General features: G+C 39.5%; 1 protein-coding gene and 2 long non-coding RNA genes across 8 annotated transcripts; 2 read left to right on the top strand and 1 right to left on the bottom strand.

The window, feature by feature from the left end:
* The first annotated feature begins 46,424 nt into the window (after window positions 1-46,424).
* LOC116421982 lies at window positions 46,425-70,839 on the top strand. Its single transcript, XR_004232586.1, has 5 exons — window positions 46,425-47,912; window positions 48,086-48,202; window positions 66,494-66,578; window positions 70,496-70,558; window positions 70,678-70,839. It is a non-coding gene; the product is annotated as an uncharacterized LOC116421982 (long non-coding RNA).
* Window positions 70,840-86,126: 15,287 nt separating this feature from the next.
* Window positions 86,127-276,750, top strand: PHF2 (PHD finger protein 2). Of its 2 annotated transcripts, XR_004232575.1 has the most exons (23): window positions 86,127-86,323; window positions 197,202-197,287; window positions 209,280-209,394; window positions 217,190-217,350; window positions 221,594-221,735; window positions 224,799-224,985; window positions 226,755-226,917; window positions 228,075-228,162; window positions 228,849-228,955; window positions 231,064-231,155; window positions 235,663-235,752; window positions 237,783-238,169; window positions 240,431-240,550; window positions 244,380-244,498; window positions 247,612-247,790; window positions 248,011-248,084; window positions 250,511-250,668; window positions 259,734-260,011; window positions 264,273-264,368; window positions 264,920-265,029; window positions 266,706-266,967; window positions 271,975-274,261; window positions 275,129-276,750. XR_004232575.1 is itself a non-coding variant. In XM_031956790.1 (22 exons), the coding sequence occupies exons 1-22, from the start codon at window positions 86,226-86,228 to the stop codon at window positions 272,061-272,063; spliced, it is 3,201 nt and encodes a 1,066-aa protein (XP_031812650.1). In that variant the 5' UTR covers window positions 86,127-86,225; the 3' UTR covers window positions 272,064-276,750. The 2 variants fall into 2 exon arrangements, 1 of the variants encoding a protein (XP_031812650.1); XM_031956790.1 differs by having other exon boundaries at window positions 271,975-276,750.
* On the bottom strand, window positions 201,861-236,671 carry LOC116421977. 5 transcript variants are annotated; one of them, XR_004232583.1, is made up of 9 exons: window positions 236,494-236,671; window positions 236,054-236,117; window positions 234,491-234,566; window positions 232,635-232,670; window positions 230,042-230,114; window positions 228,830-228,947; window positions 217,536-217,703; window positions 208,636-208,737; window positions 201,861-201,958 (listed from the first exon to the last, which is right to left on the bottom strand). It is a non-coding gene; the product is annotated as an uncharacterized LOC116421977 (long non-coding RNA). The 5 variants fall into 5 exon arrangements; XR_004232581.1 differs by lacking the exon at window positions 232,635-232,670 and having other exon boundaries at window positions 234,452-234,566; XR_004232582.1 differs by lacking the exon at window positions 232,635-232,670.
* Window positions 276,751-284,881: the final 8,131 nt, after the last annotated feature.

Raw genomic sequence — 284,881 nt, 5'->3', positions numbered from 1 at the left:
GAAAAGGGATACCAAAAAAATGAAATTTAAAAATATAATGAACAAAACTAGTTGAAGGAAAGGAGAAAAGTGGGGGAATCCATTTGGCTAAGAGAAGAGGAAAGGAGAATTATATAACCAGATCAAAGAGAAAAGGGAACTAAATAAGCAAAATTTCCAAAGGGAAAGGGGAAACAAATAAGAATGAATTTAAGGAAGAGGGGGAGAAAGACAGTGAGACTAGAGCCAGCCACCTTAAAAAAAAAAAGATTAAGTTAAAGTAATAGAAGCATAGGCACTGTGTTTAGAGCTTGGGGTTGAGGGTCAAAACTTGGCGGAAAAAAATGCTATTAGAGACAGATGAAGGAAAATATAAATCTAACTCGAAACTTCAAATCTGAACAAATAGACCACATAAGAACAAAATCCTACAATATATTGTTCATAAGAAACACATTTTTTTTAAAGTTGACAAAATAAAACTGAGGAGATGAGGGGAAGGGGGAAATTACATCAAATGAATCCAAAAAAGAAGGACTTGAAATCATTCTATCTGAAAAAACAAAAACATTCAAAAAATTAAAAGGAACAATAACCCTCTCAGTTTTGGATGTCTAATGAAGATAATAGTGAATATGTGAAACTGAACACATTGTTGAAGAAACAAGTTAGTCTTATGGCATTTTCTAAAATGGGAGAGAAAAAGAATACATATAATTTCTCAGGATACAAGGAACTTTTTTTTTTACTTGACTGTGTATCGAGGGACAAAACTCAGACAAAAAATAAAATAATAACTATGTAAAAGAAATTACAATGATGAAGCATCATACCAAAATTTCACGGATGCAGCAATCAATTCTGAGGAGGAAAATCATATCCCCACAAATGTCTATTAACAAAATAAAAAAGGAAAAAATTGATGAACTGAATGTACATTTTTAGAAAATGTAAAGACCATTAAACCTAAAATAAACACAAAGTCCTAAAAATTAGAAAAGAAATAGGTAAATCGAGAGGGGGACATGGAAATGATAAAAATGGAAGTTGGTTCCTCAAAAAACTAATCAAATTGATAAATTCATAGTTAATTAAAAGATAAGAGCAGAAAATCAATTAAAACACCAAATGCACAAAGTGAAATCACAACAAAACCAGAAGATGAAAAAAAAAAAGAAAGAATCAGGACATTATAAAGTTACATGCTACAAAACTGAGAACACAAAAGAAATAGAGGAATACTTTCAAAAATATGAAACAACCAAATTATCAGTAGGCCAATTGGTGAGCTTAAATCAGGAAACAGAACTAACTATAAAGGGAAAAAAATCCTAATCTTAATGGAGAATTTTATCAAACTTTAAAAGAACATTCAGTACTCATACTTTACAAATTATTCCCAAAACCTGAGAATGAAAGCACCGCATCAGAATCTTTTATTAGACAGATATTGTTCAGAGACTTTACCCAAGGAATAATAAAATACAGGAGGAAAACTATAGGCCAGTATTATTAGTGAATATTGACTCAGAAATTTTAAACAAAATCCTATCAGGCTATTTAAGAAGTCATTCATTATGTTCAATTGGAATTTATTCAGGGATGTAAGACTGGTTCATCATGAAGAAACCAACCAACATATTTAATGTAAACTAAAACATCCAAAACCACATGATTATCTCAAAAGATGCAGAAAATCCTTTGACAAAATATAGCACTTTTTTATGCTAAGACCCCTACAAAAAAATGGCAGGAGGACCTTTATGTATATAAAGCATCTATCTAAAAACCAAAAACAAGTATCATTTTCAACAGGAATGTATTAGAATTTTTCCCAATAAATATGGGAGTGAAGCAAGGATACCCATCTTCCTCATTACTCTGGAAATGCTGGCAACATCAGTAAGATGAGAAAGACATCAAAGGTATAAAGCTAGTTAAAGATAAAACTTTAAATAAAACTTCCTGTTTGTTGATGATATGATGGTACATGTGAAAACTCATAGGGAATCAGCAAAAATACTAATAAAAATAGCTTCAGCTACAAAATAAAACCTAAAAAGATAATATTTCTGTATAACAAAGCAAGAGAAAGGAAAATCCCATTCCAAATAATTACAAAATGCATAAATTATTTGGGGATCAACCTATTTGTATAGATTCAATTACAAAATACTCTAAAGAAGTAAAGAATATCTTAAATTGCTGGAGGAATAGTCAGTGTTCATAACAAGGCATGCCAATATAATAAAAAGCTAGTACTACCAAAATTAATTTACATTTTAATGCCACACCAATCAAATTGTCATGGGACTATTGGATAGAATGTGATAAGAGAATAATTTAGTTGGAAAAAACAAAAGATCTAGAATATAAGAAAAATTATGAAAAGTAGCAGGCCTTCTTGACCTCAAACTATATTAGAAACAATAGTCATTAAAACTGAGTTAAAAAACAAACACTTTTTTTTCTTTAAAACAGGTAGCTCATTGAAACAGACTAGTCAATTTAGAATCAGAAATAATAGAATTGAAAAACCCAGTCTTTTATAAAAAGGTAAAAATTTCTTATTTGCTAAACACTGCTTAGAATACTGGAAAGCATTTTTTTTATTATAGTTTTTTATTTACAAGATATATGCGTGGGAAATTTTTTCAGCATTGACCCTTGTAAAACCTTCTGTGCCAATTTTTCCCCTCCTTCCCCCCCACCTCCTCCCCCAGATGGCAGGTAGACCAATACATATTAAATATGTTAAAGTATGAGATAAATACAATATATGCATACATATCCTTACAGTTATTTTGCTGCACAGAAGAATCGGACTTTGAAATAATGTACAATTAGCCTGTTAAGGAAATCAAAAATGCAGGTGGACAAAAATAGAGGGATTGGGAATTCTATGTAGTGGTTCACACTCATTTCCCTGAGTTCTTTCACTGGGTGTAGCTGATTCTATTCATTACTGTACTACTGGAACTGATTTGGTTCATCTCATTGTTGAAGAGAGCCACATCCATCAGAATTGATCATCATATAGTGTTGTTGTTGAAGTATATAATGATCTTCTGGTCCTGTTCATTTCACTCAGCATCAGTTCGTGTAAGTCTCTCCAGGCCTTTCTGAAATCATCCTGCTGGTCCTTTCTTACAGAACAATAATATTCCATAACATTCATATACCACAATTTATTCAGCCTTTCTCCAATTGATGGGCATCCACTCAGTTTCCAGTTTCTGGCCACTACAAAGAGGGCTGCCATAAACATTCTTGCACATATAGGTCCCCTTCCCTTCTTTAAAATCTCTTTGGGATACAGGCCATGTAGAGACACTGTTGGGTCAAAGGGTATGCACAGTTTGGTAATTTTTTGAGCATAGTCTGGAAAGATTCTTGTCAAGGGGCAGGTCAATTCTCCAAGAGCTTCCACAGCTGTGGATCATAGCATCTGAAGGAGTTGCAGGGTGGCCTTTGCTGATATAAGTGTCGCAGACTGGGAATGAGATAAATTGGAGGCAGAGGAGAGAGGTCAGACAGTGCAACGGCCTCTCAGTCAGAGAGGTCAGAGAACAGCAGCTGCCTTTCAGTCTCCTTGTATCATCCTCTCACAAGAGGAGATCCATTCTGGGTTGGATCTCCAGCAGCCACTGTGAGGTGCCTGCTGTGTATTCCAACAGCAATCTTGTGTATTCCAACACATTCTGGCAGAAATTAGGCTAAAATCAACACCTTCATGAAAGACTCAACTTCATGAATTCAAATCTGGCTTCAAACACATCCTAGTTGTATTACCTGGGCAAGTCACTTAACCCTGTTTGCCTAGTTTTTTATCTGTAATATGAACTGAAGAAGGATGGCTCCAGTATTTTTGCCAAACAAAAAACCAAAAATCACAAAGAATCAGATGTGATTGAAATAATAACCATAACACCATCTTATACCACATTCCACAATAATTTATTCTAAATGGATATACAACCTTAATATCATACTATTTTGTAAAAAATTAAAAGAGAATCATATTGTGTACTTCTCACAGCTATGTATAAGAGATAATCTTAACCAGACAAGAGATAGAGACAATGACAAAAGATAAAATAGATAACTTTGATTAGCTGAAATCAAAAGCTTTTATAAGGACAAAATTAACATACCTAGGATAATAAGAAAATTCTTAGGAAAAAAGGAAAATAATTTTTATCAAATAATTCTAATGAGGGTTTGTAGGTAAGATATATAAGCAATTTGTGTATGGGAGTATATATATATATATATATATATATATATATGTAAAACTGTTAGCCATTTCTCACAATTAATTGCTCAAAGGAAAAAAACAATTGCAAAGTCTTCACAATCATATGATCAAAAACTCCAAATCACTAATGAAAAGAGAAATGCAAATCAAAACAATCCTGAGTTTTTACCTCACATCCTTGTAAATTTGGTAAAAAAAAAAAAAAAAAAAAGCCCCCAAAATGGTAATACTCAACCATTGGAGGGATTAGGAAATTATAAATTCAAGGAGTCGGGAAATGATGGGCATGCTCAAATACTATTGGTGGAACTGTGAAATGGTACAACCCTTTTGGAAAGCAATTTGGAATGAATGTACAATAAAGTGACTACTTTACTCTTTAAATGAGAGATTTCACTCTGAACTTTTATCCTTAAAGAAGGAAGTCATCTATAAGAAGAAAGTGCCCATATACACAAAAATATTTATAGCAGCTCTTTTTGTCACAGCAAAGAGTTGGAAATAAAGTGGATACCCATCAACTGGGGAATGACTAAACAAATTCTGATACATGAATGCAATGGAATATTACTGTGCTGTAAGAGATTATATGTGTGATGAATACAGAGAAGCATGGAAAGATGTTTATGGATTGATTCATAATGAAAAAGAGCCAAGAAAACTAGTAAACAAGATTCAAATGAAGCTATATGAGAAGTTACTCCCAATCCCACCACCTTTCATGGAGGAAGTAGATCCATAGATATTGCACATTGCACAATTTTTTGGAGTTTTTCCAATGTATTGATTAGTTATGATTTTTTTCCCTCCCTAAACATGCACAGTTTGTTATATGGAATGGCATTCATAGAGAAGAAAAAAGAGAGGAGTGGTTACTATTCCAAGTTAGCAATAAAATTTATTTTATAAAGCTTAAATTGTTAAGTAATTAAGAATCATAATTTTGAATTCATTTTAAAATACAGTGCTCACAGTTGATGCTTGAATACTTAATGAACACAATAAATGAATAACACAATAAATATTAATTACTTTTATAAAATCTTACTCCATTGAATTATTGTAACGTGAAGGTGACCCTGGTTTTATAAAAGCTAAGCTTGTGAAATTCAACCTCTGGAAGGATCTACCAAACTGAAAAGACTTCAAATGTAGCCCGGGCAGCAGTATTTGCTTTCTGAGGCCATTTAAGCTACTTGCAGAGATGCTCACCATTAATAGACTGGATTTTGTTTTTGTTTTTTACCATGGAAAACCTTTTAAGATTTTTTTTAAAAAGAAAATACAAAATTGTCCTCAATCCTGTCTGATGATTTTCAGGAAAGGATGCAAGGGATCCTAAGAATTACATACTTTTAAGATGATCAATATTAACTATTGGTGACATAAAGGTGAGATTATTTGTCCAATGTGTTTTCATATGAATATTCACATAACTGAATCTTGATATTTTTGTTGTAAATTAAAAATAGTTGTAAACTATAATTTTGTTGTAAAAATTATAGACCAAAAAACAATTTGCAGCTAAAAGTGGAGATGACAAATTCTAAAGCATCAGAACTCACAAAAGGTGGAGTGAAATAATTTTCCAGCCTAAAACAAACAATTTAAAAGGTCAGTTGCACCAGAGTGAGAGTGGAGCTCAGGTACAGTACAGGCCATCCCAGCACAGCCCTAATCCCAGCAAACCAGAAACAGGAACAGGAGCAACTTAATTAGAAGCAGCAGTTTCCAAGCCTTCCAGACCACAGACACCAAAGATCAGCAGGAAAGGTTTTTCATGTTTGAGTGAGAGAGGAACAGAGTTCAGCCAGCACAGCCCTAGCCCTAGCCAAACCAGGATCATACCTTGGGAGCTCTAGAATCATCAGCAGCAGTAGTAGTGGCTTCCAGAGTTCTCATTCCACAAATGGTAACAACTGGTCAAAAAGAGATTATAGGATTAAGGACTCCTACCAAATTCCTTTTATGACACAGACATGGTACTGATACCTAAACCAGGTAGGTTGAAAACAGAGAAAGAAAATTATAGAACAATCTCCCTAATGAATATTGGTGCTAAAATCTTAAATAAAATATTAGCAAAAATATTACAGAAAATCATCCCCAGGACAATACACCATGACCAAGTAGGATTTATACACAAAGTGCAGGGCTGGTTCAATATTAGGGAAACTATTAGCATAACTGACTATATCAATAACCAACTTAACAAAAACTATATGATCATCTCACTAGATGCAGAAAAAGCATTTGATACAATCCAACATCCATTCCTATTAAAAAACACTTGAGAGTAGAGGAATAAATGGACTTTTCCTTAAAATAAATCAGTAGCATCTATTTTTTAAACCATCTGTAAGCATCATATGTAATGGGGATAAACTGGAACCATTCTAATTAAGATCAGGAGTGAAACAAGGTTGCCCACTATCACCATTACTATTCAATATTGTATTAGAAATGCTAGCTTCGGCAATAAGAGTTGAGAAAGAGATTAAAGGAATTCGAGTAGGTAATGAAGAAACCAAATTATCACTCTTTGCAGATGATATGATGGTATACTTAGAGAACCACAGAGATTCTATTAAAAAGCTATTAGAAATAATCCACACCTTTAGCAAAGTTGCAGGATACTAAATAAATCCTCCGTATTTTTATACATCACCAACAAAATCCAACAGTTAAGAGTTACAAAGAGAATTCCATTTAAAGTACTTCCCAATAGTATAAAATATTTGGGAATCTATCTGTCAAGGGAAAGTCAGGAACTATATGAGCAAAACTACAAAACACTTTCCACACAAATAAAGTCAGATCTAATCAATTAGAAAAATATTAAGTGCTCTTGGATAGGGCAAGCAAATATAACAAAGATGACAATACTATCTAATCTGCTTATTTAGTGCTATACCAATCAGACTCCCAAGAAACTATTTTAATGACCTAGAGAAAATAACAACAAAATTCATCTGGAAGAACAAAAGGTCAAGACTTTCAAGAGAACTAATGAAAAAAAAATCAAATGAGGGTGGCCTAGATCTAAAATTATATTATAAAGCAGCAGTTGCCAAAACCATTTGGTATTGGCTAAGAAATAGACTAGGTGATCAGTGGAACAGGTTAGGTGCAAAGGACAAAATAATTAATAACTTTAATCTAGTGCTTGACAAACCCAAAGACCTCAGCTTTTGGGATAAGAATTCACTGTTTGACAAAACCTGCTGGGAAAATTGGAAATTAGTATGGCAGAAACTAGGCATTGACCCAAACTTAACACCATACACCAAGATAAGGTCAAAATAGGTTCATGATCTAGGCATAAAGAATGAGATTATAAATAAATTAGAAGAACATAGGATAAATAAATTAGAAGAACATACCTTTCAGAGCTGTGGAGGAGGAAGAACCAAAGAAGAACTAGAGATCATTATTGAACACAAAATAGAAAATTTTGATTATATCAAATTGAAAAGTTTTTTACAAACAAAACTAATGCAGACAAAATTAAAAGGGAAATAAACTAGGAAAACATTTTTACAGTCAAAGGTTCTGATAAAGGCCTCATTTCTAAAATATACAGAGGATTGATTCTAATTTATAAGAAATCAAGCCATTTTTCCAATTGATAAATGGTCAAAGAATATAAGCAGACAATTTTCAGATGAAGAAATTGAAACTATTTCTAGCCATATGAAAAGATGCTCCAAGTCATTATTAATCAGAGAAATGCAAATTAAGACAACTCTGAGATACCGCTACACACCTGTCAGATTGGCTAGGATAACAGGAAAAGATAATGCCGAATGTTGGAGGGGAGGTGGGAAAACTGGGACACTGATACATTTTTGGTGGAATTGTGAATACATCCAGCCATTCTGGAGAGCCATTTGGAACTATGCTCAAAAAGTTGTCAAACTGTGCATATCCTTTGATCCAGCAGTGTTACTACTGGGCTTATATCCCAAAAAGATTTTAAAGAAGGGAAAGGGACCTATATGTACAAGAATGTTTGTGGCAGCCCTCTTTGTAGTGGCCAGAAACAGGAAACTTAGTGGATGCCCATCAATTGGAAAATGGCTGAATAAATTTTGGTATATGAATGTTATGGAATATTATTGTTCTGTAAGAAACAACCAGCAGGATGAATACAGAGAGTCCTGGTGAGACTTACATGAACAATGAGTGATGCTGAGTGAAATGAGCAGAACCAGGAGATCATTATACACTTCAACAACAATGCCATATGATGATCAATTCTGATGGATGTGGCCATCTTCAACAATGAGATGAACCAAATCAGCTCCATTTGTTCAATAATGAATGAACCAGCTACACCTAGTGATAGAACTCAAGGAAATGAGTGTGAACCACTACATAGAATTCCCAATCCCTCTATTTTTGTCCACCTGCATTTTTGATTTCCTTCATAGGTTAATTGCACATTATTTCAAAGTCTGATTCTTCTTGTGCAGCAAAATAACTGTATGGATATGTATACATATATTGTATTTAATATATACTTTAACATATTTAACATTGGTCAACCTGCCATCTAGGGGAAGGGGATGGGGGGAAGAAGGGAAAAAGTGGAACAAAAAGTTTTGCAGTTGTCAATGCTGAAAAATTACCTATGCATATATCTTGTAAATAAAAAGCTATAATAAATAAATTAATTAAATTAAATTAATTTTTTTAAAAAAAAAGAGATTATAGGACTCTCTTTGTTAGCACTGAGGCAGGACTCTGTTGCTTTGCCCATACTTGGTTGGATCTAGGTCACAGTCCTGGATGGCAGTCTCAGGGTGAGGAGCACTAGCATTCCAAAGTTTGCAGCCACAGTGGAGCAGAGATGTTCCTCACAGTTCCAAGGCAAAAAAAGAGTTCTTATAGTCACTCGGAGACCAGAACTAAAGCCAGTAAGTATGTCATTAATAACCACATCTCTCCTTAGATCATACTAATTTACAGATCCCTAGAAATATCTCTGAAAATAGCTTCACAAAATCCCCGAAGATTCATGAGAGATAATTTTAAAATTATTGGACTATCTGAAAGCCATGATCAAAAAAAAAAAAAAAAAAAAAGGCCCTTGACATCATCTTTCAAGAAATTGTCAAGAAAAACTGCCCTGATATTCAGAACCAGAGGGTCAAACATAATTTTAAAGACTCCCCCAAACACCTCCTAAAAGAGATCGCAAAATGAAAACTGACAAGAATATTATAGCCAAGTTCCAGAGCTCCCAAGTCAAGAAAAAAATATTGCAAGCAGGCAAAAAGAAACAAAGTATTATAGAGCTGCAGTAATATAATACACGATTTAGCAGCTTCTACGTGAAAGGATCAGAGGGCTTGTATGATATTCCAGAGGACAAAAGAGCTAGGATTAAAATCAAGAATCACCTACCCAGCAAAACTGAGTATAAGCTTTCAGAGAGAAAAATGGATATTTAATGAAATAGAGATCTTTCAAGCATTCCTAATTTTAAAAAATAGAACTGAATAGAAAATTTGATTTTCAAATATAAGGCTCAAGAGAAGTATAAAAAGATAAACAGAAAAAGCAAATCATAGGACTTAATGAGGTTGGACTGTTTGCATTCCTATATGGGAATAAGATACTTGTAACTCACAAAAACTTTCTCATTATTGGGGCAGTGAGAGAGAATACATATAAACAGAGGGCTCAACAATTATTAGTTGAGCATGAAGGGATGCTATCTAAAAAATAAAATTAAGGAATGAGAGAAGAATGTACTGGGAGAAAGAGGAAAGTGAGAAGTAGAATACTGTAACTTATAAAAGTAGAGAGAAAAAGCTTTTACAGTAGAGGGGAAGAGGAGGGAAGTAATGGGAGTGAGTGAATCTTTCGTTAGAATTGGTTGAAAGGAGGAAAAAATATACATCCTCAATTGGGTGTAGAAATCTATCACCCTGCAGGTGAGTAGGAGGGAAAAGGGTTAAGAGAAAGGGAAAATGATAAAAGCAAGGACAAAATGAGGAAGAGGATAGTCAATAGCAAAATATTTTTGAGGAGGGACAAAGCAAAAAGAGAAAATGGAATAAATGGGAGGGGAAAACAGCAAGAGTAATTGTGAAAAGAAATTGAAGCAAGTTTCTCTGATAAAGGCCTCATTCCTCAAACAAACAGAGAAACAAGTCAAATTTATAAAAATAAGAGCTATTTGCCAATTGATAAATGATCAAAAGATATGAATATGAACAGTTTTCAGAAAAAAAGTAATCAATTATCTATAGCTATATGAAAAAACGCTCTAACTTACTATTGATTAGAAAAATAAAAATTAAAACAATTCTGAGGTACTACCACATACCTGTCCAATTGGCTAATAGAATAGCAAAGGGAAATGACAAATGTTGGAAGGGATATAGGACAAATGAGACATTAATGCATTGTTGGTGGAATTGTGAACTGATTCAGTCATTCTATAGAACATTTTGAACTATTCTCAGAGGGCTATAAAGCCATGCATACCCTTTGACCTAGAAACACCATTACCAGGTCTGTATCTCAAAAAAGATAAAAAACAAAAAGGAAAAGGGCCTATATGTATAAAAATTATTTATATCAGCTCTTTTTGGGGAGCAAAGAATTCAAAATTGAGGGGCTGCCCATCAATTAGGGGAATGATTGAATAAATTATGGTATGTAGTTATGATGGAATACTCTTGTGATTTAAGAAATGATGAGCAGAATCCTTTCAGAAAAACCTGGAAAGACTTCCATGAACTGATGCAAAAGAAAATAAATATATTGTGTACAAAGTAAAACTGTAAGATGACCAGCTGTGAATGACATAACCCATTCTCAGCAATACAATGATCCAAGACAATTCTGAAAGATTTATGATGAAAAATCCTATCCCTCCTCAGAGAAAGAACTGATGTTGTCTAAATGCAGATTTGATCATACTTTTTTTTTAACTTTAAAAGAAGAGAGAGAGATTGGGAAAGGATGAGATTTTAGATGGAATGTAACAGCAGCCAGGGAAGCCAGTCAGTAGAGATGAGGAGGAAGAACATTTCAAGCCCATGAGCCAGCCAGAGAAAATGTTCACATCCAAAATATGGAGGGTGCTGTTTGTGGAACAGCAAGGAGGCCAGAGTCACTGGATCAAAGTACCTGTCCAGGAATAAGGTGTAAGAAGACTTGAAAAAGTAGGAGGAGATTCCTGAAGAGAGCAGAGAACTATGGCATTTACTAAGTAAGAGAATGACAGTATTGAACCTGCATTTTTGGAAAATCACTTTAGAGGACAAATTGAGGTAGGGAGAGATTTGGGGGAGGCAGACCCAGCAGTAGACTATTACAATAACTCAAGTGTAAGGTGATGAAGGCCAATGCCAGGGTAGTGACAGTGTCAAAAGAGAGAAGGGCAGCTTTGAGAGACATTGAAAAAACCAGCTGATCTTAACAACAGAATGGATATGGGAAATGAAAGACAGCGAGAGTTCCAGGATGAGTCCTTGATGGTAAGGCTGAGAGATGAGGAGAATGATGTTGCCCTTTAGTAATAAGGACAATAGGAGGGAGGGAGGGTTTGGGGAAAAGATAATGAGTTTAGTTCTATTAGTACATCATGGCCTGACCATGAACAGCCTTGGGACTGAATAGAAGAGGATTGAATAAGAGAAGAGATTAGGACTGAAGAGACTGGGCTGCCTTTGGAGAATTATTCAGTCCCTCCAGTGACCCCTAAACGTATTCATGAAACAAAATGCATTATTTTTAATACTCATGTTTATCTAGTGATGCTATATCATTAAATCATAGAATATTACATTCTTCACAGAATAAAAGTTAGTGGTTATTCAAAGGTTAAAAGAACATATATACATTGGATGCAAGTTGGATACAATATACAACCAAAAAAGAATTGTGCACCAAAGTATGGACAATATCTCCTCAAAGATCTTTTTGTGGGGGCGGCTAGTTGGCTCTAGTTGGATAGAGCACCAGCCCTGAAGTTAAGAGGACCTGAGTTAAAGTCTGATCTCAGACACTTAACACTTCCTAGCTGTGTGACCCTGGGTAAGTCACTTAACCCCAATTGCCTGGGGGGGGGGGAATATGTTTTATTGGAAGGGGAAGTAAGCCAATCATGTGGTTTAAGTGAGCAATAATTGGTGGACAGTTCTTTTATTCCATTATTATCCCCACCTGATTTCAAAAGATCCTAAAACAAGGCTCTCTGCACATTGCAATCTGTACTTGTGGCAGATTCACAGGACTACATGGTCTTGTAGGATGAAAAGCTGTGGTTAGATTTTCAAATCTCACCATTGGAGAAAGTACTCCTGTCAGTGAGATTCCCAGATCCACTTACGTAAAAAGTATTGTAGTGGCTACAAAAATTAATTCCTGTCCCTTGCCACAAAAGCTATCTACCAGAGATGAAAATGTGCCCAATTAAGTATACCAAAGGGCAATATGTGATTAATGCCATAAAGGATCAATTGTCTTAAAAACTGAGGGAATGGTAGAGCCTTTATGATTGGTGTTTAGGAAAAATGTTATGGAGGACAAAAAAAGACAAGTAGGATTTCTATACCTACTATGTTCAAGGCCCAAGAAACATAGATGAAAAACATGGAAAATTCGCTCCTTTCCCTCCAAGAATATTTTATACTAGAGAAAAACAGCCTTAAGTAAGATACAAGGGATAATGTGATGGAAACAAAGGGCATGTTCAAATAACAGAAATGGGAACCAGGAGCTAGAACTATCTACTTGATCAACTGAGGAAAGAAAACACCAAAGCTGTACCTGGAAGAAGAATTTCAACAGATCAAAATGTTCCTGATGAGAGGAAAGATGATGGTTTACATGAACCCACAGGGTCAGGAAAGAACAGAAAAAGTTTATAGATAGTATTCCAAGTTGGCTGGAACATAGTGAATGAAGAAGAACAATGTGGAATAAGAGTGAGGAAAAGTGAAGCCAGATTGTGGAAGGTCATCCATTGCAAGCTAAAAACTGATTATGTGCTATAGATAACAGGGAACTGGTGAAGGATTTTGAGGAAGGGAAATGAGGAATGGAAAATCCTATACATTGTGAATATCATGGTGGCATCTATGTGAGGTATGAATTGAAGAAGAGAGAGATGGCGAGGATACTTAATGTGAAACAGTGAAAGAAGTGTCAGATTTGGAAGAAGAGGATTTAGGGTTAAATCCCATATCTGCCACTCACTACTTTTATGACTTCTAAGAAATCATTTAATCTTTCTAGGCCTTAGTTCCTCATTTGTAAAAAATGAGGGTTTTGGATTAGTTTAATTGACTTCCAAGATCCCTTCCAACTTGAGTTCTAAAATCCTATAAGTTACAAGGCTATTATATAAAAGAGAAGAAAGAGGTAGGGTGAGACTGAACTAGGATGGTGTCAACATAAACAGAGGAAAGGATTGCTGTGATAGAGCATCTAAAAAATTTACCAATTGCTTATGGGGAATGAAAAGAATCAGAAAGTGATGAAGTTTACAAATTGAGTGACAAGGAGGATGATCTTGTCACTGTTGCCATTAGAAACAAGGCAGTTGGAAGGAACAGGAGATTTGGGAAGAGGGACTGGAAATCAATCTTTAATATGTCAAAGGTGAAGCCACAACAGGATATCTATGTAGAGATGGGGTCACATGGCATAGCAGGAAGAAAGCAAGACCTGGAATCAGGAAAGGTGGTTCAAATCCCATATCCAACACTTAACGAGCTGTGTGGCTTGCCAGCAAATCACCTAATATCTCTGAACTACAATTCTGTTATCAGCAAAATGGTGATTAAAAACTGTAGTGTCTATCTCCCAGTGTCACAGTGAGGACAAAAGGAAAGTGAGTATGTCAACTCTTTTGTAAGCCATATTACTCTATAAATTTTGTGTTGGTCTGCAGTGCAGAAGAGTAGTTGGGGCATGATATATACCTTTAGACATATACATTTAGACAAATAAAATGTGAAAGTTGGAATGGACCTCAGTAGGCATCTAAATCAATTATACCCCAAAATTCACTATAACATATCAAAGGGAACCTACTGCCTTATTGAAGAAGTTCCTTTCACTTAAGGATCGCTCTATTATTAGGAAAATTTTCCTGGCACAGAGCTTAAATTTGTCTTTATGCCATATACATCTTTTGTTTCTGATTCTTCCATCTGGGTCAATTAGAATACATCTAGACCCTTTTCTACATGATTACCTTCAACTACTTAAAGACAGGTATTATGTCCTCCCTAAAACTTCTCTTCTGTATTTTAAACATGTTCAGTTCTTCAACCTACCCTCATGTAACATGGACTCCCAATTCCTTTAGTGTTAGTTTAGAACTTTTCAGATTATCTTCTGACTATCATGCCTCTCCCCCTTCTATCCCTCACATTTTATACTTCTGAAGTTGACTTTTTGTACCCAAGTACAAAATTTTGTTTATCTTTCTTTTAACTTCATTTTATTAAGTTCATACCACTATTCTAGACTCTCAAGATCCTTTTGCATCCTGTCCTCTCCTGTATTATCCTTTCTAGCTTTGTGTCATCTGCAAATTTGATGAGCATGCCATCTAAGCCGTGTTGATTAAAAATGTTAAATATCATAAGGTCAAATATAAATCTCTGAGATACTCCATCCTGCCACATTGACAATGAACCATAACAAATGCTCTTTTTTGGCCCAATCATACAACCAATGCTAAATTCATTGTCTGTTAAGTGTATTATTGTCTGCTTCACATTTCTCCACCTTTTCTGCTAGTATGAGATACTTTATTGGAAGCTTTGCTAAAATCTAGTTAAATTATATATACAGAATTCCCTGAACTACAAGTTGGGCAATCCTGTAAAGAAAAAAAGAAAACGAAATGAGATTAATCTGGTATAATCTGAAGTCATGTTGGTGCTCTATAATCACTGCTTCTCTTTTTAGATACAAGTCAATCCTTTTTTTTCAGGATCTGTTGTACAATTTTTCCAATAAAATAACCAAAAATCAAGCTCATTCTAGTGTTTTCAGTCTATTTTCTCTTCCTCTGCCTCCTTTGGTGGTAGCTCTCCCATTTTCCATGATCTTTCAAGTATCACTGTGTGCTCAGCAATCCAATCTGCCGTTCTTTAGTATCTGGGTCAGATGACGTGAATTTATCAAGGATGACTGGCTTTCTTAATGTCCTCCTTACTTATCTTGGGTATCAACTCCCTGTTTGTCCTTCACATTCTGACATTTTCAGAGCAAAGAAGAAACAGAAGGGAGATAAGAAATGAGCAGTTTTAACTACCATCCTATCTACTCTGGGCAAAACTCATTTCTTTTTTTTTTTTTTTAATTTAATAGCCTTTTATTTATAGGATATATACATGGGTAACTTTACAGCATTAACAATTGCCAAACCTCTTGTTCCAATTTTTCACCTCTTACCCCCACCCCCACCCCCTCCCCTAAATGGCAGGATGACCAGTAGATGTTAAATATATTAAAATATAACTTAGATACACAATAAGTATACATGACCAAAACATTATTTTGCTGTACAAAAAGAATCAGACTCTGAATTATTGTACAATTAGCTTGTGAAGGAAATCAAAGATGCAGGTGTGCATAAATATAGGGATTGGGAATTCAATGTAATGGTTTTTAGTCATCTCCCAGAGTTCTTTTTCTGGGTATAGCTAGTTCAGTTCATTACTGCTCCATTAGAAATGATTTGGTTGATCTCGTTGCTGAGGATGGCCTGATCCATCAGAACTGGTCATCATCTAGTATTGTTGTTGAAGTATATAATGATCTCCTGGTCCTGCTCATTTCACTCAGCATCAGTTCGTGTAAGTCTCTCCAGGCCTTTCTGAAATCATCCTGTTGGTCATTTCTTACAGAACAGTAATATTCCATAATTTTCATATACCACAATTTATTCAGCCATTCTCCAACTGATGGACATCCATTCAGTTTCCAGTTTCTAGCCACTACAAAAAGGGCTGCCACAAACATTCGTGCACATACAGGTCCCTTTCCCTTCTTTATAATCTCTTTGGGATATAATCCCAGTAGTAACACTGCTGGATCAAAGGGTATGCACAGTTTGATAACTTTTTGAGCATAGTTCCAAACTACTCTCCAAAATGGTTGGATTCGTTCACAACTCCACCAACAATGCATCAATGTCCCAGTTTTCCCGCATCCCCTCCAACAATCATCATTATTTTTTCCTGTCATCTTAGCCAATCTGACAGGTGTGTAGTGGTATCTTAGAGTTGTCTTAATTTGCATTTCTCTGATTAATAATGACTTAGAGCATCTTTTCATATGACTAGAAATAGTTTCAATTTCTTCATCTGAGAATTGTCTGTTCATATCCTTTGACCATTTTTCAACTGGAGAATGGCTTGATTTTTTATAAATTAGAGTTAATTCTCTATATATTTTGGAAATGAGGCCTTTATCAGAACCTTTGACTGTAAAAATATTTTCCCAGTTTATTGCTTCCCTTCTAATCTTGTCTGCATTAGTTTTGTTTGTACAAAAACTTTTCAGTTTGGTATAATTGAAATTTTCTATTTTGTGATCAGTAATGATCTCTAGTTCTGCTTTGGTCATAAAGTCCTTCCCCTTCCACAGGTCTGAGAGGTAAACTATCCTGTGTTCCTCTAATTTATTAATAATTTCATTCTTTATGCCTAGGTCATGAACCCATTTTGACCTTATCTTGGTGTAAGGTGTTAAGTGTGGATCAATGCCTACTTTCTGCCATATTAGTTTCCAATTTTCCCAGCAATTTTTATCAAACAGTAAGTTCTTATCCCAAAAGCTGGGGTCTTTGGGTTTGTCAAAGACTAGGTTGCTATATTTGTTGATTGTTTTATCCCTTGAACCTAACCTATTCCACTGATCAACTAATCTATTCCTTAGCCAATACCAAATAGTTTTGGTAACTGCTGCTCTATAATATAATTTTAGATCTGGTACAGCTAACCACCTTCATTTGATTTTTTTTCATTAATTCCCTTGAAATTCTTGACCTTTTGTTTTTCCATATGAATTTTGTTGTTATTTTTTCTAGGTCATTAAAATAGTTTTTTGGGAGTCTGATTGGTATAGCGCTAAATAAATAGATTAGTTTAGGTAATATTGTCATCTTTATTATATTTGCTCGCCCTATCCAAGAGCATTTAATATTTTTCCAATTGGTTAGATCAGACTTAATTTGTGTGAAAAGTGGTCTGTAATTTTGCTCATAAAGTTTCTGATTTTCCCTTGGCAGATAGATTCCTAAATATTTTATATTATCAGTAGTTACTTTAAATGGAATTTCTCTTTGTAACTCTGACTGTTGGATTTTGTTAGTGATATATAAGAATGCTGATGACTTATGTGGGTTTATTTTATAACCAGCAACTTTGCTAAAGTTGTGGATTATTTCTAATAACTTTTTAAGTAGAATCTCTGGGGTTCTCTAAGTATACCATCATGTCATCGGCAAAGAGTGATAATTTGGTTTCCTCATTGCCTATTCTTATTCCTTTAATCTCTTTCTCAGCTCTTATTGCTATAGCTAGCGTTTCTAATACAATATTAAATAGTAACGGTGATAGTGGGCAACCTTGTTTCACTCCAGATCTTATTGGGAATGGTTGCAGTTTGTCTCCATTACATATGATGCTTACTGATGGTTTTAAATAGATGCTGCTGACTATTTTAAGGAAGAGTCCATTTATTCCTATACTCTCAAGTGTTTTTAATAGGAATGGATGTTGGATTTTGTCAAATGCTTTTTCTGCATCTATTGAGATGATCATATGTTTTTTGTTAATTTGGTTATTAATATGGCCAATTATATTGATAGTTTTCCTAATTTGACCAGCCCTGCATTCCTGGTATAAATCCTACTTGATCATAGTGTATTATCCTGGAGATGATTTTCTGTAGTCTTTTTGCTAATATCTTATTTAAGATTTTAGCATCAATATTATTAGGGAGATTGGTCTATAATTTTCTTTCTCTGTTTTCAGCCTACCTGGTTTAGGTATCAGTACCATGTCTGTGTCATAGAAGGAATTTGGTAGGACTCCTTCATTCCCTATTTTATCAAATAATTTATATAGCATTGGGGCCAATTGTTCTTTAAATGTTTGGTAAAATTCACATGTAAATCCATCTGGTCCTGGGGATTTTTTCTTAGGGAGTTGTTTAATTGCCTGTTCTATTTCTTTTTCTGAAATGGGACTATTCAAGCAATTTACTTCCTCCTCTGTTAGTCTGGGAAGTCTATATTTTTGGAGGTAGTCATCCATTTCACTTAGGTTATCAAATTTATTGGCATAAAGTTGAGCAAAATAACTCTTTATTATTTCTCTAATTTCCTCTTCATTGGTGGAAAGTTCTCCCTTTTCATTTTAAGACTACTAATTTCATTTCCTCCCTCCTTTTTCTAATCAGATTTACCAAGAGGCTTATCTATTTTATTTGGCTTTTTCATAGAACCAACTCTTAGTTTTATTAATTAGTTCAATAGTTTTTTTACTTTCAATATTTTGATTTCTCCTTTTAATTTTAGAATTTCAAATTTAGTATTTGATTGGGGGTTTTTAATTTGGTGTTTTTTTAGTTGCAAGCCCAATTCATTAATCTTTTCTTTCTCTGTTTTATTTAAGTAAGCCTCTAAGGATATAAAATTCCCTCTTATTACCGCTTTGGCTGCATCCCACAAATTTTGGTATGATGTCTCATCATTGTCATTATCTTGGGTGAAATTATTAATTGTATCTATAATTTGCTGCTTCACCCAATCATTCTTTAAAATGAGATTGTTTAGTTTCCAATTACTTTTTGGTCTATTTCCCCTAACTTTTTGTTGAATGTAGTTTTTATTGCATCATGATCTGAAAAGAAAGCATTTACTATTTCTGCTTTCTTGCATTTAATTTTGAGGTCTTTATGTCCTAATATATGGTCAATTTTGAATAGGTTCCATGAACTGCTGAGAAGAAAGTATATTCCTTTCTATCTCCATTCAATTTTCTCCAAAGATCTAACATACCTAATTTTTCTAATATTCTATTTACTTCTTTAATTTCTTTCTTATTTGTTTTGTGGTTTGATTTGTCTAATTCTGAGAGTGCAAGGTTGAGATCTCCCACTATTACAGTTTTTTTGTCTATTTCTTCTTGCAACTCTCTTAACTTCTCCTTTAGGAAGTTGGATGCCATACCACTTGGTGCATATATGTTTAATATTGATATCGCTTCGTTGTTTATGCTACCCTTTAGCAGGATGTAGTTACTTCCTTATCTCTTTTAATTAGATCAATTTTTGCTTTTGCTTGATCTGAGATAAGGATGGCTACCCCTCCTTTTTTGACTTCACCTGAAGCATAATAGATTTTGCTCAGCCTTTTACCTTTACTCTGTTATGTATCCCCCTGCTTTAAATGTGTTTCTTGTAAACAACATATTGTAGGGTTCTGACTTTTGATCCAGTCTATTTGCCTCCTCTTTATGGGGGAGTTCATCCCATTCACATTTACGGTTAGAATTACTAAATCTGTATTTCCTGCCATCCTAATAACCCCAGATTATGCTTTACTTTTTCTTGCCTCCCCAACCCTCTTTCCCCTTTTTGAACTTATGTACCCCACTTGTATCACGATGCTTATCCTCTTTATAATCCCTCCCTCCCCTGCTTTGAATCTTTTCCCCTTCCTTCCCTTATTACTGTTTTTCTTTTCCCTTTTCCTCTCCCCCGTTTTTAATGAGGCAAGAGAATTTTCTCTAAAACAAATGTCAATTATTTTTTCTTTGAGCCAACTCTGATGAGAGTAAGATTCACACAATGTTCCTCCCCCTCTCTAAATTCCCTCAGATATGATAAGTTTCCTTAGCCTCTTTGTGGGATGTGGTTTCCCTCTTTTTATCCCTCCTTCCCACCTCATTCTGCCATCATCCCTTTTCCATATCTACTTCCCTTTTTTATGTTATATCAGTACAATCAAATTATACATGTATTCTTTTTGTATATCCACAACAGAAATACAATTCTCAAGAGTTATTTTTACCTTTTCTGCATCTCTTGAGTTCTATGGTTGGAGATCAAATTTTTTGTTTAGTTCTGGTTTTTTCTTCAGAAACAAATGGAATTCATTTGTTTCATTAAATGTCCATCTTCTTCCTTGGAAGAAAATGCTCAGCTTAGCTGGGTAGTTTATTCTTGGCTGCATCCCAAGTTCTTGTGCCTTTCGGAATATCATATTCCAGGCCCTTCGTTCCTTTAATGTGGAGGCAGACAGATCTTGGGTGATCCTTATTGTGGCACCTTGGTATTTAAATTGTGTTTTTTGGCTGCTTGTAAAATTTTTTCCTTAATCTGATAGTTCTGAAATTTGGCCACAATATTCCTTGGGGTTTTATTTTAGGGTTTCTTTCAGAAGGTGTTCGATGAATTCTTTCAATGCCTATTTTACCTTCTGATTCTATTATATCTGGGCAGTTCTCTTTGATGATTTCTTGTAAAATAGTATCTAGGCTCTTTTTTTCATCATAGTTTTCGGAAAGTCCAATAATCCTCAGATTATCTCTCCTAGATCTATTTTCCAAGTCTGTCGTTTTTGCAAGTAGATAATTCATGTTTTTTTCAGTTTGTCATTTTTTGCTTTTGTTGACTGATTCTTGCTGTCTCAATGAATCATTAGTTTCTATTTGTTCAGTTCTAATTTTTAAAGAATTATTTTCTTCATTAGCTTTTTTTACTTCTTTCTGTATATGTCCAATTGAGTTTTTAAATGTATTGTTTTGGTCTGTGGAACTTTTTTCCATTTCACTAAAAAAAAAAAAAGAAAATAATTCTTTTTCCAATTCACAGATCCTACTTTCTTGAGTGTTCTTTGTCTTTTCCAATTCACAGATCCTACTTTCTTGAGAGTTCTTTGTCTTTTCCAATTCACAAATCCTACTTTCTAGTGAATTCTTTATTTTTTCCAATTCACAATTCTTACTTTCCTGAGATTTTTTTATTTTTTCCAATTCACCAATTTTGTTTCCCTGCACTTCCTGGGAATTTTTTAACTTTTCCAATTCGTATTTCAGGAAGTTGTTGCTCTCTTGTAAGGCTTCTCTTTCCTTTCCCCATTTATCTTCTAACTCTCTTTTGAGACTTTTAATGGTCTCTTCTATGAGAGCATCATGTAAAGGAGGACAATCTTGTGCATTTTTGCTGTTTGCTGTCTCTTCAGGTTTGCTGACCTGCTCTTTTTCTGCATAGAAGCTGTCGATTGTTCTTTTCATCTTTTTATTTTTATTCATGTTTTAAAGCCTTTAGGGTATGTCTCCTAGGCAAGGGGGTTACCAGCTTCCTCTGCAGAGCAGGGAGAGATGTAAACCGATTTCCGGCTCCGAGGTTTGGGAGTGCTCTGAGTGAGAGTTTTCCCTTCCCCCAACAGGAGGTGGATTCAGCACTGGCCGAGCTATCGAAGTGCCCAGTTGGGCTGTGTGGGTTAGCGATTGCCCTAGGCTAGAGACTAAGGGGTGAAAGTGTCACTGCCCCAGGCCGGAGCCTCTTGTGGGACTGTGAGTATTAGCAGCTGACCGCAGACCGCAGATTCTACCGAACTCTGCCCCAGCGTCTCTGCCCGACAAATCAACCCTGGGAAAGCTCTATGGCCCCAAGCCGAGCCCCCCACTGCACAGATTGGAGGCTAACCCGGGCTGTGTCCTCCTGCCGTGCAGGATCACAACTGCCCCAAGGAAAAGCCCCGTACTGCGGGTTGGGGCTGCGAGCTTGTGCTGAGATCTGTGCTTTCACTTTCGGTTTGAGACTCTCCTTGGAACCTAATTTCTCTCCCAGTCTGCGCTGATCTCCCCCCTGGCCCCGGAACCAACCTTTTTTGGCGAGACTGCAGATTTTCTTCCGCTGGTGAGTTGTTCTACTTCTTATCTTTATGAATTGTAGCAGTCAAGACTATTTTTAAGGCTCCATATAATATTGATAGAGAGGGTAAGAGAAGAGCTTAGAAAGTCGCGTGTGCCTTCTCCGCCATCTTGGCTCCGCCCCCCCCTCACCCTAATTTCTGGGTTGAGGAGACTTTTCCACTGGATCAGGATCAGAGGCTTTTCCACTGAAATCAGGGTCCTGTCAGTCCCACAGTCAGGCACCAAAATGTGGTGTTCTTCTTTTCTTCTCTCTGGGAGCAGGGTTCTAAGGGAGGTTTTCTGGAGGCAGCTTTAGTTTCGATTCAGAGTAATAATCACATCAAATGCAGCCAGCTATTAAAGTAGTTCTTTATTGTCTCCTTCAAAATAGCCAGGTTAGTTTTCTTAAAGGCCTATCTCCCTCCTTGATTCCAAGAGCTCTTGCAGCTTGTCTGCCAGCTTCAGCCTCCAGCTCTCTCTGAATCTTGGTTCTACTCTCCTGACTGAATTCTGGCTCTCAAATCTCTTCAACTGACTCCTGCTTTCTCAATCTCTTCAAGTCTCTTGACTGAAGCTATAAGAGCTTCTTATATATGATCTCTTAAAAGTGTAAACCCAAAGGTTTACTCCTCCTCTGAGAGAGTGGGATTGTGGAAGGTGTAACTTTGTGAATCTCCCGGACTTGTGAACTCTAATGTGTAAGCTAATGTGTGAACTCTCAAAGGTGAAAGCATTGTTTCTATCAATTCTAGTGAGTTAACACCTTCTTTCAAGTTCTGGCCCATAACAGTGGGGTACTATCATTCTGTAATAAATGATGCTTAGGAGCTTTTTTCGTTGTAAAGAACAGGAAACAAAAGGGATGTCAATCAAACTGGAAAAAAAATTGGCTTGAATAAATTGCATGATATGAGTATAATGTAATATTGTTGTACCAAAAAAATGACAAAGGGGATAATTTTAGAGAAAACTTGGAAGACATGAATTGATGCTAATCAGAGCGAGTAGAATTAGAACAATTTATATAATAATAATATAAAAATCATCTAAACAAGATGCAAGAACTCAAATAAAATTTACCTCAAGGTAAAGCTTGAGATCATTGCAAGATTTCTAAAATGTAAAATGTAAAAAAAAGTGAGAAGCAAGCTTCTCATTTTCTGACAGTGAGAAGGTAGACTAAAATGCTGAAGAATACATGCTTTTTCTTTTTTTAATTCAGTTTTATTTTCAGTTCTGAATTCTCTGCCTTACAGCTCTTCCTTCCCATCTATTGAGAAAGCAAGAAAAACAAAACCTGTTACAAATATATATTGTTAAGCCAAACAAATTATTGCACATTATCCATGTCCATTTTTTTTTTTTTTTTGCTTGCTTTCTTTGCTTAAGTTTGTACTCTTCATTATCTTTCTATTTGGAGGTGTCACAAATATATGACATTTTTAGACATGTTCAATATGCAGATTGGTTTTTCATATAAAGGTATTCTCTAATCCAGTTCACTTGAGTAGGTGTCACATGGCATTCCAAATCTTGATTTCATTCCTGTTTACTAGCTATCCCCCATGTTTCTTGGCTTCCTTCAATACCAGCTCCAATCCCACTTTCTACAGAAAGGCTTTCCCAGTTGCCTCAGTTGCTAGTTCCTTTATTCTGAGGCTACCTTCTATTTTCATTGTACAAATCTTAGAGTCCATAATTATATGTGCATTGTCTTCCCAGTTAGAATGAGAACTCATCAGGTTTGCAAAACACTTTTACAATTATTATCTCATTTTATCCAACAACTACGAGAAACATTTTACATTTTACACATGAGGAAATTGAGGCAGGGAGAAGTTAAATGTTTTTCCCAGAATTGCAGTTTATAAATACCTTGGACAGAATATGACCTCAGATCATCCTGACTCCAGATCTGTCACTTTTCATCTTTCCCCATGCCTACCTCAAGGGAACATGTTTTCATTGTATTCCTAGCACTTGGCATAGTTTGTTCTTTATAATGATGAAATATTCACTTTTGATTTTTATGTTTGCATGGTTGTTACTTCCATTTACATTCTTGTAATCATAGTGAATACTATTTTCTTGGCTCTGTATACTTTGTTCTGTATCAGTGAATATTTCTCATCACATACTCATTTCTTACAGCACAAGATATCTATTATTTTTATTTCTAGTATTATTCGGAAGGCGTTTAGCACTTCTCCATTATAATGTGAACTGTTGATTTTATAGATACTGTTTACTATATTAAGGAAAGATTTATTTATTCCTATACTTAGTGTTTTTTTAAAAAACCATGAGTAGGTTTTATATTTTGTCAAAAGCTTTTTTTGGATCTGGTGATAGAATAATTTTTAACTGTTTTTATTAATGATATGAACTATTGTGTTTATGATTTTCCAAAGTTAACCAATTCTATATTCCTAACATGAAATAAATCTGGTCATAATGTAGAATCTTTTTTAGTATGTTGATGTGGTCTCCTTGCTAATATTTTATTTAAAAATTTTGTGTCAATATCCATTAAATGCTTTCTTTTTCTGCTTTGAGAATCAATATATTTGCTTCTGAAAGAAATTTGCTAGAAACCCTTTTCCTACTTTTCCAAACAATTTATGTGATATTGGAAATGTTTAATCAATATTTGATAGAATTATTTGTAAATTCATTCGGTCCTAGGGGAGAAGTTGAATTTTTTTTGAAAGATCAATTTCTGATTTTTCTATTTCATATCTTTTTTAATGTGGGTTACTTTATATTTTTGTAAATATTCATTTACTTTGTCATAAGATTTGGATAAAACACTTCTAATGATTTCCTTTTTTTTCATTTATTGTGAATCTTTTTCCATTTTCAGAATTTCTATTTTTGTATTTAGTGTTGGGGAGCTGATTTGGTTGTTGTTTCATGCACAGTCTTTGATCTGTTAATTCTCTTTTATTGATAAAAGTATTTAGAGATTCACATTTTCCTCTGAGGACTGCTTTGACTACATACTAAAAGTTTTGGTATGTTGTTTCATTGTTTTCATTTTCTTTGATGAAAGTATTGTTTCTATGATTTGCTCTTTGAATTACCAAATTTTTAGGATCAGATTATTTGATGTTCCCAAGTTTTAATCCTTTCTTCAAATGTTCTTTTTTGGTTTACTCATTAAAACTTTGTCATTACTGATTATATCTGATGATAAAATAAGATGATGGGGAAATCTTATCTTCCCTCCTTTAGAGGAACAAAAATGTGTCTACACTATAAACTTTCATAGGTCTTTGATCTCATTGATATGGGTACTCCTTTCAGTGGCACAAATCGCAACCTAATATTTTTTATTCTTTGTATGTCTCATCCACAGCTTCCCATAAAGTTTCCTAAGAAAGCTACCTGTATATAAAAGAAGCCTTCCTCTATCTTCAACCAATCAAAAAGCATTTATGAAGTCTTTATTATGTAATGGGCATTGTGCTAGGTACTACATTGCCTAGGTTCAGTATGACATTCACATTGTGAGTCAGTTGTCCCTTCTTGACACATGAATCACTCACCTCCTTTTCTGATCACACATTGACTGGACAATTATTTTTATCCTACTTCCTGCCTTCAGGTTATCCTGGGCAATGCACTACAGCTTACTATACACTCAGTGTGCATCTCTTTCAGTCATCCAGTTTTGATTTTCAGAGAAATGTGGGATGCAAAAAAAAAAGTCTACAGCAATACAGCATCACTACAAGAATATTACTGTTTTTTAAAAGAGGTTTTTGTGTTGAGGTAAAGCTTGAAGACATTGCAAGATTTCTAAAATGCAAAATAGCCCACTACCTTTTCCCTTTTCTAGTTGTATTCCTTTTCAGAGGCTGTCCAAAGTATAATCTGCTAATGAATTAATTCACTGGGTTGTCTATCCAACTGAATGTTATATTTTAAATCAAAAAAGCCAGCCTGATACTTGTCTTTGTACCACCTAGAAGCTAATAGTAATTTTCAAAAGAAAATTTAATGTTAAAAATATCAAAATATATCATGACACATGAAAATATATGAAATTCAGATTTTAGTGTTCACAAATAATATTTTATTGGAACACAATTATATGGATATTCATATTGATCTGTGGTTGATCATTGATATAATCTGTGGCTGATTTCATGCTACAATGACAGAGATGAGTAGGTGCACCTAAAACATTGTGAATGGCATTTCCTTCCCTGCATACTATGGCTTGGTGTGCTACAAAATGTTAATGAAACAACTCATACATATAAGTCAACAATGTTTTGGAGTTGACATATATTGTCACATATGTTGTCATACTATGCTTTTTTTTTTAAATTACTAGTGCATCAGAAGAAAAAGAGGAAATTTTTTTTTTATTTTTTGTTATTTTGAGCTTTGGGCCAAGATTGACATTTTTCTGAATGAGAAGAATAACCCTCAACCACAAACTGAACACTGAATGACTCTGGAATTAGCTTTTGCTGATTTGATTATATATTTAATTAATTCAATATAAAATTATTAAAAATAGCATTTATGTGCTAATGTCATTTCAAACATAAGTGACATATTTCCTTATATACTTTTTGTGCTGCCAAAAAATTAAACTTCTCCATTTCTAGTCAAATTTGCTACAGAAAAAAATTTTTTTTTTACCTCAAACTACTTTTAATAGCATTTTTCAGATCTTGATACAAGTGCAAAAAAAAATTCCTATATTTCAAAATCCATTTAACTGCAACTAGAGAGCTCCCACCCAATTTTCAGTTAGAAGTGATTAAACTACAATGTGTAATGACATGCTAAAAGGCAAATACTAAGAAGATTCTAATTGAATTCTATAAATGTCAACAAGTGATAAATATGCTCAATTAAAATCACATGTTCATGTATTTGGCATTACCTGTCTCTGTGAAAAGACATTTTCAAAGGTTAAATATAACATTTGTAATTAATTTTTCATGATAAGGAACATAAACTTTGAATCCCAATTGAGCAAAAGGTGATTCCTTCCCCCCCAAAAAAAATTCCATTCTTCTCATTATACGTATTATAAAAAATTGAACTACTAGCAATATATTTTGAATTTTATTAGTAAAATTTTGTGAAAAAATTTCCCCCATATTTTATAAACAGATCATAATATCCTAGCTTTTGTCTCTTTGACCAAAAGCCTAAAGTATTTGCTTTTTAATCCTTTATAGAATGAATCTTCGCACTGGCTGATAGACATTCTTCATCCTTTTGGATTTTGTGTATAGGCTGTTAGGTTAATCTTGTTTGAACAATTATGGATGTGGTATTCTGGGGTTTGATGCAATCGGGAAAATATTGTTTTGCATCATTTCAAAGAATTGAAAATTTTGTAGGTGTCCCCTGGTGAAAAGCTGAACAAATACCAATATATAAATGGAATGCAATGTTATTATATGGTAAGAAATGGCAAATAAGAAAAATGTTTTTTAATGTAGAAAGAATAAATTGATGCAGAGTAAAAAAAAAAAAAACCCAGAACCAGAAGAACCATGTATATGATCTAGAATAACCTCATGAATAATGACTAGTCTTGCTCCTACAGAAAAGATTATCAAAAATTCCTCCTTTCACTAAAACAAGAGGTAGGAACTAAGGGGTAGGATATTACATATACTGTCAAGAACTAAAAAACCAGTAATTATTAAAATCCACTGATAATCTAAAAATTTTGTTAATAACTTGTTTATTTCTCCATCCAACAATTACAAAAATACACATAGTCAACCCTGACTTATTTGAATGTTGACCAACCAGTGTTTTTCTTTTAACAAAAGTGCTGAGAACTGAAAAATTTCTCAGGGCCCCAAATTAGGTCTTTCAGGTGAGGCTTGAGGTATAACATGAAAATGACTGAAGAAACGTGAAAACATGACTGAGGAAACAAAGGTTTGAACTTTTGAACATTTTTTATTTATATTAAGCAACACATACTGAATGCCCAACAAATCAGGACCAGTAGCTTTTTTCAGCTTTGGCACTGGACCTTGAATACGGGAGAAGACAGATTTTTATACTTTTAAAACAATCAAATAAAACCAATAAAAAAAAAAAAAAAAAGACAATTAACCAGGATACATCAGGGTTTTCAAAATGAGGGAGAGAGCAAACAGTTACAATTTCCAGAAAAAGAGGTGTCCCATTCTCCCCAAGAGTCTGTAAACAATCAAAGGAACATGAAAACAATAACTGGTTGATGGAATATAGACATATTGATTGCTTGAGATGTACAATTGTTAAGAAAACAGTCGTTTCAATATTCAGATCTGAGTTTCTGATCAGTATAAACATTGTTCTTAGTTAAAGGTGTCTTTTCTCCCAATTCCTATAATGGAAAAGTATCTTCTCACAGAATAGAAGTTAAATTAAACTCATAATTGAAAAGAAAGAGAACTGAGTTAGCTACAGAATCAAGTCACAAGAGCAGTCAGTAGGGTTCAGTTAATTGTCACTAACCAGCTTGCTGTCCTGGATCTCTCAGTTTCCTCAGGCTAGCTGACTGCTAGTTGTCAGAGATATTTTAAAGGGTATTTCCCCACGAGGATTTGTTAGACTAGATGATTCCTTCCAGTTTTTAATGAAGAATTGTGGAAAAAATGTTAGATTTGAAGGCAGAGAAATGGAGTTTAAATTCCAAGTTTGATACTACCTATGTATCTTGGACAAATAACTTAGTTTCTTTACATGTTTCTTCATCTATAAAATGAAGTTGGCTCCAGATGGCCTTGAGAGCCTTAAACTTCTCATTTGTTCTGTTGTGATCTCATATGAATCTGTTTCTGAATTAGATTGACTGTATTGTCTTCCTCCTCATCCTTTCCCCTCTCATACCCATTAACTCCCCGAGTGTCGAAACCACCTTGACCATGGCTAAGGCTTTACTTTCCCTTCTAGACAAGGGTCTAATATGGTCCCCAGACTATGTGAAGACTGGAGAGACTATTAATATGGGGTCATAAATCTTGAGTTATTTTGCTTTAAAGGCCTGTTTTGTGTGACTTTCAGTGGATTCTATGACTTTTATGGCCTTCAGCCTTCTGCTCCAGTAGGGGGATAACCAGAGGGTGGGAACTTCTTTTGACTGCTAATGAGCTGTTAAATAGTCCCAAATTGAATGAAGAGGGGAATTTTTCCAGGAGAAGAGGCTGTAAAGAGGTGAAAGGTGCTTTGAGCTTAAAGCTAATTGAAAAGCATCAGATAATCAAGCTGCAAGGAACTGAGGCCCAGGGAGGTTAAATATTTTACCCAAGGTCACAGAGCACAGAAGTTAACAGACATGGAATTCAAACTCAGGTCCTCCAACTCCAAAAATAAGGTTCTATTCACTATACCACATTGCCCTTTTTCCTCACAAGAAAAATGGTTGTTTTTTAAAATCTACCTTTCCCATTTCTGTGCTTTGGGGACAATCCTGCCTCAACAGTAAGGAATGTTTTTTTCATTTTTCCATCAGTTTTGAATGTTTACCCCTTTTCCCTGTGTTAAAAGGATTCCAGAATTTACAGTGAGGTGAACCCCATAATTTTGCAAGGTAGGAAACTGAAGTCTGGAGTCTCTTAGCTAAGGTTACACAGTAAGTAGCAGAACTATATGTGAACTTGGGTCTTCTGACACCAAATTCAGTGCTTTCTCTCATTATGGCACATTACTTTCATATGTATCTTTGTTTATCTGTATTTGTGTAAAGTTTTTGAAATATGGAAAATTTCTAGGATAGAGTTATATAGCCCTATTTAAAAAAACAACCTTAAAAAGGATTTGAGGCTAATTAGTATACAGGGCTACTGTATACTTAGCTATTCTTTTGACCATTGCTAATTAACCATATGCTCTGAATTCTGAGTTATTGAGCCTGGATGGATAACAGAGATTAGCTCTATATAAAGGTAACAACTCAATCGCCAGCACTTCTGCCTTTTCACCCAGAGCAAGGCTAGCCATGTGTCCAGAAAGATTTGAGGAACATTTGTGCCATCCCATCTGGGCCAAAGGTCCTCCCTTTCTCAACCCCTTTTGCTTAACTGATGCAAATTCCCACCAGTTGAGACATTCCTCTGAATAAAACTATGGTGGGCACCTGTTAAAATGCGTAAATGTTAACATTGCACAGCTCTAATCTTATTTGCCCACTAACAGGAATTATTTTTCAAATTTGTTGTTTTCCCTAAGAAAACCCATTAGAAGACAAGAAAGGATAAACAGGGAAATGATGCTGGGGATAGGTGATGGTTAAAAACATGTTTGTGATGGAGAATAGGCCTGATGAGGCAATGCAATAGGGAGTATGGGCAGCATAAAATTGCCAGGCTAGGCAGACAGGGTCAGTTATTTTTAGCAGAAAATATCTTGCCCATAGAAATGTTCTCAGGCCTTGGAGAAAGGCCTTCGAATTGCATGTATTAGGACCGCAGCTGCAGAACTGAAAGGGACCTTAGAAGTCAATCACTTCTACCTTTTCATTCTACAGAAGAGAAAATTAAGGCTCAAGGAGACTAAGGAACTTGTCTTGCTTAAGGTTGCATAGGTAGTCAGTATCAGACAGGATTGAGACTGGGTCCTATATGATTCTAGCTGCAGCACACAGCTTCCTGGAAAGACCACAAAGCATAGGTAATGGGATGTGCAGTAAGAAACAAAATAGAAACTTTCTGACTTTCACACTTCTCAGTGTGAACATATGCACTTATCATCATACATTCAAAGCATGGGCAAGTCATTTGTTTTCTGGGCTTGAGAAGAAATATGGGCAAGTTTAAGAAGAAAGGTGAATTCCATTTTGGATATGTTGAGTTTGAGATGTTTTCAGTTTGAAATGTTCAGGAGGCAACTTATGATTTGGACCAAAGCTCAGGGTTGATATTGAGATCAAATATTTAGAGATGACATTTAAACCCATGGAAGTTTTTAAGGTTATCCCATCCAAAGAATGTGGAGCATGATTATTCTTTTTTAGTATCATGTTCCCTTTGGCAAAGAATATTTTTTCTCTGAATATTTCCAATGTAGAAAATAAAATATAAAGTATTACAAAGGAAATCAATTATACTAAATTGCAGTTATCCAATTATATAATATCCAAATATTATTTGTAAAAGTTCATAAACTCCAGATTAAGAATCCCTTATGTAGAAAGAAAAGAGAAAATTCCTTGGGGAATTTTAGGAAGCAAGATATAGATGAAAAGCCAGGAAAGAGTATGAGAAGAAGCATTTCAGGTAGGAAGTCAGCTGGGAGAGAAACTCAGCAAGTGTTTGGAGGCAAAGGTGTTCTGGGAACAGTTTAAAAATTGGCTTTGGTGGGGGACTGGGAAGGTGGAGGATCTACCCACGACTTACTTTTAAGTAAAAGCTGAATTCTTAAAATTTTCTCCCTTACTTTTTAAACTCTAGCTAATTAATGAAGTTAAATCAAGCTCTGATCAGTAGCTATTGGATTTCCCGGGGGGTAAATGTTCACATTGAAAATTTAATAATCCTCCAGGAGCTCTAGCACTGCCCTGACAAGAGAAGCTAGTTGTGGCCAGAATGACAGGGAAAGATAATGTGGAATGTTGGAGGGGATGTGGGAAAACAGGGACACTGATACATTGTTGGTGGAGTTGTGAACCAATCCAACCATTCTGGAGAGCAATTTGGAACTATGCCCAAAAAGTTATCAAACTGTGCATACCCTTTGATCCAGCAGTGTTTCTACTGGGCTTATATCCCAAAGAGATACTAAAGAAGGGAAAGGGACCAGTATGTACCAAAATGTTTGTGGCAGCCCTGTTTGTAGTGGCTAGAAGCTGGAAAATGAATGGATGCCCATCAATTGGAGAATGGTTGGGTAAATTGTGATATATGAATGTTATGGAATATTACTGTTCTGTAAGAAATGACATTAGGATGAATACAGAGAGGTTTGGCGAGACTTATATGAACTGATGCTGAGGGAAATGAGCAGAACCAGGAGATCATTGTTGAGGAGACCTCAACAACATACTGTTTGAGGATATATTCTGATGGAAGTGGATTTCTTTGACAAAGAGAAGATCTAACTCAGTTCCAATTGATCAAGGATGAACAGAAGCAGCTACACCCAAGGAAAGAACATTAGGAAATGAATGTAAACTGTTTGCATTTTTATGGTATTTATACCTTCTAAATAAATACCAGGGTATTTTTACCTTCTGAATCCAATTCTCCCTGAGCAACAAGAGAACTGTTCAGTTCTGCACACATATATTGTATCCAAGATCTACTGTAACATATTTAACATGTAGAGGACTGCTTGCCATCTGGGGGAGGGGGTGGAGGGAGGGAGGGATGGGGTGGAGGGAGGGAGGGAGGGAAGGAGGGGTGGAGGGAGGGAGGGGAAAAATCGGAACAGAAGTGAGTGCAAGGGATAATGCTGTAAAAAATTACCCTGGCATGGGTTCTGGCAATAAAAAGTTATTTAAAAATAAAAAAATAAAATAAAATAAAATTATCACTCTGAAAAAAAAAAAAAAAGAGAGAGAAGTTGGTCAACTGAAGCAGAGGGGTCCACAAGGTCTGGATTGAGACGAAGCCGCCAGACCTAGCGATGATAAAACTCGGGTAACTCTAGACGGGAAGTTTCCATTTGGAGACGAAGTGGAAGACCAGGCAACTAGCGCGGCCCCAGCTCGGCCCCTCTTACCGGGGACGCGGGGTTCCGGTCCCAGATCTCCGGGCCCGGGGGAAGCGCGGACGCCGCCCTCCTGCCCAGCCTCGCAGCCTCTGGGGGGCGCAGAGCCGCGGGCCTGCGGAGGGCGCTCCCTGGGCGTCTCCGACGGGCACCCCCGAAGGGCCGGATGCAGGGGGCGGCCCAGGGAGACCCGCTCCCGCAAAGTGGCCTCCCCTGGGGGGGCCACAGCGTCGCGCGGGCGCGGGAGGGGGAGGAGCCAGGCCAGCGTGGGACATTCGGGGTAGGGAAGGGTTGAGAGAGGTCTCAGTGAGTAACGAAGCGTCTGGGACGAGAGGGCGGGAAATACAAAGCTCGGACGGAGAGAGCCCGGTCAGGGGCCGCGCGACCCCCGCAGGACCAGGAGGCCGGGGGAGGGGCGGGGGCAAGGGGCCCAGAAGGCTACGACCAGAGCCCGCCGCCGGCTGCTCACCCCTCGCCGGGGCCTCCTAACAGCGGCCGCTGCGGGCGAAGCCCGTGCCCACACACGCAAGTCCACGCAGGGACGCACGCCCACTCCCACGCGGTCCGGCGCGGCTCCGAGGCCCCTCCCAGCACGCAGCCCCGCCCCCGCCCCGCCCCAGCCGTGACTCCTCCCCCTCTCGTTCGGCCCCCGGCTCCCGCGAGCTGAGCCGAGCACGGCGCCGGCGGCGCGCCACGGCTGACGCCCGCGCTGGCGTGAGCTGCGCAGGCCGAACGTCCCCCGGCCCGGGGGTTTGCACGAGCTCCCGCAGGAGGAGCTCCCGCAGCAGGAGCTCCCTCCTCGGGCTGACGCCCCGCCCGAATTCCGGGATCCCTGGGACATCCCCCGCTCCCCTTGGGGTCTCCCCGGCCCGGCCCGCCCCCGCCCCGCGAGGAGCCGGCTCTCGCTTCGGCTCCTCTCCCCCCTTCCCTTCTGACCGGGGCAGTGGCCAGAGCCGGCCCCTTCCCGGAGCCATTTTTCCCGCGGCAGCCGAAGCCGCCCCCGACTAGCTCCGGGCTGACCAAGTCACTCCGCGGCTCCGGTCGGCCCCGGGACCTGGCGCTCCTCCTTCACGGCCTGACTTCCACCTGCTCTTCTAAGTTTGGGGTGGTTTCCCCCTTTGTGTACATCCGGCCAAACTGGCCTTCTAATGTCTCCGTGCTGAAGGAGTAGCGCAGTAACGACTGCTGGAGCAGGCCTGAGGAAAAGCGCGCCCCACTAACTTTTAAGAATGCATACAGGGCCTGAGCTTCGCGGCCCCTGCGGGTCCGAAGGTTGGGGTGCGCCTTTGGGAGGGCCGGAGGGTCCCATAAGCACCCGGAGCCGGCTGTCCGTAGCCAGTTCCCGTCAGGACCCAGGGGCCACTCTTGGGACCAACCCCCAGGTCTGAAGCCTAACTCGCTCCACTCTCTTCTGGGGGGCGCCTTAGACATCACCGAGTCCGGCCTCTAGACCAACGAAGCTTCCTTGACTAGTGGCCATCCAGTGAATGAACAGTCAGTGACGTCACAGGACAGCCGTGACGTCATTTTGCGGCACCTCCTCTCCCCCAGGCCTCCCGCAGATTGCTGCTGTAACTTCCCAGGGTGGCCTAGATAAGTATCTGCAAACACTTACCCCCCGCGAAGATGTTTTGTTGTTGCTGTTTTGGGAACCCATTTAATTAAACAGCATGTTAAAGGGCCAAAATGAAAGTTTTCCTCTTACACGCGATGGTACGTTTCCCCCCCAGGTGACCTCTCCTTTAATTAGAAAAGGGAATTGGATATTCAGGGAAGATTCAAGTTGGGGCAAATTTTTCTTTTAAAATACATACTTACTTATATTTTCTGTGTCTTACATTTACATCATAATAGTATCCTAGTATCCCCCTCTCTCTACCTTCTCCATCCTATATGACAAATGTTTTTATAGACGAAAAATAAGCCAGTAAAACTGATCCACATGTTGAAGTTCAAAAATGTGCACATTGTAACTCCTGTGGATCTTCCACTTAACGCGAAGGGACAGATTAGTAATATTGTCCTATTTGATCTTAATAATTTTGTTTCATTTATTTTTGACTTTTTCTTTTTGTTCTTTTCATGTACATTGTTGTAAGTTTCTGTAGCTCTACTTCACTCTACATCAATTCATATAAATACATGCTTCTATGTATTCATTACACACATCCTTTATTACAATACATTTATTGTATCACATTTATGTACCACAGTTTGTTTAGCCATTCTCCCAAATGATCATAATTTACTGTTTCCAATTCTTAGCTATTACAGAGATAGAAAGGAAGAAAGAGAGGGAGCCAGAGACAGACAGACTCAGAAAGAGGAAGGAAGGAAGGAAGGTAGGGAGTCAGGGAGGGAGGAAGAAATGTTACTACAAATATTTTAACTCATATAAGGACCTTTTCCTTATTCATGACTTTCTTGAGGTGGAAGTCCAGTAATGAAATCATCTCAGGTTCAAAGAGTATAGATATTTTACTTACTTTATTTGCACCATTTCAAATTGCTTTCCAAAATGGTTATAGGACTTCATAGCTCCACCAATAATGTATTAGTGTACCTTTCTTCTCACAACCCCTCCAACATTGCCATTGCCATTATTTTGACATTTTTGCCAATTTGCAGGGAGTGAAGTAAAACCTCAGACTAGTTTTGATTAGCTCTTGTTATTAGTAATTTGGAGCATTTTTTTTTTATGTGGCTGTAAATACTTTGCAGTTCTTTTGAGAATTATTTGTTCATAACTATCTATTAAGGAATGATTATTTGTATGTATATATACACATATTACATACATATATATCACATATATATACATCAAATTTATATATATGATAAGGATTTGGTATCTAAGATATATAAACATATAAGAATATTTTATATATATGTATGTACTTGTGTATGTAATTCATGTATCTTGGATATCAAATCCTTATCAGAGAAATTTGATACAAAGATTCTTGCCTATTCAACTGCTTCCCTTTGTATCCTAGATGCATTAATATGGTTTAGATAGAGCTTTTCAGTTTCAAATAATCAAAAGTTACCTATAAGTTTTTTCTTGTTTGGTTAACAATCCATTTCTTACTCATAGCTGTGAAAAGTATACGATCTAATTTCTAATTTTTTTGCAGTATGATTTTTAATATTAAGGTCACATATCCATTTAGAATGTGTTGTGGAAGGTAGTATAAAGTGTTGGTCTATGCCTAATTTGGGTCAGTCTGCTTTCCATTTTTCCTAGTAGTTTTTAATCAAATAAGGAGTTTTTCCTTAGGTAACTCAGGTTTTCCACTTTATCAAACACTGGCTTTTTAAGGTTTATTGTTTCTGAATCTCCCTTGCCTGGTGTGTTCCACTGATCTCTCTATTTTTTAACTAATACCAGATGGTTTTGTTGAATTCTGTTTTATAAACATAGTTTGAGGTCTGGAAGAGTTATTCCTCCTTTGTCCTTTTCATAATTTCCTTTGATATTCTCTATCTTATGTTTTTCTACATGAATTTTGTTATCGTTTTATCAAGCTCTTTGAAGTATCCCCCTGGATAATTTGTTGAACACTGTTCATTAGTGCTCCATAAACATTAAATATTCCTTCAACTATTTAGATTTTACTTTATTTCTTTAAGCAGCACTTTGTAATTGAATCTATGCAAGTCTTTTTGTGTGCTTTGTAGGTTGAGTCCTAGATAATTTATGGACTTTTGTAATTATTTGGAATGTAATTTTCCCTTTTTACTATTATTTATTGTGTTTTGATGTTATTATATTGAAATACTATTGATTTTTGAGAATTTATTTTGTAGCTTGCAAATTTGCTAAGACTAATAATTGTCTCAGTTAGCGTCTGCTAATTCCCTAGGGTGTTCCAAGTAAACCATCATATCATCAGCAAATAGGGAAGTTTTATTTCCCATTTACTTATATTTTCTCCTTTAATTCATTTTTCTTATGTTATTACTTTGCTAGCATTTTTAGAACTGTATAAAATAATAGTAGGGAGAGTGGACAAGTTTGCTTCATTCCTTCATTTGTTGGGAAAAGTTCTACTGGCTCTCCACTACAGATGATGTTTGCTTTTTTGTTTTAGAGGAATGCTTTTTATGATATTGAAAAGGTCCCCTTTTGCCTATATTTTGTAGGATTGGTTTTTTTTTTTTTAAGCATAAAAAAGTATAATTTTGTCCAAAAGCTTTTACTGCATCTATTGAGATGATCACTTGATTTTGGAGGTTTGGGGTTTTAACATGATTAATTGTGATTAGTTTCTTAATGTTAAACCATGCTTGTAGTCCTGGTATCAATCCACTTGACCATAATAAATTTATCTTGACTAAATCTCTGTTGTCTGCTTGATAGAATTTTATTTAAAATATTTGGTTATAGCAAATAATTGGAAAAGGAATGGATGCCCATCAATTGGGGCATGGCTGAATAAGTTATAGGTGATCGGTGATTGTTATATTAAGGTGAAGGTAATTGTTATATTAAAAAAATTAACAAGCTGATGGTAGAAAGGCCTGGAAAGATTTACATGAATGGATGCTGAGCAAAAGGAGCAGAACCAGGAATATATATATTGTACACAATAAAAGCAAAAATGTGCAATGATCAATTATGAAAAGGCTTGGTTCTCAGTAGTTTAGTGATCCAAAGCAATCCCAATAGATTATAAATAGAAAATGCCATCTTTATCCAGAAAAAAAAAAAAAAAAAACTAAGGAAACAATATAAATCAACACATTCTTTGTTCACTTCTTTTTTCTGTTTTTTTTTAATGTCTCCTATGGTTTTTCTCTTTTATTCTGGTTTTTCTCTCCCAGAATAATTCATAAAACAATGCTATTTTAAAAAGAAATACAATGTTTGGATAAATGTTTATTAATAATATTGGCCTATAATTTTCTTTTTGTGTTTTCTCTTTCCCTGGATTAAGTGTTAGATTGATATTGTCTCATAAGAGAATTCTGGTAGGATACTTTCATTCTCAATTTCTGAGAATAATTTGTTAAACATGGATACCAACCGATCTTTAAAAAGTTTGAGAGCACCAACCCTGAAGTCAGAAGAACCTGAGTTCAAATCTGGCTTCATATACTTAACACTTCCTAGCTGTAAAACCCTGGGCAAGTCACTTAACCCCAATTGCCTCAGAGGGAAAAAAAAAATTTAAAAGAATTCTCCTGCCCAAGAATTTTTTTTTTAATATATTTGTTCTTTGGTAGTTCTTTTATAGCTAAATCTATTTCCTTTTATGTAATTGGATTATTTTGTTATGTATGATTGTGAAGACATGATTTTCCCCACTGGGGCACTAATACATTGTTGGTGGTATTGTGACATGCTTCAGCCATTCTGAAAAGCAATTTTGAACCATGGCCAAAGGGCTATAAAACTGTGCCTATCCTTTGATACAGCAGTTTCACTGCTGAAACTGAAAATTGAGTGGATGTCTATCTGTTGGGGAATGGCTGAATAAGTTATGGTATATGAATGTAATGGAATATTATTGTTCTATAAGAGATGATTAGCAGGCTGATTTTTAAAAAGCCTGGAAAGACTTACATGAACTGACATTGAGTGAAGTGAGCCGAACAAAGAGAACATTGTAGACAGTAACAACAAGATTTTAGGATGATTAACTGTGATGGACTTAGCTTCTTCTCAGCAATGCAGTGATCCATAGAATGGGAATGGAAAATGCCATCTGCATCTAGAAAGAGAACTATGAAAAACATTCATATGAATATGAATGAATATGAATATGAAGCTTAGTAGTTTTACCTTTTTTTGTTTGTTTTTATTTCTTGCATTTTTTCCCCTTTTTGTCTGATTTTTCTTACACAATATGACAAACATTAAAATATGTTTAAAAGAATTGTACTTATTTAGTCTATGTCTATCTTCGAGAGGGAGAGGATAAAATAGGGATAGAGAAAAACACAAAAGTCTCACAAAAATGAATGTTGAAAACTATCTTTACATGTATTTGAAAAACAAAATACTTTTGAAAAAATAAAAAAGATATGACTTTTACTCTGAGAACAATTTTAGTTGCATCCCAGAAATTTTGGTATATTGTTTCATGATTATCATTTTCTTTTACATAATGATTGTTTCTATTATCTATTCTTTGACCTACTCATTATTTCATTGATATATCTCTGGGTCTGTATCTTTTATTTATTTGAACCAATTTTTATTCTTATCACATTGTGGTCTATAATCAATCAATCAATAAACATTTATTAAGCATTTATTATATGCCAGATATTATGCCAAGTGCTGGGGTTTTAGAAGGAGACAAAAAATGGTCTCTATACTCATGGAGCTTACAATTTAATGTAAATAATGTATTGACTATTTATACCTTGTTCCATTTGTTGGCAATATCTCTATGCCCTAATACAGAGTTTTTGTAAAAGTACCATGTGGTACAAAGAAATATGTATATTCTTTTGCTGTCTCATTTGGAAAACACCATAGATCTTTTTATCCGTAGGTTCTTTAGAAATTTCTTCAATTCCGTATTTGCCATTTTGTTTTTATTTCTTTAAGCTTATCTAAAACTGATAAAGGGATAATGATGTCTCCTGTCATTATTTGTTACTGTCTATGTCTTCTTGAAGTTCAGATAATTTTTCTTTATGAATGAATGAATGAATGAATTCTTTAAGAATTTATATAATGCTAAAGCATTTGAAGCATATAAATTTCTTATTAAAATTTTTGAGTTTTTCGTTTATGATTCTTTTCAGCATAACATAGTTTACTTCATGTTTGGAATGTTTGTTTTTGCTTTGTTTGATAGCATGATGTAAACTCCTGCTTTTTTAAATTCATTTAATGAATAATAGATTTTTCCAAACCTTCAGTTTTATTTAGGGAAATATATTTCTTTTTTAAATATATCATAAGCAACAGATTATAGGGTTTTGTTTTCTCAATCATTTTGTTACTCTTTTTCATTTTATTGGATTGTTTAATCTGTTCACATTTAAAATTATAAGCATTAAGTTTATATTTCCTTTTATCTGTTTCTAAAATTGTTTTTCCTCCCAAGTAATGCTATACAGTATTATGTGCCTTCAGTTATCTTATTTGAATTTTTAAGGTGGCCTTGTTCCCACTGATTTCTTCTCATGTAACCCCTTTAAAATTTTTTTATTAGTTCCTCTCTTCTGTCTTTATCTAGTTATATATTTCTTCATTCTCTTTTTTTCTGTTATTCAAGTATATTCTCTCTTTCTATTGTCCTAGCTATTAGTCTTTTAATTCAAATTCATATAATTGGTATGTCCCATTTTCAAAACAGGATTTCTCTCACTCTCTTCATTATCCATCTTCTCTTTGCTCTACTTTTTTTTTTTTTTTTTTTTTGGTGCTGAAGCAGTTGGGGCTAAGTTACTTGTCCAGGGTCATACAACCAGGAAGTTTTAAGTGTCTGAGGTCACATTTGAACTCAGTCTCCCTGACTTCAGGGTTGGTGTTCTATCCACTGTACCACCTAGCTGTACCTTTTTACTCTACTTCTTCATGCTCTCATTCATGACCTTAATAAATAAAATAAATAATTCTCTCTCTCTTTCTTTCTCTCTCTCTCTCTCTCTCTCTCTTTCATCTCTGTGTCTCTGTCTTTTTCTCTGTGTGTCTCTATGTCTCTGTCTTTTTCTCTGTGTGTCTGTCTCTGTCTTCCCCCTTTCTATGTCTTTTTGTCTCTATGTGCATATTTCTGACTCTGTCTCTGTCTCTCTGTCTTTGTCTCTCCTCTCTCTCCCCCTCTCTCCCTCTCTCTCCCTCTTTCTATCTCCCTCTCTCCCTCTCCCTTTTCCTTCCCTTCTCCTTTCCTCCTCCCCTCCTCCTCCTCCTCCTCTTCCTCCTTCTCCTCATTCTCCTCCTTCTTTTTCCTTCTTCTTTTTCCTTCTCTCTCACTAGCTCTCTCTATGTCTCTCAGTTTTTTCTGCGTGTGCCTGTGTGTATGTACATGCATATGTGCATATGTGTGTCTTCTTTGTACAAAGTTTCCAAAATATCCTTTCTAGGCTCTGGCTCTAGCAGCTTTTTATCACTGCCTTGTATTTTCATGGATTCCCCTTTTCTTTGTGTTCCTCACTCTCGGAACAATGCCAACTCTCCCCCACTCTCACTGATCTATATCCTTTTTTGTTGACCTTTACCTGGAAATCTCCAGCTTATATCCATGCTCTCTCATTCCTTCAGACTCAGTTATCCAAAGGAGTTTCAACTCCCTCCTCCCCATAATTCTATTTTTTAGGCACCAAATCTCCCATATCTCATCCAGTATAAGGTCCTTATCTCCCTTCACTTACAGGAATATTCATTAGTGGAACGTTTTCCTATCTCAAAATAAGGTGGTCTCTTCCTCAATCTTTCCTCTTTCCTCCTCACCTTCCCCTTATTACCAACATTTGATTTGATCCCAGATTATCATTCATTCTTTTCTTCTTCCTGTTACCTTCCCTCCTTGGACCCCCCCATGTTATTATGTAGTTCTGCAAAAAAAAAAAAAAAAACCTCTACCAGATTTTCAGTTTCAGTGCTGTGTTCTTGTATACTTTTGGAAGAAAAAGAAAAAAGTTACTTAGTGGTATTTTTATCATAATAGTTGCTATTATTATCAGCAGTTATTCAATCCTCCTGCATTTTTGTTGTTTGAGGTGTTCAAGAAGCAAATCTCTTCTTTTTTTGGTTTTTCTACTAAAAATGTTTCAAACTTTTAGTCATTATTGAAGTTTATCTTTTGTCCTGTATAGTTAAGCTCAAATTTGTAGGATAGGTAATCTTGAACTATCTCCTTAGCTCTAGAATATGTTATTCCATTCCCTCTTCCTTCTTTTAGTATCTGTATCTTGAATTATTAGAATATTTTCCTTTGTATTTAGAAGTCTTTCTTCTAATGCTTGCAGAACTTGTTTCTGAATTAAATTGTTGGATTTAACCACTATGTGTGTTTTTTTCTGAAAATGATCCATTAATTCTTTTATTTGAAATTTCATTTTCTCTTTTTTATTATTTCCTTCATTATGGTGTTAAGGTTTTTTGTCCTGTTTTATTCTTCTGGGAGACCTGTGATCCTTAGGTTGTTTTTTGTATATCCTCTTTTTAAGATCTGCAAGCATATTTTCTTTTAACATTCTTGGATTTTTACTTCTAGATTGTCTTTCACTTCTGTGTATTTGCATCCCCAATTTATTGTTCTCTTTTATTTTTTTTGATGAGACTTGCCTTTGCAGATTCAAGTTTTCAATTCTGATCAATTACAAAATGTTCCATTTGGTATTCAAAGCCTTCATAATCTAGTTCCAGTATACCTTTCCAGACTCCCTAACATATATACTCCACATTTCAGTGACACTGTCCTCCTTGCTCTTCCATTAGCAAGACATTCCATTTCTCAGCTCTGAATACTTTCTTGAGCTTTTCCCCATGTAGGGAATACTCTCCTCTGCTCCAACTACTGGCTTTCCTGGCTTCTTTTAAGTTCCAATTAAAATTCTACCTTTTTACAGGAAGCCTTCTCAGTCCCAATTGATTCCAGTGCAAATGGTTCATTAACTTGTGGAAATATTAAGTGGGGACAGGCACTTCTGATTCTTTGGTCCCTTGCCAGGAAAGGCCACAATGATATTAGGGAGTGATGCTTTGATAACACTTTAGTAAGGCACAGAGAGTACAAGGGCAAATGATACAGAAAGTTCAGGGACAAACAGGGTGTATGTGGGACAGGGGTGAATACAGAGGCAAACAGCATGAGGACAAGGAATAATAATATGATTTGGAATGGGGAGCATTTGGCAGTATGCATTTAGATGGAAATGGAAAAGTCCTCTGGAGTTAAGTGTTTGGAGTATCATTTTTATAGGGTTCGTGTGGGGAGCAGACTATTATCTATTTTACTTTGGGGCTGGTTCATTAATATATTTACATCATCTCAAAGTTATCAGCCACATTTGGTATTCTGCTGGACTCCCTGCAGATATCTGGAACTTATCTGGGGCTTATAGATCATGGAATATTGGGAGAAACAAAGGGCCTTTTTTATAGCAAGGCCTAGCTGGAGTCCTCTAATTTAGTTTTTGAAATCAGAATATAATTTTTAGTTAATTTATGATACAGTCTTCAGGTAACTGTTAGGCACTTTTGATCTATGGGATAGTCTGAAAATTACTTCTAGGTTCCCTTTTTGCAGAGTTACTACCTGTTATCGTTACTTTCTGATGACTACTTATAAACTTACCATGTTAATTGGAAGTAGGAAGGATGGTCAGGAGACCAGAACCAGATCTAATTTTAACATGCAATGCTTTCCCTCTGTTAATTCCTTTTTATCCTGTAAGTAATTGTTTTGTATATATTTATTTGCATCTTATCTTTTCATTAGATTGTAAAGTCCTTAAAGGCAGGAACTACCTTTTTCAACTTTATTTTTTGTATTCCTAGAGCTTCATATAGTGCCTCGCACATAGTAAATGCTTACTAGATGTTTGTTACTAATTTGCAACTAGACGGTTGCTTATTTTTTTTTGTTATGTAGGACATGAAATCTTGCTCTCATAATTCTCTTTTAAATCATTAATTTAATGTGTTGTGGTTCCATGTTGTCCTCAAATAGCACAGAGTCCTCAGTCTTAAGTGATAGATCATTTTCCTCCATTTTGCAGTATATATTTATTCACTTACTTGGACTCATTTACCAAATCTGGAGACCATATTTCTTTCTGGTGTTTATCTGTTTATGTTTAAGGTCTTAAATGATTTCTTCTTCCTGAAATAATTGTTGCTTTCAGTTTTTTTTTTTTCTTTTTCTTTCCCTGATTACTCATTTCTTGACTCTCTCCCTGCTAATTCCGATTTCCTTGGAAGCTGACTCTCAAAATGTCTCAGCCTCCTCCCACACTGGTTATTCATGGTTCATCCACCTAGGTTTCTGCCCCAAATGACTTTTGGGGTCTTCAGAAACTGGCCTCATTTGAATATATGTTCTTTCCCTCATGCTTAATAGAATGCTGCATAGCTCTCTGACACACTGTGTCCTATCCCACTCCCTCTGTTCCTTAGTTCTCTGACCTAGCCCCAGCAAGTCAGAGACTGTCTTCCCCAATACCATTAGTTTAGAGCTTTGCAGCACTAGTGCTTTTAGATTGCAACCCCTGAAGTTTTTTACCCTGAAAATTTATAGCTAAGCAGGCTGCTGAGCATGCTTCCAAAGTTTGGAGTCAGGGTCTGTATGACATTAGATAGAAAGAGATGGGGAGCAGGAACAGGACATAGAGGTAAGTTTTAATGTAAATTACATCATGTTTGGGTTTCCTAATTTGTCCTTGCTGCCAGTAATATGGAAAATGAAGTGGTACTGAGTGAGCTCAGAGTCAAACCCCAGAGATTCTGGATTGTTTATTTAAAAACTTCTTTTGGATTCTGGGTGTTCTAGACCAGGGCTTCTTAAACTTTTCCCACTTGGACCCCTTTTTGCATGAGAAACTTTTATGCAACTCTGAGGATATAGGTACATAAAGTAGGTATATAAATCAAACATTTACTGAAAATAAGTCATAATTTTGTAACCCTTATATGGGGTTCTAGACTATAGAAATAGCTGAAGTTGCTTTATCTTTTGTGCAATTTCTTTTTTGGAGAGGTTTGAGAGGTTGTAGGATAATAAAAAAAAAATAGTCTATAATTTTGTTGCTCACATTACCCAGAAGTTTCTGTTGGGGATCATTTGGAGCCACTATTGGCTTTATAATGTCCTGTAGTGATGTCATTGGTTAAAATGCTTTCTCCAGTGAATGAGGATCCTTTGTTGCTCTGTTCTTTCTAACACACTACTCTCAAATGGATAGCTCTACTTCTGTGGCCATGGAAGACTCCCAGACCCTCAGTTTGAGAGAATATTTAGGGTTTATTTTGTTGTAGATTTCAGGTAGCTCTATCAGTTAGCTTAGATACTTTTAGTGGGTCTTTCAAAATCCTCCTGCTGCTTAGCATATCTCAGTTAATGTTCTTATCTGAGTTATATTCTAATGATTCTTTTTAACTCTAATCATATTATTGGGTCATGAGCCTGGATCCCCTTCAAATCATGCAAAGAACTCCATTTAACCAAACTGCAAAGACACTGCCTGGGTGTATATTTAAGATGCTCCTTTAAATCCCATCTTGCTTCTTGTTACCATGTAAATCAACTTGAGAGCAAGATTGAAATGGCTTGGTAAATTTTGTTCAATATTCCTGTCATCAACAAAATATTAGGTCTCCCTACATTAGTTAAAATTGTCCTTTACCATTAAGTGTCATTGCTAGTTACTAATGTGCTCTTATTCAACAATTGACTAACATTTCACCCATACTGAGTGGGAGAATTACAGAAGCTTTCTATGTTTCTCAAGGGAAAAAAAATTTCCAAAATTTGTTTTTCCATAAGACTATAAGTTTCATAAGGCAATGTCTTATTTAAACATTGTGCCTTGCACAGTGCTTCATATGTAGTAGGTGCTTAATAAATTATGTTGTAAAATATTCACAAAATTGTCTATTTGGAAGGGAGTTCAGTAGCCACTTAGTTTTTGAAAAGGAATCTAGTCTACAACACTCTCAGTCAGTGATTATCTAGCCTTTACTTGAATTCCTTTATTGAAGGATTGACTTTTATGTTATGTTTGGAAAGTATTCAGCAGAACATAGAGAGCCAGGAAAATGACAAGGAAGTGACATGATGTAAAAAGTGTTTTAGGAAATATGGGCATGATGATTTGGAAAGGTAGGGATAGGCACAGCAGGAAAGAGAAAGAAGAAAACTGGAGGGGAAGAGATCACTAATACTTCAGGAAGAGATGTGAGCTTGGATGGTGAGAGCTGAAATGGAATAGGTCAGGGTGAATAAAAGTGATAAAGAACATTCAAAACTAGAACACCAATGAGTTGTGGGGTATTTTAGGGCAGAGGAAATAGAGATGACTGAAATTGTCAGTTTGAAAAAAGCCTATGCATGAGTTCAATTTTTATGCCAACTCATTGTATTTTGACCAGGTTGTAAAAATGAAGTCTTTCCTTTACACAGTTGCTACTTACCTACTCTGTACCACTATCTTACCATAGTAGAAGGTAAGTTCCTTGAGGGCATGGATCATATTTTTTCCTTTCTTTGTATCCCAGTGCTTAACACAGTGAACACTTAATAAGAGCTAGTTGACCATTAGCCTGATAATAAAGAGAAATAGGGAAATTATGAGCTTGAATGAGTTTGGAGGGTGGAAGAGGAAAAAAAAATGGCAAGTTAAGTTTTAGACATGTTGAGTTTAAAGTTCAAGGAAGGCATCTAGGTGTAGATGTTCAACAGATAGATGGAAATGCAGGTGTGGAGTTGAGGGGATAAGAGAGTTGAAGCAATTAGGCTCTTACACAGATCCTCAGGGGGCCCTTTAATTGTCCTTTGGCTTTCTGTAACTTCAAAAAAGGAGACAAAATCAGACAAGCTTTCTGTTGAGATCTTGTTGAGCCCTGGTTCCCACCTGGCTGCAGACCCACTGGTATTCAATGGGTACACTGAGCAGTGGGTATTACACTGCTCAGACTCTGATCCATCCCTGTTTTTTCTCAATGCTGCTTTTCACCCTACTGGAAAAGCATTGGCTCCTGCCTTGTCCTTAGAATATCTCTGAATATTTTGTTTAGCCTGTCTGGTCCCTTGTTACCTCCTTTGGCAATCTCCTATTGCTCTATTGCTCCTATATTGCTCTAGCTCCTACCTTGAGTTGCACTCAGACTTTTAACCAGCATACATCTGTTCTGCATTCTGACTTTGGGTAGCCCCCTGGTTTAGACCAATTGCTCTATAATATACACCGTAACAACACCTCTATCCTCCTTCCATCAAACTAGTACTTCCACAACCCCTGCCACCAACTGATCTATACAAATCCCATCGGAATAAGGATTTTCATACTGGGTACTCTCTATCTTTTCCTACCTCTGGGCTTCCCTCTACCCCAGCACTTGCCCATTTAAACCTCATGTTAACTCTTAATGGCTCAGAGTGGCAAAGCAAATGAGTCCTGGGGAGAAAGATGCAGAAACTGAAGGGAAGAGGAGTTAAATAAATCAGCCAAAATCAGAAAAGGAAGGTGGAGTCAAAATAGTCCAGTGTTTACAGATAGCAAAGGGCAGAGTCTGGAAGAAAGAAGGAGGTCAGTCTCTGAAGTATGCTGCAGAAATATTGAGAGGAATGAGGTCTGAGAAAAGGCTACTGAATTTAGGGAGTTGGGGCTCCACTCAGGGCCAGTCACTATGAGGGCTAATTGTCTAGGATCCATTGTTACAGGCCTCCTGGCATCAGGCTTTGTGTGGCCCTCTCTGGAGTCAGGTGACAGCTGACTGGCTAGGGGCAGGGGCTGTCTCATTACTTTTACATCCATCACTTTAGACAGTGATTGGGTACCAAACCAACAAAGTAATTCTCTGCCCTTTCCCCTTTCTTCCCCAGTAATTCCTTCTACCACCAGCTGTAACAACTCATGAAATTCTATCATTAAGGAGTTATTCTTAGGGCTGCCTTTTCTTTTCCAAGTTCCTCCTTTCAAATTGAAAAAAACCCTAACAAACCCATTTTCAAAGGGTAACATATTAAGAAGTAACTAGCAATCAACTATTTGCACCTTAGTGTTGATGAATTTATGAGGCTGAGTAGGACTGGTCTGGTGAATTTTAAAGGGCAAAGAAGAAGGTAACAATTTGGCTAAGCTTTTGGAAAGAATAAAAAATTGAAAACAAAGTAAAGGCCTATCATTTGGAAACTGGCTGAGCAACCTGTGGCATATAATGGAATATTATTGTGCCTTCAATATGATGAATATGAAGAATTCACACAAACATGAATAGAATTTAAAGAGCTGATACCGAATGAATAAGTAGAACTAAGAAAACAAATTACACAATGACTAAAACAAAGGAAAACAATATTGTAAAACCTTGGAACTCTGATTGATGTCCACTGTAGTTGTTAGAAGACTGATGGGGAACTATGCCTCCTGTATTTTGGAAGACAGATGGTATACTAGAGGTATGGAATGAAATAGATATTTTCGGACATATCCAGTATATTGATTTTTTGGCTATATTTATTTGTTACAAGGAATGGTTCTATTGAGGAGTAGAAAATAAATGAGAAGTCAGTGATGTTGAGGAAAAAAGAACATTAATGAAACTTTTTAAAATCTGATTTAATCACTAAAGAGATTCTTAGGTTGGATAGTTGCTGAAGTAGGAGATTCTAAAGAGGTGAGAGGAACAAGAGATGATGAAAATAGAAGAGGTAACGAGGGCATTGAAGCATGAATTGGAAGAAGAAAGGTAAGAAAGAAATTAAAAACATTTGCAAGGATTTTATTCATTCATTTATTTATTTATTATGTGGCAATTGAGGTTAAGTGACTTGCCCAGGATCACACAGCTAATAAGTGTTAAATATCTAAGGGTAGATTTGAACTCATGTCTTCCTGACTTCATGAACGGTACTCTATCAAGAATTTATATCAAAGACAGTGGAATCACATTTGGACTTCAGTATCACAGTCCTAGATGTGCTGTATAAGGCAAAGGAAATAGCATTACAAAAAAAAAAAAAAAAGATAAGAAAAGCAGTTAAAATAGACAAATTATACACCAAAGAGATTTGTACTGGAATCAACTCAGTTTTGGGGAGTTGAGGGGATTGCTATTTGGAAATAGGAAAGATACCAAAGACTTGTAGGAGAACTCTAAGCCCTTACTATTGTCCCCCAAAAAGTGATTAAGAAAATGTTAGGAACTACCAAATAAAACATTTTATACATGTATCTAGGGACAGTTAAATGTCTCAGTGGTTAGAGTAGTGGGCATGGAGTTTTAGGAAGACTCATTTTTCTGAGTTCAAATCTCTCCTCAGACCCTTACTGTGTAACCTTGGGTAAATTCCTTAACCTTGTTTGCCTCAATTTCTACATCTGTAAAATGAGCTGGAGAAGAAAATGGCAAACCACTCTAATATCTTTGCCAAGAAAGTCCCAAATGGGATCACAAAGAGTTGGACACAACTGAAAATGACTGAATAGTAATAAAAAAGAATATATGCATCTAAACATTCATTAAGGGCATTAATGAAGGTAAAGGACAGAGAAGGAAGGGGAAGGAAATAAGCATTTATTTTTTAGAGAGGTATCACAGTTTATTTTTTTCCTTTTTTTTTAATCATAATTTTTTAATTTTCAAACTACATGCAAAGGTAGTTTTCAACATTCATCCCTGAAAAACCTTGTGTTCCAAATTTTTCTCCCTTTCTCCCACCCCTCTCTCCTAGATAGCAAGTAATCCAATATGTGCTAAACATGTGCAATTCTTCTATACATATTTTCACATTTATTATGCTGCTCAAAAAAATCAGATTAAAAACCATTACATTGAATTCCCAATCCCTATATTTATGCACACCTGCATTTTTGATTTCCTTCACAAGCTAATTGTACAATATTTCAGAGTCTGATTCTTTTTCTACAGCAAAATAACGTTTTGGTCATGTATACTTATTGTGTATCTAATTTATATTTTAATATATTTAACATCTACTGGTCATCCTGCCATCTAGGGGAGGGGGTGGGGGGGGGGGTAAGAGGTGAAAAATTGGAACAAGAGGTTTGGCAATTGTTAATGCTGTAAAGTTACCCATGTATATATCCTGTAAATAAAAGGCTATTAAATTAAAAAAAAAAGATACAAAAAAAATCAGATTAAAAAAGGACACAAATGAGAAAAAAAATAAAAGACAAGTAAACAACAAAAACGGTGAACATGCTATGTTGTGACCCACATTTCTTTCTGGATGCAGATAGTTCTCTCCTCACAAATATATTGGAATTGGCCTGAATCATCTCAAAATAACCATTTATTAAATACCTACTATGTGCGAGACACTATGCTAAATGCTTTGTAACTACTGCCTCGTGATGAAGCAGGATAATTCCAATAGACTTGGGATGGAAAATGGCATCTACATTCAGAGAGAACTCTAGAGACTAATGTTAAAAATTGAATGAGTTGAAGCATAATATTTTCACATTTTGTTTTGTTTTGTTTGCTTGCTTTTTCTTTTTCTGGGTTTTTTCCCTTTTGTTCTGATTTTTCTTGTTCAGCATAACAAATATGGAAATATGTTCAGAAGGATTGTACATGTTTAACCTATATTGGATTGCTTGCTGTCTTGGGGAGGGTGGAAAAGAAGGAAGGAGGGAGAAAAAATTTGGAACGCAAAATCTTACAGAAATGAATGTTGAAAACTATCTCTACATGTATTTAGAAAAATAAAATACTGTTGGAAAAGGAAGAAAGCAACATACTCATTGGCTGGAAACAGGCAGATTTTAATAATCACACTGTTAACTGAAAGGCATAAAGAATACAAGGTCCTTGTATGTGCACGAATGTTTGTGGCAGCCCTTTTTGTAGTGGCTAAAAACTGGAAACTGAATGGATGTCCATCAGTTGGAGAATGGCTGAATAAATTATGGTATATGAATATTATGGAATATTACTGTTCTGTAAGAAATGACCAACAGGATAATTTCAGAAAGGCCTGGAGAGACTTATACGAACTGATGCTGAGTGAAATGAGCAGGACCAGGAGATCATTATATACTTCAACAACAATACTATATGATGACCAGTTCTGATGGACCAGGCAATCCAGCAACGAGATCAACCAAATCATTTCTAATGGAGCAGTAATGAACTGAACTAGCTATGCCCAGAAAAAGAACTCTGGGAGATGACTAAAAACCATTACATTGAATTCCCAATCCCTATATTTATGCACACCTGCATTTTTGATTTCCTTCACAAGCTAATTGTACAATATTTCAGAGTCTGATTCTTTTTGTACAGCAAAATAACGTTTTGGTCATGTATACTTATTGTGTATCTAATTTATATTTTAATATATTTAACATCTACTGGTCATCCTGCCATCTGGGGCAGGGGGTGGGGGGGTAAGAGGTGAAAAATTGGAACAAGAGGTTTGGCAATTGTTAATGCTGTAAAGTTACCCATGCATATATCCTGTAAATAAAAGGCTATTAAAAAAAAAAAAAGAATACAAGGTCCTATTATGTTTATTGTTTGATGAGAACCAAAAAAAAAGTATTTGGTCAAATGAAACATTGCCTTCAAGCTTCTCCTCCAAGATGTCTCCTATGTATATGTCAAAATTACATGATTCTTTGAGATATGGAACAAGAAAAATGACTTTATTTGCTGTCCTTCTGATTATTGAAATCAGATGAGGCATAAAACAGGGAGAAAACATTTTCTTAAGAACTCTACTGCTATCCATGAATGATGAGTAATGAAGAGTCCTGTTTTTGTATGATAAGTAGATTGCAACAAGCCTTGGAACTCTGCAAAACTACCCTCTAAAATGAGATCCATGATCATTCAAAAAGTTTAGACTGAATATTTAAACAGAAGAAGCCAAGTGGATGAATAATACTTATTGTGTAGATTATGATATACATTTAGATGTACAACCCATAGAATTTATCCATCACTATGTATCCTGAAGCCCAGGGGACTCCAATAAGGAGAGGGGCTCTGTTCTGGGCTCATTTAGACCCATATTCATTCTGTAAGGATCTTATCCTAAATGGGGTGTAGGAGGTGAGAGAAGGACATGGCACATATTTATTTATCGAGCTCTGCCAGAAATATAAATACCAGAGAAACCTTAGGTTTGTTTAGGTATGATTCATGCCTAGAGTTTCCCCAAAATATAGATAATAAGATCCCTTTTGGGAAAACTATTCAATGTGCACTATGGATATGAGGTATAGAAAAACTTTATTTTTGTTTACACAAAAATATTTTTAGGATGCAAAGGCTCACAGGAATATATTAATAAGTATTCACACGCAATATCCCAAATAGACTATGATGCTCATTATACTTATTTTTTTTAATTTAATAGCCTTTTATTTACAGGTTATATGTATGGGTAACTTTACAGCATTAACAATTGCGAAACCTCTTGTTCCAATTTTTCACCTCTTACCCCCCACCCCCTCCCCCAGATGGCAGGATGACCAGTAGATCTTAAATATATTAAAATATAAATTAGATACACAATAAGTATACATGACCAAACCGTTATTTTGCTGTACAAAAAGAATCAGACTCTGAAATATTGTACAATTAGCTTGTGAAGGAAATCAAAAATGCAGGTGGGCATAAATATAGGGATTGGAATTCAATGTAATGGTTTTTAGTCATCACCCAGAGTTCTTTCTCTGGGCGTAGCTGGTTCAGTTCATTACTGCTCCATTGGAAATGATTTGGTTGATCTCCTTGCTGAGGATGGCCAGGTCCATCAGAACTGGTCATCATATAGTATTGTTGTTGAAGTATATGATGATCTTCTGGTCCTGCTCATTTCACTCAGCATCAGTTCATGTAAGTCTCGCCAGGCCTTTCTGAAATCATCCTGTTGGTCATTTCTTACAGAAGAATAATATTCCATAATATTCATATACCACAATTTATTCAGCCATTCTCCAACTGATGGGCATCCACTCAGTTTCCACTTTCTAGCCACTACAAACAGGGCTGCCACAAACATTCGTGCACATATGGGTCCCTTTCCCTTCTTTATGATCTCTTTGGGATATAAACCCAGTAGTAACACTGCTGGATCAAAGGTTATGCACAGTTTGATAACTTTTTGAGCATAATTCCAAACTACTCTCCAGAATGGTTGGATTCGTTCACAACTCCACCAACAATGCATCAATGTCCCAGTTTTCCCGCATCCCCTCCAACAATCATCATTATTTTTTCCTGTCATCTTAGCCAATCTGACAGGTGTTATTCTTAAAGATAAAAATGTACATAGTAAAACTGTAAGGGAGATACTTCACATTCCTCTCAGACTTCTCTTATCCCAACAACTCATGAGATCTGGATCTCAGACACTTGGAAACAGATAGAAACATATATGTTTACTCAGAAAGGATTGAAAGTTAGAATCACAAGTTTTAGGTTGAGGAGAGTCAAAATCTTAACTTAAAGAGATTCTCAGGAAAGGGTCTCTCTCTAAATCTTGCATGAGCCCTCAAAGGAGAAGGCTGTTTCCTGGAAGCCCCTAAGCCAGACTTGTCTCTTTTCCTCTCAAAATTCCTTGTGTCGGCACCATAACTGAGACATTTAAAAAGATTTGAAAGTTTGAGGGATAGTGTGTGGAAAATTTAAGCATTTCATTAATAATGCCCCAGGCAAGTTATTAATAAAGGGATGGTCATTTGGTCATTTCTCTTAGACCGAAGACCTTAGATCTAGATCTCTAGTCCAGCTAGAGCAAAATTCTGTTTAGTCCTTCAGGATGACCCTGGCAATGAGATTCTTCTCCTCCAAGACCTTTTCCTTCCTGTGTTTAGCTGAACCTGAATCCCACACACTAAAATTCTTGATTCATGAGAGCCATCAAAGCTGAACATATCTACTTCTCAAGAATATTAGTCACTGATCTGTGCTTAGGAAAAGAAATAGAAGACAAAAAGAGGATAGAGTTAGACTTCTCAAGCAAACATATATTTCCACTTCTCACTCCTTACCTCCAAAATACATTTTCTGGAAGGCCAAAGTAATGATGAAATTGCTTCTTATCCCTTTTCAAAGCAATTTCTAACTCAGTTGAAGGTCTTCTTTGATGGTACATCCCAGTTTCAAACAACCAAGATTTACTGTGTCATTCCAGCAAAGGGCAAAAGACCAATCTACAAATGCCCAATTCCTTTGGAAATCCCTAGGCCAGCAATAAGTGGTTCTCTTATCATCTTATTACAAGTACACATATGCCAGACACTGCAAATGGACAAGTAGGTAGGTAGGCTGTGAATTGAAAAAAAAAAAAGAAGGAAGGATCTGGATCATCTTTGAGAAATTTCTCATTTATTTCAATGACTCCAAGCTTTCTCTTAAAATAAAATTCCATTCTTTTTTTCAGCCTGCACCTGAGATTTCATCCACTTGGGGAACCACCAATGAGGAAACACCCAGACTAGTATTGATAAATAATCATTCTGTAATTTAAAGTCTTAGAGCATTCCTCAGGCATGTGACTTGCCCCAATGACTTGCAAAGGTAAAGTGACTTGCAAAGGAGCACACAGCTAATATGTGTTAGACGGAACTTGAATCCAGGCTTTTATCTATTACTCCATACTACCTTTCATCATTTTTTTTCTGGTATTCTTACATGACTACAAACCACTGAAATCTCTATATATCTCTGAAAAATGTAAGTTGAAGCAGCTAGAGGATGCATTGAATCCTGCAAGCAAGAAGACCTGAATTCAAATCTATCCTCTAACACTAGCTGTTTGACCCAGAGTAAATCTGTTTATTGCAGCTTGCTCATGTTAAATGGGAAGAGTAATAGTATCTACCTCCCAAGGTTGTTGTGAGGATAAAATGATATCTCATTTATAAAATACTTTGCACACCTTAAAGTGATATTTAAAGATAACTAGTTATCATCTTCATCATCAGCCAAAGGATAATGAAAAGGAACAGGGCAGATGTAAACAGAATGCAACACAATGTAAAATGAGGAATTTACAGAACTGTTGTCTTCAGAAAAGTGTATGACTGGAAAAAAAGATAAATCAGATGTGTAGCCAGAGGGAAGAATAGCCAATGAATAGCTCAAACACTCCATTGGTGTTTCTGTAATGCCCAGAGAATTAGCTCAAGGTCACCCAACATGTCCCAATATCCTCTTGTGGTAGATTATTAAAAGGACAAATATAAGAGTCATACAGAATGAGTATGTCTGGATGGATTATGACCTTCATTGTTGGAAAGTTCAATCATGTGAACAAAATCATAAACATTTTAGAATTGAAGCATTAGTAATCTCAATTTCTTCACTATCAGGAATTTTATAAGTAAAACATAATTATCTGCAAATAGGGATACTTTTCCATCTTTTTTTGCTAAATCTTTTAATTACTTTCTTTTGTCTTCTTCCTATAGCTAGTGCTTCTAGTGTTCTAGAAAATAATAGATAATAACTTATTCTTGGACTTTCTGGGAAATATTCCAGTATATCTCTACTGCAAAAAATACTAGTTCTCGGTTTTAGATATGTGCTTGTGATTATATTAAAGAAAAGCCCTTCCATGCCTATAATTTTTAATGTAAACAAGTTCTGTTTTTTATCAAAGACTTTTTCTTGTATCTGTTGAAGTAATGATAGGGTTTTTATTGTTTATTTGGTAAATAATACTAATTGTTTTCCTCACATTGAAAAATACTTGTGCTCCTGATGTAGTGATAATAAATTAGTCTAATAAATATCTTTAGACATATTGCTATAGTCCACTTTCTAAAATTTATTTTAGAAATATATCAGTATTCATCTTTAATATTGATTTATAACTTTCTTTCTCAGCTTTATCACTCCTTGGCTTGTGTATCATTATAATATTTGTCTCATAAAAAAGTTTTTGGGGGAAAGCTAGGTAAAGTTAGAGCACTTCTCCCCTGGAGTCAGGAGAACCTAATTCAAATCCAGTCTTAGATACTTGACACTTAAGAGTTGCGTAACCCTGGACAACTCATTTAACCCTGATTGCCTTTAAAAAAAAAAAAGGCATTTAGTGTTTGATATCTCTATAATTGAGAACATTTTTTTTTGGTGACATAGTTATTAATTGGTTTTTAAATATTTCATAGAAAAATTCTATTGCAAACCCATTGAATCATATTATTATTTTTCTTCCATTTGGTAGTTTTTTTTTTTAATTTTTTCTTTCCAACATTACTTTGCAAATTTGAATGTTCTACATTTTCTGTTGATAATTCATTTCCTTTATATTCCCAATTTTGTTGCTATACAATTATATATATATATATATATGCAATCTTTTTTATTTCCTTTCACTTGGTGTTAATGCAACTTGTGTATTTTAAAAAATTAGTTTTTTAATCTTGGAAGTGACAGTAATGATATTCATGGTTTAATCTCATTGTTAATTGTACTTGTTAACTTTTCTTATGTGTCTTTTGTTTAATCAGTTTGTATATCAAATATTCACTCTTCACATCTAGCTTTTTTCAAGAGATAACTTCAAATCTCCTTTTTTCTGAAAGCACTTTTTTTTTTGATAATTAAGTTTAGTTTAATAGGATATGTTATTTTGGTGTGCAAACTACTCTCATATGCTATTTTGCAATATCTTTTCCCAAATATTCTTTTGATTTCTTATAAAGAGTTGGTCAAGTGATTTGGATCATCTAGCCAAAGTATATCTCATAGATATGTGCAATATTTGTTTTTTGATGTTGAAACGCTGAAGACTGACCACAACATTTCATAGTGAATTAAAATTGGGTTAATTTATTAGATGTTTTTAATATCTTATTTAGGAGTTCTAAATTCTTCTTTTTCATCTTTTTCTTCAATACTTTTTTTCATTCTTTTATTGCTCTCCTGAAACATTTTAAAAGTTCTTGCAATCATTTGATTATAATTTTGGAGTATCCCATGAATTCAGTGATTCTTTATTTGTATGTGTGTGATGAATCCTGTTGGCATTTTGTTGAACTTTATGGACCTCATCTCAGAATAAAATTTAAAGTGAAAAAAATGAAGCACAATTTTACAAAGGAAATCAGTTATATTGAAGGAAAGATAAAAAAAAAAAATTCCCCCCATATAAGGCTATGACTCCTCTGAAATTTATCCTATGTTAAGAACCTTTGTGTTATTTTATTGTTTACTTTTCTTTTGTTGTCAATCTTTTTTTGCTATTTTTTTAATGCAAGGTTTTTCTTGCGGTGATCTCTTCCCAACATTATCTTTGTGAATACCAGGTGAATATCTGGCTCTAAGAAGACAGAAAAAGTTTGGTGTTTACTGCAGCCTCTCTCTTACACCGTCATTTTGGAAATTCCTCAGTCTTCAATATTTCTTTATCTATTAACTCTTTTCTTGCTGCCTACAATCTTTTTGTATCATGCTCCATTTCATCAGTTGGAATTTTTACTTAGGATGACAAAGACAAAGGAAAGATCCAACTGAATAAAAACTTGTTCTAGAATGGACAAATTAAGGAGTTTGTCTAGATCTCTTAAAATATTTTCATAAGGAATAAAGATGAAAGGTATTAAATGTGGCAAGAAAGGAAATATCACAAATGAAACTTAATGATTTTGACAGATAAGAATCACTGGTTCCTGATGGGACAGTAATTTCTGAATCAGTTTTCTGTTTAGAGTTAGCAGGACTATAATTGGGAATTCTTGAATCTGGGCAAGTTTATTTGCAAGGTAGGAAGATTAGGAAGTCATATTTGAGTGCCAAATTTTCAGTCTATTGCTTATCTGGGGCAATGTGGAGACTGTGTTACCCTTCTCCTTAGACTGAATGCAAAAGAATCATATTCCTTGCCACAGAGCCTCTGAAATAGTCCCTGAAATTTTCTTTTGTCCTGAGAGTTGAAGGTAGTAAGGGGTGGAGATGTCTAGAAAGAATTTCTATGTCTATGGAAGCATTTTCCTTAATCCAGAGTAGCCCTGTCTCTGTCTTTTGAGGAATAGGACCTTTAAAGTACCTTCCCTCTGTTTCCACAGAGTTATATTCCTTTCCTAGGGAAGCAAGCCTCCTCCAGGGCCCTTTATCTGTGGATTGAAATTATCTGAATTAATAGAATCCCACCTTTCAACTTCCTTTTTATTCCTGATCTGTCAAGAGACTGTTATCTTTTTGCTCTGGGGTATACCTTATTTGAAAAAACAACATGTTTCAGAAGATTAAACAAATGTACACTCCTGATCCAAGAACTGACCTGCCAGGAACATGGATTGCCTTTCCCTCTGCTACCCAACATTTTGCTTTTTTGTCATATTAACCAATCTAATAGGTGTGAGGTGGTACTTGTTTTAATTGTTTTAATTTGTATTTATCCAATCAATATGATTTAGAACATTTTTTATATACTATGGATAACTTTGATTTCTTCCTCTCAAAACCACCTATTCAGTATGGCAGAAACTAGGCATTGGCCAACTTTAAACACCCTACAACAAGATAAAGTCAAAATGAGTTAATGAATTAGTCATAAAGGGTGATTGTATAAGCAAATTAGGAGAACAAAGAATAGTCTACCTCTCAGATCTGTGGAGAAAAAAGGAATTTATGGCCAAAGAAGAACTAAAGAACATTATGAAATGCAAAATGGATTAAAAAAAATACAAACAAAATCAATGAAGTCAAGATTAGGAGGGAAGCAGAAATCTAGGGAAAATTTTTATATCCAGTGTTTCTGATAAAGGCCAAATTTCTAAAATATATAGAGAATTGACACCAAAATATAAGAATAGAAGCCATTCCCCAATTGATAATGGTCAAGGGATAGGAACAGACGATTTTCAGATGAAGAAATTAAAGCCATTTCTAATCATATGAAAAATCCTCTAAATCGCTATTGATTAAAGAAATGCAAACTAAGACAACTCTGAGGTACTACTTCATACCACTCAGATTGGTTAAAATGACAGGAAAAGATAATGATAAATGTTCGAGGGGTTGTAGGAAAATTAGGATAGTAATGCATTGTTGGTGAAGTTCTGAAATGATCCAACCATTCTGGATAGCACTTTGAAATTATGCCCAAAGGACTATGGCCCAAAAGACCCAGTAATGAGACTGCTGGATCTGTATCCCAAAGAGATCATTAAAAAGGGGAAATGACCTATATGTGCAACAATGTTTGTAGCAGCCTTTTTTTGTAGTGGCAAGGAATTGGAAATTAAGCAGATGTCTATTAATTAGGAAATCATTGAAAAAAAATGTGGCATATGAATATAATGAAATATTATTATTCTATAAGAAATGATAAAAAAAAAAAAAAAAGAAATGATAAGCAGGCTGATTTCAGAAGAGCCTGGAAAGACTTCTATAAAGTGATGCTAAGAAAAATGAATAGAACCAAAAGAACATTGCACACAGGAATAACAAGATTATGTGATTATCACCTGTAATGGATTTGGCTCTTTTCAACAATGAGGTGATTCAAGGCAGTTGTGATGCAGAGAGCTATCTGTATCCAGAGAAGGGACTATGAGGACTAAATGTGGATCACAACATAGTATTTTTACCTTTTCTATTATTGTTGTATGCTTGCTTGTATTTTCTTTCTCATCCCCCCCCCCCATTTGATCTGATTTTTCTTGTGCAGCATCATAAATGTGGAAATATGTTTAGAAGAATTGGACATGTTTAACTTATATCAGATTGCTTGCTGTCTTGGGGAGGGGGAAGGGAGGGAGAAGGAGAATAATTTGAAGCACAAGGTTTTGCAAAAATAAATGTTGACAATTATCTTTGCATGTATTTAGAAAAACAAAATACTATTTAAAAAAAGAAATGTGTCATATGTACATTTTCTTTTGGAGACCTGAAGGTTAAACATTTACCAGAACACTCCTGATTGTAGAATTTGCTATTTAAGAGATAGCGGCTAAAGCACATCTTGAGTTATTAGCTTCAGTATACCATGCAAATAGGGTATCTATACTAAATTTGGAATCAATAGAGTAAGTTACTGGGGATGGGGAAACACCAGATTGCTTAAGAAGGGTTGAACTGTTTCAGGTTGGAAACTGAATAAGCCAAAATTCCCATTCCAGTCAGTAATGGGATTGTGCCTTTGAATAGTCATGTACTCTAACCTGGGCAAAATAGTGAGATGGAGTTGAGTAGGGAGTTGCCTTTATTTTTTAGTAACAGTGTGGTATAGAAAGGAGAACACTGGATTTGAAGTCAAGAAGACTTGGCTCCAAATGCCATTTTACATACTTAATCAGCTGTGTAACCTTGGACAAAATGCTTGTTTCTTCATGTATAAATTGAAGTGGGATTGATTAACCTTTAAAATCACTTCTAATTTTAACCTAGGATCTTAGGATTCTATCAAAGAACTATATGAAAAACCAAATGGATGAAGAATTCCCACTTCCCATACTATGATATAAAGTTGGATGAGCAGCCCATTGAGTTACTCTGATAGTAATTTTTATTTATTTTAAACAAATATAAAATAGGGTAAAGAAAAAGAAAATATTGCATTCATAAAGCAGAGAATAAGAGAGGATTCAAAATATAAAGCAATATGTGCATTTCAAGAAAGCCTATACAATAAATACTATACATTGTATTCAGAAATGTCTATCTTTTCTTTGCCTCCTTTTAGGTTTTCTTTTGTTCTCTATTGTTCAGTTTTTACTTTATTCTTTTCTTTCTCCTTCCTTTCCCCCTCCCCCAAGAAAGGTACAGTTAAGTGTGTTTATAAACTTATTTATGTAGCATGTATATATACATATATGTATATAAACATAAGCACATAAACACATACCCACATGCATGTACACATATATACCTATAATAATACACATATATACATATATATTCATATGTATCTATGTACAATTGGACTTTGCTTGTTTATCTTTGTTTCTCTGAGGGTGAATAACACCTTCCTTCATAAGTCCAAGTCCTTCCATAGTTTTCTAACTTCATCAACTCATCACTTCCTGCAACAATATTCCAAACTTATACTATTTTAAATAGTCCAAAACAATATAGATTAATATAGCTGAAAAATAATAGTTTTCCTATTTTTATCGTTTGATTAAATTTATTTTAGCTTTAACTGTCTCTGAAATCATGATTATTCCTGCTTTTTTATATAATAAATTCTACTCCTGATCTCTATATATTTCTGTATGTCTCATTTCCTATCCTCTGTTTTATTTCTACTCAGTTCCTTGCCCTTCTGTTACTTAACCTATATCCCCTTACATGAATCCCTCTCTTATTCTCTCCCCCAACCCTTTCCCCTTGCCTTCTTGTTTCTATCTGAACATCTATCTGAAGACTTTTAAAGCCTTCCAGACATTTATGTTGTTCCCTTTTTCTCACTTTTGAGTTAAATCTATACACATCCCATTCCTGCTAATCTATACATCCTCTATTACCCTTCTCTCTCCCTACTATCTTTTCCCCTCTTCCACTAATTTCTTTTTAATAGACCTTTTATCTTGGGTCTTTCATGTGGACAATAAGGTAGGTCCAACTCTGAGCAGAAGGAAGAGTTAAGTCTAGATTTTGTAAGGAAAACTGTAGAGTACTTTCATTCATCCCATGCTATGCTCTGAATATTAAAACCCCATTAAAAAAAAGCCTCACTTTTCTTTTGGAGATGCTATTTGACTAAGAATCATAGAATATTTTAATCTCCAAAGAATCAAAATTGCAAATGATCCAAAGGGTAGCAAAAAGCCTCAAAGTAGGTGCAAGTAGGTGACTTTTTTTTAAACTAGAAATTATTGGTTCACAAAAAATGGAATAAAAGTTTTCTTGGAGAATATATATGTTTGGCAAAAGCATAAGGCTCATCATGGGATGAGAGCTAGGGAATAGATATGGACAGCCTGAGTACTGTTCTGATACTCAGAGAATGCAAAAAGACCTGGAGAAAGACTACCTGTTTGGGATAGATGCTTTTTGAAGGATCATGGGAAGACATGGACAAGGATCACAAAGGATATGAAAGAAGGAATGGGTTCGGATTTGAAATGTTGGAAACTTTTAAGCATAACAAATAAATATTATCAGCTTAAATTTATTCTGCATTTTATGGCTTACAAAACTGGTTCAAGTTCATTATTTCATTTTTTTCTAAAACAACTCTGTTACAAAGTAGTTAGCATAAATATTGTTATTCTTTTATAAAGATGGCTGTAGAAGTTAATGACAAAAGTGTGCTTTCTTATGCAAGTGTATTTACTGTTCTTTTTTGTGCTTATTACAATGTTTATGTTTGTTGATTAAGTTTACAATAAAAAAGAAAGAAAATTTAATATAAAAAGATAGTGACTTGTTAATGTCCAAACTCAAATGGGTCTACTGACATTCCAAGGCAGGACTTTTTCATGAGTATACATGTAAAATAATCTCCTTTATATAACACTTTGTAGCCTAGAGACTTGAACCTACATCTCCTGCATCCAAGTTCATGATGTGTTTTTTACTCTGATTTCTGTTTTTACTTTTTCTATAAAACAATTGCATCATGAGTCTTTGAGCCTCAAGTTTGCCATTTATGTCTCCTTTCGGGCTTTCTTACTTCAAGGTTGAATCACCTCCTATTTCTTCCCACTCTCTGTCTTCCCTCATTTTTCTCCTTCTCTCTCCCCCCTCCCTCCCTCTATTCTTCACTTTTCTTTTGGTCTCCTCCCTTTCTCTCTTTCATTTTCCTTTTCGCTAATTCCCTTCTTCACTCCTCCTCTTCTCTTGAGTTCCTATTACCTGTCACATCATTTCCCTCCATTTTGTTTATCTTTCCAGGCCTTGGAGGTTACAGTCAAATGGTCTGGAAATACCCTGGACCTGGGAATCAAGGGACTGGATTTTTAGTCCCAGCTCTGATATTAAATCACTTTGTGACTTTGGTTGTCATGTCCACTTTCTGAAACTCATTTTCTTCCCCTGTAAAATGAGGACATTAGCCCAGATCTTAGTTTTTTTTAGGTATGTGAATAGATTTCTAGGGGTTCATGAATTTATATGGGAAAAAATTACAACTATTTTCACTAACATGTATTTATATTTTATTTTACATATTTAAGGATAATATTTTGAGAAGTAATCTATGTTTCAACAGACTTTCCATGATCATTCAAACAAAAAAAAATAAAACATGGGAGGAAATGAAGGGTTTTAGATAATTTTTTTGGGGGAAAGCAAAAGGCAATTGGGGTTAAGTGACTTGCCCACAGCCATACCGTGAGTAAGATCCAAATGTCTGAGGTCAAATTTGAACTCAGGTCCTCCAAACTCCAGGACCAGTGCTCTATCCACTGTACCACTTAGTTGCCCCTGGGACTAGATAATTTCTTAGGTTTTTCATTCCTCTATACTATGTGATTACTTGATTTTGGGTGGCATTGTTCCCCCAATCCTCCTAAACACTTCTAGATCTACTGGTTAATTAATACCTGGAACTCCCCTGTAATAATTTCTCTTATTAATATAAGGTTTTTTCTTGAAAAATGGAAATTAAGGAGTAACATTTTAATCTATTATCTGCTACCTTATACTTCAGTGTGTAGGAGTTTGCCCACATTTTCTAAAGAGTCAGGATTATTACTTTTTTATTGCACTTGAGTTGTTTTTCTCTGCCAATCTTTCTTTTGAGCTACCCCATTGATGATGTGAATCTTACATATATAATATACAATTCCCATGTAAAAAAAATAATCAATTTGTACATGTTTAAACAGTTTGCCCATGTCGAGTTCCTTAAAACTGATCTTTGATATTGACTTTTACATGTTAGATTTTCTGTTAAGTTCAGATTTGATTGAGAAAAAGTTCTGAAAATCTGCAAAAGTTGAAGGTCCATTTAAAAAAATCCTATTATTATTATAGATATAGGTAATTTAGAGATATTATTATAGATATTTTATTATAAATCAAAGATAATTGTAGATTATAATTATATAGATAGATAATTTATAGATAATTTTGCTGGATATAATATTTTTGGCCATAGACCTAATTCTTTTGATTGTTGGTAGATATGATTCCAGGACCTACAATCTTTTATTGTAGCTATTGATAAATCTTGTACAATTCTAATTGTAGCTCCCGCATATTTGAATTGTTTTTTTTTTTTTTTTCCTTATTTCTTGCAAAAATTTTCTCTTTCATCTGGGGTTTCAGTATTTGGCAATGATATTCCTGTGTGTTTTCCACAAAGGAACTCTTTGAGATGGTGATCAGTGGATTTTTCTATTTCTATTTTCCCTTCATGTTCTATCATTAGAGGATAATTTTCTTGGATTATTTCCTGCATCATTGTGCGAGCATTCTCTTTTTGGTCACAAATTTCTGTCAATACAATTATTCTTATATTTTCTCTTCTTGATTTGTTCACCAGATCTGTCATTTTTTCTTACAAGATTCTGTTCTTTTTTTTCTCATTCTTTATAATTCATTTTGTTATTTCTTGGTCTGTCTCATGGTTTCATTGGCTTCTCCTTGCCCAATTCCAATTTTCAAAGAATTATTTTCATTTTTCAGACTTTATAGTTGATTAACTTTTTTCATAATCTTATTGTTTTTCTTGATGATTTTTTTTCCCTCAATGTCTTTCATTTGATTTTTAAATTCTTTTTTGAGTTTTATATATTCTCTCTGGTTGGGGAACCATTTCATGTTACTCTTTGGGGTAGAAGCTTTTTTTTTTTTTTTTTTTTTTTTTTAAACTAAAGTGTCCTCTGAAGAGGAACCTCAGTCTTCCCTGTTCCCATAATATGTTTCAATGGTGAGGTTCTTTCTTCTTTGTTCATCATGTTTTTAAAATAAGAGATATTAGTGTAAGTACTTGTAATCATGAGTTAGGGGTTGGTGTTTCAAGCTTCTCTTCAGCTCTCCACTCTGACCAGGAACCCCAAACCAAGTGCCCATAGTCAGCATCCTGGGTGCTGGACTCGGCAGCACAGCTGGACCTGGACTTCCCATATCAGTGGAGTTCACTTTGTCTTCCCGGATTCAAATCCTGACTCAGCAAACAGTCCAGGAGGTGAAAGTTGCTGTGGTTCCTGATGAAACTTCAGGCACACCCAATTAGCCCGAGGTCCCCACTTAATGTTTCTGTGAGCTAGCCTTGAGGTGTTTTTACTTCAGACAGGTTACTCCCTAGCCTGGGGTCTTTCTTTAAATCTTCTCCACTTGTATCTGGAGAGCTCCTGGTCTACCTCAAGTGTTCTTAATTTTTCACTAATCTATGTTTGCCTTGAGATGAAAATTTGTTCTATTTGTGGGGGAAATTTGGAGAGTTTGAAATTTACCAACCTACTCAGCTATCTTCCCAGAATCTTCCCTGAGTTGCTTTTAATCTAAGACAAAGGTATATTAAGTTGTGCTATAAATTTAACTCTGAATAATTGTCTTGATTTTATTTTTATTCAAGTAGATCTGATCTAATATGTGTACATATAGAATTGTAAATACAGTTGTCAACTTTTGCAAAAATCTCTATCCTTAAAAAGTTTATTTCATGATGAACAGGTTAGAAATGCCTGGAAAGCTGTGCATACCCTTTGATCCAGCAGTGTTACTACTGGGATTATATCCCAAAGAGATTATAAAGAAGGGAAAGGGACCTGTATGTGCACGAATGTTTGTGGCAGCCCTTTTTGTAGTGGCTAGAAACTGGAAACTGAATGGATGTCCATCAGTTGGAGAATGGCTGAATAAATTGTGGTATATGAAAATTATGGAATATTACTGTTCTGTAAGAAATGACCAACAGGATGATTTCAGAAAGGCCTGGAGAGACTTACACGAACTGATGCTGAGTGAAATGAGCAGGACCAGGAGATCACTATATACTTCAACAACAATACTAGATGATGACCAGTTCTGATGGATCAGGCCATCCTCAGCAACAAGATCAACCAAATCATTTCTAATGGAGCAGTAATGAACTGAACCAGCTATACCCAGAAAAAGAACTCTGGGAGATGACTAAAAACCATTACATTGAATTCCCAATCCCTATATTTTATGCACACCTGCATTTTTGATTTCCTTCACAAGCTAATTGTACAATAATTCAGAGTCTGATTCTTTTTGTACAGCAAAATAATGTTTTGGTCATGTATACTTATTATGTATCTAAGTTATATTTTAATATATTTAACATCTACTGGTCATCCTGCCATTTAGGGGAGGGGGTGGGGGGGTAAGAGGTGAAAAATTGGAACAAGAGGTTTGGCAATTGTTAATGCTGTAAAGTTGCCCATGTATATATCCTGTAAATGAAAGGCTATTAAATTAAAAAAAAAAAAAAAAAAAAAAAAAAAAAAAAGAAATGCCTGGAAAGACCTTGTGAACTGAAGCTAAGAGAAGTGAAAAGAACCAAGAGAACATTGTACACAGTAACAAGATTATGTGATGATCAGCTATGATGAAGTTGGCTTTTTTCTACAATTCAAGGCAATTCCAATAGAATTGGGATGGAAAATGTTATTTGAATATAGAGAGAGAACCACAAAGACTGAGTGTCGATCAAAGTATAGTATTTTTTACCATTTTTGTTTGTTTGTTTTCTTTCTCAATTTTTTTTTCCCTTTTAATCTGATTTTTCTTCCACAACACAACAAATATGGAAATGTCTAAAAGAATTGCATTAATGTCAGGTTACTTGCTGTCTTGGGCAGGAGAAAAATTTGGAACACAAAAGTCTTACAAAAAAAGAATTTTGAAAATGATCTTTACATGTATATTTACATGTATTTGGAAAAATAAAATCTGTTGAAAATAAAAATTTTGAAAAAAGTTAATTTCAACCACTTGCCAAACAACTATAAGAAGCTTGTGAAAGTATGTACTTGATGCTAACAATATTCCTTTGGACCAAGAATTTATGCTCTTCTAACATAATGGTTATATCAAAGAACAGTCCATGGTCTCTTTGCTCCTCCAAGAAATTTGATAGATCATTAGAGTACTAAGTGTGGATGGCAAAAATCAGTTTCCTGCTCTTTTCAGGCTTTGAAAAGAAGATTAAAGAATCCTTGGAGATAGAACTGGGACTATTACTGAGGAAAGAAAAAGGCAGAGTCAGGAGGATAAGGTTGGTGGATTTTATCTTTTTTATCTTCTATATTTCTCTTTCTCTCCTTTGATATTGCCACGACTACAGGATAGCCCCTCATTACCTTATGCCTGGATTCCCTGCTTCAAAACTGTCCCTACTTTAATATGTCTTCCATTTAGCTCTGAGTACCTTCCCAAAGCATAGGTTGGACCATGTTATTGCTCTCTTCAATAGCTCCCTAGTATTTCCAAGATCAATAACAAAATCCTTTGTCTCTTAAAGTTCTTGAAAACTGGACATAAACATCTTACTTTCTACTTCCCCAGTCTTCTTACACCTTATACCTTACTCGCTTTACAATCCAGCAAATTGCCCTTCTTACTGCTCCACCTCTCCACTCTTTTCATTTGCATTGGCTGTCCCCATGTCTAGAATAATCTCTCTCATCACCCTGGTTCTTGACTTCCTTGGCTTGTTTCAGGTTTCAACTGAAGTCTCATCTTTTGCAAGAAACCTAAGTAAATTCTCTTTGAAAGGACTTGCAAACTCTCATATACATATCTTGTATATATACAAACAACATATGTACATAAGGACTTGCAAATTATTTATAAAGGTACAATTAATAAATGGCTAAAAGAAATGAACAGGCAATTTTCAGATGAAGTAATTAAAGCTATATATAATCATGAAAAAATGCTCCAAATCACTATTGGTTAGAAAAACTCTAAGGTACTACCTTATACCTATCAGATTGATTAATATGACAGAAATAGAGAATGATAAATGTTGGTGAGGATGTGGGAAAATTGGGACACATACTTTCTGGGTGGAGTTGTGAAGTGATTCAACCATTTTGGAGAGAAGTTTGGAAGGATCCCAAAAGGCAATCAAACTATGCACACCCTTTGATCCAGCAATACCACTGGGTCTGTAACCTAAAGAGATCATAAAAAAGGGAAAGGGACATACATGTGCAAAAATATGCACAGCATTTCTTTTTATATGGCGGTAAAGAATTGGAAATTTAGGGAATGACTATCAGTTGGGGGATGATTGAACAAATTGTGGTATATGAATGGAATGGAATATTATTTCACTATAAGAAATGACTCTTAGGTAGAAATACCTGGAAAGATTTACATGAACTGATACTGAGTGAAGTGAGCAGAACCAGGAAAATGTTGTTCATAGTAACAGCAACATTATGTGATAATTAAGTGTGATAGTTGTAGCTCTTCTCAGCAATACAATGAGCCAAATCAGTTCCAAAAGACTTATGAAGGAAAACCCTAACCACATCCAGAGAAAGAATTATGGAGTCTGAATGTAAATAGAAGCAAACTATTTTCCTCTTTTTGTTTTTTATTTTTTGTGCTTTTCCCTTTTGTTCTGTTTCATCTTTCACAACCTGACTAATGCAGATATATGTTTAATATAATTACACATATATATCTAAATCAGATTGTTGTCTTGGGGATAGAAGAGGTGAAGAAAGGAGAGGAAAACTTTGGAACTCAAAATCTTATATAATTTGAAAAGTATCTTCACATGTAGTTGGAAAAAATAAGAAAATAATAAGAAAAAATAAAATACTATTTACAAAAAAAAAGTAAGAAAAGAAAAAAAATGAGACTCGATTTTCTTTGTCTCTAGTGCTTAATACTGACACTTAATCAATGTCAAACACTTAATAAATACTTGAGGACTTGACTTGCTAAAGTCTGGATAGCACTCCACCACTTCTTTGGCACCTTGCTGTGAAGATCACAAAGAAGTTACATTGTTGTTGGAATTTCTACAGAGTTTCAGACCTAGGCAAGATCCAAAATAAATTAGGCCATGAACAGTGTATATGGTTTATATGAATAAAAATAATTTTGTACTAAAACATCTTGTTTTCATCTCACCTACATTTGCCTATGTGTCCCTCTTTCTCTATTCTCCTGCCAGAGAGCCATCCCTTATAACAAAAAATTAAAAAGAGGGTGGGGAAAACTGTTCAGAAAAACTAAACAATATATAAAAAGGCTGACATATGCAGCTTTCCATAGTCATAGTTTTGTACCTTTTCAAAGAGGGGACAGGAAATATAGCTAGGTGTCTTTTTCAATCAATTAATGAGTTGTGCTACACACATACACACACACACACATATATATATATATATATATATATATATATATATAGAGAGAGAGAGAGAGAGAGAGAGAGAGAGTTATATTATCTTACCTACTTAAAAGTAATTTTTTTTAGATAAGAATATTTTTATAATCAATTTTTATTTTCTTTTTTCTCAGTTGCATCTGAAAAAAATTTAACAATCTTTTTCTTTTTAGTTTTGAGTTCCAAATTCTCATTCTTTTTTCCCCTTCCTTTCCCTAGACAAGGCAAGCAATTTGATATAGATTATACACATATAGTTATGCAAAACATTTCCACATTAGCCATGTTGCAAAAACAAAACAAATAAAACAAAAGAAAAACACAGACCAAAAAACCCCCAAATCCCAAGAATAATAAGGTTTTAAAAAATATCTTTCAATCTGCATTAATTCTTTCTCTGGAGGTAAACAGTATTTTTCATCATAATTCTTTTGGAATTGAATTGGATTATTGTATTGCTGAGAATAGCTGTTGCTGTGTACATTACATTGTTCTTCTAGTCCTTTTTATTTTACTTAAAATTTTTTCCTCCTCAATTACATGTAAACATAATTTTTAATATTTGCTTTTTAAAAAATTTGAATTTCAAGTTCTCTCTCCCTTCCTTCCTTTCCCCTCCTTGAGAAAGCAAGCAATTTGATATATAGATTATACATGTGTAGTCATGTAAAATATGGCAAAAAATAAAATGGAGATTAAGAATGATGAGAAAGTTAAAAAAAAAAGAATGTTTCAATCTGCATTCAGACTTCTTTCTCAGAACATGGACAGCATCTTCATAAGTCTTTTGAGCTATGGATAATAGTATTGCTGAGAATAGCTAAGTGATTCAGAGCTGATCATCATACAATATTGCTATTACCATGTACAATGTTTTCCTGGTTCTGCTCATTTCACTTAACATCAGTTCATGTAAGAATTTCCAGGTTTTTCTGAAAGCATCCTGATCTTTATTTCTTATAACAGTATATGATATGTTTTATAACAACTTTATTCATCCATTCCCCAGTTGATGGTCATTGCCTCAATTTTCACACTTTATTCAGCCATTCCCCAGTTGATGGTCATTGCCTCAATTTTCAATTCTTTGGAATTGGAAAAGAGCAGATACATATATGTATATATATTTTTCTTTTTCTTTTCTTTGATTTCTTTGGGAGTACAGGCCTAGTAATGCTATTGCTGTCAGAAGGTGTGTGCATAGTTTTATAGCTCTTTGGGTTCTAAATTGTTCTCTAGAATGGTTAGATTAGTTCACCACTCTACCAACAATGTGCTAGTGTCCCTATTTTTCTACACCCTTCCCAATATTTGTGATTTTTCTTTTCTGCCATCCTGATAGGTGTAAGGTTGTACTTCAGAGTTATTTTAATTTGCATTTCTCTAATGAATAGTGATTTAGAACACTTTTTTCATATGATTATAGTTAGCTTTAATTTCTTTTTCTGAAAACTACTTGTTCATATCCTTTGATCATTTATCTATTGGGTAATGACTCATTTTTATCAATTTGATTTGGTTATCTATCTATCTACCTATCTATCTCTTCATTTTCTTAATTCCAAATTGTTTTCCATAATTGTTGTATTGATTCACAGCATAAATGGTGTGCTAATCTGGTTATATTCCTGCAAACCTGCCCATATTGACTATTTATATCTTTTGTAGTCTTTGTCATTATGCAGTTTCTTAGGATTTTTTCTTTAACATAATAGGGTATTGTATTTTGTCAAAATTTTTTTCTACATCTATTGTTATAATCATGTTTTCTTTGTTCTTGTTAACAGCATGGATATGTTAATTGTTCCTTTAATACAGAAGCAGCTCTACATTTCTGGCATAAAACCAATGTAGGTATAATCTTTGTTATATGATGTTGTTGCCTTTATTTTATCAAAAAATTTGCATCAATGTTTATTAGTCATTTTGATTTATAGTTTTCTTTCTATTTTGATCCTTCCTGATTTAGATATCAAGATCATATTTATATCATAGGAGGAATTTGATAGGATCCCCTTTTTGCTAAATTTGCAAGTTTATATAATGTTGTGATTTGAATATTTGACAGAATTCATTTGTAAATCTGTTTCCCAGATTATATTCTTTAGTATTTTATCTATGGCTTATTAAATTTCTTTTTCTGAGATCAAATTGTTTAAATTCTCTACTTACTGTTTTGTTAATATGCATATTTATAGTTTTGTAAATATTAATTCATTTCATTTAAGTGGTTATTTTTATTAGTATATATTTGGATTATATGGATTCAGATCTCTTTTTTCTTTTTTATCCATTATTAAGATTTTTATAGTGAATTTGGTTTTCTTTTTTTGTATCAAATTATCTAATAGTTTATTTTTATTTTATTTTTTGCATTAAATATGGTGACTCTATTGATGGTACACAATATAGGACTCTAGGCAAAAATAATGGAGTGATTTGCTATTTCATCTCCAACTCATTTTATAAATGAAGAAACAGGGTTAAGTGACTTGGCCAGGGTCACCCAACTAATAAGTAAGTGTCTGAGATTGGATTTGAACTCAGATAGAGGAATCTTCTTGATTCCAGGCCCAGCACTCAGATCACTGGACCACCTATGTGGCCATCCTTATAAAATTCTTTCTGATTGCTCATCTATATTTAAATTTTTATAGTTCCCTTGACTCCCTTGTTTGTATTTCAAAGTTTCTACTTAGTTCTGGTCTTTTCATCAGATTTGTATAGAAAATCCTTTATTTCATTGACTATTCATTCTTCTCCCTGGAGGATTTAACTTAGTTTTTCTAGTTAAGTTATTCTTGCTTGAAAGCCTATCTCTATTTGCCTTTTGAAATTCCTGATTCTAAGCTCTCTCTAATTTTTTATGCTAATGGCTACTTGACACTTGAACTCTTGACAGTTAAACTTGAACTTTTTTCCTCTGGCTTCTTACTATATTTTATCTTTGATTTGAATTCTATGGATTTTGGCTACAATAATTCCTGGGAGTTTTCATTTCTTTCTGGACAACTGTTTGTTTCTTTCAGTATTTCCCTTTGCCATCTTGTTCTAATGTGCACTGATATTTTGTTTACAATTTCTTGAAATATAATATCCAGGCTCTTTTTTTTGGCACTGATTTTCAAGTAGTTTAATGATTCTCTAATAATCTTTCTTTGATCTGTTTTCTAGGTCACTTGTTTTAGGCATAAGATACCTGAAATTTAATTTATTTCATTTTAAAAACATTTTTGACTTGTGTTGATATTTGTCATCCCATGAAATCAATTTATCCTTGGTTCATTCTAATTTCCAAGAATTCTATTACTGGGTAATATTTTCCATCTTTCATACTATGCTATTCTCTTTTCAACTTTTTCCTCTGTAACTCTCATTTCTTTTTTTAAAGTTTATTTGTTTATAGCATTCATTTGAAAGTAAGAAATATGATATCCATGATTAGTGAGAAGTCTTTTCATTTCTTTTCCAATTCTTTTCTTCTAGTGTTCTCATCTCATTTATAATATTTTCAAACTCTTCAAAAATCTATTGCTTATGGATAGGCCGAGTGAAAATAATAAAGATGACAATACTCCCTAAACTAATCTATTTATTTAGTGCTATACCAATCAGACTTCCAAGAAAATATTTTAATGATCTAGAAAAAATAACAACAAAATTCATATGGAATAATAAAAGGTTGAGAATCTCAAGGGAATTAATGAAAAAAAAAATCAAATGAAGGAGGCCTAGCTGTACCTGATCTAAAACTATATTATAAAGCAGCAGTCACCAAAACCATTTGGTATTGGCCAAGAAATAGATTAGTTGATCAGTGGAACAGGTTAGGTTCACAAGACAGAATAGTCAACTATAGTAATCTAGTGTTTGACAAACCCAAAGATGCTAACTTTTGGGATAAGAATTCATTATTTGACAAAAACTGCTGGGATAACTGGAAATTAGTATGGCAGAAATTAGTATACCGTATACCAAGATCAAAATGGGTCCATGATTTAGGCATAAAGAATGAGATTATAAATAAATTAGAGGAACATAGGGTAGTTTATCTCTCAGACTTGTGGAGGAGGAAAAAATTTGTGATCAAAGATGAACTAGAGACCATTATTGATCACAAAACAGAAAATTTTGGTTACATCAAATTAAAAAGCTTTTGTACAAACAAAACTAATGCAAACAAGATTAGAAGGGAAGCAACATACTGGGAAAACATCTTCACAGTTAAAGCTTCTGATAAAGGCCTCATTTCCAAAATATATAGAGAATTGACTCTAATTTATAAGAAACGAAGCCATTCTCCAATTGACAAATGGTCAAAGGATATGAACAGACAATTTTCAGATGATGAAATTGAAACTATTTCCACTCATATGAAAGTGTTCCAAATCATTATTGATCAGAGAAATGCAAATTAAGACAACTCTGAGATACCACTATACACCTGTCAGATTGGCTAAAATGACAGGAAAAAAATAATGATGAATGTTGGAGGGGATGCACGAAAACTGGGACACTGATACATTGTTGGTGGAGTTGTGAATGAATCCAACCATTCTGGAGAGCAATCTGGAATTATGCCCAAAAGGTTATCAAACTGCATACCCTTTGACCCAGCAGTGCTACTACTGGGCTTATACCCCAAAGAGATACTGAAGAAGGGAAAGGGACCTGTAGGTGCCAAAATGTTTGTGGCAGCCCTCTTTGTAGTGGCTAGAAACTGGAAAATGAATGGATGCCCTTCAATTGGAGAACGGTTGGGTAAATTGTGGTATATGAATGTTATGGAATATTATTGTTCTGTAAGAAATGACCAGCAGGATGAATACAGAGAGGACTGGTGAGACTTACATGAACTGATGCTGAGTGAAATGAGCAGAACCAGGAGATCATTATATACCTCAACAACGATACTGTATGAGGATGTATTCTGATGGAAGTGGATTTCTTCAACAAAGAGAAGATCTAACTCAGTTTCAATTGATTAGTGATGGACAGAAGCAGCTACGCCCAAAGAAAGAACACTGGGAAATGAATGTAAACTGTTTGCATTTTTTGTTTTTCTTCCCGGGTTATTTTTACCTTCTGAATCCAATTCTTCCTGTGCAACAAGAGAACTGTTCGGCTCTGCACACATATATTTTATCTAGGATACACTGTGCCATATTCAACATATATAGGACTGCTTGCCATCTAGGGGAGGGGGTGGAGGGAGAGAGGGGAAAAATCGGAACAAAATGAGTGCAAGGGATAATGTTGTGAAAAATTATCCTGGCATGGGTTCTGCCAATAAAAAGTTATTATAATAAAAAAATAACCAAACCTATTGCTTAATTTCTTTTAGGAATTCTAATTGATTTTGTGGCCAACCTCTTTTTTGGGGGGAAGGGAAGGGTCAGGACTTGGCTTGTAGGTGTTTTAGAGTTATTTTCTTCTAAATATATAATAATTTTTCCTTCTCCTCCTCCTCCTTTTCCCACCTTTACTTTCAAAATTGGGGTTTTATGTTAGGGCCAGGAGTGTTCTGGTATTGTATGATCCTACCCAGTCTTATATGACACCTTACTACTACATCCTCTGGGTATTCTCTGTGTTCCTCAAGAATTTCAGGATTTGAGCTAAGAATTGCAAACTTTCAGGAGACCCTATGTGCTCCTCACAGTGGTAATGGAACCATTGCATGGTAGAGCTTTCCAGGCTCCAGAATCTATTTTGGATCTAGGCAACACAGCTGCTGATGTACCTATTGGTAAGGGAAGCTCCAGGAAACAGTTTCTGGCCCTAACACTATTCGTACTGGAGCAAGCAAGGCAATCCAACACGCTTTTTTTTTTTTTGTCTTTTTAAAATTTTATTAAAGCTTTTTATTTACAAAACATATGCATGGATAATTTTTCAACATTGACCCTTGCAAAATCTTCTGTTCCAAATTATCTCTTCCTTCCCCCCATCCCCTCCCCTAGATACCAGGTAGTCCAATACATGTTAAATATGTTAATATATATGTTAAATTCAATATATATATATATATATATATATACGCATATTTATACAGTTATTTTGCTGCACAAGAAAAATTGGATCAAGAAGGAAGAAAAAACTGAGAAAGAAAACAAAATGCAAGCAAACAACAACACAGAGAGGGAGAATGCCACATTGTGCTCCACACTCTGTTCCCAAAGTTTTCTCTCCGGATATAAATGGCTCTCTTCATCACTGGTTTGAATCACCTCATCGTTGAAGAGAATCACGTCTGTCATAATTGATCATCGTATAGTCTTGTTGTAGAAGTATATAATGATCTCCTGGTCCTGCTCATTTCACTCAGCATCAGTTCATGTAAATCTCTCCAGGCCTTTCTGAAATCATTCTGTTGGTCATTTCTTACAGAATAATATTCTTTAACATTCATATACCATAACTTACTCAGCCATTCTCCAATTTATGGGCATCCACTCATTTTCTAGTTTCTGGCCACTACAAAAAGGGCTGCTACAAACATTTTTGCACATGTGGATCCCTTTCCCTCCTTTAAGATCTCTTTGGGATATAACCAACATACTTCTGAGAGGCAAAGAGAGACTAAGAAGAAAAAGGAATTGAGGAGTCCACAGTCATCTTGGAGCAGAAGACTCCAGCTAAAGACAGTCACCCCGAAAGACACTTTAATTCCAACTTCCCTGATGTTTTTCTTTCTTTCTTTCTTTCTTTCTTTCTTTCTTTCTTTCTTTCTTTCTTTCTTTCTTTCTTTCTTTCTTTCTTTCTTTCTTTCTTTCTTTTTTTCTTTCTTTCTCTCTCTCTCTTTCTTTCTTTCTTTCTTTCTCTTTTCTTCCTTCTTTTCTTTCTTTTTTCTTTCTTTCTTTTGTTCTCTCTCTGTCTTTCTCTCCTTCCTTCCTTCCCTCCTTCCTTCTCTTTCATTCCTTCCTTCCTACCTTCCCTCCTTCCTCCCCTCTCTCCTTCTTTCCTCTCTGTCTCTGTAGCTGTCTCTATCTGTCTGTGTGTCTGTCTTTCTCATAAGATGAAGGATAGGGTTTCAGAGAAATCTAGGAACACTTGAATGAACTGCTGTCAAGTAAAGAGATTATAACCAAGAGAATAATTTATACAATAGCAACTTTGAAAGACTTAAGACTTTTAATCTATACAATGATCAACACAATTCAGAGGACCAATGATAAAACATCAACTTACCTCATGGCTGAAAGGTGATGGCCTCAGAGTAGAGAATAAAACATATATTTTAATATGGCCAATATAGAATTTGTTTTGCTTGACTATCAGATTGGTTATAATGATTTCTCTTCTTTTTCTTTCTTTTCAATGATGGTGTGAGGGAAAAATATATATATTTTTATTAGGTGGATGAAAATTAAATTTAAAACAGAATTGATATGAAAAAAATAATATTCTAAGACTAAAGAGAAGAGAACTACATGGACTTTTGTAATCATTATATTGTCCCTATATTAAAATGGGATAATTGCTGTAAAAGATTATTATAAATATACATATATACATATCAAAATGTGTATGGAGATAGACATACATATAAAATATAGGAACTAGATGGCACAGTGAATAGATTGCTGAATTTGGAATGAGGGAACCTGAGTTCAAATTCAGTCTCAGATACTTAGGTGTACAATCTTGAGCAAGACATTCTGTTTTCAACTTCAAAATGAGGATAACAATAGCACCTACCTTAGGGGTTGTTGCGTGAATCAAATGAGCTATCTGTAAAGTATTTGATGCTGTGCCTGGCACATAGTAGTGCTATGTAAATGTTAGCTAGTGTTATTAAAAATATCATATCATACACATAGCTATATATCATGCACATATATCTATGTACTAAAGAATACTGTTTATATATGTTTATATGTTTGGGCTAGATAGTTCAAATCTCTTTTTTTCTTTCCACTTTTCTTGGAATATCACCTTCTAATGAACTTAACACCATGAATTCCTTTGCTGATAGTCTACTTTTGCTTTATCCTGCAGAGCTTGAGGCCTTCTAGACATTTTCAGGCCTACTACAGACAGTGCTATAAATTTACTAGCTACCCCTGTGACTTTCCTTCCACTCCCCACTTCCCTTAATTTCTTGTTTGTTTGTTTTTTTATCTTAAGCACTTAACCCAATGCCTGACACATCATCACAATTATAATAGTCAACATTTTTAGAGCAGTTCAAATGCTGTACCTATGTTAATCTCATTTGATATTCAAAACAACTTCATGACGTAAATGCTATAATTATCACCATTTTATAGGTGAGGAGAAACTGAAGGATGATGGGGTAAGTAAGCCCTAAGTTTTTGTGGTTTTTTTTTTTTAAATCTTTAACTGACATTTTTTACATCATTTAATTGAAAATTTCCCCTAAATCTTCTCTCTTTCACTTTTATAAAGAACTAGCCAAGATTTTTTCCTTTTTTTTCATCTTTGAAGACATTTACTATTTATTTGTTTTTATTATTATAGCTTTTTATTTATAAGATATATGCATGGGTAATTTTTCAGCACTGACCCTTGCAAAACCTTCTGTTCCAACTTTTCCCCTCCTTCTCCCCATCCCCTCCCCCAGATGTCAGGTAGACCAATTCATGTTAAAGTATAAGTTAAATACAATATGTAACATTCCTACAGTTTTTTGCTGGAAGAATGGGTTTGAAATAGGTAAAATTAACCTGAAGGAAATCAAAAATGCAGGGAACAAAAACAGAGGTTGGAAATCTATGTGTGGTTCCTCATTTAGTTTTTCACTTGTAGCTGGTTCTATTCATTACTGCTCTATTGGAACTTATTTGGTTGATCTCATTGCCGAGGATGGCCACGTCCATTAGAATTGATCATCATATGATGGACCAGGCCATCCTCAGCAACAAGATCAACCAAATCATTTCCAATGGAGCAGTAATGAACTGAACCAGCTATGCCCAGAAAAAGAACTCTGGGAGATGACTAAAAACCATTACATTGAATTCCCAATCCCTATATTTATCACACATGCATTTTGATTTCCTCCAAACAATTACAATATTTCAGAGTCTGATTCTTTGTACAACAAAAATAACATTTGTCATGTATAACTTTTGTATCTAATTTATATTTTAATGTATTTAACATCTACTGATCATCCTGCCATCTAGGGAGGGTGGGGGAAAGAAGGTGAAAAATTGGAACAAGAGGTTGGCAATTGTTAATGCTGTAAAGTTACCCATGCATATATCCTGTAAATAAAGGCTATTAAATAAAAAAAAAATAAAAATAAAAATCTTATTAAAAAAAGAAAAAAAAAAGAATTGATCATCATATAGTATTGTTATTGAAGTATATAATGATCTCCTGGTCCCGCTCATTTCACTCAGCATCAGTTCGTGTAAGTCTCTCCAGGCCTTTCTGAAATCATCCTGCTGGTCATTTCTTACAGAACAATAATATTCCATAACATTCACATACCACAACTTATTCAGCCATTCTCCAATTGATGGGCATCGATTCAATTTCCAGTTTCTAGCCACTACAAACAGAGCTGCCACAAACAGTTTTGCACATGTGGGTCCCTTTCCCTTCTTTAGTATCTCTTTGGGATATAAGCCCAGTAGTATCACTGCTGGATCAAAGGTATGCACAGTTTGACAACTTTTTGAGCATAGTTCCAAATTGCTCTCCAGAATGGCTGGATGTAGTCACAATTCCACCAACAATGTATCAGTGTCCCCGTTTTCCCACATCCTTTCCAACATTCCGCATTGTCTTTCTCTGTTATTCTAGCCAATCTGACAGGTGTGTAGTGGTATCTCAGAGTTGTCTTAATTTGTATTTCTCTGATCAATAATGATTTGGAGCATCTTTTCATATGAGTAGAAAGTTGCAATTTCTTCATCTGAAAATTGTCTGTTCATACCCTTTGACTATTGGAGAATGGCAGTAAACCCTAAGTTACAGAGCTAGTAAAAACCTGAGGCAGGATTTGAACTCATGTCTTCCTGACTCCATGATATAAACTTTTCTTACCTCCTACTGGCATTATTTCCATAATGCAAAACAAAACGATACAGTAGAGTACAGCATGATATAATGCAACAAATAGTTAATAAGCAGCTACTAAAAGGCCCTTAGAAAGGATTAAAAAGTAGGCCTGTATCCTTAAATAGTTTGCAATTTAGCTAACTGTATGGCCACTCATGTAGTTATGAATATACACCGTTGCTTTCTTAATCATCAAATGTTGGCCTTTTCTTTTTTTTCCCCTTTTTCTTTCTTTTTTTTTGGGGGGGAGGGGGGAGGCTATAGGGGTTAAGTAACTTGCCCACACAGCTAATCAGTCACAGCTAATAAGTGTCTGAATTTGAACTCCCCTTCTGTCTCCAAGGGAGTCAGCTAGCTATCCCTGCCTTTATTTAATCCTCATTTTTCTTGGATTCCTTGCAGTCTATGATACTGTCAATCACCTTTTTGGAGGAGATAGTTTCTCCTCTCTAGGTTCTTATGCGACTGTTCTCTTTTGGTTCTGCTCCTACCTACCCATTTATTCCATGCTTCAGCCACCCTGACCTACTTATTCTGAACACACAACTCTCCTTTCTCCTTTATACATGTCTGTAATGCATTTCCTCTTTCTCTCCGACTCCTAGAATCCCTGGTTTCCTTTAAATCTCATCATGAATGTCACTTTCTTCCAAACGATTTTCCTCTAAGGGTTCTTGTATCTCTATTTGTATGTATTTTATATTTCTTCATACATTTATATCTTCTCCTTATAAAGTATAACCTCCATTAGGACAGGGACTTTTTTGAGGGATGTCTATGTGGATATCTTCATAGCCTAGCACAGTGACTGGCAGATAGTAAGCACTCAGTAATTGCATGTTAATTAATTGAATAGATAAAATACAGATTCCTCTTTTTGGCATTTAAAGATTGAAAGTCTATCAATACTAGGCTCTAACATTTTTTATTATTTAAATTTATTTTTTCTAAATGACATGTTAAAAACAATTTTAACATTCTTTTTTTTTAAATTTTGAATTCCAAATTCTCTCCCTCCTTTTCCCTCTTGAGGAAGACAAATAATTTGATATATATTATACATATTCAGTCATGTAAACATTTTAATATTAATCATGTTACAAATAGGTGGTTAGGTGGTGTGATGGATAGAGTGCTGGGTCTGAAATCCTGAGTTCAAATCTTGCTTCAGATCATTACCAGCTGTATTATGCAGGGCAGATCCCTTAAACCTGTTTTCCTTCATTTCTTCATTTGTAAAATCATCGGGAGAAGGAAATGGTAAACATTTCAGTAAGAAAGCTTTAAATGTGGTCAGAGAGTTGAATATGGCTCAACAACAACATATTACAACAACAAAAACAGACTCCCTCTTGCCTTTTCTTTCAAAACAAAATTCCAAGAAAAATAAAGTTTAAAAAGTATGCTTCAATCTGCATTCAGACTGCACCAGTTCTTTCTCTGCAGGTACATAAAAATTTCCATCATAAATCCTTCAGATTGTTAAATTATTAATTTAATTATTAATTAATAATTAAATTATTACTTTAATTATTAATTAATAATTAAATTATTGTTGAAAATAGCTAAATCGCTCCCAGTTGATCATTGTACAATATTGTTGTTACTTTGTACAGTTGTTTTCCTGATCCTGCTCATTTCATTTTGCATCATTTCATGTTAAGTCCAGGTTTTTCTGAAAGCAGCCTGCTCTTCCTTTCTAACACAATAGTATTCCATCACAAATCATATGCCACATCTTGTTCAGCTATTTCCTAATTAATGGCATCCCCTCTATTTCCAATTCTTTGCCACTAAAAAGGAGCTGCTATAAATACATTTTTATATATATATAGGTCTTTGCCTCTTTTTAAAAAAATCTCTTTGGGATACAGACATAGTAATGGTATTGATGAGTCAAAGGATATGCTCGGTTTTTTAGCCTTTCTGGCATGATTCTAAATTATTCTCTATTATAATTGGATTATTTTACAGCTCCACTAACAGTGCTTTTGTGTCCCAATTTTCCCACATCCTCTCCAACATTTGTCATTTTCCTTTTTTGTCATATTAGTCAATCTGATAAGTGTGAGGTGGTAACTCAGATCCAATTTATATTTCTTAGCTAATTATGCGTTACTCTCCCTCATGTACACTCTGTTCTGGCTCAACTGGCCCACCCGGGAAGGGGAGCTGTATCCTGTCTCTATGCTTTTGTGCATACTATTCCCCATACCTGGTGTACTTTTTCTCCTTATTTGGATCTGATAGAACCCTCAGTTCCTTTCAAGGCTCAACTCAATTATCACTCTTTTCCCCCTAATTACTCCGTTATTGCTTTCCCTTCTCAAATTACTTTGTATTTATTTTTTTCATATCTTTGTATAGAGTCACTTGTGTTCCTTTCCTCTCCTCCTCAATAGAATACAAGATGCCTGAAGGCAGGATATATTTTACTTTTTTTCTATATAGTATCAGAAATGTTCCCTGTTTATTAGGCTTAACTTAATCAAAAGTCTCCCCCAAGTAAACTTCAAGTCACAAACAAAGGTTTCCCACTCTGAGCTAATTGAGTCCTAATCCAGGCTTTGTGTTTTTAAAGGAACTGCTATTCCCAATGAACATGTCTATTCTGAAGTCCCATCAGTGGCTTGCCCACAAACATATAATATATACATGTTAATGGAAGTGACATTTTAGGGAGCAAGGGGAAAACTTACTGCATTTTTCTCTCTCTTCTCTATCTTAGATAAAAAAAAGGGAAATTTAACAGAAGTTAGTTTGGTGATTCTGTGGGGTTTGTAAAAGGTTTAATTAAGGATCATAGGATTTAGAGCTGGGAGAGAATTTAGAGTATCTAGTCCATTCCCTTGTTACAAAATCTGTGGCCCAAGGCCAAATGACTTGTCCAAGATAGCTAGGTGGTGCAATAGAACTTTTTTGGTCTTGGAGCCAGAGTTCTGAGTTCAAATCTGCCTCAGAGACTTATTACTTGTATGACCTTGGGTAAGGCACCCCATGTCTTTCCCTCAGTTTTCTCATTTGTAAAATGAGAATATCAATATCTTCTTCCCAGTGTTGTTATAAAGATAAATTAGATATTTGAAACCTTCAGGGAACTATCAGACCTGGATTTCCTACCTCAGATATTTACTAGTAGTGTGACGCTGGGTAAGTCACTTAACCCTGTTTGCCTCAATTTCCTCATCTGTAAAATGAGCAGAAGGAAGAAAGGGGAAACCATTGCAATGTCTCTGCCAAGAAACCCCCAAATGGGGTCACAAAGACACAATCACAACTGAAAATGACTAAACAGGAAGATCAGCTCCTCTGTAAACTTGCTCTGTAAAGTAGTTAATGTTAGAGCCCTGAAACCTTCCTGACTCCACTTTCCACATTCTGAGAACTGTTTAGCATACTTATAGGAAGAAAATGTAGTGTTGTGAAAAGAGAGCTAGATTCGCATTCAGGGTACTGTATTCAAATCCTAGTTTTGCCATTTACCACTTTGGTGACCGTGGGCAAATGACTTCCTTTCTCTAGACTTTAGTTTCCTTATCTGGAAACTGAGGGATTTGGGATTAATGATCTTCCACCTTCAGATCTGTGATTCACTGCTTCCTTCCCCCCCCCCCCCCCGTTTTTTTAAATGACATTTTTCCCCCCTCAAATACAATTCATTGATCTTCTAAAGGAAAATAACTAGCGCCAGGATTTCCAAATCCTGAGGGTTAGGATTATCAGAATTATCAGAAAGAGCTGGAAGAAAATATAGAGATCACTTATTCTTGTCCACTTCCCAACTTTACAGGTGAGGAAATTTGAGAAGCAGGAAAAAAGCAGCAATTTGTCTAATGTCAATGTTTAGTAAGAAGCAGTGCTTGGATTGGAATTAGGTTTTCTCTCCTTCCAGATTCAGAACTAAATTTGTGCTAAGCTCCACCCACCGCCTCCAACAATAACCAAATCACTTGAAACAAAGTTGTCTTCAGAAGACTTCCTTTCTCAGGCCTTTATTTACATGAAAACTTTCCCTGGTATTTCTTTTAACCTTCAACCTTTCCTGAAAAAGGGGATTTGTTGCTGTGGGTAGATTTCTGGATTTGAAGTCTTTCAGTGTGATCTTGGACAAGTCATTCCATTCATTTTGAATCACTCTGAATCTGGAAACAGGAAGGTAGTTTCAAAAGATCTGTTGACAAATGAGCTAATGTGAAAACAAAACTAAATTTTATTATGTAGTAATAGTAATAGAAGACTAATCCAAGCTAATAGGCTGAAAGCTGTAAAGGATTATGGTTAAAAATATGGAAGGGAATTTAGATGTTATGCAGTTTAACCCCTCAATTTTTCAGATGAGAAAACTGGCCTACTCAGAGTCACCTAATTAGTAAATAAACAAGACAGATTTTCCTGACTCTATTCTGTTCACCTTCACTTCATATGAATACAGGTTTAGAGCTGATAGGGACCTTAGAGATTTCAGTCTAATTTTTCAGATCAGGAACCTTGGACACAGGAAGGTGATGATTTACTCCAAATTACAAAGGCAAAAAGAAGTGGAGGTAGGATTCTATTCCTAGGTATTCCACCATGAAATCCTTCGCTCTTCTCAAGGTACCATGGAACCTCCCTCAGATTACAAGAGAATCTTTTGTTATTTTACTTTTTATATTTTAAAAAATATATTTTATTGATTGATCTCTTTAAAACATCACCTACATTTCCCAATGTATTCTTTCCTCAATTTCTCCCAGAGAGCCATTTCATAATAAAGAAAAAATTATTCAAGAAAAAAATTAATACATGGAAAAAGTTTCTGCAGTGTTCCTCACCCATAGTCTCCCACTTCTGCAAATAACAGGGGAAAGTGTCATTATAAGAGAGTGGTATCAAAAATGCAATTAGGTTGCAGTTGCCTTCCACTATTTTACTATTCCCTATTTAATGACCTGAGATTCAGGACTGGCAACTGAAGCCCTTCAGGTCCAACTCTTCTTAGGTTTAAGTTGAATTGAAAAGAATAATAAATGTTTGTTGAATTGAGTAGATGGTGAGTTTTTCTAAGGAAGAAACCTGGCCATAGAAGGCAACCACAGGCCAGTCTGGGGATAAATTGACCGGATCACAATAAACAAGGCCTGCTAAATAGAAGGCACAGGACTGGGTCTTCTTTGGTGACACAATGATAAAACTCAATATGATTCCTCCTTTGAGAGAGGCTTCATTCTGGACTTGTCCGGATAAGTAAATAAAAGATAACTGGAGGAGGAAGGGAATTCTGGAAGGAGGAAGAAGTTGGAGGAGGAGATGACATTTAACTTGAGCTTGGAAGCCTAGGATTCTGAGAGGTAATGAGATTCCTGGGAAGATAGAGACCGAGCCCTCTGAGTAGACTCCAGCTTATAGACCCGAGGACTGTTAAAGACCTTTGAGGTCATTTAGTTCAATCTCTTAGTCTGTGAAGGAGGAAATGGAAGCCCAGAGCAGTTAGGTGGCTTCTCCATCACACAATTAGTAAGTAGTGAAATCAGAATTAATCCTGGGTTGTCTCTTTCGGTATCTATTTTGTGAAGTTCTGATTTACGTATATTGCCTATCATTTATTTGTGAGTTTCTCGTGGGGGGAGACTGTTCTGCTCATTCTTTGTAACTCCAGCGTCCAGCACAGTGTCTGGAGCATAGCAAGCACTTAATAAATGCTTGCTGATGCATTGAAATCCAGGAGAGAGAATGGGTTCATGCAGTTAATACAGCCGGGGCATGCAGGATCATGCTGTCTGGGGTCTCTGTGTGTGTGTGTGCTGTGGCTGTGCCGGGCCACTCTTTCCAGGTCCCTCTGGCGGGGGTGGTCACTTACTTTCTCGGGAACAGGGAATAGAGCTAGATGTAAAGAAAGTTTAACTTGAATCTAAAAGGAAAACATTTCTTGTGGGGGAGGAGGTAAGGGGTAGTGATGGGGCAGGGGGGGGGGGGGGGGAAGAAGGCAAGGCTAGGGGTGAAGAGGAAGAATTTCCCCAACTCTGCCCTCTTTTCGCTGTCTTCTAGAAAAGCCAAACCATTAAAAAAAAAAAAAAAAAAAAGTTGGGACGAAGTACTTTTCTGTCTTCCGAAAGACTGGTTCTCTTCCTGCGGTTTGGGGGGTCTGTCTTTCTCCTCTCCCGCGTTACTCCGAGGCTGCTGCCCGCCTAGGTTTCTTAGCTTCCCGCCACTCACTCGCTCCCTCCCTTCTTCCCTCTTTTCCTCTCTCTCCCTTTCTCTTTCCTCCCCCAACCCCCTTTTGGTAGGGAGAGGAGCAGCTCCAGTTCCGAAAACAGAGAGGTGGGGAAGGAAAGAGAGGAGCTGACAGATAACAAGCAGAGATAACCAAAGGCAGACAGGGCCCCGCGGGATCTGACCCTTGCCGGGCCCTCCCAAGGGGCTTGCGCGGAGCTGTGGAGGGGGTCGCCCCCTGGGAGTTTCCATCTGCCTCCCCCCCCTCCCCTCCTCTCCCGGACCCGGCGCGTCCAGCCTCTACAGAGGAAACGCTACAATGTTGCAAGCTGACGTAAGGAACTGAGCGGCGGCGGCCGAAGGGGGCTCCCTTCGGTGGGGTTGGGAGGCGAGGGCTCCGGGCTCCGCTCCTTCCTTTCCTCGCTCCTCCGCCCGCCCGCCCGCCAGCTCACTCTCGGCGTGACAGCCGCGCTCCGCGGAACCCGAGCGGACGGACCGCAGGCGCCGGCCTTGCACCGTGCCGCGTCGCCGGGGCCCCTATCTGCACCCCCGGCCCCGGCACCCGGGCCGGGAAAACTTTGCAGCCCAGCCGCCCACCTCTGCCCGCGCGCTGCAGATCCATTTTTTCCTTTTGTGTACCCACACGCCGCCAGCCCTCCTGCAGCCCGGACCCCACGCTCCCCCCCACCCCCTGGTGCCCGCGCGGGCTCGGGGGGAGGGCTCCGGCCGCGACAATTTGACAAAATCTGGGCATGGACTCCTCGCGGAAGCCGCCGCACGGATCGATTCCCTGATTCCCTCGGATCCTCCTCGCATTGTATAGACACAGCCCCCTCCGCCGCCGCCGGGGGCTGGCGTGTGCACGGGAGGGGGGAGCCTGTTTGTGGATTTTTTCCCTTTGCCCTCCCCCCTTTCAGAGGCGAAGAGGAGGAGTAGGAGGAGAAGGAGGAGTAGGAGGAGAAGGAGGAGGAGGAGAAGAAGGAGGAGGAGGAGAAGCGGCGGCGGCAGCGGCGGCAGGAGCAGCCGGCCTGACCGGCGGCAGCGGCGGCTGCAGCAGCGGGGGCAGCCCCGGCCCCGGCCCCGGCCCCTGGCCCGCCGCTGCCTGGATACTGGGGCTGTGGTTTTTGCCAACGGGAGCCGGCGCGGGAGGTGGAAGAGAAGAAGGAGGTGGAGGAGAAGGAGGAGGAGGAGGAGAAGAAGGAGGAGGACTAGCGGCGGCGGCGGCGGCTGTCGGAGGAGCGAGGAGCGGCGGCGGCGGCGGCGGCGGCTGCAGGAACAGCGGCAGCTAACATGGCGACGGTGCCTGTCTATTGCATCTGCCGGCTGCCCTACGACGTTACCCGCTTCATGATCGAGTGCGACGCCTGTAAAGACTGGTTCCACGGCAGGTAAGCGCGCCCGGCCGGGCCGGGCCTCGGGGAAGCTGGGGACGGCGGGCCGAGGCTGCGGGGTCGGCGCGGGCGCAGGGGCGCGGGGCGCGCGGCGAGGGGCGCCCACCCTCCTCCTCTTCCTCCTCCCCGCCCGAAGGCTCTCCTCGCCTAGCCTTGCCTCGGCTCCGCTCCCCGGAGCCCCGGAGGGGAATGACGGATTTTCCAGCTACATGTATTGTCTGTCCCTGGGCTGTCTCTCTTCCCTCCCGCTCCGTAGCCCCGGATCCCGCCCGAGCCCGAGCCCGAGCCCCGGTTCCCCGGTTCCCCCGCTCCCGCCGCCCCCGTGCCCAGGATAAAAATAAATAAATCCGGAATTCGCCTGGTGTGGCGCTCGCTCCAGAGCAGTGTTTTCCCTCTTTCCTCCCTGGCCGCTACAGGCCCTTCCTTCCCGGGGAGAGAGGAGGAGTTAGTCTCCAGGCTGTCCCCAGCCTCCGGCCTCGGGCCCCTGCGCCTGGACTAGTGCATTTTTTGGCGGCGGAGAGGACCAGAGGGTCGGCGGCAGTGCCTGCCCACGCTGGGGGCCCCCGGGCGGGGCTCCCCTTTGTGCCAGGACGGGGGGGGGGTGAGGGCGGCTGGGAGGCTGGCTGTCCTCGGCCCTGCCCGCCCGCCGCGCTCCCGGCGAGCCACCCTGGCCTGGGGACAGCTGCCGGGCTGGCTCCCGGGAGGGAGAGAGGGAGGGCAGGCCTCGCACAAAGCCTGGGGGGGCGGCAGGCAGGCAGCGGCTGCGGCCGCGGCGGCGGAAACAGTGCGACTGCCCTGCTCTGTTTTGGGCACTGAGGTCCGGTTCGGCCCGGTCCGGCCCACTGCTCCCGGGCTGCCGCGCAGCTCGCCTGCCCGAGCATAGCCCGTTCGCCGCTTTGGACTGCAGGAGCAGCTTCCTGGGAGGACCCCGCTTGCCGGACGCCCCGCGGGGAAAGTTCGGGGTTTGCTGGGCCTGAGACTCTGTGCCCCTTCGTCTCCCTCCTCCCCCAACCCGGGTCTGGGACGAGTCTGATCCTCGTGCAACTGACAGCTAGGGATAGGGGTTTGCCCCCTGGAGGCCAGGGCCAGGGGCAGGGAGGAAGCTGGGCTGGGAAGGTGGCAAGGAGGGAGGCCCAGGGCCTGAGCTCCCTTCCCGCTTCCCCTCCCGTCTCCTCCCCCTATGAAGTTGCCTTAACTTTCCCTGCGCGGGACAGTGATCGCACCGTGGTTGGGGGCCCAACCGGGCTGGGGGCCTGGGAGAGGCGGGAGCTGAGTCCGGCCCAGGGCAGAGTCCCCAGGGAGGACCGAGTGGCGGGCTCCCAGCGCAGGCGAGGATAGGGCGGGGAGAGGAGGGAGGGAAGGAAGGTGGGGGAGGGACAGACAGGGGGCAGACTCGTGTGTGGAGTGGAGAGGAGGGGGGCGAGCAGGGCTTAAAGTGGGAGCCCATGTAGTTTGCCCCTGCTGGGAACGAACCGCGTTCTCTGCCGCCCCGCTCCCTCCTCCTCCCACCCTTCTACCGCACCATCGGGCCCACTCAAGACAGAATGAACACACAAACCCTTTCCCCCACCTCTCTCTTCGCTTTCCTTAATGGAGGTGAGGCGTTCGAATGAGAACCCCTGTCTGAGGCTGGTTTGCGCAGGGCTACGGCTTCCTTAGGTTTTGAGGAGAATGTTGCGGATGGGGGTGGGGGTGAGAGGAGTTGGATAGGGACCTGACGGATGCTGGAGGCTAAGAAGGCTTCTTTCGGTTTGTAAGGTTACTTCCCCCACTCTGCTTCTCTGCCAGGGAAGGAGGTGCTTTGGTTTTGAAGTTGCTATTCTAGGTTGATATGGAGGTGCAAGGAGGGCTCCCGGGGCTCCCGTCTTGGGAATCTGGCCAGCTTTACTTGTACCAGTCTAACCCAGTTCTAGCCCGGCCGTGCAGGTGTGCTGTTTCTCACTCTACCTGCTCGGCCTTTCCACTTTGTGTCCCCTTTGCCAAATCCTGGCCTCCTTCTCTGGAGAGCAGCGAGTGTCAGAGTAATAGGAGGAGGGGGAGGAGGTGACAGCTCAATGCCCAAACCGCCCCAACAGGTTCTGGTTGCAACTCATTTTGCCAGTGGGAAGTGCCGGGGGTGGGGGTGAGGGGAGGAGGAGAGAGGAGAAGAGAGGAGAAGAGAGCTGGCGGGCTGGCTTCCTGCCCGAGGACCTAAACTCACCCTCGGGCACTGGGGTGTTCTGAAGGAGGTGGCAGTTTCAGGAGGATGGGATACCCTTCTGGCTTCCTCTTCTCTTCCCCTCACCCCCCACCCTCTACCCCAATCATGAGCCTCTGCCTGGGAGATGGTGTTTGTTTAGAAGCAAGGACAGTCTCCAAACCTTGTGAGAACAATTCCAATTTCTTGTTTTGGGGACACTTTAGACTTCTCTCTTAGAAATTGTCTGGTTCAGTCCTCTCATTTTACAGGCAGGGAAACTGAGACCCCAAAAGGTCACAAGTTATATTACAGTCTCATCCCAGATCAGGTGGTTTGGGGAGGGCCGACATTTAAAACCCATCTCCTCCGACTCCCAGATCAGGCCTCTTCTTTACAAGATGCCTGCCTGACGTTCTTGGCTAAGGGAAAAACTATGTGAAATAGTGTTTTATTGCTCACTGAAAGATTCAGTTATTCTGGTGCATTTAGGAATATGCAGGCTCCCTGTTGCCATTCAGAGCTAGGTTGAGAAGCTGGAAATGGTCGTTGCCATGTCCTAAATCACACCGGGTAATCCCAATTCAGCATACTAAAGTGCCTGCTATGAACTGGCTACAGGCTAGAGGATAGAAATAGAAAGATTTAAAAAAAACAAAAACAAAAACAAACAAACAAAAAAAGGTGGCTTCTTTCCTAAAGGAGTTTAAGGATTAATGGTTGGGGCAAGAGGAGATCTGTTCCCTTACCATTGGCACCCAAGTTCGAGCCTGGTATGTCCACAATTCTGATGAAACACTGACCCAAGATATTGGGGGAAGGGAAATATCATAGGTGAGCAAAGTTGCCAAAATCCTCTGAGGCCTTGTCACTGTATAAGATACAGCCATCATCATAAGATCCCTTCCATTTCTCAATCCAGCCCTGTTGTTGTATAAGAAGAATCTTAATGACATTTACAGAAGTGGTCCTTTAGCTTTTACATGCAGGTTTTCAGGCTGGGGACTTCTTTTGCCCCTTGCAAAGGGAGCCTGATCACTTTCTGCTTTTTAGGCTTAGGAAGTTTATCCTGACAGTGAGCCTCCCTCCATGTGACTCTTGAGAACTTCCCATCTTTCCTGGTTCTGCTCTCTGGGGTTAAACAGAGAGCTAGAATCCCTTTACTATGTGAAAGATTTTCAGATGTTAGGTGGATATTCCTCACATATTGCTAGAGCCTTTTGATCTCTTCATTGGCCCTTATTGCTTCTTGGTTTTGTTGTTGTTTGTTTAAGATGTATTTGTGTACAGGTCATGGATATACTGAGTAGAAATGTAGCTTCTTGAAGGTAGAGACTAATCTTTTTAATTTGTGTTTTCATCATCTGGCTACAAGCACATAGTAGGCAGCAATGCTTTTTTTTTGCGGGGGGGGGGTGTTAATTGAATTGAAGGAGGGAACACTGAAGATGGATTATCAGGGAACCTTTATGGAAGAGTTAATACTTGAACTGCTCTTTGAAAAAGGAAATCATTTTAGTAGATTGAGATGGGAATGGAGGGGGTTTCTGTGTCTAAAGACAAATTCGGGAAGAGATAGTGTATTGTACAGGAAAAATGAACCAGAGAGATTTTTTCTTTCTCTTTCTTTCTTTCTTTCTTTCTTTCTTTCTTTCTTTCTTTCTTTCTTTCTTTCTTTCTTTCTTTTTCTTTCTTTCCTTTTTTCCTTTTCCTTCCCTTCCTTCCTTCCTTCCTTCCTTCCTTCCTTCCTTCCTTCCTTCCTTCCTTTCCTTCCTTCCCTTTCTTTCCTTTCTTTCCTTCCTTCCTTCCTTCCTTTCTTCCTTTCTTCCTTCCTTTCTTCCTTCCTTCCTTCCTTCCTTCCTTCCTTTTCCTTTCTTTTCGTTCCTTTCTTTCTTTCTTTCTTTTTTCTTTCTTTCTTTCTTTCTTTCTTTCTTTTCTTTCTTTCTTTCTTTCTTTCTTTTTTTCTTTCTTTCTTTCTTTCTTTCTTTCTCTTTCTTTCTTTCTCTTTCTTTCTTCCTTTCTTCCTTTCTTCCTTCCTTTCTTTTTTCCTTTCTTTCTTTCTTTCTTTCTTTCTTTCTTTCTTTCTTTCTTTCTTTCTTTCTTTCTTTCTTTCTTTCTTTCTTTCTTTCTTTCTTTCTTCCTTCCTTCCTTCCTTCCTTCCTTCCTTCCTTCCTTCCTTCCTTCCTTCCTTCCTTCCTTCTTTCCTTCCTTCCTTCCTTCCTTCCTGTCTGTCTTTCTGTCTGTCTTTCTTTCTTTCTGTCTTTCTTTCTATCTTTCTGTCTTTCCCTGGTTATAGAAAGGGATTATTCTCATCTCCCCCATAGGACCTATATCCCTTGATTCCCAGATAAGACCTCTTCTTTACAAGAAGCCTTCCTGACCTCTTAAGGAAAAAAAAACTATGTGAAATAATGTTTTATTGCTTATTGAAAGATTCCAGTTATTCTGGTGCATTTAGGAATGCTAAGGCTCCCTGTTGCCACCCAGAAGAACTAGGTTGAGAAGCTGGAGATGATCATGATTTATGTCCTGAATTTCACTGAGTTGTTTCTAACCAGCAAACTCCAAGTGTCTATTGTGGCCCCAGGCTAGAAGGTAGAGATAGAAAGATTTTTTAAAAAGCAAACATGTGGCTTCTTTCCAAAGGGAGTCCAGTAAAGGTTGATCAGATTTGAATACAGAAATTTGTGCGATACTAGTAACAATTAAGGGGCATTTTTGTTTGTTTTGGGGCTAAGCCTCAATATTCTAGGAACATTTATATGTCAAATATTTAATTTGTATCTATCTTTTTTTTTTCCTGAGGCAATTGGGGTTAAGTGACTTGCCCAGGGTTACACAGCTAGGACATATGAATTGTCTGAGATCAGATTTGAACCCAGGTTCTCCTGACTTCAGAGCTAGCTGGTGCTCAATCCACTGCACCACCTAGCTGCCCCTATATCTAGTTCTTGAAACTCATTCTGAAGGAAGAATCAGAGATTTTGTCTTGGTCTTGAGTGCAAAGGATATAATTTCAATAGTGTCCGACTCTTTATGACCCATTTGGGGTTTTCTTGGCAGAGATACTGGAGTGGTTTGCTATTTCCTTCTCCAGCTCATTTTACATATAAAGAAACCGAGGCAGACAGATTTAAGTCACATAGCTAGTCAGTTTTGAGGCCAGATGTGAAGTCAAGAAGGTGTGTCTGACTGCAGGCCCAGGGCACTATCCACTGCACCACAGAGTTGCCCCTCTAGCTCTCTGAGTTGATGCTCTATCTGCCTACTAGGTGATAAGCTTTGCCCTGAACTGTTAAGTCCTCCTCATATCCCTCTCCCCAAATACATCTTCCACATAGCAGCCAAAGTGCTTTTCCTAAACCCCTGATCTGACCGTGTCTCCTCATTACTGGATAAACTCTGGTAGTTCCCTGTTGTCTCCAGGATCAAGCCCTCTGGCATTCAAGGCTTTTTCAGCACTTGTCCCCTTCCAGCTCTCCAGCTTTCTGCTGTTCAGCTTGATCAGCCAGTATTATTTCATTCCCCTCGCAAAATATTCCGTGTCTCAGTCTTTTGGCTGTTCCCTATCCTCCCAAACCCCTCTCTTCTTTCTCTCTGAATCTCTGATTTTTTCAAAGTTTAGATCAAGCACCTTCTTCTTGAGACTTTCTGATTTCCTCAACTGCTAGTATGTATTTGTTAATTGTGTCTCTGTTTTATGTGCTTAGTATTTGTTACCTCCCTCATCAGACTTGGCTTGCAGCTGGTGCTTAATAAATGCTTGACTGATTGAAGGAACTGTGTGTTTTATCTAAACTTTGTTTCCCTACCTTCCAACTCCAACTAATTGTGCTGCCTTAGGTAACTGCTAAGTGTAGTTGTTACAGACAGGAGGGCTCCAAACAAGTTAGTCATTTATATGCCAATATCCTTAGGCCCCTACTCCCAGTCACTTCTTGTGTCTTCTTTGCCTCAAGATGGGTAACTGCCTTTCAGCCTCTACATTTTAGGAGGTTCTAATAATTAGTTTGGCTCAAGGAGTTAAAACAATGACTTGGGACTCTCATTTTATATTCTGTTCAATTAAAAAAAAAAGGTACCTGAGGCACTATTCTAGTCCTAGGATACAAAGGCACAAAAGATTTTATTTTTCTTCTGCTTTTGAGGCACTGATAGTCCAGTGTGAGGCTATCTAAACCACATAAAATAATTTCTGGAGGCCTACAGTACAATTTTGGGGCAGGGGTAGTGGGGGGGAGATCTGTCCAGTGGAGTCAGACGAGAGAGGGGGCCTTGGAAGGAACCCGGGGTTTTATAAGGCAGGGGTGAAGGAGAATGCATTGTTGGACTTAAGGGGCCACAAGTCAGTCAAGAAGCAATTCTTCACTATTTGCTTTATGCCAGGTGTTGTCCTGGGAGGGAGAAGCAGGAGGGAACATATTCCTGCTTACCAGGAGTTTACCTTCTAATGAAGGAGGCAAGGAGCTATATTAACAGAAAAGAGAATAAATACATTGGGAATTCCAAAGAATCAAATGCAGTTGTGTCCCCACCTTCTCCAACCCTAGAACTGCCTTCACTCTTCTTATTCATTTCACTCCTTTGTCATTCAAGGCCCAGCTGAGTCCTCATCCCTTGTATAGGTGACTCCAGGTTAGATAAGTAGTTCCCTCTGATGAATTCAGTTTGCACTTGATAGCTGCCCCACTTCATCTCTCTTTAATTCTGTCTGTTAGTTATGTCTTCCTGGATGGACTTTCTGCTTTGATTAGGGAACAGTGTTTTTTTGTAGGTTCTTTGTTTCCCCACAGTGATGCTGGGCACATTTTATGGTTCAATACCTTCAGAAGGCTTCCTGTTGCCTAAATTATAAAATATATACATATAAAATAACCTGGCCATCCTGTGGAAGATTTAAGAATTCTCCACAGAAAGTTGTGACCCTTTTCCACCCTTTCTTCCTCATGTTACTCTTTCATATTCGGTTGGTTGCAGGCAGTTGTTCCTAGACCTATCATCTACCTCCATGAATTTGCAAAGATTGTCCTCTCTCTCCAGACTGAAGTTCTTCTCCACAGGTACTATGTACATAGGAAGGTTAGCCCAGAAAAGAGATGCTTTTCTTCCTGAAGGGATCAGTTGAGATGGTAAGTTCTCTGTAAGGATGATGCACCTCAAGATGAAAGACTATCTCTCCCTGCTCAGATTCCTTTTGAGCACTTTGTAGGTCTCCTCTGCCCCATCACATCTTACCTTGCTAAGTCAGACTTTTCTGGGTGTCTGGCATTCCTCTCCTACAGACCTTAGAAAATATAAGCTCCCTGTGGGCAGGTAATACTTCAGTTTTTGTTTTCAGATCCCCAGCAACACCCAGCACAATGACTTATAATTGGAAAGGATTAATAAACGCTGGTTGAATAAATACATTCAAGTCATATTGACTAATACATTTATTTCAGGTGTCATAAAACTAAATTAGGACCAAATACAATGTGTGTTTAAAATGAGGTAGGGGTGGGCAGGCAAATAATTGGGAATCATTGAAAGAAAAATGTAGAAAATTGAAATCTGTGGGTCCAATCCTGGCTATTCCAAAGAACTTTATAAAATTCATGGAATCCCAAGCTCCTGAACAACTGAAATAAAATCAAAGACATATAGCAATCTAGAAGAGTGGTAAATTTGGAGTGAGAGTTGATTAGGACACAGATGCAATATCTTTAAAATGAGGAATCCTAATCAAATTTGGAGGATAATATAAACTGAGTTTTGGTGATTAGATGATCCAATAGAAAGTAGGAGAAACTTGCAGACCACTAGCCATAGTGATAGAACAGAACAGTCTTCAATTCCAAATCCTTTCCAAATGATAATTCCTTCTTTTCTCCCTCTGACTCCTCCTTTCCTTCCTTCCTTCCTTCCTTCCTTCCTTCCTTCCTTCCTTCCTTCCTTCCTTCCTTCCTTCCTTCCTTCCTTCCTTCCTTCCTTCCTTTCCTTCCTTCCTTCCTTCCTTCCTTCCTTCCTTCCTTTCCTTCCTTCCTTCCTTTCTTTCCTTCCTTCCCTCCCTTCCTTTTCCTACTTCCCTTCCTTTCCTCCCTTCCTCTTCCTCCTTCCCTTCCTCCCTCCCTCCCTCCCTCCCTCTAAACTAGTTGATTTGGTGCATATCTTCACAGCTGAAATGTTTGTTTCACCAGAGACTGTCCGGTGTGGAAATATTTGTAACCTTTCAGTTGTAGCAAACATTTGTTTTGAGGCTGTTTAGGGCAGAGAACATTGCTGCAAATGTTTCCACTTCCAAGTAGGAAGTGCATAAAAAAAGACTTGTATAATTAGAATGGCCTGGACAGTGCAAATGTTTGTTTTGGAGCTACTCTAAGTCTTTTCTCTCTCCCCTCTTCTGACAGTCTAAGGAGGATTTTGATCCATACTCAATCCTGAGAACCCTCAGGAGGTGCTGTCCTTGTTTCAGGGAAAACTATTTTTGAAAAGGCCTATGCATTCTAGACTTGAGATCCCTCTAGGAAATAATTGAAATCATTAAAGAAAAATTTATGGGTATTTTTTATTTGGGAGGACCTAAGCACACCTCAAGCTAGTAATAAAAATGTCATTTATTAGTTTTTTAGAGTTAATGATGTCAAAGGCTTAGAGCAAAACTGTCATCCATGGGCCAGTTTCAGCTCATGGTTTAACTGTTTCTAGCCTTTGGGGCAGGTATTAAGAGGTGACTCCTATTTGTTCCTATAGTTGTAAAAACAGAGCACAGCCTAAAAAATTCCTTAGCATCAATCCCCTAATAGACCTAATGTATAGTGAAAAGTATTTTGGTTCTGAAATTAAATGAACTGGCTTCAGATGCTAGCTCTGTTGCTTTTATTAGCTTTGGGACCTCGAACTTAACCTGTCTTTCTGATCCTCATTTTCCTTATCTGTAAAATGAAAAGGCTTCACTTGAATATTGACCCTTCATGATCCTAAAATGCCCAGGATGAGCATCTGTTATCCTGAAGGTCTATTTTCTTTCTTTATTATGTATATGGTCTGTTCTGTTATAACATTTGTTTTAAAAACATGAATTTATTCTCATACACTTGATATATTAGGGATATGATTTGAAAATAACATGAAATTTGTGTTTGCTTATATGTGATTTTGCTCAATAGAAACAGAGAAAACGGTCTCATTTCACAATAACTCACAAGCTATTATAGCTGTAGCCCTTCTCATGCCTACTTCTACCTGCCAACTGCAAGCCTTGTTTAAGTCGGTGGGCATATTTTGTTATGTTGCAGATTATGTAGCAGTCTGAGGTCAGGATGTTGCTGCTATTTACTTTAGCTTTTATGGATGTCTTAACCATTAAAAATGGACAAAACTGTGTTACCATTTTCATTAGATTCCTTTTTTTAAAAATGTATCATCTTTTCTTATGTTTCATCAAGGAAGTTTTTGAGTGCTGTACTCTTAATATCATTCCTTGCATTAAGGGTTTTTTCTACATTATTTTAAATATATGTGGGATTTCTGTATGACTATATACATCTTTGCTTTTCTGTTCAAGCTATTCTTGAGTTTGTTTGGATTATGTTTATTTTATATAAGGCACTTTCACATTTATTTTCTCATTTGATTCTATTCTCCTTCTGTTCCCGCCCATACCACCCAGGTAAATCATATAAAGAAACACAATCCTTAGCTTATAATTAAGGACTGAAGTGACTCACTTTGCTGGGTCACACAGCAAATAAACGGTGTCACTTATCTTGAGCCTTCAAGGCCAATCACCAGGTTGATTTTTGTGGTGTTATCTTTTTTTTTTTTCTCTGCCTATTGTAGTCTATTCGTGGCTCATTTTGTCTTTGTACATAGTTTTTGTCTTCTGTATCTCTGGCCTGCTTTATTTCCCTCCTATTTTTCTGTCTTTCAGGCTTTCTGAATTCTTCTCTTTTCCTTTTCCCTTTCCTCTTTTCCTCATTTATCTGATCATAATGTAGAATTGTACAGCTAGGTGGTTCAGTGGATAGAGCACTGGGTCTGGAATCAGAAAAACTCAGATTGCTGTGTTCAAATCTGGCCTCAAATACTTCTCAACCTTGTGATCCTGGACAAGTCACTTAGCCCTATTTGCTTTAGTTTCTTCCTCTGTAAAATAAGCTGGAGAAGGAAATGGCAAACCACTTCAGTATCTCTGCCAAGAAAACTTCAAATGGGGTTATGAAGAGTCAGATACAGACTGAAACAGCTGAACAAGAATAATACATGTAGAACTATAGTCTATTTTAATTATTTCTTGTATGTACTGAATAGGCTTTTATGTTCTCTGTCTTTCTTAATTTAAAAAACAGATGAGTGGAACATTTTCTCTAAATCAAACACCCTAAACTGCTGTTTTTCATATGAGACTTGCTAGATTTTTGCCCTTCCCTCCCCCAACTGCTCTCAGTGGTCCTTAAGTGAACCAAGGTTCTCTCCTTCTGGCCTAGAGGCTGATCAATCTTGTCAGATATCTTGGAGAGAAGGATAATGGTGGTTAGGGAGTCTTCTCCTATGGGATGGCCTTTTGGAGGGAAATGGCTCTTGTGTGATTTCCAGATTTGTAGATCTTGCTGAGTTTCCTTGGGCTCAGTGCCTGAACAGAACACACAGCTGGTGGCCTAAGCAGGGACCAAACCAAGCTGAACCCTGGAAACACCATGTTTTTCCACGGAGAAAGACATTCCTAATCCCATTCTGTGATTGGATTTGACCCGGGAGCATGAGAATAAAACATCTTTGTCCAAGGAAATGGAGAAACCAGCTTTTTTTAATCTGTAAAAAAGATTTTACCTCTTAAGTGATAGAGCAGAGAATTCCTAAAACAACACACACATACTCACAGAGCATGGATTTATAAATATATTTACACCATGGAGTCAGAGATTCTTAAAAAAAACACAACAATTTTATATGAGATTTAGTGACTAATTTTAAAGTTCTGGGGAATACAAAAGAATATTGCTGTATTTAGCCGGCAAGTCCTTGGACTTTTTTTTTAGACTGTTCATTGCTAATCTAAAATCTATGGAAAATCACCTCAGACTTGGAATGATGATGTCAATAATTCCTAGTTGATAGTATCTTCTGGTGATGTATTAGTAGTGATTGAGAGATGGCCTAAGAACAGGGAGATCCAAATTCAAGTCCTATCCCTGGGTGCATGATCCTGGTTAAATCACTTAAACTCTCAGTGCTCTAGACCTACTGCTGGACCAGGAACATATTTTGTCTTAGAAAACCACAAATTAAAAAAAAAAAAAAGAAAAGAAAACCAGAAACATTATCTATTTTACATTATATTTTTATTCCTGACCTTAAACATTTCCCAGTTACATTTTAATCTGGTTCAAGCAGGACCTTGCACATCTGAATAAGTTCAGTCTCAATCTTACCTGGTTTAAGAAGTACTTTCTCATGAGGTGTAGGCACTTTGTATAGTCTTGTTATTCTCATTTTATGAACGAGGAAATTCAGACTTCTCACAGTGGTAGGATTCAAACCCAACACTTATTCTAAATGTAATTTTCTATTGCTGCAAAATAAAATCACAGCTGCTGTTTAGTGCCTGTTCTCTCTGAATCTGGATAAAGAGTGCCCACTCTGGAGAGATTTTTTAGTAGAATCACTTTGCTAAGGACTGAAGTAGAGTTCTACTATCATTTCACTCTCCTGGTGCTAAGAGTCTTAGTCTGAGTGCCCTAGTATCTTCTAAATGAGGCCATGAGCATTCATCCATGAAATCAAGTATCTTTCTGATTCCTCACCAATATGTGGTCCCAGGAAACAGGACTGTCTGTCAGGGTCTCTGTGATCAGAGCTGCTACCTCATAGCAGTGATAAGTGTTCCATCCATTTGAAGAGAACTTTCTCTACCAGAAAAATAATTGATAGTACAGTAGCCTGGTTCCTTTGAATGCTGAGGAATTAGCCAGGTGGGACAGAACTGAGCAAAAAGTGTTGGGTTATTTTATCCTAAAAGTCAGCAAAGTCCCTGGAGCAGCTGTTTGACCAACTTCTGCCATGACCTCTCCTCTCTGACCATTCACTCCTCAGTTTTAAGAACTCCCTAACATTACCTGACTTCACCATGAAAGGCCTGACTCTAATCTTGTCCTGCCCTATGATCTTAGCTCCTTATGACATGTACCAAGAATGTGACAAAGGCAAGTACGATTATTAGACCCAGAATATGACAATGGCAAGTTTGGTTATTGCCCAGTCTGCTCAGACACAGTTCCTTGAGGGTCAGTGAGTCTAGCGCAGGGTAGATCAAACAGGATAAAACACTAATGACATTTTTACCCTATTTTCAGACTCATTTTTGGAGGGGGTAACCAAAGTCTTTTTCATCAGTCAGTGAGAATTGTTTATATTTCACTCTCAGTGTAAGTTTTATGGTATCTTTTCAGTAAACATTTATCTCTGCTATGAACAAGGCACTCTGATGGGCTTTAGAGCAACCAGTAAAGATTCCTAATTAATAGAGGATGCAAAAAACCAAAAAGAAAAGAAATTATTAAAAATTCAAACCAGTTTAGATCATAGATCACAAGTTCATAGTTGGAAATGAACTTAGAGGCCGTTGAATCCATTTCCTTCATTTTATATTGTTTTCTTCTCTGATCACAATTAAATTTTTTTTTTAAATTAAATTTTAAAAATTAACAAAATTTGATTTTCTCTTTTTTTAAAATCTCATACCTCTTCAATGGAGAAAAAAGAAAAAAGAAAAACAATATCCTTGTAATAGCTAGGCATAGTCAAGTAAACACATTTCTGCATTGGCCATATTCAAGAAATATGTCTCAGTGCGTACCCTGAGATCATCACTAGAATATCAGGAGGTGGGTAGGAGTATGCTTCATCATCAAGTTCTAGAGGATGTCAACCCTTTTATTTTACTGCTGAGGAAACTGAGAGGACCAAGGGGTTTAAGTGATTTGTTCAAGATCCCACAGTTAATAAATATCAGAGATACATTTTGAACCTTGGACCTGGGACTCCTGAACTAGAATTCTTTCCCTTGTATTATGCTGTCTCCCCTGAAAGAAGGTAGTCTGTAGTTGCATGTAATTTACAGTTTAGGAAAGGAATAAGACACAAAACCACGTAATTGTAACACCCATTATGATGAGTAGTTTGGTGTCTGTCCTTGGGATGTCTTGACTTGTGTGTGAATTGGATTAAAGTGAGACAGAGTTGCACAAAGTCATCAGTTTCACTCTCTCTTCCAGAGTCATCAAAGTCCAGGGACAGGACAAAAATCAAGAAGGCTGGTCGTGGCTAGGATGCAGGGGCAATCTTGCCATCTTTGACTGACTAAGCTTCCTGTTTTAGATGCTTTCGTGGCTATTGAAACAAATGGTTCCCCTCTGTTCATTTCTCCAGGGGAAGTCTTCACAAGAATAGAATAGACAATTCCCCTGACTCTCCAACAAGTTTGAGGAACTTGGTTTAGACCTTTTGCCAGTGTGGCTTATCAGGGTGTGGCTGCTGTGCACAGGTGAGAGTTGGGCGCCAGGTGGACCTCAAGTGGATGAGCAGCCCTGAAAAGAATTCAGCACCACAGGTGCTAGTTCCCCTGAAACACCTCCAGAGCTATAAAAGAAACTGCTTTGTGAGTTTTGAGGGGAAATGTTGTAAGCAAAGGGATGAATATAGGTCTTAAAGAAGAGGGGATGTTGAGCAATTGAAAGGGGTTGGGAAGGACCTTATAGGTCTAGGGATAATGTAACAGAATGCTTTTAAAAAGTTCCCTGAAGTTGTATGTAGGCAAACTGGATGCTTCACATCTTGGGGGAGTAGATGTAACTCTCTCTGTGCTTAGTGGACGTCAGTGGGAGATCATGAGCCAGGACTTTTTTCTTTTGAGCTGAGAGCCATAGGCAGATCTGACTGAGAGAAAAGTCTGGGTCAGATATACAACTGGGATAAGGCACTTGTGCATCTCGGGCAAGATTTGAAGTTTTTGTCTCTGTTGTGTCACTGTCCATGATTATATGCCACTTGATTTATCCCAAAATGACCATCTTGGCTCTTCACAGCCAAGATAAATTTTGGAGGCACTAAAATATGTGCATTTTAATAAAAAGTTAAGTCTTGGAAAGTCCCTTTCTGTTATCCCCTCAGTGTCATACCTCATGCCTAGGCCTGATTTGCCAACCAAAGAGAATTATGATTGAGGGCCCAAAGGGAAACCAACAAGAGAATCATTTTCCTGGTTTGTGAGATGAGCAGAGACCACGTGAAAGAACTATAATTTTGCTAATTCTGTGGATAGTATCATCAGGAATAGAAAAGTCAGGAGAAAGTCATTTTGAGAATAAGACATGGAAGGAGGTACTTGATGATGGACATGTTGTTTCTGAAATGCTTGCATGTTATCCTGGTGATGACTAATAGGTAGCTGGAAATGCGGGATATTAGGTCAGACAAGAGTTTGGGTTGAAGTTATCTATATCTCTATATGTCTTTAAATCTTTATATATATGGGAGACACTGAGTTTGAGGTGAGTGATAGATGAAGCTAAGGAATTAATGGAAATTGCCTCCACAGAGTAGAGGGGGATTGGAGAAGAGAAGGATAAGAGCAGAATACTGATATGTCAACATTTAGGTATGTCAGACACTGTGGTAAGCATTTTTTAAAAGAACAAATAGCTCATTTTATCTTCACATTTTGGGCCACATTTTGACTTAGCTTTAAAATGTAACATTATCTTATGTTTTATTATATATTTTTTGTTTTGCTTGTTATTTCCCAAGTACATTTATGTCATGGGCTGCGTGTCACCTCTGACTTCATATTTGCCACCTCTTTTTCCAAGATCAACCCTCTTTTCCTTAGATCACTCCAGTCCCCCGGGAGATGCCCTCTGGAGCCAAGGAGGGGTGGCAGGGAGGAGGAAGCTGTTTCATTTATATAGCAATAGGACTCAACTATACCCTACTTTTAGATAATCAGGTATAGGATTCAGTACTAATTGTAATGAGGACATGGTAAACTCTGATACTTTTAAGATCCTTGTAACTGTAACTTTGTTCCTTGAATTGCAGTCTTGTTCCCTGAGTCCATACTAAATGTTTCTGGGCCTCCCCCCACCTTGCCCCATCCCTTTTTCCTAAAGGCTGATTTGAAGTGGGGAAAATGAGATTAGAGGCTCTGGAACCGAGGGAGCTGGGCAGTTTCTGGCGTGGGCACTTAGGACCCAGGAGGGAATGAGTAAATTTGGGCCCAGTGGTCGTTAGTGCCTCTGCCCTGTCTGGGGCTCAGTTTTCAGAGTCATGAAGGGAATGGCCTCCCAGGGCCCCTTTGCTCAAGAATTTCAGGTTCTCAGGCATGTTTTTGGGTGTGAAAATTTGTGTGTCTCTGTATGTCTAGAATTGAGTGAGGATGGACAATGTCTATTTTCCAAAGGGGAAACTGACACCTAGACTCATTGTAGCAAATAAAATGTTTGTCTTCATGCATTGAAACGGCACACTATGGACAGCAGCAGACAGAAGACTAAAAGCTGCAGGGAGTCTCAGGAAATGAATGTAAGACCCACTTTGGAGGCTTTCTGCTTCTGCAATCCGGGCAATCTCACCTCTCTGGGCCTCGGTTTCCTTAAGTGTCAATGTGATGAGGGAATCAAAGCAGGAGCCCTCCAAAATCCCTTCTGGCTGCAGATCTGTCATGGGCTTCCTCCTCTTCCTCCTCTCTACGATGCCCCCTGGGCACCGAGTGCCAGCAAGGTCCCACCAGTAGCACAAGGGAAAGAGGAGCCCTTGTTTTGCATCTGATTGTCGGAGCAGAGCTGGATAAAGATTGAGAGGCTGGAAATAGAGAGCAGCCTCAGCATTTCCTCTGAACTTTCCCCTCCAGCAGACTTCCTCATTTCTGTGGCAGTGCTGCCAGTTTCTCAGTTAGGCAGGTCTAGAACTCTGTCTCACCCCTCAATCTGCTTCCACAATACTGAGGAAGGGAATAACCATAACAACTACTATGTACCAGCCACTGCGCTAAGCATTTTTTTCTTTTTTACAAATATTTTCCCATTCGATTCTCACAACAACCCTGCTAGAGAAGTTCTATTATTGCTTCCATTTTACAGATGAAACTGAGAAAAACAGGTTAAGTGACTTGCCCTACTATCTATGCTAGTGGCACTGTGCCCAGCACTGTGCCCCCAGCTGCCTCTCCATTATCTCTTACATCAGCCCGTGTTCTCCACGTGGGGGGCACTGAGAGGTTAAGTGACTGCCGATGGACACACTGTGTCTCTCAAATAGGACTTCTCATTCCGAGCCTGCCATTATTTCTGCAAAGTTACATGGCCTTTTGACCCTAGGTGTGCACTTTCTTCAGCTTCTCTTAACTATAATCTGCTGGAACATCTTGGAATAAAAAGGCAAGTTCATGGGGTCAGTCTAGAGTGCAGTATACTGGAAAAAGAGCAATGAATTTGTAGTCAGCTGACATCTGGGTTCGAGTTTGGGCTCCAGTCCTTGTTAGTTGTATAACCCTGGGCAAAGAATTTAGCTTTTCTGTCTTTCATTTTCCCCATCTGTGAAACAGGAATGGCAAACACTTGCCCAACCTATCATATAGGATTGTTAGGAGGAATGTGCTTTGTAAGCTTGAAGTTCCCCTTGGAATGTGATTTACTAGGTTTATGACTGAAAGTATATTTCTTTTCCTTCTGGAACATCAGTTAGCTTGATACCTGGGGCTGGAAAATGAGAGTTTTCCCCTGAACAATGTTGGATTCTTTGTCACAGAGGACCAGGTCTGAGCATCTGCTGAACCTCAGGTGGCTTCTTCGACAGGGCCAGTGGGCAATCATGGTATCGCCCATGAGCTCCCACATGAAGAGTAAGGGTCCAGAAACTGGAACCTTGCCAGAGCTCAGGATAGAGAACTATAAAGGTGCTTATTCTAAGGTGGTGATTGGACCAGGGAAATGTAACAATTATTAAAGATTTTACCTGTTGTTCCTGCTCAGGATTCTTATCTTCCATTGAAAGGTTTCCAGTTATCTGGAGAGATTGAGCCAAACAAACCTAGACTGGGAGCTTTGACTCCTTTCCAAAGGACTTGGATGAATACCTGCTTGCTTGCTTTTTACTGTGTAGTTCAGACCTAGACTTCTAAAACATGATTAAAGATCCTGGTTCGGACATCTGCTCTCTGAGCTTCAAGGAGTCAATCGGCAAACGTTAAGTGCCTACTAAGTGTCAGGCACTGTTAGACACAAAACATTGGAATTAGAAGAGATCTCAATGATCATCTAACCCTATCGTTTTACAGGAAACTGAGGCTCAGAGAAATTCATAATATTTTCCTCCCACTCTTTTAAAAATAGATTTTATTTATATCATTTTTTTAAACATAATCTAGATTTCTCCATTTATTCCTTCCTTCCTCTTCTCTGTAAACCATCTCTTAAAATAAAAGTAGGGAGGAGAGAAAAAAAATTCAACAAAATTGATCAAAATTTCCTTTAGTTTTACATAGGAGTGGAGAAGAAGAGAGATGTTTCTTATTGTTTCTCTTGTTGGAAGCCAAACTTATTGTTGGGGATTTTTCAAAATTCATTCTCTAATGTTTTGTGGTGATGGTGCTTTCCATTTGCATTGATAGTCATTATAGAGATTCATTTCCAGGATTTCTTTACTTCACTTTCCATCAGTTTGTATGAAGCAGTTCTTCTTTGTAGTTATCATAGTCATCATTGCTTAGAGCACAATAATATTCTATTACTTTCACATACTCCATTTGTTCAGCCATTCCCCAATTCTTGGGTATCTACTTTCCGGTTCTCTGCCACCTATATTGTCAGTAATTTCTTTGGTGATTTGCCTAATAATGGAATCCCTTCACCAGAGCTAGGAACATCTTAGCTATTCCATTTATAGAATTTTAAATTTATTTCTAGAATGATTGCACTAACTCAAAGCTCCACTGGCGTGGATTAGGGTGCCTGGCTTTCCTTAGCACCTCCAACTTTGGCCATATCCCTTTTGTCATCTTTGTCAATCAGGATTATTTATTTATACTCTTAGTCCAAAGGACACATTGTCAGTTCAAACTACATATATATATATATATATATATATATATATATATATATATATATATATATAGAGAGAGAGAGAGAGAGAGAGAGAGAGAAAGAAAGAGAGAGAGAGAAAGAGAGAGAGAAAGAGAGAGAGAAATGTGAAGTGTATAAACTAATTTTTTTCCCCCTTGAGTCCTAATGTATGATACAGTACATACAACAAATATTTATTAAGCACCTCTTGTTTGCAGAGTTCTACTCTAGACTCTGGGGAGATAAGGTTTAGATAAAACAGGTTTAGGTAAGACATGTCCTCACCCTCTAGGGACATTGGACCTAGTAGAAGAATAAGTCATCAGCACAGGTAACTTTAAAGAACATTACTTAATGACTGTGTTGAAGTGTGTAAAATCTGAGGAAGAAGGCCATTACCCATTTGAGTGAAATAATTTAAGGAAGATTTCCTGGGGGAGGTGGTCTTTCCTGTGAGGAGTTGGACCTTTCCTCTTTGTGGAACACGAATGGCAATTCTTGCTGACTTCTCATTTCTAGCAAGTGATCTCCTGAAGCACTTCCCAGTGAAATGTTCCCAATGTATAAACAAAACACCACATAAAAATGCAGGGGAGAAAGAATGATCTCAGTTCTCTCATAAATCAGAAGAAATTTAAGAAATAAAACAAGTTGGCAGCATCTTACTGGAGAGGATCAAGAATTACCAGACTTCCATTTTCTCCAACTGCTCTGCTTTGTGGGTGGCCAGAACACCCATGGTGAATCCTAGCAAATGTCATAGGAGTGGTAGTAGCCACCCTTGGGGCTCCGGACCCTCCTCATCAGGCACTTCCTTAAATTTGGCAAACAAGTTGGGATTGATTGCTCTTATCCCCCACCTTTGCCAAAATATTTTCCAGAATTCAGGTATTTTTTTTTTTCCTCTCATTTTTATTGCCTTTTAGAAACACACAGCCTAGTGTCATTTCTTAAGCTCTTTCTTCAAGCCAGAGATATATTGGTTCCATAAAATAATGTCTATTAAGAATCACAGAATCCAAGAAATGAAAAGGACCACAGAGTAAAAAGGTCTAGCTTTTCTTCCCAAAGCATAGAATTTTTTTCCCTGTGGTGTCATGTTAAGTGATTTCTCCTTGAAGACTTCCAATGACAGGGAGCTCATTACTGTTCAGAGCATCCCATTCTATTGTTAGTATGGCTCCAACTATTAAAATATAGAATATGCAGACATACTCATCATTTGACATAACATAGAATATTTGTTATTTAACTGAATTATGTCTTCTTGTTTTAAAAGTACAGTTAGTCAAAATAGTTTGTGAATTCATTTTACCTTATAGCAAGGAACATAAAGTTCAAAATAGAAGACTCAGCTGTGTTATAGGTTAAATGTTATTTTAGTCTCTAACAAAAATAAAGTCAAGGATTCAAACTCAATTGCATAATCATACCTAATGGAGGGACCATTGAGTGCTGATTTCCCCATAGACCTCAGAGAAGCACTTGCCTTCCTCTCGTGGGAAATGTACCCTGCAAGGTCTCCTAATGAGGACAGAACCCTTTTCTGAATTCTGCCAGGTCTCTTGAAAATGCCTTCTCCAGGATGTTGTGACATGGAATCTTAGGCTAGTGTTCTCACATAGACATGGCCCATTCTTGACCAGAAGAAACAGCAATATTGTACAGACTTTTCAGGAACAGTTTTTAGCCAAAAGCTCTCTATCACAAAAACATAGCAAGTATCCTAAAATTGTTAATTTCCAACTCATTTCAAATGCCACAAAAATATTTTGGAAATTCAGACAATAATGGTTTCTTTAAGGAGTAAACTGTTACTACATCTGCTATTGCTGCTACTCCTACTATTATTACTACTAATACTTCCACTACTGCTATTGCTGCTACTTCTATTACTGCTCTTACTACTACTATCACCAGCAGCACTACTTGTACTATTTCTATCTCTACCGCTGTTGCTGCCACTTTTAACAACATGGACAAAGAAATATTAAACAAATGGCTGAATCATTAAGATTTGTTTATGGAAATGGAGGAGTCTGCAATAGCAATTCAGGCTAATTTAATGTTACCAGAAATGGAAGAAAAGTTTTCCTTAAAGAGATGGGATTTTGTGATCCATGTAGATTCTGTAAGGAAATAGCAGAAATTGTGCAACACATGAATACAGGTTGCAAAAATTTAGGACCTAGTGAACATCTAACCAGAAATGACCTAATGGTACGAATTATGCGTGAGAAATTTTCTGTCTCCCATGGACTGACAGATAACAACTCCCCATATTACAAACACAGGATTCAAAGTATCTGAGAGAATGCAATTAATAGTTACACTGGATGATTTTCTCAGTTGCTTACAAAAATGTCTGACATCACAATGAGTGATAAAGACCTAGCAGTAATTTTCCAAATGGAGTCATCAACTATGTGGAACAAAAATCTTTCAAAATATAGAGAGATCTGTCAGAGGAGATAAAAATTATATGTGGATAGAAAGAATTGCCAAACATCCCTATATTCTCATCCAATATTGGTGGTGTACTTTGAGCCTACATATATCCAAGTACCTTTATAAACTAGAAAAGCAGTTATTTTATCTACCTGTGCAATAATTTGTAGAACATTAAATATAAAAGAATAATAGCAGGATAGGAACTTGTTCCAAGACCATTTCTATCTGAATTCTGTCAAAAAAAGGTGGAAAAAAGCGAGATGATGGTAATAGCAGTTGCCTTTTTCTATATGCTCCCAAGGTTGGATTCAATTCATGTTAATTTCAGAGCTTGAGGATCTAAGCTGTGATTCTGTAAAAAATTTATACATTTTTTAAAGCATGAATATGGCTTTGTATGCCCCCTCTCTCTGTGTGTCTTTTTCTCTCTCCCTCTCTGTCTATCTTAATAGAGCTGTCTGTCTGTCTGTCTGTCTGTCTCAATTGTCTTTCTGCCTCTCTGTCTCTCCTCCTTCATGAGTGTATGTGTGTAGTATGTATATACAGATTTTTGTTGAAAACATTCATTCGTTGCATACCCAAAGATATCTGGCTGAAATCCATCTTGAATTTGAATTTTCTAAGATGATTCAGGCCACATGCCTTAGGAAAAGAATGATGGACTTAGATTCAAGATCTAGAACCATATCCCAGCTCTGATGTTTTACTAGTTGTGGGATCATGAAAGAAGAGTATAGACAAATAGCTCTTTTCTAATACTATAAATTGGTGGTGAATGACCATTTGAGTTAGTGAAAGGAATTTATAAAGTTGATTCCCCAAAGAAATTCTGTCTTACCAACTGATTATAAGTCCTTTGAATGGTTGGTGGCCCAGGGTCTTAAAGGGAAATGGCATTCAGCCATTGGAGATTAAATAATGATGGGTCTGAGATGTCTTTAAATATCGAAGGCTTCATGAATGCTACATTTAACTGTCCCAGAACTCCATTAAATGTGGGACATAAATTTGCATTGCTTACATCTCTGTCCTTTGTACATAGTGCCCAGTACGCAATTTTTCAGAGCCTCAGTTTTTGTTGTTGTTGTTGTTTTTTTTAATCTATAAAATGGGGACAGTAATAACCGTAAGAACTCCTTCACAGGTTTTTGTGAGAGCTAAGTGAAATAGTGTAGGTAAAGTACTTTGAAGATTTTAAAGACTCTATATTAATGCCAACTGTTGTTTACGAAAATCAATTTTATTTTATTAACCTCACTTTCAGCAATTCATTTACATGATTAACAGGAGTCCACAGTTTGCCTTCTGGCTTTGGGTAGACCCGGTCCTTGTCTGATGAGATTATTGTTGGATGTGCCTGGGAGCCATACTCTGGGACATCCCAGTCATTGAGGAGATATCAATGAAAGAGGAAGGGACAGCTTTCAGATATTCTTTATTGAACCACAAAGTTGGAAGGCAGCTTTAGTGCTAGATCACAAAGAACCTCTTCTAATCCTCCTAACCAGTGATGTTCTAGTCCTTTCTTGAGCATTGTTATTGAGAAGGAAGCAGTCCATATTATTTTTTAGATAGCTCCAATTGTTGGGAAAATTTTTCTTAAACCAAGTGTAATTATCTCTTTGAAAATTTTTACCTATTGCTTTTAATTAATCCTCTTACAGTCCAAGGGGACAAATCCCTTACCCCTACCTTTTCTACCCCAAATGTAGCCTTTACCTTTGTTCAGACCTGCCATGCTTCTATCCCGAACTATTCTAATACTCTTCTAATTGTTCCTGTTTCATTGCCTTCTCTTTCCAGTCTGTCTTCTAGTAGCTACCAAGTTGACAGAGAACTGACCAATCATTCTTTTACTCAAATTTTTTTTGTTGGTTCCTTATTTCTTTTAGGACAAAACAAATTCTCAGTTGCCCTTCCAAAATATGATTTCCACATGTTTTTTCTCTTATTTCTCCCCAATCCCTTTTACTCTTTCCAATCAAATTGCCTTGCTAGCTGTACCATCCACATGTCATTCTGTTAGCTGTCTCTGTGACTTTGCCCCAATGGCCTTGTGTTTGGGATATATTTATTTCTACCTAGTTAATATGGTTAGGTCTCAATTAGTGTGAATAATGAATCCAATAAAGTGGTCATACTATTATAAGTTATAATTCTGTAAAATATGGTGATTGGTCCAGGCCAGTGGAACTTATGCAGCTGGAATCCGAATAATTCGACCCCTTAATGAAATTCATTAGTTTCACTAATAGGTACTGAACCATCTTTAGAATCTTTTAAAACATAGCTGAGTGCTACCTCCTACATCATGTCTTTCCTGATCTCCCAACTTGTTGCTTGTTCTTTTCCCTCTTGAAATTACCTTGGAATGCCTTGTATCTTCATATGGAAGACTACCCTTTAATTAAAGGTAACCTTGAGGACTGGAACTTTTTTCAGCCCTGTTCTTGGCACTTTCACATAGTAGGTACTTAATTTTTTTTGGTTGAATTTAATTGAAACTGACTCTCTTTTCCATATGGCAGTTCTGCAAGAATTTGCTAAGTTATAATATACCTCATGAATTCTTCTCTTCTTTGGACTAAACCTCCCCAGGTCCTTTAAATTATCTTTGTATGACATGGTCTCACATCTCATCCTCCTAGTGTCTCTTTTAAAAATATGATATTCCAGTAGCTTTGTGGCCTCTTCACAATTAAGATTTTCCCTCCAACCGTGCTGATCACAACTCATTTATGGCTCTTTTCTGAGTCCTCTTATAAATTCTCAGAAGTCTCTCATTGTCTTGGGAGCCTTCTTCTAGGTCACTTATCATTATGTGAACACCAGTGTAGCAGATAAACCAGTCATTTGTTATCTTTAGCTGTTGCTCTTCATCTCTGAACAAAGCCCTTCTTACTTCCCTTAACTCAAAAATCATCCAACAAGTATTCTTTAAAGGATGGTACGGAGGGAAAATGGGGTTGCATTTAGATTTCTGGAGAAGGGAAGGCTTTTTAGAAACTAGTTCTTCTTGAGTCATTTAATTGGGGCTTATTTATAATAAGCATTTGCTTCTCAGAAAAACGCTTCCTTTGTGGAGAATTCTGAAATGGAATCCCATAAGACTTTTACTTGGATCCTATTCACCTGACAGCTGGACTCACCCTAGGTTGGATAAATCCAGACACCTTGTTCTATGCAATCTGTCAGGGTCTAACTAGAGGAAGCTTTTGGGCCATCCAAGCCATTGGACAACAGTTCTAGAAGCTTTACCAGGGGTCCTCAAACTACAGCCCGCGGCCAGATGCAGCAGCTGAGGACGTTTATCCCCCTCACCCAGGGCTATGAAGTTTCTTTATTTAAAGGCCCACAAAACAAAGGTTTTGTTTTTACTATAGTCCGGCCCTCCCACAGTCTGAGGGACAGTAAACTGGCTCCCTATTTTAAAAGTTTGAGGACCCCTGCGAAGCTTTGTATTTCCCTTTTTGCCTTGGGAAAGCTATAAAATGAATAGGCTTGACTAGGAGTATATTGAGGGAGAGATGGCTACCTCAAAGTTTCTCCAAAGACTTGCAGTCATGATCATGGACTTGTGAAACCCATTCTTTCTCTTGTTCTTTCTTTGTATATATGTTATTTAGTTGGAAGGAAAGTAGTAATAGTCCAAGTAATAACAGATTTATATAGTCTTTATAAAGAATTATATATGTTTATGTGTGTATATACATGTATAGACAAATCTATATAATAACCCTATAAAAGGTATGGAGCAGATGTTATTCTTCCCTTCATATTCATTCTTCACTTAATAGATGAAATAATTGAGTCTCAGAGAAGTTAAGGGGCTTGCCCAAGATCACTTAATTAGCAAGTAGCAAGTAGAGCTCAGTCTAGAACCTGAGGAATCTGACTCCAAATCTAGGGTTCTGTATAAATGAAGTTAAAGGGAGCTGCTCTTTCTATGAAAACTGGACTTTGTATTGAAGGGGTGTCATGTGGTGGGTTTCTTTAAGAAAATAGGTTTCTTCCTTTTTTTTTTTTAAGTCATAATTCCCTTTGGCAGTCTGATGAAACCCAAGGACCCTTTCTCGGAGTCATTGTTAAAGGCACAAAATAAAATGCATTAAATTACAAAGTTAAGCCTTTAAATTGAAGTACAATCTTTAAAAAACCAAATTCATGGACTCTAGGTTAAGAACTGTCTTAGAAGGATGAGTTAGTTTTCTGCTTCTCAGTAAAAGCTGATAATTAGGGTTATCCACTAAAGTGGAGCCCCAGGAACTGCTGGATAAGGTGAAAGGCCATTCTCCCCGCTCACCATTCCCCCAATCTTAATCTTTTGTCAGAGATTATGCTCCATCAGATTAAGTATGGGTGAATGGAAAGTGCTTTCATTTTTTTTTTTTTTCTTCTAATATTGTGTCTTGTTACTGTGGGGACCTGCTTATCAGAGCAGACCTACCACTGCCTGAGCAACCGAAAGATAACCATTTGTTTTATAATCTATTTGCTTAAGTTTTAAATTGCTCTTGCTGGTGGTAATCAGCATTTTATATATTTGCATGTGTGAAATCATTGTCATTTTATTAGGTTAGGTTTACGGACTGGGTCCTCCAGAAGTTGATTATAGTCACCTGGATACTGGGGCCTGGAGGAAGGTGCTAAGTGCTCCAAGGCTTCAAAGCTCCCCTGGCCTGCTTCTAGCAGCAGCAGGAAGAGTGCCTGAGTAAGAAATGAGCTGTTCCGTGAAAAACGACATCAGTAACCAAACTGTAACTTATTAAAAGAGTGGCGCGAGAAGTTAATGAGAAACAAAGCTCTCTAGAATTCGTTCTTAAAAAATAAAACCATAGCGTTTAGGGTCTTCCTCATTAGGCCTTAATTTTTTTTCTTAATAGCTTTCCATTATCACCTATGTGTCAAAGGGACAAAATTCTTTTTTTTTTTCCTTTCACTTGTTTCCTTGGAGTTCAGTTTCCTTTAGAACTGCTACCTATGTTTGCCAGAAAACAATTTGATTATTTTGAATAAGTGATCAGTGCTTATCACTTTCAAGAGTTAACTTTTCATTTTCTTTCTATGTCAATTAGCAAAAGAAAAAAAGAGAAAGATTAACTTGTTCTCCTTAGCAGTCAGCTCTGATCTTTTCTGTTACTCCATCCACAGAAAAGAAAAAAGATAAATTAAAGTTATATCATGTCTTTCTGTTTGTGTGAAACCCTGTAACTTTCTTTTGCAGAGAGAAATTTCTTGGGTCATATTCTTTCTTTCAAAGTCTTCCCTACTGCTCCCTCCCATCAAGAGGGATCATTGAATGATCCAACTTTTAACTATCTGCTCTGACACAAAGCTTCGAGTAGTGAAAAGGGTTAATATCTGTTCTAGAACAAATCATTTTGAAAGTTTTATTGTTTTTTTTAACACCAGTTTTTAGCTTTTTTTTCTCTCTTTTTTTTTAAACTCCAGTCATTTCCTAATACCTCTCTCACCCTCCCACTTCCTCCATGTACCTCTCCTTTATAACAAAATAAAACTGTGGAGCAAAAGTAACCTACAAAATAACAATATCTCACAGCATCTGCAACTTGAACACAATCCATTCCTGTATCCATGGTCCTTCACCTCTCTTCCAAGAAGGACATATGTCTTCCAGAAAAAATAAATAAATAGAGAATTAAGTAACATTTTAAAGATATTTTCCCAGTTCCTTCCTCATCCTTATAGTATTGGGATATGTAATTGGAATAGTCTGCTTGTAGTCATTAGGGTCAAGAGCTAGGGGATGGGCAGGAAAGGTAGGGGATCAGTGCAGCTACTCCTCTTAGAAGTATTGGGCTTCTAATTTATCTCAGGTAAATGAAGGCTCTATTTCAATGATTCTCTTTAGATTTGTGTTGAAATGAAAAACAAACATTAAGTAAATATAAGAGGGAAAAGTTTTTTGTTTGTTTTTTGGAGGCCTATTACTAAAAGGAGTTCTTGGGAGGTGATGGTATATATATTCTAATACATGGAGCTGACATTTCATAGTGTATATAGGTTGTTGATTTCTAAGCAGTTCAACCATGAAATCTTTGACTTCCACCAATTCTTGTCTGCTCTGTACAGCCAATTTGAATTGAATTGAAATTTCTGGATAATTCAGATGCTCCATCTTTTCCCCATTTTCTCTCTCTCTGTCTCTATTTCTCCTTCTCTGTTTCTGTCTGTCTCTGTCTCAGTCTTTCTCTCTTCCTCCCACTTCCCCCTCCTTAGCCTGAAGTGAAGAATTGTAGACTTTTAGTGCGACAAAGGTGAGTGACTCTATCGAAGCAGTTCCTGACCAGAGTCCTTCTGTATACCCTGAGGTCTCCAAAGCCATCTTGGAAACTACACTCCCATGTACAGGAGAAAAAAACTAGAGCCGCAACCTGAAGGCACCTCTCTATCAGGAATGAACCCCTCTCAACTTGTTCTCCATTGTACATTTCTCTGACTGTTTAAGCCAGATTATCTTTCTAATAGATCATTTAATATCCTCCTCCTCATGATGATATGGGCTCCTAGTGCTGGGCTGAATTGAAATTAAATAAGACTTTATTCCTGCAGGCGAGGCTCCTCTGTCCTTGCGTTAGAAACACGACCGATTAGACTTTTCTTATCTTCCCCACAGCAGAGGCTGGTGCTGGGCTGGATAGGCCCTCGTGGACATTTGAGAGAGAAGGGATTGATTCATGGGGTGATTGATTGACAGTGTCTGGACTCTTACAGCAGAGAATCTTTTAGGTGGACGTCAAATCTCCATTTTTCTTCTGTTGAAAAGTGTGGCACTTTTAGCCAGTACCTGGTAGTAATAATTGTAGCAATAGTAAGAAGAGCTTACATTTATGTAGCACTTTAGGTTATGGTGCTTTTCAAAATCTGTTATCGTATGAATGCAAGTTTGAAAAGCCAGGGGACGTGGGAATGCTGGGGAGCTTTTATCTCCTTCTCCCTCCTCAGTGTGATAGTAGGAATGTGTTTCTGTTTATTGGCAAAGGCCTTTAGAAGGAAGGCACAGAGTGTTTCTACTTTTTCTTTGTATCAACAGTGTTAGGACAGTACTTGGCACATACTGGGTACTTAATAAATGCTCGTTGATTGATAAATGCTCTTTTATTTTCCTTAAATTCAGTGAGTGTGTGTATGTGGGGGGAGGACAGGGATGTGAGGCTGGTAATAACCAGTCACATTTATAGATTGCTCACAAATTCCTACCCTCGAGGAGATTAAATTTTTTTTTTTTTTTGCTGAGACAATTGGGGTTAAGTGACTTGCCCAGGGTCACACAGCCAGGAAGTGTTAAGTGTCTGAGTCTACATTTGAACTCAGGTCCTCCTGACTTTGGGGCTGGGACTCTACTCACTGTACACCTAGCATCCCAAAGAGCTTACATTTAAAGAAGGGAAAGTCACAGTTAAGGGAGCAGTGGCTGGGGAAGGATGGGACTTGTTGGATGCTCATTATTGCAGTCATTTGTTCTTCCTTCTTGAAGAAGGTGACATCAGGAAGTGATGCCGTGGGGGGTGGTGTGTGTGTGTGTGTGTGTGTGTGTGTGTGTGTGTGTGTGCAGAGGCCCCTCTCTCCCCCAGAGCCTCAGGCCTGGTGGCCAGATGCAGGCTGGGGCAACTGGAAAGACCCTGGAAGCCCCCAAGGCCTTGGCCTTTTAAAGCTAAGCCTTTAACAGGCCTGTAGGACCGGGGCAACACCCCTCCAGTGGTTAAGACTAGATGAAGAAGGGAGGCTGGAAATGGCCTTCGTGGCCTCTTTTACTTACTAAAAAGAATCTGTCTGAGAGAGGAAGTCTCTCAGAGCCAAAACAACAACACTTGCTATTTTTATTCATTCTGAGGCAATCTGGGCCAAAACAAAGACCCAGTGGTCTCGACTAGGGCCCTCTTGTTGGCCAATCAGTGAGAGTCCTGAGTGATTTGGGTTTAGGGCTTGGTCCTTAAGAAAGATAGGAAGGGGGGGGGGCATCTGGGTAGTGCAGTGGATAGAGCACCAGCTCTAGTCAGGACCATCTGAGTTTAAATCTAGCCTCAGACACTTAATACTTCCTGACTGTGTGACCCTGGGCAAGTCACTTAATCCCAATTGCCTCAGCAAAAAAAAAAAAAAAGAAAAAGAAAAAAGAAAGATAGGAAGGAAGAAAGGAGGGAGAGGAGGAGTTAAGGGAGAAAGGTCCTGGAAAACATGGCACAGAGCATTACTTCAGGGAGGTGGCTCCATGATGTGCAAGTGAATCAGGTTGAAGTGATATCATCATCTCACCTTCTCTTCTGGAACCAGTGGGTCAGAGGACAGAGACTTTGTAGAAGGAACTTGGGCTTCCAGCAAGAGTTGAGTTGAGAAAGACCAGGATTAACATCCCATTCCTACTTCTGACTTCTCATCTCTTACCATCTTGCCACCCTACCTCTGACGGGCGGAAGCTCCTCCCTGCTGCCGCTTGGGGAAGGTGGAGCTGGCTTTTGGTGATTTCATTTTGAAACGAGCTATCCACCGAGACCATGTCAGTGGCCCAGCTTGGGGAGCACTGGACTGTGAGGGACTTCCCCACGCTTATCACAGGGATTGCGTTTCATTCATGAGCAAATGAACCTTGGCACTCCGGAGGCCACGGCCTGGCCGGCCCAGTCCTGGCAGGTTTCCCAGCAAACTCCCAAACAAGCCACTTCATGGTCCTTCTGGGTGTGTAAGGCTTGCCATACTGCGTGGTCAAAGCGAACCAGTGAAAACCTCTTTGCAGATGGCTGAAATGATTTAAAGAGGAGGAAGGAAAATGGGGTAAAAGTCCTGGGCACTCTAATACGCTGTGTACCTTGTGTACTTACTTGGAGAAGTGCAATTTAATTTTAATGTTTAATTATGAGAATGCTTAATATCAATCTGTAAATGTGCCTAAGTGTGAATAAAACTTTCATAAAAAATGCTGCTATCAGACTTTGATCTTCCCCCAAAAGGACAAGTGAGCAGAAAGGGAACAGTCAGGTACTTGGGAGAGATTGGTAAAGTGGGGCAAAACAAAGAAAGAAACAGAAGCAGCAACCAAAAAATCCCCAAACAAATCCCAATTAGCCATGGCTGCAACCTTGATGTGAGTCACAGCAGTTACCCTGACACGCTTTGACATCCTGTCTTTAACATACAAATCCACAGTTGTTCCTTTTGTCATCCCAAGAAATAGTGTTACCTCTTTGTTTACTGATGTCATTAGTGTTTGATGAGTTCTCTTTCCTAAAGGTTCCTGCCTGCACAGACATCTCCAAGTCCTGGACCCAGCCCAGGAGAGGGGAGAGTGCTAAAACAACAAAAGCTGGCTAGCATCTATACTGCATTTAAGGATTGCAAAACAGTTTACAAATATTATCTCTTTTCATTCCCAGAGCAACTTTGAGAGATAGGTTCTGCTATTATTTCCATTTTACAGATGAGGAAACTGAGCAGGCAGGGGTTGGATCTTGGCCAGGGTCACAGTGTGTGTGTGTTTATTTCTCTTCATATCCTTCCTCTTTTCTCCTGCCTCCTCTTTTGGTCACAATTTGCATTTTCAGTGCTCCTGTTCTAACTTATCCTAGCCTCAGAGAAGTCAGAGGAGATTTCTCCATTGGAGAATAATAATATGACAGTTGTGGGGAGATACAAGCCCCCTCCCAGGTGAAAGAAATCTGTACCTTGTGTATTTTGGCTGCTTCTGGAGAGAATTACCTGCTGGCCTCTGCCTACCCTCGAGAAGATGCTCCAGAGTCAGGCTGTGGGAGGAGAGTCCCCGTCTTGCAGGGTAAAGACTGTGAGAGACAGCTTCGGGCTTGCTTTTCTGGACTGCCCCTTCTCTTCTGCCCTTGGTCCCCCTGATCTGGGCCAGAACCTTTGGGTTTCGCGTCTCTCTGGCTTTGACCCCTCAGCCTACTCAGAATTAATAATTGTCCAGCAGCCATTTGAACGCTCTACATCCTGTCCAACCTTGGCTCACTTCACAGCGATCACCTGCTCCCTGTCTCTTAAGAAATATTCTCTCAGTCATGATCCTCAGTTGCTCAGTTAGCTGGGTCCCGGGCTGCTTCCTGCCCCACCTCTTCACCAGGGTCCCTGACCCACTTTCTAAAGCTCCCCTTTTTCCTATTTCTTTGGGTGCTCGCCTTCACTGGTTTCTGAAACCTGAAGGTGTACCTGGGTTGAGATACGTTTCACTGCACAAACTAATAAAAACATGAAGTAATTTGTTCATTTTGTGGGAGGACTCAGAACACAGGAAGATCTTTTTTTTTTTTTCACATGATGAAGGAACACTGAAGAGGCCGAGGAGTTGGACATCAGGCCTTGCTGCTGAGTGGCAGGAGGGATCTGCTGGGCAGAATCCCAGACCACGGTCTTGGACCCAACCTAGAAATTTTCAGTATTATACAACATTTGAAATTTTCTTTCCAACATCAAGTATATTGCTTGGTTTTGTTTGTTTTGTTTTATTTTTGTTTTTTTTGCTTTAACTTTCAGTTCTAAGACTTTTCTAAACAACAGATTTAAAGTTGGAAAGGATCTTAGTGATCATTCAGTCTAATGTCATTTTACAGATGAGAAAAATTGAGACTCAGAGAGGGTATCTCCCTTCTAATTTTGGTTGCATTGGTTTTGCTTGTACAAAACCTTTTAAATGTAGTAAAAATTATCCATTTTGCATTTCATAATGAGCTCTAGTTCTTTGTCCAAAAATTCCTCCCTTCTTCAAAGATCTGACAGATAAACTATCCCTTGGTCTCCTAATTTATTATGTCTAATATTATGTCTAAATTATTTCAGTCTTATTTTGGTATGGGGTGTAAGTTATTGGTTTATGCTTAGTTTCTGCCATAATATTTTCCAGTTTTCCCAGCAATTTTTGTCAAATAGTGATTTCTTATCCTAAAAGCTGGAGTTTTAGGTTTATCAAACACTGTTTGACTATGGTCATTGACTATTGTGATTGTGTTTTCTGTACCTAATTATCCCACTGATCTACCACTCTTATTTCTTAGCCAGTAGCAAATGCTTTTGATATAGTTTTAGGTCTGGTATAGTTAGGCCACCTTCCTTTGCATTTTTTTTCCCCATTAATTACCTTGATATTCTTGACTTTTTGTTCTTTCAGATGAATTTTGTTATTTTTCCTAGCTCTATAAAATAATTTTTTGGCAATTTGATTGTCATGGCACTGAATAAATAGACTAATTTAGGTAGCATTGTCATTTTTATTATATTAGCTCAGCCTACCCACGAGCAATTGATATTTTTCAGTTGACTTGTGTAAAAAGCGTTTTATAATTGTGCTCATAAAGTTCTGGGTTTGTATTGGTAGGTAAACTCCCAAATATTTAATTTTGTAATTTTATTTTATTATTTATTTAATATATATATTATATTTATAGTTATATATAATACATATTATATATAAATATATAGTTATATATTTTATTATTTTAGAGTAGAATTTCTCTTTCTATCTCTTCCTCCTGGACTTTGATGATATTATATAAATGACATACCAATGATTTATGGGGGTTTATTTTATATCTTGCAACTTTGCTAAAGTTGTTAATTGGAAAACTATCAACTCTTTATATCCAAATTAATAATCTATTTGATCAGTTGGTCAATTAGAAGCTCTACAGATAAGAGAAATTGTGAGGAAGCAGATTTTAGCTTGTTAAATAAAGCTGACCAAAAATGGAACCAGTTGTCATAGGAGATAGTGAGTTTCTGGCAAGTGAGAAACGAAGGTGAGTGGAGTTGTAGGGCCACCTGTCAGTGAGGCCACAAAAGGGATTTTTCTTGATTACCAGCCTCAGCAGGTCCCTTCTAAGGAATACTGTGGTTTTAAGACTTCAAAAGCCAGAATTTTCTTGAAATCAAATGGGAAAACCAGAGTTAGGCAGTGAATGTTTCTTGAATGAGCAACATTTTTTTTTTTAATTTAATTCTTATTCTATTTTGTATCTTGATTAAAGTTCCAAATCAGAGGCTATAATTTAAAAGGCGCCAGAATCTTACTGAAGAATCTAGAACCCCTTTTCTCTCATCCCATTCCCATCTCCACCTTCGGGCCTAGCTGAAAACCTGAAGATCTTAAATTCATCACCTTTGAAGCCTTTCCAAAAGGCAAAAGACTTAACAAAACCTCAATTGAAATCTTTGAATTTTTAAAATTACAGCTAGTGGACTGGTAAAAGCTGGAGATTTTACACTTTTTTGAGTTTCTCTGGATGTAAAGCATCTTTAAATCTAACTGCCATTTAAGCAAGAAAGTGAGAAACCAAATTACAATAGGGGCTTTTGCTGGAATTGGAGCCTGGAGACTAAGTGGGTGATTAAAGTATACTACAATTCTTCAGAGTCTCTGTTTCCTCCTTGAATGAGATGACATTTACAAACTTTAAAAGGCTATAGAAAGTCGTCAGAAAGGCTATTATCATCATCATTTTTATTATCTGTAAAATGGGGCAAATAATACCTATATTGCTTATCTCATAGGGTTGTTGTGAAAAATAAACACCTTTGTAAATTTAAAAGTGCAGTTGAAATTGGAATTGTTTTAATTGGTCCCTTGACCAATTTGTCTTTCATTGGGATGGACTGAAGACCATTTCCTTGAGACTCTGAGCCCTAAAGTGTTTGCCAGATTGGGAATTTGGGCCCCATCGGTGATATTGAAATCCCTTGAGTTCTTGCCACCGCTCTAGTGTCTAAAAGAGAATTCTCTTTCTCATACTATGGAATTTGTTTGCACAAGGGAAGAGCTGTCTCATTTTTCTCTGTGATGCTTCTTATATAGGTTCCAAGATGAACTTAAGAGTAGAAAAATCTTGGGAAAAGACAGGAGAATCTATTATGTTGAAAAGGGCACACAGATATTTTAGAAACCACAGGGACATTACACGATAAAAATCAGATTTTTTTTTTTTTTTTTTTTTTTTTTTTTTTTTGGCGTGTTTAGAGGTAACAGATACAGAGATAGAAGTGAGTTTAAAGCTCATCTCCTTCTGTAGAGGACAGAACCAAAGCTAAAAGAAGTGAAGTGATTTTGCCCCAGTGAGATGCAGGTAGCAGAGGCAGTATTTGAATCCAGGTCTTTGGGCTTCAAATCCAGTGTTTTTGACCCTCCATCAGACAATCTGTCATGGCCTTATGTGATTTTATATAAGAGATTCCTTGTAAACACCAAGGATTGTTACTAGATTGTATGTCCTGAGATTGCTACAGAAAAAAGGGAGGAGAGATTAAAAAGCACAGGCAGAGTCTTAGATGAATTTCCTTGTCACATACTGCAGTACTTTGGATCTGGTTCCCATCTTTGGGGGCAGACCCGCCTGTAATTCCTTTGTGGCCTTGGACAGGGTACTGAGAACCTAGATCGGGCTTAACATCTCAAAAGATGTAATAAGTGTCTGACTTTAGCAGGCAGAAATTTTACATTTTATGGGAAAATCTCTGACATTCTCTTATTCCATGCCTTTATTTCAAGGGCATTCCCATTTTCAGCTACTTGAGCATTCTTGGGTATATTCAGATAGGAGTTTCCCTGAATCTTGAAAAGTCACAACATTCTAGGGACATGGATCTCGGGGCATTTTTCTTTGGGGGAGAGGGAACTCTAAAGTGAGAAACAGTCCAATCCACCTGCCTTGATGTAGAGATGGAGCCCATCCCCTCAGCTGGCCTGAGGAAGTAATTTATTGAGAAGTTGTGACCAGTGATTACTTTGCTTTTTCTTGTTACATGTTCTTGCTGGCAGTTCTAGACCTAAACCTCTTTATGAAAGGTGGTCCAGGACTTTGAGATAAAAGTTCTAACAGAACCCTCAAGATTCTTGATAATATAGTGAAATTTCCCAGACCAAAGCCAGAAGGTTTAGAGTTTCAGGAGATGTGTCTATGGGCTGGTGTTTTGATTATGAAGCCTTATTTCAGGAAGCTTGTGGAACATCTGGGCTTGTGGGGTGAGGAAAATCATTTCCTGAATGGAAGAAATGAAACGGAGGCATGTGGCGAATTGAAAAATGACCATGTAGTCGAGAGAGCCCAGGCTCTATTTACCGTCCACCTGCAGGAACTCCAGTAAATGGCTGTTTCCTCTTCTGTAGGGATCTCAGACATCCCTTCCAGCTCGAGATCTCTGATCTGATGGGGCTGTAGCTCCAAGAAATCGGTGTGATGTGTCTAGCTGAGATGCACTGGAAGCAGATGATTGGATGCTTTGAGAGAAAGTGCATGTGACTTAACAAAAGGCAAAGGCTGCTGGGTGTTAATGGTACATGATGAAGCCTAAAGGGTTTTCTGTCTTCAATTCTGTCTTTGTACAAAGAGACTGTGTGTATGATTATGCCATAGAAAATCCTTTCTTCACATCCAGCAGTAGAACGTAAGACTCCTGAGGGCAGAGACCATTTAGGTTTTGTCCTTGCATCCAGTGATTTTTATATTATAAATATATGGAAATAGACATACATCTCCAACAGATTTATTTTTAAAAGAAGGATGAGCATTAGGATGAGGGAAGAAAGATGGAGAACGTAATAGAAAATAAATATAGATATAAGCCGTTTTGCTAATTGTTTTATAACTACAACAAACTAGTTCATAGAATGAACAAAAAACACACTAACAAAGGCTTAATGTTCTCGTGGCAAGAGTGAAGGAGTCATTTTCCAGTATTTGGAATTTAGGCTTGTTATTTGTTAATCTTTGTTTTTTGGATGTATGGCTGAATCATTAGCATTCTCGAACACAAGAATTGGAACTTGACCTTGGTAGAAGGAAAGAAAGGGCTTAAGAATAGCCTGACTTCTGAAGTTTCTCTCCACAACAAAGCATCAGGTTTGATTGTACTTCTTGTGAAACTCCTTTTGGTTCGGGTTGCTTTGTGCTCCTCTCTCTCCTACATTGTTCCTGGTCCTCAATGGCAGATTCACAGACTTGCTCTATCTCCTCTAACAGTCCACCTTTCCATAATGGATGATTATGGGTAAGAGTTTGGGGTGTGGAGGATGCAAGGTTCAGGTGAAAGGGACAATACTTGGGCACTGTAGCCGGGCATTGGAAAGCCCCGTATATGTCTAACAGAAATGTTTCTAAATTCTTGATGAATTTAATTAAATCACATTTTCCACAAGACCATCATAAATATAAACTAATATACATGTGCCATATTTTTATTGTCCCCCTCTACTAGCATATCTTTACTGTAGATTTATTCTTTTCTCTTTTGGGAGGGGAGAGTTGAATATGATGTGGGAACAACACGAGAAGAACATGACGTGGTTCCTGATTTCAAAGAGCTTCCTCTAAATTTTGGAATCTTACATTAAATAAATACTAATATAAGGCACCAAAGTACAACTCCAGTGGCTATCTTTCCTAGCTCCCCTAGCTTGAGAGGGAAAGTCAAATCGGATATTTGAAATTTCTGGTTTTGTACCAGTTAGGGGTTTTAGGTAGTTTTCTTTTGTGGGTAGTTTTAGTATTATAGATATGTACTTCATATTTTTTATAATTCATTAAATATTAAAAATTGTTAACTCTTGTTTTTATAGTACCTGCACATCTTAAAATGTTTCCCCAACCTGCCACCCCAAGAGTCATTCCTTATAATGAGAAATAAAAAAATAAGGTGAGAAAAAAACATTTTAGCAAAATTAACATACCAATCAGATTTAACAGTACATGCATTTTCCCACACCCATAGTCTCCCACTTCTGCAAAGAAGAGAAGGTGGGGAGTCTTCTTATAGTAGGTCATTCACTTTCATTTTTTTGTTGCTATTCTTTCTGTTTGCCTTGTTGTAATTGTTGATATTGTTTTCCTAGCTCTCCTTTCTGCCTTCCTGGCTCTGTGAAGTTCATGCTTTCCCTATATTCTTAATAAATTAAATAATATTCTTAACAGGGCTGTTTCAGCTGCCTTTCCTCCTCTGGAACCCACTAGGGTATCATACTACCTTTGTGAGTTACAAGTTGGGAAGCAGCGTGATACATGTTTGATGCTCAGAGCTGTAGCTGTCTCGGGTTCCTTGAGTTGTCCATTGGAAAATACAGCATCTGTGCTTGAGAATGATTGAGAAATTAGGGCAGGCTCTTCCACGCATTGAATGCAGGTGGATGACTGTTTACTTAAAAGAACAGCCATACTGGAGCTTTTTGAGGTAGGTGTGCCGTTCTTTAAATGAGACAGAATTAACTTTTAATTCTATATACCAAGATTTAAGTGGCTAGAGAGATGTGACAAAATTTATGGCTTCCCCTATGGTAACTTTATAACTTTGTAAACAAGTAGTCCTTGTTAAAAGAGCTTTCCCCTTATGGTTTTTATTAATTGGAGCAAGTAACTTTACCCTCTTATTATCTAGACATTCATAGTATTAAAAATAGAAATGGGAACACCTTATATTTAAAACAAACAAAAGCAAAAACCCCTTCATGTTTGTATTATGATGTTTGTAGAACAACCTAAAATCACCATCACCAGAAATAATAATGATTGTATGTTTTTATAATTTAAGTGAAGTTCCAAGCTTTGAATGATTGGAATTAAGCTTTGCATTTATTGTGACATTTAATCACTGTTTCAGAATGTAGCATGATTCTGTTTTCATAACACTTTTGCAAATGGAAATCTTCCCCATAAGGTGATGGCAGTGAAGGTCCATATGAAGACGCATGAATCAGTGGGAGCAATAGCAAGTTAACACCAAGGAGACCAACATTCTTACTGTGGGGAATTGTATCGACATGTGTTTCAGTTGTCTGTGATTCCACATGATGATCGCGGTGATCTCTGTCTTGTTACTTGAAAATATTTGTCTGGAAGTTGAAGCACCTTCTTCTTTGGAAATATTTAGGTCTTTTGTTCTTACTCAAGGGAAAAGGAGTTCAGGGACTCGGCAAAGGCAAAAAAATCCCCAGTGGCATTAACAATATTTCAAATTAGATTAAGATTGGAGGACTGAATGTAGATTCTAAACAGTGATTAACATTTGGTTTTCTTTGAAGTGCTTAGATTAGATAAGGAAAAAAGGGAGAAATAAGTATACCTGGAGTTTAGAAGATCAGTGTGGTTTTAAATAACTCATAAACAAATAAGCATTCCTCTTTCCCCCCTTAATTTTCCAAGAAGATTTTTATTTCATCCATGGCTTGTAGAAGACTCTACCTTTAGGGTATCAGATGTAATTTTTTTTAGAGCTGGAAGAGGCAACTAATTAGTTAATAAATTAAACGCCTAATTCTAACATTTACTGAGTACCTACTACATGAAGAACATTGTACTAACTTCAGGGGAAATATAAATGATAAATAATTAAGACAGAAATTTTTTCTCAATGAGTTTATACTTAATCTAGTTCAAACCACAGAGCTCGGGCTTTGGGTATACAAAGGCAAATCAGAAAATCAGTTCTTGACTTCAATGAGTTTTCATTCTACAAAAGTTAATCTAACACTACCAACTAACCAAATGCCCTGGGTAAGGATGAATTATTCTATTCCTATTTCAAGGACTTGGAAACATGGGAATATTTCTTATTTGCTCCAAGGTTGCATGAGAGATTAGAGGCTCCATTTTCTATTTGAAGTGATGTGCTGATGTCATGAGATTTTATTACTTACCCGTTGAGCCAGGTATGATTTGAGGCAAAGCTATTACCAAAATTCAGTATTAAATCCAGTGGAAACTAAGCGTTTAAGAATGTTTTTCCTATGACCATCAGTACTTTATTTTGTGTCCCCTTTAGCACTTCAGTATAAGTGCTGTAAACCAGAGATTTCTCCATCTGAGGTTGATGAACTTGGATAGGTAAAAAAGTTAACATCATTACTTAAAGTACCATGGAACTGAAATTTAGCATTTCCTTCAGTTATGAATTAAAAGAAAAACACACTATTCCTAGAAGGGTTCCAAAGAGTTTATCAGGCTGCCAAAGGTGTTCTTGACATTAAAAAAAAAAGGCCAAGAACCTTGCTTGAAACCATTTAATTAATTATTTAATCTATGCTACATGTAGGATAGATTTGAGGTTTTCTTTATTATACAAGGCAAACGTTTTTAATTGGTCTCTGTTCCTTGTTCATTGGTAGAAGACCTGCCTTTTGGAGGAGGCTAGTTGTGGATTCCCACAGAATAAAGCAAGAAAACAAAGTTGGGGGTTGCCAGGAAAGTAACCAGAGCTTACAGGTGAGACAAAAAAAATATATATATATTTTTACATAATTATGTAATTTGGAAGGGAATCAGCTTCCATCTAGTCCAAATCATATTCATTCAACTAGTATTTATTGAGCATCTCCTATGTTCCAGGTAATGTGCTAAGTGATGGAATGAATACATGGGGAGCCAACCTGTTAAAAAGCTATGTATGAACAAGATTGGGGGTGGAGCCGGTCTCAAAGGGAAGGCAGGAAGATTTCAGAGGACTGGGATCATCAGTTCCAGGATTCAGTTAGTGGTTGAGCAGTGTCTGCTTGGAAACCTCCAAGGAAGATGATAATTTTACCACTCATGAGGAAGACCAGCTCTAAGGGAGAGCAAGTTTTTCTTGAGATCAAACCTAAATTGTTTCTTTGCCACTTTCATTGCTCTCTTTCTCATTCGGCATTTTGTGGGTAAAGGATAAATTTAATCCCTGCTCCATAGAAGAGCCCTTCAGATACTTGAACATCATTCTCAAGACTTCTTTGAATCTTCCCCTCTCTAAACTTCTAACCATTCCTCATGTGATATGGACTCAGGGTCCCTCATCGTCCTGCTTACCGTAACTTCCTAGGATACTTTTCAGCTTATAAATGTTCTTTTTCTAAGAAAATTTTTTTTCATTTTCAGAAATCTACTTTATCCCCTCGCTCTTTGCCCTTGTTGAGAGATAAGAATACCCCCCCCCCCCCCCATTACAAAAATGTGCGCAAGGAAAACAAATTTCTACATTGATCATGTCTGCCCCTCCCCCCCAAAAATTAAATCTACATTATGAGTTCTTTACCTTTTGGTCAGAAAGTGAGCAGACTGTTTCATCATGTATCCTTTAGCCTCATGGATACTCATTGTGTTGTTCAGAAAGTTCGAGTCTTTCAGAGTTTTTTGTCTTTACAATATGGAAATTGTATAAATTGTTCATCTCACCTCAGTTTAAATAAGTGTTCGCAGTTCTTTTGAAACTCCTTTTCATTTTCTCATAGCATGACAGTTGCTATCCGTGAAGGATTCTCTTAAACCATGGCACCTTAATTGAGGTTTAGAGAGGCTAGAGTCTCCTTTCTTATGTCTGCACTTACAGATTTCCTGAAAAGGGGAGGGAAAGAGAAAGAGAAAATTGAACAGAGCTAAGCTGAGTGGGTGTCCTGTTTACTCATTTCTGAAGTGGGGGCAAAAAGTCTAGGTTTTTGCCCATTTGAATATACAGGTAACTTGAGTTCAATCCAGATCTCCATTCTCCCTCACTCAGTCAGCTTCTCAGTCTTGGTTTAAAGGTAGCATTCTGTGGTATTTTATGGTTTATAAAACTTTTCTTCCATAACCCCATGAGGTATTAGTGCAAATATTATTAACCTTTTTTTTTTTTTTTTTCCCAATGATGGCAGTTGAGGTTTAGAAAAGTTATATAATTTTCCCAGGGTCACATAGACCAGATTTGGACTTCAAAACCAGAGCTTTTCCCATTACTTACCTCTTTACTACAAAATTGAATTCATTATGGAGCTACCTCCTTCCCCCTCCTCCCTAGGCCTTTTACAGCTCTGTGCCCTTGGGGATTTGGTTTTTCAAACTGTCCACAGTCAGCAAAGGCTTGGTTGATTCTTGAAGACAAAATGGAAGCTTGCAGATTTTAAAAAGACAACTGCCATTTCAGAGTCAAGAAGAAAACTTTTTCTTTCTTATTCTTGAAATACTCCATCTATTCACTAGTTGCTCCTAATTCTGAGCTCCCTATTGCCAGATGATGGGATGCTTCCAGGTCTGCAGAAATTGTGGAGGTTATAATGGATCTCCTGGAGATCCTGAGAGAGTAGGAGGAGTGGACTCTCAGAGACTTGCAGAATTTGTAATTGCAGCCATTGCACCTAGTAGGTTGTTTTTCCTAAGGATTTGGTAAAGAACTTAAGCGCCAGGAACTGGAAATACAAAGTCAAAAACAGAATCTCCTCTCGCTTGGAGGAGGTTCAAGGAGATGCAATGTACACATGCGAAGTAGATACAAATAAATTTCAAGGGACAAATAACACTTATTTTCTTTACAAACAAAGAAATACCTGATCAGGATAGACCCAGAGTGGGATCCAGAATTCAGGCAGAGATTACGTGTCAAAAATGGGGAGCGAGGCCGGAGGATGGACTGCTCTCTGAAAAATGGCTGGTGAAATTGTTGGAGAATTCAAGGAGTGGGAACATGGGTGGGTAATGAGCCAGACTAACTACTGCCCAGTCTGAATCTAGGATCCAAAGGATCTTTCCAAGTATGAAACAGCCAGGTGATCAGGAGAGGCCCAAGTGCGAGGCAGACTGGATCATCAGGCCTCTGCACTGAGAAGGTCTGGGCTCAGGTGTTGTGGGAATGGGATGGCGAATCTGATGACTGAGATAGGTAGCATCCCAGAATTTCGGGCTGCACAGCCTGACCCATTGCCTGACAGTCTCTTTGGCATCACTCTTCTGGCTGGTCATGCAAGACCCCCGAAAAAGTTTTTTAAAATCACTCTATCTTTTTTTCTATCATTCTAATTACTAGTAAGATTTCCCTGACCTCGAGCCTAAATCTCTCTCTCTCCCTCTCCATCTTTTGCCCCTGGTTCTGCCCTTGGAGCCCGAGCAGAACCAATCAGAAACCTCCTTCACATGAGACCTTCGGGTGCTTGGAAACGTTATCATGTGACCCTTTTCTCTTTGCAGTTCCATCAGCCTGTCCTTGTGTGGGATGATCTCCAGCAAGGCCTTTCGGCCTGTTTGTCAGCAAGGACATATTAAGCCCTTGTTATTTGTCAGGCACTGGCTGTCCTGAGGAGGCTTACCGTGGTCCTTCTAAAACGTGTGGTGCTCAAAACTGAACCCTGTGCTCCTCTGTGGCAGGGCCAGGAGCTCACCCCCCACGTCCCTTCCCTTTGGTGCTGCCGAGGGCCTTGTCTCCCTCGGCCGACTCCCTGGGACAGCTCTCTCCTAAAGCCCCTGGGCCTTATGCAGCTGAACTGCCCCTTCAGCCTCCTCCCACATTAAGACTTTTAGTTTGTCCTTAGGAAACGTTATGTCAGGAGATCCCACTCAGGAACCCGGTCCTGATAATCCTGCATGCTCATCATCCCTGCTCGCTTTGTGCCTACAATTAAACGGATCCTGAGCACCTTCCACCTCGGCTTTGGGGATTGGGAGACCAGTTCTCTGGGGGGTGGGAGGGAGCCCGCCCCCATAGACCTCCATTTCCATCCCTCACTGAGCCCAGAGCATCTAGAATGGGTCCACTCTGTGCCAGAGGCTGTGCCGGCGACTGGGGGTTCAAAGACCAAAATTAAATGGCTCCTGCTCTCCGAGACCCGACCCTCCTTCCCAGCCAGGTGGTGGGAGGGGAGCATGGACAGCTGGAGGAGTTTCAGGGAGGGGCTGATACCTGGGCTGAGCCTTGGGGGGGAGCGAGTGAGGGAAATGGGAGATGTTGTCGGCATGCGTCCTGGGCTTGCCATCAGTGCCGTTGCTGAGTTATTGATACAAACGTTCAGCAGGCAGGGCCAAGGACAGATGCTTGGGACATTCCAGTCCCAAGGGAACAGGGCAGGAGCCCAGTTACCAAGAAACGGGAATGCCAAGGTCAGAGAACCAGTGGGCAGAAAACACAGCGCTGCCCTGGGAAGTTGCTGGCTGAGCTCACCCGGCCCAGACGTGGAGTGGGCCCCAGAGCCGGGGAAGGCTGACCTTACAGTAGTCAGGAAGCAGATCCCTGGATACTGAGGGGATCCCAAGGGAAAGCCCAAGAAATCAGGGGTTTGGGAGGGAGGGCTGATGGCAACCAACATAAAGTCTTTGCAAATTCGAGTCCTGTGCACTACAAACTGGGGCGCTTCCCGACTCAGGACCTACGATCATATGATGCTAAACCTCCTCTCTAACTCTCAGTTTACTCATCTGTAAAATAAAGCTTAAAATACCCATAGTTCTAACCCCATCGGAGGTTGTCAGACCCAAATGAGATAACATAAAGAACTTTGTGAGCTTTATCGTGTTGTCTATCCATCATAAAAAGAAAAAAAGACACTGGCAGTAAGCTTCTTGAGAGCAGAGACCGATTATTATCTAAATCTGGCATTTTCCTTAGCGCCCAGCCTGGCGTTTCTATACACTTTGGGTGCCTACTGATGTTGGGTGAAAGCTTTTTTACAATAAAGTTTGCTGACTTAATTTGCCCCAAACCCCAGACTTTCCGGGACATTTGGACGGTTTATGAGGACAGCAGGGAAGTCTATTTAAAATTGGGGCTGTCTCTGAAATTTCCAGGACATGTGGTTGTCTAGTCCTGTGCCCTCTCGTCAGCTGGGTGCCACCAGGATCCCCCTGCCAGGCTGGGGGGCAGCGGTGGTCTTTGAGCACAGGTGTGGATCTGGCAGCTGGCCAGGTGCCTTTATTCATGCCATCTGCTTCTAGAGGAGGACAAACCCTCAGTGGTGGTCCCATTCTTCCATGATTTCTCAAGGTAGCTGGATGAAGGTCAGAAACTCCCAATGGCCCAGGCTGCAGCCTGTGCAGTCTGGGTGTTTGCAAAAACATCGTAGCCGGGGTGGGAGATATTTTCTGTTTCGAATCTCTGGCCTGGGCTGAGCCACTTATAACTGCATAAACATTAACCTGTGTCAAGGCACCATATTTATCTCTGCTGAGTCTCATTTTTCTCATCTGTAAAGTGGGGACAATCAGCCCAGCCTTGCCTCCCTGGCTGTGACCACAGAGGGCTGGCTCCAGATCTGACCTCTTGGAATTTATGGACTTTACGATCTTGGCCAAGCCGGTTAATCTTCCTCGGGCCTAGGTTTCCCTTTGTGAAGCGAAGGGCTGGGACTAGCTAGCTCTTTAAAACCTCATGGGAGGGGATGCTGTGCACAGAATGCTGGGCCGGAGTCAGGGAGTCACTTAACTAGCTGTGCCTTTTTGTTGTTCGACCTTCTCATTCATGTCTGACTCTTTGTGACCCCTTTGGGGGTTTTCTTGGCAAAGATACGGGAGCAGTTTGCCGTTTCCTTCTCTAGCTCATATTTTTTAACAGAAAAGGAAACTGAGGCAAAGTGACTTGCCCAGAGTCACAGAGCTAGTGTCAGGTTTGAACTCAAGAAGAGGAGTCTCCTTTATCCCAGATCTCTATCCCCTAGCTGCTCCTTATTAGCCGTGCAGCCCTGGACAAATGACTTGCCTTAGTTTCCTCAGCTTTAAAGTGGGAATAATAATAGCATCTACTTCACTGGAGCTGTTGAGAGGACCCAATGAGACGGTATTTGTAAGGAAGCCTGTGGTGAGTGCTTGTTTTCTTCCTTCCCTCAGTGCTCATTCCTTGCCACCTCAGAAAGAAAGCTCCAAATATTTTTCTACATGCTTCGGACTTATCTTTCCCTTAATCTGCCCTTCCTCTGATTCCTCCTACGTCCCTGGGGACTGAAATGTCTTTCTGTCCTGGGGTGTGTGTCTTCCCTCCTTTAATCAGGTCAGGTGATAGTGAGGTTCTTCCTTGTTTGCTACTGAGAGTGTGTCCTCTCAAAACCCTATAAAAGTGGCTCGGAAGCCTAAGCAGGAAATCTATTCTTGGGAGCAGCAGCAGCACAGAGCAGAAGGGGCTTTCCCACAGAAGAGGAGCCTGCCGCACCAACTGCTGGATCTGGAAGTGGATCTGGGCAGCTGACCCGCCTGGACCTATTTTGGGGGATTATTGACTTCCCAGGCCCTGAATGTGGGGCTGGGACGAATGGTCACTACTTTTGCTCATGGCCACCGGTCAGTCGGCTTTTCTTCCCCAGCCCCAGACTCAGACTGCGCAATCACTTTTGCCTCCGCTCCTTCGCTCTTCGATAAGCCCCAACAATCCTCCCACCCTCTAAAAATGAACACAAGTCCCTTAGGCTTCCAGAGGCTCCTTAGGATCGCCAGGGAGCTGGCAGATCCTGCTCTAAGGAAACTAGCGTGGAGGACAGATAAGGTAGGAGGGAACATTTGTATTACAAATGAATTCTTCATATTCAAAGGATTCATCGTATGAAATGTGGGATGTTTCTTACACAATTCAGTATTTGTGTATCAGAGGGAGGAAAGACACATTTAATCCTTCAGTGTGGCAATTAACAGGGAATGGAGATGCAGCCTCCCCCCAAAAACAGATAATTTAAATAGGAGCTGATGTGCACAAGCTTTGGAACCTCCTTGTATTAGGGCAGAAACCTGTCCTGGCACGCATCCATTTGCAAGGCTGACGTTATTAAACCCTGACGGTGGGGCAGGGTCTGTGATGGAAGCTGGGGAGAAGAAGACAAAATTGAATAGTTCATGTCTTCAGAAGGCTTATTGGGGAAAACTGTGCCCAAAAGAGAACTCCGGTACAGAGAATAGAACTTCAGGAAAAGGGATTAGAAAAAGCCTCAGGTAGCAGGTATTGCTTGAGCTAAACTTTGAAGGAAGTTTCCAGGTCCTTAGAATCAGGAAAAACATCTTGGAAATAACCTAGTCTAATCCCCTTATTTTATAGATGAGGAACATGGGGCTAGAGAGGAGTCATTCACAAAGCAGGAGGGTCTGTAAAGTATATGAGTGTGTGGTGTTTATGTTTGGGGTATTTCAATAAAATTAGTTAATTTTGTAATCCTATACACTTTAAAAAACCATTATACTGAGCCCTGAAGTCAGGAGGATCCGAGTTCAAATTTGACCTCAGATATTTAATACTTCCTGGCTGTGTGTCCCTGGGCGAGTCCCTTAACCCCAATTGTCTCAGCCAAACAAGACAAAATAAAAAACCATTATACTGAGAAGGTCTTTAGATTTCCCTAGATTTCCAGAGAGGCTTATGACACACAAAGGTAAGGGTTCCTGGATGTGTTGATCTCTAAGGTTGCTTCCAATTTTTAATTTTATGATCATAAATATCCCAGCCAGTCACACATGCCCCAAGGGCCCTTGCTGCACTGACATTCCCTTCACGCTTCTCTGGCCCCAGTCCTGTCTTGGTTGTATCCACCTGGCAGAGTAGTTTGCATCTAAGTGTCCTTTTTTATTTTATTTCTCGTTCCAGTGTTCTCGTGAACTTGTCCCAGATATTATCGGTATGGCTGCTCTAAACCTAGACCCCATCAAATCTATTTTAAAAATCTATTACTTGTTAACATAAATAACATTTTTAGGAAAATAACTATTTTCCAAAACAAAAATAATTTACTGTATCATGTTACATATTTTACTGGAAATAGGAGGTCAATGTAAATAGGTAGGAAAAATTGAGGTTCCAGAGATGTTGTGTGGGCTTCCCAGCTGCCACTCAACATGTTTTCTTCCCTCTCCAGAACCTTCTCCTTCATCTATTCTCATTCAGGATCTCAGTATTCCCTCTACTTAGATTCTACACTGGGAATTGGTCAGTCAGCCATTGACGAGCTAGCACTTCTTGTCTTTTCTGGGCCAGATACTATGATAGATTTTAGAAATACAAAGATCAAAGTAGAAATGTCCTTGCCTTTGAAGAGTTTATAGATAAAAAGATAATTTGTGGGGGGAGGAGATGGCGGCTTCTGCTTAGAACTGAAGAGAGCAAGGGATTCTGAGAGGAGGAAGGAGAACATTACCGACATTGGGGAGCTCGGGAGACAGAAGATAGGATTGCAGGTATGTGGGACTGTAAGTACATATGAAGGGGAGAAAATGTGACAAAACCAGAGAGGAAGGACAAGGTAAACTTAATTCCAAACAAAAGAATTCATCATTTTGTTCTTGAGACAAGAGGGAAGCATTGAAGTCTTTCGAGTTCAGATCTGTGTTTTAGGGAAATCCCTTTGGCAGGTGTGTGGAAGACAATTGGAGTTGGGAGAGATTTGGAACAGGGAGATCTATTAGGAAGCCATTAGGCCCAAAGTGATGAAATCTTGAACTAATGTGGTAGTTGTGTAAGTGTAAAGATGGGAAAATATGAGAGATGTTGATAAAGAAAAAAGAAAAGACTTGGCAACTGAGTAGGTGAACGAGAGAGAGAGATGTTGACATCATGGCTTTAAACCCAGAAGACTTGAGGGATGGTCGTGCCCTTTATGAATGTAGGGAAATTTAGAAGAAGGTTGGGTTCAGGGAGAAAGAATGATTTCTGTTTTGGACACGTAGAGTTCGATGTCTCTCTGGGATATCCAGTTTAAAATGGTTAATAGGTTTATGATGTGGGACTGGAGTTCAGGAGAAAATCTAGAGCTGGATACATAAAACTGGGAGTGATCAAGCAAGGAGGAGATAAGTAAATCCATGGGAGTTATTGAGGTCATAGAAAGAGAGAGGTTACATGTGATTAAATGATTGTACATGTATAACCTGTGTGATATTGCTTGCTGTCTTGGGAACGGGAGAGGAGAGAGGGTGGGAAGAAAAGAGAGAACTCAAAATCTTATAAAAGTGAATGTTAATATATTTTAATGTTTAGCATGAAATGGATCACTTGCCATCTAGGGGAGGAGGTGGGGGAAGGAGGGGAAAATTTGGAACACAAGGTTTTGTAAGGGCCGATGTTGAAAAATTATCCATGCATATGTTTTGAAAATAAAAAAAACTTTAATAAAAAATGTATGTTAAAAACCATCTTTACATAAAACTGAAAAAAAAATACTATTTTAAAGAAAGAGAGATTAGAGAGTAAAGAGCCTTGAGAAACACCTACAATTAGGGGCATAGATGGAAGATGAATCAGTAAAGGATTCTGAAAAGGAATTGTCAGTAGAGAGAATGGGAAAGAGAGAGAGAGAGAGAAGGAGGAAGGGATAGAGAGACAAAGAGGGATGAAGAGAGAGAGACAGACAGACAGACAGAAATAGAGAGAAAGACAGACACACAGGCAGAGAGACAGAGAAAATGAATATGTATATGTCTATATGTGTGTATAATATATTTGTCTACAAAATAAGTCCTAGCCCACATCCTATATTTCTAAGGTCCCAACCCAAAGAATACAGTTTATTCTGTAGACTTGTTCATTCAATAGTCTCATTTACTATGGAATCTGTGATTTCATCACCATAACAAATTTATAGATGAGGAAGTTCTATTTTCCAGTACAGGTAAGCACATCCTCTGCAACTTAATATCTTACATTTCCTTTCTAACGACTAATATTATTATATAAAGATTGAAAGTACTACAGGTTTAAGGTTTAGAGCAAAGCAGTAGAGTAATAATGGAAACTTAAATAGGTGAGAATGAGAATGTGTACTTGAGTTTCATGGACTCTTAAAGCTAGGAAAGATCTTAGAGGTCATATAAGTTCAATAAATAGCCCATGTATTTTAGAGCCAGTTCCAATCAGCTTTAAATTGTTAAATCATCATTTTGAGCATACACATCTCAGAACTACAATGCTACAAAGCAAGGCTTGAGTTATTATTTCATTGATTGCCTATACTTAATAAGATGTTGATAATCCAGAGTAAACTTAAGTATGTGTGCATCCATCTTTTTTCCCTAACACCCACCTTTAACTCCACTGTTAACATTTACTAGCAAATCCCTGAACAAAGAGTCTTCTCTTGGTCTGTGTCTGACAAGTGGTCAACCAATTCCTGCTTCAAGGCTTCCAATGGCTTCTAGTTCCAGAAGGGAAACTTACTGTATTTGGAAACAGCTAATTTTATTTATATTTATTAGTCTTGCTCCCAAAATAAAACTGACTGCTTCCAGACTAATCTTTAATGTTATAGTATTTCTTGCCATTTCAATGGCTCAATGGAGGGGCTAGAGGCAGGGAAGATAATTTATAACAAAATAAAAATAAAACAAAAATTAATCATTTAAGTTTCTGCCACTTCTCTGTCACTTCCATCCATGGCTTCTGGCTTGGTCTTGAGGTAGAAAGGACAGCTCCAGATCTGATCTCCTGCCACATGACATTGCTTCAAATACTTGAAAATTATCATGTTATCATCAACATCAAAATTGTTATCCCTCCCCTCTTTATCTGTACTCTTTCTTTTTTTCAAAATTTAGAATAGTTTTCTTTTTTGTCTAGACTCCACGTTCTTAAAACGGAGCTCAAAGAGCTTTGGTATATGTGGATTATTACTATTGATACCACGTTTGAGATTAAAATCAATTAAATGTACAACTATTTCTTAATTCATTTAAAAATAAAATTTAAAAAGCCAATTAAAGTTAATAGAAACAATGTATTTTTATGAAAATAATGACATTTTCCAAAACAAAAATAATTTCCTGAGAAATGACATCATTTTACTTATTTTCTCAATCCCCTTTAATTTCTGGCCTAAAAAAAGAAGCTTCTTCATTTAATGTGTTTTGATAATGTTGTTTCAATTGAAGTATAGGAAGAAAATCTAGCCTCACACAGATAGATAGTTGGAAAGGGGAGGAGTATTTTAATAAGCAAATATCAGTTTAGTTTCTTTATAAAGCAGTTTTGATCTCAGAAACTCATCGTTTCAAGAGTCAGTGGACCCCATTTTGAGAACCACTGCTGTGGGCAGACCATCTCCGGTCTTTTCATCTTCATCCTTATGGACATGAATGTGCTTGAATTTTCTAGGTCTCATGTTTCACAGAATTAGTCAACCTTTCATGTACTGACACATGCAATGAAAGTACAAACTCTTACTTTAGCTAAAAAAAAAAAATAGTGAACTCTCACAATAGAGCTATAAACAGAACTTTGAGTCATGGATTTGCTTATTGTTCTTTGTTGCAATTATCAGCGCAATTTAATTTTTAGCTACAAACTAGTTATACTTGGCCCATTACCCAGGAGATCTTAGTCAAGTCATTTAACTGTTTCTTTATCTGGGGATAATAATTTTAAAAATAATAAGAGAAGCATGAGATAATATTGTAAATGGACATAAACATAATATCTAATATCTGTCTGGTTTGGCTCACAGATTAAGTCTCAAATAAGGTAGGGTATATGATGAAGGCGTCTTGTTAACTATAAAACATTGCATAAATGATGAAAGCTCCTGATTTTATTATAATTATACACTATGTTAATCTTCAGGGCTGAGACTGCCAGTGGGGCATCTTCCATGAAACAGAATTCTTTGTGTGGGAGGTATTCTAAGCTAAGCTGATTGGCAGGCCTTTATCTTTTCCTCCTCCTCACTCTGTATGACCCAGTGAGTCTGTCTAGAGCTGACAATTTTAGGCCATTTTTGACTCAAGGAAGGGCATTCTTACGGTAACTGAAGCTGGATCATTCTTTGTCCACTACAGGCACTACAAAATGCCTTGAAAGATTTGAAGAGGGAGAGAAATCAGAGATTTCATGTTGAAGTTGAGATAAGTTTAATCTTGAAAGAAGGAGAAAGGATTTCAATGAATGGAAATGGGAATTTATTTTAAACATGGGGATGACATGGAGATCAAAGAAATTAAAGAATAAATGGTCCAGTTTGGTTGGAATATAGCATGTATGAATGGGACTAGTATAATATAAGACTGGAAAGATTAAAAAAAAAAAACTGTGAAGGGATTTTAATGAGAAGTTAAGGAGCCTACATACTTTCTTGGTAGGCAAGGAAGCCAGAGCCTTGCTTCCCTTGGCATTGAGTAATGGAAGACATTGGGGGAAGCCTTCTACCCAGGAGCTTTCCAGGGTCTTGCGGATATGTCCTGAAGACTTAACCCTGGCTTGGGATGATAGATTTAAAGCTGGGAAGACTGTTAGAGGCCATCACCTCATTTTGCAGGTGTATATACTGAAACCCAGAGGAGTTAAATGATTTGCCCTGGTAGCTCGCAGCAGGGTTGGGATTTGAAGTGAGGTTTTCTGACAGTGAAGTAATAGGAGGAATTTAAATAAAGGTACTCCTTGCTCTCCATACTGTTTGTCTTAATATAGCATTCAGGACACATTATTATTATATATATTTTTTGAATTTTACATTTGTAGAGTGTGAAGTCAGTTATACTGAATAACCGTATAGTTATACAGTTAATCATGCTGCAGGATGGTGATTCCCAGGCTTATTCTTCTGATTTTCAAATAATTTTCCTTCCATTAGATCCAGATGGGGTGGGGTCTCCTGTCCTGGTGAGGGAGGAAGTAGGAAATAAATTCTGTAACACCGGAGAAGCAAAGGCTCATCACGTCAGCGAAGAAAGAGATCCTAGGCCTCCGACATGTTGGAAAAGTCACTTCACTTCTTCAGGTCTCAGTTTCCTCATCCATAAAAAATGAGAGGACTGGACTAGATGGCCCCCTGCCACAATAGCCTCAGAGGAATGTATTATACCTTTATAAGTATACCTTTGGGGTATTAATCAAAGGAGAGAGACTCCCGAGTACTTTAGGCTACTAGGGCAACAGGCTTTCTATGTTTATGAAAGTCACCCCCTTCCAAAAACTCCTTCCCCCACCTCCATTTAATTCTGCTTTTCTTTGAGTAGAGATTATTTCTTTTCTCCTATTTGTCTGTTTTTTGAAGCACAGTACAGTGCCTAGCAGACAGCAGGCTCTTGATAAATGCTTGTGGATAGTAGATAGTAGGTAGTGGATACCAGAAATAAAACCCTTCAATATGGCCCCTCCATCCAGAGTTGAGAAAAGGGCAAGGTCTTCTCTTCCTCATTTGGGTGAGTCTCCAAACTCTGGGAGGATCTCCTCCTCACTTTTTATGGCTAGCTGGCAAGATCTGAGGGCCTGGTCATTTGCCAGGAAGTAACCCAGGGCTGAAAGCCTTCTTAAGAAGAGGGGGATGTACCTGAGGGGGAGAGAGTAAATCTGATGAAGATCTAATCGATAGGGACTGTGGGTGAGCCCTTCCTCCCTAGTTTTTAATGAGCCTCATGGAGCTAAAAGTCAGCTGTATCTCCCTCTGGGGTGTGGGTGGGTCTGGCAAAAAGAAAAAGGAAAAAAAAAGGTCAAGCTTGAAAAAGCATTTTTGAGTGCAGATAAAATGAGCTTCTATTTTCGTGGCTGTTAGTCAGGGATGTGTTGCCCCTACTTCAGGTATAAATAACTGGCCTAAAGATATCTGAGAGGGGATGGGGAAGCATTTATTACATTATGATCGTCCAGTCTACAAGCATCACTTAAGTGACGCTGCCTCCTCCTACAACATCTGATGATGGCCTTGGCAGAGGAAGACGGCTCAGTGAGAGTGGTCCTCCCTTCTTCCTTTACTGAGCATCTAGGGAGCCACCAGCACTTTAGGGGAGGTTTTTTTTTTTTTTTTTTAATTTAAGGAACTGGCATGGGGTATGAAGCCAGTTCTCTGCCCTGAATCCACACATGACAAACTTGGCTTTTATTTTTCTTTCCTGCACACTCTTTCACTTCCTCCCCCTTTTTAGTTATTTTGTTCATCCAACTTTCAACTGCCATTGAATAGTATAGTGAATAGAACACTGACTCAGAGACATTGGCTAGGTCATTTAACTAAGCCTCAGTTTCCTTATTTATAAAAAGGTGGTCACAAAATTTGAGAGGACGAAGGGACTTTCGTGGCTCTCTAGTCCAATGTGTATCCAAAGAAAATTTCCCTGTGTCATATCCTGAAGTTATCAGCCAGACTGCTTGGAGACCTCATCTGAAGGAGAACTTCGGCTTCCAAGGAAACTTGTTCCACTTTCCTATATTTCTAATTTTGAGGAAAATAATATCAGTACTACTTACCTAAACAGATTGTTGTAGACCTCAAAGTGTTGGATAAATGTGAGTTATTATAATCCTATCTTCTCCAAAAAGCCTTTCTAGAATAAGCACAGGGGATGCCCTCGAGGAGTTTTAAGTTGTAATGAGAGAAGGATGGCTATAGAGGACATTTTGGTTTTTCCAATTTCCTGTAGCATTAATTGCATTATCTTGAAAAATTCTTCCTCCTGTCCTTCTTTCTATTCTCTTTGCTTCCTTTTTTATTCAGGATCCTATTTGGTCTCATCTAGACTTTTATGATAGCCTCCGAGTTGGTGTTTGGTTCCTGCCTCTACTCAGACAAGGTCATAAAATCCCATAATGCTCAAATTGGATTTGGTTGCTTCTTTTCTCCAAAACATTCAGGCTCTTCCCTCTGTTTACAGATTCATTGCTATTGTTTGTCTTTCTTTCTATCATATTGATATGTTGAAGTTGAAAGTTGAAATTTAGTTGAAAAGTTGAAAACTTTACTCCCTTAAAGTAAGTTGAATTTTTAGGCTTAAGAAAAATGCTATTATCAAAAGCTGCTGAAGTCAGGTTCATCCACATGCACAGTCATAATGGCCAATCAGTGATTAAGTATGTAAGCAAGAAATGAGATAAAGAATGGTCTTTTTCTATCTAGTCAAAAAAAGATTAGGGATTAATGTGGAAGGGAAAGACCCTCAGAGATTCTGCCTAAACAGCTATAATTGCTATTTAGTTTCCCTCTGGGGCTATTTGGCTCAAAATAAAGACCAAGTGGGGTTGATCTAGAACTTTTTGTTGGCCAATCATTGTGAGCTGGAATTAATTAATTTCGCCTCAAGGCCCTAGGATAGATTATAATCTATATTTCCAGCCTTATCTCACACCACCATCCTTCCCCCTATTTTTTGTCCCAGGCTAAACTGCTCACTCTGTTCTCTGTGCTTGGAATGTTTTCCTCCACATTTCACTCTAGTGAAATCTTTTCCTTGCTTCTCTGCAAGCCTCGGTGCTCATTAGTTGTCCGTGAAGACTTCCTTGATTCCATATTTTCTCAGATTCCTTCCTTGATCCCTCACTAGTAACTAGTTTGAGAGTTTTCTTTGACTGCAGACTTCCTGGAAGCACTGACAAGGTTTTGTTTGTTTGTCTTCTTAGGACCTAGAACAGTGTTCGTAAAAGTGTGTTTCTAATCTTCTAAATTTGAGTAAATTATCTCTATATTTTAAAAATGAGACTTTTATTAGAAAACTTGGATGCAAAATCTCCCTCCCCTCCTCCCCCCAGGTTTTCTGCTTCCTTTCTAATCTTGGCTGCGTTAGTTTTGTTTATACAAAACCTTTAAAATTTAATATAATCAAAATTATCCACAAAAGTGTGTTTGTTAAGTTGAATTGTTTTGTCTCATTTTATTGGGTGATTAATAGGATATTAAATTTTGATTAATGTCAAAGTAATTTGGAAAGCACGAGGATTTTTACTTTGATCTCTTTTCTTTTTTGTCAAGACTTCTGATTTCATCAATTTGGAAAAGTCCTAATAAGTAAACTATCCCTACCCACACAAATCAGCCTTGTGGTTTTAAAAGGAGAGCTGCCTCAGGGCCAGAGAGACTGAGCAAGAGACAAGAGTTAAAGTCTGTGTCAGAGATGGGAAGGGAACCAGCCTGACTGGGATGCTAGCTCTGATTGTATCTATTGCCCATCTGTTTGCTCGTGCAGTGGTTAGAGGACTGGAACGGGAACCAAGAAACTCAGATTCAGATCCAGCTCCAGATACCTGCTTCTCCTGAACAAGGCCTTTATACTATTTGTGCCTTAATTTCCCATCTGTAAAATGGGAATAATTATAATAGCCCCTATCTCCCAGGATTATTGTGATCATCAAACAAGATATGTAAGCACTTTGCTTTTTTAATGATCAAAATAGTGCAATAATTGTCTCTCCCCCACTCGTATATTTTAATAATTAAATGTCCCCATACTAGATCTGTGGGTTGCCAGTGTAGTATAATGGAGAGTGGGTTGGATTTGGATGTGGAAGGCCTGGGTTTGAACCCTTGGGCTCCCTCTTTTCATCTGCTGGAACTTGGTCAAGTTCTTTTACCTGCCTGGCTCTTAATTTCTTCATCTGTGAAATGAGTGTGAGTCATTTCTTGTGCTAAAGTCAGAGGAGGAGTGATTTCCCATGTTTCATCCATTGACATGATTGAGAGACCAGGATCAGGCCCAGGATAGAATTCTGGGTCCGGATTCCTGCACCACATGGAGGTAGGCAGCCGCTCACAGGGCCAAGATCAAGGAGTTTAAGTTTGAATCCCCCTCCTGCTACTTGCTGTGCAGATTCTATATATGTATTTATGTGTATCTATCTCTTTCTCTGTTTCTTCCTCTGTTTCTCTCTTACACTCTTGAAAATCTAATAAGAAAAGAACATTCTCAGCTGAGAAGGTCCCCAAGGATTCATAGAATCTCCCAAAAGAGTTTATACATATCTATTCCAATTCACCCTTTCCCCAACAGTTTGTAGATGAAGAAAGTAAAGCCAAAAGTGAAATATGTGTGTATATGTATATGCATATGTATGTGTATCCATGTATACACTCACATATATGTGTATACACAGAATAATTTATATTAATAGAGGATGGGTAGTTAGTGACTGATGATAGAATATTTTTATAGCATCAGATAGGTTTTCCATTGTCTACATTTCATTATTTACTCCACTAGTGAATGGTAATTTAAAAAAAAATTACTCTTGGATAAGACAAGTAAAAGCCTGTGGTCTACGGTTCATTGGAACAGAAAATTACATTTATAAAACAGCATTATTGATTCAACTGAAGTGAGGTCACTGTTTTAGCACTAGACATTTCCTATTTGTTGATTTCATGATAACATTTGAACTAATTGAATGACTTCATTGAGGTTTAAGATATCATTAATGGCTAGTTAATGGTTAATACACATTTGTTGATTCTTATTGGTTTTGATGCACAATGGCAACGGAAAAATTTTAGGTTTAGAATCACGGGACACAATGCCAGAAGAGCTCTCTGAAAAAGAAACTGAGGCCCAAAGTGGGGTGATTTCCCCAGATTTACATGGAGAAGTGGTGGCTGAGCTGGGGATTAGAATGGAGCTCTTGGATCACAGAGGGCTGCATTTCAGTGAAATTGGGGAAGTGGAAAGAGACTGCAGAGTGAGGTACTTTGGGAGCAAATTCAATGATGCAATTTGTCATAGATAATGAAATGATCTTAGGGAGGAAATTGAGCTGGAAGGGACCCTAGAGGTCATCCTGTACAACCCTTGGATTTTAGATGAAGAAAATGAGAAGACCCAGAGGGATTACATGACTTACTCAAGATTATACATGTGCTACGGGGCTCCTAGCTGGGAGTCTGCTATACCACTTTGTCTCAAAGATGTTTTATTCACAGGAAAGAGAATCTGTCCCTAGTCAATGGGGAGTTGAGTTGAATTATGTGCCTGTTTGCTAGGGTTGGGAATGAAAGGAACCTTGGAGATCTATTAATCCAAACAACTTGTTTTACAAATGAGGAAACCCCGGATCTAGAAGAGGGGAAATGTAGAGGAGTCTTTGTGACATCTCATGGTATTCAAGTCAAGACTAGAACACTGATCTCTGGCTTCTAGTGCTATTCTGTGCCGCATCCTTCTCCTCCCCCCCATTACTCTGTGTTGTTTGTAACAGGAGAGGAGAACAAATGTGGGAGATTAGACAATAGAGCTGGCAGAATCCCAGGAGGCTGGTCATTAAGGAGAGAAAGATAGCTTAAAATAACCAGTCTGACCCCACCCTGACTCAGTCATTTTTAGGGCAACCGAAGGCGCAGGAGTAAATTTGAGAGCTCAGAAATATTATAAAGCTCCTCCATCCTGCCCAAATCACACAGGACATAAGTAGCAGAGCTGAGATCTAAAGTTTCTAAATCTAGTGCCCTTTCCACTAAATCTTGCTATTTTCCTCTGCCTTAAGTGACTTTTATACATAGACTGTTTCAATTAAAAATCTATTAAAGCACACAATCTCTCTGCTGACTTTTCAATCTTACATCTCCAATTGCCCTACTGACATCCCGAATTAGATGTCCAGAAGACATCCTAAACTCACTTGGTACAAAATGGAACTATTTTTCTCCCTTGTCTCTCCCACTCCTATCCTTTTCTCTGTTACTACTAGTATTCTGTCATCCTTGCAGGCTAGAAATCTAGTAGCCATTATTATTATTATTGACACAGATCCTGCAATCCAGAGAACTTAAATTATAAAAGGGGGTAAAACAAATGCTCAAATAAACATAATTCAAGGGGGTGTGAGGTAGAGTATGAAGGAGCCATCCACTTAAAATCCTGCTGGAAATTTGGAAAGGGAGAGAGCTCTTTAACTCCACAGATGGCAGGCAAGGTTGCTTTTCTTTATAGTATTTTTGTCCTTTTAGAAATTGGTTCTCTTGGTCATGCTGATTTCACTCTGCATCAGTTCATCTTCCCTAGTATTCTTTGTTTTTTCTTCCTTTTTTTATGGTACAATAATATTCCATTCCATTTATATGTGTATTCCATTCCATTTATATGTGTATTAATAATTTGTCTAACCATTCCTCAAATGATAGGCACCCGTAGTTCTCTGCTTTTCTTTCTTTCGCTTTTAATTATTTCTTCAGGAGCAGGAAATTTTGCTTATAACAATTCACTCTGATATTATTCTTATTCTTAAACCTATCCTTCTAACCTCATTTCTGTTCATGTTGAGTTTAATCTACTGCTACACACTAAGTGTGTGTGTGTGCGTGCAATTCTTCTTTATCGATTTATGGCAGGAGTGAGTTTCGTCTGATGCCCACACTTTTACTCCCTTTTCCATGTTTAAATACTCTTCTTCTCATGTATCCCAATTATTAGAAATAGCAATTTCTTCTCCCTTCTTTCTCTTTTCTCTCTGAATATTTTCCTCCTTTTATCTTCCCTTCTCTTACTCTCTTTAAACTCTTCAAACAAAAGCATTCTGCTGCCAGATTGATTTTTAAATTTAATTCCTTCTATACCACTTGAAAACATTAAAATTTTGAAGGGACACTGTCTCTTTTCACTCATCAAAATGTTAGAATGACATCATCCCACAGCTCCTTCCAGGAGTTTCTCTGGGCTCTTGTATTTGCATTTAAAGATCTTACTCAAGTCTAGTCTTTTCTTTAGAAAAGCTCAATAGCCCTTTATTCCATTAAAAGTTCATCTCTCATTGCCTCCAGGATCACATTTAGCTTCATATGGTAAGTTATTCTTGGTTGTAAACCAAGGTTTACCCTTTTCTCTTTTAAGTTACGATCTTCTTCTGCGTTTGGGTGCTTGGAGTTCTTTCAAGTTAAGAATGCTGGGGGTTTTTCGGAACCTTTTATGGCATCTCAGGACAGAGTACCTGAGACCTTGGAGCTGCTGGACTCCTCTGCCCCTGCACTCTCCTAAATATGAGTATTGTAGAGGTAATTTAGTTACTCTCTGGTTATAAAATCCCCGCTATACATTCTAATCAACTGGGAATTTCTGACCACTCTGGAGCTTTTATTCCTGAAGGCTACATATATCTTTGACTGTGTTGAGAAGTTGCCTGCTTATTTTCTTTTTCAGGACTTTGGCTGCCCCTGGCTTTGGTATAGGGGCCCTTTCCTATTCTGTGTGGGGTATGTGTCTGACTTTTGACGTAGTGAAAAAAGTTACAAATCATAATTTTTCATCGGATTTCTTACTCGTTACTTGATCTGGTATAAATTTCAGGTCTTGGCTAGGGAATAGGCATGTGAGAATTGAGTGGGTCTACTTCTCGGCAGTCAATTTGGTAGGAAGTCTTTTATTTGTACTTTACATGGCTAGATAGCTGGCAGAGTTGAGATTTGGTTGAAGGAAAACAATTCCTAACTTCACTCTTACTGCATTTTCAGATTTTTCTTTTATTTTGTTATCCTTATTTTATCCTGTTTTAGATTTTTTTTGGGGGGAGTTTAACATTACAGCATTTTCGTTATCTTACCTGTATTATAAGGATTTGATAAAACATGCTTTCTATAACTTTATGTATAATTAATATTCATCCAACATTGATAGAGATGTTCAAAAACACAAGCTAAAAACTTGGTCCACACCAATGGAGATCTCCAAGTTGGCCCATTAATGACTCTTTGGGTACAGTCACAGAACCAGGTCCAAATCCACCTAATTCTACTATTATACATCCCAGCCGTTCATTTTATCCACAGAGCTAGCATGAGAGACTTTGTCAGATGGTTTACTGAAATTTAAGTAAATTATATGTACAGCATCCCCCATCTCTTAACCATCTGAAAAAAAAAGGCAATGGAGTTAGTATGGCATGCCTTGTTCTTGATTAAACTATGCTGGTTCTTATTGACCACTGCTTTTCTTTTTAAAATATTCACAAAGCACTGAGTATTTCACGAATACATTCTGGTTTTCAAGAACAGAAATCAAGTTCATTGGCCTACAGTTTGCAAATTTTGCCTTTTTTTCTTTGGAAAATCATGGCATTTCCCATCTTCTACTTTTGTGAAACTGCTTCCACTCCCCATAGTTTTTCAGAGAGTAACAGCAACAACAATCACAACCACTTGTATTTTTCCCCCACAGGATGCTGAGATGTGGTTCTTTTAAGCATGGTGACATGAAGTCATTGAGGACCACGAGGCGCTCTCTTGTTTCCTCAATCTGTGTTTCAATTCCCTTGTTAACCATTTCTTCCTTGTCTGAATATTATCTTCCTTGTTAGAATAATAACCCCCCCCCCCCAAAAAAAAAAAAAAGAGTTAGCGCTTTCTGCTTCTTTCCATCACCTGTTGTGAGCGTTCTCTCCATCCTTGGTTGCATCCGCATCCCTGATCTCCGGCCGGCATCCACGGACGCAAAGGTCTCTCACCGTTCTTAGCATCCATCCCCAGGCGAGGTCCCGCTTGACCCTGCCGCCCCCCTGGGAGCTACCTGTTCCGCTGGTTGCTTAGCTTCCTGGCTCCCGCTCGGGCTTGGGAGCAGAGCTGGCACAGAGCAGAGCCCCTCGGAGCTGCTGAAGCCCGTGGCGTTGCGGCCCTTCGGTTCTCTCTCCCATCTCCGCAGGCCGGGATTGGGGAGGGGGCGGGATCCGGGGCTTTAGGACGTTTCCAAAACTGGGAAGTGCCCAGGAAAGCTCTCTGAGCAGAACCCAGCCCTGGGCCCTTCTCATTCCCAGGGGACTCCTCCCCGGCTCCCGAGCGTGTCTGTGAGAGAGGGAGAGGAGGGACGGGGAGAGGGGCGGGGCGGGGAGAGGGGACCGCGCGGCTCATCCCGCCAGGGCCGGGGAGCCGAGCTCGGCAGCTCTCCCGGGCCATCTCCGGGGACGTCCCCCCGCATTTCCCGTGGGCTTGGCCGTGGTGTCGCGCCCACGGTGTGGACACAGGGATTGCCCGGAGGGGCGGCTCTGATGGGTTTGTGTCCCGGAGTCAGAGAAGGCTGGATCCTGCACCTGCTTTCTGAGCCTTTGTCCTGGAGTTTGTCGGCGTTGGGGCCACCTGCAGGTCCCGGACCGGTGCTTTTGGGAGGAACCTGTTCTGCACCCGTGGCTTTCCTGGGGGGTGTGAGGTCTCTCTAGCCCCAGGCTCAGATTGTACGGCTACATCCATCCTCTCGGCGCTCTGTGCATTGAGATGGCGCAGTGGATGGAGCGCTGGTTCTGGATTCAGGAGGCCCCGAGTTCTAATGCGGCCTCAGCCACTTAAGCTGTGCGATCCTGGACAACTCAGCCCCAGTTGCTTCTCTCTCTCTCTCTCTCTCTCTCTCTCTGTGTGTCTCTCTCTCTTTCTGTCTCTGTCTCTGTCTCTCTCTCTCTGTCTCTCTCTCTCTGTCTCTCTCTCTCTCTCTCTCTCTCCTCTCTCTCCCTCTCTCTCCTCTCTCTCTCTCTCTCTCTCTCTCTCTGTCTCACACACACACACACACACACACACACACAAGCATCCCGAGATGCACATCGCCAGGGCTCCCAGGTGATGCCTGTGTCCAGTCCCCTGTTGCCGGGCCGCCCCGGCCGCTCTCACAGAACCTTGCCGCGGGAAGCGCGCACGGGTAACGCCGGTCCTTGTTAGCAGAGGGGTTGTCTCGCAGGAGAACGCCTCACCCTGTCACAAGCTAGCTCACTTTGGATCCATCGCTGCAGAAATTCTCTCTGTGGTTCCTGACCCCCGCGGCGTGCTGCGCTGCGGAAAGATCCATCGCCCCAGGAAGCAGGCGATGGATGGTACCCAGCAATAGAGCCTGCTTCCGTGGGACTTGTAAGTCTGGTGGGTGAGGAGACACATCCCTGAGAAAGGATGATACACAGAAAAGTAAGGGATTCAAAGGGGAAGGGAGCTCTCAGGGAGTGCCAGGAGAGACGCGGCCAGGCAGAAATCATTTCCACTTGAGGGGAGGGGGCCCTAAAAGATCAAAGACCCCGAACTAGCAAGCTAGTGTGAGGTGGCTGAAGGAGGCTCAATGGAACACTTGACCAGGTGATATCCCATGTTTAATAGATGTCTTCCATATCTTAATTAAAGAGGAGCTGATGATGAGATCCTCTAGATAGAAGGGGAGAGAGAGAAGATATTTTTGATCTTCCATGATTTGGAATGTTCCTCGACAAAGGTAGAAGGATCTGTTGTTTTTGTAGGAGTTGGCTCTGGAGAGCTTTTCCACTAAGTCCTACGTTGTTTAGTCCGAGGAGAACACAAGGCAGTGAACATTATGACTCATCAGGCTCTGTGAAGCAATGGGATGCTGTGTACAGTTAGGAGTGGAAGACCCAAGTTCAAATTTTGTATTCCCGCACTTGTTAAACGTCAGACAAATCACCCAAATTCCCTGAAACTCAATTTCCTTTTCTGTAAAAAGGAGCTCTTATTTACTCTGACAGTTTCGCTGCATCTTGTAATGAGCTTATAGGTTAAATGATTATATATAAATGTCAGCAGTTTTGATCACAGTCATTTCCAGTTTATCTGGACTCTTAAAATACCAGGTTTGGGAGTGGAAGTGGGGGGGAGTTAAATAGAAATAAATCGTTCAAGTCACTCTCTTCCAGTATTTGTAATCTTGTGCCTCCATAGTCTTCTATCTTAAATGACTGTCTTTAAATAAAGACTTAGGAAGTGAGTGCTAGGCTTTCCTCTTCTCCTCCCCCCCCCCCCCCCCCACTTTTTAAAGGAAAAGGAAAAAGGAAGACTACTATAGTGGCAATTAGAAGCTCTAGGGCTTACTGTGCCACTGACTTGTCAAATCACTCCCCTGATCTGGACCTCAGTTTCTTTTTCTGTAAAGTGAGATAGACTAGATAGTAAATAAAGGCCATTCTGTCATGGCATTGATTCTGAGAGGGAGAAAAAACTTCAGGAAGCATTCATTTTTTTTTAATTGAAAATATATATTGGATCTTTGTGTCCACTGGAATTTTTTTTTTTTCTTCTTTAAATTTTTGTCTTTTATCCTTCCCCTTCCCCAACATTTTTTGGGTCAGTGTTTGAAATCTTATTGACATTCTACATACAGTATACAAAGGTGTGTGTTGTATTTTTAGTTTGATTAGATTTTCTATCCTGAATGGTTCTTTTCGAGTGACTCAGAAAACAATTTACTACTTTGAATTTGCATGTGAGACTCAAATGGCAAAGATGGTATTTCATTTGAACCAGTGGAAAACTTTATGCAGCTCTCTCTGGATCCCAATGCAGTTAGATGGTAGCTTGGACTTCGTGGAATGATCTCACTACTATTCCAATCATTCAGGGTTACTGAGGTGCAATGGCCTCCCAATTTATAAGCTGAGAAATTTCAACTCACCCATTCACCCATTTCCTCTTTGGTGACATTATTGATGTGCAAGAATCTCTTAGAAATATTATTAGCTTTGGGCAACAGCAGTTGATTACTCCATTTCAGGTGGGTTAGAGTTAGTACTACTCAAAGTAATTACATGATAATAACTCCATGAAAGTAAGATCTATAAGATACTTATTTCTATTTATACCTCTACCAATCCCTATCCCTATAACTACATCTATATATCTTTATCATAACTGCATTTTTCTTTACCTGTCTTTATCTCTCTCTCTCTATATATATATCTATTTCATATGTATCCCTATCTCTTTGTCTATATTCTATCTTTATCTCCATCTATCTCTTCTTTCAGTTCAGTTGAATCCAATAAACATTTATTAGGCTAATGCTGGGGATACGAAGGAGATAAAACAGCTCTGTCTGTTATTAGTACTCTCTTGTTTTCTCTCTTTGTTTGTCTCTGTCTCTATTTGTCCCTCTGTCTCTGTCTGTCTGTCTGACTCTGCTGTCCCTCCCCTCTTAATAGGGTCTTTCTACTGTGAGTAGAATCCCACACTGAGAGCAGGATGGGACCTTAGAAGCCATCTCTCCCTAACCCCTCACTTACAGATGAGAAAGCTGTTTCCCAGACAGGTAAAGGGTCCCCAGTCCCCCACACTGTGAGGCTGCCACCTGAACTTTGATTTTAAACCAGATCTTCCCCTTCCAAACTGAGCTCTCTTTCTCCTCCCAGGTCAATGTCAGAGTGGATTGGAAGCTGAACTCCTTGATTCCAAATTTCACCAAATTGTTCATGTGGTAAACAATTAGTAGCACAATAAATACAGTGCTGGACCTGGAGTCAAAATCTGAATTCAGACCTGTTCTCAGACTCTTATTAGGTGTATGACCATAGCAAGTCCCTTTAATCTCTATCTGCCTCAGTTTCCTCAATTGTAAAATGGGGATAGGTAAGGCTGAAATGAGATATTTGTAAAAAACATAATGCAGTGCCTTGCACAAATTAGACTCTATATTGTTCCTTTTTGTTCCTTGATACATGAAATTATGGACAGAATTCTGCCAATCCTCAAGCAGGCATCCTTATGGGAACCTGGTACTTGGACACTCTCAGAATTGGAAGGACTCTGAAAGGCCATTTCGTCCAGTTTCCTCCTGGGTCTGGGAATTCCCTTAGCAACAGGAATCCTTAGTCTTCTTTGTGTCATGGACTCCTTTGGCAGTCTAGTCAGGCCTTTGAAGCCTCCTCTCAGAATCATGTTTTTAAGTACATAAAATAGAATACCTAATAAGAACAAAGGCGGCCAATTATTGAAATACAATGATAAAATATTAAAATAAAAACCAAGCTACGAGTTTGGACCAGTCTCAAGAACTGCTCTCTATCATCCTGGCTAAGTGATCAGTTAAGACTTCACCTGGACCCACCTTGGAAGAAAGTCATCCCATACCAAGCAGTCTGTTCTGTTGTTGGACAGCACTGGTCATTGAAAGTAGATCCCTCTTATTGAGCTGACTTTTTTTTTTTTTTGCAAGGTTTTATAAAGTTTCTACCTCCTGGTCCTAGTTCCCTACTCTGGGGCAGGGCAGAGTCATTGTGATCCCTCTGATCACTGACCTTTCTCAGTCCTTTGAAGAAGACTGTCATCTCCTGAATCTTCAAGCTGAAAAGCCCCAACTCTTTCACCCAAACCTTGACAGTCAGGATGGTGAATTCTCTCACTAACCTTCTTGCCCTCTGTTGGTCCAGCATTGGCTTATTCATTTTTCTCTTGCAAAATAATGCTCCAAATTGAACATTCTAGGGCACCCCTGTCAGTCTTCAAAATGCCAGTGATTTGGATCACTGACAGTGAAAGTGTGAAGAGATAATTTGTATACACACATGCACACGTGCACACACACATCCAGTCCCTACATCCCTCCCTCTCCCATCTGTCTTCTTTAGAGTCCTGTAGTTTCAGGAGAACATGAATATATCACAGTAAGGAGGAAGGACTGAGGAAGAAAAAATACAGTGGATTTTAACTGAAATACTAGAGGCTGGACACAATTTACTCAGCCCTACAACATACTATTTATTCAAAAGAATAATACTAAAATTTTCACTTGAGTATCCATAATGTCCTGGAAGTTTTGAGGAAAAAATGCCATATGCTTGGAAGGAAAAAAAATTATTAAACACTTACTTTATGTTAAGCACTGCATTAAGTATTTTACAAATATTATCCCATTTGATCTTCACAGCAACTCAGAGATGAATGATCTTATTATCTCTACTTTATAATTGATGAAACTGAGGTCAGTGGGTTAAATGTCTTGCCTAGGGAATTATAGTCTTCCTGATTCCAGGCCCAGTACTCTATCCCCTAAACCATGGTTTGCAACCCTCTGTGAGGACTTGTAATTGAAAAATTATGATTTATTATCAGTAAATGTTTGATTTGTAAACTTATTTTACATACTCAGGATCATGTAAAAATTTCTTGGGCAAAAAGGGTTGAGAGTGGAAAAAATTTAAGAAGCCCTGTCCAAATCCCTACAGAATTGCCTGTGTTGCTTGTATTGGTTAATCAATAAGTGTCTGCTGTGTGCCAGGCATCATGTTAAGTTCTAGAGTTACAAAAACAAAAGCAAAACATCCCCTCAAAAAGTTTACATTCTGGAGGGGGGGGGATAAGTGATTGATAAATATACATGTAGAATAAGTACAAAGTAAATATGAACAGATGCTGCTGACTGGACCTTTTTCTTTAGTGAAAGTAGGAGAATGTCTGGAGGAACAGATTTATATGGGGTTGGGGGTGAAGGAAAGAGAAGAAATTGAAAAAGGAGTTATTATGACGATAGTTTTCATAAGAAAAAAGAGGTTCGAACCCGTGGCAGCTGTTTTTGCAGGGCTGCAACCAGGAAATGGGTGAGGAGGAAGATACCGAGATAGTGGGCCAGATGCCCCAGATGGGCTCCTGTGGTACCCATGTGCCCTCCTTTGCCTTGTGCCCCAGAAGGACTGGTGGGGCTAGACAGGATCCCACCATTTGCTTCTGTCCCGGCCCTCGGCCCCTCTCCCATTGTCCTTTGGATTTCCTGCTGTCAGCTCTAAACCTCTTCTGGCTTTAATTTCGAGCAGGTTGGAAGAGGAGGACTTTTCTTCACTTGTAATGAGGTTGCTAGGGAGACCAGTTTGTATTGATGCAGTTTTGAGTTGTGATGAGTGCTTACGGTCCCATTGGGTTGGGATGCTAGATGCAACGCCATGTTGCTTCTTACGATGCTAGGGCTCACCTCGACTTACAGTCCCGGGGGCTTCTGGGACAAAACCAGTTCGGTGCCGTGGACAGAGCGCTGCCCCTGGAGTCAGAAATGCCTAATTGCTGTGTGATTCTCACTGAGCCTGTCTGAAAGGCTCCGATGATTCCATGGGCCAAGGATAAAGGATGCTGCCCGGAGGGGTGATGTCCCCTTGGATACTTTTGGACATGGCGAATGCAGGAATTTGTTTTGCTTCACCATGCATATTTATTAAAAGAACTTTGTCTCATTTTTTAAAATGGGGGATGGTAGAGAGATAAAATAGATTTTTGTTAATTGAAAAAATAAATCCTTCCTAAAAAATTAAACAGGGATGGTGAGAGCTGTAAAAACTGCTCAGGAACACATGAAGCACTTTGCCACCTTATAGGGAGGCTGTACAGACATAAGCTGTTACTGTCTGCCCCATGCTTCTTGCCCTGCCCTTTGCCCATCTAACCATCACACAGTGCTTGCTTCTTTAGGTGCCAGAACTGGCTCTGTAGCCAACTATTGACTTAGAAGATAAAGTACTATGAAAATGGAGAAAGCAAGGAAGCTGATTCTCTTTAAAAGCTCCATTCAGGGAACAGATTGGCCCCACTTGCTGGGTCTTAAAAAGGTCCAGGAAGTCGGGATTTATTTCCCTGATGGTGAGAGACACCTTCTTTGCCTGGAGGTACCGGCAGTCACCAGGTAACCTTGTTTTTCTCTGCATGAATGCATGACTGGCTGCTTCCTGCACCTGGAGAGCTCCTCACTTAGGCTGGGTTTTCTATGAATGGAAAAAAGAAAGAGAAATAACTGTGTCTTTACACACGTGCACGCACAAACACCAACCCCAGTCAAGGCCCAGTGCTTTGTGCTTCAGACTACCAGCTGTGGGCCCTGCAGAGACGCTTTTGGGCCAAGCAAGCCCTTTGGGAGAAGCAGGACACGAAAGGTTCAGGCTCATGAACTCAAGTCTGACTCCCTCATTTTAAAAGAAATCTTATTCATTGATACCTTCTATTTCTGAATCTTATAAGCTCTCTCTTGTCACAAATATTTAAAAAGAAAGATGGGGAAAATCAGTTCAATAAAACCAATCCCAAACACTGACTGTATCTGACAGTCCCCTGTCTCTCCAGTGTGTATTTCCTCAGCTTTTTGGCAGTCAACATTCCTGGTCCCTCTTTTCCCTCCCTCCCTCCCTCTCTCCCTCTTTCCCTCCCTCCCTTCCTTCCTTCCTTCCTTCCTTCCTTCCTTCCTTCCTTCCTTCCTTCCTTCCTTCTCCTTCCTTCCTTCTTCTCTTGCTCCCTCTCTTTCGCTCTCTCTCTTTGCCCTTTCCTTTCCCCCTTACCATTTACATTAAAATAGTCACAGTGTCTATTTTCTTAGTTCTATTATTCACTCTGCATCAGTTCATGCAAGTTTTCCCATGCTTTTCAACTTTTCATAGTCATCATTTTTTGCAGTACAGTAATGTGCCATTATATTAATGTGCTACAATTCAAGTCCCTCATTTCACAGATAAGGAAACTGAGACCCAGAGATAGTCACTGGATTTTTTTCTTAATCACTAAAATTATAGGAAATATAACGGCAATTTTTTTTGGTATAGGTGATAAAATATTTGTTAAATTAATTGATTTCTAAATGATTCTGAGAGAAGTGATGCAAATGCAGAGATTACTGAGGGAATTCATTCTTTGAATCATAGATCTAAACTGGAAAGGACCTTAGAAGTCCTTTGGCACAAACTTTTTATTTGATGGATGAGGAGACTGAGTCACACAGAAGTATCTTATCCAGCACAAAGGAGCTTCCGTAGAATTAGAACTAAAGTCCTCTGACTCCAAATCCAATGGCTTTTTACTCATTCATTCAACAAACATACCTACTATATTTAATTTTCCAGAGAATCATGTTATAAAGACTGATGAAAATACCAAGTTGAAATATGGCATGTTCTCATTTATTTTAGAAGAGGGATGATTTAAAGACACATTGATAAAATATGCAACTAAATGTGATAAGTGACACCCAAAAGCTAGATTTCGCATCTTTTAGGTAGTTGAACCCAGATGATAGTTAATCAAATAAAATATTTAAAAACTATAATGTTTCCAACTATACTTATTTCAGATTTTAAAAATATTTTTATGCATAGACATTGGAGAATGTCTCTATACCACCCCCAATTTTCTAGTCTCTGTCTCTCTATTTGTGTCTGTGTCTCTGCATTCTCTCTGTCTCTGTCTCTGTCTCTCTCTGTCTCTGTCTCTCTCTCTCTCACACACACACACACACACAAACACACACACTTAAGCAAAACCAACTGACAGAATGACCACATCTGATAGCATAGGCAGTATCTGACACCTGTAATCTCCCTGTGCTCTCCTGAGAAGAGGTAGATGCTTTAAAAAAAACAAAAAACAAAACCTCTTTACATCATTTTTATTTCTGACTACATCCTTTCCCCATCCAGAAAGTCATCTCCTATTAATAAAAAGGGGGAGGGAGAGGGGGAGGAAAACAGCAGTCAGCAAAATCAGTCAGCATGTTTGCTGTGTCTGATACTCTAGACGATATTTCACACTCATAATTTCTCCTCCCATTGTAAAGGGAGGAAGGTGCATATTCCCCTTCCTTTTCTGGAGTCTTGGGTTCCTCTTTTGAAAAAGTTCACGTTTATGTTTATCATTACTTTTGCTAATCCCTCACAGGGCACTGTCCTTCCCCCTTTACATTTGTGCAGGGCCCTTTCCGTTTTTCCTTGCTTCCTTTCTCCATCTCTCCTCACATCTCTTGTCCTTCAGCTGTTGGTCTGGAGAGCCTCCAACCTCCTGGGTCCCCAGAAGCCCGCCGAAGCCATGCCTTGCTGACCCTATTGCAGCACCATGGAGCTCGCCAGCAGGCGAGAGCTCCCATGGCACGTACATTGTCAGTAAACAGCTATGTCTTCCGTGGCACTGCACCTGTTGGCAGTTTGTGTGCTCTGCTGTGTGTCTCCTCTCCTGCTTTTGTGAAGTCAAGGGCTGAGATCTTGTGATCACAAAGTCTGTGATTGCCTCTTCTTGCCTATTTATCTAGAGCTTGTTCCTTCTTCCTTGTCTGGTTTCAATTACCCATTTATAGTCTGCCTCTAAAAATGGCTTTGCTGGACAAATGGTGTCGAGGCCACAATCTCCCTGTCTAAGGGCACCTTTGAGACAGTGATATTTGCTTTCAAAGAGTTGAGTTGGATTTTTCATGATCTTCATTTTGTTTACAAATCAAGCCGGTGAATGCTCCAGTGTCCATCACGGCTTATATTATGAGACCACCTGTGGATGGTGGTTGGGAGTTTTATGTTTTTTAATCAGCAAGCATTTATTAAGCACCTACTATGAACCAACCACTGTGGAAGCAAAAATAAAATTATTTCTGTCCTAAGGAGCTTTTATCGTCTATTTGATGGGGAGATAAGTGCAAAGGAGAGGCCCAAAGAATTATCAGAAATCTGAGTGAGGGGGAGAGAGATCATTTTCAGCAGGCGGAATTAGGGAAGGCACTGAGACTTATAATGACAAAATTACTTGTCCAACGTCGCATGGCCAGTTAATGATGGAGTTTAGCCTAGAACCCAGATCTATCCTGTTCTCTCTTCATTATGCCAAATTGTCTTCCCCTCTGATGCTGTAATCTTAACGACCCTAAGTTTCTCCTTGAAACAAAAACCCCATTAATCAGTAACATCAATTTTCTGCCACCGATGCAATGTGACTATGAATCATGGAATAATATAATACCCAAAGAGCCAAAATTATGGGTCACCCAAAGGATGGGGAGATGTGTGGTGGGTTTAAACAGGTTGTAGCCTATTACCATTGATGAATTGCATGTAAAAAGCCATAAAATTGATACCATCAAAGAGATAAATGACTGGAAAAGAGGGAAGGTTGATCATATACCAAGAGAGGTGGATAACAGATGAATATCTCAAGGATTTATAGGAAGACATAGACGAGAGGATGGGAAGACATGGATGGTTTGTGATTGGAACGAGTGCCCAAATTAATAAGATCACACATCCATTGAAAGTTTGAAGTATCTACTCAGTGAACAGACTGTATAAATGGATGTAGATAATAAAGATGATGATGAAGATGATGTGAGGCAGCATTTTATAGTGGATAGAGGGCCATACTTGGGATCAGGAGGACCCAGGTTCAATTTCTATCTCTGAGACACACAGATACAGACAGACAGACAGACACATACATACACATACAAACTCTATAATCACAGACAAATCAGTGACCCTCTTAGTGCCCTAGCCAGTTGTCTTTTACTGTGAGTTATAAATGAGTTGCTGACCTTCATGAAGGAGGGAGCTTCCTACACCATTGAAATTACAGGTCTAGAAATAATAAAAACAATAAAATTTTAATGACAAAAATAGAATTGCAGAGTCATCGTATCACAGAGTTAGAAAGAGACCTTCAAGGCCATTTAGTTCAATCCAAAACTCTAAGCAATGAAGAGCTATCCTTTATGATGCCCTTGTTAATAACATTTGGTGCCTCCTTAAACATCTCAAGTTTTAGCAGTTCAAATTATGGGTCCTCCAAAGCACATATGATTAAAAGTGATAAAGACAACCCAGAACCTCTAGTTTCTTTATAGCTACAGCTCAAGGGTCTGACAGATTTCTGATCCTTGCTTTCCCATTTCATTCAAATATTTGGTAATAACAAAGAGAGGTAGTGTTATAAAGGAAGTATTTTCTTCCTTTTTGTAAATAAACGATTTAGATGTAACAATTAAATCGAATGTATTAGTCGTAGCTGATAATTATTAGGTTCTCTGGGATATTGTTTGATTCTAAAAACCCTGTGAGGTTAGCAGTGCAAGCAGTATTAACTATTTTATAGGTAAAGAAAATACAATTTCAATGATTTTGTGATGAAAAGAGCCATCTACACCCAGAGAGGACTGTGGGAACTGAATGTGGATCATAACATAACATTCTCACTCTTTTTGTTGTTGTTCGTTTGCATTTTATTTTCTTATTCATTTTCTTTCCTTTTTGATCTGATCTTTCTGGTGCAGCAAGAAATGTTTACATATATTGGATTTAACATATTTTAACATGTATAACATATAATGGATTACTTGCCATCTAGGGGAGGAGGGAAGGGAAAATTTGGAACACAAGGCTATGCAAGGACTTGAAAAATCATCCATGCATATGTGTTAAAAATAAAAAGCTTTAATAAAAAATTAATTCTTCTCTACTACTAAAAAAGAGAGAGAGAGAGAGAGAGAGAGAGAGAGAGAGAGAGAGAGAGAGAGAGAGAGAGAGAGAGAGAGAGAGAGAAACTGGGGTTCATAGAAATTATGAGACTTCTTTAAAGTTGTATGACTAGATAGTGAAGGAATTGGACCTAGGAGTCAGGTCTTCTACCTCTATGACCGACACTTTTCCTAACTGCCAAAAAATTGCTCTCAATCATTTGCAGCACCTGATACCTGATGTGGGATAACTAGCCCCTTCCCTTTATACTTTACCTAGTGACTGGATTTCCCCACCCATGTTTAGATGGGAAAGGCGATTTCGAGGCAGGATCCTTGCCTAAAACCTGGATGTTCCTGGAGTTCTGGTAGAAGTGGAGTTCCTCAAACCTTTGTCTTACCTTTTGGCTTACAACATCACTCCTTGATTAAAGGAGAAAACTTTTAACCTGCTTTACAATGGTTTTTCCTTAGGGCTGTACTCTCCCGCTTTGCAGAGCAGAGTCAGACCGGGTGGTAGTGATTTACCTCGAGTTATGGAGAAAGGAAGCAGGTTCCGAGATGGGCTGGAGAGTTTGTCGAGCTTAAAGTGAAAGTTGTTAAATCACCCTTTCCTCCAGAGCTTTATTGAGGGAACTTTGTCTGCTTCTAATAACTTCCTGGCGGGTAGTCTCCAGGAAGATCATTAGAATGGAGAACTGAAAGGAGCCTTTAAAAAAAGAAAAAGGCCTGGAAACTGACACATATAAGATCACTCATGTAATATTTGAACTCAGGGCCTCTGATACCAAAGCCCAGGATTGGAGCCAGCCATTTGCCTGGTGCTTTGAGAAGCTGTCGGAGCACCACAAAGTGTCCCTAGTTATTCTTGTCAGCTTTTATTGCTTCCAAAGCCTTCCCAGTTCTGTTGTGAGCAAGGCCTTCTCTTGGTAGCATTTGCAGTAAAAATCTGATCTTTCCCCATTGTTTCCATTCAGGTAATTTTGCTGCCTTTTTGTTCTTTTTTGCTCAAAGCAGTAAAGCGAAAGTGGTGGGTATGGTCAGGAAGGAATTCTGAAGAAAATAGGATCGATCCTGGTGTTTTATTTAGAATTACTCTTTACAAAGAGGAAGAGAAACACTATATTTCAGACACTATCAGATGTTGCTGCTATTGTTGGTTGTGGGTTTTTTCTGTTTTAAGGGAAGGTTCTTTGTGGAGTGTATATCAGAAATTAATCATAAGATGAAAGTCAAGCATTAAGGCTTTTCAAAAAAAACTATGAATGATAACTATTTCTGTACTGATTCAGATTGAAAGATAAAAGTATATAAGACACTTAGGAGTGTAACAGGAAAGATCAGTGTCTTCAATGCTTTGCTTTGTATTGCTTTGATAATAATTTATCAGCTAGAAACATTTAATAGGACAAGAAGTAATGTGTGATTTACAGTATGAGCATGGTCCCAGGTGAAAATCTGTGTAACTGAAACTATCATGTAGTGCTAGAGAAATACCTGTGTTATTAATGTTAGGAGCACGACTATAGTTATTATAAAGTGTGTACCTTAAATATGTGATCATAATCATATCTGCTTATTAATCTTTATATTAAAAGGTGAAAGTCTAAAAAAATGGAATTGCTCCTTACAGATTTCTGCCAGTGACCCAGCTTCTTGGGTTGGGCTTAATTTTCTGTCAAAGATTCCTTTTGCCCAATTCTGATGGACCTTTATAGATAAGGCCTTAGACTAGATAATCTGCTGTAGTTCAAAGCAAGAAGTTATGCTTTTCTTCTAGTCTTTGGCTCTGTCTCTGTTCAGAAGCAATGGGTTTTCCTGTTTCGCAAGGGGAAGGATGTTTGCTTTCCATTGTACATGATCACGGGGAGTCTCTTGATTTGAGGTGAATTTTTCCACTCTCTTACTGCCCACAACTCCATCCCTAATGCATCCTTTGTCTCTGGCTATCCCAGGAAAGATGGTGAATCCTGTAGTTATCTCTAATGGAAACCAAAATAGTGTCACAGTGACAGGCTTCTACTAAAATGTGGGTGGATTATAGCGTTTTCAGTGCTGAGCTGGTGTTACCAGAATTGCACTAGTTCTAAGCATTACTCTGTACTCCAGTCAGCAGATGTTTTTAATGGTAGAATAACTTGTCATTTGGTATGATTTGGGCAGCTTAACTTTCCGGTGGCTGGGGACAGATTTTCAGGTTATTTCCCTTATGAAACAATCACATTCTTGCTTGAAGCGAGGAAGGGAAAAATACTCATAGCAGTTTCTATCACGATGGTGAGTCAGATCATTCTACCATAATGATTTTTAGCCTTGGATGCTCTCTCCTGAGTTACCTAGACTACAGCATAGTTAGGAAGTAATGGGAAACTATTTAAATGTTTTTGAATTTGAATTTTGCCACTAGACTAGTCCCTGAATTTAGCTGGGGACCTGGGCTGTTAGGGATGTCATGAGGTCACTCATCTTAGGCTGATCTGCATTGGTAGAGGGAATTTCCTCACTGGGAACAGCCTTCCCAAATGAAATCACAAATCTGGACAAAAAGGAATAGTTTTTTCATGTCATATGTTTTGTGGGTGTCTGTATTTGTATCTTATTCCCCCCTTACTATTCTTGCCTTCATGTAGATCATTAGCTTGAGAAGAGGTAGCATGTCATGACAGGAAGAAGTGGAATTTATCAAGGATACCAGGCAGAGAAATCTGGGGGACTCAGTGGGGTCAGGAAAACCTGAGTTCAAATCCTGTCTCAGACTAGCTGTGTGACTTTGAGCAAGCCACTTAAACTCTCAGTTTAGTCTATTGCCTTTGAGCATCCTTAAACTCTCTGGGTCCCATTGAGCAATAGGAGACTAGTTATGCTATGGAAAAATCAAGTGAGGAAGCCCTCTGGAAAGGGTTGGAAATGTGCGGCTGCCCTGTGAATGTGCCAGATCCGGGGAGTCACTTAATGACACCCCCCACTGGTCCGCACTGCTGCTGTGAACACTTCGGTTTCTTCTGGAGAACAAAGCGAGGGAGCTATAGCCCGAGTATGATTAGCCCCATCTGGGAATCCATGATAAATCCTGGACTCTTTTCTCCTGCTTGTGCAGAATGGAATTTTCTGACATTTAGATTTTCCTGCCTCTTGGCTTCTCTTTCCCCTTCTTGCCATTTCTCAGCCGTGGGGAGGAATGAGTGGGGGCCACGGGGTTTAGGAAGCCTGCGTGTTCTGTGAGGTGCCCATGAGCAGGCCCCATGAGGAGACAGGAGTCACATTTTCTCCACCGCTCAGCAGGCCAGCACGGACCGGAACCAGCCCCTGTTTTCTGATAAGCTCCTGCCTGGTCCTGCTAAGAGAGGGCTGGCCATTGTCCCCGTCCCTCCCTCCATCCTCCCCAACTGAGGGTGCTTTCTCTTGTTGGCTTCTTGCAGTGAACACTCTGTGACTCCAACTCTGACCCCCTGCTGGAGCTCCTCTTGGAGGTGAAAAGACAAGTACTTTCAGTGGGAGCTCAGGCCCATGGAGCGTATCCCTAGTGGCTGCCACAGGCGCCATATTGACAGCGATGGGGCCTTTGAATCTGGTGGCCAGCTCTTAGGGTGTGAGTTCCCTGGACTCCGCGAATGGAGGACAAGAGCCCTGACTCTTGGGAAGGAGTCTGCGGGTCTGGCAGACTCAAGGAGCCTTCTACAACCGGATGGCCGAGCCAGCGGGCTGGTTTTGGTGGAAGATGCTCATCCTCATCATTACAGATGGGCCTTTATCACCGTGTTTGTGACACCAAACGCTAGTGTCTGGGCCCGGACCAGAGAGGTGGGATGTGGAGGAACAGGGCCGCCTTCGTGGAGCCGAGTGAGGCCGGGCCTCCTGGGAGCGTTGGGCTGCTGGCCCAAACGGGCCCGTTCCAGCTCCCCGCATGTTGCTGAGTACAGTGTGTCTTGACATGCAGCTTCTCTCCCAGCCTTTGTTTAGTTGGTTAGCTGGCTTGTTAATTTTGTAGCCTAGGAAACGGGCCGATGGCTCCAGTTGAACGTTTAGAAACAAAATGGGAGGGCCAGCTCAGTTGTCATTTGGGGTAAGAGGGATGGGACTGAGAATTCAGCTGACTGGAAGGTACCTTGGGTCTGGGGAAGCAGGAGGTAAAAAAGTCCCAGGGGTCAGCAAGAACAGGGGGCTCATGTGCTGGGACTAAGGCTGTCTACCATGTTTTATACTCTTGAGGGGAGTAGGCAACTTGCTCCAACCCCTCTCCCCAACCTTTTTCTGCTTTCTTTCTCTTTTCCTTCTACTTTTGTTTTTCTATCAGCTACAATTCATAAAAATCCCATTCCTCTTCCCTTTTAACAAAGAGAAAAAAAAAAAGAAAAAGTGTTTCATATCCATAGTTCCCTCCCCTTCTGCAAAGAAAGCATTCTCCTGGAGCTTCCTCCTCCATCTTTATCATTATTTGGTATTCTGTTTTGATGGATTTGTTGCTATTCCATTTATGTCCTGTATGTTCTTTTTCTGGTCTTTCTTACTTGACTTTGCATCAGTTCACACATCTTCTCACATTCATGTTTTGTCTTAAAACAGTGCCACAGGATTTGTGATTGGAAGCTACCGCAGTGGCCCTGTAGCCTGACTCATGTTGAAAGGAAATCCTAACATGTACTGCAGATGGTTTTCAGCCTCTGCCTGAGGACTTTTCCAAAGGGTGAAGCCAGAATCTCTCCTGGCCACCCATTCTGCTTTTGAATAGCCCTAATCATCAGGCAGTAATAATCCATTATGTTAATGCAGCACACTACCCAATTGATGAGCATCTTTTTGTGTCAAGTTCTTTGCTACTACCAAGAGTGCTTCTATAAATGTTTTTTATTTTCTTTTTAATAGTAACTTCCATGGTTATGAACTCTCCAAAGATTTAATAACCATTCCTTAAAATATGGGCCCAGCAGTGCCTAGGATCTCACAGTAACCTTGTGAGAAAGCTGCTAATATTATACTCTTTTTACAGATGAGGAAACTGAAGCAGACACTAAATGATTTGCCCAGAATCACATAGCTACTAAGTGTCTGAGACTGGATTTGAATTTGGGTCTTCCTGATTCCTCTATCCACTTTGACACTAGGAGACAACTAATGAAAGGCCTCTTGTAGAAGATGATGCTTGAACTGAGTCTTTTTTCCCTCTGATAAACTATTTTTATTAATAACAAAAACAATGGAAAGGAGACATAAGAAGGAAAGAAAACAAATGCTTTTCAATTAAAAATGCTCAAAAATTATAACTGCAATTTATTTTTACAGATGTACTTTAAGTTAGCAAAGAATTTTAATAGTATTTTATTTTCCCCAATATATGCAGATAGTTTTCAACATTCCCCTTTGTAAAACCTTGTACTCCAAGTTTTTCTTCCCTCCCTTCCCCCTTTTACAGGGTGGGGGGGAGGCAAGCAATCTGATATGGCTTAAACATTGCAGTTCTTCTAAACATATTTCCATGTTCATCATGCTGCACAAAAAAAAAAATTGGATCACAAGGGGGAAAAACATGATAAATGGAAAAAAACCCAAGTAAACAAACAACAACAAAAAAGATAAAAATATTATGCATTGATCCACATTCAGTCACTATAGTTCTTTCTCTGGATGTAGATGACTCTTTCCATCAAAAGTTTATTGGATGGGGCAGCTAGTTGGCTCTAGTTGGATAGAGCACCAGCCCTGAAGTGAGGAGGACCTGAGTTCAAATTTGATCTCAGACACAACACTTCCTAGCTGTGTGACCCTGAGCAAGTCACTTAACCCCAATTGCCCCAGACAAAAAAAAAGTCTATTGGAATTTCCTTGAATCATTTCATTGATGAAAAACAACCAAGCCCATCACAGTTGATCTTCACATAATTCTTTTTTTTTAAAATTATAACTTTTTATTGACAGAGCCCATGCCTGGGTAATTTTTTTTACAATATTATCCCTTGCACTCACTTCTGTTCCGATTTTCCCCCTCCCTCCCTCCACCCTCTCCCCAAGATGGCAAGCAGTCCTATACATGTTAAATATGTCGCAGTATATCCTAGATACAATATATGTGTGCAGAACCGAACAGTTCTCTTGTTGCTCAGGGAGAATTGGATTCAGAAAGTAGAAATAACCCGGGAAGAAAAACAAAAATGCAAACAGTTGACATTCATTTCCCAGTGTTCTTTCTTTGGGTGTAGCTGCTTGTGTCCATCATTGATCAACTGGAATTGAATTAGATCTTCTTTTTGTCGAAGAAATCCACTTATACAGTATCATTGTTGAAGTATATAATGATCTCCTGGTTCTGCTCATTTCACTTAGCATCAGTTCATGTAAGTCTCTCCAAGCCTCTCTGTATTCATCCTGCTGGTCATTTCTTGCAGAACAATAATATTCCATAACATTCATATACCACAATTTACCCAACCATTCTCCAATTGATGGGCATCCATTCATTTTCCAGTTTCTGGCCACTACAACCAGGGCTGCCACAAACATTTTGGCACATACTGGTCCCTTTCCCTTCTTTAGTATCTCCTTGGGGTATAAGCCCAGTAGAAACACTGCTGGATCAAAGGGTATGCACAGTTTGATAACTTTTGGGGCATAATTCCATATTGCTCTCCAGAATGGTTGGATTCATTCACAACTCCACTAACAATGCATCAGTGTCCCTGTTTTCCCACATCCCCCCCAACAGTCGTCATTATTTTTTCCTGTCATCTTAGCCAATCTCACAGGTGTGTAGTGGTATCTCAGAGTTGTCTTAATTTGCATTTCTCTGATCAATAGCGACTTGGAACACTCTTTGATATGAGTGGAAATAGTTTCAATTTCATCATCTGAAAATTGTTCATATCCTTTGACTATTTATCAATTAGAGAATGGCTTGATTTCTTGTAAATTAGAGTCAGTTCTCTATATATTTTGGAAATGAGGCCTTTATCAGAACCTTTAACTGTAAAAATGTTTTTCCCAGTTTGTTGCTTCCCTTCTCATTTTGTTTGCATTAGTTTTGTTTGTACAAAGGCTTTTTATTTGATGTAATCAAAATTTTCTATTTTGTGATCAATGAGATCATCACATAATTCTGTTGCTGTCTAGAATGTTCTCTTCATTTTGTTGAGCTGAGTCTTAAAGGCAGCTAAGTGGAGAGGGAGATTCTTCTTGAAGGTGAGCTGAGGTACAAAGCAACTCATGTTGAGGGGGCAGCTAACATCCTCAGTAACAGGCAGGATCCCAAAATATGTCAGTGGGTTAAAAAAATCTGATAAGGTCACTTTTCATAGGAATACACACAAGTCTTGCACTTTGGTTCCAGAAATCTACTTTCCAAGTATAGGATGGAGGAAGTATAGCCAGGTCATGATACATCTGAAAGGGATGCAGGACTCGTAGTAGACTGTAAACTCCAAGAAAGATGTAGTAGCTAAAGAAATATCATCTTAGGCTGCATTAGTGCCTACTGTGCTCAGGATAAGGTGATAGCAGCCCTTCTGAACTGTGCCCTAGTTAGACTAAAGAATGGGGTTCAATACCCCTTGATAAGATGAAGGCTTTTTGGGAAATGATGAACAAGGGTGTCAGGACCCCAAGGTCATGGCTTATAAGAAAAGAACTGGGAATATTCAGCTAGACTTGCATGGGTGTGTGTGTGTGTGTGTGTGTGTGTGTGTGTGTGTGTGTGTGTGTATGTGTGTGTAGATAAGATAGTTGTATTCAAGTATTTGAAGGGTTCTTTTGTAGAAGGATTAGACCCTTTCTCTGGCTCCAGAGAAGAGAGATGGGAGCAATCGGTGTTTACCAAGCAAAAGACACATTTAGTCCTAATGTAAGTAAATTGTTAATAGTTAGGGCTATTCATAGGTGATACGATTGCCTTGGAAGGCACTCAATTTTCCCTTCCCTTGAGATCTTCACAGCAAAAGTTGAATGATCATCTATGAGGAAACCTGGTGCAGGTACAAATTGGACTAGATGGCTTCTCTGGGGAAGCCATAGCCCATCTTAAGGATCCCAAAGAAAATAAATCTGAAAGAGGGATTCGAACCAGTGTCTCTGACTCAGAAACCATTGATTTTCCTGCTGTATCATGCTACCTCCCTTCCAACCATGAGATTTTGTGATTTTGTCTTTAGAGTAAATTCTCCTGGGCTCAAGTTCCATCTCTGTTACATACTATGTTTGCCATGTAGGAAAGACTCTTGACTTCTCTGGGCCCCTATTACCTCCTCTTATGCCCCTTTCTTGTAATCCTGTGATAATGCCAGCTGCCAGGACTCAGGATGACTTTATAGCAGTGAACCACTTCATGGATATCTTCGACAAAGAGAAGATCTAATTCAATTCCAATTGATCAATGATGGAAAGAATCAGCTGCACCCAGAGAAGGAACACTGGGAAATGAATGTGGACTACTTACATTTTTGTTTTTTTCCCCAGGTTATTTTTACCTTCTAAATCCAATTTTTCTTATGCAACAAGAGAACTGTATGGATCTGCACACATATATTTAACATGTTTAACATGTATGAGGCTGCCTAGGGGAGGGGGCGGAGGGAGGCAAGGGAAAAGTTGGAACAGAAGTGAGTGCAAGGGGTAATGTTGCAAAAATTACCCATGCATATATTCTGTTAATAAAAAGCTATTTAAAAAAGTGAACCACTTCAGTTGTGGGTATACTCAAGAGTCTGTTTTAGTCCCTTATCTCTTCACCCTTTCTCTCAGTGACTTCATAAATTCCCATGAGTTCAATTGTAGTCTCTATCCAGCTGATCCTCAGATCCATATATCCAGCTCTCGCCTGTCTCCTGAATTCTAGACTCATGTTCCCAACTGCCTAATCAGCACTCTGCACTGGATGTCCCAGAAACATCTCAGACAATGTATCCAAAGCATAGTTCATTGTCTTCTTAACTGTCTCATCTAAGTTGGGGGCACTATCATCCTTCTGTTTATCCAGATTTATAGTCTTGTATTCATTTTTCACTTTTCTCCACTTTTTATATCCAACCAGTTGCCAAGGATTATCTATTCAGCTTCTATAGCCTGTTTCATATCTGTTCTATTCTCCACTCACAACATAGCTGCCCTAGTTCAGACCTTCATCATTAACCAATAGTTTCTTTTTAAGTTAAAAAAAATTCTTTTTTTATCTTAATTTTTAGTTTTCAATAGTTACTTTTATAAATTTTTGATTTCCATTTTTTTCCCCCTCTCTTCTCCCTCCTCCCTAATAGAGAAGGCAATCCTTATACAGATTATATGTGTGCAATCATATTAAACATATTTCCATATTAATTATATTGTGAAAGAAGAATCAAAATAAAAGGGAAGAAGCAAAAGAAGGGGAAAAGACCTCCTAAAATGATTAGTATTCTTTGATCTTCATTCAACTCTAGATTCTTTCTTGGGATGTGGGTAGCATTTTCCATCTTGGGTCTTTTGGAATTGTCTTAGATTAGACAGTAGTGTTTTAATTGTTCCTTCTGCATGAAGTTTCTTCTTCCTCTAATCTATTCTCCATGCAGCTGCTAAATGGGTGTTCTTAATGCATACAGCTGATGACGCCCCTCCCTTTCTCAAGAAGTGTCATTGACTCATTATGTTTAGATCAAATATATAAACCTCTACTTGACATTGAAAACCCTTTACCCTCTGATTTCATGTGACCTTTTACTTTGTGTTCCACCCAAACTGGCCCATTTGCTTTGCCTATACTTAGAACTCCACCTCCTATCTTGGTGTTCTTAGGCAGATTATCTCTTATGCCTGGAATCCACTTACTCCTTGCCTCCACTGCTTAGAATCCCAAACAATGTTTTCTAACTGGTCTTTCTTGATCCCTCTCAGCTGTTAGCATTTCCTCTTCTCAAAACTTAGTTTTTATCTATTTTGTATGTGTATATATATATATGTAGTTTGTTTACCTGTTACCCTTCCTCTCCCTATTTTAAGCTCCTGGAGGACAGAGATTATTTTAATTTTGTGTTAGTAATTTCTGTGCCTAACATGGTGCCAGCTGTATTGATTGGGATGGACTTCAATCTAGATTTTCACTATAATTCATTGGTTAGTGGATTTTTGAAGGTCATGCCCTTCAAGTTCTCAAATTCTGGCAAGCTCTTCCTGTGTGGAAAGAATTGTGCCATTTGTTGTCTGAGAATCGGCCTTCCCATGTCTGAATGAGTTCATCAACAGGGTTGTCACAGGGATATCCTCTTATTTATTTGTTTGTGTGACCACAGCATTTCTTATAGATCTTCATCTCAGTGATTGGGATATGTATTTTGATAGCAGGAATAATGATATAGTTGAAATCATGATTCCTTTACATATTGAAATAAACAATCCAATAGGTCAGAATGGTGAGGGAGGCTGTTGCAGGCAGGGAACAGGGCAAGAAAATACAGGGAAAGGGAAAAGCCCAGGAGGGGGTTTTTGCTGATTGTTGTTTATTTATTGTTTTTTGTTTTTTTTGGTAATAGAGTTTGCATAGAATTTGTGGGCAGGAGGTACACAAGGTAGAAATGGAAAGATACAGTGGTGCCAGATTGTGGAGGGGGCTAAATAGCAGGCAAGTTGCTTGACCTCATTACAGTATTAGAAAGGGTAAACCTTTGGCAGAAAGTGCAGACTCCTTTCTCTTCAGTTTACATCATATCCAGAAGGTAATTGGCTGGGGGCAGCTTCAGACTGAAGCTTCCTGGAATTTCTATTAACAATTCCATATCTCTTAGCGAGAATATTCAAACACCACAATTTTCGCTAATAGTGTTATTCGGAATGTGAACTATTATTATGGAAGAGTCATCATGAGAAAGTTGATCCATCATGCAGGCACTCTACAGGACTTTCAGCCTCATTATAGCATTAGAGATGCATTTTGTAATGTTGCCTGGGCCTGGCATTCTGTTCAATGTTAGACATTATGGGGAGCTGGGGAACAGATGTGGTCTGGTACAGTTCTCCGAAAGGTCTCCCAGTGGTCGTGGTGGTAGAGGAGACGCAGAATTGGGTAGACTTTAGAGAAAGGCTCCAGTAAGATTCTTGAAATGGAGTGAGATAGTTCTCAAACAAACTAGCCAGGAGAGTGATTTGGGTAAATTTGACCATAAGGATTGTGTTAGTAATACAAAAATAACAGTGTTTCAAATCTTGTAGTTAAGACAGAGGACTTGATCATGGCAGTGCGGATTTTCCAGAGGACACATGAAAAGAAAAAAAGCTGCTTTGATCTTTTTTTCAATAATTAATTTTGCAAAGAGAGAGCCATCTTTCATGACTGGCCAGGGTGGTTATTTCTGTCAAAATTTCAGTAAGCTATCTGACACTCTGCCCCCACGCTACAAAATTCCCTAAACTCTGCTTGGCTCACAGAACCCTAGACTGAGAAAGGATCTCAGGGCCTTCATTCAGCTCCCTTGATTTACAGGTAAAGAAGAGGTCAAGAAATGAACTGACTGTTCACATCCCTCAACTAGTTGGTTGTAGAACACAGTCTCCAGCCTAGGTCTTTTGACTCTGTGATCAGCACTCTTTTCTCTGGACAGAACTAAAGCACTTTCCCTTTCAGAAACAGCTGCATTTCCTGAAGTTTCCCCCAAACAATGGCAGCAGCATCCACAACAATAACAGAATATTCAAAACCTGGAACCAAGTGTCTTTCCTTCTCTTCATAATTACACACATTCACTACCTCTAAAGCCTCTTTCATCCCTCAAATCTATGATCTGTAATTCTTGCCCATCTTGCTTATTAAATTGTGTTATCAGCAAGTTATTGCCCCTCAGTGTCCTCATCTGTAAAGTGGGAGCAAAACAGACCTGTTAAGAACCAAGTGCTTTATAAACCTTAGGATTTATGTCACAAATGAGAATTCTTGGTCTGAGAGACTAGAGCTAGAAGTGACCACAAGGAGATATGTAATTAGTGGGATCATAACTCTAGAAGTGGAAGGAGATGCAGAAGCTATATAGTTTTGTCTTTTCCTACTCTCCCCAATTTACAAATGAAGAAGCAGAGACTCAGGAAGGTGGATTTGGTCAGAGTTACACAGAGACAGTAAATGGAAAAGGCAGGATTTGGATCCAGGTCTTCTGCCTCCAATGCAACTTCTTTTCCTTCTTATCAATTTGATCATGCGAGGCTTCACATTTTAAGGAATCCCACAGAGTACTGTTAGGAGTCCTCCTCTCACAAAGATTTAGTTTTGAGAATGGGTGTTAGAGTTAGACATGTCCTTCCCCTCTTTCCACATGAACTCCACATTTCATGTCTGAGGATACAGGATTTTCTGGCAATGGTTTCCTAAAAGCAGAGTAGGCTTGTTTGATCCCTCTTGACTTCTTTCAGGACCTTAGTGACAATCTAGTCCAAACTTCTCATATAGATGGGGAAACTGAGACCCAGAGCCTGTGAGTGTCTCATCTAAAGTCACACAGCAAATAAATAGCAGTGATTTCAAATCCTCTTATTCCAAATTGAGGATTCTTGACATTGTACCCTATTGCCCCTCACCCAACCCCAATCTAATTGTAACTGGCTGCCATTCTCCTGACTATTTTACCATTTTAGCCTGATATGCCCTCCTCCCAAAAAAGACAAATTTGATTTAATCATCAAATGTTGCATCATTTAAGGATAATTATTGAATTGGGTGAGGCTGGCTTAATTGGGCTAATGAGGAATGGGTGTTGTTTGGTGCCTGGGACCTTTGGTCCCTATCACATCCTTGCCTGAGGTACTGTTTCTTAGGCATAGAAAAAAAGAAGGAAGGAGAAGAGAAAGGGAAGAGGAGAAAGAGGAAGGGACTGGAAGAGTCAGAGTAAGTTGGAGATCACTGAAAGGTTTTTCTAAAGAACTTCTTCCTATGAGTGATTGGAACATTATTCAAAACAAATCTGGTCACTATCTTCCTCATTCATGGACCATAAAGAAAGGTGGTTCCTATGAGCTGCAAGGGCAAGAAGTTGGGTGGACCCCAACTGTTTTGTGGTAGGTGTCCACATAGTCCACACAGATCCATTAAACTTGTTGTCTGAACCAAATTAAAATGTAATGGGAAATATCTAACAAAATAAATAAAGTACAAAATAACATAGATAATGTTAATTTGTGGCTTTTCTAAGTCAATATGTGACAGGTAGGGGTCTGTTTCCCTGAATTTGTCGACTGGACTAAGAAAAACTGGCTTGTAAGCTTATGGCCTTTGTTTAGGAAACTGGTTCCAAACAGAAAGTGTTAAGCCGTCTTTATTTCATATTACAATCTTTGATTCTTATCACAGCTCTATGAGGCAGAAAATCCAAATGTGATCCCCATTTTACAGATGAAAAAACTAATATAAGGAAATGTAATTAAAATATTATCCCTATTTTATAGGTGATTAAAAAAAACCACTTTCCTAGCAATGAATGCTGTCCCTAAGGAAAATGAGCACTCAAGGAATATCAGGTTCCTTCTCTTCAAAAGTTTTCATGCAAATGCTGGAGACCACTCTGGATGTCATGCAGAGAGAATTCTTTTTTTGGGAATGTGTTGGACTAGGCAGCCTCTGAGTTTCCTTCCAATTCTGAAATCTTCAGAACTAGGAGATGTTCAATATCAGATCATTCTTAACAGTTGAAACAAAAGCCTAATTAAAAGTTGAGAATCTTAGACTCACATTTTTGGGTTGTGTTATGTTAGGAATCATCTAGGACTCAGCCCCTTACTATAGAGATAAGGAAACAGACCCATCAAGGGGTTTGAATTTGACTTGCGTCACCACTTTGGAAAGTCACTTTACTTGAGACCTCAGATTTCTCATGGGTAAAATGAGGGAATTGGACTGCTTTCCTTACAGTAGAAAAGTCCTGTGATTTTCTGATCTGTTTGGGGATTACAACCCCCTAGGGATTTGGCGACCTCTAGACACAGTGAATAAAAGGAGAGTCGAGTATGGCTTTGAGGTACTATCCTTTGAGTCTGTGAGAACCATGGTGGGACTGAAATGAGATAGTGAAGTCAAGTTTTGGGAAATGTGAATCAGTTCAGTTTTGAAAGGGTTGAGTTTGAGAGGATGGGGGGACATCTAAGAGTATATGTTCTGGAGAATGGATAGAAAGAACCGGAGCTTGGGGGAGAGGTAAAGGCTCACAGTATGGAACCCACCACAGCAGCCATCTGGTTCAACCTCTGAAACATCTGCTCCAAAACAAGCCCAGCTAGTGGTCAGCCAGCCTTTACTTAAAGGGGAAGCCTACTATTGCAGGAAGCAGTTCTATGTCAATAGAGCTCAATAAATAGATCAAATTGTTTGGGAGATTTTACTTTTTTAAGCCTTGATTTGTCTCTTGGCAACTTCTTCCCACTGTCTCTAGTTCTGATACCTTTGTGGCCAAACAAAAAAAAAATCTCTAAATGTTATAATAAAAATTCTCTAAGGGAATTAGTAAGGATGGAAAGGAGGGATTGAGTCTATAATCCTGAAATTTATAATGAGGGAGAGCATTTTACCAACAACTAGGGCTCTAGAATTTGTAAAGCACTTTACATGCATTATCTCATTTAAGCTTTGGTACATCAACCATTATCCCCATTTTATAGATGAGGGAGATGAGGCTTGAAATAGTTGACTTGCTCATAGTCATCGATCTAGGAAATATCAGAGGCAGTATTTAAATTAAGGCCTTCCCAACACCATAGAGAGTTGTGATTTTGTGGAATTAGTAGAGATAACAACAGATGGCCTTGGAGAGTTGCTTTTGTTAAAAAAAAAAAAATCCATCACTTTCTGGGCATCCAGATGATGAGTTCCTTTTTGACCATGGCTGTGTGTTGGACTGGGGTCACAAAAAGAATTCTAGAATCTCATACATATTTAAGAGCCCTGAATGGCCGCCCTTTATGGCCACCTGTGTCTGACCAAGGATCTCCTTTAGGCCTTCCCTAAGAATAAGTCAATTAGTGTTCATTTGAGTGAGTCAGTCAGCAAGCATTTCTATGTACTAGCCATGGAGCTGAGGGAAGGAGATAAAGAGAAGCAAAAACATGATTTCTTCCCTAAAAGCAGCTCACATGAGAAAGACAAAAATGAAAATCATGAGAAACCTTCCAGATATTTGCAGATTAGAGGAAAGGCCACCGGAGGAAGGGAAGGGCCAGCGTCCACTTTGGGAAGTTTCCAATTCTTAGGCTGTTCTTTACCTGGGACCCAAGTCTTCCTCTTTGTAAATTTTGCCCAGTTAGTCTTGTGGGACTGGATTCCAAAGAGTGAAATTCTCATGCTCAATTTCTTTAGCACCTGCTGGAGCTACCTGATGAAGAGAACCTGGGGTCTTTTCTGCATCACGGTGAGTCAGCATAGCAGGATGGTGGAGGAGAGATTTGTTTATAATAGCTAATACTTATGTAGCATGTTATAAAAATTCTCATTTGATCTCTTGCAGGGGGAAGGGAATAAACAGTTCTATAGAACCTACTACATGTCAGGCACCTACTTTGCCCATATTATCTGATTTCATTCTCACGACAACTTGGGAAGTAGCGGTTAATATTGGCAGTTTACAATTGAGGAAACTGAGGCAGAAAGAGGTTAAATGACTTATTCAGGGTCCCACAGCTAGTACATGTCTGATTGTAGTTCTTCCTGAGCTCTATGTACTGTATCCCCAGCTGCCTATGAGTTAGCTTATTTTTTATTATATATATAGAGAGTTGAAAACATGAAGTGACTTAACCAAGATTTTGTAGAAAAAGCAGCAGCAGAGCTGAGAACTTGTACTGAAGCCCCTTAAAGTCCAGAGCTTTTCCTGATGCATGGCCCTAGTGCTGGTGAACTTCTGGTGGGCAGCCAGGAGCAAAGATCACCTCCAGAATTTTAGCAGAAAATACATGAGGTAGTGCTGATTTGGGGGTGTATGTGTGCATATGTGTGTGTATGTGTATGTGTGAGAGAGAGGGAAACAGAGAGACAGAGAGACAGAGGCAGACAGGAGTGTTAGGAGATTAATCAGCACTAGAAAAGCCCTCCAAATGTGTGGCTTTGGAGATGGGATTGTACAGACCTGCTGTCCTGGAGTCAGCCAGGCCAGTTCTGCTCAGGGAATCCAGTACTTGGGAGACTTTCTAGGAAATATGAAGCATAGGAAGAAAGATGAGAGAACAGGAAGTCAAGGTATGAAGAAAACAGGTCAGATTTCTTATCATCAAGCCTAGGTCAGGGGATGGTGGGGGTGGAGGGATTCTGATGGACACAGAAGATTTTAGTCCAAATTTCTTCCAGCAAACCTGTAATGAACTTGCCTTATGATTCCTAGCAGAAGGTCATCTTTTCTTTTTCCCTCCCTCTCTTCCTTTCCTTTTCCCTCTCCTTTTCTATTTCTTTCTTCTTTTCCCTCTCCCTCTCCTTTCTTTCTTCATGTATAAAATAAAGAGATTGATTGGTCTAGATATTTTCTAAGATCGCTTACAGATTTTCACATGTTATGTTCTAAGGTTCCTTCCAGCTCTAACATTCGCTGAATCTTTCATCTTCCTATATATTTAAATGATCATCTGCATCTCCTCTCACTTCCTAGTCAGCTTCTAGTCCTTTTCTCTTGGCTCTAATCTTCAGTTTCAGGTTCTCACTGCTTCCCCCTTTTTCCTCCCCGCTCCATCACCAAGGGAAATAGGCCTCTTTCCTTGGTTCAAGATAGGGTCATTTTCATCAATTGGAACCAGATGCCTAACTGGGACTTAAACATAGGATTTTTGTTTTTAAAGGTGTAGGGGAGCTTTGAGCCTAGTGCTCATTTTACAAGCAAGGCAATGGAGGTAAAGGGATCAGCTTGAAAATGTAGAGGTAGAGTAAATAGAAGAGTCACTTGAATCCAGGGCTTCTTAACTCCAGATACAGTGCTCTTTTCAGTGGTGCTGCATCCCTGTATGATTGATTCCATGGGGCAGCTACTCCCCGGTGGAAAGCTCTTTGCCCAGCAGAGGCCAGAACCAGTGGTTCCCCAAGATTCTATCTGATTTTTTGTAAAGAGAGGGAGAGAGGGGGGAAAGAGAGAGTAAGGAGAGAGGATAAGTAAGGGAGAGAGGGAGAGGAAAAAGGGAGAAGGAGAGGGAGAGGGAAAGAGACAGACAGACAAACAGACAGATTGAGTAGGGTCAGGATTTGAAAGAAAAGATCAGCTTTCTTTCTCTAGTACTTTCCGAGCAAGGAGGTAAACTTCTTTCCAACAAAAGCCTTTTATGGTGCTTCCATGAAAAACCTCACCTCTATCCTTTCCTGTCACCTTTTCTCCCCTCTTTTCCTTTGTGTGAAGCAGAGCTGTGTATCTATCTATACACCTCTGTATAATACCAGAGAACAAGATCTGAAGCATAATGTACTTAGTGTCTCCAGCACCAAACTCAGAAACAACCAGTAGCTAAGCCACTAAATCCTGCCTTAGGCAGCCTTTCCTCAGTCAAAAATAAACTTCTTGTAAACTCAGAACATGAAAAGAAGAGGAGGAAGGAGTTATTGTCAAAGTAGTCTGCTTTCAGAGAATCCCAGAACTCACTGAATCTAACCTTCTCTTTGTGGAGGGTCTCCCTCAGCAGCTACCCTGACTGATGTTTAAGTACTTCCAATGAAAAGTACTGACTACATCACAAGGAGTTGTTGGACAGCTCCAGCACTTCCTTAGAAATTTCTTTCCTATACTGAGTCATATTATGTTTCCCTGTAACTTTAACTGCTTAGAACTTAGTTCTACAATTCACACAGAAAAAATGTCTCACTCCCCCTTTCATGGTAGCCCTGCTAGTTTTGGCAGACCACAGTCCCATCTCCCCTCTGGCTCTTCTTCGGGCCGAACGTTCCCATTCTCTCCTGTCTTTTTATAAGATGCTTTTTAGAGCTTTCATTGTTCTGATTGTCCTCCTCAGAACATTGTCTTGTTTGTTGATGTCCTTCATGAAGTGATTCACAGATCTCCATGTCATGCTTCAGATTCGCCATCTGAGCGGTTTGGAGTATGGGACTTTGTTCACCTCTCTGATTGAACTCAGTCATTCTGTTGTCACAAACCAAGTGTTCAATAAACTTTTTTCTTTTTTCTTTTTATAAGCAGCTGTATACCATTGTGGGTCTTGGTTCATAGAATGTCAAGAGTGGCAAAGGACCTTGGAGAATACCTAGCTTGACCCCTTTATCTTTAGATGAGAAAACCTGAAACTGAGAAAGGTTCATTGAATTGTCCAAGGCTACATAATAAGTGTGTCTTAGAGGAGAATTACTAGAAACATCCATATGCAGAAAATTGGATACCAAATATGCCATTGGAAGCAGGGAATATTTCTGTCGACTTACAGAATGATGCTGGTATCCTTTGTTATGCACCCAATCTCTCAGTAAGCATTTATTAAGCACTCACTCTACGTCAGGCACTGGGTTAAGCACTGGGGGTACAAAGAAAAGCAAGATAGTCCAGGAGCGAGCTTACAATCTCAAAAGGGAAGGCAACAAGCAAACAAATATATACAAATAAGCTATATTTAAAATTAAATGGGAAATAATAGCAGGAAGGCACTAGATTTAAAAGGGTTTGGGAAAGTCTTCCTGCAGAAGGTAAGATTTTTAGCTGGTACTTGAAGGAAGCCACAGAAGCCACGAGACAGAAATGAGAAGAGCTTTCTAGGTATATGATACAGTCAGTGAAAATGCTCAGAGCCAAGACTTGAAGTATCTTGTATGTGGAACAATAAGGAAGCTAATGTAATTGAATTAGAGAGTATAGTGGGGATGTGTAAAGTATAAAAAGATTGTAGAGAGTGGGAGGTTGGTTATGAAGGACTTTGTTCTTGATCCTAAAAGTGATAGGTAGCATTGGTAATTTATTGAGTAGGGGGGTGACATGGTTGAACCTGTGCTTTAGGAAAACCACTTTGATAACTGATTAAAGAATGGATCCAGTGCTGAGAGACTTGAAGCAAATGGACACCTCCTCCCCCCCTAGCAGTCTATTGTAATGGTCCAGACATGGGGTGATGAGATCCTATACTAGAAAGGTGGAAGTATCCATGGAGAGGAGAGATATTTGAGTGATGTTTCAAGGATTAAATTGGCAGACTTTAGCAATAGATTGGATATAGAGGGTGAGAGATAGTGAAGAGTTGAAGATGATAAGACCCCCTTGCAAGTCTAGGGGATAAGGAGTGTGGTTCAAAGTTTCAGCAGGTAGAATTCCAGAATGGAGTTGGGAAGCATCAGAGGATGTCTAGTCCAATCTCTACCTTATTTGCATTCCCCTTTACAACATTCTGGATGAGTGAGCACTGAGCCTTTGGTTTTCTTGGTCTTTCTGATGTAGCCCATTGTGATTCTAGATGACTGTTATTGGAAGGTTTTTCCTTGCATGGAACTTAAATCTACCTTGAAACTTATGCTTATCTCTCCCAGTTTTTTTTAAAATATTAGCCAAGCAGCTTGTGGAATTGCTCAAGTAAGAGACAATACTTATTACTTACATTTAAATAGAATTTCAAGTTGGCCAAATGCTTTACTCATCTTTGAGCTACGGAATGTAAGTGTCATTCTTCTATTTTTCAAAAAGAAGTCCAGGCACTAATGCATTGTTAGTGGAGTTGTGAAATGATCCAATCATTCTGGAGAGCAATTTGGGACTATGTCCAAAGGGCTATAAAACTGCATATTCAGTCTTTGATACAGCAGTGTCACTACTGGGTCTGTATCCCAAAGAGATCATAAAAGAGAGAAAAGGACCTGCATGTGCAAAAATTTGGTAGTGGAAAAGAATTAGAATTTGAGTGGATGTTCATTAATTGGGGAATGGCTGAATAAGTTATAGTACATGAATGTGATGGAATATTATTGTGATGATGAGCAGCCTGATTTCAGAAGTGAGTAGAACCAGGAGAACATTGTGTATAGTAACAGCAATTTTGTGTGATGATCAATTATGATAGATTGATCCAAGGCAATTCCAATAGACTTGGGATTGAAAATGCCATTGCCTCCCAAGAACTGTATACACTGAATGTGGATCAAAGCATAGCTTTTTGTTTTCTTTTTTTCCCCACCCTGAGGCAATTGGGATTAAGTGACTTGCCCAGGTCACACAGCTAGGAAGTGTTAAGTGTCTGAGGCTAGATTTGAATTCAGGTCCTCCTGACTTCAGGGCTGGTGCTCTATCCATTGCACCACCTAGCTGCCCTGAAGCATAGTATTTTAACTTTTCTGTTTGTTTTTTTCTTTTTCATGTTTTTTTTGGTCTGATTCTTCTTGCACAACATGACAAATATGGAAATATGTTTATAAAATAGCACATATTTAACCTATATAAGATTGCTTGTTGTCTTGGGGAAGTAAAGGAGAAAAGTAAAGGGAGAAAAAAATTGGAATGCAAAATCTTCCAAAAATGAATTTTGAAAATTATCTTTATATGCATTTGAAAAAATAATAAAATACTATTGAGGAAGAAAATAAAAAGGAATCCAGAGAAGCAAAATGAATTTTCTGTTGTTACAACTAGTTAGTGGAAGAGCTGGGACCAAATTTGGTCTTTCTTCTCTGAAGAGTAAAACTTGAGAAAATCTTCAAGGTGCAGCCTTTCCTGATCTTTCTCCTGCCCTCAGTAATTAGTGACTTTTTCAAACAACTTCCTATTTAAATATTTTACATTTATTCTCTTTCTATTTATGCCGTATATACTTATGTAAGCTTGCTATTAGCGATTGTTTCTTTGGATTAGCTTCTCTAGCTCCTAACTTATTGCCTGGCACATAGTAAGTACTTGGTAACCACCATTCAAGTAATGTGATAATTTCTAAGAGATGTGCTAGAACACCTGATTCTTTAGGAGCTGGGAGACCCTAGCCCTGCCACTCATCAACTGGATAACCTTAAAGGAGTCTATCACCTTCTTTGTGGGGAGGGGGGAGAATGGACCAATGTGTGGAGATTGAACTAGGTGATCTGTAGGGTCCCTTCTAGTTATAATAGTCACCGAACAGCTGCATTCCCTCAGCTTCACTGGGTCAGTCACGCCTGGCTAAAAATAGCCTTTTATAGGCTTTTGTCATATTCCTTCACAGCCCTCGCTCCTCTCTGAGTTATGCTTTAGTTTTGTTGGATCAATAGAGAGCAGCAGTTCCTTAAAGGGTTTATACTTTGGATTTGAGAGCAGGGTAGAGGTTAATAGACTGCTGTGGTCCATGAAAGTATAGTTTTAAAGTGATTCTCCAGGGCTGGTCTTACCATTCTTGCCACCCTCTTGGGATGGGAGAAGCAGCATCGGACCAAGCCCCCTGTCCATGTGCCTTTGAGTGCGTCGGTGACAGCTGCTGTGAGGGGTATGGGCAAGATATGAGAACTTCAGCTGCTTCTCACCCTGTGGTTTGAGTGTAGGTTGTATGGCTTCCCCGGGAGGAGGTAGGTCCGGCATTCAAGCACTTTTAAAGATTTTTGCTCACCTTACGTTTATGGAAAGTCAGTGTGGTATAGCTCAAAGCAGATTCCCATCTCTCACACACAAGAGGGTCTCTTCATTGTAAACTTGTTTTTACTAATTTGTAAAATTGGGCCAGCAATATTTGCATGACTTAATTACCAGAGGAAAGTGATTGTCAGACTAATGTAATATAGAGATATGAACTCATATTGGTCCTTTTAATTGACCCAGAAACATTTATTAAGTGTCTATCATGTTCTGTGTTTGTCACAGTCCTTGCCCTCAAGGACCTTACATTTGGCTCTGGGAGTACTGGACACGAGTAGGTGCAAGGTATATATAATATACATGCAAAATAATTGGGAGGGAGAGGGGTGAGGAGTCCAGAAGGACTTCTTAAAGTTGGTGGCATTTGAGCTGAGCTTCAAGGAAACTAGGCATAGGTAAAGAAGAAGAGAGTACTTCAAGAATGGGAGACAACCTATCAAAGTCATGGAGGAGGAAGGTGATTGTATGCAACCTCTTTTAAAAGCTAATAAAACTTAAAACTGCCCTAAGACTTTGGGGACACCTTGGGCAATCATACTGGAAAGGCATGTTGGAACCATATTGTAAAAGCTTTAAATAGTAAACAGGAGATAATTTCTTCTTCTGGAGTTAATTGAGAGCCACTGAAGTTTCTTAATTAGGAAAATAACAGAGACCCGTGTGTTAGGATTACCTTTTTGGCAGATTGTGAAGGAGGGATTGGGCAATAGGGCAGAGGCTTGGATAAGCATTTATTGAGAAATTACGACAAGTGAGTTGTTCTTTACACCTGTAAAGTTGCTTGGGGGAATACAAAATTGAATAATACACATTTCCCTTCCTTGAATTGACCATTTTGGTGGAGGAGATAGCATACCCTTAGCTTGCAAATGACTACAGTTCAGAGAATGAGTGGTCAGTGCATGAGAGAGAAACACGATGCAGAGGGATCAGAGGATGATGTTTGGATGTGACCTGAGCCCCAAAAGATGGGCAGAAAGGCGCTCTCTTGCTTTGCAAGATCCTCTGGTGGCAGGAAGCTTCCTACCTCTGTGAGATACAGAAGTGCCTCTGATCTGTATAATCTGGGAAGCTTGGACCGAGGAGGAGGAGCGGGAGCGAAGAACCATTTGGCAAGCCCGGTGGGTTGGTGGTTGTGACTGGAAGAAACTGACAAGGTGTGAAGCAGACAAGATTAGTTTGGGTGGCAAGTCAGGCTTGTTGTCTGGGTGCCATGTGGGTAGGATCTGGATTTCCACAGAGCTGTTTTGTAGGGAGGAAGGATTCTGACTGCTGCCGCGGTCGGCTGGGGAGATTCTGCGCCTTCCTTCTGTTGGCCTGCTAACCAAGAACCTGAAGCCTTTTTCGGAGGTCTTGGCTGTTCTCTGCAGAACAAGTGTGGTCCCCAAGAAGAGGTTTGGGAAGATATGTCTCCTTCCCCACCCCTTTGGAAAGATGGGCCACAGGTCCTAGATAGTGCATAATAAGGCCAGATTTTCCCATGCATTAATTTTGCTGAATCCCTTTTTGGTTATTAAAGGATGGTTCTGAAAGGGAGATGGGGGAGGGATGTAGGCAATGTAAAAACAAAAAATATCAATAAAAATCTATTACTTTTTTTTTTTTTTTTTTTAAGAAATTGCTATTAAAGTATATGGCTATTAAAAAAAATTAAGAAGGGAGATTGCCTGGTCAGTTTACAAAAATCCTCTTTAACTCATGCTGTTCCAGAAGAATAGTTATAAGATTAATAATATTCTTTTCTTGGTGTACTGAGAAGTGTTCAAATCTTAGTCAGGAATCCTAGATTTTTTTTTAATTTTTAAATTTTGATTTTTCAAAATACATGCAATGGTTTTCAGCATTCATCCCTGCAAAACCTTGTCTTCCAAGTTTTTCTCCTTCCCTCCCTACTTCACCTCTTGCCTAGATAGTAAGTAGTACAATATAGGTTTAGCATGTGCAATTGTTATAAACATTTCCATATTTATCATGTTGCACAAGAAAAATCAGATTAAAAAGGGAAAAAAATGAAAGAAAGAAAAAAACAAGTAAGCAAACAACAAAAATGGTGAAAATACTATGTTGTGATCCACACTCAGTCCCCATAGTCCTTTCTCTGGGTGCAGATGGTTCTCTTTATCACAAGTCTATTGGAATTGCCTTGGATCAATGCATTGCTGAGAAGAGCCAAGTCTATTAGAATCAATCATTACATAATCTTGTTGTTATTGTGCACAATGTTTTCTTGGTTTTACTCACTTCACTTAGTAACAGATCATGCAAGTCTCTCCAGGACTTTCTGAAATTATCCTGCTCATCATTTCTTATAGAACAATAATATTCTATAACATTCATATACCATAACTTATTCAGCCATTCCCCAACTGATGGGCATCTACTCAGTTTCCAGTTTCTTGCCACTACAAAACGGGCTGCCACAAACATTTTTGCACATGTGGGTCCCTTTTTTATGATCTCTTTGGGATATAGGCCCAGTAGAGACACTATTAGATCAAAGGGTATCCATAGTTTGATACTTTGAGCATAGTTTCAAATTGCTAGGAGGCCTGCATCAAAGACTTGCTAGCTGTGTGACCCCTAGGCAAGCCACTCTACTTTGAGGTTCGGTATCTTCATCTACAGAAAGGAATAAAACACACTCATTGAGTTCTTAGTAGAGTTGTTGTCATCTATATAACTTTTTAATTCTGCAAGCATTTGCTAGTATCAGTTATGTATAAGACACCATACTATTACTGAGTATACAAAAAAAAAACCTTCAAGAAACTTAAATTCTACTATAGGGATGACAGATAAATAAAAGATAATTTAGGTAGGAAGGGAAAGAACACTAAAAACTAGAGAATGTAAGAAAAGTCTTCCTTGGAGGAGGTGGTAGTTGATCCGAGCTTGAATAAATGCTAAGAATTTTAAGAGGGGACGAGGAAGTCCATTCAAAGGATGCAAGACATCTTGGACAAAGGCACAGAAAGGGAAGATTGTTTACAGTTTGGGGAATAGTAAATAGGTTAATTTTGTTGGGATATAAGAATGCATGAAGGGAATAATAAGCTTGGAAAAGTAGCTTGGAAACAGATTGTGAAGAGCTTTAAATGCCAATTTGAGGCTATACCCTTGAAAGTGCTATTGAAATGTGAACTTCTTAATATTATTGCTAAAGCCAACCATTGTGTTGTTCTGTGAAAAAATGTTCAGCGTTCAATGGTCTAGGGTATGGACCTCTGCCCTCTATATCAGGGGTCTTCACCTGCCACATTCCCATCCATCACAATCCTCACTGCCTATGTGACTTTGAGTGAGCCATTTAACCTCCTGGAATTGGACTCCTCCAATTCCATTCCATACTGACCACATCCCAATAATGTATGTATCTCATTAGTCCATCACTTCTTTGTCAGGAAGTAGAAACCATTCTTTGGAATCACAGTTGATCATCAGGTTGATCAATGTTCTTAAGTCTTTCAAAAAGGTTCATTTTTACCTTGTTGGTGTTATGGTTATAAATTATTCTCTTCTGCTCACTTTACTCTGGGTTGGTTCATGCAAGTCTGGAGAATAAGCTTTCTAACCATTAAACCGGTTCAATCCTTGTGAGAAAATCAGTTCTTAGTTAATACAAGACTTTGAGAGACTGTTACCACTAGTCTTAGTGGGCTACTTAAAAGAAATTCTTCAATTAGGCAGAATTTATTCTCTAGTTTTTTGCACATCTCACGTTTCTTTTGGGCTAATTCAGTTCTGTTTTGCTCATAGAACACAGAGCCTTCTCTGATGAGAGAAGATAATTTCTAAGGTTCTTTCCATTTCTTAGATTCTATGATCTTAGATTATAATGTAGTTGTCTTTTTAAAATAACTTTTTTAAATGGGTTCTTGCAATTAACCCATAGCTTAGTCTAGGTGGAGAATCACATAATATCTGAACTGGAAGGACCTTTGGAACAGGGAAAAAACAATTAGAACAAGAACTTAGACTCCTCAAATCCAGAATAGAATGGTAGTGCTTGCCATAGTAGAACTTGTAGGGACTAAAAAGATTTTTTAGACTAAGCCCACTCACTTGACAGAAAGCAAAAACTGGGGCCCAAGGGAAATAAGAGACTCACCCATCCTCTCAAAAGCTAATTTTGATGGTGCCAAGAGTTGGAAAATTCCCTAGCGTTTATTTGCTTATATTTCATTAGACTGTAAGCTCCTTGAGGTCAGAGTTTCTCTCCTTTTTGAATATGGGGTAGATGATTATAAATGTGTATTACCCAACAACAAAATTGGGAGGAGAGGAGAATTTCTTTTTCTTTTTGAAAGTGGGGCAAAATAATGAGTTCTGTTTGGTTGATGGACAAATTCTATTCCTCTGTTTCCTTACTGTCCACACTGGCTCTTGTAACGGGGATCCCACTCTCTGCCTATGTTGAGGATTATAATAGGAACAATCACATGAGCAATTACTTTTAAAAATGTGTCTTGAGTATTATGTCCTTCCCTGTCTCCCCTCTCCCAGTTCTTATTTTATGTGGCTAGCTACTACCTGCCTATTATCATGACCCATATTTAGTGTTTTCCCCTTCTGTTCAACTCTGTCACTAGACAGCTCATTCTAATAAAATAATAACCAAGGATAGCAGCTGTGTTCAATGAGAAGACAATGGAATCTTTTTAGTTGAGAACATCTATTTAGGGAGAGTGGCTTGCCCACAAGAAGAATGTCTCCCTGCAATGTCTCTGCACTGAAGAGTTTGTTACTCCTAATGAAGTGTAAATTGTAGCATGAAAGCCTCTGGCAGATTCATTGTATTGTCCCATGTTGCTGTTCTTAATGGTGACCCACATTTGGTTTCACACACTGATAGTTATCCAGAAGGGACAGCGCTTTGCTGTTTTCCTCTGCTTGCATGAATAGGGTTCTTCACTGGAGTGGCCAGAATGGCTCATATGTTTCAAGGACTGTCTTGTGTTTGTCGTTATTACTGTTACTGGGTTTTTTTGCCCTTTTTAGGCATGGTTCCAAATTGCTCTCCAGAATGCTTGGATCAGTTCACAACTCCACCAATAGTTCATTAGTGTCCTATTTTTCTTACATCCTCCCCAACATTTATCACTTTCCTTTTTTGTCATGTTAGCTCATTTGATAAGTGTGAGATGGTATCTCAGAGTTGTTTTAATTTGCACTTCTCTAAATCAAATGTGATTTAGAGTACTTCTTCATTTGCCTATAGATAATATTTGATTACTTCATCTGAAAAGGGCCCATTCATATCCTTTGGCCATTTATCAATTAGGAAATGGATTATGTTCTTATAAATTTGACTCTATGTTTGAGAAATGAAGTATTTATTAGAGACTCTTGCTGTAAAGACTGTTTCCTACCTTTCTGCTTTCTTTCTAATCTTGGTTTCATTGGTTTTGTTTGTGCAAAAGCCTTTTTATTTAATACAATCAAAATTAATTTGCATTTTATAATGTTCTCTCTGTCTCTTATTTGGCTATGAATTTTTCCCATTCTCCTAATTTTTTTTTTTTTTTTTTTTTTGCATTTTCCTCCTTTTGTTAATCTGGTTTAGCATATGGTAGACCCACTTAGGTACTAAGTTCAATTCAGTTTTAAACTTTACAAAAATTCAGTACCTAGTAGGTGATAAAACAACAATTTAATACCCTACATGTTTATTAAGCACCTACTATGCTATGGTATTAGGGGTGTTGGGTTTAGAGGAAAGGGAGGGAAACATTGTTTAGCTAACGTGCAATCCTTGCTTTCGTGGAACTGATGGCTTAGATAGAAGGAGTCATGAAAGAAAGAATAGTAATATTTAGAATAGGAAGCAGAGCAGCTTGACAGCTTGTTTGGGGAGAGGAAGCGCCACCTGTCCTATACCTGAACAGTCTCTCAGCTCCTGTGGAAATCCTCATTCTCAAAGGGCTCAACGACTGTTGACTTCCTTCCTCTTTACAAGGTGTCCACTTCTGCTTTTGAAACTGAAGGAGTTGTAGTCAGTCACTATTACTCTCAATGTCTGTCTCTTCCCCTCTTCATCTCTCCTCATTCAATACTTTGGCTCCTTTCAAGTATTGCTTCTTAAAGATATTTTGAGATTTTTTTTTGCTAGAACATCTGGATGAAACGCTGGGGTAGAGCATAAAGGGACTTTTGCCCCAGATCTAATTTAAATACTATTTTCCAGATTTAGATTGGAATAGAACCAGGGATGTTATTATTATTATTTTTTATAACAATAGCTGACATTTATTTACTTCTTTAATAGGACAAAACAAAGTGTTTGATATCTTTTTGGTTACCTTTTGTTGTCCTTTTTCTCCCTCTATTTCTCCCCATTTCTCTACTACAGAACTATCCTGAATAATAAAGAATTTTTTAAAAAGAAAAAATAACCAAAAACAACCCCCCAACTTATATTATCTTAATTGATTTTTAAAAACAGCTTCTAGAAGTAAACTGTATAAGTATCAAAAACCAAATTCATTTATTTTTAATTATTTTAAAAATTAATTTGTCTTCATATTTTAAGCATTTGAAATTTATTTTAACTTCTCGAGATGTGCACATATTCAAATATATGAACAAGAGCATATGAGAAAATAATGTAGCAAAGGCTTTCCCCTATGTTTGACATGAGGATGTCTTTGTATAGCTCAACAGGAGGCAAAATATACATCTCTAGCCCCCCCCCCCCCCCCAGCCTTTTCTTTAAGAGAGGTTTTAATTCTTCCAGAAGATAATGCAAGAGGTTAGGGTCAGAAGCTTGTCTGCTCTGTTCTCCTCATAGAAGGGTACTGGACTAATATTAATTCTATTTGCTCCCTTAAATATTATTTAATATAAATGTAAGTAATATGGCTTTCAGGTTCTAGTTAACTTCTGATTACTGGCTCTTAATGGGGAGAAGAGGACTCTAATCTAATTATGTAAGAGTTGGACACAATGGATAGAACACTACCCCTGGAATCCAGAGGCCTGTGTTAAAAATCCAGCTTTAGATACTTGACACTTTACTAGCTGTGTGATCCTGCCCAAGTTACTTAACCCTGCTTACCTCCCCAAAATACATACATACATACATGTAATCACACAATCACACACACACACACACACACGACTCTACTCCTTTCCCACTAAATACCAGTTCTACAATGAATATATAGTCATTAGCAAAGAAACTTATTTTTCCAAGCTGATAGCAAAACAGAACTCTGTCAAAGTGTATATAGGAGAATATATGCCAGATAATATAGAGTTAAAGAACTTTCTCATTGGCTTTGGGGTAATTCAGTTCTTAAAGATGGAAACTAGAAGTGCCCAAAGCAATGCACAACAATACAACTTGAATCATCTCAAAGAAAGTCCAAAGAAAGTGGATCTCTCCTATCTCCTACTCTGCCCTGCCTCTTACACTGGCATGGGGCATTATTGGGATATCCACCAAGGAGGAGAGAGTTTTATGCCGATGGATTTTGGGACTTAGATTTTATTTTAAATGAAGAATTTAAAGGTCAAACAAACAAAAGGTAGTAAATGATTCCATATGTGTCTGTAAGCTTCTTATTATTACGGATTATTAATCCTAATAGGCTTCAATTTTATGTACTTCAGTTTTAACTTATCCCACATTGGCCCTGTCATGGTCCTTGTTTTCCTGATAATTTTGACTTTTCCTGTGTGTATATAATGTTTGTTTTATTATTATTGTCCTTAATGGAAAGTCTATAGCCCATATCTATATTTTTCTTTTGATTCTGTTTTCTTTACTCTGTAACATTCCATTAAGATCTCTCTATGCATGTTTTGAAATCCATGCATATGCTTTGAAAATAAAAAGCTTTAATAAAAAAGAAAGAGAGAAAGAACTGCTGTAAATATAAAAAAAGATCTTATATTTCTTTGAATATATTGGAATATTGTTGCATCATAAGAAGAAACAAATTTGAAGAATACAAAGAAGTATGGGAATCTTGTTAAAATGGTTCATATAGTAAGATGACCCTATTTTGGATGGCTACAGATAGCTAAGGATGACTAAGAGTTGGTAGAACTTTAGGAATCAATTAGTTTTATCTCCTATTTAATGTGAGAGTTTGTCTGTATTGTCCCCATTCATTCATTCAACAAATATCTGAATGCTTATATCATAAGAGAATTTTTATTTTATTAGTTTTATTACCATCATTTCCTTAAGCCAGCAAGTCACATCATTAATTAGAATTTGTAAAATATAGATGACATCAAACTTTAGCTCTGATGATTAACTAGTTAGTGATAGAGGTACCGATTTATTTGTAATGAGCATGTCAAATATGTAAGCTCTAGTTATTTCTCTAATATTTACTAGACAGTTTATTTGTTTAGTGAGATTTTAGGTTGACTTGAAATCTATCTTTTGATAAGATGTAGATCCTCTCTTATCTGTTTTTTGATATGTAAATCTTTATTTTTCCTTTCTCTCTCTATAAATTTTATTGTGTCTATCGTACCTATGTAACTAAGACCTACATGAGGATGTTGAAAATGCTGCCTGTGTGATGTTGAGGGATTCTCCTTAACCATTTCACAAGACAGCCTCTTTCCATGCAAAGCGAATTTTAGGTTGTATTGAAATCTGCCTCTGAAGCAATACAGAATGTCTGTGCCCTCTTTCACACAATTGTATTCCAAATATGTGAACATAGCTATTAAGTACTCCCCTTCTCCCCCCTCCTCCCCATCTCCACCTCACCATCACATCTTTTCTTCTTCAGGACAAATATTTCCATTGAGAGAATTATAGACTCTCCACCTTGGAAGGAGCCTTAGCGATCACCCCTGACCTTTAACATTAATCTTCCCTACCTTAAGCATCCTTTAGCTTCTTCCTGAACAATTATAGTGTGGTTTAGAACCAGCACATTGCCTCGTGAACATGTTATCGGTCAGGGGACCTACATATACATTAATTCATTTCTAGACTGGGGATCAGATGAATATGGTATTAGATCTTAATGTGTAGCGATGTTGCGATCTAACTTCAAAGAGATGCTTTGTATGAGGTCTTGTCCAAAACATATTAAAGCCCAGGCACTTGTTCCTAGTGGACAGAGTGCTAAGTTTGGGGTTTAGATGTTCTGTAGTGAAATCCCATGTGGGATGCTTATTTATTGCCTATGGGACCCTGGCCAAGGTATTTAATCTCCCTATATCTGAGGTTCCTATTTGTAAAAAAGGGTCTGGACTAGATGGCCTCTGAGAGAGATCTTTCATTTCTACATCTGTGATCCTGTGACCCCCCTCAATTCCTAACCTTGAATATATCAACCCATTGTTTTGCATATAGTTCTTCTGTTATCATCTCTGACTTCCTGCCATAGTAGGAGATGTTGAATTGCTTGAGATATTGGAGGCACACTAAGAGTAGCAAAAAAGTGACACTGACAATATGATGGCAAAGAAGAGATAGAAAAATGAGACAAAGCAAGCACAAGAGCTACAAAAACCCAGCAATCTGGGAACATTTTATGAGGGTGTTGTTGACTTGAAATGTGGTCTAATCATGGGTATCTCTAATAACAAGAAGACATTTTTTAAAAGTTTAATTATATACAGAATTTTTTGTAAGTCAGGTAATGTTAGCTATTTAAGGAAGCTTTCCATTAAGTACTATCAACTTGGTTATCTGGAAAACCTGCTTCCTTTGGGTTCCTCATTTCTTTATAATGACCGAGAACTGAAGTGTCTCTGTTAGTCCCTGTTAGAATCCCTGGATAGATCAATATTGAGTTGGCTAGTGACTACTCTCATTGAACCAAAATGTATCACATCCAATAGCAGCCAAGGCAAGAGAGCAGAAAGGCAGGTTTCAGCACCTGTGTCTGAAAAGCAAACATGCTCACTGTAGGGATGGCTTCTCTTCAAGTACTTGGAGTGCAGAGGAAGAGCTCTTTCAAGAGTGAACATACCTATGTAAACTCATCAAATTAAGGGGGAAATTTACTTTTATAGAACTTGGTTTAATGAGCAAGGTGAATAATGATTTGGGAGCCAGGAAAATAAGTTTATGTCTAGTCTCAGATACTTAGCTGTGGGACGCTGAACAAGCCACTTAATTTCCATTTTCTTGGTTTCCTTAACTGTGAAATGGGGATAATAACAGAACCTACCTTGAAAGTTTGTTGTGAGGATTGAAAGAGATAGTTATAAAGCACTCAGCACAGTACCTGGCACATAGTAGGTGCTTTATAAATGCTTATTTCCTTCCCCTTCTTTTTTCCTTTCTAGTAGGATTAAAGGTAGAGAGCCTTCCTTACCCAGAGCTTGTGCTTAACTAGAATTTGTGGAATTAATGAAATAACGACTGAATGAATGAATGAAAAATCCCCGAGGCTGAAAGGAATGTTTTGACTAAAAGTTCAGAAGGGCTTTAAATAGTTTAAAAGAGCAGACTGACAGTGGTAGGGGAAGGTTAATTTAGAATCTTTCATCTTAGTAGCTTCCTTCCCCTCACTTGATCAAGGGCTTATGTATCAGTGAGCTCAGCTTCTCTCTGCTAAAGAAAAGAGGCAACTCTTGAAGACTTGGGATGCAATGCAGTTGTATTTCATCCAACAAACATTTACAGAAAATGTGCTATGGCTCTGGTTTAGGTGTTGTGGTTGCAATATACTTAGAAATGATTTAGGGATGATGATGATCTAGGCTCGCCAAGGAAAACACTGCCCAATTTAGGACTCATAGTTCCTAGAAATAACAAGATTTAGTGTTGGAAAGGACTTTAGAGATCTGTTCTTTCAGTCCAACCCCTTAATTTTTCAAATGAGGAAATTGGGGAGGGAATATGAGCTGCCTAAAATTACAAAGCTGGTAAGAATCTTCTAGATTGCAAGAATTTTTAATCTAGGGTCCAGTGTGTCCTTGGCTAGATTTCATTAGGTCTGGAAAGTTGGATGGGTAAAACATTACATCTTCATTTGTTTTTCCTAACCTTTGATTTTCTTTGTAATCCTATTTCATTTTATGTACTTAAAAGCATTCAGAGAAGCGGTTTATTAGATTCATCAGTCTGCCCAGGGGGGACATGACATAAAAGTTAAAAACTTAGATTCTTAGCTCTTGGGGCCTTGTCATCCTTGAATATACCTGTGGCCTTCTCACCTTGGAGTATTCTGCCTCCCTTCTCCCATTGCTGAGTATCCCCTGTAATTTCCATTTTGTGAAGGAATCCATGTACTTTTCCTCACTTTCTGGACTTCAGAATCCTGCTCCCAAATGCTAGGTATCTTCATTCTCCTCTTCTCCCTACACTTTCCAGCTCTTTGTGTGTGTGTGTGTGTGTGTGTGTGTGTGTGTGTGTGTGTGTTGTGCTCTTTTAGAATGTAAGCTCTTTGAGGGCAGAGATTGTCTTTCTTTTTTGCTTCTGTTTATATCTCTAGTACTTTGCACAGTGCCTAAGACATAGTAAGTTTTCTTCCTTCCTTCCTTCCTTCCTTCCTTCCTTCCTTCCTTCCTTCCTTCCTTCCTTCCTTCCTCTTTCTTTCCTTCCTTCCTTTTTAAAACTTTGTCACATTGACTCATGTGTTAATAGAAGAAAGAAGAGAAATGAATGAGAGATTCTTTGCCCCCCCAAAGTGACACAGGAATGTAAAACTTAAAGCAGGTGAGAGAAAGGAGAGAGGAATCTCTGTGGTCTCCAGTAGTGAGGAATGTTTTTGTGGATATGTGGTCCTAAGAGATGGTAGGAGGGAGGTAGATTGAAAGGAGAGAAGAAATCAGGAGTGGAGATGGATAGTAGGCCATGAGCAAAGTCTCAATGTGGATTAGTGAGCAGACTGGCTTGGTTGGGGCAGAAGGTTCACACTGGGGAGTATGGCAATCTATAGTTGGATGAGTAGACTGGAACAGGTTTGTAGAGGGCTTTGGATGTGAAACTGAATTTTAGACTTGATCCTGTAGGCATATAGGGAAAGTGAATGTATTTTAACAGTGGGGGAGAATGTTTGAAGCTGTTCACTCAGAAGTTTGCTAAGGAAGTATAATGGGTTCAGGAGATGAGGAGACTCATGTTATGGCAGCATCATAGGTATGAGGTGAGGAGGGTTTGAACTAAAGTGAGGTATCCTGGATCATTAGGGATAATTTTGTCTTGAGAAGAGCACTCCAAATATTACCATTACTTAATTATAATTTTTATGTAGGATTAACATGGATTATCTTGATGGCAGGAAGGGCTTGGACTAGGGCCATGGTGTGGGGAATTAAGGTGGAATCTTGGGTTATCAGTTTAGTGGTTTAACTTTGCCTTGCAAGTAGCTCTCTGATAGCCACCACTGCTTGATTGTAACTTTTATATAGGAATGATACAGCCTACCTTAGAAAAAAAGAATGCTTCTATTTTCTCACCCTTCTTAGAGACTCCCAAGAAGCTCTTCATTACCTTGTACAAAGACAAACATCAGTGGCTCAATCAATATGAGCCTGTTATTACTTTACTGGATGTGGTGCTGGGAGGTCTTCTGGGGTTTCCCATGAAGGTGTGATCAAACCCCACATGTCTTGGTGACCTTTCCTATGAAGATTCTAGTATTCCTCTTGCAGTCACTGTAACTGCAGGGCCATGGCTGATTCTCACTGTGCAGCCAACTAGCTGCTTGACTCCATCAACATATAGCAGTCGTGTTAGGAAGTTTCCTCCCTAACAACTGACTGTATACCCCTAGTCTCTTTCAGCTCCCAGAAGGTTCTCAGACGTGTTTTAATAATGATAGGAAATGAAATAGCCAATAGAAAGAAATCCTCCAAGTTGTTACTAGTGTCCTGAAAGTGACAGTTTTTTTCATTTTTGATTTAATTCTTAAACTTTGGGGTGGTGGGGCATGCCTTTGGTTGCGTTCAATCCCTGAAAATTACCCATTTGATCTTCTTTCTATGGGACAGAATTCTTGAAATCTCCTTAGGGACAGAATTACTTCACTTTTAGCCAAAATTACTGTATCTTGGGAGAGAAATGGGAAGAGAGAGAGAACAGATCTAGTGTGGGATGAAATTTCCTTCAGGGAGGCTTTCCATATTTTCTTTGCCTCTGCTTCTCTTTAATAATTTTTGTTTTGATACAATAATCATTTCTCAATAAACATCTCTCCTCATAGTGTCTTCTCATTTAAAAAACAAAATGAAAATATCCAAAACAATTAAGCCAAATCATCTAATGTAGTAATGGTGATTGACAGAGAATGTGTAACATGTTCCTCTAATAATTTGTTATTTCTTATAAGAAAAGAAGGAAGTATTTTTATTTTCAGTCTGTTTATATTAAATAAGTGAGGCTGGGGGTTTACTCCTAATGTGATTGCATTTCAGTGTTGATTGCAGTCACTATATCTATTGTTCTCTCGGCTCTAAATTTGTACCACTTTCCTATTTTATTTGAATTCTTCATATTAATCATGCTTTATGGTGGAGTAATATTCCATTACATTTATATATATGATTCAGTTTGGTCAGCCATTATCCAATTAGTGGAGCCATCATTTATTTGCATATTAGTCCTCCCCCCCACCCAAACAAACAAATGTTCTTACAAACATTTTGTTAAATAGCTTTTTATTTTAGCCACTGACCTTTTTGGGGTTTAGACCTCATAGTAAATCTCTGAATCTAAGGGTCATAAGAGATCTGGAACTTTTTGAGTATAGTTCCACATTATTTTTCACAGCAGTTAGACCAATTCACAGTTTTTCCAACAGAGAATTAGTATTCCTGTCTTTCTATGACTTCTTCAGCATTGATTATTTACATCTTTGTTCATTTTTTTCCAATTTGATAAGTGTGAAAAGAAACTTCAGAGTTGCTTTGATTTTCATTTCTCTTATTAATGATCAGAATATTTTTCTTGTGGTTATTGATGGGCTTTCTTTCTTTTTTTTTTTGAAAACTCTTTGTGTCCCTTAACTATTCATTTATTAGGGAATGACCCTTAGCCTTAAAATTTAAGGCAGTTCTCTATATATTTTGACTTTTTATCAGAGGAATTTGATGTAAAGATTTTTTCCTCAAACTCCATAACTTATTTGGTTGTATCAGTTTTATTTGTTCAAAAGCTTTTAAATTTTATGTAATTGAAAATGCCTATTTTGTCTTTTTTCTCCCTTGGTATGGATTTTATGAATCTTGTATCTCTTGATCCGAATCTCTTAAATGTTATGAATTTTTCCTCTAATCTTAGCTATGTAAGGTATAACTTTCATTTTTACTTTGTTTTTTTTAAAGTAATGTGACCCTTTAGTTTTAATAAAGATAACTTATTCACTTGGAATTGACTATGATATATGGTATAAACTACTTCTCTAAACATATTTTCTCCTCAAATTACTTTCCATCTTCCCTAATATGTCGTGATGTAAAAGGAATCCTTTCTCCAGTATTGTAACCTTAGGTTTAACAAACAGTGCTTTAACTCTGTATCTTTCTTCCTCCTCCTTTTAAATAGTTTTCCTAGCACTGAATGGTCCAAAGCTGAGAGCCAATGGGTATCACTGATCTTTTTATAATCTCTCTGGCAGAAGAAATGGAGGAAAGGAAGGGAATAATCATTTATTAAGTGCCTACTATATGCCAGGCACTGTGATGAGCTAACTTTACCAATAGTATCTCATTTGATCCTCACAACAACCCTTCATAGTAGCTGCTGTTATGATTCTCATTTTTCATTGAAGAAAACTGAGGTAGAGATAAAGTGACTTGCTCAGGAAATATCCAAGACCAAATTTTAATTCATATCTTCCTGATTTCTGGTCCAGTGCTCCATCCACCATGTTTGCTGAATTTACTTGATGTAGGTAGTAGCTGAGTCTTGAAGGAGGCAAGGGATTCTGGGAGGTGAGGATGAGTTAGAACACCCCAGACCAAAGGGACAGTCTACAAAAGTGTGGAAATAAGAGATGAAATGTAATGTTCAGGATGACAAGTGGGTCCATTTTGTCTATACAACAAATATGCAAAGATAGACAGAGATAGATTGTGGGTGGCTTTCCATGTTAAACATTGAAGTCTTTTTTCCCCCCTTGAGAATAGAAGGAGCCACTGACATTTCTTATGCTTTAGGAAGATTATTTTGGCAGCTGTGTGGATGATGAGGACTGATGAGGATAGCACTTAGAAGGCTCCTGCAACACCTAATCAGAAATGATAAAGGCCTGCAATAGGGGATAGTTGGGTGAGCAGAGGGCTGAGATGAATGAGGGAAACTGCTTGTGGGTAGAACTGACATAAGTTGTCAGTGGAATGACTGTGCCAATAAAAAGACAGAGAACAGTTGAGGATGAATCCGAGGTTGTGAATTTTTGAAGGATTGTGTTGTCTTCATCAGAAATAGAATAGCTTGATGAAATAGGTTGGCTTGGAGCTCCTTTAAACTCAGATTGTATCTTCATTTTTGTCTGTTCTTCCAACTCGGTATTTGTTTGAGCTTTTTGCTGTCATCAGTCTATGGTGACCTGACTCTACCAGTAGCTATCCTGAAATTACTTCCATAAAATGAAATCATAGATTTTGAGCTCAAAGGGTTGTTAGAAGCCATGTATCCCAATATCCCCTCATTTATAAATGTGAAAACTGAGGCCAGGGAAAAGTTAAAGAATAAAGTCACACAAATATTCTAATTTGCAGAAGGATCTTGAAGTCCCAGGATATCCAGTTCTAAATCTCATACACCATACAGTTTCCTGCACAGTTTCATTCTTTCTTTATGACATTTAGTGCTGACCTCCTCCAACAATCTTCCCACTTTATTTTTGAAGAAAGCATTTAAGTTGTATAAGTGTAAGATTTGTGAGTAGTCTACAAGCTTTTTGGTTGCTTTCATTTCTTAACTCCCATATTTTCCAACATTGTTTTTTCCATCTTCCTGCGCTCAGTATAGTGATGAAGCGGCTGAGCATGAAGGCATATGTTGATTTTGTTTGGAGGATTTTGTTCAATTCTTCAAAGACTTTTTCTACTACATCTCCAGCAATAAGTATCGGTGCATAAACTGCAATTATCTTTACATTGGTCTGTTTGCCACCAGACATCCTGAGCACTGCAAGGAGAGAGGATCAAGGATTCTGTCCAGTGATGTTTCTTGGTATTAGGCTCACGATGAAACCCACTCTGCTGAGGCTTTGATTCACCCCTTCCAGGAAGACCTGTGAACTGCCTTTTTCTTTCTTTATATCCTCCGGTTTCATTTATAATGAAAATGTCAGCATGGATGTGGTTTAATTCCTCCAGCAGCGCATCAGTTTGTTGGTTGTTGAACAAAGCCTGCACATTTGGGGCACCAGCATTTAGACTGGCTTTTGTGGACTCCCAAAGAGCTCGTGATTTTCAGCACATTCTGCTCCCTTTCTGTTGTTCCTCTCCCGTTGCCGTGGGAAGGGACCGAGAACCCATTTGGTATTATTGTTCATTTTGGGGATGGTCGTGACAAAAAAAAAATCGTCACTTGGTGAGCATCTCTCAGGTGATCAGCCTCTCTGAACTTCTCTGTGTTTGTCCTCGGATAACAGGCTGGGCTGTACTTTCCAGTCAACAAACATTTATTAAGCACTCACTATATGCCGAACATTGGTCATAGAAAGAGAGGCAGTGATGTGGTTCCCACCGCCAAGGACCTCACGTTGCAATGGGGAAACAATGTGCAAATAACTATATAGGGAGAGCATAAATGGAAGGCAATTTGAGAGGCCCTGGGGGGTGTTGTGGTGCAGGAAGGGGGCGAGAAGATTGCAGAAGATTGGAATTGAGCTAAAGAAACCAGGAAATGGAGATAGAAAGAGAAAGCATTCCAGATACAGGGAACGGCTATTGAGAAGGCATGAATTTGGGAGCTAGAATGTCTTTGTGAGGAACCATAAAGAAGCTGATCCAGCTGGACCAAAAGAGAGGCAAGGGTAAGAAGAGAATGACAGGAAGGAGATGGATTGTGAAGGGATTTAAATGTCAGATCGAGGGTTTTATGTTTGATCCTGGAGGTGATAGGAAGCCACTAGTGTTTATTGAATATGGGGGGGCAATGGCTAGGCTGTTCTGGAAAATGACTCAGCTGAATCTAGATTATAATGGAAAGAAAGTTGATTCTGGGAGACCAGTTACTACTATGGCAGTGGTCCCTGGAATGAGGTGATGAAGGCCAGTACATGGCCTGTATATATTCTCCTCGTGTGTGTGTGTGTGTGTGTGTGTGTGTGTGTGTGTGTATGTGTGTGTAAATATTTCATTCTAGAGTTGGAGCTAATAGAGTGATTTGGGGTACTATAAATGGATTGGAAGTACCTCCATTATTGCTTTACACCATATGCATGTCCTGGAGGCAATAGTTCCAAGAGTAATACAGGACCAGAGGCTCACAATTGGGTTTTGAAGTAATATACAATCTTATTGTAGCTGGGGTTGCTGTGAAAACACCTCTTCCTTCTTTCTGTTCCCTTCCTGACTTTCTCTTCTTACCCTTGACTCCTTTTTGCCTACTCTGTGGTCCAACTGGATCAGCCTCCTTGCAGTCTCTGACAAAGGCATTCTAGCTCCCAAATTCATGCCTTCTCAATCGCTGCCCCCATTTCTGGCATGCTTTCTCTTTCTAGCTCCATTTCCTGGCTTCCATACTCTCCTTCAGCTCAATTCCAATTTTCTGCCCCATTCCTGTACCACCACACCACCCAGTGCCTCTGAGATTGCCGTCCATTTGTGCTCTATATAGCACATATATACAGTTATTTGCATGTTATTTCCCCATTTGCATGTGATTTCCGGGGGATTAGGGACCACATTTTTGCCTTCCTTTTTTCTCCCTCCTCACCCAGGGATTCACATATGGGACCAAAGGAGGGAAAGCAGTTACTTGGGATATTTGGAGTATCTTACTGACCCTATGTCCTCTCTCCTGTCTTCTCCTATGATGGGTAATTCAGGTCCCTCATCATGTCTGGTGGGAGGGGCCCACTTCTTCAAGAAGCTGAGATAGCATTGAATTCTCTTCCCAGGTGGGGGAACTGTGCCACTTGAGGATGTGTGTGTGTGTGTGTGTGTGTGTGTGTGTGAGAGAGAGAGAGAGAGAGAGAGACAGAGACAGAGACAGAGACAGAGACAGACAGACAATGATTCAATCATAGATCTAGCATTGGAAGCATCCTCAAGAATTCTTCCCTTTTACAAAGCTGTCCTAGGGATGGGTCAAGGACCAATCCAAGATCACAAATGGGAAGGATCAGAGGTAGAAGTTGAATCCAGGTCCTGTGAGGCCAGAGTCTGTGCTCGCCGCATTGTGCCTGCTTCCTTTTCCTTCCTGTGAGACCAGGTCACCTGACCGAGGGGCAGCCCTCCTTCCCTTCTCCTTGCCCACCTTGTCCAAGTCCAGGGCTGGGTGTGATCACGTTCTGTTTTTCTCTGTTCCAGCTGTGTCGGTGTGGAAGAGGAGGAGGCCCCAGATATCGACATATACCATTGTCCAAACTGTGAGAAAACTCATGGAAAGTCTACCTGTAAGTATCTCTGCCTTTGGGAATCGGTCCGTCCAGAGCAGATTGTTTCTTTGCCCTCCCCCGCCCCGTGTCCTGTTGTTTCACAGGGTCATGGTGGGTCTAGGGGTGCTTCTCTCCTAGGGGCCAGTGAGATTAATCTGCTTGTTCAGGGCCACATGTGTCAGAGCTGGGGCTTCTGAACTCCGAGGCCATCTCTGCCTCAGCTGTCCTGCTGTATGTAGTAGCATGCTGTGTGTAGGAGTAAGTAGCATGTTGTATGTAGTATGTCAGGTAGTGGGCTGTATGTTGTATGCTGTATGTAGTGTCCTGTGTGTAGTAGTATGTAGTGTGCTGTGTGTAATATGCTGTATGTGACATGTAGTGTGCTCTATGTAGTAGTACGTAGCATGCTGTATGTAGTAGTATGCACTATGCTGTATGTAGTGTGTTCTATGTAGCATGCTGTATGTAATATATAGTATGCTGTATGTTGTAGCATGTCATGTGTAGCAGTAAGTAGCATGTAGTATGTCAGGTAGTGGGCTGTATGTTGTATGCTGTATGTAACGTGCTGTGTGTAGTAGTATGTAGTATCTTGTGTGTAGTATGTTGTATGTAATATGTAGTATGCTCTTATGTAGTAGTACATAGCATGCTGTATGTATTATGCTGTATGTAGTAGTATGCAGTATACTGTACGTAGAATGCTATATGTAGCATGCTGCATGTACTATGTAGTATGCTGTATGTTGTAGCATGTTGTATGTAGCAGTAAGTAATGTGTAGTATGTCAGGTAGTGGGCTGTATGTTGTATGTAGTGTGTTCTATGTAGCATGCTGTGTGTAATATGTAGCATGCTGCATGTAGTAGCATGTAGTATGCTGCATGCAATATGTGGTATGCTGCATGTTGTAGCATGTTGTATGTAGCACTAAGTAGCATGTAGTATGTCAGGTAGTAGGCTGTATGTTGCATGTAGTGTGCGGTGTGTAGTAGTATGTAGTGTGCGGTGTGTAGTATGCTGTATGTAATATGTAGTGTGCTCTATGTAGTAGTATGTAACATGCTGTATGTAGTGTGCTCTATGTAGCATGCTGTATGTAATATGTAGCATGCTGTATGTAGTAGCATGTAGTGTGCTGTGTGTAGTATGTAATGTGCTGTATGACTTTAGCCCTGTTGCTCCTGTGCTCTCAAACATGTGCCCGCTCCCCTCTCCTCACTCCCCGGTACGCTTTTTGCTTCTGCTTTGTCCATCTTCTCCACCATCTGGCTCCGGGTTCATCCACAGGGCTGAAGGCTTTCCCACCTGTTCGATGGTTTGCTCTTTAATTTTCTGGGCTGACACGTAAACTCTGGGAAGCTTCAGACTTTCCAATGGGTAGAAGTTCTTTGGATTCTTTAATTACCTTAATACCCTGACCTTCTAGTTTGGAGCTTTTAAGAGAGTGGAATGTTTCTGCTTTGGGTGAACTAATTAACAGATTGTTTTCATTATGCTTTTAAGTAGATGAAGCAGGCAAAGACTGTTGCCCATGGTTTGAAAGGGGCCATTTTCCAGACGCTTATTAGTGCTTATCCAGAGAGTTCAACGTGCTGGTTGATTTTAAAAGATACGGGGACACAACACAACTTAATAACCCCCCTTTGAAGAATCTGAGCCTGGACTGTGGTCTGACAATTTTTTCATTTCTTTGAGGTGACTCAAAGCCCTTCCAGGCCAGCCTACGGAGCAGGTGGCTGGCTGCCTAAGGCTTAACTGCTGCCTGTGAGAGCAGCTCGGGCGGAAAATCTGGGCGGGGTGGCTGGGGACATCCGGAATTATGAGCTGCAGGAGACAGATTTGGGAATACAGAAGAAAGTGGGCATTTTTATTTGTTTGTATGTTTTTGTTTTTTTTAACCTGCTGAGGGGTTTAAATAAATAGAAAGGCACAAGCCTGTTTTTCCCCCCTCACATTTTGGTATGTATAGGTCAGGGTGAACGTTAGGATTGGGGGCATGTGGGGTGACAAACTGTGCAGTCTCTGGTCTTTGAGGACCTGGATTTCATTCCTGCTTTTATTATTGATTAGTTTGAGCAAAACTCTTTTTCTTTCAGGGCCTCAGTTTCCCAAATGAAAGGGAGGCACCATTATACAATGAAAAAAACATTGTAGTCAGACGACTGAGACTCAAATCCTTCTGCTTCAGACCTGGGTGACTGTAAAGCTCCCTGGCCTTTACTTCCCCATCTTTAGAATGGTTGGGCTAAATGGCTTCTGAGGGTGTCCACTCAGAATGTGTGATGCTATCAGTAGTGGTTTCCAAGGTCTCTGTTACAGCTCGTATAGATTGTGATTCAGAGATTCTTTCTTCTCTCTCCTGTGTTTCTACCAGAGACAGAGAAGGACCATCTCCCTGACCCTGAGAGGGTGATTTCTCCTTACAGCCAAATCCATGGACCGTGACAGCAACGCCTTGTGGCTGATTCACGTCCTTTAGACTCTCGGGATCAGAATCAGCAGGACAGAGGGAAAAGAAAAGTTGATTTAGATTCAGAAGACTTGGGTTCAGAGGAGAATCATTTTAGAATGGTTAGGACTAGGTGATTCTGAAAGTTGCATCTGATATTAGAGCATCTTTATTTCTATAAGATCTTAATAACGAACTGCCCCATTGAGTCATTTTCTTCCATTTGTTCAATTCTATTTTTTTCTTTTTCCCTTTTTGATCTGATTTTTTTTTTGCGCAGCATGCTAAATGTAGAAATATGTATAGGAGAACTGAACATTAAAAAAACCCACATATTGGATTACTTGCTCTCTAGAGGAGAGGATGGAGGAAAGGGAGTTAGGAAAAAAAAAGTTTTGCAAAGGTGAATGTTGAAAATTATCTTTTCATATATTTTGAAAATAAAATTTTAAAAAATGAACTGCCTTCCTGGCTAAGTAGGAATAGAAGTAATTCACCATGCTATGAGCTGATTATTGGCTGTTTATAACAACAGTTAGCAGTTAGATAATGCTTTAAGGTTTGAAAAGCACTTTACAAATATCATCTCATTTGATTCTCATAATAGCTCTGGAAGGTAGATGCTCTCATTATCTACATTTTATAATTGCAGAAAGTGAAGCAAACCCATTCGATAACTTTGCTCAAGGTCACTCAGCCAGTAAGTGTCTGAAGCTGTATTTGAACTCTGATCTTCCTAACTGCAAGCCCAGTGCTTCATCCAGTGTACCAAGCAGCATCTCTTTGCATACTCAGCAGCAATGGGGATATGTGCTACCATCCTTGTTAGAGCAGAGAAGGGGCATTATTAGCTCAGTCCCTGAGATACTTTGCTCCCTTTTGAAGTTCTGCTGAGAACAGAGTGCTTGCTTGTTTTGCTTTCTACCTTTAGGTTTTGTTGACATCATTTACCTTGATACTCGGGTTATCCTGATGCCTTTTCACCAAGACTCATGCTTCTGAAACCTTGGGGACTCTATAACATTAATTTCCAGATCATAATTTTAAAATTTAATTTAGTTTTTACAATAAGTCCCTTTAAAAAAGGGAAGAATAATATAGGATATTATGGGAAGATTGAAGGCTTTAAAGCTGGCGGTAATATATAATATTTTACAGATGATGACATTGAGACCCAGGAGGTCACATAGATAATAAATGCCAGAGTCATTGCAGAAGAGCTAGGTGATGCCGTGGATAGAGCTCAGGACCTTAAGTCAGAATGACCTGATTTCAAATTCATCTTCAGACACATAATTAGCTGTATCACCGTGGGCAAGTCATTTATCTTCTGCCTGCCTCAGTTTCCTCATCTGTAAAAAGGAGATCATAACAACACTCGCCTCCCATAGTTCTTGTGAGGATCAAATGAGATCATATTTGTAAAAAAAACCCTTAGCACAGTACCAATACACTGTAGATGCACTCTAATTCTAGCTCAGCCTTCTGAAAGGATTCAGACAATAGAATTAAAAAATTTAGCAAGCCTCTTGGGTGCATCTAAAATGTAATTTTAATTGCTTTACACAATCTTTTCAGGAATGTATCCCTAGGATGAGATTTGGAGTAAGGAGGGTTGACTCAGGTACCCACAGATCCAGGTTGTAGGCAGCCTTCCCAGCAAAACCCTTAGAATAGTATTAGGGCAAGACTCCAGCAGGCATTTTTTCCAGCTGTCCCAGCCAGAACAAGCTTGTGCTCCATTTCCTGTGTCCTAGGCTCTGCAGGAACTGGAGATGCTGTTCTGCATCGTTTGTTAATCAGCTATTATTCAAACATGTGTTTGCACAAGTCAAGTTATCAAACAGTATCAATTGTGTATGAAAATGAATAGGTGCAGCTCCAGAGCTCATCGTTTGTAGCCAAGATTTAATTGCAAGGTTAGTGAAGAGAGGCCCACACTGATTGCTTTAGTTATGCAATGTGTGTGGATTTCTAAAATATACTTTTGGCTCATGCCTTCTCTGATGTATGTTTCCCAGATGCTTAATGAAAAAGGCGTTTTCCACTTTCTTACTCTTTATTACAAAAACAAAACAAAGCAAAAAAACTTTCTCAGTGGCTTAGTATTGAATTCCACGCACCTTTTTCTTGGGATGTGAAATCCAGGATCCTTTTGCTTTGTCCCAAATCTGCGAAGGCTTCTCCTTGTCGATAACAGTAGACTAGAACACCTTCTGAAGTCTTAGCCTATGGAAACTAAAGGAAATTTATATTTTCCCTTTGGGTGAATTTTAAATCAAGTTGATTTACATCAATTTAAATTACTAGCCAGGGATACCAATTATAAATAGTGCCTTCCTGCTGTGAAGGAACCAAGAACTCATCAAATCCTTGGTTCCTCTTTGTCTGTCTATGAGATGGATCTCTGTGAAATGGACAGCTCTTCCTTTGGAACGCCTACATAGGAAGCCATGTTGGTGATAACCTTAATATAGCACCTCTGAGCTGGAGAGGATCTTAGCGGGCCAACTAGCACATCCCCCGCTCAGTGGGGAAATGCTTTCTAACATCCCCAACAGGTGGCCCACCAGCTTCTGCTTGGACCCTTCCAGGGATGGGCTGGCTCCCAGGCAATTCCCCCCCTCCCCTCCCATAACTCAGATGTAGCTTCCATTTTTAGAAAGTCGACATGATACATTTTGAAGTTGTGATTTATTTTGATGTTTTATGCCTTCTTCAGATTACTGAGCCATGATAGGGTTATTATGTTTAACCAAGCTGATAGAAGTAGATACTTGTCAGTCAGTTCTCAATTCCCAACTGTTCAAATCTTTGATCTCTGAGACAGAGGAAGGGAATAGGAGAGGATAGGGAGATATTTTTGCTGAGTTATAGAGTGAGAATATATATCACAATGAAAAGAAATTCAATTCTTTTTTTTTTTTTTAAGTAAAGCAATATGCTTATCTATCTTTTGAATACAGGGAATATATGTACTGATTTTTTTAAAAAATCTTGTATTTTCCTTTAAATATGAAATGAGTTTGTAAAAGCAAAAATTGGACTTTGAGCCAGATTGATATCTGAATTAAAAAAACGTTGTGTTGTGTTAACTCAGTGGTTACTTTCTTCTGGTTCATTCAAAGACTACAAAAATAGTTTCCTGCTTTATTTAGTTCCAAATGATTTGTTATTTTAGGATATTGAAATTGTCCAAAGAGAGAACATTTTCTAGCTACGTATATAGATGATGCTATGTATGTTAGAGACGACATCACTATTTCAATAGCCTCTAATGAATCCAAGTGCTTAAAAGAGCATTTCCTTTTACATCAACAAATTATCCCTTCCCTCTCCCTCTCTTCTCCCTTCCCTTCTTATCTCTTTTCTCCTAGTACCTGTATCAGAGCCAGCTCTTCTTTGATATTGGTAGTTAAGGCCAATCATATTGATTAGTATGAGTATTCCAAGAAATGAGCTGGAAATGATGTATGTCTCATTGTAATCCTCTTAATAACAGTGATGTAAAAAAAAGACTTTCTTTCTCTTCTCTTTTCTGTTCATAATATTACCCCTATCTGCAGCCACAGCTGCACCATCTGCTCACTTTTATATAATACTCTATGCTTTACAAAGCACTTTTTTCACATAATCTTGTGAGGTTAGGTAGTAAAGGTTTTCTGTCCTCATTTATGAGATTCTTAGGCAAACCAGAAAAAATACCTTTCCTTAAGAATCATGCAGATATAATCAGGATACCCACTTCTGAAGAGGAGGACCTTCAAGTGACTACCATTAGAAGTCAATAAGGAGAGGTGGCTGAGGAGAAGAAAGGAGAGCTATGATGGCTGCATCTCTCCTTGGGCTATAATTTGCCTGAATTGTGTTCATTTAAGACTCTTCCCTTCCACTTTCTTCTTTTTCTTAGACCTGCAATTGACACTGACTTTGAACCAATCCTGTTTTAGTTTCTAGAGGCAAGGTTGACATCAGAAAGATAGCAAATGATGGTGAGAATGCTGGCTTTTTAGTTAGAGGACCTGAGTTCAAGATCTTGGGACTCTTCCATCTCGGGATTCTCTGTACTGAAATTTGTCTTCTCCAAAGTCCCAGTGACCTCCTGGCCATCTATTCATTGCATATTTTCTCCTCTCCTCCTTTCTCGAATAGTTTGTACTGTCGACTCCTTCCTTTATTAAATTCTTCCTTCTCTTGACTTCTGTCATTAAGCATTCTTTCTTGGTTTGGTACCTCTTTCTCAGTCAATGTTCCACTCATATAACATCCAGTCTCTTATTCTCTGCTTTTGTCCAGAACATACTGCCTCTGCTTAGAATGTACTCTTTCCTCACTTCTGCCTCTTAGAATCTCTAACTTCCATTCCCAACTCAAATATTATCTCCCACAGGAGATCTTTCTTGATCCCTCCTCCCCAGCTGAAAAAGTGAATCTCTTCTAAGCTTCCATTCTTTCTCTCTCATATTTCTTAATACTTTTGAATCTCTTTACCTGGATGTCCTGCTATCATTTGAAGGTCAGCACATTCAAAGCTTCAAAATCCCCAATTCATTTAATGATATCCTTATTCTTATTAAGACTCAGGATCATCATCTTGGAGTCATCTGTCCTGTGCCCTTTTCTTGATCTCTAGTGATCTCTTAGAAACCTCATCAATTCACATTAGTTCAGTTATTATCTATATAGATGAGTCCCAAATATAGTCTCTCTTTTGCTTTCCTCTTGGGTCACCAACTGCCCATTGGACATTTCCAATTTGATAGCCTATGGCCATATCAAAAGTCAACCTCCTAGGTTATCTTATACCTGTTTTGTTTTTCTTGAGCCCTCTTGTCATTTCTCTATCTCCATCGATCCTTTTGGAGATTTCATCAACTTATATAAAGATAACTCCCAAATCTATATCTTAAGCTCTGAATTTTTCTCTGGTGCTCTAGTCCCACATCAGCAACTGCTTGGGCATCCACACACATATGGATCTTTTGTAGATTCAACATGTCTGAAATACTTCTCTCTTCCACCACCTGTCCCAACTATCCAACCCAAACCTTTTCTATAATTGCCTGTTTCTGTTGAAAGCAAAATACCCATTCTAGTCAATCAGATTCACAAAATCGGAATCATCCTTTATTCTTCACTCCCTATCCCATCCCCAACAATCCAGTTAGTTAACAAGTCTTATACATTCCTTTCCTACAACAGTTGGAATCCATCCTCTTCTCTCATCACCTCCCTTGGACTATTATAATAGTTTCTTAATTTTTCTCTCTGCCTTGAATGTCTTCCTTTTCTAATCCATTCTTCATATATTCACCAAAGTGACTTTCCTTTTAAAAATTAAAACAAAATTATTATTTTTTCTTCCTCTCTCACCCCTTCCCTCCAACCTGTAATGAACAGAAACAAAAGAAAACCCAAGTAACTATTATGTGTAGTCAAATGAAGCAAATCTCTTTTGACATTTCCACCTCCTGGCTTCCCTCAAGTCCTAGCTAAAATCCCTCTTTCTGCAAGACTTTCCTGGTCCATCTCAGCACCTCCATCTCAGTTTGTTGACTATTGACTGACAAGTTTCTGATCATTTTCATATTTTTTTTGCTCCTAGCAAGAATTATGGAGTGTGGAGCAGCCAGGTAGTACAGTGAGTAGAGCACCAGCCTTGAAATCAGGAGGACCCGAGTTCTAATCTGGTCTCAGACACTTAATACGTCCTGGCTGTGTGACCCTAGGCAAGTCACTTAACCAATTAAGCAAAAAAAAAAAAAGCCCCAAACCAACCAAACAGAAAGAATTATGGAGTTAATGGACTTGAGCCCTTTGAGCCCACTCAGATACTGGGTTACTCCCAGGGACAGGATTCATCCTATGAAATATTCTAATACACAGGTCTAGTCATGTTATTCCCCTACCCTAAAACCTTTCATGATGACCCGATCTGAACTTTGAATATAAATACAAATACCTTACTTTGGCATTCAAGGCTGTACATAACCTGGTTTCAATCTCCCTTTCCAAAATTATTTCACATTACTTACATTTGTTCTTATTGCATTTGAATCAAATCACTCTTCAACTTACCCTCTAAATTATCCTCCCCTCCTATCTGTAAACTCCTGTTGGCTGTGACTGATGTTTGGAACAGGCTCCTTCCGTCTCCCCATCTGTGGACATTCTCTCTTTCTTTCAAGGCCCCTAAACTGAGCCTAGTATGTGAACCCTCTCTGAATCTTTCTGGCTAGACATGATGGACGTAGAGATTTAGTTTTGCTGCACTGGCTCCAGAGGCAAGAATGGCCTTCAACCTTGGACTCTGTAAAGAGCACTATATGATTGAGTAATACACGGGCAGAGCAAGCAAAGGCTTGCCTTAGAAGTAGACATGAGTCCGAGCACTCAGTTCCATCTTTTATGTGAGCTTTCTATGTCTGCTTCATGACTGATGTTAGGATGAAGTTAGGGAGTTGTAGTTCTGTGTGTTCCATGAAGCCAGCCCCTCGCCTCCTCCCCTTTTTTCTCCATCTCTCAGTTCTCTGAGCAGACTGCAGAAGAGCCCATAAACCCTGCCTGTAAAAGAGCTTCCTTGAGGGGGTTTACAGTAGAGATAATGTGTGTCGTCTGCTAGCCCGAGTCACCTGTGACCAGAGCCCACATAAAACGCTGCGGCAGCTGCAGGGCCAGCTAGCACGTATTGGGTTACAAACCTCAGTATATCCAGAGAGGAGACTTGATCCTCTGACTCTGGTATCACCCTTTAATGATTATCCTAAATCGGATAGGGGATAATGAGCCCTTCACCTCTGCTGGCTAAACTTTTCTCTGCTAAACAGGATGGTTGTTTGTGATTCTCACGTGCGCCAGACTTCTCTGTGTCGTGCTGGCAGAATATTTCCTCCCAGTGTCTGACTCAGCAGAAAGAGGTGTGTGTGTCTATTGATGGGCACCTCCCATCAATGTTTTAGGAGCTCAATGAATTTTCATAATTTTACAATTTTAAACTTGTTTTGCTTAGGCTTAGAGGGCAGAACCAAAGGTGAGGTTGGGAGTGGAAGAGAGATCTGTTTTATCTCTGTATCAAGAAAAACATTCAAACAATTATGCTTGTTCAAAAAGGGAATGACTTGCTTCTTATTACAGGACTTTAATAACAATAATGATAATAATAACACAACAATAATACAAATGATTAATAATAATAATATCACTAGAGAGTACTTTAAGATTTTCCCAACACTTTGCAAATATTATCCCATCTTATCCTTATAAAAACCCTGAGAGGTAGATGCTATTGTTACTGCTGTTTTATATACGAGAAAATGGAGGCAGGTAGAGGTAAAGTGACTTGCCCAGTGTTTCACAACTAGTGTATAAGGCAGGATTTGAGATCTTCTTGACTCCAGGATTGATGCTCTAGCCATTGTGATGCCTCAGTGCCTAGAAGCTATTAAAGAAGGGATTCTTGGTCAGGTTTGAGTTGGCCCGGGGTCACCAAGGTCTCTTCCAATTCTAAGCTGTTGTGATTCTGTACATACTGTTCTTTCCAAAGACATTCATGTTTGTTTTGGGGTCTCTTTGTCCAGAGAGTTTGTACTAATTATTATTGTCTTAATATCTCCATCTGGATAGCCATCACAGAGCCCTGAGGGGTAGTGAAGGAAGTAGTTCAGAAGGCTTCATTCTTTGCAGGATTTTCGTGTGTGGTATGAGATGAGGAATTCTGAGTGGTCAGAGCTCAGAGATGGAAGCTCGAGGATGAGGGAGAGTGAGGGGGAAGGGACTGAAAAAGGCCATTCTCTCAGTCATTCCCCTGCCTCCAGCACAATTGAACAGAAACAGTCTCAGATTGTTGTCTACCCTAATTTTGAACGTCTCCAGGGAAAGAAATTAGATTAATGTTCCCAATGTTCTCTGTTAATGTCTTTACTGTCAGGATTTCTCTTGTTTTTCCCACAATGGATATAGAGCACAGTTGGTTACCATCCCCTATGTAATAACTCTCAGTATTCTGAAAGCAGTTATTACATCACCCCTCAGTCTGCTGTTCTCTCAGCTTAATTATTATTGCAATTCTTTGAACCTTTCAAATCCTTTGGGTACTGTGAGATGCTGAGTCTTAGCCCATGGGAGCATCCTTTCCAAAATCTGTGTTCTGTCAATCAATAAATCAGTCAATCAACAAATATTTATTAAGTACCTACTATGTGCCAAACTACAATGCTAGGCACTGCTTAGCATTTTTGCCAAGAAATGTATATCATTTCTGATTTTTCTAGAATATCCTAAAGGAGATTTCCTTAACCTCACAAGCTTTACATGAGAAAAATAATTGGCAAACTGCACAGGACTATATAAATGTCAGCTGATCATGTTTTACTAGAAGTCTGGCTACCGGAAATAATAAGGTGTGAATGATGGAAAAATTGTCATTAGTTCCTACAACCTGAAAATTCCACTATCAATTTCTCATTAGAAGATGCTTTCCCCCCATCTTTTTTCTTTTTAAAATAATGTTCAAGTATCTTTTCAGATCTGAATTTAGGGCTTATACTTTTATGACCTAAAGAAAGATTTCTATGCATTCATATGGTGCTTAGAGAATTAATTTATTCTTTCCCTACTAAAGATATCTCATAGCGGCTCTCTAACTCTTTAAAATTAATTTTGCTGTGTGAGGTTAGAATTAGAACAGTATTATTTGTTTGTGGACCACTAAAGCCACTGGAAACTTGTGCACATACATTTGTTGCCCATCATGTATTCTATAGATATGGCTTTCCAAATGAAAAATAGCGCCAGAGGATGCTTCTTATGCTCCTGTAACCTCCTATGGAAAGTATTAGCCTTGGCTCTGTGATCCCAATCCCACACACTGTCCTCTCATTCCTGGCTGGAGGAGAAGAGGCTTGGATGAATACTACCTGTGGAGTTGGAGGATCTAGTTCTCATCTTGCTGCTGCTGAGGCATTAACTGTGGGACCTTAATCGAATCATTTCATCTCCATGGTCCTGAATTTCCTGATCTGTAAAATGCCGAAGTTAGAAGCATCAGATTATGATTATGGCCCTGCCATAGTGTAGCCAGAACTAGATTAAAATGTCACTGGGAAATTTTTAACAAAATAAATAAAAATACAATAAAGCATAGATAATGTTAATATGTGATTTCTTAAGTCAGGAGATGTCTCTGCAGGGATCCATCCATCCTTCCATCTATCCATCCATCCATCCATTCATCCATGTATCCATCCATCCATCCATCCATCCATTCATCCATGTATCCATCCATCCATCCATCAGCAGCCCCAGTTTCTGAGTATGACACAAGTGTACTACATGGTCTTTGAGGCACTTCTGCTACAAATCTTTGACCCTCTCATCATTGCTCACCATGTACATCTGGGGAAACAGGAGGCTGGAAGCTGGAGCACATGGAGAGCTTAGGGGGCCGGGAATTACTTTCTGGGAGTGATGCTGGGGGCTTTGAATTGCACCCCCCCCATGGGTTGTAATAGTGACTTCTGCCATGTTCCTTTTTACCGACCCTATCTTATCTCTTTTCCAGTGAAAAAAAAAAGAAATTGGCATAAACATGACACTGGGCAGACAACAGATGTCAAACCTGTCCAGAATGGGAGTCAAGTGTTCATCAAAGAGCTGAGGAGCCGAACCTTCCCCAGGTAGGTACAGGCCAATGAGGGCAGGTGGCTATGAGGTCATGGCCCCAGTTGTAGGAGACTCTGGATTGGGGGGATGAAGATAGCTCTCACCCCTTTTTAAGTGAGAGGATCATGGGGAACCAAAGGGTCAGTATGCCATTGGAATGCTAGGTGGTGAAACCTTTTCTAGCCGAGTTTGTGAGTTTGGTGGCATCCAGATTAACTCAATTAAGTTTCATAACTGCCAGTTTTCTACTTTTTAGGATGAGAAAATGAATCGTAGAGGCAGTGTGGTATGGTGGCTAGGGTGCTGGATTTGGATTCAAATTCTTCTTCAGATGCTTAATCATTCAACGGCCTCTCTGTGCCTCAGTTTCCTACTTGTAAAATAAAGTGGTTGAACTCAAAGGCCTGTGAGATGTCTTCCAGCTCTAAATGCTATGGTTCTATGATCTGCAAAGTCTTTTCCCATTTTAAATTTTACAAAGAGACAGTCTTGTGCTTAAAATGAGCAGGTCTAGTTATCTGGCTATAAAAGGTCAGTTTAAAGAACAGTTAATTCCATCGCCAATGGAGCTGTGTGATCTTGAGTAAATTATTTAATCTCTTTGGGCTTGAATTGCCTAAGAAGTAGGATGGGTCTTTATGTTCCAAAAGGAAGGGAGTGAGGCAGGATATCATTTTGATCATTGATAGCTCTGTGGTTCTGTGATTAAGAAAACTCAGCTGTCTCTAATAGGGAAATTGGAATCTGGATGTCTATAGAGGGGGGTGGAGGTGGCTGGGCTTGTGGGAAAGGCAGAGAGATTTTTTTTTTTAATAATATGAATTGCATTTAAGAATGTGAAAGCTCCCTCTCCATATTCCTCCCCCTAACCCCATGGAATCACTTTCTGATTGAAGCTGCCATATCAGGATTGCTTCCTGGGATTAGGAAGTTAGCCTCTATGTATCCCCTCAGAATTAGGAGAATAAGGATGTCTCTCTTCTGGGGAGCTTGAAAAACTTGAATGGGGCATGGGCTGGAGATTTAGGGAGGGCCTGTGCTCACCCTGAAGGACCATGAGAGATAATTGAATCATAAGTAAATAAAACCTATGAAACAGAATTAGATTTCCCTTTCATGTCAGGCGTGACGCGAGTGCCTGTAAAGCATTCTTCTGGATAATGGTTAGCTTCGTTTCAACTTGGTAATGATGACTGGAATTAATATAGCACTTTAAAGTTTGCAGTGAGCTTAACTTCCTTCCTTCCTTCCTCCCTCCCAGAAAAGTAATTCCTTCTTTCTTTCTTGGATGACATGACTTGCCCAGGGGCACCCGGCTAGGAAGAATTAAATATCTGAGGGAAGATTTGAACTCAGGTCCTCTTAACTCCAGCCGGGTGCTCTATCCATCACACCATCTAGCTGCCCCCATTATTTCTTTCACACCTCACAACAGACCTCTGAGAGAAAAGGACTGTGATGTTTACAGATGGGGAAACAGGCTCAGGGAGGTCAGAGGTGGAATAATGTTTTTTTATTCTCTTTTTCTATTATGTCTTAAAGCTTATTCTCTTAAAAAAAATCAAGATCAGACATTAGGTCTTATATTTTCCCTAATCAGAGGTCAAGGAAAACTATTGCCAACATATTTTGTACAACACTAATTTTGCCCCAGGCCTCCATTTGGGACCTGACAGGTCAATTATCAAGGGATATGATCATGGAAAATAAAGAAACTGAGGATTTAAACCTTGTTCTATGACTCCAGATCTGTCGTCTTCTTCTTCTTCTTTTTTTTAAATACGTTTTATTGAGGTTCTTAAATCAATTTCATCACTTCCTGACACACCTGACAAGCCATCCTAAATAGAAGTCTTTCTTGTTAAATTAATAATAATAATAATAATAATAATGGCTTGTATTTATATAGCACTTTAAGGTTTGCAAAATACTTTGCAACTATTCATTCATTCAATAGTTCTGAGAAATAGTGCTATTATCTTCATTTTACAGATGAGGAAACCCAGGCAGTCAGATGTTAAGTTAGGAATCCAGGAGAGCAATATTAAGTATCTGAGACAGGATTTGAACTCATTTTCTACTTTTTTGTAAACCACCTCTTTGCTGATTAGTGTAGAAATGCTTCTATGTCTCTTGAATCTGAAAGTTATGATTGAACACTGTATTAAGCAGAGTTCTGAATATTGTTTTCCATTATGTTGTTGTGACCGTCATGTAAATTATTCTCCTGGTTTTGCTCTAAATCAGTTAATACAATCTTCCAAAGTGTCTCTGAATTCTCCTTCTCCTCCTCATTTCTTATGTGTAATAATATTTGATTAAGTACTGGTCGTGGAGTCAGGAGGACCTGAGTTCAAATGTGACTACAGACACTTACTAGTTGTATGATCTTGAGTAAGTCATTTAACCCCAGTTGCCTCAGTAAAAAATATTATATTCCATTCATGTATCCCAATTTGTTTAGTCATTTCTCAATTAATAGGTGTGGAAATTTTTCCTTTCAGTTTTTTTCTGTTATAAAAATGTGCTATATAATTATTTTTGCATAGATGGGATTTCATCAACCTTTCTCTGCTTCACACGTAACTCCTTAAATCCTTGCACACTCAGGAGAAAGAGAATCCTTAGCTGTTTTTGAGCTGGGAGGGCCAGAACAGCCTGGGATTTGTAGAGTCCCTATTTTTTTGGGTAGCTATTTTTTTCCATGTCATATTTTAGGCATTTTGCTAGCAATGTCTATCAATCAGAGCATATCTGAACACTTTTCATAGAAAACTTTTTAGTTGCCCATTTGGAGCCAAAGATATTTTAACTCTGAGTGGTTATAGTTATGGGAGTTTCCTTAACACCTGTCATCCCATCAGAGTTTTAAAAAGTGCTCAGCAGATAAAGTGCCAACACAATTCTGTGTTGATGAGGAGCTTGGCTCTGCTGACCTTGAAAATGGGAACCTGGGAAAGTTGCTCCCATATAGTCGATGCTGACAGGCAGACCTGAAGATGAGTGGGTGGGAATAAGGCTGCACGGGCCAGTTCCTCTGCTCAGATTTATTGGTGAAATGATAGGAGATCAATGAAATGAAAAGGACCTTGAAATCGTGTAGCCCAACCCCTCTCATTTTACAGGGAAATAAACTTTCCTAGAGATGGGAAATGATTTGTCTATTTGGCACCCTGGGAAGCACCATACAAAAAAAGTAGAACAATTGTTCTATTCAAGCTCTCGCTTCCCTTCAGGTCCAGGGGTCTTCAGGGAAGGGATGGGCCTGAGGACTGTATTGTAGCCACTTGGATCACACATAATTGGAAGCAATCTCAGAGACCATTCAATTCACCTTGTTCATTTTATGTCACTTCATGCATAGTATATACATAACATATCCAAGACCTCATTATATTTTGTCTCTGAATCTAGTGCTGTCTTTAAAAATAAACTTTCAATAAATGAGCATTTCTTTTTATTTTCTCTCTTTCCCATCTCCCCCTTCTCTATTGGAAAAAAATAAAGAAAAAACCCCTTATAATAAATATGTATAATCAAGCAAAACAAACTCCACATGGGCCAAGTCCAAAAATGAATGTCTCATGCTACATATTTAGTTTTATGAGATAGATACATCTGTCATCATTGGTCTCTGTAATGGTCATTGCATTGATCAGGATTTTTAAGGCTTTCAAAGAGATTTGTTTTCACAAGGTGGTTGTTATAGAAGCTCTCCTGCTTCTGTTCTCTCAGATAGTTCTCCTAGGTTACTCTGCAATCATTCATTTCATTATTTCTTATAGCACATTAGTATTCTATTATATCCATATTCCATAATTTGTTAGGTACCACCTCCGTTTTCAGTCCTGCTACTACAAAAAAAAAGAACTTCTACAAGTATTTTTTTTTTATATGTCCTCTTCCACTTTCTTTGATCTCTTTGGGTTATAGATCTAGTATCAGTAGTGCTGGGCCAAGGATTACACACAGTTCAGTAAACTTTTGGGCATAATTCCAAATTGCTTTCCAGAATGACTGGAGCAATCCATTAATCCTGCCAATAGTAGTACAATGATTTTCCTGTTTTTCCAAAGACCCTCCAACATTTTCTGTCATTGTCAACTTTGCCAGCCTGATTAGTATGAGATGGCACCTCCAAATTACTTGAAATGTGCATTTCTAACTATTAGTAATTTGAAGTATATGTATATATTTTTTGGTATGACTCAGTGCTATTTCTATGATTCCACAATTCCCTGGATGATTAGTGATTCTCTATTGCCCTTGCAGGAATTGATCCATGGAATGAGCAATGGTTCTGTCCCTGACTCTTGGTCTCATTGGGAATGTGGGATGGTTAAAACCTCTGTGTGTGGGGAAGATGGGGAGACTTCAAAGCTTTTCTTTCCTTGGTCTTTTCCATTTCCCATGTGCTGGTAATGGTATCACTGTCTCCCTTAATTCTCGTGATTTTCTGTCTCCCTATGTGGCATGGGGGAAGGGTTAACAGAGATGCTTCCTTTAGCTTTCAGGGGTTCTTCCCCGCCCGTATTTGAGACCACCTGGAGTGGCAAGGGAGTGATACCATGAGTCTGCACCAGGTTCACTTTCAGTCCTTTTCCTATCTTTGACTACCAAGGTGGCCTTCATCAAATGGCTTAACCTTCTCTAGGACTCAGTTTCCTAATATGTAAAATTAGGCTATAGTACTTCCTTTTCTGCTTATCTCACTGCTGCTTTACTCCCTTTAGCAATAAGATCCTTGAGAATGAAGATTCCTTCATAATTTGTATTTCCATAGACTCACTCTGTGCCCAGCATCTGATAGACACTTAATGAATCATTGTGGATTGGTTGATTGATCTTACAGGGATGCTCTGGTGATTAAATAAGATAATTGATGGGAAAGTTCTCTGCACCCTGGGAAGCACTATACAAAGGGGTGGGACAACTGTTCTATTTAAGCTCTTGCTTCTCTTCAGGTCCAGAGGTCTTCAGGGCAGGGGTGCTCTTGAGGATTGTACTGTAGCTTCTCAGATCACACATAATTGGAAGCAATCTCAGAGACTATCTGATCCAACCTCTGTATTTTGCTGAGGAGAAACTGAGTGGCAGAGAGGCTACATGAACTTCCAGTGCCATTGCCAGCAGCCTTTCCAGTATCCCCCTCAGTGCCAGTAACAGTAACATGTCCCTCAGTGACAATAATCCAGTTTCCCCCCTTTGTTCATTCAGTAACTGACCACTATTGATGGCTGTGATCTCTTTCTCTATCTTTTGCCTCAGCTTTTCTCTTCAGTTCAGCCTTCATGGGTAGAAAGTAAAGTTTTGGAAAGATTTGGAGTCAGAAGACTGGGTTTCACTCTTTGGTGCTGCCACTTGTTTCATATATGGAACTTTAGCAAGTCACTTACCTCTGTGGACCTCAGTTTTCTCATCTATAAAATGAATACATTGGACTAGATCAAGGGTTCTTAGCCTCTTTTTTGTTATGGACTTCTTGGAGAAGTCTAGTGAAATGTATTTTCCATGAAACCCTTCTCTTATAATATTTGTAAAATGCAAAAAATAAAATATATATTCCAAAGGAAACTCATCTTGCTAAAATATAGATATCAAAATATTAAAATTTCCAAGTTAAGGGGTAACAGGTTAAGAACCTCCTGAAAGGATGATCTCAAAATTCCCCTTCCACTCTGATTCCTAAGGATCCTTCTGTGATTCTTTAGGGGAAAGGGGAAAGGAAACAAGCATTTATTTAACACAACATTATTTACCACCATGTTATAGACATGACTAAGTACTCTACAGATATTATATCATCTGATATAGGGAGACTCTATCAGACAACACAATCATCCTGAGGAGAACCTTATAGCCCCTTCCTCTACTTTCTTTCCCCAGCGGGGAAAATATTAGAGCTAGATCTGTTCTCGGGTTCCAAACCAAAAGCCAGTGATCTCTCCCCGCTCCCACTCACTCAGTCCAATAAGATTCTTATAGAGGAAAGAACATAGATTCTGTGTTTACACCTCAGCCTCAGCATCCTCACCTGCACCATTTATTCCATATGGGACATTGACAAGTAATGTAAATCTTTTTGGGCTCCAGTTCCTCATCTGTAAAAAGGGGAGGGGGAGGTTGGATTAGATTACATTCAGCATTTCTACCAAATATAACTCTATGATTCCAGGAACCATAGTGGTAGACTGGCTTCTGGGTTATTGGTGGATTTGTGGGAAGTTACTGCAGTGACCCAATGCTCTCCACACGAGTTTCCTTTGTCATATATATTTTATTTTTTGCATTTACAAATATTATAAGAGAAGGGTTTCATGGAGAATACATTTCCCTAGACTGTAGGGAAAGAACACTGGTTTTGGAGTCAAGCCTTGAGTTCTAATCCTGCCTCTGATGCCTTTTCTCCTTGTGACCTTCACAGGTCACTTTTTCTCCCTCTCTTCCCCACTGTCTTCCTACCATTCTCCTACACCCCCGTCCCCCAACTTCTGGCTTAGAGTTTCTTGGGTGATGGTGTCCTCCACTGGCCCTCTGTAGTTTGGGAAATGCACAGTAGAGGGCAGGCAAGGATTAGTCACCACCGGGCCTTTCCCACACCAGGCTGGAGCCTGGGAGCGAACGTGAGGCTTCCCGGGAATCCTGCCACAGCGGGGGTGTGATAAGTAAGTCCTCGAGAGCTCCCCGGCTTTGTGTAGTGCCCAGGACCTGAAGCTCAGAGGGCAGCTCTGCGCCTTCCTCTTTCTCCTCCTGCCTCTCCTTTCAGAAGCCGCTGCCAGGGCTCCAGGGGCAAGGGAGGGCATTTTTCTTGGTGATGTTTAATGAGTGGTGTCCTGGCTGATGGAGGAGAAGCCGTTTTCTGAGTCACAGTGCTCCAGAACTGCTGGCCAGCCTTGGTCCTCCTGGAACTGCAGGGGCAGGAAGGGGACATGGGAGCATCAAGCCTTGGGTGACTGGCAGACGGGAGAACTTAGTGACTTAGATTTAAATTCTGTTCCTCCTTAGTTTTGTGCCTGCAGTTAGCATCACCTTCTGCTCTTAGCATCCTCTTGGGGGCGGGAAGGCTGAGGATGGAGGTTGGGGTTCTTAATCTGAGTTCCAGGACTATAAAAATTAGTTTATGGCTATATTTCAATCTTATATATTTTATTATATTCAATTACCACCACCACTATAGTCAGATGCCTATAGATTTCACCTGACTGGCAAAGGGGACTGTGACCCCAAAAAGATTAAGAACTCTGGCAGCTGGAGGAAACGAAGGAATTCCAGTCTCAGCCCTGCCATTGTTATTGCATGACCTTAACTGAGTCATATAGTAATGATGATGATAATATAAGTGATGATTTAGCTAGTGTTTATAAAGGTCTTTAAGATTTGCAAACAAAAATGATTTACAATTCACTTTGATCCTCACAACAATCCTATAAAATCAGGATTATTTTTCTTCTCATTTACAGATGAGGAGGTCGAGATTTCCACAGATAGGCAGACAGAGGTTAAATGACTTGCTCAGGAAGTGTCTGAAGAGATAATTTGAACTCAGGTCTTTCTGGCTCTGTGTCCCCATGCTTCTTCAACTCCATCCCCTAACTACTACCCTACCATGCCACATGCATGTAAACTTATTGGTTCTTAGGCTTGGTTCTCACCATTTGAGCTGTTCTCTGCAGCCAAGGACAGTCTCTGAGTCTCTGGGTCACTAGGAACACCTCTCTTTGGGAGAGACTGGGTGCTCCTGGTGGGTTGTTTGGGAATGAGTGGACGTGTCTTCTCTAGTAAGCCTGATGTTTCCCTCCCCCATTGCAGTGCGGATGATGTTGTCGTCAAAGTGCCCGGCAGCCAGCTGACCCTGGACTACCTGGAGGACCGCGGCTTCACAGAGCCCATCCTGGTCCCCAAGAAGGATGGCTTAGGGCTGGCCGTCCCAGCCCCGACGTTTTACGTTAGTGACGTTGAGAATTATGTGGGTAGGTACTGCATTCATCAGTCCTCGGAGGCTTCTGCCTGAAGTGGGCTGCAGCCAGGGAGAGCCAGGGGGACCCCTTGTCTGTATCCTGTTAGATTTGTGAAGATCCATACTTCAAAACCGACATATTTGACATAAGGAAGGGGGTGTTTCCAGAAGAGGGCATATGTCCAAACTTTTACTCACCGCCTCCTAGTTTCAGAGTTGAAGTGCTCCCACTGTGGGGAATAGAAACAGAGAGCTGGCCTCCAGGGTGGGAAGATCTAAGTTCTGTGGGAGCCTGGGAGAGCCGCTTGACCTCTGTGTTCCGTGGCTCTGTGAGATTATATACTGCAGAGAAGATGCTGACCTGCACTGATAAAGAAAGGTTCATCATGGAATTCCCCAAAGCAATGCGTTCAGAGATTCAGTCATTACTCCTGTACTCCAGGTATTATACGAGTCTCCGTAGACTAAAGACAAAAGCCAAATGGTTCTTGCCCTCAGTGAGCTTACATTCTACTCTGGGGTCATAGTCTGGACTCGAATAGCATGCATGTAATATAAGTATACACAATGTATAAGATATTGTAATTACCTATTGTAGGTAATACACAATGTATCAAAAGATAAATATAAAGTAATTTAGAAGGTATAAGGGGACTGATAACTGAGGGTGTTATTAGAAAATACCTTTTGAAGGAGATTGTACTTGAACTGAATCTCAAAGGGAACTAGGGATTTCAAGCCCTGAATCAGGCAAAGAGGGAGAGCATCCCAGGCATGGGTGGTGTCAAGGTGGGAAATGGAACGTTGTGTATAGGGAAGATCAATTAAGCGAGTATAGCTACAACATGGAATGAATGGAAGGGAGGAATGGGAAATCAGCTGGGGACAGGGTAGAGACATTGTAGGTTTCACTTTCGAAAAACATTTTTTTCACTTAAGATGTAATTCATTGTAGAATTCCTTATAAGCCATCCTGAGATATTTAAAATTTGATTCAAATCTTCCTTTTACATATAACAATTTTTATTATGAACTTACTAAACATAAAAACATGAATATTTTAGTATATATAGAAAAGGAAAAGAGGATTGTATATAAAGCTACAGACTTCTATTTTATATATATATATAATTTTTAAGTGACAACTTAATACAATAGTAACAAAACTGTCCTGCTTGTTTTTGTATTATAGGAATTTCCTTGTGTTTTCTTCTATGTATTTTTAAAAATGTTTCAGGTTTTCAGTGATGAAAGATGTTTTCAGTGATGTCCCTTTTTCCCTCCCTCTTTCCTTTTCTCCCTCCTTCTTCCCTCATATTTCTCTAGTTCTCCAATTGATTCATTCATATGCCCAGCATAACTTCTAGACCCAAAGCACAAAGCTTTTACTTTAACAGAAGGTGATAGTTGAAGCAGTTTACCTGGGATGCAATGTAGCTCTCTCCCATTACTTTTACCAAGCAGGTGTCTGAAACTCTTATAGCTTTGGTATCCCTGCAATCCTCTAAGTTCTTCCTGCACTGTCTGAGCCCCTGGTCCCTACTGTGAAAAACACTTAAAAACAAATAAGCAATAGAAAAGATGAAAATTATTTGAAAACCTATTTCCAGCATAAAAATCTTGAATCATCTTCTCTATACAGTCAGTGAATCCTGTAGACTAGTGGTGTCAAATTCAAATGGAAATGATGGGGCCACTAATTGGTACATAAGGGTATTGCTAACTGCATATTGACTTAGTTTTAAATGTAACATTATGTTTTATTGTATTTTTATTTGTTTTTCTCTTTTTTCTTCCTTCTTCCTTCCTTTCCTTTCCTCTTTCCCTCTCTTTTTTCTCTCCCTCCTTCATTTCTTCCTCTCCCCTCCTTTCCTTTTTTCCCCCCTCTCCTTTCTCTCTCTTCCTTTCTCCGTTTCCCTCTTTTCCTCTCCTTTTTTCCTTTTGTATTTACCTGTTTGCTTATGTGTTGTTTATTCCCAATAAGCTCTTTTGAGGGCAGTTTCATTTTTGTCTTTTTATTTCTATATGCCTTATACATAGAAGGTACTTAATAAAAGTATGCAGATTTGAACTGAAGTAGCATAGTAGAGATTGGAGTAAAGTTATTTTGGGACTCTGATCCCCATGGTTTCCATTTTACCCTTCACAGTTGCCAAATGCTATTTCTAATGTCTTAGCACTTTTTGCCAAGACACAGAAACAGAGTAAGTCACACACACAGAGACAGGCAGAGGTAGAAAGAGAGAGAAAGAAGGAAAGGAGAAAGAGAGGAAAGAGAATGAGAATATATACTTGGGGAAATAATGTTACTCCTGTACTTGAGTCCCAATGGCTCCTTATTCCTTCTAAGATAAAATACAAATTTCTCTGTTATTTAAAGTTCTTCCATATCTGACTTAATTTTTCCTTGAGGAGTTCAAATTACTTGCCCTTATGCACTCTATGTTTCAGGTTCTCTGGCTTACTTGATATTTAATTTTCTGCCTATGTGCCTTTGCATACACAATCTCTCATTCTAAATGAATGAATGGATGGATGTATTGATGAATAGGTGGATGGTTGGTTGGATGGATGAATGAATGGATGGATTGATGCAGATGAATGAATGGATTGATGAGTGAATCGTTGGCTACATGAATGAATGAGTTATTGAATGAGTGTAAAGGTATTTATTAGGCACCTACTATGTGCCAAGCATTGTGATAAGTGCCGAGAGTACAAATACCAAAGCTAAAACTACTTCTGCTTTCTAGAAGTTTATGGTCTACAATTTATATATGGAAGTGGTAGCCAGCAAGGGACACTTTCTTCCAAAGTTACGGGATGGTACATGGAGCCATAAGTGACTAGACTGACACACTTATAAAATATGGGCAGTTAATTTGATCATGGTTCATATTCCAGAACTGTGTGGAGAGGTTGTACTTCATCAGTGGAGGAGGTGGTTGAAGAAGAGGTAGTAAAGTGAAAGATGAATAGGGTTTCTTTTTCTGAAAAATGATCCAAGGCAGTCATCAATGAGATGAAGTCACAGAGCAAAAGTTCCTCAGGGTCAGATCTCTGGTATAGATGGCAAAGTGGTTGGGAAGGAAGCTGCATATTTCTAGTATCCAATAATATTTAATAAACATTTACTAAGTGCCTACTATGTGCCAGGTACTATGGTAAGTACTGGAAATTCAAATATGAGTAAAATGGAAGATATTCCCTGCCCTTGAGAAGTTTCCATTCTAATAAGGAAGATGACAAGTACAAGTAAGCTGAAAAGAAGTGGAGTGGGGGAGAAAGGAGGTGACTGGTGAGGAGCCATTATGGAAAGTGAGAATCCTGGCCTGGGTACCTTCCTTAAAGAGAGTTTCTGGGAGGATCCCTCTACCCTCCAGTCAGAGGGAGGGACCCCAGAGATGAAATTGCTAGTGACTTATCATGTGTTTGTCTTTCTGATCTGGGCACATGTTGTTTCCTTCCTGTAGAAGATAAGTTTTCTGAGGACAGGGATAGTTTCATATTGATCTGTGTCTTCTTCTTGCCTTTGTCAGCACCTGTCACTTATTAGCAATTCAATACATGTTTATTGTATTGCATTGAATTTAATTTACTCTGACTCCTATTCTCAAAGGAGAGGGATTTTAGGATCCCATTACTTTGCTGCTTGCTAGTCATCCTCATAACCTGAAAGGAGAGTAAATATTATCTAGAGTAGGGTTATTTAAACTTTTTCCACTCGTGACCTCTTTTTGTTCAAGACATTTTTACACAATCCTGGGCATGTGGGGAGAGTTGTGCACTGGAACTAGCTAAAGGTCAGTTATGCAGCCTTGCAAAGAATTACCAGCTTGAGGCATATCCTGAGGTTCTTGAAGCCCTGAACCTTCTTAGGGGGCAGCATCCTGGGTTTTTAATCTTAATTTACAAGATTGAATTGGAGTAGAATTAGAATCCAGAGCCCTAGAATCCTGTTAGACAGTAAAATCTCATTGCTGCTGGCTGCTTCTAACGTTTCTATGTGTTGTGCATGTGTCTGTTACTTGTTGGCAGCCACATAACAGATGAGTATGTCCCCATCTACAGCAACAGACTGATGGCAAGTCAGGTAGGTTGAAGAGTGTCTTTTTCTCCAGTTTAAGTTGAACTAGATGGCCTCATCTAGCAGTCTTATCTCTCTGGGTTTTGTAGATTCTTTGGTCAGACCTGACGACTCTGGGCTTTCTGGTATCAGAGGTAGGGGTTCATCTATCTCTTGCTTGAATTCTCAGGCCCAGAGAGAAGTGTGGATGTGACCGATGTCACCAAACAGAAAGACTGCAAGATGAAACTAAAGGAGTTTGTGGATTACTACTATAGCACCAATCGGAAACGGGTCCTCAACGTCACTAATCTGGAGTTTTCTGACACCAGGTGAGCTAGCCTTGCACAGAGAGCCTTCGTGGAGAGACTCAAAGCATCTCTGTTCTCTCTGGGGTCCTTGGCTCCCTCTATTAATGAGAAGCTGGTTGACACCGGATTTTGGGAAATTGCTTCTCCACTGCTTAGAAATGGCTTAATTTCTTATTCTTCTTGGTTACTTCAAACATCTGAAACATTTTGAGAGAGATGAGAAACAGCTGACAGAGTATAGAATACTGAACTCAGTTAGGATGAGCTGCTGGGTACAGATGCTGTCTTGGATGTGTAACTAGCAAGACCACTAATCTCTTTGATCCTCTATTTTTTCTTTATAAAATGAGGATTTTGGAGTAGATGACCTTTAAATTCTTTTCCAACTCAGTCTAAGATCCTGTGATCTCAGTGGTCTGGAAAATTTATCCCTCCCTGTTATCTTTTCCATACCATTTTCCTTCTCATTTGGAGACAGGCTATGAAGAAATGCCAGCAGGCTCCTGTGAATACTTGGCCCTAGGAACAGGGGAGAGCAGTGTTAAAAAAGAACATTTTGGCTTGACCTATAGAAAGACTTGTTAAGATTTAGATCTGCCTTAAGTGGTAGTGAATTCCCTCATTGTAGACCTTCAAACAGTGACTGGATGACTTGTCTTTGACAGGAATGCTTTAGAGGCAATTCCTGTTTGTATACCAGTTAGATGATAGGACTTGAAATGTTCCTTCCAACTCTGTGATTAATTATCAAGTGGGGACTTTCAGATTCTGGGGGCTACCTCAGGTTTGGAACAGTAGCCATTGTGGACAGCCTTATTATTTTGATTTTCTGATGTGGACTGCTTGGTAATTCATAGTGATGGGTGGGACTCTCTCTGTTTGCTCCTTCTGATAAAGAATGGTAAAATTATGAAATTGCCCAGATTTGTCCTTGGCACCATTATTTAAACTCCTGTTGCCATTCCATCGTATCACTGTAGCACAAAAAGTTCCCAGGGACCCATGCTTTCCCCATCAGAATCTCCCACTCTGCCTTTGTTCTGGTGTCTCACTGGAAGTTCTCTGTGCTAGAGACCTTTTTTCTTCTCCCATATAAGAAACTGTGTTTATTAAAAAGATTCTAATAAACTAATTTACACTAAGATATCCTTGAATAATAACTTAATATGTTATCTCTTCCAAGAGAACTGACATCCCAACTAGACTCAAGAAATTACACTGATCCAGAAGGTAGAACTAAACTGAATTGGTAGAAATTAGAGAGGCAGATTGATTTAAATCAGGGCTTCTTAACCCAAGCTCCATGTCTGTTGATAGATTTAATGGGTGTCCATGAACTTGGATGCTAAAACAAATCATATCTTTATTTCATTGTAATTGGTTTCTCTTGTGATCCTATAATTTTTTGCATTCAAAAATAGTATTCTGAAGATATGTAACCCCAAAACGGATAAGAATGCTTGGCTTAAATGGAAAGGGAGCTGTGGTGTGATTCCAGGCTTTGCGTAAAATTTGGTGTTATGCAATGCAAATATCTTCAAACTACAACAAGTCTATCATTATTAGCTGAAAGCTCAGTCCGATGGGGAACACAGGCAGCAAAAAATGGGAGGCAACATGATTTTCAGGAAGAAGGTCATGGGCTGACCTCTAGTTAATGGGGGATCTTGGGTCTCTCTCCCTTGCCCTCAATTTTGCCCTTTTAAAAAAATAAGCCAGTGAATGGGCAGTTAGGTAGCAAAGTGGATAGAGCACTAACCCTGGATGGAGTCAGGAGGACCTGAATTCAAATCTAACCTGAAATCCAGAGATTAGATGATCTTTAAAGTTCCCTCCTTGCTGCAAATCCTATTCACTATCTTTGCAAGTTTATTCTTTAGTCGGGGAAATCAGATTTAACCCATGAGTCACCTGTAATACAGGTCTGCGGAAACACTGTGCATGTGCCATTTGGTTGAGAAAGAGACAGTTCTCCAAACAGAGTATGGAGTCAGTCAGGGAATCTGGGTTCCAAGCCTAATTGCATAAATCTTTGGCAAAGCCTTCCAGTTCTCTGGCGTAATCTGCTCATTGCTAGAGAATAAAATCATAGAGAAGCCGTCTTGGAAGACACGTCAGATGTCTGCAGCTCGGCTAGCATAGAAAGAAGGCAATGTGTCGGACGTGATCTTTTCTAAAGAAAAAAGAGAATCCAATATAGTCGGAGGGTACTGGTAGCTGACTCCACTTTTTCTTTATAGTCATTACTTCTTGCCTGGCTTAGCTTTCACCTCTCACTGGTGTGGGCTGGATTTCTCATCAAGCATTCAGTGATTAGAAATCGTTTCAGAGAGGAATTTCATAGTTTCCGTTTTTTTGCAGAGGCAGCAGTAGAACAAAGTCGTTCTTCCCTGGGCCAGGTGGGACTGTCCTAGACAGGATGCGGCATTAGGCACCTCCTCTAAAGTACTTGGTGTCTTGCCCAAGACAATGAAGCTCAAACTGAATGAGAGTTTCCATCCTTTCTTGCTCATATTTTAATCAAGAGATACTAACCAGATTTGATGGGAAGCAGAACAACAGGGTAGAGCTGAGAGCTTAAAGAACAGATGCTATCGTTTAAAAGACACCGAAAATGCCCCATGTTGTGTGGAGGGAGAAAACAACAATCTTTCTCTTCAGTGCTACAATGGTCAAAACAAAACACATATTTAGGCCAAGATGGAAACTGTTGCCTTCTAAGGCTCCAAGTGAACAGACTCCTTGGGGAAAGACTCTCTCCCTGGTAATGAGAAAAGTTCAGAGTAAATAATGCTCCACAGTTGGCAGATCACTCTCTACATACATTATTGAAACTCTGAGAGAATCTGGCTCTTGGAGTCACTTTCTCTGGAGAGAAGGGTGACTTGTCCAGGGTCACACAGCTGGAACATGTCCAAGGCAGGGTTATCTACCCAGGTCTTCTGGTGCTCTCATCGCTACGTCAAGCTTGCCTTGTCAATGGGACAAGAGCCTTCCTGAGAATAAGCTTTCCTCCCTCTTCTTCCTCCCCCAAGTTCCCTGCATATTTTTTACTGAATCATCTTTTCATTCTTCTGCCTTCAGAATGTCCAGCTTTGTAGAACCTCCAGAGATTGTGAAAAAGTTATCCTGGGTAGAAAACTATTGGCCCGATGATGCCTTATTGGCCAAACCCAAAGTGACCAAGTATTGCCTGATTTGTGTGAAGGACAGTTACACTGACTTCCATATAGACTCTGGAGGGGCCTCAGCCTGGTACCATGTGCTCAAGGTAAGCAATCAAAGTGCCCACTTAACCTGTAGGCAAAGACTAGAGGAATTGTGGTAAGACATATAGAATGGTTGAATTGTATAGATAAATAAAATAGTAGCCAAAATAATGGAAACCTCAGTGTGAGAAGGCTTCCCAGAAGAGATGGGTCTCCAATTGGTTTTGAGGAATTGTTGGATTTGGCCAGGTGGAAGGGCAGAGGGGGCATCCTAGGTAGGACCATTCTAGGTGGTCAGTACTACTTGGAGGCAGATGATTAATGAATGTGAAGGACATAGATGTCAGTTGGAAGCTCCCCTGGCTTGAGATTATTGAAGACCTTTCTTATTTTTAAGGCCCAACTCAGAAGCTAGCTCCTTCACAAAATTGCCTCTGACATTTCTCAGTCTATCTCCTTAACACCCATCTCTGCTATTGAAAGTAGCCTCTCGCGCCTGAGATTTCTCATGGCCCCTTTCTGTCCCTCTCCTTTGCCTGTTATCATTGCTATTGATTTGTCCTTCCTCCATTGGATTGTAAACTTGAGAGCGTGGTCTGTGTGTTTATCTGTGTAACACCAGCCCTCAGTACAGAGTCCTCCACATCATTTTATAAAAAATTTAATTTAATACAAAGCCTATTTGTTGCCAGAATTAATAGAATGCTGAATTTGGAGTCAGGCAAGAAGAACTGAATTCAAATCCTGCCTTAGACACTGGCATTGTGACTCTAGGAAGTTAACTATCCTAAGTCCTAGTTGGCACATCTGTAAAAATAGGATAATAGCACCTACTTCATAGGGAAATTGTGAGGATCATATAAGATAACATATTGAAAGTGCTTTGCAAACTTTAAAGCACTCTATAAATGCAGGCTATTATATAATTATTACTTTACCTGCTCTGATTTCTGGAAGGCTATTTGAAAAAAATCGAGGGAATTTTTATCTTTTTAAAAATAAAATGGAATCCCCGAGTCCCTTCCTGTCCAATCTCAGGGACATATAACCCAAATCAGGTTGCTCAAGCCCTCATGTATATTTTTCTCATTGCACATGTGGCCTCCTTCCCAGTTTTGCTAGGAAGGATAAAAGCACCTACTTCACAGGGTAGTTGTAAGGATCAAAAAAATAACATATTGGAAGTTTGCTGCAACTTTAAAGCTCTATTATAAATGTAGGCTATTAATCTATCTGCCCTGATTCCTGGAAGACTATGTGAAAAACATTGAGGGAATTTTGATGGTTTTTAAAGTGGAGCCCCCAAGTCCCTTCCCGTCTAATCTTAGGGACATAAAATAGCCCAAATTGGGTTGCTCAAGCCCTAACTTATGTTTTTCACATCGCGCGCGTGGCCTCCTTCCCAGTTTTGCTAAGAAGGATAATAGTACCTACTTCACAGAGTAATTATAAGGATCAAATAAGATAACATATTGCAAGTGCTTTGGAAACTTTAAAGCACTTTATAAATGCAGACTAATTATTATAACTGTTATTTCAGCTACCTGCCCTGATTTCTGGAAGGCTACTGAAATGCATTGAGGGAATTTTTATCTTTAAATTAAAACAGAGCCCCCAAGTCCCTTCCTGTCCAATCTCAGGGACATGAGATAGCCCAAATCGGGCTGCTCAAGCCCTCATGAATGTTTTTCACATTGTGCGCATGGCCTCCTTCCCAGTTTTGCTAAGAGGGATTTCTTCAAGTCCAAGAACATTTGAAGCTCAATCTATCACCTCCAGTAACCTGGAAAATGATCAGTTCCCCCTAACGATGCTGCTCTTTCTTGTTCAGGGGGAAAAGATCTTTTATCTCATCAAACCAGCCTCCGCGAATCTCTCCCTGTACGAGCGATGGCAGTCGGCTGCCAATCACAGTGAGATGTTCTTTGCCGACCAAGTGGACAAATGCTATAAGTGTACAGTGAAGCAAGGCCAAACGCTGTTCATTCCTTCAGGTATGTCTGCGGCTAGAGCAGGGCTGCTGGTTTGAAAAGGAAGGACTCCTCTTGACCTTCCTCCTCCTCCTCCTCCCCTTCCCTTTCCCCACCTCCCTTCCCCTTGGAGGATTCCTTCCCTCACTTCTTCCCTCTCCCCATTATCAGGCTGACCCCTAAGTCTCGTGGTACTCCATGAAGCCTGCTCCACGGTCACTCCCATGCTGTCCATGTCACCTGCATGCGGGATCCATGCTACATAGTCTCTCACCAGATGTGGGTGCCTTTGGACAGTTTAGGTGGCCCTATTTCATGAGTTTTTGAGTTGAAGGAGAACAGTCAGAGTTTGCAAGGGGAGCTGCAGTTCTCCCCTCATTAAAAAATTAGCTGTTAAGTCTGCTGCCCCTCCCCGCCAAAGGATGCTTTCCATTTAATGTCAATTCAGAGGTAACTTTCCCTACCAGAGAGCCCTGCCCTCAAGGTTCAAGCTAAACCAAACAGGCTGGGAGGGCCGTGCAGACACCCTGTGAGAACAGCTGCTCCAACAGCTGGCACTGTTGTCAGTGGCCCTGAACAAGTGGCTGATGGATTCCCGGCTCTCACCCCCAGCCTTTGCTCAGCCCGAGGCAGGGCCCGGGGAAGCTGCCTGCGCTGGGCTCTCCTCCTCCCCGTGCCAGGGGGAGCAGTGTGGGGCCCAGGCGGGGCTTCTAGCCTGGCTCTTACTGACTCACTGGCACCTGGACCAAGGGATTGGACAGGATGCTCTCTAACGTTACCCGATCGCAGTCAGATGTTCTTAGCTGACCGAGGGGGCCTCCGAGCCTCTCATTTTGGGTTAGTTTTTCACGCTTCTTGGGCAGGCAGGGAGGACTTCTCCGCTCCCCCCCCCCCCCCCTTCCTCCCCGAGGCGCCCCAGGTAATCCAGGCTCAGAGGAAGCTGACAGACACGCCCCTGGGATAACTAGCTCATCTAGGGAATTGCAAGAGCAGGTCGGGAGGCTTTTTTCTCTCTCTTAATCACGCGCCGGAGACTGGCCTCTGGTCTCTCCGGGCTGTGACCTCTCATCCCTCCTGGCCTCCTGGGGGGAAGCAGCGCGGGGGTTCCTGGGAGGCCCCCTGTCCCGCTGCCTCGGAGGTGGGAGGGTCTGCGGACACCAGCATTTCTTCCTCTCTTATAGGTTGGATATATGCAACACTAACCCCTGTAGACTGCCTGGCATTTTCAGGACATTTCCTTCACAGCCTGAGTATTGAAATGCAGATGAGGTATTGTGCTTCAAGTGTTTATTAATGATGTGCTCCCTCCCCTCTCCCCTTCTCCCCCCACCTCTCTCCTCCCCCAATGCCCCGTTTCTAACTCTCCCTGGAAACTGTTGCTATGCATTTGGAAAACTGTCAAGTTGGGTCACTCAGGGTTTCTCCCTTTTGCCACAGACTGAGCAGCAAGGCACGTGCCACTCTCAATTGCTTGCCATAATAATGGGGTTTCCTCTTCAATCTGACTCTCCCCGGGCCCTCGAGGGAAAAACCTGCTCTTAGGATTTATAAGGGTCTTGAGGGGGCAGCCCCCCAGGGGCGTATCTGGCTGCCTCGGGAGGAAGCAAAGACGAGAGGAGAGAAGGGAGGCGGGAGCGAGCTGCTCTCCGAGGTTCCCGCCCGCTCTCAGCCACCCCGGTCCCTGCCAGTCAGCATCAGTGTCTCATAATTCTGCCACACCACATTGTCTGCCAGCCCAGCATGCATGCCCCCGGAACCCACGGCCACCAGAGCGACTTAACCCCCGGGATTCATTACATGTCGTTTCCACCCCGGGCGCGGGTGCCAGCCCAGCCGGGCAGGAGTCCGGCCTATGCCCGCCGGGAAGCCCACCCGGCCCGGGCCCGACCCTGCTGTTAGTCACCGGCCTGGCCCGGGACTCAGTGCACTGAAGTACCTTTTGCTTTGGGTCGCAGAGCATACGAGGTGGAGCGAAGACTGAAAGTCGGCAGTCTGACCCAGTTTCCCAACTTTGAAACTGCCTGCTGGTATATGGGGAAGCACCTGCTGGAGACCTTCAAAGGTAAAATGGGAATAATGATAATATTGTTCCCAGGTACCTTGTTGCAACTACCTCACGGGATTTTTTTTCAGGAGTAAATAAATAACAAACTAGTTGGGGAAGCACTTAGAATTGAAGTTTCAGTGCTACATATGGGGGGTGTTTCATTGAATTTGGAAGGATGCATTTATTTCCCAGTCCTTATCTTGGGGAAGTCGCTGACTTGGGTACCTTTTACACAGAATTCGAGTATCCAGATTGTCCTTTATGACATCACCCAATGTTTACATTTTTAAAAAATGTTCAAAACCTGCAGCTCTCCCCGTGGCTAAGAAATTTCAGTTTCCTAAGGTTAGCTGGAACTGGGGCCCCCACATCAGACCCAGTGTTACTTGGATAAGAAAACTGGCTTTTTATTCACAACATCTTTCCTCAGTCATGGTCTTTTTAGGAAGAATAATATGCAAGGAGCATGAAAGAGATAGAAGTTGGAGAGAATTTTTTAGAACGCTGAGGCCCCCCCTCCCAGCTGGACGACAGTTTGAGTTGTGTTGGCTGATTGGAATAATGCTGATCTCTTATATAGATTTACAACACAGGGGGCAGAGTGGAATCCAACAATATTGCTCTAGAGTAAGAAGATAGTCCTTGTTCTAGCTTTGCCACCCATTTATTATGTGATTTTCCTTTCCTGCTGCTAGTTTTGTCTCCTCTGTAAAATGGGAATATCACAGCTAGTCCACCCACCTTCAGAGGGTTGTCATGAAATCAGATGATTGCCCGAGTGTGAATTATTTTATAAATTCTATGAAGCTTTCATTTCTTATGCACTTTCTTTAACCCTTGAAGATTTACAGAATGCTTTCCTCAAAATAAACCAGTAATAGAGGTAGAACACATCCTGTCTCCCTTTTACAGCTAAAGAAAGCACAGCTCTGACACTTGCCATTTTAGTGTCTCAAGACCAAGTCAGGCTACATTTCTAAGTTTGACCCTGGCTCTAAAAGTCCTTTCAGCCCTTTGCACCTTTTAGGTGTCAAAGAAAATGTAACTTTATTTTGCAGTTAGGTTCCTCTAGTAAATCTAGTAAAAAAAAATAATAAAAACCTTTGCCATCAGTGTCTCTTCAAGGTAGCTTTCGTCTGTGGTGTTTGGCCAGGTGCAGAGTTCTCCCCAAGGCCTAAAGGTTCAAAGCATGAACAGACAGTCACATGAGGACAAGAGAGGATAAATGAGTAAGAAGGGAAGAGCATTCGTAGTGTTTGTGTCTACACTGGCAGAAAGATGTGTTAGGTGACACAATGGTCAGAACTGGGGTCAAGAAGGTCTGAGTGGGTATCCTGCCTCAGACATTTGCTCACTGGGTGAGTCTGGGAAAAGCATGTTACCTCTCAGTGCTTTATTTCCTGTTTGTAAAACAGATAATCTCTCAGAATCAGGAAGAACTTTGAGGATAAATTGAGATAATACTAATAAAGTGCTTTGCAAATATTTTTTTCAAGTGAATATATATGAAATTTAATATTTACATAAAATAGAAAGCAATTTATTTTTCAAAAGCATCCCAAATCTCCCTACTCTCCCCTACCACCTTCTGCCTTGGTGAGCTGGAGTAGGGGCTGCCAAGCCACTGACATTTTCACATAGCTTCATTATCCCTGAATCTGAGGTCATCCCCTTCTCTCTGTTCTCCTTCCAAGCACTATGAATCTCCAGGAGTCCAGTGGAGCAAATTAAGTGCTTTGAAAATCTTAAGAGTATGTTATGTTATTACTTTTTTTACATGGTGGGGGGTGTTGTGTGGTTTAAGCATCGAGATCTGGGGCAAGAAAACACTTTCCCCTCCCCATTCCATTAGTCAGGGAATGCTCTCCGGAGGAGCTGGAATTTTACAAGCTGGTTTAATGTTGAAAAACAAAGAATGGGTGGACAACATGGAAGGCCAGTGTGTGCGGAGGGACCCCAAACTCCCTGGAACCTGAGCAGATATGTGTGCCAGGATACCTTCCTTTTCTTATGGTGAGGAGAGCAATGTATCTGGAGCCAGGGGCTGGGGTGGAGTAGGAAGCAGTGGCTTGCTGTGTGGGAGCTGTGTCTGTGGGAGCTAATTAAATGATTCCTTTCCTTAGGGTCACACAAATCTGGTAAGCAGCCACCTCCCCATATAGTCCAAGGAGCTAAAATACTGAACGGTGCATTCAGGTCATGGACTAAAAAGCAGGTAAGACAGCATCTGTGTTCCCATGTGTAGATGGGGCGGGGGAAGCAGATAGGGACATAGTCCAAGTTGTGAGGATTTGGAGATGAGCATTCCCAGCAGGATATATGATCTTTGCCTTCAAGTACCTTCAGGCTTGTCATGTGGAAGGATTTCATTTATTCTATTTGTGCCCAGTGGGTAGAGATAGGAGAAATGTGGAAAAATTCAAAGTCAATTTCTACTCAGTAGAAAAAAAGAACTTCCTAATAATTAGACTGACCCACTAATAAAAAGGGACTGGATTCCCAGAGGATGGATAACTATTGTTGGGAATACCGCAGAGTGGATTTGGGGCTTTGCAGGTGCTGGAAGATATTTTAAGTTTTTTGGACTATATTTGACTTCTGAGGAGGCTTAAAAAACCGGGATTTTAATTCCTGAAGTGATCTTAGGACTTGTCGGGCCAGTATGATATAATGGATAGAATGTGGGATCTGGCATCAGCTGAGTTCTGTTCTCTGTATGATGCTTTTTTCTTACTGCCATGGACAAGTCAGGGCAGCAGAGCCTCTGTTTCCCCATTCGTAAAATGAAAGAGTTGGGTGAGATAATTTTGACATCCCTCCAAAACTAATCTTGTGATCCAATGACTTTTTTCCTATGAATAGTAAAATATCATTTGGCAGTGAGTTTGTCCAGGAAAATATTACTCAGGGAAATGCTGTAACACTGTCACAGAGTCTCAGCCCCACAGCCACTACTGTACTCTTCTCAATCCACAGGTATCAGATGTGTGTGCCTTAATGGAAAGAACATGAGTCTTGGTTCTGGGGGACCTAAATTCAAGTCCTATCATAAATTTAGCTGCGTGATCCGGGCCAAAGCACTTCTCTCTGATCCTTAGTTTTTTCATCTATAGAATGGGGACAATAATATTTGTGTAATCTTCCTCCTTGGGCTGTTGAAAGGATAATGTTTTATAAACTTGAAATATCATGGAAACTTGGTATGTTATGATAGAGCCATTTCTCTGTTAAAAAAACAAAACAAAACTATCTGGCAGTTCCCTGTTTCCAGTCTGCTTTCCCATTTTTGCTAACATACCATTATGTTCCAACGTTGTGGATTTCTGACAGACGGAATTACTAATTGGTCTCTGTCTCTTCTTGCCTGATTCTGTCCCTGTGAGTCTGAGTAGATCATACCCTCTCTCCATCTGGACCTGGGACCAAAGGCTTTCTTTTCTTTCATAAGTGCACTGTCTGACTCTGTGAAGCTTTCCTTAGTTTCTCCCCTTGACTCCCCTGCCCTTTTTTTGCCATACCCTCTCAGCTCTTTTGGAGATGTTTTCTCTCCTTCCTAAAATTTTGCTAGAGTAGATTTCTCCTTTACTCACATCTCATTCTGCCTTATGTCACTCATTGAGTCGGGAACAATTTATTAGGAACTGAGCTAGGCCATGGAAGAAGGGAGAAAGTTTAAGTTAGACATAGTCCTTACCCTCATGGAGCTTGTGGTCTAGATGGAAATGATGATCTAGTAATAATAATAAAATAAAAGTAATAGCAACTAAGATATTCATAGTGGCTTTAAGATTTACAAAGTGATTTACAATTCCTGTTATGTGCCAACAACCCCATCTTCTACAAGAAGCCTTTCCCAAGAAGCCTCTTAATTCTAAAGTCTTCCTTTTTATACTATCCAGAACTTCTTTGGACATATTTGTCTGCATGTTGTCTCTCCCGTTGGATTGTAAGCTCCTTGAAGACAGGGATTGTCTTTTGCTTCTTTTTCTATCCCCAGCACTTAGTGCATATAGTAGGTGCTTAATAATTGTTCATTGACTAACTGCATACATTATCTCATTTGATTCTCACAATTATGTGAATTAGGTATTATTATTATCCCCACTTTACTGATGAGGAAACTGAGGTTAAGGGTCACCTTGTTAGCAAGTATCAGAAGCAGAGTCTGAACTGACTCCCAAGTACAATATTCTTTTCTCACCAGCATAGATTATAATATATACCATTATATGAGATGCTCATCAGGAAGATAAAAGAAAATATAAAGTCAGAGCATGGAGTCTTGTTACAGCAAACTTTTTCCTTTCATGCCCTGTATGTATGGTTTGAATGGAAAGATCTCTGCATTTCAGGAGTTTCAGTCCTGGATCAGCTATTTACCGACTTTGTAATAATGAGAAAGTTATTAACCTCTGTTGGTCTCAGCATCTTCATTTGTAAATGAGAGAGTGTGACTTAGGTGATCTCTAAGGCCCTTTCCACCTCCAATTCTATTACTCTATTCTAGTCAAATTGGAAACTAGTTGTTCCCCAGTGTCATCCTACTGTTTCCAACCTCCATATACTTAACCAGTCTGTCCCCCATGCCAGGAATACACCTGTGCTCCTTCCTTAGATCGAGCTCTCTTCTGCCCCTAAAATCTTCAATCTTACAGAATACTTATTTTTGCATAATACATTTTTGTGCACTTCTCTTACCTCCACCTCTACCCCCTAGACTAGAAGCTCATTGAGGGGAGGATTGTATCATAGTTTATCTTTGTATTCCTAGTGCCTAGTACAACGTCTCATGATGATTCTTTTTGGTTGAATTAAGAGGCGGTTGGTCATTGGGAGGGATGTAATGTAAATCTGCCTGGCAGTAGAGGAAAAAACATTCCTGAATTTTCTCACATTGTAAAACTTGAGTTAGTTTATAGGTAGTTTATAAGTTAATTTATAAGTAATTTGAGTTAGCTTTTAAGAGATGCTTTGCCTATAAAGGGACTTGAGGAGAAGTAGGCGTCTATATTTTCCTGGTAGCCAATTCTCAAGCTGAAATCTGGGATAGGGAGTGAGGGAGAGAAGATTGTTCTTACAGCTCTGGGAAGCATCACCAGAAGGAACCTTGGAGGTTAGGGAGTTTGCCAGGCCATCTTTATAGGTAAAGGGACAAGTTCTCTTGTATTTAGTTTTATATTCACAATCTCTTCTGTAAAAATCAAGTAATAATCATCAATCAACCCTGGAACATTGATTAGACACCTATTTGCCAGACACTGTGATGGACATAGATAAGAAAGTGGAGTAATCCTTGTTCTTAAAGAACTTGGGAACCTGGGGCAGACAGTCTCCTGAGGCACATCTAGAGCTTATCTCCCCGCTATCTTTCCCTACTTCTTTCATATCATACACTCTGTTCCAGCCCAACTGCTCTCCTTACTATTCCCTGTTTACATACTTATCTGTGACACTGAGCCAGTTATTTAAACCTATTTGGCCCCAATTTCCTCCTTTATAAAATAAGATCACCTCTAGTCCTAGGTCTAGCATCCTATCCTGTCTCCACACCTTTCAATAGGCTGATTTCTACTTCTCACTGAAGTCTCTTAGAATCCCTGAAGTCTTCCATAGTTGATTTGCTCACCTGTTTAAGACATAACAATAACAACAATGATAATGAAGGTTATGATGCTGTTACCTAATTATATAATTAAAATTTGTTGTTACTAATTAGAGAATAACATTAGGCAATCTGTGATAAGCGTCTTAAACTGCAGATTTCAACCTCCTGTAGGGTCACATCATTGAATATGGATGTCGTAAAATTATGACATGTTACAAGTAAATGTTTGATTTATATACCTGTTCTATGTACCTATATACCCAGGGTCCAGTAAAAGTTTCTTGGGTGAACGGGGTCATGAGTGGAAAAAGTTTAAGAAGTCCTGTTCTAGATCAGTGATGTCAGATTCAAATAGAAACGGATCCTGTTGACCACATACTAACTACAAATTAATGATATCTATGTTACAGCGTGTTTTCATTTGTTTTGTAAAACAAATATGGTTTAAGTTGGGACTTTTGTATACTGTTTGTAACTTGGGACAAGAGTTTGAGTTTGATACTTCTGTTTTAGATAGTCACTCTTTCGCTGAAGAGAAAAGAGGGATGAATTTGGTTTAGCTCGGTCATAGATGGCTTCATGGAGGAAGTGATACTTGAGCAGAGCTTTAAAAGATATGTGAATATGGAACATGTAGGGGTCAGTGAGGAGATTGGTTTGGAGACTGGATTCATGATAGTGGGAGGAGTGGGGCGTGAAGAGATGGGGAAAGGTAAGGGAGGGCTAGATTGTGGAGAGCCTTGGGTAATGGACATTACACCTCTTGGCAAATGGGGAGCCCCTGCAGGTTCTGAAGCTGGGAAGAAGAGCAAATGTTGTTTCTAATGGTCCCTATAGGATGCCAGCAGGATATCCTGTTCCTTTGTCTTGCCATACTTTACAACTTAACCCATTCATTTTGTAAGAAGCTTATTAACTTACCAATAAGTTGTTAACTTCTTAATAAATATTAAGCTTATTAATGTCAGTGTATAGTACCTAATCATTCTTGATGGTGGGTAGAAGGATGGTAGTCTTGGGAGATGGGTGCAGGGGAGGAAAAATGAAGTCAAATCCCCAAATACTTCTAGGTTGGATATGTAACAAGAAAGTGATGCTGTAATACTTTGTGTTTCAGGCCTTAGCAGAACATGAAGATGAACTTCCAGAGCATTTCAAACCATCCCAGCTTATCAAAGACCTTGCCAAAGAGATACGACTCAGTGAGGTACGTCAGTCTCTCCTGACCTGGAGCAGGACCTGAGGATCCGGCTGGGATTCCCCTCTGGGGGGCTCAGTAGCAGCCCTTGGCTGGGCTAGGGGTCACTAGTGCTGGCCCTTGGGTGTCCTGGGCCTGCTGCAGCAGTGCCATAAGGAGATTTCCAGTAAATGATTGATCACTTCTTCCCTTGGGTCACAGGCATCCTTACTCGTCTCTAACCACTTCCTTCTTGGTGTTGGGGGCACGGTATTTTTCCCTATTAAGCAGTTTACAGAAGGACCTGGGATTCACAACACAAGGATCTCACCTCTCTTTCCTACCTGTTGTGACCTTGAGGAACCATTAACTTCCCCGGGCCTCCTTTTTCTTATCTGTAAAAACGAAAAGTCAGATCTTACAAATTGTGTGACTCTAGGTGGGTCCTGTAACCCTGTAGCCTCAACTCCTCAACTGCAAAATGAGCTGGAAACGGCCAACTCCTAGAGTATCTTTGTCAAGAAAACTCCAAATGAGGTCACAAAGATTCAGCACAACTGAAAAATAGCCCAAGAGTCATAAAAAATGGACTCTTAGATAGCCTCTGAGTCCCCTCCAGATTCAAACCTGAAATACTATGAATATCCTTATCTGTTTACTTGGAAGCCTTGCCCAGGTTTCTTATTTAATGCTTCCAGATGGAGGGGAGCGAGACAGAGGAGGTTAGTTCCCCAGTCGGGCAGCTCGCAGGCCGGCCCTGACCTCTGTTACCTCCTTGGGTTTGTGGCTTTTCCTGTCCCTCTAAGACCCAAGCGTTAGGAGGGAGCCCTGCTGGAGGAGAGGGTGTCTTGGGACAGTTTGGCTCTAACGGTCCCCGGAGCTCCTCAGAGTCCCTGTCTGTGACTGGCCTGAGGCAGCTCTTGGCCACTCTCGACACAAACATCTAGCCCTTCTGAATCTCATCTGATTCCGGAACCTCCGGGTATTCTGAGACCAACAGCCCTCTGCTCAGAGCAGCGAGCCCCAATGTCCTCGGCGCCAACATGGTCAGACAGGTAGGCCCAGTCCCTGAAGGAGAGCCCCGCTCCCAGCGCCATGGCCCGGGCAGCAGAAGGGATTGAGTGGTCAGAGGCAGGGCAGGCCCCCTGCTCCTAGCTCCTGGGAAAGGGTCTGGGACAGGCGGGTTTCTAAGGAAACCCGTGACCCTCAGGCTGTTTCTGGCCTGAGCCCTCCCCAGAGCTGTTGGGGAAACCAGGCAGATCGCTGAGCTCTTCGGCCCTTACCTCCCTAGCTCTGGAAAGGCTTTCTGTATCGCTTTGGACCGCCATGTTTTAGAATTCACACTGGCAAACTGGAGCAAGTCCAGAGTGGGGAAAGTCAAAATGGCCCAGGGTCTCGGGGCCCTTACATAGGTGGAAGTCTATGTAAATAGCATTTGAATCTTAAATTCTCAGCCAAAACTTGTCAAACCTTGGTGCAGCCCCTGGGCTGTGCCTTAAATCTCAATAACTGCTACATCTTTTTGTCAGTCATGCTGCGCTTGTGGTGGCTTGGTTATGGAAGACTCTCTGTTCCAAGGTACCACGGTCTTAATCTTCCTATTCATCCTCTCTTCTTCTTTATCTTCTCCTTACCTTCCTGTCCCTCTTTCTACCTCTTCCTCCTCCCCAACTCTCTCTGTGCCTTCTTCCTTTCTCCTTTTCCTCCTCTTCCCCCACTCCCCACCACCTTCAGAAAGAAAACATACCAAGATGGTGGTGAGGATGGATCTGATTACCAAGAGGGTAGGATCAGAACAGGTGGTCTCTGCACAAGGGAGATCCCGCTGTTCTGTATCTGAGAGTGAAATGTCTTTAGAAGGTGGTTTTGGAAAGAGTTATTTCTGATTTCTGGTTTGGGAGGGGAAGCAGTCAGTTTTTTCACGTGACTCCCTTTGGGTTGAGTGTGATCTCATTGTGATGATGTTTCATGGATCTGGAGAATCTCTTAGAGGTAGATGGCACAAGGAAGGGTACGGTGGTAGAAAATGTGACAGTGAATCCTTCTCCTTCGTTTTCCAGAATGCATTGAAAGTCACTAAACCTGAAGTCGGTGCCAATGTCTCTCCCAAGGAAGTCTGCCCCATGGAGAAGGAGAAGGAGGAGCCCCCTTCCCCTGTACAGGTCACCCCACCTCCCTCCCTGGTGGAAAAATCTTCTAAAAAAAAGACTCCCAAAACGATGAAACCACCCAAACCATCCAAGATCCCCAAGCTTCCCAAACTCCCCAAACCACCGAAGCCTCCAAAGCCCCCGAAGCCCCCCAAAGCTCCCAAGATCAAGGAAGGTGGCAAGAAGAAGGGGAAGAAGTCCAAGGAGTCGGCTTCCCCCACCATCCCCAACTTGGACTTGCTCGAAGCCCACACCAAGGAGGCACTGACCAAGATAGAAACGCCAAAGAAAAGCAAGGTGTGTCTTCTCCCCAGCGCCCTGGGCTTCCTGGGTAGGCCTATGGAGATCGAATGCTGTGGGGGTTAGGACTTAGTAAAGTGAGGTTTCTCCTCTTTACAGAGAGACTTTCTTATGGTCATATCTACTTCTCAGTCTTGGGGGTCTAGGGCCAGTGGTTCTCAAACTTTTGTTCTCAGTATTTTTATGTTGTTAAAAAACCATTGAGGATCTGTTCAAAGAGTTTTGTTTACATGGGTTATATTTATGGCTATTTACTATATTAGAAATAAAAAAATAATTTTGAATTTGTAGAACCTTTGAAAGGGTCTACAGAGACCCCAACAATTCTTTGGACTACACTTTGAGGACCACTGGTCTAGGCTCTTAGCTGCTGCTCGCCATGGATTTGATAACCTTTCACCTTTCCCAGGAGACTCATCTGAAATCAAAGTGAAAACAAGCCAAGGCAGACACGGGATTAACTGAATCAGGAGATAACTTTGGGGGTTTTTGTATGTTATAGGTACATCTTGGCTCATGGCCATATTCCACAAAGGTCCTGAGTTTAGCCAACCAATCAATGATTATTTATTAAGCCCCTATTATGTGCTAGGCAATGTACTAAGCATTGGGGATACCAAGAAGCAAAAGAGAATTCTTGCTTTCATTACAATATAATGGAGGACACAAGAAAACAACTACATATGAAGCAAGCTATTGCAGGATAAATAAGAAATAATGACTAGGGGAGAAACAGTGGAATTAAGATGATCTGAGGAAGGCTTCCTTTAGAAGTTGGGATTTTAGATTGAGACTTAAAAGGAAACCAGGGAGGTTACTAAAGAGTGGAAGAGGGAAAGCATTGTAGGCATGGTGGATAACTGAACAAAGCTGAGAGATGGAGTATCTTATTCTTGGAATGGCCAGGAGGCCAGTGGATCAGAGAGTCCATGTTGGGCAGCAAGGTATAAGAAGACTAAAAAGATGGGAGGGTTTATGAAGGGCTTTGAATGCCAAACAACATTTAGACATTACCGAGTTAAAGATGTCTACTGGACATCCAGTTTAAGGTGTTTGAAACACAGTGGTAGATACAGACTAGGTGGTCAGCAGAGTGATTTGGAAAGGAAAGGTAGAATTGAGAATGATCAATGTAAGGATAGTCATTAAATCCATGGGAACTGATGAGATCACTGAGAGAAGTAGTATAGAGGAAAAAGAAGACCCAGGGAAGAACCCTGAGGGACATTCATAATTAGAGGGGATGATCTGGACAAGGATCCAGCAAAGGAGGAAGAGAAATGATCAAAGGAATAAGAAAAAAATCAGTAAAAAAGATATAGAGAAATACAAGGACTACACTGATACTTTACAAAAATTATGTCCATTCAATGTCAGAAAACCCTGTGATGTAGGTATTAAAGGTATTAGTCATTTCATTCTTCAGATAAAGAAATTAATGTCTTACCCGTTATCCTGAAATCCAAGCCTTACAATTAGGCTTAAATTGACTTCTGCAGTTTGTACACGTGGATTCTAGGGTTCTGTCCTCAGAGTCAAGCAGAGGAAGGGTGACTGCATTTCCACATGACAACTCTGAAGTGCTTGAAGACAGTTCTTCATAATTCCTGTTTCTCTTCCTCCTATTCCTTATCACTAGAGCAAGAATCAATGTTTTATTCATTTGTTGTTTGGCACCTGAAGGTAGATCCCAGGACCAGGGAATGGTAGTTACAAAGAAGATACAGATTTAACGTAAAGAAAAACTTAACAGAGCTATTCCAAAATATGCTTGAATAGTATAGTACCCTGCAAATAGTACACTTTAAAAAGTTTATTGAATCTTACAAAGTCAAAGGAAAATTTTTTTTTAATGCTGTGAAAAATGTGAGGTGGAAGAAAGTCAAAAATAGTATCGTTGAAAAAGTGGCCCCTGAAAAATTGGGAGACTTTTGGTAGATAGAAATGGCAGACAACAGAATAGGTGATGTTGGGGAGTCAAGTTCAGGATGGAAAGATGTTTCCTAGTATATACTGACTAAGTAGAGGCAGAGAGATGATAACTTGCTTTTTAAGTTAAAGCAAGTGAGTTAGTTAAATTAGCTAAAAAAACAAAGAAACCACAAATGAATTTCAGGCATTTGGATGAGAGGTGACTGAAAATTGCATCTCATAAGTAGGCTGCTTGTATTTGTGTATTCACCTGGGGAGGTAGCGCTGCATCCTTTTCCTGCCTTAGATGCTAAGTGATGGCTCTTCCCCCACTTTTTCTTTTATAGGTTTCAAAGAATGTTTTAAGTGTCCCCAGCAAAGAAGTCACTAATAAGCAAAATGACATGGAGAGGTTTGAAATCCGGGAACAGAATAAGACCAAAACAGAAGCCAAGTGGAAATATAAGGTAAGGCTGGAGGCATCAATGGGGACAGTCTCACCTGCCCTTGAATCCTGACTGATATGTGCCAGCTGGGAGACTTCATGGGCATGGCCCTCAGTCCTTCTGAACTATGAGGAGAAGACAGAGGAGCAAATGACATGATGCATCCAAAACTCCATATCAGTGTTGGCTCTTGTTGTGAGCTCGTAGAGAGGATGAGCTTTCCTTAATCAGGAGTGTATTTGTTTCTTCTCTACACCTCTAGAAAGGATCCTTGTTTTATTTCTTCTGCTGTCAAGCAAAGACCGAAAAGATCTGTCACTTCCTTAGAGTTGGGTTTTAGAATTGAGAGGGACCTTAGAGATGGATGAGACCCACCTGTCTTTGTAGGCAGAAATCTCCTCCACCTTTTGCCAGTGGTCACTCAGCCTCCACTGGAACACTGCCTGTGAGAGAAGTACCTTCTGCGCGCAGCAAGCCACTTCATTTCAGGATAGCTCTCATTATTCCGAAATCCTTCCTTTTGTTGATTTAAAATTTGGTTCTTGTCTACTTCTGCCCACTGCTCTTCATTTTTATGCCCTGTGAGAAAGTTTGTTCTTTTCCATCTTCAGGTATTTGAAAGTGGTAATGATGTTTCCCCAACCTAATTGATAGGGCCATAGCTCTAGATCTGGAAGGGACCACAGGAGCCCAGGAGCCATTTATCTATTCAAGCCCCCTTATTTTACAGATGAGGAAACTGAGCCAGGGAGTAAGGGACAGTTCTGAGGTTTCACAAATGCTGAGCGTGGGAAGTGAGATTTGACTTCACTCCCATTGATCTTTCCATTGTATTGCCCTATTTCCCTTCCCTTTTCTAGAAAGTATGGTGGAACTAGTGATTCAGGAAAATCAAAGTCCAAAGCGTGTCTCTTGTATTTTTTTTGGCGAGGAGTCAGGGTCACACAACTAGTAAGCATCAAGTGTCTGAGGCTGGGATTTGAATTCAGGTGGTCCTGCTCCAGGGCCGGTGTTCTCTCTGCTGCACCATGGAGCTGCCCTATTTTTTTAGCCATGTGACTGTGGGTAAGACATTAAGCCTTTCTGGTCTTCAGTTTCTTTATCTGAAGAATGAAGTGACTAATACCATTAATAGCTACATCACAGGGTTTTCTGACACTGAATGGACATAATTTTTGTAAAGTATCAGTGTAGTCATTCTATTTCTCTATATCTTTTTTTCTAATGCCATGTATTAATAACAGACTCCCAGGTCTGGAGATATTATTACTACGTGTGAGACAGGCAGTTCATTTGTGTCTGCTTATTTAGACAAATGAAGCATTTCATTCTTTACGATGGCGGCCGTGGTCCTCTCAGATACCATGTTGCTTCCTAGGACTAATGGCTTACCTGTTAAGAGCTGGACCTGCCTTATTCTGAATCCTCCCTTTTAGCCGGGTGACACCCCTCTGGTTTCCAGTTCCCTTGAAGCAGATGATTGCTAATGTGCCTTCCAGCTATGACAAAGAAATGTGGTCCATTAGAAAGAGACCTGTGACCGAAGTCAGAGCTTGGGTTTCACATTCTGCCTCTGGAGCACGCTGTCTCTGTGGCCTTGCCTACTGTTTAAGGATGCTGGAAAACCCAGAGAAGACCCCAAAACTACAAATGTAAGAAATTAATTAAAAAAGTCTCACTTCTAGAATGAGGGACATATGCAGAGTCAGTGTTGTAGAAACGCTTTGGGCTGGCAATGAGCTAGACAGACCTGTAAGAATTTAGGTCATGGCCAATGAGCATCTCAGTCCATACTCAGGGTTCAAAGGATTTCTCCAGCACATCTGCCATCTAGTGATTGTCTAGTCCGGTCTCTTCATTGGTTTTGTTTTGTTTTTCAGTTTCTCCATTTTACACTAGAGGAAACTGGGTCACAAAGCTAAGGCAGTGATGTATTTAAGGTCATATGGCTTCTGGGTGGCAGACTTAGGAGTCCAAATTCTCAGCTTTATTCTTAACTCACCATCTCCTCCTTTTGGCTTCTCCTGACCACTCACCCCTCACTCCCCTCACCAGCCAGGAGAATGCAGGATGAAGACAAAAGGCTCACCCAGTCTTGGGCTGTGGAGGGGACATTGGACCGAGTTCATCTCTCCCACCTTTCCACACTGTTCTGCTTGTCATAAAGCAGCAGATCTGAGCTGACATGCTGAATTGTTCAGCTCAAAGTCCCATAGGATTCCTTCTGACACCCTCTGCCCTCTCCATCACCTCATGACCGGCACTTTTCTCAATGCATGCATGTACAATCATTATCAGGAACATTTGCTGACGTCCCTTTCCCCAAGGCATGACTGAGCTCAGCTTGGCTCAGGCCTGAGCTGCCATGTTGGGTCTGCACACCTTTGCTTTTTGCTGTTTTTCTCCTGAATCACAGTGACTGAATGATAATTCTGGTATCAGATAAGTTCTTCGTATCCAAGTTCCCCATCTATAAATAAGAGTTGTTATTATCTTGGAGGTCCTTATTTCATTACTTGGTACAATTCTCTGTGAGGAGCCAGTATGGGCATCTGGCAGGTCTCTTGCTGACTAGGTGTTGGATGTTGATCCATGTGGATGAATGCCAGTGAGATGTTGTGAATGTATATTTATCCAGTGGGACAGTTGTTTATGCTACAAGCAGGGAAGAGTTGGCCAATGTGGCCTTCTTCCCAGAGCAGGGAAGTTTTCTGTGGTGCCTTCCAGAGAAAGCCTAGGGCTTTCAGGGAGCCCCCATCTCAAACTTTGAGCATTTATTAAGATGACAAATATCTTTATAGCTGTTTTATTCATTTAATTTCTTAAATAATAATTTAAAATTTTATTTAATAACCTTGTAGGCTTTTTTAAGGCAAGAAAATGTTTTTCTTAAAATTAATTTCATTGAGAAAATTAATTTTTGCATTGATTTTTAAAAAATTCATTGATTTGATTTTTAAGTCTTTAGAAGATCATTTCTCTTTGTACCTTCCATAGTACATATATACATGCACATAGTACATATTGGTGACTTAGTGGATATTTGTTGAAATGAATGCTTTTTGCCAATTTGCAAATAGATCAGTATCTGTAAGGACCATGCTGTGAGGCATGTAAACCTCAGTTAATTGAAAGAACTCCTGACCATGTAAGAGCATAATCATTTGACTCTTGCTCAGATACTTTTTTTTCTTATGTGTCACTTAGGAAGATGTTTTTTCAACAGAGGATGGTATTTTGCTCTTTTAAATGGTTTAGATAATGTCTATATAGGTTTCTTTTAAAAAAATTTATTTGTGTTCTTTAAAAGATATATATATATATATATATATATATATATATATATATATATATATTTTATTTCTCAACAACATCTTCCCCACTGCCCTTTGAAAGCAAAGTGCATTGACAGACAGACTGGTCATTTTGGACAGCATGTGCCTCATTCCCTACCTAGAATCCACAATTTTTCTACTCGAGAAGAGAAGCCTGCTTCCTACTTACTCATCTGAAACCTGGGCTAATGGAGCTGGAGCTCTGATGCTCTTCAGTGCTGTCTTCATTTACATTGTTGTGGGTGTCCTGTATATTGTCCTTCTGCTTCTTATTTCTCTCTGTAAATTCAAACAAGTCTCAACCATATTTCTTCTGTTGAAGGTTTTTACAGGTGGGGAAATGGAATTGGACTTATTAGGGCCAAATTTGGTAGGAGCATTTTAGACACATCTATCTGAAAATGCCTGGGCCTCAAGGAGAAGTTTAGCAATTACATTTCTGTTTATTCATGGGTTTTCAAAGACTCTTTTTTGTGTATCCTTGTAAATATTTCTTAAAATAATTTTTTTTTCAGAATAGCAAACCTGATTCCTTATTGAAAATGGAAGAAGAACAAAAATTGGAAAAAACTCCTTTATCAGGACATAAAGATAATAAATTTATGTTTTCTTTCTCTAACAAGAAACTTCTAAGGTAAGTAGCAACACGGGTGAAGAGAGTAGATAGATTTATTAATGACCTCTTCTAAGGCTTCATCACAGTGGATCCTTGGCTTTCCAGAGGCCAAGGTGAGTTGGAAGCTCTGACCAATGTGACTGAGCTGTAAAGGATTCAGTGTGAAACCAGAAATTGTCTGAGGACCTATCTGTGGTTTGTGGGTCAGTCCACTCCCTCTGGAGCTGGCTTTTCAGCACAAAATTGGTCATTAGGTGATGGACTTTTTCTTTAACTGTTAACAATTCATCCAATTGTTTATTAATGTATAAAGATATTAGAAAGTGCATTGTTGTAGTATCTGTCCACATGAAATTACAAATCCTTTGAGATATTGAAATAAAGAAGCAGAGTAGGAAGAGATAGCAGTATGTCATTGGAAAGAAAACAGTGGGACTTAGTAGACTTGGATTTTAAGCCTTCTGGTCGTTTAGTGGCTGGATAAATCAATTGGGAACTGATCTGTAAGTTAATTCCAAAGAGTTTCCCCTGACATTCATGAATAAAGTCACTTGCCCAAACTGACACAGCTGGGGTGTGCTATAGAAAGGAGGGGAAGCCAGGTCTTTTTGATTCTGTCCCCCTCCCCTGTGACATGCTCCCTAACTCTTCTTGTTTTAGTTATACCATGCCTTTGTTCCTTTTTGAGTAAGGGGTGAGGGCACCCAGAATGCCTTTGACCAGAAATGTATAAATCTGTTGCCAACATTTCCTCCTTGAGAGTTTTGACTAGAGTTCTCCTACTGAAAGTGAAATTGCCCCTTCTGAGACAAATGAAAAAATACACAAATGTATGGATATAGACAGATTTATTCACTCATTCTCTCACTCCCCTACTAACTGTTCTTGACTACCTGGCTGCCATGTGCAAAGCATTGGGAACTCCTGCCTGTTGTTGTCATAGTTCAAAATAGCCTTATTAGACACTGTGAAGAGAATCACCCAGATGGAGAATTTAGAGCAGTTACTTCCCATCGTAGATGACCCATCACAGGCTTTTATTTGCCAAAAGAATTTAATGATAAAAATGTGTTGATTTGCTGCTGTTCCGTGCAGTGAGTCTTAGTAATGCTGTCAGCACCTGTCAGGATTCACACCACAAGTATTTTATGATCTGGCACTCTCTTAATGTGGTTCAGATATAAGTGCCCTGGGACAACTTTGGTGCCATACCAGTCAGCCACATCAGTGACAAAGGAAGTATCCACTGTCAGGGAAATGGATCTTTCACATGGTAGACACATGTGTGCATCCATTCATGTAGAGTATGTGCAAACATGTGCATACATAGGAACACATGCTGTAGTACCCAGTTATCAAAGGTTACATCCCAGTCTGATAGAGTCAGTGAACTCATCACAATCCAGATTCTTTGAAGAACGGAATTCTGATTTCTTGGTTTACTACATGGCCTTAAACTAATCCCAGATTTTTCAAAAACTGATTCTTGCTTGCTTGCCTCTAGTCTCTAAGTACTTTAGAGAGGTAACATAGCTTAATGGAATGAAGTAGGAGTCAGAAAAGGCAATTTGACCTTACCACAGTAATGAAGTGTATTGTCTTGGACAAGTAATTCATACCTCCCTGACGCTCAGGTTCATTATCTCCTAGGGTTTTGTGAGGCTCAAATAAGATACTTTATATAAAGGGCTTTGAAAGCCTCAAAGTGCCATATAGTTCTCAGCTCACACTTTTTAGTTGGAGACCTAGTTAACCTGAACAGCAAGTCTTCATTAAGCTCCTACTATGTTCTAATGCCAAAACCCAATACACTTACATCACCCCTCTACCCCCGTGATTCATATGGGAATAGGTCAAAATAGTCACCCTTATGATGAGTTTCAATAAAATTTCTTGAAAATATAAAGTAATTCATGGTATTTATGTCATAATTAGTAACCTACACATACAATATGTTCTTTGTGTAGCATTATGCTAGATCTTTGTTATGGTATCAGTGTATCTAATATTAGTCAGGTTTTTTAAAAAAAAACAGTTGTTAATAATAGTATCTATTTTCAAGAGATATCTCATTTCTATAACCTTGTATTATTTGGACTTCATTCTATCCATTTTTTTTTTTGCTATTAGGGAGTCAAAAATATTTTCTGACAATTCCCTATATGGACCATGCATTGTGAGGGTTTTCATTGAGAACATGTCCATAATATATAGATAGATATAGATATAGATATATTGAGGAGGAGGGATATAGAGAAGATTTGGGAAGACTGAAAAGGAAGCCTTACTGTGAGCCTCATAAGTGGGGGATGTGAAAAATCCCAAGGGTTCTTTCAGATCGTGCTAAATTATTTGGGACTAATAATAACGCACATTGACTTAATGCTTTACAGTATGTGAAAAGCTTGATCTACATTATTTCAATTGATTTTCATAACAATTCTGTGAGGTCAGGATTATTACTGTGTGTTTTTAGAGATGAGAAAACTGAGACCATCAGAAGCTAAAAACCTTGCTCAGGATCACATAGCTAATAAGTCTCCAGAATTAAATATAGGATTAAAAGTCAGGTCTTCTGACTTTGGCCTCAATAGTTAGTCTAAGCTCGATGCAATCCTTCTCCTCTTGAGGATTTGAAGTCCTTAAGAGCAAAACTTTTTAAGCTATGGGTCACAACTCCATATGGAATCGTGTAACTGAATTTGGAGGGTCACAAAATATTTGGCAACAGTAAAAGGTTTCAAATATTCTGCCAATATGTAATTCATCATGTAAAAATAAACAAACATCCATGTTTTCAGTATGCAAATTTGCTTTCATTTTTAATAAATGGTAAAATTATGCATATACTAAAGAATAGTTTTAAAATGTCTTTATGATTTATTATCAGTAAATATTTCATTTATAAATCTATTTTATGTACCTGTATATCTGGGGTTGCATAAAAATTTCTTGGGCAAAAAAGGGGTCATGAAAGAAAAAAGTTTAAGAAGTCCTTTTTAGTTAGCAGTATGGTTACTTGCTTCAAAGTAAGGAAGAGTCTCATGGAAGTCAACAATTCTAGTTTTAAAAAGAAAGAATTGTGTGAATGCATGAACCTGACTGATGATTTTTATTTTTTGTTGCAATAGCTCCAAGGGCATTAAAACCCAGACGAGTCCCGGGGTATTTGGGTCCTTACAGAACTTCAAGGAAGACAAAACCAAGCCCATTCGGGATGAATATGAATATGTGTCTGATGATGGAGAACTCAAAATTGATGAATTTCCAATTAGAAGAAAGAAAAACACAACAAAAAGAGATTTATCCTGTAAGTTATATTTCCTTTTGTGTTCAGTTATGGCATTAACCTTAGACTCCTTAGTTGAAGAATTCCTCAAGCGAGCATGAGGAAACATTTTCAACAAGCAGCATGTGCTGGACTTGTTTTGTAGACATAGTCAAGAAGTGCATACCATTATCCAGATGTGTGAAAGATAAGCTTTTTCTTCAAGAAAATCCTATCATTGCAATTTCATTTTTTCTTTTAGTTTTATCAGATAAGAAGGAAACCATCCAGCACACACCCGTGAAGAAGCCAAAGGTTGAATCAGTATTATACAAGGTGAGTTTGTACTTCATCAAATGTGTGTTATCTGTTCAGTGACACGGTTCATTGATGTGTCTTGTGTTCCAGCTAAGGTCATGAACTGAATAATGAAAAATATCGTGACATTTTGCCGTGAAACCAGAACACTAGTGATGGACTGTTTTCCTAGAAAGAACTGTTATAGTGCTATATTAAATCTATTTGTCCTGTGCATTTTTTTTCAGGCTTTATCTATACTACTTCTTCAAACCTCCCTTATGTCTTTAGGAAGACAGCAGGTTATGGGGGTTTGGGAGAGTATAAAGATACATTCTATGGTTAAGGAACAACCTCAAAAACAGTATTGCTTGATTTTTAACCCCAATCTTAAATGAGGCCTTAGTTTGCTGAAGCTGTAACTTCACAAATACACAAATATGTCTTTAGGTAGAGATTATGATCAGTGTTAAATATCCCTCCACAACTCACAATGTCATCTTAGTTGCCTTCTCTCTTCCAGGAAGCTTTTTCCCTGATCTGCTCTGCTGGAAATAATCCCTCCCTTCTTGGGACTCTTGTATATCTCTTTTGCTCTATGTTCTTATTTATGTAATTCAGGTTCTTCTTCCATCACTCATTCTGGTGTGGAGGTGACCTTGAATTCTCAAAAGCCATGCTAGATGATGTAGTAGATGTAACCCTGGATTTACAATCAGGAGAACTTGAGTTTAAATCCATTCTTAGACTTTCAGTGTGACCTGAAAATCAAGTAACCCCTCTCAACCTCCAGTTTTCTCGTCTGTAAAATTGGGATGATAATAGCACCTTCCTCACAGGGCTGTTATGAAGATAAAATGAGTTAACATATATAAAGCATCTGTAAATCATAAAGTACCAAATCATTGCTAGTTGTGATGATATTGATGGTGACAATGATGATAATATTGATACTAGTAAAGTCTTAGCTTTGTTGGGTCCTAACAAACAGGAATGGCTTTCCTTTATGGGCAAGCCATTGAACTCTATATAATATGATGTCCAGGTACAAAGTGGTGAATTCTTTTAGTCTCTGTGCCATTGAAGACCACCTACTAAGTCAGGGAAGAATCTAAGTCTGCATTCATTCATAGAAAGAGGGTCCACACATGAGAGGAATTATACATTGTGGATGTAATTAACGATTTCTTGGGGGTACATTGCTTCTATTTTCTACCAGAACCATTGGTTTGACGCATGTGCCCTGTCTGTCTAATTTAGGCATCTGGGTGGTAGTGCACTAGATAGAGTGCCGGACCTAGGCACAGGAAAACCTAAATTCATATCCTCTTAGTCACTTGGTAGCTCCTGGGCAGGTCACTTCACTGCTGTCTGCTTCAGTTTGCTCTTGTTAAAAATGAGGATAATAGTAGCACTTACATCCTAGGGTTGTTAGGGACGCGAAATAAAGCAAAAATGTTTATAATGTTTACAAAGTGTTTTCCAAGCCTTGATGTGCTGTATACATGCTAGCAATTATGTAAATGCTAGCTATTAATCTTTGTTCTCTGTAGCAACAACTACAACCAACAGTCATTGTTCCATATGGAATATTTATTGAACATTATGTCACCTATTGAACTTTATCTGTAGCTGATCCGTTCCAAAGAGAATGATGTCATTTGCCACCATCCTAAAGGACAAACTGCTTTCTCTGCCCACTGTGCCCTTCCATTTTTACTGGCCATGTATGGACTGTTTTCTTCCAGATTCCTGGTGCTCTTTTGCTGCATTATTGGATCAGGTGACTGCTCCCTAGTCTCCAGTCAGTTCTGCTTTGGAATGGGAATGAAAGCAAGGCTTTCTGGGTGGGCAGCCAGTTAATCTCTGTGGTAGCTTGTGCCGGCCATTGTTACCAACAGGGCAGAGTGCAAAGAGCTGTTAATGTACAAAGTCTTCCAGAATTTAGAGTTAGACTAAATCTCTTAGTTCCATGAACCCTTCACGTGTAAAAGTAGTTCTGCCCTTTCACTTTAAGGATATTGAGTCTTCCTCCCTTCTTTCTCCTTCTGATAGTACTGATCCAAATAGCCTCCGTTTTAACCTGGGTAAGAGTCCTGAGAAAGAAAGAAAAGGCTTCTTGGCTTTGTGTCTGGAGGGCAGTGGTCCGTTCTCAAAGCTGGATGCAAGGAGAGGGGACCTTCCTGGGGCAGTATGCCTTCTGAGCCCACATCTAACCTGGTTCACACAGGTACACGAGTGGGCTCAGGCATCAAGCTTTGACTCTGGCCATAAATACATTATTTTCAGAGCTCACTTCAAACTGTAAGAGCTCAAGTTTCTTTACCTGGCCATTTTTTCTCCCAAAGGGGAAAACAAGGGTCCTCCTGTAATAAAAATCAATCTCCTAGCAGATGGCTGCTGTTGAGTACTGTGGATCTTTGGTTCACTTTGTATCACCTGTGGTTTTTGCCTTGTCTCAACAGAGTGATGATTCATCAGATGAGGATTCTCTCCATATTGATACGGAAGCCAAGCCAGGCCGCAATTCCAAAGTAAAGAAGGAGAGTGGGAGTTCAGCAGGAATTCTGGATCTTTTGCAGGCTAGCAAAGAAGTCGGAGGATTAGAGTATAACACCAACAGGTAGGTTCCTCTTGGGAATCCTTACCTGAGATGCTGGAAAGCCTTCTGAAAATCCAAGATTGTCAATGTGCATCACTGAATACAACATGCCTGTAATAGGGCAAATCATTTTTGGGGGGAGTGAGAGGGGTGAGGCAGTTGGGGGTAAGTGAAGTATCTGAGGATGTATTTGAATTCAGGTCCTCCTGACTTCAGGGCTTGTGCTCTCTCTATTGCACCATCTAGGTGCCCCTTCTGCCTACCTGCAAACTACCTGTGTGTCTGGGATGGAGAAGCCCAGGAAATGGAAGGTGGCAAGCTCTAAGGGATGATGATGGAATGGGCCCATATTTTCTTGCCATACTAATACATGGGCTACCTCACTTTAAAAAATTATTCATAGTTTTTTTATTTTTATGTCATCTTTAATTTCAAATAATATTTACATATATTCACTCCTATACCTAGACTTATTACTAATAGCAAAGAATAGCAAAAACAAGTTACTCAGCAGAGTTAAGCAACATGTCATCTTAGACTGACAGCACATTTGATGTTTGACTCCCATAATCCACAGCCTCTGCATCTCATTTTTGCTTTGGGGCTGAGACTTTTCACTGTGATTATAGTGTTCAGTTTAGTTTTCTTCTTTGTACTTTACCTTTTTGTCACTGTATATATTGTTTTCTCGATTCTGCTCATTTAGCTTTGCATCAGTTAGTAGAAAAAGTCATGCTTTGCATTCTGCATGTTCATCATTTTTGTGTGTGCACTATTTCTTTATATTTATGAACCAAAATTTGTTTATCCCCAAACAATGGGTCAGCTTTGTTTCCTACCAATAGTGAAATGCCTCACTTCCAGAGTGATTCGGGTAGTGCTTTTTTAGGAAGGAACCGAGGAGAGGCGAGCGGAAGTTTGATGCAGGTCCTTGACTCCTAGGGCACTGCTGGTACATCAGCGTCTCTGGATGCAGAAATAGCAAAAAGCTTGGAAGTGAGCCCAAGAAACCACAGCGTTGGGGGAGAATTGAAATAGAAAGTTCGTAGCCTTGAAAATCCTTGGGGTGAGAATGTCTGATGTGTATATGTTTGAAATGGCTGAGCTCATATCCAGTGACCTTGTCCTCAGATATTGTGAGTCAGATGGCCTCACATGGGTTTTTAAAGGTGTAGCTGGCTGCAGATAGGAAACAACTCTGGGGGAAACTGTATCTTTCTTTAATCTGATGGAGCTACTGCCCCAGATCTTTGCATAACTTGGGAACTTATAATTATACTTGAAAGTAAATGGAAGCAGCCTTTGCTATAGTCTCAGCCACCAAAGAGCCTCCTAAACATCAGCCAACTCTCACTGGCTACTCCGTGAGTTCCTCTGCATAGGATATCACCAGAGAACTCCATCCAAAGACGGGGGGGCAACAAAAAAGAGCCCCCCGTGTCTCATGTTCTACTCATCAATATGCCAGTAGGCTGCACTGCTGGGACTTCCTGTCGGCTACCTCAAGAGCAGGGACAATTCCTGACCCTGAGAACCTTGGGAGGGTTCTGCATGTTCTGAAACCAAACCCTTGGCACCTGACCAGCAGGAAGGTGGGCACAGAAGATCTGGCAGCAGAATCAGAGATCTGTGATATTGAATGGGCAGTGAGGAAGAGCCTTCCAAAGGTCAGAACCTTTGGGGATATCCAGACCCCTGCTTATAATGAATTCTGGCCTGCCCTTGAGTCATGAGTATCAGAGCTTGGGGGTCCATTCCAACCCCAATATTTTACCGATGAAAAGACCAACAAGTGGCTTGTCCAAGACCAAGTGGGTGGTTAGCAGGGATAGGGTTTGAATCCAAGCCCCATTCAGTGCGAGTTCAGTGATTTTTTTGAACTATGTTGTGTTGTCTCACAGCAGTTATCTCATTTATCCAGAATTCAATAAGTAGAAAGCTTGCATAGCTCGAGACTTTTCTGTAGAACTTTTTGGGCAGTCATTGGGAAAATGACTTTAGACATTCTCAGAGAATCTTCTGAACTCCTTAATAAACATTATCACTTCTAAGGCACCGTAATTGGCAAGTGAGCTTGGTTATGTTTGAATGCTTTCCTTGAGTTAATAGGGTTCCTTCTGTATGGTTCCTGGTACTTTTCTGCTCTGAATTAACCAGAACACTCTTATTCTTTGACTACACTGGAGATAAGAAAGAGCTGATTTTGTAAGTGAGCACCAGGCTCTGAGATCATAGACTCAGACATTTAGAGTTGAGGTCTTGGAAGTTGTATCTTCCCATCCTCTCATTTTACAGATGATGAGGTTGAGATCCAGAGCATATCCAGAGGGCTGACACTCATTTCTATCCTTTGATTTTAGGAGGGCCACTTGGCTAGGTATCCCACTTTCATGTCATTCATATTCTTGATCCTTCGAAAAGGCAGTCGGGTCCAGTTGGAAGAGTGGGTGGCCTGAGTTAGACAAAATTTGGTTAAGCCATTTGCCCCGGATGGGTTGAGGGTGTGGACACTTGTAACTCAGAAATGAATAAGACCCTAGCTTTTATGCAAAGGCACCAGACTCTCTAAGGCTTTGCCTCCCGGTTTTGTCCAATCTCTGTCTCAGCCTTCTGAACCTCTGTGGTTTCTGAAATCAAAGTCGAAGCATCAGTAAATAGTGTGGTCTGAAATCCAGCCCTGCGTGCGGTTGGTACTTCGGCAGGAATCGGTCGTATCAGTCCTTGTTCTTAAATAAACATTGGAGTTCTGATGGTGTGGGTTAAGGTCTTGATTGGAAATAACTCTTGCTAAATCAAATGACTGTATTTTATTTCATAAATTACTATTTTGTATGCAGTCTACTCTACACAGACAGCTGTGACATGCTTTATTCTAATGGGAAAGAAATAGGAAACGAGCTCTTGATGGGGTTTTGGATGACAGATGTGGGGAAGGTTTTCTGCTAGGTATCCTGCGTTTCCCTTTTTGTTTTGTTTGCTTAACAAAAAACCCACAAAGTGAATAAACTTGAAATCTTTATCTTGGGCATTACACATGTCATTACACGGTAATGCTCTGTAGTTATGTTTATGGTGAATTTGGAGTTTTGCAATTGTAACTTGGAGTCATAAAATATGAGAATTGTGAGGAACATAAAAGAGTTAGGAGGGCCTAGACTGCCAGAGTTAGGAAGACTGTAGAACATGGAAAGTTAAAAGTTAGAAGAGACCTGAAATAGACTGTCAAAGCTGCCTGGAAGGGAATCTTGAAATATAGAACATTAGGAATTGGGAAGGACCTTTTTAAAGACTGTTCGAGCTGGAAGGAGACTTAGAATTTTCAAGTTGGGAATGAGGATTGCAAAGGACAAATTGTTAGAACTGAAAGATGGTAGAACTTAGAATTGCTAAAGCTGGAAGAGAGACTTCCAAGGCTATTGATAATTCAACCCTCATGTTCAGTCTCAAACTGAGTCCCAGACAGAGGAAGGGAAACTCAGGGTTTCACACAGCACAGCTGGTGTGCCCCCATGTGCTCCTCCCTGGATCAAGCTATTTCTTTGTGAAAGTTCCCTCCTCCAACTATTTTCCAGAGTATTTTAATTTTCCTTGGACTGAGAGGACAATACAGGCTCTCTGAGCGCCATGACATCCCTTGTTAGCACTCTTAGCTTATGAATTTTGTGTTGGCCAAATTCCTCCATTAAATAGTCATGTACCTTCTAGATCAAACCTACCCCATGGCTGCTGACAGTTTTCATGGCTCTCCATCATTAGGGTGCTGAAAATGATCAGATGTCCATCATCCAGCCAATAGCATATCAGAGAGCTAAACCCCTCACCAGTCCTGGGAACTCTGGCTTCTCCTAAATCTGGCACAAGTCCCCTGAGCAGTGAAGGTCCTTGATGGGAGCAGGAGGCACCTACCACTCCTAGGGTGGTAGTTTTCTCTCTTCCTCATGCTGAGCTTTCTGAGTGTCTTTGCAAATCCAGACAGCAGCGGCTCAGAAGTGCCAGGGACAGCAGAGCCCAGCTTCTCCTGCTCTATATAAATGAGCAGAGGGCCAGAGTCTGGGAGGTCCTCTTTGGAGATGATACCCTGGAGTTAATAAAAAAGGTCTTGTTCACAGTCTTAACGAAGAGAAAGTAAAGACACAAGCAGAAAAGGAAAGAAGTCATTTATGGACCCTGTAATAAGTCGCAGCAGCTTTCAAATGCCTAATGATGGTTTCCTGTTTCATGTTCTATATTATGTACATTTGAGAGCACAGGGCCAGAAATGAAGGGAAACTGATCTGCAGATAAATACCCTAATGAGAAACACTTTACATTCAGTCTTTCTCCTTAAAATGGTTTTACACACATGCATGCACATGGACACACACACACACACACACACACACACACAGCCTTGCTCTCCGTCTTGCTGTGGTTTGACTTGGGTTTGATCAGCTCTTATCCCTTATTTGCTCAAGCCTGGTTTGCCCTAGGCAATTCCTCTCCTAATGCTCCTATTTGGTGTGTAGGGTCAGTTTTTGATGGTCCATTTCCACTGTTTTGAGGATTCACTGTTTGGGAAAAGAGTTGAAGAAAATGGGGGAAAATATGTTAATTTCTTCTAGATGATTTGCTCTGTGTTTATCACTCGGGGGGAAATAAGTTAAGGATTTTGGTATGATAATTGGAGGATTAAAGTATTATTTTCCTCACTAAGCATCTGTGTCCTGCTCATTGATGCAGCAGCTGCTAGCATGGACTGGTTTTTATTCTAAAACATACATGTTCCTATATAACTCTTGTCTATACCATACACTTATGGTGCAAATTCTTACCACCATTGGATAGTGAACAATTCGATGGTGGTTAAAGTTGTTATTGGGCAGTGGAATGGGAGTTCTGTTAAGAAATGAGTTTGGAAAACGTGGCGTGCAGTCAACTCTTTTAAAGTACTTATTTTTAATGGGCTTCAACTCAGGGAAAAAACATACAGATAGTCTCCAAATAAGATTTTAGAAAAGACTTTCCATCTTCTTCCTTGTTCAGGGGCTAGGCTAGATTGGATTGAGCCTCCATGGAAATGCTGTGAAGTAGAGGCACAACTCGTTAAAACAGAAAGAGAAGAGAAAACAAGAAGTAAAGAATTTTACTAATTCTATTTCAGTCCTTTATTAAGTGCTGACTATGTTCAAGTCATCATGAAGAGACAAATATAAAAATCAAACAGTCCACATCCTCCAGAGGCATCTTTTCTACTAGCAGAGAAAGAATATTACGTGTTAGCAGGGTGGCCATATTCAATTATGTTAAGAGCTCTCAGATGAAAGCAAGAATAGACTTTTTCTATTTGACCTTTGAGGGCAGAGCCAAGAGCAGTGGGTATATGTTTCACAGGTAGATTTCCCTTTGATATAAAAGAAACCTTCTTTTTAGAGCTGCCTGGTGGCAGAAGTGGTTTAGAAAGGAGTGATTTCCCCCTCCGTGGAGATTCTCAAGTCCAGACCAGATGAGTACTTGATGGGGATGTTGTAAAATGTATGGACTGAGCAAAAAAAAAAAAAAAAAAAAAACTCACTGAAAGCCTTTTTATCCCTATACCCACTGTACTGGCTATTACAACACATTAGTCCAGTGATCTAGGATCTCTGAAAGTTCTAAAGTGTAGAAGCTGTGACCCATGTTGGATTCCTGATTCTTCTTGCTCTAATCAGTTTGACTTTAGGCGAGTGACTGCGGAGACTCAGTTTTTTTCTCTGTGAGAAGTGGACAATAATTCACTATATTACAAAGGTCAAATCCTTTAGATAACAGGATTGCAAAACCATAGAATACAGAACTGGAAGAAGCCTCAGAGGTAACTCAGCCCTTCTCTCTCATTTACAGATGAGGAAATGAGAACTCAAAGAGTTGAAGTCATTTGCCAAACACTAAGTAGCACAAATCACTCAAACCCACCTTTTGTCTCCAAACCCAGTGTTCTTACTTGACTGTGGCAAGAGAGCCAACTCTGCTGTAGTCGGTAACAATGACTTGAAGAGTTTTCGTGGGAAAGAGACTTATTCTGCTCGGTCTTTGAGGACAGAACTAGTTGTACTTGGTGGGCATTGTAGAGCACCAGGGCAAATTTGAGATCAAGTCTTTTCAGCTTTATAAATGGGGAATTATTAGATGAATGTCACTGTTGTTGAGGGTTTTGAGGAGGGTTCTTGGAATACTTAAATCTGACTTGGCAGCAAGGACAGAAGAATGGGAAGCATAAGGTCTCCTTTTTAAAGCACTGCAGTCAGGATCAGAACTCTCCTAACTTGTAGTTGAGACCACCAGTCACTGGGGATGAGTGGCAAAAGGAGGGTTTATGCAGGAGGTGGCACTAGCGAGCTGAGCTAGTCTAGCATGAGGGGGTGCATTCTGAGCATGGAGGGATAGCCACGTGGGACCACAGTGTATCATCAGTCTTGGGATAATGGAGATTTGGCAGTATTAGTTATTACTTAATCACTTAGTTAAGGGGAACAAACTAGTCTGCTTGCTCCCTTGTTTCAGGTGAGATGCTGGAGAACCAAGTTTTAGGGACTCAAAGAGAAGCTCCCTGGGTGGGATTTGCATTCAGATGGAATTGTGAAAAGAAGATTGTGTTAAGCTTTTATTTTTTTATTCAAGTTCTATTCCTCATTGGTTTTGGGCCAGGGAACTTTCAGGAAAATGAAGCAGTGACCAGAATAAGATACTGTCCATAAGGAGTGAGTCTTGGAATTTGCATCCTTCTAAGATCAGCTTCTCAGGAGCAGACTTGGGTAGTCAGCTAAATTTGGTCCCTATCCAAGCGTTGAATTTCTACAGGTACTTATAGGCCAAGTCTGAGATAGCTCAAATGCCGCAGTTCACTAGAAAAGAGGGAAAGATTCTAAAAGTTTTGTTCTTTGGGAAAGGAAGTCTTTCCAATAAAAAAAAAAAAACCAGTTATTGAAAATCTATTTTATCCAAGATCTTGATTTAAGTTCTACCGAGGAAGGAGAAATGAATAAGACCTCTGACCTTAAGCTTTAATCTCTTAAATCTTGTCTTGAGTTACTGGCATTATGACATCCACAAAACTCTGGAACTCCTGCAGAAATCTGTTTTCTCCTGAGGATCTCCAAGAACACTTGTGTCTGGAAGCAGCTCCGTGGGCAAAGGGTTCTCTCTCCATAAGCCTATAGAGCTGGAGCTGTCACCTTGTCTTTCTACCGTCCACTTTGACATAGATACTTCCTGGGGCAGCTGCCTCAATTTCCTAAAGATGTGATGAAGACTGAGTTAAGGGAGAGTCCCAAGGATCTCTAGAAGCTTTGAAGGAGGTGAGGGGTTGTACATTTCTCAGATGTAAGTAGGTACGGTACATTGGTCTGCCCTTGGCCAGAGTTTTTCTGGGATGGAGAGAGTCAGGGTCTCAAGCTCTTTACATAAGACAGAAGGATTTGGGCAAGCAACAAATCTGTTTGGGAGACAGAGGGAAATGACTATTGCCTCCTCCTTTTTTCTTCTCTAGCCAAGCTAGAGACAGGCTAGAGATTGTCTCTTGCTAGAAGTATGAGATAATGAGATGGTATTTGTAAAGCACTTTGTACAGTTTCTGGCTTATAGTAGGTGCTTTACCAATACTTATTCTCTTCCCCTTACCTATGGTGAGTGTTTAGTTCTTAGTCATGTTTCCATAAGGGCTGAGCATAAATTCACACTGAAAAAGACAGAGGAGGGCTCCCTTGCCACCTCTGTCTGTTTTATTCTCTGTTTAAGTGACTTTATGTCTTACTGTCTGTATTGCTTTCTAAGTGGAAGTGAGATTAGCTTTGTTCTGCTTGACCACAGAGGGCAGAACTAGGAATCATGAGTAGAAACTGAAGACTGAATTTAAACTTGATGTCAGGAAAAACTTGCTAACATTTAGAGCCATCCCAAAATGAAACGAGTTCCCGTGGGAGGGAGTGGTTGACTACTCACTGGAGATCTTCACACGAGGAATCTATGCTATTTGGCAGGGGTGCCGTGGAGATGGAATTCTTATTTGGATATTGGTTGATGTGGGTGTTCTCATATTTTTCCTAACTCCCAAGATTCCATGTCTGTCTCTGTCACTCTCTATCTCTGTCTCTTATCTCTGTCTCTTTCTCTCCCTCCCCCTTTCTGCTTCTGTCATTCTCTCTCTCTCTCTCTCTCTCTCTCTCTCTCTCTCTCTCTCTCTCTCTCTCTTTCTTCCTCTGTTTGTCCGTCCCTCTTTGTCGCTTTCTGTCTTTTCCTTTGTCCTTTCCTCTTCCTCTCTTTCTTTTTCTTTCCCTCTCCTTCTTCCTCCCTCCTTTCTCTATCTTTATCTTTCTCTGTTTCTTTCTCTATTACTCTGAATTTCTCCTCCAGATTCTTTTCTCCTCCTGGGCATGCCTGTCTCTTTTGGTTTCTCTGTCTCTGTCTCTTTCTCTGTCTCTGTCTGTCTCTGTCTCTCTGTCTCTGTCTCTCTCTCTCTCTCTCTCTCTCCCTCTTTGTTTCTTCCTCTATCTTTCTTTTTCTTTCCCTCTCCTTCTTCCTCCCTCCTTTCTCTATCTCTATCTTTCTCTGTTTCTTTCTCTATTACTCTGAATTTCTCCCCCAGATTCTTTTCTTCTCCTGGGCCTGCCTGTCTCTTTTGGTTTCTCTGTGTCTCTGTCTCTTCCTCTTTTATTTTCTCTTAGTTACCAACCTTGCTGGGCTCCAGACTGTCCCTTTTTGAGTCCCAGAACTCTCGCCTTCCCAGAAGTTTGGGGGTGGCTCTTGCTTGGCTGTCTGGCCTCTTGAGCCTGGGGGGTATGATGTCATGAAAGGTAGGGGAGGGGATTAATCATGGAACTAAAGCATTTGAGGCTTTCTAATTTGTAGCAGGGAGCCCTTGATTTCATAATTGCGAACCGTTGATTTCATGTATGGTGCACCAACCTTGTCATGAGGAATCCAACCCCAGGCCTTCCCCCGTCTGCCTGCCACCCGACGCTGCCGCCCGCCAGTCGCCAGCCTGCCTGGGCTACCCAAGGGGCTATTTATTTTTGCAATATTATTTCTGCAATTAGCTGAGAGTGCCTTATCTCTTCCTGTGCCCCCCTCAGCCAGCCACCTGCCTCCCCCAGCACACAGGAAGCTATTCAGGGAATGTTGTCCATGGCAAACCTCCAGTCTTCAGACTCCTGCCTGCAGACGTCGTGGGGCACCAACCAAGCAAAGAGCAATTCCATCTCAGCCCAGAACTCGAAGAAGAATGGGGGAGGGAGCAACAAGAGTGCCGGGAAACGGCTCTTGAAGAAAAGCACAAAGAACAGCATTGACATTGAAGACTACGAGGAAGACCAGGATCACCTGGATGCCTGCTTCAAAGACTCAGATTATGGTGAGTAGCAGCTCTTCTCCCGTCTCCCCTGCTTCCCTAGTCTTCGCCCTCTGAACCCTAGAGTTGGAGATGGGGGACAGGAGGTGTGCTTTTTATTTGCTTTTATTGATCCTACACCCTCCGGGCCTTAGAGGGTCCAGCTTAGGAGGAGGGCAGTTAAAGCCTTGGGTTTGGGGCATCTCTTGGTCCTGCTTCTCCTCACGGGCACAGAGCTAAGGAAATAAGAGCCCAAACTGAAGGGGCCCTCCCCCAAGCCTCTTCACTAGCCAGTAGAGAGTTCTTTGCCTCCTTCAGGGGAATTTCCCTTTGGAAGTGCATTCTCTTCGGGAAGGATTCTAATTCTGGGCTGCTCTGTGGACCTGCCACATACGTACCCAAGGGAGGGTTTCAGTCACGGGTTGTTAAAAAGCAGAGAAGGGCCTCAGAGATCATGGAGGCCATGCTGGCCGGAGGCAGGCCTGGGAGAGGACCCAGGTCTTCTCAGTCACCTGCATTTTGCCACCTTTGATGCCTTTGCTGCTTTTTCCTCTTCTGTGAAGAGGTTACTGCTCCTCGGAGGCAGTTTGTATCTCGAGGAGGGTAGGCTTGGCCCTCCACAGAGCCAGCTGGAGCTCCAGAGCTCTCCTCTTCCTCAGCCTGCTTCAGAGTGATTCAGCAGCCTCCTGTGATAACTGGGGGACACTGGGTGGAGAGTCCTGGATTCTCATTTTGCCTCTAACACTCCCTGTGAGATGTAGACACTTGGTTTCCCTGGGCCACAGTTTTATCTTCTCTAAAATGGTGGCAGGGTGAGGGGATGGTCAAACAAATTGGCTTCTTCCAACTCTAAATCTATAATCTTTTCTAAACTTCTAGGATCCTTAGTTTATAAAATTAGGGGATTTTTAGCTGGGGAGTGACCTGAGGGTTAGAGCAGGAAGGGATAAGGAAACTGAGGCACAGAAAGCTTAGATGAATTTCATGAGGCACATCAAGAGCAGAAGCAGGATTGGAGTTCAGATCTTTGTCCTTCCAAGTCCACGGTCCTTTCCTCCATCTCCTCCTTCTGTCCGTGGTTCCTGTGGTCAGCTCAGAAAAAACCATTCTGAGACAATGGCTCTTCAAAGAATCGCTTTTGAGTTTTACAGAGCATTCTCCCTACAACCAGCCTGTGAGATATGAGGGTGATTATGATGATTTATTATTTTGTCTGGACTGACAGAGGGAACTCCCAAGTGAGGAAACTCGCTCTTCCAATTCCGATCACTCCCCCCAGGGCCTGTCCCTTAGAATCTTAGACATTCAGGCCACCGAGAGGTAAAGCCTGGGGTTCCCCAGCCCGGGGTTACCAGAGGTGGCCCCTGAGCCCAGGCTTTCTGCCTTTGGGGCCAGTTCTCCATTTATAAAGCACACACTATATCCAGACTCTCTCACTGGATCCCCAACTTGGCAAAGCAGATGCTACTCTTATCTACTTTTAACTGAGGAGGGAACCGAGGCACCGACTAGTAAGGTAACTTTCTCAGAGTCACACAGCTCCAAGTATCCAAGGCAGGATTACAATGTAGGTCTTCCTTACTGAAAGTCCTTTGCTGCCTCTTGTTATTATAGAATTATATTAGCTTTAATTAGTCTTACAAATTTTAAAAAATGATCACTTATACCTTGTATGTTATTATTGTTGTTATTCAGTCACATCTGACTCGGTGACCCCATGGACCTTGTCCATAAGATTTCCTAGATTCTAGAGTGATTTGCAGATTCTTTCCCCGATGTGTCCCCCTTCTACAGAAGATGAGAAACTGAGGCAGGTGGGGGTATGTGACTTGTCCAGGGTCACACAGCTCTGTCTGTGGCAGGTCTGATGTTCTGTCCCCAGAGCCATCCATCTGCCCCTCTGGGATTACTATGCACTGTATACTATAACCCACTAAGCCAGGTTTGACTTTGAAGCCAGAATATCCCTCATTATCCCATTTTACAAACGAGAAATTGAATCCTAGAGAAAGGGAACTTTCCCACCGTGAAGAATCTGGGTTTTTATATTTCTGATTGAGCAAGTCACAAGCAGGAGCTTGTCTCCTGGGGGAGATAATATGCCAACAACTATGATCTCCTGACAGATACTCTGGGAAGAAACATTTTCCACAGTGGGCCTGTATTTGACAAAGAGTGTTTCTGAATTAGTAAAAACATTAATAAACATGCTCTCCCTGAGGAGTTTTGCCTTATCAGTGGAGCCGGTGGGGCTCAGGTCACTGCCAAAGAGAGCTTGGAGCTCCCCAGCTACTTTCTTCCTAATCCCGCAACCAAAGGCCTCCTCCTTTCCCACCCCACCTCAGGCAATCTCTGTTCAACACCCAAGACCCTCTTCCAGCAGGATCCAGGCAGGTCAGGCTCCGAAGTGGGGGACGGGACCACATGTGGGACATTTACCTTTTGCTCTAGGAGTCCTGTATACATCCTGAGCCGTGTAATAAAAACCCCACGTCCCAGATTGTGGCTGCCGGCTCCCCCGGGCTTGAAACCCATAGTGACGGTCTGGAGTTAATATCTGATTTCACTGTTTGCTACATAGAAATACATTAATGTGAAAATTAGAATCCTCTGAAGGTTAAGGCAAGCAAGACTTATTTCTATTTTAGAAACTGTATATATTCGAAAGATGACTTTTTGAAGAGTTTGTGGTGACTTGGCAATTACAGCACCTGTAGGCCCATCGGACCAGCTAATTATCTTAAAACTCTTCTGAAAGCATTACAGGGACCGGCTTTGTAGATGACACTGTGGAAATGGATCAGGGTGGGCTTTAGGCGCAGAAACTCATGTTAGTGGTATAGTTATGCCATTGATTTTAATGGTCTTCCTTTCCTATGTTCAGGCTTGGTTAACAAAAGCTGGATTTATTGTCCAGGTGGTTGGCAGATTTGGGTTCAGTGGCTGAATTATACTGTTGCTCTAGGACCATATTAGTTTGACAGACATAATCTGAAAACAAAATGAATTGCACATTTTTTAAGATATATGAAGTAGATGGGGGCCAGGACCTTGGAAAAAGACACAACTTGAGTGGAGGGGCTGAGCCCACAGCTTTCATTCTCCACTGTGTAGTTTCTTGAAAGCACAAGACTTATTTCCTTGCTCTGTGCCTCATGGGCATTCAGAGAACTATAGGATTTCAGAGTTGGAAAAGCCCTTATTGGTCATCAAATCCAACTTGTGCTTGAAAAGTAATATCCATGACAGCAAACCTGAAATGTAGCTAGCTTGCCCACACTTAACTGACCACAGTTTGCCCTCTCATCCCTCTGCTCCTCAGTTAAACTCCAGTGGCTTCCTGCTGCCTCCAGGATCAAATACAAAATGTTCTGTTTAGAATTTAATGTCCTTTACAACCTGGCTTCCTCCTATCTTACACTTTTGCTCCCTGATCACATACTCTTCAGTTCAGTGATACTCCGTGTTCTGTGAGTAAGACACTCCATTCTTGAAACACACTCCTTCCTTATCTCCACTTACTGCCTTCCTTTAAGTCCCAACTAAAATCCTCTCTTCCACAGGAAGCCTCTCTCAATCCCTTTTTAATTTTAGTATCTTCCTTTTAAAAATTATTTCCCATTTCCCCCATATGTAGCTTGTATGTACATGTTTATTTGTGAACTCCCATTAGTTTGTGAACTTCTACCTCAGTGAAGATCCTTGTCACCCCCTTAGTGGAAGTACAGTTACTGGTGAAGCAGCCATAAAACTAAAGAAGTCACCAAGCATTCATGTAGGTTTAAGAACAATTAGAAGCCCTCATTTCATGGTAAATGGGGGTGGTTTCCAAGCATTTCTGAGAAATCGGTGCCAGTGGTGAGAAGTTAGTACATTAGTCTCACATGGAATCGAGAAAGAAATGACTAAGAGAAAAGGATATAGATATACACACACATTGTGGGAATATGTAAATTGGGAAGACATAAATAGATAACTTATACTAGGATTTAGATATACACATACATTGTGGGAATATGTAAATTAGGAAGGCATAAATAAATGACTTATACTACTGTAAAATGCTGCTGGGAACATAATTTGTATTTACATAATGCTGTATGGTTGCTTGTAGTGACTGAAAGGGCTGGACCTGCATTCCCAAGTTTCCAAGGGAAGAAATTGGTCTAGAGTAGAAGCCCTTAGATGTAGAGAGATGTGCTGTCCAGCCAGTCTCGGGGCTGCTCATGGCAGGGAAGGATGCTTGGGTTTTCAGTGAGGCTTTGTTTCTTTTGCCTTCATTTAGTCTATCCCTCCCTGGAATCTGATGAAGATAATCCTATATTCAAGTCTCGGTCAAAAAAGAGAAAAAGCTCAGACGATGCTCCATACAGCCCGACAGGTAACAGTGGACATTTGGCCTCCTGAGTCATTAGAAATGGGATGGGTGGGGCATTTTTTTTTCTTCCCCTTCACCCCAAGTTCTTCCCTGCCTCCTCACTCCCCCCAGAGTTCCTTTGGAACAGTTTTACCTGGCTGACTGGCCTTTCTGATAGGGACAAGGAGGGGAAGTCAGTCAAGGGTCTGCCTGTATGGCCAGTGTGGTGGCCATGTGAACTTTCACATCTGATCTTTCTAGTCAAGTGTTGGGTGAAGAACAGGGGGCTCTGGTGAGGGCAAGGGCAGCTCTCGGATCAGTTAGAAGTGATTGCAGCGAGGGTGGGAAATAACAAAGGACTGGAAGACCAGGAGCTGTCTCAATTAGTTTTATGACTTCAGAGCTGCATTGTTTCCCTTCAAGCATTGAGAGCTCTTCCCTGCGAAAGTGTCTGGATTAGGGATGCTGAAGCACAGGAGGAATAGGAGATTTCCTGCTCTGTTCTCAGCAGTGTGGGCTCAACCTTCGTGGGTCCAATGAATAGCTGGAACATTGACACATTTTTTTCTCTTTAGCAAGGGTTGGGCCTTCAGTGCCTCGGCAAGATAGACCTGTTCGAGAAGGGACGAGGGTGGCTTCCATTGAGACTGGGCTGGCGGCGGCCGCAGCCAAGCTGTCCCAACAGGTGAGGCGTCTGAGTTACTCCCAGAGCCATCCGGAAATAGGTTGTGTGGGGAGGGTGGCGTGGGGTGGATGATGTGACTCGGCACTCGTGAAAGGTTTGATTATTTTTCCTCTCCCTCTTCCCACCCCATGTGCTGCCCCAGACACCCAAAGCCATTGAATATTCAGTGCAGACTCTGATGGGGCACAACCTCACCCTGAATTTCCTTATCACAGCTCTGTTAGGAAGGGAAAGTGAGGGACTTTCTGAAACAAGGTCTTGGAGGAAAAATGTCAGCATGTTTGTGGGATGCTGACTACCTTGCACTAAAAATGGATTGATTCTTCAGGACTCCGGTTGCAAACATATCCTTTCTCACAAGGAAGCTCTCAGGTATCATCACTCTACTCATTTTGAGTGGCCCCTGGTGGTGTCTGTTCTACATTTTGAGAGATTGAACTTGGGTTGCGTCCAATTCATGGCTCCCTCAGTCGCTGCATCAACTCAATTGTCATCCTTGTTACTGTCATTTCCTGGTGGATTTTGAGATTCGGAGAATGACTAAAAATTCACTCTTTATAGTCACATTCTTTGACTAAGGTATCGATCTATCTTTCTGTACCTGAGACATGCATTGGATTTCTGCTAGTCACCTCAGCAAGAAAAGAGGTAGGACAGAGGAAGAGAGCTTTTGAACTCCACTAGTAAATACCGTTATCTAAGATCTCATTGAATGAATACTGGCTTTCCCGGAGCCATTGGTCTTCTTGACCTCTGCAGGCTGGAGAGCCTAGATTTTTAGGAAAGGATTTATGAAGTAGTGGGGAGAACACACACACACACACACACACACACACACACACAAGATTTAGAATTTGAGGACCTGGGTTTGACTTGTCCACATTTGAGAAATATGATCAAGTTTTGTGATGAGAGATTGGCTGGAATAGGACTATTAATATTTTTCCCCAAACTGAATTCTTTTCTCTGCTCAAAGACAAAATAGCCTAGTGGTCAATGAGAGAGAAATGCTTGACTTCTTAAGATCTGGGGGGAAGAAGGGAAGAACCCTCTTTTTTTCCATTTTGAATTCTTGGATTATTCATAAACTCCAGCAGACCATTCTTTTTTTTAAAAAAAAATTTGTTGTTTAGATCAGTTTTTATTAATTTTTTTAGTGTTTAACATTTACTTTTATAAGATTTTGATTTCCAATTTTTCCTTCCTTCCTTTCCCTTGTCCCTCCCCAAGATAAGTATTCTGATATAGGTTATATATTAAGAATCATATTAAACATATTACTACAATAACCATGTTGTGAAAGAAGACTCAGAACAAAAGGGAAGAATCACAAGAAAGAAAAAAAATAAAACAAAAAATGAAAGAAGTACAGTAAACCATTCCCATTGTTCATTCCCTGTATCATCCCACCTGTTTCAGTGTCACTCTTCAGTAATAAAATCCTGTGTCCCAAGTCTGGGACCACAATGCATAGGAAGCCTTGATAATTGTTCCATCACTGTCAAGGAGAGTGATCCCTCCCCTGAGTCCTAAGGGTCCCTTCCTAGTATTGCTGATCCTATTCTCCACCAATAAATCAGCCTTGTCACCTCACAACCTTATATATCACTGAGGGAGTGGAATTTTTTAAATATGTCTAGAGATTGGCTTACAATGACCATGTGCTTTGTTCAAAGGAGGAGCAAAAAGGCAGGAAGAAGAAAAATACCAAAAAGAAATTGTCACCGAACAACACTAATAAGGTCTCTCAGGAGAGCAGCTCGCCTGAACCCAAGCTGGAGTCCCATAGCAGCAGCCTCACTGACCACGAGTATACAGCAGGAGCCAGCACCTTTGGAGGGGCCCAGGTCACTCGAGGCTCCCAGCCCATGGCACCTGGAGTCTTCCTCACCCAGAGGAGGCCGTCCTCGTCATCCCAGAATAATGCAGCTGCCAAAGGTATGATCTCTCATGGCCTGTGCTACCTTAAAAGAATTCTTTCTCTTTCTCTTTCTCTCTTCACAGGTAACAGAGCAGAGCTCTGCATTCTCCTAGGGAAGATGGAGAGTTCGGTGCTAGAGTTTGTGCCCTCCTGGAGACAGGCCATTTCCCTTGTGACCTACTCCTTTTGTTTTTTGTTGTTGTTTTTTTTTTCCTGTGATAGCACATCAGCTAGGAGGTACTAACTTAGGTGGTCCAGTGCTAACCCCTCCCCAAAATAAGTTTCTGCTTCAACTGCTGAGCTTCCTCTCCATAGCTGCCACAGTTAGGACTGTAGATAGTCAATGAAGGAGCAGCTTGACCAAGTTTCTTCTGAGGTTTTCCATTGTCTTCAGCAAAGCCATTTTTGGCTTCAAGGTGGGTCAAAGGCCTAGGACCCTAGGGGCAAAAGAAGAGGGAGGAGGGAGACCCCTGAGCCAGGACCCATCAGCTTTTTTCTCATTAGCTTCTGGAGCCTATGGTGGGTAAAGATACTTGGTTTCTACTTCAAGCAAAGGACTTCCAGCTGATTTTTGGTCCTTAACTCATCATCCTGCATTTTTTTTCCCCTTCCACATTCCTCATTTAGGAGGTGATATTTATATTTGTTTGATATTGAAAGATTTCATATTGTCAAGGATTTTATATTTAATCTAAAGTAGGAATTTCTGTGTTCATTCATTCATTCAATAAGTTCATTTATTCTTTAAATGCCTAATGGTGCAAGACACTGTACTAGATGCTAGAAGGAGGTATATGCAGTAAGGCATGATCTTCAATCTTAAGAAATTCATATTCTAACTTGGGGTAGGGGAAAGTAAAATAAATAAAGATCTAAGATAACCTAGAATGGGAGATGTACAATGGAGAATGAGGAAAATCTCCTAAGGACTAATAACTAGCATTTACATACTTCAAGGTTTGCAAAGTGCCTTGCACATATTATCTTACTGGTCCTCAACCTTGTGAGCTGGGTTCAGTTATTATCCCCATTTTACAGATTAGGAACTTGAGGCTGAGAGCAGTTTTGTGACTTTGCCCAGGGTCTGAGGTGGGATTCTAAATTAAGTTCCATAAGGGCAGAGACTATGTCTCATCCAAAAGCATCTTTTGGTGCTGAGGAACATGCTTTGCATTCAGTAGATGTGTAATGAATGCTTGTCAAGTTGAATATTTTACAAATTTGAGAATTTTTTTATTTGTGACTTAAATTATAATATTTAGATTCTAGAAATTTTAAACATGCAATCAAAGTGGCAAAAAGCTCAGTGTCTCAGGCTTCCGACCAGTTGTTTGTTGTTATCATCCAACATTTTATGCTGGTTTTCACCCAGGACCTCTGTAAGGGAACAACTTGAGTTTTGATAATAGACATTAAGAAAGGTGAGAGAAAGAGATGGCATAGTGGGGGGAAATGGAGGAGACAGGGGGGAGGTTTAGCCTCTGGTAGTTTATGATGTTTTTAAAAGAAAGAGACAAATAATAATAAAAGTAGCTCAGAATAGAGATTTAATTTTTAAAAATACCCCTACTCTTTGCTTCCAGGCCATTTAGACTTCAGTACACATCTCAACAATGTCATTCGCTTTCTCTTATTTCTAAGTGAGGATGTGGGGACTGAATGACATTGAAGGCTGCTTTTAGCCCTAACACTCTGGTTTTACATTAAAAAAAAGTTTCTATCAGTTCATTTTTGGACAGATACCATCCCATAAACTTTCTGACAAACTTTCCCTGACTGCAAAAAAAGGAAAAAAAATCAAAACGATCAATACCATCACCCACTGCCTATCAGTATCTGGCATGTAGTAGGCGCTTAATAAGTGTCAATTGAGTGACTATCTCTAAAAAGAAAAAACATATATATATATATATATATATATATATGCCATTCTGCCCTCACAGTCAACTAATTGTTTCCACCTTCAGATCTGAACAAACTTCACCTCTGAAGAAACCTCTGAAGACATACAATATCCTCTTCTGTTCCTCTCCCTCCTCCCTTTCAAATAGGGATTCATTCAATCAGGCTTCTTAGCCTTCAATGGCAGGAAAACAGGCAAAAACATTTTGGAAATATTTTTAGGCCACAGGGTTAAAGTGCAGAGATTTTGCCCATTAGTCAGCCCTGAGTTCAATCATTGTATCTGTGAGCATGTATTTAGAGTGTGTTAGACAACTTTGAACACCAAGCAATCAAGATCCGAGGTTATTGGTTCCTTCCCTTTGGCAATCTATAAAATGGAAGGGGTTGAATCAGTCATCTTCTCAAGTTCCTCCCAGCACTAAGTCTTTGCACTCTCATTTCTCCTGCAGTGGAGGAACACCTCCAATAGACACTCAGTAAATGTTCATTAATGATGATTATGAGAACAGAGTTGGCTCTGTGGATCTGTTTTGAAAGAAGGCTGAATCCAATTTTTTTTTTAAAAAAAGGATACCAGGCCCAAGAACATTCAAGCTAGCGTTACTTGTATGGCGAGGGAGCCCCTGGGCTTGATTATAGGTTAGGATGTTGCCTACTGCCTTCCTGATGCCCTCTTACTTCTCAGACGATGGGAGTGTTTACTAAAAGTTGACTTGGCAAACCACAGCATAAACAAACAGCACCTGCAGCTTTCTCTGAGAGTACATGTCAGCTGCTGCTTTTTTTGTGGGGAGGATAGAAAAGGGGAGTGCCCGGACCCAGAGAGCAAAGGGGAATATTTTCTTTGTTCTTCTTTCAGATGCCCCGGTGGGTAAATGGGCCTAGATGGACTGCTGCCGGGCCTGCGCTGGCCTATGGCCAAACTCACCCGCAGCCACTGGCCGGGAGCTGCTTTTTCTGGAGGTCCCCTTGTGGAGGCAGGCGAACAGAGTAGGGACTGTACCCAGATGTGAAAGAATAATATAGGGAGGCAGCCCATCACAGACACCTCTGGGTCTAGCCTGCCAGAAAGTCCTTAGGGATTGATATTAAAGTTGGAGCATAGTTCATGGTCTTCCCTGAGAGCCAATTGTGAAGGTCTGGCTGTGGAAATGGCAACTCAGTAAGGCAAGGAAGGATCCCCTGACAGCAATGTGCTGGTAAATGTTTAACAACCCACCATTTAAAAAAAATTGTAAAACACAGTTTTAGGTTTAGTTCCATTATTAACATGGATTAAGGTGGATAGAGCACCAGACCTGGAGTCAGGAAAACATGAATTCAACACTAAGTAACTTAACCCCTGCTTGCCTGAGCTCCTCGTCTGTAAAATGGGCCCCCATTGGACTAGGAAATGCAAATCCCTCTGGTATCTTTGCTAAGAAAACTCATATCCATGGGGATGGTTTAGAGCAGGGGTCCTTAATCTACAGCCTGCGGGCCAGATGCGGCAGCTGAGGACGCTTATCCCCCTTACCCAGGGTTATGAAGTTTCTTTATTTAAAGGCCCACAAAACAAAGTTTTTGTTTTTACTGTAGTCCGGCCCTGCAACAGTCTGAGGGACAGTGAACTGGCCCCCTATTTAAAAAGTTTGAGGACGCCTGGTAGAGTGTCTGAAAGAGAGAATAAAAAGCACCATTACTTTCTTAAGTCCAGGCAGTCAACAAACACTAAATTAAGTGCTGACTTGTGGCAGTTGATGGTTTCTGAAGTACATATGCACTGAGGCCAGAACACTCCTGGCTGAGTCTCAGAAGTCACAGCACAGAAGGGACCCTCTCCTCTTACAGATGATGATAAAAGGCCCTGAAGTGAAGTGATTTGCCCAAGGCCCCACTGGCCTGAGGCAATGATGTAGCGTTTAGCTTTGGCGCTCACCAGGGCTCCCTGGGAATCCCACTTTAGATACTAGTTCTATGGCCCCAGGCAAGTCTGTCTCTAAGCTTGAGTTTCCTCATCTGTAATATGAGAGGTTTGGATGTGACCTCTGGTGTGTCTTCTAGCTCGAAACCTGTAATCCTACACGTCTCCAATCAATCAGCAAACATTTATTCAGTGCCTACTGCATACACAGCCTGGATTTGGTCTCTGGGGTATTAATTATAAGGAGTACCATTACCCCAAGAAGGTTAAGACTGTGAGACGGAATTTGTTTTACTACTCCCACCTTTATCTCTTTCTGTTTCAAAGCGAGCCCCTTGTGTTCAAGGTTCTGCTCATTTGCAGAAAGACATCACCGTGCAATCCAAAGGGGCCTAGATTTGTTGTCCGAGGGTTTGGGTTGGCATTTATTATCACTTAAGCTATTGAGCAAGTCTCTTAAATTCTCTGGCTTACAGTTTTCTCCTCTTTAAATGTAGACCTATGAACCTATATTCCTTTTCAGCCTTTCCAGCCTGAAGGGGATCTCGTTACCTTTATCCAGTTTCCTAATTTGCCCCTGCCCCTGAGGGCACTGTAGTTGCCCTGCACGGGGTCTTCTGTGGCTTTGACGTCTCTGCCTCCAGACTCTTGTAACTGCTCTCTTCCTGCGTTGTGATCTTTTTGGCTGCTGTTATCCACAACTGGCTAGCACAGTGTAATGAACTCGATCATTGCTGGGGTATTGACTATCACTTGGGCCCTTATTCTGGCAAATCTTACTTTTGAGTTCTTGTCAACATTATCACCTACTTTGTTTAATTGAAGTCTTTATTTAACATCGACACTATCTCTGTTTACTCTCATTCTAGCCTTTCTATAGTGTTGTGAAATTCCTGAACTGCAGAAGGCCGGTATCCAAATTCAATGACAAAAGCCCATCCCAAAGCTAAATTCAAATGAGCCGGGCATCTGTGCCTCTGGACAATGCAATGGAGAGAGGGCTGTAAGTGCATTTGAACCTCCAGAGTGCCTCTGTCCAGGGTTCCCATGAAGCACCAGGCAGGCCGGCTCTGTGTGGACCAGTGGATCTCTAACCTCCCTCTTGGAAGGTGGAGGCTTTTTCTGGAGAGCCTTCCAGACAGCAAGTTGGTTGGCTCCGTGGTCCTGAAGCGTGGGAAAGGCTGACAGTCTTTATTGCATCTTTTTCTTTCCCCAGGAAAACGCACGAAAAAAGGCATGGCGACAGCCAAACAGAGGCTGGGGAAGATTTTGAAAATACACCGGAATGGGAAGCTCCTTCTTTAATATTGGAGAGACCAGGACTTTTCTCCCCAGCCCAGGACTTCTTCCTGAGCCAACACTAAATCTTCAGCTCTTGGAGGACTGCCGTAGTTACTGCGCTTCATCCTAGGGAGGACCCCAGTTAACTTTTTGTCACCACTCAAAATAGTTGTTTTTAACTTTCAGCAGTCAGAGTGTACAGAGCACTGCTATAAATATTTTTTAATATAGACGTCCGTTCTCAAGTTGCTGAGAGTGACCATTTCGCAAAAAGTTAACCCAAGAATTTGAGGACCATTCCAGTCTTAGGAGAGTATCCCTTGAACGTGTTCCCAAGTGCAAGGTTGTTTTGCTTGAAGAGATGCTGTCAGTCTGGAGCACACTCCCTTTGAAAAAGGAAGTGTGGACCAACGCCAGAGGCATCTGGGTACGGAGCTTGGAAAGGAGGTCGGAGTTGGTAAAATGCTGGCGCTAGCCAGAGGTTAACAAAAGAAAACAGAAAAAGAGAGAAGGGACGCTCCGTTCTTTTTTTTTCCCTTTCTTTTTTCTCCCCAAGTCATTTTCAGACAAATGCCGAAAGCACTCAACTTGATTTCCGAGTTCAGTTCTTCCCTGTTAGGAGGTTTGACTGCAGGGGGGAACGAAGGGTATTAACTGCACAGAAGCACTTGGAATTAGGAGACCACCTTGGAGACGAGAGCGCTGTCTGTCTCTGCACAGGCTTAGGGACGGGTTTGGGGGCCGCGGGGAGACCCTTGGGCGCTGGTGGTACTCCGCCCAGCCGTAGCTGCGGGATGGAGACTGGGCTGGGCGGATGGCGAATGTGGAGCCGGGGGAGGGGTCCCCCGGGCGCGTAGCTTCTTAGCTAAGGCTTGGTGTTCTCCAGAGCTTGAGAGAGAAGCTCCCTAGAAACTGAGGCCGCGCGAGGTACCAGGACAAGCGGGGGAGCATCCCCCCCGCCCCCCATGAGCCCCGCCCAGCTGGATGGGGCTGAGGGGCTACAGGGAAGCCGGCCCCTGCGGGCGCGCCTCCCCCGCCGGTGTCCGCCGAGCACCTCAAAGCACTTGTTACTAGATAAAGCGGGCTGAAGTCTGAGGAGGGGGCTGCACTAGCAGGCCTGCGGGGGTCTGGCGGTCCGGTCAGGGCCGACGTTGGGCTGATTGACAATTTGACTGGATATTTTTGTCTTTTTAACTCTTAGCGTTTGGTGTAGAGTGCTTTTATCTTCCATTAAGCGGCTTGTCTGCACATAAACACTGAGGGGGGTGGGGTGGTATTTGTTTCTCAGGCAATCCCGTCTTTTCATTTTAGATGTGTTTTCCTAAGGCATATTTTTCATAGAATGTAGCTTGTAAATAGCTTTTTAAAATGACTTCTTTTTATAAGAGTAAAAGTATCTTTAGAAATTCCTTTCTATAGAATACTTCATTAACATTTATACGAGTTTTTTGCCGAGTATGATAAACTGTTGTATTTTCGTTTGATTCTTTTAAAAAAAAAAATTCCTTTTTTTGTTTTTGTTTTTTGTTTTTTTTATTTTTCCGTTTTTTTTTTCCCCCTTTGGAATTAGGTATTGCCTGAAAAACAAGTCACGTCGGTGCAGTCTTATACAGAATCAAATAGTACAAAAAGAAATCTATTTAAGACACATTTTGAAGAGGACTCTTCAACTTTAATACCAGCTCTTTGTTTTCATTCTTGTATGATGAGGGGGGGGATACAGTTATTTTACTAGCACCTTGTGAAGTGTTTCTGTGTTTTGTGATGATGTAATTTATTAATGTTTGTAGCTTTTTATATTTGTATATTTCTTATGAGCTTTGTTTATATACCCATTACCTGGATGAAATGTCCATGAGAAAACAGCTACAGGAAACAACTGAGGCCTTATTAACTAACCCACATCCTGTTCGAGTGGGACATGGGCTAGAAAGACTGGGAAAGATAGAAGAGTTAGTCTAATGGGGCCCCAGACTTAATCCAAACAGGTGTTTTTAAAGCTTCCTTTGACACTGTTCTTTGTCCAGCATTTATATTAATCTAATCCAGGCATCAAGCTATTTTTTTTTAATTATTTTTTTTCCGCAACATGTACATTTCTAACAAAGTTTATTGTGGCTATTACAGTGTTTTATTTACTGATTCATATCAAATGCTCTTGTATCAAGTCCATGGAATCTAAGTAAACTTAGATCAAAGTTTAAAAAAGTAAAATATTTCAGGTTTTGTACAGAACGGTGTTTCTGCAGTTTTCTGCCTTATTGATCTGGTTGAAGTAACAGTAGCAAGAATGGTCGTGATATCTGTAGTAATAACAGTCATAGCTTGGCATTTGACCCTGTACTTTAAAGGCTGCAAAGTGTTTTTCACCCATAATCTCTCAGAATTCTAAGTATGTGGTCTTGCTCCATCTTTAATAGTCATATCTATCCCAGAGAACCTTTAGGAAAGTGAGGAGTGATGACCATTTTGCCTCCTTAGACCTCAGTTTCTTCCTCTGTCGAGTGAAAGTCATCCTGTAAAACCACAGTGTGCCTGACCATTGCTCCCTGGACGTGCTCAGGAGTTTGTTGGAGAGGAACAATCTGTGAAAGGTCCTGGACATCCACAGACCGTAGTACCATTGTTTTAGTTGCTGGTTAAAAAAGGATGGCCAAGGAGAGTGTGACTTGGTGTGTGTGTTGAGGAGAAATTAAAAACAACTGCACAGAATACAACACCTTCCATCTTGGGAAACAAGATGAGGTTTTTTTTTTTTTTTTTTCTTAATGCTATTCTAAAACCTAGGGAAGTTTTGGCTAAGGAAAGAGATTATACCACCAGCCTAGTGTAGGAATGATTATCTGTAACATAGTTGATGAGAGACTGAAACAGTTCCTGAACTGAGACTGATTTACATCATTAAAAAATCAAATTTTGTGGAGCTTACAAAGGAAACACAACTTGTTGCATGAACCCCCATTTTGCAGTCCTTACCAAGGAGGCAAAACAAGGAATGTTATTTACTGATTCATATCAAATGCTCTTGTATCAAGTCCATGGAATCTAAGTAAACTTAGATCAAAGTTTAAAAAAGTAAAATATTTCAGGTTTCCTCACCCAATATTGCCTGCTAGTAGGTTAGGACTTTGGTATTTGAATTTAGGTAGGATCATTTGTTTTTTCTGGTTTCAGCTACTTTCCTGTTATCTAAGGGGTAGAAATGCTGAATTTTTGCCAAAGGGCAATGTGGAGGAGTGCAGGGGCTATTTTGTCCCTGAGAAAAGACCTAATTTTGAATCCAGACACTTGTATGGCCCTGAGTTGAGTAAACTCTTCTGAATCTGTTCATCTATAAAGTGGGGGCTAAGAACACAGGTAGTCTTAACTCAGGATGATGATTAATAGCCCAAAGAGCTGATTTATGTAAAGGACTTTGAAAGCTTTCTACATCAATGGTAGCTATAAAGGGCTTACATCAATGGTAGCTATAATTGGGTACAGGAAACCTCTGGCTGTAAAAACATAGAAAGCCTTAGGTCTACCAACTCCAAGTTTCCAAGGTGGTCTTTGTTGGAAACTCAGACCTTTAAGCCTCTCTAATTTCACGTATTCAAAGGATCCTGGTATTACAAATATAAGGGACTTTATTTAACTTTATTTAGAGATCACCTAGTCTAACCCTTTTATAGATGGAAAAACTGAGGCCTAAAGATGTGAGACTCAGATTCATCTGGGCAGGAATTGGAGCCAGGATTCAGTCCATCTGACTTGGAATACATTGCTCTTTCTGCTATGCTGCCAAGGGAACTAGGAGTAAACAAGTGACTCCGGCGGTAGGATTGTACTAAGTTTGCCCTCAGCTGCTGGCCGGCACCATGGACTCCTGGGCCTCGGAGAGGAGGCATCTGGAATCCCAAAGCCAACAATTCCTGGGAGCTGACATATTTTTCCAGCACCTTTGGATTTACTACTTTCCTCATAACCTTGTGGGGGGTGGGAAGTAAGGTTTGCAAAGGTAAGATGGTTAGTGCCCCAATTCCTGGTCTTCCAACTCCCAAGACCAATGCGTTGTCCGTACCACTCATCCTGCTTGAAGCTGAATTTTCATCTGGAGGGGCCACGGGCCTGAGTTGGAAGTTGGATTGATTAGGACAAAGGTAGGCTAAGGGATATTGAAAATAGCCTGTGAGACTTTATTGGGTCTTAGGAAATCCTAAATCTGGCAAGGTGCAAGGGGAAGAATAGAGGATAATGGGAAGAGTGGGAATTTTACCTGGCATATGGAAACTTTGAATGCAGATGTCACATCCAATGTGGATTCCAGCTGATTCTCCTTTAATGAAGCTTGGGGCCTCCTACAGAAGCAAAAGGACTGGACTTGGGAGGCAGAAGACCTTTGAATCTGGGCTTTCTTACTGAATAATGTCACCTTAGACAAATCCCCATTTCCTCAGTTCTCCCATTTGAAAGGTTTAGATCCTTAAGGTCACTTCCCAGCTGTGATATTGTTGAATATTGAATTAATGGAATTTTCACAGAGTCCAAATGTATACTAGTGAAGGCCCTAAATCTGAAGGGAAGAACTTTGGCCACTTCAGTGGGGCAGGCAGGAACCCATTTTTGATGGTCTGATGCCAAGTTGGTACTCTGGTGAAACAAACATTCTGTCGTGATGACCTTAAAGGAAGACTGTCGTGGCCTTTAAATAAATTGGGCTTTTCAAGTATCACATTTTTCCTCAGACTGACTGTACCCCTTATTCCACTGCTCATCCCCCTTACCCCCCATCTACACACAATATAATACTGATGTGGGATTCCTTTGGGGTGGATGGTTCTGGGCATTCATTTTATGAATTTAATCAGTATCCAAAGTTAATGAGCATATTAATATTCAGCAGGTGGTGCAGAAGAATGCTTTTCAGCTGAGGAGATCTGGTTTTTGCCATCTTGACCATTGACTTGTGACCTTGGACCTTTTGTGCTGTTTTCTCTAGCATGTTCCCTTAATTTAACTACTTTGGGCCTCATTTCCTCATTCATGAAGTGTTTAAGATTCTTTTTAAATTCTAAAACTTCACAGATTTGAATATCTTCTGGGTAGAAGGCAGAACCTTAGGGACTTCTATCCCTAATGTCTACAATTGATCCGAAGGATAAATGCCATAAGTGGAACAAGGGTGATGTCAAACAGGAAAAATCAGATGGCATCTTATGCCTTCTTGCCCCTTGCCTACACTGAAAAAATACTACTGGGACAAGCTGCTGTACCCAATAGGTTTATTTTCTCCACCTGCCAGCAACCGAAAGCAGTCAGCCCTGGAGAAACTGGACTGAGTCCTCTTGTAGTGAATCTTTTGCAGTGATGCTTACTTGACCCCTTCCCTAGTATCTCAGGCTGGTCCATGTTGTTTAAAGCTAGCCCTTCCCATATTTCTCTTTGTGTTTGTCAGAACAAGCTACTGGTCTTCCATAGTGAAATGGCTTTGCCTTCTGGTATTACCTTTTGAGTTCTGATTGCAAAGGACTTTGGGTAAGTCCAACCAGCAAGATTGACATGAACTGGGTCCTATGAACATTTCCTACCCATCTAAGCCCAACTCTTGATTTTCAACCATTTTTCACTTGTTTTCTCATTCTCACACTGGATCTTCTCTCTCTTGGCTCTCCCCAGAAACCCATATTATAGGTTTAAAATACTAATAGAGTAGAATATAAAATTTAGAACTGTTGTCTAGTCCAGAACCCCCATTTTGTGGATGGGGAGCAAAATAATTTGCCCAAGGCAAATATAGGCACTAATTAGCCAAGGGACTCTTAACATGTTTTATAGAGTAATAATACAAATGGGAAACCTTTAGAATACAGAAACTAGAATCCAAGAATATATGTTCAAATCCAGCTTTGCTATTTACTATGCAGGTGATTTCCTTTAAAATGAAGCAGCTAGCTGAATTAGATGATTAAAATTAAAACCATTGATCCTAGGAAATTTCCATTTAGTACAGTAAAAGGGTCTTTTCAACTTTATTCTTACTTTTAAACCGAGGATGAGAAAGGTCAGACCAAAAGCTGACATCTTGCAGATCTCATGTCCTTGGAGAGAGGCTATTCTTGGAGAGATTTATAGGAGAAAAGGCTCTAGCATCTTTCCCTCTCCTTACCATTTTTACAGAAGAAGCTAGAAATGGGGAAGGGATTTGTCCAGGAACATAATAAATGGCAGGATGAAAATTTGAAACCATCTCCCAATTCCGGTCCAGCTAGTCCAATTGCCCCTGCCTTATTTTATATAGGGGAATCTTAAAATTTAAGATTACAAAGTAAAATTAGGGTTAAAAACCCAGGTCTTTTTGACTTCTCACATTGGCCATATCAATCACGCTCCTTTGGGGAGCCTCTAGATATGGAAGTTTCTGGCCCTGTTGACAGCACCCAGAGATCTGGCTAGCTGCGTCTTACTAACAGATTAGAGCAGATTACTATTTCACCTAGAAATCTGGGACTGACAGTGCTTATCCCTGGAATCCCCCCGAAATTGTCCCCCCAAAATTGCAAATGAATCCTCTAGAAAAAGACCGGTGCCTTCGTAGTCAGAGAACTTGACACAGAATCTTGTTTCTGCTCATTGCTCTTTAGTATTCAGTTTCCTTTACTGCAAAGAGAAGAGGATCTCTCCCATCTCTTAAAATCCTTTGATCCCGCTGAGGGGTTGCAAGGGCCGCTGAGGGGGTGACTGGCCACTAGGTGGTGCCCTGTTCCTTCCAAAGACCCATCCACAGGCTTCAGTGCAAAATCACAAAGAGAGGCTCTGATGGGGAAATCGAGGGGTTTTTGTTTTTCATTAAAAAATAATTGTTCTTTTCTCATTGGGTTGGACTTCCCTGCTCCCATTCCCATTCAAAAGGGGCAGAAAAGTTCAGAACGTTGGAAAGTGACTAATTCAAGGACTCCTGTCCCACTCAATGTTTCAAAAGAGAAACCTTCATTTTCTGTTAAATTAGAATATTAGAGCTAGAAGCAACTTTCAAATTTCTCTTGTGAAAAGAAGGCTGAATCCTCATTTTTTTTTTTATAAAATTAGTAATAAACTTTGGTGGCTCACTTTTTAACTTTCCTCTTCCCACAAAAGTTTTGAAGGAGAAGGACCCACATTTTCCCAATGAAGCTCAAATTAAATTTGTCTTGCGATTTATAGCCGGAAAGGAAATAGCCTAGGATTCTGGGTTTCGATTCTGTCTCTGCCTCTATGGGATGAAACAGGTTGCAATCTTCCTGGATCTTAATTTTCCCTGTATAAAATCAGTTGGTTTGAATGAATGAATTTTTTATAAAAACATTTATTAAATGCCAAACCCTATGAAAAGTGCTGGAGTAAACATACAAACGTGAGATAAACTTTACCTCAGAGGAACTTGCATCCCATTAGTGGGAGATCATACATACACCCTGAAGAGCGAGAAGTCAAAGTCACACAGGAACTAAGTCACAGAGATACAGGGTTAACAGGGGTTCTCAAACTATGGCCCTGGGGCCAGATGCAGCAGCTGAGGACGTTTATCCCCCTCTTCCAGGGCTATGAAGTTTCTTTATTTAAAGGCCCACAAAACAAAGTTTTTGTTTTTACTATAGTCCGGCTCCCGCAGTCTGAGGGACAGTGAAAAAGTTAAAAAGTTTGAGGATCCCTGAAGAACATTAGGGCACATCCAAGCCTGGGGCAGGTACTTCCCAGAGGGCAATTTTAGACCCAAATGATAGATCCCTTAAGTTACAGAACTGGGCTTCAAATCCAGAACCTCTGACTCTGCATCTAGGCTAAACACACATGGATGCACTAATATTTTAAGAACTCAGAAATTCCTCAGCATTCTGAGAAGAACAAAGTAATTCCTTATGAAAATCAGGTTTATCAACCCCTCTCCCCCACAATGACTTTTAAATATGGAGATTGATATCTTTTGTTTTTATATCACATTCATCTCTAAGCTCCTCCCACTTCCCCTAGCCAGTGAAGGATTTCTTGTAACAACTATTTTTTTTTTACAAAGTTCAACAAAATCCATCAATCAAGTCTCAAACTGTGTGTAATATTTCATGCTTTGTCCTACACCTCTGCAAAGAAGGGAGGAAACTACATTTTATTATCTTTTGTTCCTGAGTTTTCAAATGGGTGGATTTTAATCAAGATTTCTCTCATTAAGAAATCACCAGGATCTATGTATATTTGTTTGTTATGTACATGGGCTACTGTCCAACCCAATACAAACATGGACCAGGGAAGTGGAGCTACTCTAGAGTGCAGAGTCCTTCCAAAACCTCAAGGCAGGTAGGAGGTGAACTACAGCTACCTGCTATTCTACATTCCCAGGTAGAAGTTGGGTTATCATTGATCTGAGGGACTGATGGCTGGTAGGGAAAGTGAGGAGATGAGGATCTTCTATAACAGTGGTTCTCAAAGCCTGGTCCAGAGCATCCTGGGAATCCCTGAAATCCTTTCAGAGAGTCTACAAATTCATAATTAGTTTTTATTTTTAATGTGATCAATATCTATAACTATAAACCACATAAACAAAAACTCTGGACAGATCCTCAATCATTTTTAATAGGATAAAGAGATTGAGAACAAACGTTTGAGGACCACTGGAAGAGAGAGGAGAGGGACAGCATCTGGGACAGTGGGAAAAGGTTTGGTTCCAGGTTTGCAGAGAAGGTTCGATATCTTCCTACCTTGTGGAGTCACCCCCCTTCCTCTAAACGGCTCTTAAGATTGGTAGAGAGAGGTTCTTGATCAGAAATCACAGGTCCAGTCTCTATCCCTATAATGTTCTTCTTTGCCAGAAAATTTAACTTTCAAAGAAATGGAAGTTTTGATTTGGCAACACATCAAATCACACACAATGAAATAGAGATCTGAGTCCTCCGGTGTGCAGAGTACACCTGTTCTTTTAAGAAAGGGTGTCAGAAGGACCCTTGGGAAGCGTCTGTTCTCACTTTTCTTATGGTTAATCTAAGGTTTAGGTACAGACGGTGACTTGTCTGTGCTGAAAAGTAATAGAACTGGGCTTTGAGCTTAAACTGTGAACTAGAAGGGATTCGAAAGGTATCATCCAACCTCCTCCTTTGATAAATGAGAACTAGAGACAGAAAAAGTGGCTTTAGAACTAGGCCCTGTGATTCCCAGACTAGCGTTCTTCCTGCTGTACCACGATGGCTCAGATCTCTGAGAAATCTGTCAGCCAACACTCCAAGGATCCCCCCCACAGACCCAGCAGAGGGGTCTCCTTTCCTATCTTGTCAGATGATTTCAGGCTTCTGTTTGGGGAGAGAAGCAAGGTATCCTGGTGGTTCTGGAGCAGATAGTGACAAACTTCAGAGGTCAAGCGAAGCCTTCAGAATGGGGTTCCCCCTGAAATCAGCAGAGCCCGACAGACAGGCTCCAAGGCCCAGAGTCAGGGGGGGAGACCAGCCCCCTTTGGGCTGGAAGCTTTCAGAGCCACGTCCAGGAGGTACGCCCGTGCCGGGGCCCTGCCCGGAACAGAGGGAATTTATTTTTACAAACATTATGAGTGGGCTTCATTTACATAGTGCCAGGAGACTTGGCCTGTGCTTCGAATTTTTATCCAAGACTTTTATTGTCTTAGATTAGCCTAAATGAGAGCTCTCCTCCTCCTCCCGGGATGCCCGCTCCACTGTCTCCCTGTCAGGAAGAATTAGCCATTCCACCGTGAAGGCTGTAATGTCTTCCTGTTGCAGAAATGATGCTGAACTCTGCATTAGCTGCAGCTCGGGTGACTCATTGGAGTTGACTGTTGGAAAAGGTTCAAAAGGAGGAGAGACAGCAACTCTACATGGCAGTTTGGTGCTGAGTTACCCCATTACCATCCGGTAGAGGGAGAGGAAGGGGATGGGACCTGAGCAGAGAAAGCTTGACAACTCCCCGCCCTGCCTGGGCTGTGGCCAAATGAGAAATTCAAATGCTGCTGGGTGGGCACAGGATGGAGACAGATGTTGGCTCTTCTCTTTTCTGGCTCTCAGAGGTTTGGGATGGGGATGATCTTTTGCCTTGGTGTGCTGTTGACAAAGTTCGATGACCCATGACTTTGTTTCCCCAGATTTAACATTACAGAACTTCTGTTTGGGTATTAAAGCAGTATGTCCCAAACTGAACGTGTTTTATTTCCTCCCCATTTTTATTGATGATATTAGCACCCATGGTTCTTTATTCTTTAAAAATTTCTTCCTTTCCCCCTAGTTTTTACAGAAACCTGTTATATCTCATTTTTTCTTCTTCTTCTTTTTTTTTTTTTTGCTGAGGCAATTGAGGTTAAGTGACTCGCCCAGGGTCACACAACTAGGAAGTGTTAAGTGTCTGAGATAAGATTTGAACTTGGATACTCCTGACTTCAGGGCTGGTGCTCTACCCACTGCCCCAATTTCATTTATTTTTACATTCAGCACCTCTTTTCTATCCCACTGCCAATAAACTGATCTAAGCCCTCAATCAGTTTTCATTTGAATTATGGTAATAGCCCTCCAACTCATTTCCCTGATTCTAGCCTCTACCCCATCTTTAAGTCATCCTTCACACAACCATCATAATAATCTTCCTAAGTCAACACTTCTACTGTGTTCTATTTACCTCCATCCCAAAACCTTCTTGCCTACAGAAAATAATATCAACTCCTTGTCCTGGCATTCCAAGTCTTACATCATCCTGCTCTAAATTAATTTCCCCTTGGATCATCACAATTATTTACATATCCGTCTCTACTATTAGATTGTAAGCTCCTTGGAAGCAGGGTCTTCTTTTTATCTTCAGTGTCCAGCAGTGTCTTTTTATAGAGTAGATGCTTTCAAGAGTTTATCCAATTAATAGGGGCCATCAAAATAACTCAATGCCTTGAGAATATCAAGGTCTAAAGCAGGGTCTGTTTGAGAGAATTTTGGAGTGAGAGAAAAGAAGAAATAGACTTTTGGCGAGCCTTCAATCATAGAACTAGCTCTAGTCTGCAATGCCATTAACTGTTTTTTAAGTATTATTTTTTCCATTTTAATTAGGTAGAGATTTTGAGAACCAGCCATCTGTGTGTAGCTCTTTCTGAGTTCTTATAGCCCTAGGAGATTTTGTATGAGTGCTGAGTTCTGTGTCATTACAACAAAAACTAGATGTCCATTTCTCAGGGACATTGTAGAGAAGCTTTCTGCATTAGTTTGGAAGATTAAGAGACTTATCTGCAGGATAGTAGGATATTGAGACTTCACTCAATTTGAGCTCCTTCTAGACTTGAGAATTTAGTTTGTCTTAGAAACATGGATAATTCAATCCTGCCCAGCTTCATCAAATTTGCTTAATTTCCTAATATATGTGTAACCTGACTCTAAAGCTATACCAGTAAATTAAAATGTAGATATTGAATTACACTTCTCTACTGATGGTCATTATGAAATTAGAGATGCATTCTTTTATAAAAAATCAGGCAAGGCAATAAGTATTAATAATAGTGCTTATTATATGTTAGACATTGTGCCAAATGCTGGAGATAAAAAATAGACAAAAAAGGAATTATTACCCTCAAGAAGCTTACAACCTAAAAAGGGAAGAAAACACAAAAAATGACATTAGAAAGGGGAGTGTGTGTGTGTGTGTGTGTGTGTGTGTGTGTGTGAAAGTGTCCAGTGTGGGACCATGGCATTGAGGTCCAAAAAAATCAGTAACATAGATAGGAAGGGAATAAAAGGTTGGCCAGATTAGGTCCTTTCCCAAAATGGAGGTATTGGAGGAACTCGTCAATGGGAGAAGGGGGATATTATGAAAGATGGATATTTCAAGGTGAGTGGATGTTCCAGAGTGAATCGGAAACTGAGGCATGGTGTTGAGAACCAGGAAGCCAAAAGCCCATCTATGAAGGTAAAGTACAAAGTATGGGTCTTAAAAATGAAATCACTAATAAGACTGCAGGAAAACTTTTAAAATCGTATCTTTAAAGGGAAAATATTTTAGGAAAAACATCAATAAAACTTGAATATAAAAAAAATTAATATGTTTAGGAAGAGTTATCTAATGCTGGTACAATAGTATAAAGGTCAACAATAGAAGCATAAATTTCAACCAAATAAAATGTATGAAATAGTCTATAGTGTATATATAAGTTATATGTAAGTCTAAGGATTGACTTAGAAAACCACATATTAGCATTATCTATGTTCTATTGTATTTTTATTAATTTTGTTAAATCTTTCCCTACCATATTTTAATTGCTGGATTGTTGTAGGCCACATACTTCATGTATGACATCTTTGTTCTAAGACTCTTATTAAAATGTTAAAAATAGACTATGTGCTTGGAAGATTCATCTTCCTGAGTTCAAATCTGACCTCAAACGTAGCAGCATGACCCTGGGCAAGTCACATTCTCCCATTTGCCTCAGTTTTCTCATCTATAAAACGAGTGGAGAAGGAAATAAAAAACTATTCCAGTATTTTTACCAAGAAAACTCCAAATGGGGTCACAGAGTCAGACATGACTGAAAATGATTGAACAGCAATAATAATTTTTTTTGCATCCAAATTTAAACCCAGGAAGCTATCCACAGATCATAGGGACCCTTCAAAGTTAAGAACTACTGATATAGAGAATATAGAAGAAATATATAATATGATCCACAACCTCAAGGAAATGACATTTAATTATGAGAAATAAAACTAACACATGGAAGAATTAGAAGACAGTTCTTTTCCGAGATAGATGGTTCTGATTCCAATCAATTAAGTAACAAGCATTTTTTAAGCACTGGGGATTCAAATACAAAAATGAGACAAACTGCCTTCAGAAAGCTTATATTCTATTAAAGGATATAGAAG

This window comes from Sarcophilus harrisii, chromosome 1 (genome assembly GCF_902635505.1).
Source record: "Sarcophilus harrisii chromosome 1, mSarHar1.11, whole genome shotgun sequence".
Lineage (NCBI taxonomy): Eukaryota > Metazoa > Chordata > Mammalia > Dasyuromorphia > Dasyuridae > Sarcophilus > Sarcophilus harrisii.
This window is presented reverse-complemented; position numbering and strand designations above follow the sequence as displayed.

Coding starts and splice junctions, on each gene's coding strand:
- PHF2 (XM_031956790.1), top strand. CDS start 86,226: ATGGCGACGGTGCCTGTCTATTGCATCTGCCGGCTGCCCTACGACGTT. Junction 221,736..224,798: donor CTGGAGTTTTCTGACACCAG/GTGAGCTAGCCT, acceptor TTCTGCCTTCAG/AATGTCCAGCTTTGTAGAAC. Junction 240,551..244,379: donor AAGCCAAGTGGAAATATAAG/GTAAGGCTGGAG, acceptor TTTTTTTTTCAG/AATAGCAAACCTGATTCCTT.